We start from the raw sequence: 275,331 nt of genomic DNA, 5'->3' as shown, positions 1-275,331 counted from the left end.
TAAAAATGGGCAAAGGATTTGAAGACGTGTTTCCAAAGATGATACACAAATGACCAGCAAGCATATGAAGAGATGTTTGGCATCATTAGTCATCAGGGAAATGCAAATCAAAACCACAGTGAGATACCATGTCAAGCTCTCTGAGCATGGGTACTACCAAAAACACAGAAAATAACAAGAATTGGTGAGGATATGGAGAAATTGGAACCCTTGGGCACCATTGGCGAGATAGTAAAATGGTGCAACTGCTATGAAAAACAGTATGGAGATATCTCAGAAAATTAAAAATAGAACTACATTATGATCCAACAATCTTAGTTTTGGGTTTACAGCCTAAGGAATTGAAAAGATAATGTCGAGCAGAAAAATGCAGCCTTTGAAGAGGAGACCTGGGTCATGTTTGAGAAGATGGCCAAATACATCAGGGAAAACCTGCAGTTGCTAATTGACCAGCCCGTCGGCACCTACTGTTTAAGGCTACACAATGACCGTGTGTACTACATGAGTGAAAAGATCCTGCAAATGGCTGCCAATATCTCCAGGGACAAGCTGGTGTCACTGCAGATCTGCTTTGGGAAGCTCACCAAGACCTACAAATTCCAGTTGCACATCACGGTGCTGGATTACCTGGCGCCCCATACCAAATATAAAATGTGGATAAAGCCTGTCACAGAGCAGTCCTTCCTGTATGGGAACCATGTTTTGAAACCTGGTCTAGGTCAAATCACTGAAAATATTTCTCAGTACCAGGGAGTGGTGATGAACTCAATGGTAGACATCCCTTTGGGTTTTGGGGTGGCAGCAAAGTCTACACAAGACTGCAGGAAGTAGACCTCATGGCCATTGTGGTATTTCATCAAGCAGACATTGGGGAATATGTGCAGCATGTAGACACATTGACTTAAAAATTCATTGCGAGGACAGATGGCTCTGTGGAAGGGCCTAGCTTTGTTTCCTTTGTGTGTGGTTTACTGTTGTATTGAATTTTGTCCACACTGTGACTTCCTCAGGGACTTCTTAGTTTAATATGGCATCACTGACAAATGCAAGCTGGATTCTTAACGTACACAGTGGCTCAAAAATGAGCTTTCAGATCTTTGTATTTATGACTCTGTAGAGTACCCCATTACATGTTTGAATTGGAGGGCTCCTTGTTGTGAGTAACAGGTTCTACATTGTTGGAACTGAGGACAAGAATAGCTTGTTATTGGTGTCTGTGATAACATTTTGTCTTCTGCACTCATAAGAACATAGTGGGTTTTCTCTGTTATTTATTAATATCATGAAAGATATTGTCATATCAGAGTGGTAGGCCACATATGGAATTTTTCAAGTGGAATTTGACTAAGATAATAAGAGCAGTTTATTCAGCTATTTTTCTATACAGTAAGTGCTGTGTGGTGTAAAAGAAAAACTTGTATTCAAACCAGTTCTGCCACCTACCAGATATATGGCCTTGGAAGAGTCATTCAACTTTAACATGCTTCATTTTCTTGTTTAAAAAAGAAAAACTAAGACAGCTTTAACCATCCACTTAAGAATCATTTTCAAAGTTAGAAATCATGGTTTTAAAGCTTCTAGCCACTGTCTGGAAAATGATAAGTGTTGAATAAATGTTGAGTTGTTTTTATATTGACATATATTTCTTTTAGTAAGCATAGGGGTCTTACAATTTGAATATGAGTTGTTTTTCCTGTTTTTTTTTTTTTTAACTCATGAATGATCCAAGGCTTTTTTCCATCACTTCGATTCATAAAATGTAATTTCTCTTACAAACCTTTTTGTCTACTTGGCTAGACTGGACTGGACCAAAAGCGCTAGAGACTCTGAAATAATAATTCAGCTTCCTCGCCCTTCACATCTTTCTTAAAATTATTTTGTGAAGATATATTTTAAAAATCAGTAACACTGGGGCTGAGACTGTGGTATAGCAGGTAAAGCCGCTGCATGCAGTGCCAGCATCCCATATGGGCACCAGTTTGAATCCGGCTAGTCCACTTCCGATCTAGCTCTCTGCTGTGGCCAGGGAAAGCAGTGGAAGATGGCCCAAGTCCTTGGGCCCCTGAACCTGCGGGGGAGACCCAGAAGAAGCTCCTGGCTCTTGGCTTCAGATTGGCATAGCTCTGGCTGTTGCAGCCATTTGAGGAATGAACCAGAGGGTGAAGACTCCTCTCCCCGCCCTGCCCTGTGCCTCTACCTCTATAACTCTGCCGTTCAAATGAATAAATAAATAAATCTTTTTAAAAAAAGCTAGTTCTAAAAAAAGGAGAGTAACATTTTACAGATTTTTAAGATGTGTATTATAAGACAATTTGAAAATGAATACACTCATTTCTAATTCCAAGAAGATACCTCTAAAAATAAAACTTTGATCACACACACACACACACACACACAAAAAAGAAGAAGAAGAAAAGAGAAAGTCAAAGAGATAATAGCAAATCCATGTTCACAGCAGCACTATTTACCATAGCCAAGAGTGGAAGCAACCCAAATGTCCACCCATGGATAACTGGATAAAGGAACTGTGGTATATCTATACAATGGAATATTATTCAGTTTTTAAACAAAAGAAAGAAACTCTGTCACATGCTACCACATAGATGAATGTTGAGGACATTATGCTAAGTAAAGTAAGCCAGTCACAAAAAAGAAAAATACTGAATGATTCCACTTGGATGAGATATCTAAGGTCGTCACATTTATAGAAATAGATGGTAGAATGCTGCTTATTGGAAGACGGAGGAGGAGAAAAGGGGTGTTGTTCTTTCTGAAAAGTCTTTTCTCTTGGGTTAGTTTAAGATTTTAGATATAAATTAATTGATACTTCTTGATATTTGGTTAGTGCTATCTCTGAAGTATGACACATATTTCTAAAAATAATCCAACTTCTATTTAAATCATATTTGTCTGAAATAAAACATAAATTTGTTATAACTCTTTAAGACCAAGAAAACATTTTTTGTTGTAATGAATTTCTTGTACACAAGCATTATCTTTTGGTTTCTCTCAACCCAAAATAACAGGGGCTGGCTTTGTGGCATAGCGGGTAAAGCCACCACCTGCAGTGCTGGCATCCCATATGGCTGCCGGTTCGAGTCCCAGCTACTCCACTTCTGATCCAGCTCTCTGCTATGGCCTGGAAAAGCAGTAGAAGATGGCCTAAGTCCTTGGGCCCCTGCTCCTTCATGGGAGACTCAGGCTGTTGAGGCCATCTGGGGAGTGAAGCAGTGGATGGAAGACTTCTCTCTCCCCCTCTCTCTCTGCCTCTGCCTCTCTGTAACTCTGCCTTTCAAATATATAAATAAATCTTTTTTTAAATTCATTTTTGAAGTTTAGTTACTTTCAAATAGCTTCTTCAAAAAAGATTTCTTATTTATTTGAAAGGCACAGTGACAGAGAGTTAGGGAAGGACAAAGCGAGAGAGAGATCCTGTCCCTGACTCACTTCCCAAATGCCTACAATCAGCAGCCAGGAGCTCAGTCCAAATCTCCCATGTAGGTGGCAGGAACACAATCACACGAGCCATCTCCACTGCCTACCAGGGTGCATGTTGGTAGGAACCTGGAATTGGGACAGGAGCTCAGACCCAGGCACTTTGATGTGGGACATGGGCATCTCAGCCAGCATCATAATTGCTAGGCCAAAGGCCAGCACTGACACCATATTTTTAAGAAAAGACTTTAAAAAAATAGCAATATAAATAACCATGACATGCAGTAGTCTATTGTAAAGAGTTCTGGCTTAAAAAAGAAAGCAACTTTTTTGAGATATAATTCATGTGCCATAAACATTTACTCAGCTAAAGTATGTAATTCAATGGTTTTACTACATTCATGGAGCTGTGCAACCATTGCCACAGTCTATGTTTAGAACATTTTCCTTACTTCAAAAAGAAACCCTTTATCCTTTAGCAGTCATTACTTATTCCACACTGCCCTGGACTTAGGGAACCACTAATTTACATTCTATCTCTACAGATTTGCCTAATTTAGAATTTTCATATAAGTGATACCATATAAAATGTAACTTGCCAAATGTCACAAAGCCTGGGAGTGATATAGATTAAACTGAATGCCACTCCTCTTGGTTCTCACAGCAGTCTCTGCACTTAGAGGTTTTCTATGTCATTATAATTACATTATCTCCTATCTGCCTCCAATTATTTAATCATTGATTCACTCACCAAACTATTCATTCCCCAACTATTTATTTTTATAAAAAGATGTGCTTATTTATTTATTTGAAAGGGAGAAAGAGAGGAAGATCTTCCACCCACTGATTCACTCACCGATTGGCAGCAACAACTTGGCTGGGCCAGGCCAAGGAGCCAGGAGCCAGAACCTTCATCCAAATCTTCCTCAGGGGTGTCAGGGACTTAGGCACTTGAGCCATCTTCTGCTGCTTTCCTGGTGCATTATCAGGGAGTTGGATCAGAAGTGGTGGGGCTGGGACCAGCACTGTGATATGTGATGAGGGCATCCTAAGTGGTTGCTTAACTCTGAGTCACAGCATCTGTCCCCTGAAATATTTATTTATGGTTTACTTTATGTCAGGCACTGTGGCAGGTGTTAGGGACATGGTGCCAACAAGGTACACAGTTGGGGGAGAGGGAGGCCCTGGAGTTGTGATGCAATGAGCTTAGCTGCCTTCTGCCATGCCAGCATCCTGTATTGGAGCACTCATTTGAGTTCCAGTTCTGATCCAGCTCCCTGCTAATGTGACTGGAAAAGCATCAGAGAATGGCCAAACTTTTTGGGTCCCTGTCACCCATGTGGAAGGCCCAGAAAGAGCTCTAGGCTCCTGGCTTTGGCCTGGAGCAGCCCTAGCTGTGGTGGTCATTTGGGGAAGTAAAACAGTGGATTGAAGATCTCTCTCTCTCTCTCCCTCTCTCTCACTCTCTCCTTCAAGTAAATAAAAAATATTAAAAACAAAAGCACAAACAAAGTATACATGGTCCCATATGGGATCTTATTGAACTTAGTTTAGTGGGGTAGCCTTATGAACAATTTAATTAAATGAATACATGCTATGGCAGCAAATAGCAACTCAGTTGTTAAGGAAACCAGAAAATGATTTTGAAACTGATAAAGATAATTGTGGGTTAGTGAGGCAGGGCAAGCATTTTGTGATCTTTTGCTTATAGATAATTGGTAGCATACTATATTACTTATTTTTAAGTCCCCAGATTTAGCGGCTTAAGAAACATTTAATATCTCACCATTTTTGTGGGCCATTGGGGAGTGGCTTAATTGTGTGGTTCTGTCTCAGGGTCTCATGAGATTACTGTCAAGATATCATCCAGGGCAGCCATCTTCTGGAGACTTGACAAAGCATCACTGGACCATATGCTTCTAAGATGGCTTTGGTCAGGAGACTTGATCACTACAGAAGTCTCTTCAGGGCTACTTAAGTGTCCTGGAGACCTGGTAGCTTCTCCAAGAACAAACCATCCAAGAGAAAACAAGGAAGAGGGCACAATGCCTTTTATGACCTATCTCAGAAGTCAGCATCATTACTTCTACTACATTCCATTCATTAGAAGTGAGTCTAAAGTCCACCCCACAGTTGCGGGGAGGACAATTTGGCTTCAACTTTTTTTGAAAGGTGGCATATCAAAGGGTTTGTCATCATATTTTAAAGCCATCACATGCATTCAGGGAAATGACCAAAAAAGTTCAGCATGGCCAGGCTTAGAGTGGAAGGAGGCTGATGACTGATGACGAGACAACTGGTGAGTGATGATGGAAAAATTAGTACAAGTCGTGTTACGTATTGTCCTCTTCATCTTACTGATTGAGCTTCTTATTTTAAGGGCAATGAAAAGCCATTGAAGAGTTTGGGTTTCTTTTTGGTAACAGCATTATTGAGATTATAATTAATAAATCATCCAATTCAACCATTTTAAGTGATAAATTCAATGGCTTTTAACATATTCACAGAGATACTCATCTAGGGGTAGACGTTTGGTGCAGTGGTTCAGACACTGCATGGGACTCCTGCATCCCATATCAATTGCCTGCATTTGAGTCCTGGCTCTGCTTCCAATCCCAGAGTTCTGCTAATGTGCACCTTGGGAGTCAGTAGGTGATGGCTTAAGTGATTGAATCTCTGTCACCTACATGGAAATGTAGATTGAGTGCTGGGCTCTAGCCTAAGCCTGTCCTAGTTTTGGCTATTAAGAGCATTTGAAGAATGAACCAACAGATGAAAGATCTTTCTCCATCTCTCTGGCTTCCAAATAAGAATAAATAAATAAATGGCACAGAAAATAATTTTTTAAAGATTTATTTATTTATTTGAAAGTGTTACAGAGAGAGAGGGTAAGATAGAGAGAAAGAGAGATCTTCCATCCACTGGTTCAATCTCCAAATGCGCCAACAACCAGGGCTGGGCCTGCACATTGGTGCAGGGACCCAAGCATTTGGGTCATCTTCCACTGCTTTCTCAGGCACATTAGCACATAGCTGGATAGCAAAAAGAGCAGCTGGGATTCCAACTGGTGCCTATATAGGATGCTGATATCTCAGGCAGCTTTACCCACTACACCATGTTGAGGGCCCCAGGATAATTCTTAATAATAATAAAGATAACAGTACATCTATATCCACATTCAATTTTAGAACATTTTAATTATCCTCCAAATAAACTCAGTGTCTGTTCATTGTTACCTTTCACCCCTATCCTCCCTATCCCTACAGAGCCATCAAACTATTTTCTTTCTCTAGAGATTGGCCTATTCTAGGTCTTTCATATAGAATCATATGACATGTGGTTCTTGGTGACTGACTTCTTTCACTTAGCATAATATTTTCAAGGTTTATCCATGTTGCAACATGGATTAATATCTCATTCTTTTTTTTTTTTAAGATTTTATTTATTTATTTGAGAGGTAGAGTTACAGACAGTGAGAGGGAGAGACAGAGAGAAAGGTCTTCCTTCCATTGGTTCACTCCCCAAATGGCCTCAATGGCTGGAGCTGCGCCGATCCAAAGCCAAGAGCCAGGAGCTTCTTCCAGGTCTCCCACATGGGTGCAGGGGCCCAAGGAATTGGACCATCTTCTTTTTTTAAAAAAAGCTTTTATTTAATGAATGCATTTTAATAGATACAACTTTAGGAATATAGCAGTTCTTTCACCCATACCCACCCTCCCGCCCGACTCCCATCCCACTTCCTACTCCCTTTCCTATCCCCTTCTTCATTATGGTTCATTTTTAGTGTGATTTTATATACAGAGGACCAACTCTATGTTAGGACCAACTCTATGTTAAGTACAGATTTCGGCAGTTTGCACCCACATACACACACAACATATAGAATACAGTATGAGACAAGATTTGCAGTTGATTCTCATAGTACAGCTCATTAAGGACGGAGGTCCTACATGGGGAGTAAGTGCACAGTGACTTCTGTTGTTCCTTTAACAATTAACACTCTTATTTATGATGTCAGTGATCACCCGAGGCTCTTGCCATGGGCTGCCAAAGCTATGGAAGCCTTTTGTGACCGTAGACTCCATCAGTATTTAGACACGGCTATAAGCAACATGGAAGTTCTCTCCTCCCTTCAGAGAAAAGTACATGACTTGGGCCTTCTTCTACTGCTTTCTCAGGCCATAGCAGAGGGCTGGATGGGAAGTGGAGCAGCCGGTACTTGAATCAGCGCCCATATGGGATGCCAGCACTACAGGCAGCATCTTTACCTGCTAGGCCACAGCACTGACCCCTCTCATTCCTTTTTATGACTGACTACTAACATATTGCATAGACTTGCCACATTTTATCTATCTTGCAGGGGAGGAAAAACTTTTCTTCCACCCTTTCATAGTCAGCAGGCCTGGGAATTAAACTGACAAAAAGCAGATTAGAGAAAAGCACACACATTTATTCATTTTTAATCTTACATATGCAAGGATATCACAGAAAGAACTGAATACCCAGGGGCTGGCGCTGTGGCATGATGGGTTAAAGCCCCAGCCTGTGGCACCTGCATCCCATATGGGTGCCGGTTTGTGTCCTGACTTCCAATCCAGCTCTCTGCTATGGCCTGGGAAAGCAGTGGAAGATGGCCCAAGTTCTTGGGGACCTGCACCTGTGTGGGAGACCCAGAAGAAGCTCCTGGCTCCTGGCTTCGGATCGGCACAGCTCTGGCCGTTGCCATCATTTGGGGAAGTGAATTGGAGTGAACCGGCTGATGGAAGACCTCTTTCTCTCTCTGCCACTGCCTCTCTGTAACTCTGTCTTTCAAATAAATAAAATAAATCTTTAAAAAAAATGAATACCCAAAGGAGTGGAAAGATTTTTTAGTTTATATCCTCCTTAATAGAGGAAAGAGATGGAGGGGTTGGGGGAAGAGGAGAGCAAATGAATTTCAGGAAGGATAAGGGATCCTTAGGAGAATGGAGAGGAGAAGTGATGAGATGCCCACTCTGAGAAGCTGTTCCGGCTGCTCCAGGGGAGGGGTTATGACACTTGAGTTCTTTTAGGAGATTCTGCTTTCAGGCAGAGAATTTCAGGAACTCAAACGCTTTCAGTTCAAAATAATTCTTATACCAAATAATCATATTCTGTGTGGCACATTTTAATCATATTCATATTAGTTGATCAGTTGATAGACATTTGGGTTGTTTCCTCATGAATAATGTTGCTACAAACAAAGATTGTTTTTATTTTTATGGGGTGTATATCTAGGGGTAGAATCTAGGCGCTATGGTAACTCTATGTTTGACTTTTTGAGGAACTGTTAGACCGTTTTCCAATTGGCTGCACATTTTACATTTCTGCCAGCAACAGAGGAGGGTTCCAGTTTCTTCCACTGGTTAACTCCCCAAATGTCTACAAAGCTGGGATTGGGCCAGGCCAAAGCCGGGAGACTGGAACTCAGTCTGGGTTTCTCACCTAAGTAACAGAACCAAAGAACTTGAGTCATCACCTGCTGCCTCCCAGGGTGTGTATCAGCAGGAAGCTGGGATTAGAAGCAGAGCCAGGACTCCAAGCACTCTGATGTGAGATGTAGGGATCCCAAGCAGTGACTTCACTGCTGCACAAAACTCCTGTCCTGTCCAACTCTTTTATTATAGCCACTGCAGTGGGTGGGACATGGGATTGTAACTGTGTTTCTGATTTCTGTTTCAGTCTTAAAGCGTAGATTTTTGTTATTCAGATATGGCAAGGTAAACAGAGCTGAAGATGGTTGCCCTTCAAAAAATAGTTGTTACACTCACAGGATCTTGGGATCAAGAGGAGGGGAGTTTCATGGGGGCGGGCAGACATATAGTGAAGCACCAGGTCCACTGGAGAGGCTGAGAGGAAAGAGTGGGATATGAGCAAGAGCCTTTCTTGTAGTTTCTGTAGTAGGAAGCAGGCAAGGCAGGGTAAACAAGTTTAGAATTGGGTAGTTTGAATAATTTTTTTTTTTTTTTGACAGGCAGAGTGGATAGTGAGAGAGAGAGAGACAGAGAGAAAGGTCTTCCTTTTTGCCGTTGGTTCACCCTCCAATGGTTGCTGCGGCCGGCGCATCGTGCTGATCCGAAGCCAGGAGCCAGGTTGCTTCTCCTGGTCTCCCATGCGGGTGCAGGGTCCAAGGACTTGGGCCATCCTCCACTGCCTTCCCAGGCCATAGCAGAGAGCTGGCCTGGAAGAGGGGCAACCGGGATAGAATCTGGCACCCCATCCGGGACTAGAACCTGGTGTGCCGGTGCCGCAAGGTGGAGGATTAGCCTGTTGAGCCATGGCACCGGCCTAGTTTGAATAATTTCATCAAGGATGAGGAGCAGGGACTGACCTTAGTTGTTTGGGATTGGACCCAGGGGGAGGTTAGGGCAGGGGAATAACGGCCTGAAGTGTAAAAGCTCCATAAGGGAGGTGACTGGGTGTATAGGATCTGAATTGCTTGGGTGCATATGAAGGGTGTGCTCACAGGCAAATTCTTTATTATTTCTAGGAACTAGCTAATCCTAGGACAGACAGAATCAGCAAGGCTCCAAAATGCCAGAGCCTGGAGAACATGTGGCTAATACAATTTTCCTGATGATTAATGATGTTGAGCATCTTTTTATGTGCTTATTGGTCATCTGTATATTTCATCTGTAGAAATGTTTGTTTAGATCCTTTGCCTATTTAACAATTGTGTTTTTATTGTTGAGCTGCCATAGTTCTTTATATATTCTAGATTTATGTCTCTTATTTGTTATATGATTTGTAAAAAATATCTCCAATTTTGCGAGTTGTCTTTTCACTTGGTTGATGGTATCCTTTGAAGCACAAAAGGCAATGTTTAATAGGAAAATGATTTAACCAGATTCACATTTTAGAAAGAATACTCTGCAGTTTTGAGAATTCTTTGTGGGTAAGACTTGAGAAATAAAATCAATTAGTAGGCAGTTGCAATGATCCAAGAAAAAGAGACTTGTGGCCCAGAATATAGTAGCATAATAACAGAAAGAACTGGGGTTTAGTAGGAGCCAGAATTTTTGGAATTTAGAAATTGATTGCCTATTGATGAGTTAAAGGAATGTAATAGGAATCATGAATGAAAACGCGGATATCCTTGGCTTAGGCAATTCCAGAACACATTGCAACTGTAATTAAATGAACGATGGAAATGGGTTTTCCTCATATATTTGGTACTTCATATATTTAAATCTGATGGTGATGGGACAGGCCTTGTGGCATAGTGGGTTAAGCCACTGCTTGGGACAACCACATGCCATATCTGATTGCCTGAGACTGAGTCCTACCTCTGCTCCTATTCCAGCTTCCTGCTATTGTGCATCCTAGGAGGTGGCTGATGATGGCTCAAGTACTCTGCCATCCATTCGGGGAGACCCAGATGGAATTATTGGCTCCTGGCTTTTGCCTGGCCTAGCCCTGGCTGTTGTAGGCATTTGGGAAATGAACTAGTAGATGGAAAATCTTGCTCTTTCTGTGTCGCTCTGCCTTTCAAATAATTAAGAATAAATAAATAAGCATTTAAAAACTGATAAAGGGTTAACATCCAAAAATATATCAGGAAAAAAAAACCCCAAAATATAAAAGAAGCTCAGACAATTGAGTAGTAAGAAAGCCAATAATTTGATTAAAATGTGGGGAAAATATGTATAGATATTTCACATAAGAAGACATACAAATAAGGGATGAGTGTTTAGCCTAGTGGCTAAGATACCGTTTAAGACACCTGTGCTCACATAGGGGTGCTTAGTTTCAATTCCTAGCTCAAGCTCCTGATTCCAGCTTCCTGCTAGAAAGCAATGATGGCTCAAATAATTGAGTTCCCCTACCTATGTTGGGAATATTGACTGAGTTTCTTGCTCCTGGTCCTGGCCCAGCCTTGAGAAGTGTGGATCTTTAGGGAGTGGACCAGCAGATGGGGGCTCTCTCTCTCTGTCTCTCAGATAAATATATAAAAAATAAAAACAAAAAAGATACACAAATGGCTGAGATTTATATGAAAAATGCTTAATGTAATGAAAAGAGAAATGCAAATTAAAACCACAAGGAATGCTGACAGGGATGTGGAGAAAGGGGAACTCTTACGCGTTGTTGGTGGGAATGTAAATCAGTGCAGCCATTAGGGAACAGTATGGAAATTCCTCGAAAAGTTAAAAATGAACAACCATAATTAAACTTGCTGAGTCTAAGTTCAGTCGAAGATTGGCTAATAGTCATTTGGATATATGATTCTGGTGCCACTGGAAAAATCTAAACTGTAATTAGATTTTTGAGTCATTTTCATGTAGATGATAATTAACATTTGTTAGATATAATGAGATGATTCAGGGTGCTGGTGAGTCCAGTAAGCATGGAAGAAGGTGATGAAAGAAATAGGGCAGAATCAATGTGAAAGGGATAAGAAGAATTTGGAAAAAAAGAATTCAAAAGAATTTGCGGCTGGCGCCGCGGCTCAATAGGCTAGTCCTCTGCCTGCGGCACTGGTGCCCCGGGTTCTAGTCCCGGTCGGGGCACTGGATTCTGTCCCAGTTGCTCCTCTTCCAGTCCAGCTCTCTGCTGTGGCCCGGGAGTACAGTGGAGGATGGCCCAAGTCCTTGGGCCCTGCACCCCATGGGAGACCAGGAGAAGCACCTGACTCCTGGCTTCGGATCGGCACGGTGTGCCAGCCGCAGCGGCCACTGGGGGGTGAACCAACAGAAAAGGAAGACCTTTCTCTCTGTCTCTCTGACTGTCCACTCTGCCTGTCAAAAAAAAAAAAAAAAAAAAAAAGATTTGCTGGAGAGGTATTAGAAAAACCATAGCATCGAAGATCGAAGTCAAAAGAAAAGTATGATGGTTAATTTTAGGGGTCAGCTTGACTGGCTTAAGGGTATCTAGAAAGCCAGGGGAGTATTATTTCTGGAGATGTCTACAAAGGCATTTCTGGAAGAGGTTGGCATTTATAATTTCTTTTTTATTTATTTATTTATTTGAAAGTCAGAGTTGCACAGAGAGAGAGGAGAGGCAGAGAGAAAGGTCTTCCATCCGCTGGTTCATTCCCCAATTGGCTGCAACAGCCAGAACTGTGCTGATCTGAAGCCGGGAGCCAGGAGCCTCCTCCAGGTCTCCTACGCAGGTGCAGGTGCCCAAGGACTTGAGCCATCTTCCACTGCTTTCCCAGGCCACAGCAGAGAGCCAGATTGGAAAAGGAGCAGCTGGGACTAGAACTGGCGCCCATATGGGATGCCGGCGGTTCAGGCCAGGATGTTAACCCGCTGAGCCACAGCGCCAGCACCAAGCATTTATAATTTCTTAGCTCTGTTCACTAAGATGGCCTAGGACCAGTAATACCCCAGTATCAATGAGCATACCTAGTGCCCAGCTCTTGGTTCCTCAATTCTAGTCTTTAATAAAAGGAACCAGGGGCTCTTTGGAGAGGAGTTTGATTCCAGGGCTTGGACAGGATGAGCCTAGAACATTTTGTAAAATAAGAAAAATAAAGAAATGCTTAGAAAAGAAAGGATTCAGGGGGCTGGCACTGTGGATAGAGTGTTTGATGGAGTTCCAGGCTTCATTGCAGCCTTTTGGGGAATGAACCAGCAAATGGAAGATCTCTTTCTTTCTTTCTATTTATTTATTTGACAGGTAGAATTACAGGCAGCGAGAGAGAGACAGAGAGAAAGGTCTTCCTTCCATTGGTTCACCCCCCAAATGGCCGCTACGGCTGGCGCACTGCACGGATCCAAAGCCAGGAGCCAGGTGCTTCGTCCTGGTCTCCCATGCAGGTGCAGGGCCACAGAGAGCTGGACTGGAAGAGGAGCAACCGGGATTAGAACCCGGTGCCCATATGGGATGCTGGCGCCGCAGGTGGAGGATTAACCAAGTGAGCCACAGCACCGGCCCCGGAAGATCTCTTTCTATTTCTGTCTCTCCCTTTCTCTCTCTGTTCATTCTGCCTTTCAAATAAATAAAAATAAATATTTAAAAAAGTGAGAAAAAACAGGGTGTTTGCATAGTATTATACCATCTCCTCTATGATATTTATAACTACAAGGGAGGAAACAATAGCACAACTTAACCACAAGGTTAATATTAGCAGTTAATGATGTATGTACCTTCTGATGCACTAAGCAAATGGTATCGTTTCTACCAGACTTTAAAAAAAAATGTATTTGAACAGAGAGGGAGAGATACAGAGAGAAAAATCTTCCATCTGCTGGTTCACTCCCCAAATGGCTGCGATGGCTGGAGATTGGCCAGGCCAAAGCCAGGAGCTAGCAACTCCATCCAGGTCTCCTATATGGGTGCAGGGGCACAGGCACTTGAGCCATCATTTGCTGTTTTCCCAGGCACGTTAACAGAGAGATGGAGCAGCCAGTTCTTGAAATAGTGCCTATACAGTAGCTGGCATTGCAGGTGGTGGCTTAACCTGCTGTACCACAACAGTGACCCCAATTTCTGGTGGATTTTTCTAGAAACCTATTACCTCAACCTAATTATGAGAAAATATCAGAGAAATCAAATTGAGAAACTTTCTACAAAATGACTATAGGTGCTCCTTGACTTATGATCGGAGTATGTCCTGATAAACACATCTGTGATGGTTAATTTTGGGTGTCTACTTGACTGGATTGAAGGATGTCAAAGACTAAAACAACAGCATCACTTCCGGTTTGTCTTTGAGGGTGTTCCTGGAGAATACTGCATGTGGGTCGCTGAGGACCCAATGGAAAATGAAAGGGAAGAGGAGAGAAATGCTTTCTGTTTCTTTCTTCAGGAGCTGCATCTGTTTTCTCCTACTGTTGCCCTTGGACATCAGACTTCAGGTCTTTTGGCCGTTGCACTCTGGGACTTGCACTAATGGCACACCAGGGATCCTGGGGCCTCGGACCGAGGGCTGCAGCATCTGCTTGCCTTTTCTGGGACTTCTTGGACTGAGCCATGCTACTGGCATCTCTCATTCTCCAGCCTACAGACATCCATTGTGGAACTTCTTAGCATCTGTGATTCTGTGAGCCAATCTGCTAATAAATCCTCATGTATACAAAGTGCTTGTATGTACAAATATAAGAGGTCTTCAAAAAGTTCATGGAAAATGGGTATTATGGGAAAAGTTTCATGCCAAAATAAGCTTATTTTTAAATCCATTTTTCCATGAACTTCTTTTCTTTATTAAAAAAAAGATTTTTATTTATTTATTTGAAAGGCAGATAGGCAGAGAGAGAGAGAGATCTTTCTGCCGGTTCACTCCCCAAACAGTGGCAATGCCTGGGGCTGGGCCAGGTTGAAGCCAGGAGCCAGGAGCTTCTTCAGGGTCTCCACGTGGGTACAGGGGCCCCAGGATTTGGGCAATCTTCTGAGGCTTTTCCCAGGTGCTTTAGCAGGGAGCTGAATTGGAAGTGTAGCAGCCAGACTCAAATTGGTGCCCATATGGGATGCTGGCACTGCAGGCAGAGGTTGAACTTTGTATGCCACAGTGCGGCCCCAACCATGAACTTTTTAAAGTACTTTGGTATTGGGACGTACTAGAAGGTTGGCTTTGTGGTGTAGCTGGTAAAGCTGCTGCCTGCATCCTATAGGGGCACCTGTTCAAGTTCTAGCTGCTTCACTTCTGATCCAGCTCTCTGTTAATGTGCCCAAGAAAGCAGCAGAGGATGGCCTAAGTACTTGGGCCCATGCACCCACATTGGAGACCTAGATGAAGCTCCCAGCTCCTGGCGTCTGCCTGACCCAGGTGCAGCTGTTGTGGCCATTTGGGGAGCAAATTAGCTCTCTCTATAACTCTGACTTTCAAATGAATGAATAAATCTTTAAAAAGAAATGCACTGAGTACTTCTACACTGCCTTACAGCACAGCTGAGGAACACACCATGCTGTAGGGCATTGGTCATCTTCCCTCATGATTGCTGGGGCTGACTGGGAGCTGTACCTTCTGCTGCTACTCAGCATTTTGAGAATATGCTGCGCATATTGCTAGTCTGGGAAAATATTAAATTCAAAGTTTTAAGTATAGAGGCTGGTGCTGTGGTGGAATGGGTTAAGCTGCCACTTGCAGTGCCAGCATCCCATATGGGTTCTGGTTCAAGTGCCAGGTGCTCTATTTCTGATCCAAATCCCTGCTAATGGGAAGATGGTCCAAGTGCTTGGGGCTATGCACCTACATGGGAGACCTAGATGAAGCTCCCCACTCCTGGCTTCTACCTGGCCCAGTCTCAGCCATTGTGGTCATTTGGGGAGTGAACCAGCTGATGGAAGATCTCTCTCTATCTCCCTTCTCTCTGTAACTCTGCCTTTTAAATAAATAAATATTTAAAAAAGTTTTAAGTATAGTTTCTTCTGATTCATATTGCTTTCACACCATCAGAAAGTTGAAAAATTGTAAATCAAGCCATTGTGAGCCAGGGACTATACTAATACTCATCAAGAATGTCAAGGTAAAGAAAGAGAAGAAAAAAACTGAAGAATTGTCATAGATTGGAGGACACAATGACAAAGTGCATTGTGAGATTCTGGATTGGATTTTCAAATAGAAAAAGGACTTCAGGTGAAAAAATGGCAAAATCTCAATGAGGTATATGGTTATTTCATAGCAGGTTTGCAATGTTAACTTCCTGGCTTTAGTGATTGTACTATGGTTATGAAAGCTGGTAACATTAGCAGAATCTGGGTGAAGAGCTGTATGTGGATTCAGCTATTTTTGTAGTTTTTCTGAAAGTATAAAATTGTTTAAAATAAAATAAAAAAAAAAAAGGAGGGTGGTGTTTGGTATAGTAGTTAAGATCTACATGCCACATTGGAGTGCTGGGTTTGAGTTATGGCTCTGCTCCTGATTCCAGCTTACTGCTAATACGCACCCTGGGAGGCAGCAGGTGGTAATTCAAGTGGTTGGGTCCTTGCCACCCACATGGGAGACCCAGATTGAATTCCTGGCTCCTGACTTGGCCTCAGCCTGACCGGACCCCAGCAGTTGTAGACATTTAGAGAGTGACCCTGTGGATGAGAGCACTCTTTCGGCCCTTTGCCACCCAAACAAATAAATAAAAAGTGTAGAAAAAAGGAGAATAAGGAGAGGTGGGATCTAGACCACAGGAGAAACAGGAATGTTCCTTAGGAGGAGCAACGTCTCTTCCATGGAACTGAAAGAGCGGCACAAAGCATAAGTGGTCATGTGGGTAGGCTTACTAGCGTGGTGGCAGGAAGCTGATGGAATTCTTCAGTGGCACAATGTAGCTGCACACGTGGTGCCAATTCACAGGGTTTACCACAGAGGGGAGACTCAACAATGTTTACTGAATCAAACTGGCCTGAGTTTGAATCATGATTCCATTATGATTGATATCATGTGTCCTAGCTATGTGGCATTGGGCAAGTTACTTAACTCTGCCTGCATCTCAGTTTCTTCTGAAAATGGAACTAATCTGTCACTGGGCAGAGATTAATTTGTACTCACTGTAGCTGACTGGTACTTCATTACCTTCCATGTACGTTTGTTGAAAGAATAAAGCAGCTATTTTAGGCATGGAAAACTGACACTGTGGCAAAAAAATGGCCTACATGAAAGATCTCTGTGAGTGAGATCCTGGTGGAAGGAAGGGGCCATCAAAGAAAGAGACACCTTTCTCTGAAGGGAGGAGAGAACTTCCACTTTGATTATGGCCTTGTCTAAATAAGGTTGGAATTCGTGGACTCAAGAGGCCTCCATAGCTTTGGCAGCTCATGACAAGAGCCTCAGGTGATCACTGACATCTTAAATAAGAGTGTCAATTGTTAAATCAACAACAGGAGTCACTGTGCACTTGCTCCCCATGTAGGACCTCTGTCCGTGATATGTTGTACTATGAGAATTAGTAAAACTAGTAAAAACTAATCTTTAAACAGTAAAACTAGTCTTCAAACAGTACTTTATACCTTGTGTGTCTGTGTGGGTGCAAACTGTTGAAATCTTTGCTTAGTATAGAGTTGATCTTCTGTATAAAAAGATAAAAATGAATCTTGGGGCCAGCGCTGTGGCTCAGTGGGTTAACGCCCTGGCCTGAAGCGCCCGCATCCCATATGGGCACCAGTTCAAGACCCAGCTGCTCCACTTCCAATCTAGCTCTCTGCTAAGGCCTGAGAAAGCAGTAGAAGACAAGTCCTTGGGTCCCTGCACCCACGTGGAAGACTGGGAAGAAGCTCCTGGCTCCGGGCTTTGGATTGGTGCAGCTCCAGCGGTTGCGGCCGATTGGGGAGTGAACCATCAGATGGAAGACCTCTCTCTCTCTCTCTCTCCCCTCTCTCTGCCTCTCCTCTCTCTGTGTAATTCTGACTTTCAAATAAATAAATAAATCTTCGAAAAAAATGAATCTTAATGAAGAATGAGATGGGAGAGGGAGTAGAGGTGGGATGGGAGTTGGGGGTGGGAAGGAGGATATGAGGGGAAGGACCACTATATTCCAAAAGCTGTACCTATGAAATTTATATTTATTAAATAAAAGCTTTCAATAAATAAATAAATAAAAAGAATAAAGCAGTTGACTTGCTCCATGACAAACCTTGTTGGGTTGTCTGTTCTTCCTTATCTTGATCCAAGAGGACATTTTGTCTGGCTGTGGAAGTGGTTAAGACTAAATGAAAATTTCCAACAGATAATTTGTCATAAGGAATATGACTGGTTTTACCTAGAACTAATTGCTAATGACTAATCCTTCCCTAATTATGAGCCATGGAGAAAAGTCATGTGTTTTTTTTTAAGTCATGTATTTTTTATTCCCTGACATTGGGCAGAACTGGAAGAAAATGATAGTTGTGGAAACGTTTTGCTGGAGTGTTTTTCTCCCCCCACCCCCACCCCACTCCGTAGCCAGTTTGAGTGCATGGGATTATGAGAGACAGCATGAGGTATGTTGTGGTTAGAGAATGGGAAAACTGAACTACAACTCATAAGAAAATTGCAGGCCATTTAGACTGGTCTAGGGTTGTAGAACCTTGGAATAAGTCATCATGGCTCAGATTCAACTTTTCCAGCACAGTAACAACACAGTTAAATGAGCAAGTTAAATATTCATTTAATGGGTTCTCATGCCAACCAGAGTTATATGAGTGCTGGATTCAAGTTCCAGATCCAATCCTGATTCCAGCTTCTTGCTAATTTGAACTTCTGCCTATCTCTGCATTTCTTTCTTTCTTTCATTTTATTTATTTATTTGAGAGACACAGTGAGGGAGAGATAAAGAGAGTTCTTCCTACTGCTGGTCATTCCCCAAATACCTGCAACCCAGGTTGAAGCCAGGAGCCCGGAACTCCATGTGGGTCTCCCACACAGGTGACGGGAACCCAAGTACTTGGGCTGTTATCTGCTGCCTTCCTTTGCTAGATAGGGAGCAGAGCAGTAGGTCTCAAACTGGCATTCCAATGTGGGATGGAGACTTCCCAAGTGTTGGATTAGCACACTGCACCACAACACCTGCCCTACTTTCCTCCATTCAAATAAGTGAAGTAAGTAAATATTTTAGAAAGTTAGATGGGTAACCTTAAAGACCAAGGTTACCAAGTTATGATAACTAAACTCATTTCGGTAGTAAGGATAGAATTGCTAAAATAGAGTTGCCTTTTCTCTCCTTTTCTACTCCTTTTTGTCCACTGTTTCAAGGTTGCTTTTTCTCTACTTGTATTCTCTTTCATGTTGATTGAGCTAGAATGGTGTAACTCCTAGCTGCTTGCTATCTCTTTATCCATTTCATGCCAGGGACTTATCTGATTGCTAAATCAGAAAGAACAACCTAGGCTTGCTTGTCTCAGAGTGTACACTCTCCTTCCAGGATTTAAGCCCTGGTCCTGTGTATTAGCCAGGCCAGGTTCTCCACTAGGCACAGTGTCTAGGGTCTATAATACTTTCAGGGATCCATTAAAATGTTTTAATTTATTTTAAAATAAGCATGAAAAATGAATTTGTAGGTCAAAGAAAAATGTTTTAATATATAATGTTAGTATTTATACCAGTGTAGTCATAAAATATAATTTATTTATTTATTTATTTTTAAATTTTTTACAGGCAGAGTGGACAGTGAGAGAGAGAGACAGAGAGAAAGGTCTTCCTTTGCCGTTGGTTCACCCTCCAATGGCTGCCACGGCCGGCGCACCGCGCTGATCCGAAGCCAGGAGCCAGGTGCTTCTCCTGGGGGGTGCAGGGCCCAAGGACTTGGGCCATCCTCCACTGCACTCCCACGCCACAGCAGAGAGCTGGCCTGGAAGAGGGGCAACTGGGACAGAATCCGGCGCCCCGACCGGGACTAGAACCCGGTGTGCCAGCGCTGCAAGGCGGAGGATTAGCCTAGTGAGCCGTGGCGCCGGCCAATTTATTTAATTTTTTATGGAGGAATATTTATTTATTTATTTATTTATTTTTTAAATGTTTGTTGAGCATGCCCTGTGTGCTAACGCCACACCAGGGATGGGTGGATTTGGGCACTGGTGCCAACAGCCATATGCATTTTTTTTTAGATTTGTTTATTTGAAAGTCAGTTACATAGAGAGAGGAGAGGCAGAGAGAGAGAGAGGTCTTCCATCTAGTGGTTCACTTCCCACAATGGCTGGAGCTGGGCTGATTCAAAGCCAGGAGTCAGGAGCTTCTTCTGCATGGATGCAGGGGCCCTAGCACTTAGGCTGTCTTCCACTGCTTTTCCAGGCCATCAGCAGGGAGCTGGATTGGAAGTGGAGCATCTGGGAAGCATCCCATCTTCGCACCCGGTGCCTCAGGCAGAGGCTTAACCTACTGTGCCACGGTGCTGGCCTCTAGAAATATTTTTCTTAAGAAAATTAGTATATTACTTATCCCTCCTCCTTACTTCGTTTATCTCATTAAAAATTCTGTAAATAAAAATAAATAGGAGGCTGTCATTGTGGCATGGTGGGTAAAGCTGCTACCTGCTATCCTGGCAACCCATATGGACACTCGTTTGAGTCCCGGCTGTTTTGTTTCTGATTCAGCTCTCTACTAATGCACTTGGGAAACCAACAGAAGATGCATCAAGTACTTGGGCCCTTAAACCCACATGGGAGACCTAGATGAAATTCCTGGCTCCTGGCTTCAGTCTGATCCAGCCCTAAATGTTGCAGTCATTTGGTGAGTGAACCAGTGAATGGAGAATCTCTCTCTCTCTCTTTCTCTCTCTCTCTGTCTTTCTCTCTCTCTCTCTGTAACTCTGCCTTTCAAATAAACAAAAATAAATCTTTAAAAAATAAATAAATACATTTTAAGGAAAAAATGCTGTATGCTTCAAGTTTTAGTTTTAAGGAAATTAAAGTTTTGATTCTCAAAATGATTAAAATTTTAGCTAATTTCAATTTCAAAATTCAATAATAAATAGAACTAAAATATTATTTATAAATAATTCAGCTGTGGAATAAAATAATATGTTTTTAAAAGATTTATTTATTTGAGAGTCAGCATTACAGAGAGAGATGAACAGAAAGAGAGTGATTTTCCATCTGTTGGTTCACTTCCCAGAAGGCCCATGGCTAGGGCTGGGCCAGGGGGAAACCAGGACCTTCATCTGGGACTCCCATGTGTGTGACAATACCCCAAACACTTGGGCCATCTTCTGCTGCTTTTCTCAGGCAGGGAGCTGAATGGGAAGTGGAGCAGCCAGATCATGAACCAATGCCCATATTGGGATGTTGGCATTGCAGGTGGCAGCTTTAACTTCTGTGCCAAAATGCCAGCTCTTAAACTGATATTTTTCAAGCATTTGACCTGTAGCAAGAATTTACTCAGAGGGACCAACGCTGTGCTGTAGTGGGTAAACCCACCGCTTGCAGTGCCGGCATCCCATATGGGTGCCAGTTCGAGTCCCGGCTGTTCCACTTCCGATCCGGCTCTCTGCTATGGCCTGGGAAAGCAGTGGAAGATGGCTCAAGTCCTTGGGCCCCTGTGCCCGTGTGGGAGACATGGAAGAAGCTCCTGGCTCCTAGCTTTGGATGGGCCCAGCTCCAGCCATTAAGGCCATTTGGGGAGTGAACCAGCAGATGGAAAACCTCTCTCTCTGCCTCTGCCTCTCTGTAACTCTGCCTTTCAAATAAATAAATCTCAAAAAAAAATTTACTCAGATATTTTGCATTGCATCTAAACTGTCACATTTAATTTTTTTCTTTAAAGATTATTTATTGATTTATTTATTTGAAAGATTAACAGAGAGAGAGAGAGAGAGAGAGAGAGAATCTTCCATCTGCTGGTTCACGTCCCATTTGCCCTCAACAGCCAGGGGTGATCCAGGACAAAGCCAGGAGCCAGAAACTCTATCCAGATCTTCAATAGGATGGTAGGAACCCAAGTGCTTGGGCCATCACCTGCTGCCTCCAGGCACATTAGCAGGAAGCTGGGTCAGAAAGTGGAGGCAGGACTGTATCCCAAGCACTCCGATTCGGGGTCAGGGTGTCTCAAGTGGCCACAACATCTGCCCCTGTCCAATTTAATTCTGACAATAGCCCACAAGATTAGCACCCTTATCCCCACTTTACAATCAAGGAAATTGAGGCTGAGAGCAGTTATGCATTCTTGCAGAGATCATACATTGATAGCATGGCAGAACTAAAAATTCAAACTTACACCTAAAGTTTAAAAGCCTATGTCGGGGCCAGTGCTGTGGCTCAGCGGGTTAAACTCTGGTCTGCATCCCATATGGGCACCAGTTCAAGTCCCTGCTGCTCCACTTCCAATCCAGCTCTCTGCTATGGCCTGGGAAAGCAGTAGAAAACGGCCCAAATCCTTGGGTCCCTGCACCAGCATGGAAGACCTGAAAGAAGCTCCTGGCTCCTGGCTTTGGATAGGCCCAGTTCCAGCTGTTGCTGTCATTTGGGGAGTGAACCAGCAGATGGAAGACCTCTCTCTGCTTCTGCCTCTGTGTAACTCTGCCTTTCAAATAAATAAATAAATAAATCTTAAAAGAAAAAAAAAAGGGAGGGGGACCGGTGCTGTGGTTCAGCAGGTTAAAATCTTGGCCTGAAGTGCCAGCATCCCATATGGCAGCACGTTCCAGTCCTGGCTGCTCCACTTCTGATCCAGCTCTCTGCTTTGACCTGGAAAAGCAATAGAAGAAGCAGTAGAAGATGGCCCAAGTCCTTTGGGCCCCTGCACTCATGTGCGAGACCCGGAAGAAGCTCCTGGTTCCTGACTTTGGATCAGCTCAGCTCTGGGCATTGCGGCCATTTAGAGAGTGAACCAGCTGATGGAAGACCTCTCTCTCTATCTCTACCTCTCTCTGTAACTCTGTTTTCAAATAAATAAATATATCTTAAAAAAAAAAAAAAAAGAAAGAAAAGAAAAGCCTATGCTATGGGGCTGGTGTTGTGGCTTATCCTTCTACACTAGCATCCCATATGGGCTCCAATTCATGTCCAGCTGCTCCACTTCCCTTCCAGCTACCTGCTAATGGTCTGGGAAAGCAGCAGAAGATGGCCAAGTGCTTGGGCCCCTGCTACCACGTGGGAGACCTGGAAGAAGCTCTTGGCTCCTGGCTTCGGCCTGGCTCAATCCTGGCTGTTGTGGTCACCTGGAGAGTGAACCAGAGAATGGAAGTTCTCTCTCTCTCTCTCTCTCTCTCTCTCTCTCTCTCTCTGTAGTTCTGACTTTCAAATAAATAAATCTTTAAAAAAAAGGCTTATGTCATTTTCCACTTCACTACATAGTTCTCTTAGAATAATGATGTTCTTTGTATGTCTTATCACACAGCTAAATTACACAAAGCTCCTTAAGGACAAATGACATACCTTATACTTTTACAGTATCCTTAATAAATTTTCAGGGAATGTTGCTTGAAGGAAGAATAATATCTCCTGGCATTTATATAATGTGTAATTTTCAGTGGGATTTAAATGATAGAAATATATATTAGGCTCTTTTTTTTCTTTGAAGATTTTTATTTATTTACTTGAAAGTCAGAGTTACAGAGAGGGAGAGCAGAGGCAGAAAGAGAGAGGTATTGCATTTACAGGCTTACTTCTCAAAAGACTGCAATAGCCAGGGCTGGATCAAGCCAAAGCCAGGAGCCAGGAGCTTCATCCGGGTCTCCCACATGGGTACAGGGTCCCAAGAACTTGGGTCACCTTATGCTGCTTTCCCAGGTGCATTAGCAGAAAACTAAATTGGAAGTGGAGCAACTGGGAATTGAACTGGTGCCCATATGGGATGTTGACACTGCAAGTGGCAGATTCATCTGCTAAGCCACAGCACTGGCCTCTTCTATACCTTGACATATATAATGCAATTATTCTTATTTAATATTAGAGATTTCATCCTGTTTAAATTCACCTTATATAAAAGATGTATCCACCTATATGGAGCTTCTATGCTGTGATTTTTAGAATGTACATTGTGATTCCATGTTCATACAAAATATATTTAACTCTGAGTTGCTTTATAAATACCATTCTGGGACTTGCAGGAATTTTCTTAAGCACTTCTTATCTGTTCAGTGAAAGGATAGTTCTATCTATAGATTTGAAAACATGCACAGGGAAATGGATACTACCTTCCAAATGGAGTTAGCCTCAAAGTGTTAAGTAACCCTAGATCTTGTAAGCTCATGTTTAAATATACTAAAATGATTATCAGCCAAGGAGGTTTCTTTATCCTGGGATTGGTACTCTTCCCCTAGCCCAAATGCCTTTCCTATCAAAATACAAACTCGGCTAAACCAAACAAAAATGCCCTTCAGTCTTTCAACTGCATCCTGCTTAGCAAAATTCATGAATTTATCTTTCAGGCAGGACCTCATTAGTTGGTGTTAGTTACCAAATATTAATTGAGAAGTCTAAAAGTCTGAGAGTCCTAGAGGAAAGTCTAGTAGGTGGAATGTGCTAGTTGGTCCCAGGCCCAGTTCACATTTCCATCAGCAAATACTGCCTTAGCTTAGGGTGAATGTCTTTCCAAATACCCTTGGACTTGTAGACTTGGTCTATTTATTTGACAGGCAGAGTTACAGACAGGCAGAGGTAGAGAAAGAGGCAGAGAGAGAGAGAGAGAGAGAGAGAGAGAGAGAGATCTTCCATCTGCTGGCTCACTCCCCAAATGGCCACAACTCCTGGAGCTGGGCTGATCTGAAGCACCGTGTTGATCCGAAGCCAGGAGCCAGGAGCTTCTTCCAGGTTTCCCATGCCGGTGCAGGGGTCCAAGCACTTGGCCCATCTTATACTGCTTTCCCAGGCCACAGCAGAGAGCTAGATTGGAAGTGGAACAGCCAGGTCTCGAATTAGCACCCATATGGGATGGAGGCACTGCAGGTGGCAGCTTTACCCTCCACATCAGAGCATTGCCCCCCCACTTTTTTTTTTCTAAGCAACAACAATAACATTGAATTGTTACTTTTAGAAACAACAAATGACCCCAACAGTGGAGGCTGGGCCAGGCTGAAGCCAGGAGCTGAAAATCAGTTTAGGTCTTCCTTGTGGATAGCAGGGACTCAACCACTTGATTAAATACCTACTGCCTCCTGGGTTGCACATTAGCAAGAAGCCAGAATCAGAAGCAGAGTAGGGCCTTGAAGTCAAGCACTCCAGTATAGGACTTGCACATCCCAAATAGCATTCTCATTGCTACATCAAATACCTGTTCCTACATTTTCATTTTTTATAAAAATTTATTTGAGGGCTGGCGCTGCGGCTCTCTAGGCTAATCCTCCACCTGCGGCGCTGGCACCCTGGGTTCTAGTCCTGGTTGGGGCGCCAGATTCTGTCCTGGTTGCTCCTCTTCCAGTCTAGCTCTCTGCTGTGGCCCAGGAAGGCAGTGGAGGATGGCCCAAGTGCTTGGGCCCTGCACCCGCATGGGAGACCAGGAGGAGGCACCTGGTTCCTGGCTTCGGATCAGCACGGTGTGCCAGCCGCAGTGGCCATTGGGGTGGTGAACTAACGGAAAAGAAAAGACCTTTCTCTCTGTCTCTCTCTCTCACACTGTCTAACTCTGCCTGTCAAAAAAAAATTTTATTTGAAAGTCAGAGTTACAGAGAGTGAAGAGATAGAGCAAGATCTTCTATCTGCTGGTTTACTCCCCAAATGGCCACAATGGCCAGGGCTGGGCCAGGCCAAAGACAGGAGTTAGGAGCTTCATGTGGGTCTCCCGCATAGGTGCAGGGGCCCAAACACTTGGATCATCTCTGCTGCTTTCTCAGGCACCTTAGCAGGGAGCTGAATCAGAAGCAGAGCAGCCTGGACTGGAATCTTTTATCTGATTTGGAATGTTGCCTTGAAGGTGGTGGTTTAACCCGTTGTGCCACAATCCCAGCCCCTAGCTAGATTTTCTGTGGATCCAACTATCAGAAAGCAACTCAAGTCAGCTTAGGCAGAAAGAATGCTTGTTATAAAATCATAGGAATGTTTTAAAGAAACCAAGGAAAGCTGGCCTCTGGAAAAACTGGAACCAAGTTGTTGAGAGCCTAGATAGTGTTTTCTCTCCATTTTTTTCTCTGCTTGTCTGCTTGATTCTTTTCTTTTGTAGAACAGCTTCCTGCGCGCTCCAGGCCATTCTGCTCTCCATGCAGAATACAGCTGACCCCAACTTCCAAGTTCACTTCATTCAGGCTCAGTAGCAGAAAAAAACAGGATATCTCTAGAACCCCAAATCTTTTATTCTAACTTACATGTTTATTTATATAAACATATCAAATAGATTCTCTTGATTCAAAATTGGTACAATGAAAAGTCTCTCTAACTTCCCTCTGGCCACCTACTTTGCTTTCTCAAACCATTGGAGTGGTTCGTCCCATCTCTCTCCAGAGATATTTTATGTATATGTTAATGTCATACTTCCTTTTCCTCCCTTCCTATCTATTCTCCTCTTTTTTTTTTTTTTTCTTGCACATGAATGACTGCATACCACATATTCATTTTTCACTAAGCAACCTCCCCTGGAGATGGCACAGTCTCAGTACTTAGAGAATGCCATCATTCATTTATGTTACGGGATTCCTTTATTTTGTTGTAACATCTGGGTTTGTAATGTGTGGATTTAACCAGTTCCCTATTGATGGGCATTCAGTTTTCTTCTCAGTCTTTTGCTATTACAAATAACAATGGGAGGAAATTCTAGGCATATATGTAATTTAAAAATATATTTAAAAGTAATTTGGGTTTCTTTTTATGCAGTCAGTCTTTTTTATGTTTTGTACTTTTTTTTTCTATTGGGTAGTTGGTTTTACTGATTTCTAGGTCTTTCTGTACTATAAAAGTCAATCTTTTGTGTCTGATGTGAATTGCATTTTTTATTATTTGTGTTTTGATTTTCCTATAGTTTCTGCCTCAATTTTCTCTATTTTTTTTTAGATTTATTTTTATTTATTTCAAAGGCTGAGTCACACACAGAGAGAAAGAGAAACAGAGGTCTTCCATCTGCAGTTTCACTCCCAGATGGTCTCAATGGTTGGGGCTGGGCCAGACCAAAGCCAGGAGCTTCTCCTGTGTCTCCCACATGGATGAAGGGCCCCAAGGACTTCAGCCATCTTCCGCTGCTTTCCCAGGCACATTAGTAGGGAGCTGCATTAGAAGTGGAGTATCTGGGATTTGAACTGGTGCCCACATGGGATGCCAGCATTGCAGGTGGTGGCTTGACCAGTTATGCCACAATGCAGGCCCCTCTTTGTCTCAATGCTAACATTTCTCAGAACGAGAATAAATATATACATCCTTGGTTAGATAATTGTGGTCAGGGAGGGAGAGAGATTTTTCAAAACTTTTGAGTCCATCCCTATATAAAGGAGCAGGTACAACTGAAGGGGAAATTGTGAGCTAGGAAGGCATCTATCAGATTTCTCTGTGGAAGGGACGTATTTTAGTCCCTGTGGATACATTTCCATGTCTGATGGAAAAGGAGTCACAGTTTTAGTGAAAATATACATCAACAAATAATCACCGTTGTAACTGAGAAAGAGAAGTATGAACACATCGCTGTGGGCAGAGAGGAAGTGACAGCTCTGCCTGGGCCATCTGGGAAAACTTCATAGGACAAAGTGCACTTGAGCTGGGTTGTATAGATACAGAGAAGCGAAAATGAATGACCAAGTGGGCCAAAGGTTCAGCACCACTGGGAGTAGGAAGTGCATGATAGTCTCGAATGAATGCCACCCACAGAAAGACATTAACAAGTATGTTTACAGGATATAAAGTTTCCTTATTGGCAAACAATATGAAACTTACATAAAGCTATAATTATTACAGTATGCTTCCAGACTGAGGTATGGCTTCTTAGAATGATACTCACAAAGATGGAGAACTTACTTACAGAAGGAGGTTTGTCCCAGGAATGAGGAAGTTATTCTTGGCATTATTATTAAAAAAAATTAAAAATAAAAGAACTCGCTTTGCCAATTCCATCTCCACCCTTTCCTGTCAAGTTTGGAGACTGCCTCAGGCCCGCCCACTTAACTTACAGGGAAATTAGGTAAAACCAAGGCCAATTTCTCAGACCCAGCTGTAAGGCCTATGAGGTCCCTTTCATGTAGGAGGAGTAGCAGGGCTTGGAAGCAAGGGCTAAGGATTCTGGATTTTATCTTCAAACATACAGACAAATGGTTCCTCCTGCAGGATGCCAGTTTATATCACATCCTAGGGGTGGTAATTTAGCAGAACTGTTACGTCACCAGTTGGGATTAGGATCCCACGTTGGAGTACCTGGGTTCCACTCCCAGCTCCACTTCCAATTCCAGCTTCCTTCGAATGTGCATGCTGGCGGTGGGGCTGGGTGGCTCAAGTACTAGGGTCCTTGTCATCCATAGGGGAGATCTAGATTGAGTTCCAGGCTCCTGGCTTCAGCCAGGGCCACGACTGGCTGTTGCAGGCGTTTGGGGAGCAAACCAGATGGCAAATCATTTTGTCTCTCTGCCTTTCAAATAAATAAAAGGTTGAACTGCTCTTAAACTTACAAACCATATGTCCTTGACATTTTCCGTGAATAGAGGAGTTGTGGTCAAGTATGTTTGGAAATATTTACTACTACATTCCTTTCTTAGAATTCATAAGCATTTTGCCATATTAAAATCTCTGAGACTTTATTCAAAGGAAAAGCAGAGTGCAATGAGAAGCCCTCCAGTTTAAAATAAGTGTATAACTTATTTACATATTTTCTGACATGTTTATTACAATTTTTAGAAAAGTTTATATTGGGTAGCATTTTTTCATTAAGTTTTCATTCAGATAGATGCCATAGGTCTTTCTTTTAAAATTTTTATTTACTTGAGAGGCAAAGGGAGAAAGGGAGAGGAGAGCGGAGGAGAGCGAAAAGGAGAGAAGGGGGAGGGGAAGAGAGTAGAAGGGAGAGGAAAGGAGGAGAGAGGGAGCTCTCATCTGCTGGGCCTTCAATGGTTGGGACTGGGCCCGGTGGAAGCTGGGAATTCAATCCAGGTCTTCCATGTGGGAGGCAGGAACCCAATTACTTTGGCCATCATCTGCTGCCTCCCAGGGTGTACATTAGCAGGAAGCTGGAGCCCCAGTTGAATTCAGGTACTCCAATGTGGGAGGTAGGCATCTTAACCACAAGGGTAACCATCCACCCCGTTTTCCTTAATTCTTTAAAATCCTCTCTTCTTGGTAGATGTTCTTAGTACCCCATTTCCTCCTTCAGGAAATTTAATTATATTTTTTAAAACAGCCTTAGGCAGGCGCTGTGGCTAACTAGACTAATCCTCTGCCTGCGGCGCCGGCACCCTGGGTTCTAGTCCCGGTCGGGGTGCCGGATTCTGTCCCGGTTGCTCCTCTTCCAGTCCAGCTCTCTGCTGTGGCCCGGGAGTGCAGTGGAGGATGGCCCAAGTGCTTGGGCCCTGCACCCGCATGGGAGACCAGGAGGAGGCACCTGGCTCCTGGCTCTGGATCAGCACAGTGCGCCAGCCGCAATGTGCTGGCCGTAGCGGCCACTTGCGGGGTGAACCAACGGAAAAAGGAAAACCTTTCTCTCTGTCTGTCTCTGTCTCTCTCTCTCACTGTCTAACTCTGCCTGTCAAAAAAAAAAAAATAATAAAAATAAAACAGCTTTCATGCCTGCCTTTTATAGACAAATAATTGCACAAAGAAAATTATTTTTCCTTCATGATTGAGTCCACTAATATCAATAAGCAATAAGGACTGCCATTTATGAAGCCTCCACTTTTACATGTATTCATTATTTTAACGAATCAGAAACCAGATATTAAGAATGCCATTCGATCGATGAAAAAAACTGTGTCTTAGAGAGTTTAAGTAACTTTCCCAAGGCCACAGAGCTTGTAGCACCTGTTGAGTGTGGTAAAACAATTTTAAATAAAGATAAACCCATTGAAACTTACTTTAGATAACAGCAATATTAGCTACTATCCAGTTTCCGTCTGACTTACAATCAAAACATACAGGAGTTCTAGCATATGTTGGCAAAGTTCTAGGAACAACGCTATTCTAAGTTTAATTGGGAATGAAAACGATTTATCAGCCCTTATGCAGAGGAGGAGAAAAAATCCCGAGGCAGATTTTCTTTTGATTTGCCATATGCTGTGTCATAGAGTAATGTTCACTCACTCTTTCACTTAGCAAACATCCACAGAGTATTTGAGTTGTACTAGGCTCCGAGGTTGGCAATGAGGAATATAAAGCTGAATGGGGAACGAAGCCTCTTTAAGGGATTTATGATCTAGTAAGGCGAATTACAAAATATATAAATAATTATAACTAATCAGAATGCCTCAAGTCAAAAGCAAAGTAACACAAATATGAAGGTGGCATTGATTACTTCTGTTTGGAAGAAAATCATAGTCATACTAAACATAAACAAGAGCATTTAGAATTTTGCCATTCAATGTAGCCATTTGTCTAAGGCTGGCTTCAGATAAACATAAAAGGCTTATTTGCGCCACGTTGGCAATTTTTTTTAGAAAATTCCAAGACATTTTCCAAAATGTATTATTTCCTTGAAAGCCAGACTAAAACGCCAAGATTCACCTTAAAATGTTTTACTTTTGCCATTCTTGAATCATCCCACATTTTAGAGAATTAAATATGTGCATTGTGGCATCATTCTAGTGTGGCCAATTGTGATATCAACTGAAGACTACAAAGTGGAGTGGGAGCAGAAATAGCACCCCCATCAAAATAGTGTTCAGTAATTCAGAGATTCCAACATCTTTGCAATGAACATACATGACCTTGGGTGAGAATGAACATGATAAACAATCCATTTATCCCATGTGTTAACTTACAGCGAGGTCTTAGGCTTTCAAAGATGTGTTGTACTTTTCCCATTGGCTTAGAATTTGAACCAATAAGGAAGGAGGAAATCTTGATAAATATTCATAGAAGTCTGGCATTGTGAACGTGGAGCAAAAGATTGCTTTGTTCTTCATTTGAGTCTGACTTTAAGAGCTTTATGGTACTGCTGTCTTCCTTTTACTGACACAGTAAGCAGATTTTTAAATATTTAGCCTGGTCACTGTCTTTGTGCCCTGAAATATATTCACCAATGTTAAGAACACCTTATTTCTTAATGTTCAGACTTAGATATGATGAATTCTTGTGTTCAAAGGAATATCGACAATTTAAATGCAAGTTTTTATTATCATGCTGCACATATTTCTTATGAACAAAATTAATATTACTTTGCTAGACCTGTTTAAAGTTTATAATTACTAGGGTTCTTTCATTTCGAAAGTGCCATATATTACAGTTATTAGTCTCCTTTAATGGATGTTTAGAGGCAGAGTTAATGTTAGGTTCTCAACAACAGCTATTTATATCTTGAGTCTGGGTTATAACAATTTTTTTTGTCTTTTTAAATTTGATAAAAGTATTAATAAAGGTGTTTGCATAGTCATTTCTTAACACTGGAACTCAAGGGATCTATAAAAAGACCAAAAATAAATACAAAGGGAAATCTTTCCCCCTTTGAATTTTTCTCTGGATTGGTAATTTCATCAGATTTGCCATCCTTAGGTCTCTGCTGAAATATTAGTGGTTTCTAGAAAAAGAATGTTCTCATTAAGTATGAGTAGGTGTTCCAGTTAGCACTAAACGAAGAAAAAACTCACCTGCTCTCTCCTCGAATTCACTCTAGGTTTAAAGCAGTTACCATAACAACACTGACAGGTAATGCTTTCTTCACGCAAAGGAATACTTTGCGTGTCTCTATGATAAACACTGAAAGTAGAATGAAAATTAATCGCAAAGGGAGGGAGCAGAGGAAGGCCGAGACAGGCAAAGCCACCACCACCAAATCCCAAAAAGCGAGGGCAAAAATCGGCGTACTTTTCAGACACTAAATATTTAAGAGCACACAACACTTAACCAAGGAGAGCCGTTGAGGGGGTAGAAAAATAGAGCAGGCGTGGGGGACGGGCTAGTAACAGCGACGGCAACAGAGAAAGAACACCGTGAAACTGGTGGTGGTGTTTTTGTTTTTGTTTTTTTTTTTCCCCTGGCACCCGAAACTCCAGCTCCGAAGCGGGGCAAAGGCCAGCGCCCGCGGCCCTCCCAGCAAGCGTGCACACATTTCTGGGTCTCCGCCAGCCAGTTCGCACCGAGCGTCCGCAGCCTTCGTCCGGGCCCGCGGCGGCCGCCGGCCCTTTGGTCTCCCGGCCGGGCTCGGGGCGGCCACGCCGAGGCCGCCGGCCGAGCGCCCGCCGCCCCGGCCTTCGGGGCCCCGCGCCAGCAGCCCGCGCCGGGCAGAGCGGAGGTCGCCGTGCTCTGCCCTCCGTTCCCCTCCAACTAGCGCCCGCGGGCCAGGCCCGGCTCTCGTTTCCTCCCTCGCCTCGAGCGGCCAGTTCGACCTTGTGTTTGTTTTGGTTTTCGGGCTAGAGAGAGTGCGAGGAGGGCCAGAGGCAGCTGCGGTTGACCGCGCCGCTTTTTTTTTTTTTTTTGGGGGGGGCACAAACTCCGGGCCCCTTGGCTCCTGCCTGCTCCCAGAACCAGACACACAGAAAAGCGGCTTTCGCTCCCCCGCGGGACCGCCTGCGGCCGGGGCACCGCCTGCGGCCGGGGGTCCGATGCCGCAGAACCGGTCGAGCCGGGACGCGCGCTCCTGAGGGAGCCCGCGAGGTGGCGGCGCCAGCGGGGCTCGGGTCGCCCAGGCCAGCCCCGCGGGGCGGGCCGACGCGCCCCGGCGGAGCTCTGGGACGAACCAGAGGTCGCGGCGGGAAGGGCGGAGGGCGGCGATCCACCTGGGCGACGTGGCAGCCATTACCGACTCCCCGAGACCCTCCCCACTCGGCCGCCCACCCGCCCTCTCGCGGCTGGCTCCTGCGAGGCTGCTCTTCCCCGGCCGGACGGAGAGCGGCAGTGTCTCCCCGCCGGGCGCGCCCGCCGCGCGTCTCCCCTCCCTCGGCCGCCCCAGCTCGCCAGCCCTGCGCCGCGCCGGAGAGCGCAGTGGCGGCGGCGGGAAAGGGCTGCGGACCCCGCGGCCGCCGCGTCGCTCACTCGACGACGCGGCCCCGGCCTCGACGCCCTGTGCCCGCTCCGGGAGCAGGTAAGGGCGGCGGGTGGGGGCGGCCGGGCGGCGGGTCTGAGGCGAGGGCCCCCGGGGGTGGGAGCCGGGGGGCGGCTGGGAAGGGGTCCCGGGGCGACGAAGCCGAGGGCCCGAGCGCTTGCGAGCGAGACCCAAAGCCGCGAACGTGCGGGCGGGCGGGCGGGCGGGCGCGGGCCGTCTCGCGTCCGGTCCGCGGGCCCCGCAGCCCGGACGGAGGGGAAGTGAGGCGTCGGCGAGAGGCGGGCCCTGGCGCGCAGCCGGAGGCCGGGCGGAGGCGGGGGCCGCGGCCGCTTCCCGGGCCTCTCCGCCCGGCGGGCCGTCAGGCCCCGACACACCCCCTCTCCTCGGCCCCCGGGGCCTCTCCCTGGTGGTTCCCGCCGGGACTTGACCTTGCGCCTCTCTGGGCGCCCTCGGTGTTTCCCAGGCGGCGTCGCCTTCTGAGAACTTCAGGCCACGTTCCCGAGCACGGAGTGCGGGCAGAGCTGTTTATGTACTCACTCCTTCCAGCCCCAACGCACAGCCACTCACTCCACGCGTTCCGGGTTCGGATCCTGCGGGAGACGTCGCGCTCCCCTGGGGTCGCCTCGACCCCCCCCACCCCCGACCCCTTTCGGGGACTCTGGCCCTCGCTGGGACCCTCCCTGAGCCCTGCTCCGCGGGACCCTCTTGGCGCTCTCCTGGAGATGAGCCTTGCGTGGAGTGAGGCATCTTAGCAGGGGCACCGCTTGCCCCTCCACGCTGACTTAAAACAGTTTTCTCCCCGAGCAAGAGCCATCTGGCAAACGTGGGTGACTGGGGTGCGGGCAGCCTCGGCCGGCGGTCTTTGGAACCAGGCGCCGGTCTGGGCGGCGCGGACGGGTTTGTACACACTCTCGCCATGCAGTGGTTGTACGGGATCCATGGCGCAGTTGTGACTGGAAGGCGGGATTGGCTGGTTTTTCTACTCGGCGTCTCGAAGCCAATCAGGAGGCGCTGCTTGCCCGGAGACCGGCGGCGATTGGCTGAGCCGGAGCAGGGGCTCCTGGCGACGAACCTGGCCTCTCCGAAAACAATGAAGCCCCGCAGCTGCCTCTCCTGGTGTTTTGTTTTGTTTTGTTTTAACCTGCAGTTGTGTGTTTTGATGAGTGTGGTTCACTTGATCTCCTTAGTTGTTTATTTTGGAAAGGGCTGAAGTGAAGGCGATTTTTAGGCTCTGTGCCTTTATTATCTAAGTGCTGTTGCTGGAGGGGTGTGGAGACGGTGGGAAGGGAAGGAGGCTACAGTTTTAGTTCATGAAACAGACCACAGAACAACAACAACAACAACACAACCACAACCATAAAAGCCCCTGCAGATGGGCACACGGAATGTCAGTTTGGGTACTTGTTGACTTTAGTTGCTTGGAATAGAGAGAAAAGTTCTGGACGTTATGGAAACGGTGGGCTTTTATCTGTATCTTTTGATCATCTGTTGAGCTGTTTTTCTTAAGACTGTCCAAGTTCCAGGTATATGGCTGTTATTGTCTTTTTTTCTAGAAACTGTATTTCTTTAGTTTGTGGTTGCTTTTTGGTTGTTTTGAGTTATCAGACATTTTAAACCTTTATACTCACAGCCATTTATCATTCTAGTCCTTTATCATTCTTCATTCTTCTAAGTTGACAAATGTCCTGTTGTACAGATGTGAAAATCAGTTATTTCCTACTGTTCCTAAACTTAAGTCTTTATTAATTTATTTTACAATAAGATGTGAAGCTGCTTTGTTTTGTACATTACTATTATATAAATTTTAAAAAACGGTAGGGAATGACATTCTTTTTAAAGAAAATAGTTATTATCATCTGTTTGAAAGGCAAAGTAACAAACAAAGAGAGAGAGAGAGAGACTCTTCCATCTCCTGGTTCACCCCCCAAATGTCTGCAACCTCTGGGACTGGTCTAGGTCAAAACCAGGAGCCAGGAACTCCATCTGGGTCTCCCATGTGGGTGGCAGAGGCACAAGCACTTGAGCCGTCATGTGCTGCCTCCCAGGATGCATTTGCAGGAAGCTGGATTGGCTGTCTGACATGAGATTCAGGCTGGCAAGTGGCAGTGTAACCTGCTCTAGCACAGCGCCCGCCCCACTATTAAATAATTTTGACACTTTATTAAAAGGCACTGTGGCGTAGGGGGTAAAGCTACTGCCTGCAGTGCCGCACCGCCTGCAGTGCTGGCATCCCATATGGGTGCTGGTTCGAGTCCTGGCTGCTCCACTTGGGATCTGGCTCTCTGCTATGACCTGAGAAAGCAGTAGAAGATGGCCCAAGTCCTTGGGTCCCTGCACCTGTGTGGAAGGCCTGGAAGAAGCTCCTGGCTCCTGGCTTCAAATAGGCCCAGCTCTGGCTGTTGCAGCCATTTGGGGAGTGTACCAGCAGGTGGAAGACTCTCTCTCTCTCTCTCTTTCTGTAATTCTACCTTTCAAATAAATAAATAAATCTTTAAAAATTAAAAAAATTTTTTTCTTGATTTAGAAATCCTGACTTATTTAAGTTTTATGATACAGTTAGGACCATTTCTGGCTTTTGCAATATTAAAAAAAAATTTAAATATTTATTTGAAAGGTAGAGAGACAGAGGGAGAGAGACAGACATAGACAGACTGAGGTCTTCTATCAACTGGTTCACTCTGCAGATGCCCACAATAGCCAGGACTGGGCCAGGTCAAAGCCAGGATCCAGAAACTTAATTCAGGTCTCACACATGGGTGGCAGGGACCCAACTTGAGTCATCACCTGCTGCCTCCTGGTGTGTGCATTAGTAGGAAGGTGAATCAGTGGAGCTAGGGCTCAAACCTAGGTACTCCAATATGGGATGTAGGCATCTCAAGTAATGTCTTAACTGCTATACCAAATGCTGGACTCTTGAATTCTCTTTGTAGTTCTTTCATCTTCTATTGGATTTTTGTAGCCATAGCACTTACATTCATTGTTACTTTCAATAATATGCTTTAGTAGGATGATCTCTCCAAATGTCTTTTGTTTTGTAACAGAGAAGTCTTCTCTGTTCATTAAATTCAACAGTTTGTTTGGAGATTGACATGAATAATGTTTGATTTTTCTGTTCCAAAGCAAGGCATCTGTTTTTTGTTTTGCTTTTTAAATTCTCTTCTGTCTTTGAGTTATTGTTTCTTCTGTCTGGAGCTCTTCTTCTCTACCCTGCCTGTCCTCTCCCACTCTCTGCTAACCTACTTACTGTAAGATGTAGACAGTATTTGCCCTAAACTCTTTTTTCTTTCCTTCCTAAAGCAGAGATCGTTATTTATTTCTTTGTATTATTTTTGAAACTTTGGTATATTTCCAATTTGTACATACCAATGTCTTGAGCTACTTTTTTATTTCAAGATTTATTTCTTTATTTGAAAGGCAGAGTTAGAGGGAGAGATAGACAGATCTTAAGTCTGCTGGTTCACTCCCCAAATATGTGCAATGGCTGGGACTGGGCCAGACTGAAGCCAGGAGCCAGGAGCTTCTTTCATCCCAGTCTCTAACATGGGTGCAGGGGCCCGTGTGCTTGGGCCCTCTTCCCCTGCTTTCCCAGGCACATTAGCAGGGAGCTGGATTGAAAGTGGAGCAGTTGGGACATGAACCAGTACCCATATGGCATGCCTGTGTTGCAGATGGCAGCTTAACCTGCTGTGCCACAACACCGGCTCAAGCATTGTGCCACTTCTTCCATTTACTATGTGCTGCTTGTAGGTTGGGGCTGAATCTCCTCTGCCTTCTTCCTTCCTTTCCTCCTTCCCTTCTTCTCTTCCCTCCCCTCCCTCCTCTCCTTCTCTCGCCCCCTCCCTATCTCTTTCCCTTCCTCCCCTCCCTTTCCTTCCTTCCCTCCCTCTCTCCCTTCCCCCCTCCATCCCTCTCCTCCTTCCGTCCTTTTTGTGGCTTAGCACCATTGCCAACACTCTGCAGATATATAGGTATTGAATAAATGTTGGCCTGAATCAGAGGTATTTTGTGTTTAAAAATATTCCCCCTCGCTAGGCTCCTGTCTTCTGTCTTTATGATCTATCTATTTAGGTGTTCCTGTAGTTTACTATAGACTCAGAATGTCCAAGCCTGTAGTTACATCAACTCTTCTGGCCCCAAAACAAAAAAAAAAATAAATAAAATAAAACAAACTCTGCCTCTTTTCCGTCTTTTTTGGGGAAGATTGGATAAGCTTGTGTGGTAAGAGTTAGTATTAGGATACTTCAGAAACTTGGTGGAAAAAGGGAACTTCTATGTACCAGGTGCCTGGAACTCAAACTCCCACTTGGGAGTTCTCACTGTTGCCTCCTGGGGTCTGCATTAATAGGAAGCTGGCATTAGGAGCCAGTCCTGGAGTCAAACTGAGGCACTCTGAAGTGGGATGTGGGCATCTTAACTGTCAGACCCAGTGCCTGCTCCTCCATGAACTTACTGAAGTTCCCTGTGGTACGTGCTACTAATAGTAGCTTGCAGAAACTTGGACAACTTCTTTTTCCTTTTTTTTTTTTTTTGACAGGCAGAGTGGATAGTGAGAGAGAGACAGGGAGAAAGGTCTTCCTTTTTGCCGTTGGTTCACCCTCCAATGGCCGCTGCGGCCGGCACATCTCGCTGATCCGAAGCCAGGAGCCAGGTGCTTCTCCTGGTCTCCCATGTGGGTGCAGGGCCCAAGTCCTCCACTGCCTTCCCGGGCAATAGCAGAGAGCTGGCCTGGAAGAGGGGCAAGCGGGATAGAATCCGGCACCCCAACTGGGACTAGAACCCGGTGTGCCGGCGCTGCAAGGCGGAGGATTAGCCTGTTAAGCCACGGCGCCGGCCTTCTTTTTCCTTTTATATATATTCTGATTAATTGGCGAACCCTACTGGATTCTTTCTCCTTAGTTTCTTGAATCTGTTTCTTTTCTCTGTCTCTGCTGCTACCATCCTACTCCATGGTCAGTGTTATAGTTCACCTGGATTGCTGCAGTAGCCTTCTAACTGGTCATCCTTAGATTTTTTTTTTTAAAGAAAAGATTTATTTATTTGAAAGGCAGAGTGACACACAGAGAGGGAAACAGAGATCTTCTATCAGCGGGTTCACTCTCCTGATGGCAGCAATAGCTAGGGCTGGGCCAGGCCAAAGCTGGTACTTTTCAATGGGCAGCAGAGGTTTAAGTATTGAGCCATCTGTTGCTGGTTCCTGGGTACATTAGTGGAGAGTTGGATCGGAAGCTGAGCAGCTGGGACTTATCCTTGCTTCTAATGCATTTTTTTCACCATAACTAGAGTGATCTATCTAACACATTTGAGCACGTGACTCCTCTGCTTGAAATCTTTTTCTCAGTTTTCCATTGCCTTTAAGATAAAGTTCGAACTTCTTGATTCGTCTTTCAGGATCCACATGATATATCTTGTATATTTCCCTCTTCATTCTCCTGTCACTTTCTTCCTCTTCTCTCAGTGTGTGACTCTGTTCAGCTATTTGCATTTCTTCCTTCAGATGCTAACTTCATTAAATCTAGGCCCAAATGCAGAAGCTTTTGTTGGTCTGGAATACCTTCCCTGGTTCCTTCCTTCCTTTCATTTTTGCTAATTCCTGCAGGTCTTTCATGGCCGGTGCCGAGGCTCACTTGGCTAATCCTCTGCCTGCGGCGCCGGCACCCCGGGTTCTAGTCCTGGTTGGGGCCCTGGATTCTGTCCTGGTTGCTCCTCTTCCAGTCTAGCTCTCTGCTGTGGCCCAGGAGTGCAGTGGAGGATGGCCCAAGTGCTTGGGTCCTGCACCCGCATGGGAGACCGGGAGGAAGCACCTGGCTCCTGGCTTCAGATCAGCGCGGTGCGCCGCCTGCAGTACACCAGCCGTAGCAGCCATTTGAGGGGATGAACCAATGGAAGGAAGACCTTTCTCTCTGTCTCTCTCTCACTGTCCACTCTGCCTGTCAAAAATAAAAAAGAAAAAAAAAATCCCTGAAGGGAAAGCAAAGTCACTGGAGGAGCCTGGGTCTGAGTCATGGCACCAATGTAAGGCCACCACAAAACACACCAAATACTGGAGTAGGGGAAAGGGTTTATTGGTGGGGAAAACCAACAGACCGGAGGGAAGGGCCGAAGAAGAGAGCTCGGGGAGAGATCAGGACACAGAGAGGGAGAGAGTGACACTGTGTTCTCTTAATCATGTTGTATGGGCTTATTTGTCATCTCACCATGTACTGGTTAGAATGTAATGAAGGAAAGAAGTAAATTGGCTGTCTTGAGATATAATCTGCATGGAGTGTATTAAAAGGGAATTAGAGGCCGGCGCCGTGGCTCAACAGGCTAATCCTCCGCCTTGCGGCGCCGGCACACCGGGTTCTAGTCCCGGTCGGGGCACCGATCCTGTCCCGGTTGCCCCTCTTCCAGGCCAGCTCTCTGCTGTGGCCTGGGAGTGCAGTGGAGGATGGCCCAAGTCCTTGGGCCCTGCACCCCATGGGAGACCAGGAGAAGCACCTGGCTCCTGCCATCGGAACAGCGCGGTGCGCCGGCCGCACTGCGCCTACCGCGGCGGCCATTGGAGGGTGAACCAACGGCAAAAGGAAGACCTTTCTCACTGTCTCTCTCTCACTGTCCACTCTGCCTGTCAAAAATAAAAAAAAAAAAAAGGGAATTAGGTGCTGGTGTTGTGGTGCAACAGGTTAAACCACTGCCTGTGATGCCAGTATCCCGTATATGTGCCAGTTTGACACAGCTTGTTCTGTGTCTGATCCAGCCAGCCCCCTGCCAATGGGCCTAGGAGGGCAGCGGAGGTTGGCCCAGCTGTTTGGTGCCTTGGCTCATTCATCCATGGGAGAGACCTGAATGGCTTTGGCCTGGCCCAATTCTGGCCATTGTGGCCATTTGGGGAGTGAACCCATGGATGGAAGAACTCTCTCTCCGCCTCTTTGCCTTGCTCTAATTTTGCCTTCACATAAATAAATAAATTTTTAAAATGGAATTAAATAGTAATTTTGTGATTTACCTCATAGGGAAAGTAAAGAGACATTGTTTTTGACAAATGAATGTTTTCTAAGTCAAGAAAGGCATCCTATGTCTTTTTATAGCCTGCATGAGAAATATCTTTTGACATCTAATTTCTATCTATTTAGTTTCTCTGTTTATAACTTAGAACCTTCTGGTGTATAGATACCAGAAATTCAACTTGAAATGGCCTGTGGGAGGCAAAGCTATTGTTCACATAACTATAGAGCAGAAATTGTATGGATAGAGATAGCCGTGAGGAGCTAGGTTGGGAACTTGCCCCTAGTCTGTATATATGGGCTCTATTCCTGTACAGTTCTAGATAGTTCTATATATGGTGGTACCTGGTCCTTGCTTCATTGGCTTATCTACTTAGAATCTTATGTCATAGGCTCTGGATGGATTTAGTCACATTTTCATCCCTTCATCAATTCCTACAATTGAGGGGATGAGAAACTATGCTTAGTTTGACTTAGGTCATGTGATGTGATTAATCACATGGCCAGGATCTGTTATCAGAAAACAGGATGGTATGGGAGGGGCAAGAGTTCTGGGTAGACACAAAGATATTTATTGTAACTCTTAGCCATCCTTCTGATTATGAATCTGTTTTTCAGAAGCTTTATTCATGGGAAAGAGGTGCTTTGTGTTATGGACCTGAGTATTACAGATGCTGAACTGGTAAGTCCAAAATTTGGAAGAACTAAGAAGCCTTTTTGGACTTTAGTTTGTATTGACATATAAGAAATACGTATTGGGCCCTTATTTGCTAAATAAGGCACATACCTTGTGATGCTTCCAGACTAGTAATCTAGACAAGTAGGTGCTAAGAGTAAGGTATACCTGGGTACAGTGGAAGCTCTGTCTAACTCAGATTTTGGGATAGTGAAAAACTTCTGAAGGAAAGTTAAGTCAATAAGTAGAATTAAGAAGCCTATGCTGTGGTGCATTGGGTTAAGCCACTACCTTTAGTGCCAGCATTCCATAAGGCACTGGTTTGAGTCCTGGCTGCTCCACTTCTGATCCAGCTTCCTGCTAATGTGCCTGGGAAAGCAGGAGAAGATGGCCCAAGTCCTTGGGAGACTCAGATGAAACTCCTGGCTTTGACCTGGCCCAGTCCTGGCCATTGTGGCCATTTGGGGAATGAACCAGCAGAGGGGAGATTTCTCTATTTTTGCTTCTCACTCTCTGTAACTCTGTCTTTCAAGAAGTAGGTTTGGCCGGCGCTGCGGCTCACTTGGCTAATCTTCCATCTGTGGCGCCGGCACACCGGGTTCTAGTCCTGGTTGGGGCACCAGTTCTGTCCCGGTTGCTCCTCTTCTAGTCCAGCTCTCTACTGTGGCCTGGGAGTGCAGTGGAGGATGGCCCAGGTCCTAGGACCCTGCACCTGCATGGGAGACCAGGAGGAAGCACCTGGCTCCTGGCTTCAGAACGGCGCAGCGCGCTGGCCGCAACACAACAGCCATAGCAGCCACTTGGGGGGGTGAACCAACGGAAGGAAGACCTTTCTCGCTGTCTCTCTCTCTCACTGTCTAACTCTGCCTGTCAAAAAAAAAAAAAAAAAAAAAGAAAAAGTAGGATTAAGTAGAATTTGGTAGGTGGGCTAGGGGCAGGGCATATATGAGGCACAGAGATAAGAAATGGCCTTCCTTGTGAAACAGATACTAAGCTATAGGTGAATAGAGAATACCTAGCCTTGGTCATAGAAATCAGATTAGAGGCTGATGCTATAGCACAGCCAAATAAGCTGCCACCTGCAGTGCCAGCATCCCAAATGGGTGCCAGTTTGGGTCCTGGCTACTCCACTTCTGATCCAATTCCCTGCTGATATGCCTGGGAAAGCAGCAGAAGATTGTTCAAGCGCCTGGGCCCCTGCCATCCATGTGGGAGATCTGGAAGAAACTCCTGGCTCCTGACTTCAGCCTGGCCCAGGTCTGGTTATTGTGACCATTTGGGAAGTGAACCATCAGATGGAAAATCTCTCTCTCTGTCTCTCCTTCTCTCTGTGTGTAATTCTACTTTTCAAATAAATAAATAAGACTTTAACAGAATCAAATTGGAACTTGATCTTGAAAGCAGTAGAGGATCAGTGAAGGATTTTCAAGCTGGACTTCTCAGGCTTGACTATCCAAATGCATTTGTCTCTCAGGCAGTTAACTGTAATGGAGTTTGGGAAAGAATTCTTGGCTGGAGTGACACTTGCAGGTATTGAAGCCCTGAGTTTAGATGTACCTAGAAAAAGTAAGTGGAACAAAAAGTTGGGGACAGAACCCAGGGGAATGGGGCTGGTGCTGTGGTGTAGCAGGTAAAGCTACCGCCTGCAGTGCCGGCATCCCATATGGGTGCTGGTTCTGCACCCGGCTGCTCCACTTCCAATCCAGCTCTCTGCTGTGGCCTGGGAAAGCAGTGGAAGATGGCCCAAGTCCTTGGGCCCCTGTGCCCACATGGGAGACCCAGAAAGACTGGCTCCTGGCTTCAGATTGGTGTAGCTCTGGCTGTTGCGGCCATCTGGGGAGTGAGCCATTGGATGGAAGATCTCTCTCTGCCTCTGCCTCTCTGAAACTCTGACTTTCAAATAAATAAATCAGTCTGGTTTTTTTTTTTTTTTTTTTTTTTTTTTTTTTAAAGAACCCAGAGGAAGCAATGACATTGAAAAAGTGAGCAGAAAAGAAATTCTTCGAAATCGAGCAAGGGTAGCCAGAGAAAAATTACAGTAGCCCTTGTCCACTTACCTGCAGGGCATGTGTTCCAAGACTGCAGATAGTATCCTGTCTATATGCTGTGTTTTTTCTTGTATGAAAGCACTTCAAAAAGTTCATGGAAAATGAAGTTAAAAGATAAAAAATATAAACTGTAATTTTTAACATAAGCTGCATCAAGATCAAGATACTTTTGTAAGTGATGATGCCAGCTATTTAGTCCCTGTTCAAGGAAGCTTGGGTCCTGGGAATGTAACCGTGTTTATATACTTTTTTTTTTTTTTTTACATTATTAATTGAAGAAAATGAGTCTTTAAAGACTTTTGAAGACTACAAAGAAAAATAGTTAAAAAGAGCTGAATCAGCGCTGTAAAGTAGATGCCTAATGATCTCCATCTATACTCTCAAGATTGCACTTGTTTTATGAGAGCAGTGAACAGGTGTGTTGTTGTGGCTAAGGACTCTGGTGAAGCTTTCCTGGGCATTTTTCTGCTAAAGTTTTGGCTGAACTCTTGACACCCTCCATGTAAGTAGATGCTATTGTTCTTTGGCTCTCCAGAAAGTCAGCAAACAAAAGCCTCATGCATCCCAAAAAAACAGTTGCTATTAGAGCTGGCATTTGCACTAGTGGTTAGGACTCTGGTGAGGATGCCCATGTCCCACATTGAAGTGCCTAGATTCAGCTTCCAGCCATTGCTCCTGATTCCAGCCTCCTGCTAAGGTGGACCCTGGGAGGCAGTGATGGTGATGACTCAGGTGATTGGATTCCTGCCATCCACGTGGGAGGTCTGGGTTGGATTCAAGCTGTTTGTGGGCATTCAAGGAGTGAACCAGAAGATGGGATCTTTCTGTTTCTCTATGTCTCTCAAATAAATTTAAAAAATGTAAGTTAAGATGCTGTCTTGAAAGTAAAAGCTATTGCTGTGTGACCTTTGCTCTTGACTAATCCACTTTTGCTTTGACTGGATAACTTCTACTTCTTCGTAGCCATTGCTATGTGCTTTGTTTTCAGGATTGTACTGGTAAAGCCATATATCACCTCCTACTCCAGTTCTTTGAATAAATGTTTTAGGATTTGATCTTATGTATTTAAATTTCCATTGAAAGCGCTTGTCTGCAGGGGATTAGGGCAAAACAGTTTTGTCAGCCATTGAACTGTAATGCTCTACATTAATTTTTTCAGTCAGAATTGTGTAACTTGAACAAATTGAGATGTCTGGTGTTAGCAGTTGTTTGTGTTGTTGATTTTTGGTCTTTGGGGCCAGGTGTTGTGGCATAATAGGTTAAACCATTGCCTGCAATGCAGGCATCCCATATGGGCCCTGGTTTTAGTCCCGGCTATTCCATTTCTGATCTAGCTCCCTGCTACTGCCCCTGGGAAAGCAGCAGCAGATGTTCCAAGCCCTTGGGCCCCTGCACGCATGTGGTACAGGATGAAACTCAGCCTGGCCCATCCCTAGCCATTGCGGCAATTTTGGGAGTGAACCAGCCATGTAACATCAATCTCTGTCTGTCTTTCCCTCTTTCTTTCTGTAACTCAACCTTTCAAATAAATAAAATAAATTTAAAAAAATTGGTCTTCAATTAGGGCACAAACAAGTTTAATTTTTTTCCACAGATGGATGCTATTGCTGACTTTATCTTCAACATTGTATTTTTTTTAAAAAAAGATTTATTTATTTATTTGAAAGTCAGAGTTACGGCCGGCGCTGTGGCTCAACAGGCTAATCTTCCGCCTAGAGGCACCGGCACACCTGGTTCTAGTCCCGGTCGGGGCGCCGGATTCTGTCCCGGTTGCCCCTCTTCCAGGCCAGCTCTCTGCTGTGGCCAGGGAGTGCAGTGGAGGATGGCCCAAGTGCTTGGGCCCTGCACCCCATGGGAGACCAGGATAAGCAACTGGCTCCTGCCTTCGGAACAGCGCGGTGCGCCGGCCGCAGTGCGCCAGCCGCGGCTGCCATTGGAGGGTGAACCAACGGCAAAAGGAAGACCTTTCTCTCTGTCTCTCTCTCTCACTGTCCACTCTGCCTGTCAAAAAAGTTAAAAAAAAAAAACAAAACAAAAAACGAAAGTCAGAGTTACACAAAGAGAGAAGGAGAGGCAGAGAGAGAGCGAGCGAGAGAGAGCGCCTTCCATCTGCTGGTTCACTCCCCAGTTGGCTGCAACGGCCAGAGCTGAGCCGATCTAAAACCAGGAGCCAGGAGCTTCTTCTGGGTCCCCAACGCGGGTGCAGGAGCCCAAGGACTTGGGCCGTCTCCTGTTGCTTTCCCAGGCCATAGCAGAGAGCTGGATTGGAAGTGGAGCAGACAGGACTCGAATCGGCACCCATATGCAGGCAGTGGCTTTACCCACTACACCACAGTGCCGACCCCTCAACATTGCCTTGTCCCTTCTTTTATTTATTTATTTTTAAATATTAATTAATTTATTTGAAAGTCAAGGCAGAGCTACAGAGAGAGAGACAGAGATTATCCATCAGCTGGTTCACTCCTGGCCTCAATGGCTGAAACTGGGCTTATGTGAAGCCAGAAAGGGGGGAGAGGGGAGAGATAGAGAGGAGAGAGAGGTCTTCCATCTGCTGGTTTACTCCTCAAATGGCTGCAATGGCCAGAGCTGGGTCCATCAGAAGCCAGGGCCTTGGAGCTTCTTTTCGGTCTCCCACATGGGTGTAGGAGCCCAAGCACTTTGGCTGTCTTCTGTTGCTGTCCCAGGCCTTTAACAGAGAACTGGATTGGATGTAGATCGGCTGGAAATTGAATCAGCACCCATGTGGGATGCTAGTGCCGCAGGCAGAGGCCCAGCACTGGCCCCTGATCCACTTCCTGCTAATGCATCCTGGGAAACAGCAGTGTGTGCTTGGGACCCTGATACCCATGTGGGAGATGTGGATGGAATTTTGGGCTCCTGGCTTTGACCTGGCCCAGCCCTGGCTATTGGGGGCATTTGGCGAGTGAACCAGCAGATGAAAGATGGAAGATGGAAAATCTCTTTGTCTCTGTCTCTGTCACTTCGCCTTGCAGTAGATGAAGAATAAATGAATAAACGTATGAACTATTTAGTTCTGGAGTTTTCCGTTTAGTATTTTCATTCTGATACTCTTGAGTTTTGGTAACTGAATGTGCAGAGTAAAAGTGTGGATAAGGAAGGACTACTGTAGATGTTGGGAGATGATTGCATTGGGTCAAGCAGTCAATAGAAAGTACAGTGTTGGAGGGCTGGCGCTGTGGCGCAGCGGGTTAATGCCCTGGCTTGAAGCACCGGCATCCCATATGGGTGCTGATTGAAGGCCCGGCTGCTCCATTTCCAATTCAGCTCTCTGCTGTGGCCTGGGAAAGCAGTAGAGCATGGCCCAAGTTCTTGGGCCCCTGCGCCCACGTGGGAGACCCGGAAGAGGCTCCTGGCTTCAAATCGGCAGAGCCCACTGTTGCGGCCAGTTGGCGAGTGAGCCATCGGATGGAAAACCTCTCACTCTCTCTGCCTCTCTTCTCTCTCTGTGACTCTGACTTTGAAATAAATAAATAAATCTAAAAAAAAAGTACAATGTTGGAACAACAAATGTAAACTACGCTTTACTTTAAGAAACTGAAAACAATATAGGAAACATTAGAGGTTTGTTTCGTATGATTTTTTTTTTTTATTTGAGAGGTAGAGTTATAGAAAGTGAGAGGGAGAGACAGAGAGAAAGGTCTTCCTTACGTTGCTTCACCCCCCAAATAGCCGCTACGGCCGGAGCTATGCCGATCCAAAGCCAGGAGCCAGGTGCTTCTTCCTTCTCTCCCACGCGGGTGCAGGTGCCCAAGCACTTGGGCCATCCTTCACTGCCCTCTCGGGCCACAGCAGAGAGCTGGACTGGAAGAGGAGCAACCGGGACTAGAACCCGATGCCCATATGGGATTCCGGCGCCGAAGATGGAGGATTAGCCAAGTGAGCCATGGCGCTGGCCCTGTTTAGTATGATTTAACAACTCTCCTGATCATTATCGATTCTAGGTGCATTGAGAAAATAAAATTTCTAGATAATTCTTCCAATGTAGGGAATCGAATATCTTAGAAATTTTTTAAAAAGATGTATTTATTTATTTATTTGAAAGTTAGAGTTACAGAGAGAGAGAATGAGAGACAGAGCTTCCATCTGCTGGTTCACTCCCCAAATGGCCATAACACTCAGGGCTGGGCCAGGCCAAAGCCAAGAGCCAGGAGCTTCTTCTGGGACTCCTATGTGAGTGCAGGGACTCAAGTACTTGAAACCTCTTCCACTGCTTTCCCAGGCACAGTAGTAGGGAGCTGGATTGGAAGTGGAGTAACTGGGTGTCGAATCGGTACCCCTGGGTATGCCGGTGCCACAGGCAGGGACTTTACCCACAATGCCATTCCCATGTCTTATATATATATATATATATATATTTTTTTTTTTTTTTTCTTAATTTGACAGAGTTAGAGAGAGAGAGAAAGGTCTTCCTTCCGTTGGTTCACCCCCCCAAATGGCCGCTACGGCCGGCGCACTGCGCCGAAGCCAGGAGCCAGGTGCTTCCTCCTGGTCTCCCATGCGGGTGCAGGGCCCAAGCACTTGGGCCATCCTCCACTGCCTTCCCCGGCCACAGCAGAAAGCTGAAGAGGTGCCACCGGGACTAGAACCCTGAGCCCATATGGGATGCTGGCGCCGCAGGCGGAGGATTAACCAAGTGAGCCATGGTGCCGGTCCCCATGTCTTAGAATTTTTAAAGACAGAAAGGAGAGAGTAGAAGATTTCTTGGTGCATGGTGTTTGGGAGGAAGGAAGTGGATGAATAGGGCAAATGGATATTATACTTGCTTATGCACAATGAGTTATTGGGGAGTTCAGGTACCTGGTAGATAATTTTTTAAAAATTTATTTGAAAGGTAGAGTTGCAGACTGTGAGAGGGAGAGACAGAGAGAAAGGTCTTTCATCTGCTGGTTCACTTCCCAGATGGCCGCAACGGCTGGAGCTGTGTCGATCCAAACCTGGTTCACTCCCTAAATGGCCGGGTCTCCCATGCTTGTGCAGGGGCCTAAGGACTTGGACCATCTTCTACTGCTTTCCCAGGCCATAGCAGAGAGCTGGATCAGAAGAGGAGCAGTCCGGAGTAGAACCGGTGCCCATATGGGATGCTGACACTGCTGGTGGAGGATTAACCTACTGCACCACAGCACTGGCCCCGAGAATTTTACACATAGTTTCAGAAGCTATCCATTTCCAGTAAAGCTATTTTGTCAGGGACACAGAGTCGATGACTGTGTTGCTGTAATCACATTCAGTTCATTTCCCAGGATTTCTGTTTGTCATTGTCTTTTTTGTTCTATTTCATCTGTTTATTTATATATTTCTTTATTTAAGGACAGAGTGTGGAAGAGGGAGACAGATATTCTACCTGTGATTCACTCCTCAAATACTTGTAATGGCCTTGGCAAGTCCAGGCTGAAGCCAGGAGCTATAAACTCTGTCCAGGTCTCTCCTGTGGGTAGCAAGGACCTAAGTACTTGACCTGCTGCCTCCCAGAGTGCACATAAGCATTAATGTTGGAATTGGAATGAAGGTGGAAGTTGGTCTAGACACTCTGATGTGGAGTGCAGGCATCCCAAGCAGTGACTTACAGTGCACCACAACACCTGTCCCAGTTTTTCTTGTTTTTTTTTTTTTTTTTGTTTGTTTGTTTGTTTGTTTTTTAGTATAGTCCTGTCTTTCCTACCCACTTACTTCCTTCTCTGCCTTCTTTCCTCTTCCATGTCAGCTTACAAGCCCTGAGATTTTATTGCATTTTGCATGACTGATTGTTTATTCAAGGTGTAGTAAAACTTCTTCCTTAGTGTGTTATAAACTGTTAGTTAAATCCAAAGGTATAAGTTGACTCAGCTTAAACAAAAAAAAGATTACTTTTTTAAAAAAAGATTTATTTATTTATTTGAAAGGCAGAGTTACAGAGGAGAGAGAGAGAGAGAAGGAGACAGGTCTTCTATCCGCTGGTTTCACTCCTCAAATGGCCGCAATGGCTAGAGTTGGGCCGATCTGAAGCCAGGAGCCAGGAGCTTCTTCCAGGTCTCTGATGTGGATGCTGAGGCCCAAGGACTTGGGCCATCTTCCACTGCTTTCCCAGGCCATAACAGAGAGCTGGATCAGAAGTGGAGCAGCCAGGACTTGAACCGGTGTTCATGTAGGATGCCAGCACTACAGACAGCGTCTTTACCTGATAAGCCACAGTGTTGGCCCTGGAAGATTACTTCATATTGTAAGAATGTTGAAAAACATAGAATGTCTAATTCTGCTGTTTTGATCATCAAGCTAAGGTAGCGACAGCCCATCATTTCATTGTGAAGTCATTTTTTTCTTTTTGTTTCCATCTAGTGGGATGTTGCTTTTGACATCAGGTAATTTCTATCAACTTTTCGCTTAATGATTTTAGCATTTTCCTGATGTATTGTTATTTTGTTGTGACGTTAAAATGAGTGATAAAAAGTAAAATTATCATACACTTTTGCTTTTTTTTTTCTCTTTTCGTTTTTAGTTTCAATCTTCTCTCTCTCTTTTTTTTTTGACAGGCAGAGTTAGACAGTGAAAGAGAGAGAGAGAGAGAGAGAGAGAGAGAAAGGTCTTCCTTTTCCGTTGGTTCACCCCCGAAATGGCCACTACGACCGGTGTGCTGTGGCTGGCGTGCTGCGCTGATCCAAAGCCAGGAGCCAGGTGCTTCCTCCTGGTCTCCCATGCAGGTGTAGGGCCCAAGGACCTCGGCCATCCTCCACTGCCTCCCCTGGCCACAGTAGAGAGCTGGACTGGAAGAGAAGCAACCGGGACAGAATCCGGTGCCCCAACTGGGAGTATAACCTGGGTGCCGGCGCCGCAGGTGGAGGATTAGCCTAGTGAGCTGTGGCCCTGGCCAGTTTCAATCTTCTCTTGTACAGATGAAAGGATCACAGACCAGATGGGTCCTGGGGGTTAGGGATAGGCTGAGCCGTGGGTTGCTGAGCCAGGGTGGGAGGAGCAAGAGGAGAAGAGAGGCTGGGGGTTTGGCTGATAGTGGACCAAAGGGGGTTCTTGAAGTACCAATACCTGGTTTAAGGAATAGGACAATTCTAACAAAGCAAGACCAACATACATGCACACACACACACACATACACATCATGTGATTTTTTTCCCCCCCTTTTCATCCATGATTCTCAGTCAGATATTTATGAATAATGTTCTTTCTTTCTTTTTTTAAAATGATTTATTTTATTTATTTGAACGGCATACTTACAGAGAGGGAGAGGGAGAGACAGAGAGAGGGAGAAGTCTTCCATCTGATGGTTCATTCTCCAAATGACTGAAAGCCAGGAGCCAGAAGGTTCATCTGGGTTTCCCATGTGTTTGTAGGGGCTCAAGCACTTGGGCTGTCCTCTGCTGCTTTCCTAGGTGCATTAGCAGGGAGCTGGATTGGAAGTAGAGCAGCCTGGACTCCTAGCTGGTGCTCATATGGGATGCCAGTGCTGCAGGCAGCAGCTTAACCTGCTATGCCGCAGTGCTAGCCTCTCTATTATTTCTTTTAAATTTGGTAGTTAGCTGCCTCTGTAGAGACAAGGTTTTCCATAACAACCAGGCTAGTCTTTACAGTTTTCTTATTTAAACTTTATTTTTTTCCCTAAGGACTATTCCCAATTTATATTCAATTGGATCAACCGCAGAAAGAAGCTACAACAATCCTATTTAGACAACTCTGCTTTACTTGATTTACTGGTTTAGTGGCTTTTTCCCCCCCTTCAATTTATCTGAAAGGCAGAGGGACAGACGGAAAGAGAGGAAGCGATCTTCCATCCCAAATGGCCACAAGGGTCATGACTGGGCCAGGCCGAAGCCAGAAGCCAGGAATTCCATCTGGATCTTCTACGTGAGTGGTGGGAGCCCAGGTATTTGGGCAGTCCTCAGCTGCTTTCCCAGGTGGATTAGCAAGGAGCAGGATTGGAAGCTGAGCAGCTGGGGTTGGAACCTGCACTCAGATATAGGATGCTATTGTAGCAAGTAGTGACTTAATCTTCTGTGCCACAATACTGGCCCAGACTGCGGCTGTTTTTTTTTTTTTTAAATAATTTTATTTATTTATTTAGACAGGCAGAGTGGATAGTGAGAGAGAGAGAGACAGAGAGAAAGGTCTTCCTTCGCGCTGATCCAAAGCCAGGAGCCAGGTGCTTCTCCTGGTCTCCCATACGGGTGCAGGGCCCATGAACTTGGGCCATCCTCCACTGCCTTCCCGGGCCACAGCAGAGAGCTGGCCTGAAGAGGGGCAACCGGGACAGAATCCGATGCCCCGACCGGGACTAGAACCCGGTGTGCCGGCGCCGCAAGGCGGAGGATTAGCCTGTTAAGCCACGGCGCCGGCACCAGTTTTTTTTTTTTTTTTTTAATATTTTTTTTAATAGAAAGCTTTTATTTAATAAATATAAATTTTGTTAAGTACAACTTTTGGATTATAGTGGTTCTTCCATCCATACCCGCCCTCCCACCCCCAAACCATCCCATCTCCTACTCCTTCTCCCATCCTATTCTTCATTAAGATTCATTTTTAATTATCTTTATATACAGAAGATCAACTCTATACTAAGTAAAGATTCAACAGTTTGCACCCACACAGACACACAAAGTATAAAGTACTGTTTGAAGACTAGTTTTACCGTCAATTTTCATAGTACAACACATCACGGACAGAGGTCCTATATGGGGAGCTAGTGTACAGTGTCTCCTGTTGTTGATTTAACAATGACACTCTTATTTAAGATGTCAGTGATCACCCGAGGCTCTTGTCATGAATTGCCTATTTAAGATGTCAGTGATCACCCGAGGCTCTTGTCATGAGTAGCCAAGGCTATGGAAGCCTTTTGAGTTCGCCAACTCCGATCTTATTTAGACAAGGTCATAGTCAAAGTGGAAGTTCTCTCCTCCCTTCAGAGAAAGGTACCTCCTTCTTTGATGGCCCCTTCTTTCCACCAGGATCTCACAGAGATATTTCATTTAGATCCTGTCTTGGCTTTCCATGCCTGAAATGCTCTCCTGGGCTTTTTAGCCAGATCTGAATGCCTTTAGGGCTAATTCTGAGGCCAGAGTGCTTTTTAGGGCATTTGTCACTCTATGAGTCTGCTGTGTATTCTGCTTCCCATGTTGGATCATTCTCTCCTTTTTAATTCTATCAATTATTATTAGCAGACACTTGGTCTTATTTATGTGATTAGGGCTGTTTTTTAATCTGGAAGTAGTGTTAAAATGCAGAGTGAGTGCTTAATTCTTTTGTCTAACTATTTTCAGAGTGTGATAGTTGCCTCCAGGTCTTGTTTTTTTTGTGGTTTTCTTTTTGGAATACTTTGTGTGTTTATATTACAAATGTTCCATTTATTTTGGATTCTACGTTAATTTAGGATAATAATTTGATACAAGCATGCCTTTAATATATGTTTTATTTTATAGTAAGAAGACATGTTGGATAGTAGAAAGAATTGCCGAGTTTGTGGATATCAACCGTGGCCTTACTAAGCACGTTAATAGCATCAATGCCAGACAGACGGTAAGTATTAACGCTGTAAAGTATAACATTTTACACATATATTTTCAAGTTTTTATTTACATATTGGAGTGAATTAAAAGCTTTCATGAGAGGGACTTGTGCTGCTGTCTAGCAGGTAAAAGCTGCTGCTTGCAGTGCCAGCATCCATAAGGGCGCTGGTTTGAGACCCGGCTGCTCCACTTCTTATCCAGCTCTCTGCTATGGCCTGGGAAAGCAGTAGAAGATGGCTCAAGTGCTTGGGTCCCTGCACCGCATGGGAGACCCAGAAGAAGCTCCTGGCTCTTGGCTTCGGATTGGCCTAGCTCCAGCCATTGCAGCTATTTGAGGAGTGAACCAGCAGATGGAAAATCTCTCTGCCTTTCCCTTTGCCTCTCTCTAACTCTGCCTTTCAAATAAATAAATACATCTAAAAAAAAAAAAAAAGCTTTAATGTGAAGAAAAATGTAATCATGGATTTTGTTATTATAATTTCTTTTTTTTTGACAGGCAGAGTTAGACAGTGAGAGAGAAAGACAGAGAGAAAGGTCTTCCTCCTGTTGGTTCACCCCCGAAATGGCCGCTACTGCTGACTCTCTGTGCCCATCCGAAGCCAGGAGCCAGGTGCTTTCTCCTGATCTCCCATGCAGGTGCAGGGCCCAAGCACTTGGGCCATCCTCCACTGCCCTCCCAGGCCACAGCAGAGATCTGGACTGGAAGAGGAGCAACTGGGACAGAATCCGGCACCCCAGTTGGGACTAGAACCCAGGGTGCTGGCACCACAGGCAGAGGATTAGCCAAGTGAGCCGCAGTGCCGGCCTTGTTATTGTAATTTCTAAAACAGTTTATGGCTTAGAAATTATGGTGGTAAAAAACATGTTGATTCAGAAGATTCATAGAACTGTATTGTAGTACCAATTTTCCCATTTAATGAGTGTTTCTCTACTTCTAAAATGTTATTTTTTGAGGTGGGTGTTGTGGTTCAATGGGTTAAGCTACTGTTTGTGATGATTGCTTCCTAAATTGGAGTGCTTGAGATTGATTCCAACTTCTGCTTCTGAACCAGCTTCCTGCTAACATCCCTGGGAGGCAGTAAATGATGGCCCAAGTGCTTCAGAGTAGCTGGGATGCTAACTAGCACTCTGGAATGGGATGCGGGGGTTCTAAGAGACAACTTTCCCTGCTGTACCACAATTCCATCCCTATATTTTGGTAAAGCTGGTAAGACTCACATATTAAAAAAAGAAATTCAAGTGAGAAATGCTACTGCTTTTGTTTTTAATTTTATTTTTTTATTTATTTTCCCCCCAAAGAAACCTTTTATTTAAGGAATACAGACTTTATGCATTTCATAAGTACAACTTTAGGAATATAGCGATTCTTCCTACCATACCTGCCTTCCAACCCATTCTCCCCCCTCTTCCTCTTCCCTCTCACATTCCCATTCTCCACTAAAATCCATTTTTGATTAACTTTATACACAGAAGACCAGCTCTGTACTAAGTAAAGAGTTTAACAATTTGCACAGAAAAAAAACCCAAAAATCAAATAATAAAACAAAAGAAACTTGTTCCTCAACAGTCGAGACAAGAGCTGTTAAAAGCCATTGCATCTTGAAGTTAATTTCACTTTTTCTTTTTTTTAGAAACTTAATTACCTTTAAAGAAGCACCCAAGAATGATACATGCTTTGCAAACACTTAGACATAATTATAATACAACTCTTTGAGGACAGAGGTTCAGCATGGGCTAGTTAGTGCCACAGTGACTCTTGTGTATTTAACAACACTCTTACGTATGACATCCTTGACCACCCGAGGCTCTTGAGCTGCCTAGGCTATGGAAGCCTTTTGAATCCACAAACTCTGTCAGTATTTAGACAAGGCCATAAGCAAAGTAAAAGTTCTCTCCTCCCATCAGAGAAAAGTACCTCCTTCTTTGATGATCGTTTCTTTCCACTTGGGTCTGACCCACTGAGGTCCTTTATGTAGGACATTTTTTGCCACAAGTCTTGCCTTTCCATGCCTGAAATGCTCTCATAGGCTTTTCAGCCAGACCAGAATGCCTTAAGGGCTGATTCTGAGATCAGAGTGCTATTTACAGTGATTGTCATTCTGTGTGTGAGTCTGCTCTGTGGACTGCTTCCCATGTTTGAGCATTCAGTCCTTTTTAATTCTGTCTATTATTATTACCAAACCCTTAATCCTATCCATATGATCACTTTAACACTTAAGATGGTATTTTTATCACTTAGCTTAAAGGGATTTGGGGCCCCAAAGCAAGTTTTTAAACTGTATCCTTAGAAGTAAGTCTGTAGGAATCTATGCAGAACTATCTAGCTTTACAGTTACAAACTTCATACACTTCATGGTGATTCTCCCCACCATGCTGACCCTCCCACCCATACTCCCAACCCCTCGTTCTCCTCCTTCTCTTATTCCCAGTCTTATTTTTTACTGAGATCTATTTTCTTTTTTCCTTTTTTTTTAATTTTTAAAAAAAAATTTAAATTTTTTTAAAATTTATTTGAGAGGTAGAGTTATAGATAGTGAGAGGGAGAGATAGAGAGAAAGGTCTTCCTTCCATTGGTTCACTCCCTAAATGGCCACAATGGCTGGAGCCGTGCTGATTCAAAGCCAGCAGCCAGGTGCTTCTTCTGGGTCTCCCACATGGATGCAGGGGCCCCAGGACTTGGGCCATCTTCTACTGCTTTCCCAAGCCACAGCAGAGAGCTGGATTGGAAGAGGAGAAGCCGGGACAAGAACTGGTGCCCATATGGGATGCCGGCACCGCGGGTGGAGGATTAACCTACTGCATCATGGTGCCGCCCCCTGAGATCTATTTTCAATTGACTTTATACACATATTATTAACTCTAGGTTAAGTAAAGAGTTCAACAGGTAGTATGAAGAAAAAAATAAAGTGTTCCTCAGCAGTCAAGACAAAGGCTGTTCAAGTCATTGCTTCTCAAAGTGTCAATTTTACTTCTACAGATCGCCTTTTAGGTGTTTTCTATTGTCACAGGTCAGAGAGAACAAGTTGTATTTGTCTCTTTGGGAGTGGATTATTTCACTAAGTATGATGTTTTCCAGGTTCATCCATTTTGTTGCAAATGACCAGATTTCTTTTTTTTTTTTTCTAACTGCTTTGTAGTATTCCATAGTGTACGTGACCCATAATTTCTTTATCCATTCTTCAGTTGATGGACACTTAGGCTGATTCCATGTCTTAGCTGTTATGAATTGAGCTGCAATAAACATGGGGGTTTGGATAACTCTTCTATTTGCTGATTTCATTTCCCTTGGGTAAATTCTAGGGAGTGGGATGGCTGGGTCATAAGGTAGGACTCAGATATCTGAGGTATCTCCCTACTGTCTTCCATTGTGGCTTTACCAATTTACATTCTCCCCAACAGTAGATTAGGATATCTTTTTCCCTATATCCTTGCTAGTATTTGTTGTTTGTTGATTTTTGTATGAAAGCCATTCAAATTGGGGTGAGGTGAAACCTCAATGTGGTTTTGATTTACATTTTCCTGATGGCTGGTGATCCTGAACATTTTTTCCTGTGTCTGTTGGCCATTTGGATTTCCTCTTTGAAAAATGTCGTTTGCCCGTTTCTTCACTGGGTTGTTTGTTTTCTTGTTATTGAGTTTCTTGATCTCTTTATATATTCTGGTTATTAATCCTTTAACAGTTGTGTAGTTTGCCTATAATTTCTTCCATTCTGCCAGTTGCCTCTTCACTTTCCCGTTTTTTTTTTTTTTGCAGTACAGAAGCTTCTCAGTTTGATGTAATCCCATGTGTTAATTTTGGCTTTGAGTTAGTTCTTCATTAAATGTCTTGTAGAATTCAGCACTGAATCCATCTGGTCTAGGGCTTTTCTTTGTTTGGAGGGTCTTTATTACCGATTCAATTTCTGCCTTGGTTACATGTCTGTTTAGGTTTTCTATGTCTTTATGGCTCAGTTTATGTGGATTGTTTGTGTCCAGGAATCTATCCATTTCTTCCAGGTTTCTCAGTTTGTTGGCATACAGCTTTTTGTAGTAATTTCTGGTGATTCTTTTTTATTTCTGTGGTGTCTGTTGTTACATTTTCTTATTCATCTCCAATTTTATCAATTTAGTTCTCCTTTTTTCAGTTAGTTGGGCCAATGGTGTGTCAGTTTTAATTTATTTTTTCAAAAAACCAACTCTTCAAATTGCTAATCTTTTTTTTTGTTTGTTTTAATTTTGTTGTTTTCTTCTCTAATTTTAATTATTTATTTTCTCCTACTAGTTCTGTGTTTGGTTTGTTGCTGTTTTTCTCTATCCTTGAGATGGCATTGATAGCTCATTTATTTGATGACATTCCAATTTCTTGATGTGGGCACCAATTGCTATAAACTTTCTTTTTTTTTTTTTTTTTGACAGGCAGAGTGGACAGTGAGAGAGAGACAGAGAGAAAGGTCTTCCTTTTTGGCGTTGGTTCACCCTCCAATGGCCGCCGCGGTAGGCGTGCTGCGGCCGGCGCACCGCGCTGATCTGATGGCAGGAGCCAGGTGCTTCTCCTGGTCTCCCATGGAGTGCAGGGCCCAAGCACTTGGGCCATCCTCCACTGCCTTCCCGGGCCACAGCAGAGAGCTGGCCTGGAAGAGGGGCAACCGGGACAGAATCTGGCGCCCCGACCGGGACTAGAACCCGGTGTGCCGGCGCCGCAAGGCGGAGGATTAGCCTGTTAAGCCACGGCGCCGGCCTACCAGCTCCTTTTTTGATTTCTTTTAGCTTGGAATATCTTTTTCCATCCTTTCACTTTCAGTCTGTATGCATCTTTGTGGATAAAATGTGTTTCTTGTAGGCAGCACTTAGATGAGTTTTGTTTTTTAATCCATTCAGCCAGTCTGTGTCTTTTAACTGGAGAACTAAGACTGTTTACATTCAGAGTGACTATTGATGAGTATTGACTTTGCTCTGCCATTTTTCCATAAATACTCCTTTTTTTTTTTTTTACTTTGGATTTCCTTTGTACTCTCATTGGGAGATTTTTTCCTTTATCTTCTTTCATAGTGATAACCATGTTTCTGCATTTCTGTGTGCAGCACTTCCTTAAGCATCTTTTGCAAGGCTGGGTGAGTGTTCTCAAATTCTTTCAGTTTCTATTTGTTTTGGATATCTTTATTTCACCTTCATTCATAAATGAGAACTTTGCAGATTACTGTATTCTGGGTTGACAGTTTTTTTCTCCTAAGACTTGAACTATATCTTGCCATTCTCTCCTAGCCTGTAGAGTTTCTAATGAGAAGTCTGCTGTGAGTCTAATTGGAGGTTCTCTGAAAGTAATCTTGTGTTTCTCTAGTGCACATTTTATAATCTTTTCTTTATGTTTTACTGTGGAGAGTTTGATTACAGTATGTTGTGGTAAGATCTATTCTGGTCATGTCTATTAGGAGTTCTTTGTGTTTCCTGTACTTGGATGTTCCTTCCTTTCTCCAAATTAGGCAACTTTTCTGTTATTATTTCACTATAAAGGCCTTCTAATTCTTTCTCTCTTTCCATGCTTTCAGGAATTCCTAGAATCCATATGTTGGGTCATTTGATAGTATCCTGTAGATTTCTAACCGTGTTTTTAGTTTTCTTATTTCCTTTTCTTGTTTTTTTGTTTGGCTATATAATTTCCCACGATTTGTCTTCTAAGTCAAATATTTCTTCTGTTTTCACTGATTCAGTTATTAAGGCTTTCCAATGCATTTTTAATTTATTCTATTAAATTCTTCATTTCTAAGATTTCATTTTCCTTTCTCTTTAAGATCTCAATTTTATGTGTGACATTTTCTTTCATGTCATGTATGGATTTCGTTAGTTCATGCATTTGCTTCTGATTACTTCTGTGTAATGTTATGATCAGTTTTTTGAATTCCATTTCTTCAAAATCTTCATCTTCACAATCTAATATTGAAGTGTATTCTTTTGGGGGCATCTTGTTGTTTTCCTTATTCTTGTTTATTTAATTGGTGTGTTTATTATTTGGTGTTTGTGGAGATACTTGTTGGTTTCTTTGTGTGTTTTTGTTGTTGTTTTTTGCTGTGGCAGCTTTTTTCTTTGGACTATGTGTAGATTAGTGGAATGTCTTCTTTCAGGGAATACCTAGAGGCTTGTGGTGGGTGTGGCCAGGGAGCTCTGTTCAATGCCCCAGGGTGAAAGGAATGTTAAGGTGATACCGAGGTTGGGCATGGTAAATCTCTCTCTCTCTCTCTCTCTCTCTTTTTTTTAATCTGAGGGGAGGTTTTTCAGTTCTGTTAGTATAGACTCAGCTCATTTCCTCTCCTCAAAGGAGACAGTGCCTGGACACTAGCCCCAGTGGGTATAATATTCATCCACACTATCACAAGGAGCACACAAAGGATCTATGCAGTCCTTGGTAGAAGCAGATTCTTCATCAGTGTGTCTCACAAGGGAACCAGGGAGCCCTGAGGGTGTGGAGTCTCCCACAGTGACTGCCCAAAGTCTCAGCCACACCCTGAGCCTTCCCACACATCCTCAGTGTTTTCAAGGCCCCACAGTCTTAGTGTTTTCCCAGTCCTGACACACAAGCCTCCCACAGTCATGAACACCCAGCCCCCCTTCATTTCTCCTTACTAGACTCAGGATTCTCAGCTCAGCTGGTTGCTGGGTGTGGACGTGAGGTGGTGTAGCTGTTATGTGTGTCCAAAATGGCACCTGCTCTCTATCAGCTTGTTACAGGATGCTGTGACAGGGTGATCAGGGAGAGAGAAATGTGCCCCTCCCCCCCTTTTTTCTCCTCTAGTTTGGCAAGGACAATATCCCCCACAGGGTTCCAAGCTGGTTTCCCTCCAGGCTTTTTCTGCAGCTTTATCGCTAGTGGCTTGGGCTGCTACAGTCTGATCTCACTTCTCTCCAAAGCTGGTGTGGAGGCTCTCGGCTGCTGGGGTCCTGATTTGTGCAGGCTCACACCCTCCCCGCAGGTGAACTGTGTCCCTCTAATTTGCGTGGCGTTTCCTCTGCCGTTTTCTCCCTAACTGTTCCCTGAGACTGCACTCTCTCCACTATTTTACAACTATCTTCTCCTAGACTGGAGTGGTAAGCTCTCTCCCTATTCCACCATCTTCACCTCCATCGCTGTTGCCTTTGACTCAGATATCATTGGTGGAGGTGATGAGAAATGCTTGGATTATAAATGTATTTTGAATGTAAAACTAGCAGATTTGCCTAATTATTTGAGATATGAGCAAAAGAGGAGGTTTTTGGCTTTAGCATCTGGAAATTGCCATTAATTGAGTTTGTGGAGACTTTAGTTAGGACAGCCACGTAGTGGAGAGTAAGTTTTAAAAATAATTAATTTAGTTGAAAGGCAGAGTGATGGCTGGCACTGCGGCTCACTTGGCTAATCCTCTGCCTGTGGCGCCGGTACCCGGGGTTCTAGTTCCGGTTGGGGTGCCGGATTCTGTCCCGGTTGCTCCTCTTCCAGGCCAGCTCTCTGCTGTGGCCTGGGAAGGCAGTGGAGGATGGCCCAAGTGCTTGGGCCCTGCACCTGCATGGGAGACCAGGAGGAAGCACCTGGCTCCTGGCTTTGGATGGACACTGCGCGCCTACCGTAGTGGCCATTTAGGGGGGTGAACCAACGGAGGGAAGACCCTTCTCTCTCTCTCTCTCTCTCTCTCACTGTCTAACTCTGCCTGTAAAACAAAAAAGAAAGGCAGAGTGACACAGAGAGAAAGAGATCTTCCATTCACTGATTCACTTCCCAAATGCCTGCAACAGCCAGGGCTGGTGAAGCTTGAAGCCAGCATTCCATCTATATCTCCCACATGGGTGTCAGAAACCCAGTTCTTGGGCCATTATATGCTGCATCTGAAATGCATAAATAGGAAGCTGGAATTGGAAGCAAAGTAGCCAGGATTCAGTACTTTTTTTTTTTTTTTTTTTGACAGGCAGAGTTAGAGAGAGAGAGAGAGAGAGAAAGAGAAAGAGAAAGGTCTTCCTTCCGTTTGTTCACCCCCCAAATGGCCACTACTGCCGTCGCGCTGCGCTGATCTGAAGCCAGGAGCCAGGTGCTTCCTCCTGGTCTCCCATGCAGGTGCAGAGCCCAAGCACTTGGGCCATCCTCCACTGCCTTCCCGGAACACAGCAGAGAGCTGGACTGGAAGAGGAGCAGCTGGGACAGAATCCGGTGCCCCAACCGGGACTAGAACCTGGGATACTGGCGCCGCAGGCGGAAGATTAGCCTAGTGAGCAGCAGCGCTGGTCTAGGATTCAGTACTCTAAAATAGGATGTAGGCACCTCTAGTTGTGGCTTAATGTATTGTGCGTAATGCTTGCCTCAGGCTACTTTTACATGTGTCTCCCACAAGGGGGCAGGGGCCCCAGCACTTGGGCCATCTTATACTGCTTTCCCAGGCCATAGCAGAGAGCTGGATCGAAAGTGGAGCATCTGGGACTAGAACCAACACCCATATGGAAGGCTGGCACTGCAGGCGGCAGCTTTATCCACTACACGACAGCGCTGGTCCCTTAATATTTTGTTTAGGAGCATTGCATCTATTTTCATGACTAATATGAGCCTGTACTTTTTTCTTTTAATTCCTGTGTACAGTTTTGGTATCAGGATCAGGCTGGCTTCATAAAGTGAGTTGGGAAATGTTTTCTCTTTTTCTATTCTGTGATAGTTTGTTTAGTGGTTTTCATCATGAGATTTTTTTTTTAAGATTTATTTATTTATTTGAAAGATAGAGTGAAATAAAGAGAAGGAAAGACAGACACACAGTCCTCCATCTGCTGCCCTGTTCCCCAAATGGCCGCAATGGCTGAGGCTGGGCCAGGCCGAAGCCAGGAGCCTGGAACTTCTTCCTGGTCTCCCTCGTGGGTTCAGGGGCCCAAGAATTTGGGCCCTCTCTGCTGCCTTCTCAGGCCATTAGCAGAGAGCTAGATGGAAAGGAGCAGCAGGTCTTGAAAAGACACTCATATGGGATGCTGGCACCTCAGGTGGAGGCTTAACCTGCCACGCCGCAGTGCTGGCCCCTCTGTTTTACTGAGATAAGCATTTACATGTATGGGGTTACTTCAAGTGGTATATGGAAAAATGGAATGGTATGATAAGTTTATTTTGAAGCAAAAAAAATGCAAAGTCATAGTTTGTTGTTTTTAATAGTAACACATTTCTGTAAGCTTTTTGAAGGCTCCTGTATGCATGAATTTTGCAAGTTTTTTGCACCAATATAAACCTCTCTTTTAACTTCATATTCCATGAGTATGAATCCCTCATATTGTCTTCTTTACAAGACTTTAGTTGTATCCTACATGTGAATATATAAAATTTTTATTTAGTTCAAAATATTTTCTAACCAACATTGTGAATTCTTTGGCCAACAAATAAGGCATATTTCTTAATTCTCAAACAATTTGGCTCTAGTTGTTTTTGCTAGTGATTTCTGGCATAATTCCATGAGTACTTGGGAAGAATATGTGGTTATTGGGCAGAGTGTTCTGTAAATGTGTTGTTTGTTGCCTGCCTCACATCTTCTATGTACTTTACTGTTTCTTCTCCTCCCATTCTCTCTGTCTTCTTTCTTTATTTTTTTTTTAAGGAGGAGCTTCTGTTCTAATAATTAGATAGTTTAAGAATACAAACTTAGAATTGCTCTAGCTTCCTGGTTAAACTGGGCCTTGTATCATTGACTTTTGTAATAAGTAAGTCAATGATGATTTTGATGAGTGATTTTAATGTAGTGGTAGAAATATGGAACTAAAATCGTATTTATAAAAAAGACTGGTGAGAAAGAAATTGGAAACAGTTGCATGTGTTTTGTGTGTGTTTCTCTGTATTTTGCTTTTGATACACAGGTACATTACACCTGCAATTGCCTGATCCCATATGAGTGCTGTTTCTTTTCTTTTCTTTTTTTTTTTTTTTTTAAGATTTTGTTTATTTATTTGAGAGGTAGAGTTACAGACAGTGAGAGGGAGAGACAGAGAGAAAGGTCTTCCTTCCATTGGTTCACTCCCCAAATGACCGCAACGGCTGCAGCTGCGCCGTTCCGAAGCCAGGAGCCAGGTGCTTTTTCCAGGTCTACCACGTGGGTGCTGGGGCCCAAGGACTTGGGCCATCCTCCACTGCACTCCCGGGCCACAGCAGAGAGATGGATTGGAAGAGGAGCAGCCAGGACAAGAACCGGTACCAATATGGGATGCCGGCGCCGCAGGTAGAGGATTAACTAAGTGAGCCACGGTGCCGGCCCCTATGAATGCTGTTTCAATCTTGGCTGCTCCACTTGTAATCCAGCTCCCTGCTAATGTGCCTGGGAAAGCAGCAGAAGATGGCCCAGGTACTTGGGCGCCTGCATCCGCATGGAAGACTTGCTGTTCCTAGCTGCTGGCTTTGGCCTTGCCCAGCCCCAGTCAGCCATTGCAGCCATTTGGGGAGGGAAACAGTAGATGGACGATCTTTCTGTGTCTTCCTATTTCTCTGTAACTCTACCTTTCAAATAAATAAAAATCTTTCTATATATATATTATATATACATTATATATACATATAATATATATATTAACAGATGGACTATATATATATATATATTTTTTTTTTTAACAGGCAGAGTTAGACAGTGAGAGCAAGAGAGAGATGGAGAAAGGTATTCCTTCTGTTGGTTCACCCCCCAAATGGCCGCTACGGCCGGCGCACTATGCCGATCCAAAGCCAGGAGCCTGGTGCTTCCTCATGGTCTCCCATACAGGTGCAGGGCCGAAGCACTTGGGCCAACCTCCACTGCCCTCCCGGGCCATAGCCGAGAGCTGGACTGGAAGAGGAGCATCCGGGACAGAACCTGGCGCCCCGACAGGGACTAGAACCCGGGATACTGGCGCCGCAGGCGGAGGATTAGTCTAGTGAGCTGTGACACTGGCCCAGATAGACTACTTTTAAAAACTGAATTAATTAATTGAGAGGCAGAGAGAGAGAGAGAGAGAAAAGGAGCGACAGATAGACAGGCACAGAGAAAGAGTTCTGTTCCCATATGTTAGTTTTCTCTAATATTTGAAGCAGCTAGGGTTGGGCCAGGCCAAAGCCAGGAGCCAGGAATTCAATCTAGGTCTCCCACATGGACCCAGCTATATGAACCATTACCTGCTGCTTCCCATGGTCCCCATTAGCAGGAAACTGGAGTCAGGAGCTAGAGGCAGGCTTTGAACCCAGACAGTGATGTGGAAAACATGCATCTGTACCAAATGCCCACTCTGTATACTTTTTTATTTGTGATTTCCTATTATTTATTTTTTTCTTATAAAATGTCTCACTTTCCTAAGATGGCTGTTTTCTTCTCATGGAACTCACAGTCTGGAGCAGCGCTGCACTGATGCAGAAAAGTGCTGGCACTGGCACTATTTGTGCTGTTCAGTGTGATAGTCACTTAACCAGACATAACTTTTTTTTTTTTTTTGACAGGCAGAGTGGACAGTGAGAGAGAGAGACAGAGAGAAAGGTCTTCCTTTTTGCCATTGGTTCACCCTCCACTGGCCGCCGCGGCTGGCGCGCTGCAGCCTGCGCACCATGCTGATCTGATGGCAGGAGCCAGGTGCTTTTCCTGGTCTCCCATGGGGTGCAGGGCCCAAGCACTTGGGCCATCCTCCACCGCACTCCCTGGCCACAGCAGAGAGCTGGCCTGGAAGAGGGGCAACTGGGACAGAATCCGGTGCCCCGACCGGGACTAGAACCCGGTGTGCCGGCGCCGCAAGGCGGAGGATTAGCCTAGTGAGCCGCGGAGCCGGCCCCAGACATGACTTTTGAGTGTTTTAAAATGTGGCTGGCTTGATTGGAGCCTGAGTTTTTTGTTTTGTTTTTTTTTTTTGACAGGCAGAGTGGATAGTGAGAGAGAGAGAAAGGTCTTCCTTTTGCCGTTGGTTCACCCTCCAATGGCCGCTGCGGCCGGCGCATCTCGCTGATCCGAAGCCAGGAGCCAGGTGCTTCTCCTGGTCTCCCATGGGGTGCAGGGCCCAAGCACTTGGGCCATCCTCCACTGCCTTCCCGGGCCATAGCAGAGAGCTGGCCTGGAAGAGGGGCAACCGGGACAGAATCTGGCGCCCCAACCGGGACTAGAACCCGGTGTGCTGGCGCCACAAGGCAGAGGATTAGCCTGTTAAGCCACGGCACCGGCCCTGAGTTTCAATTTTACAGTCAATCATGCATCGCCTGGATGTGTTCTGAGAAATGGGTCATCAGGTGATCTTGTTGTGCAAACATCATGGAGTGCACTTGCACAAACTAGGATGGCTACGTCAATAGGCAGTGTAAGTGTAATCTGTTGTTGACTGAAATGTCCTTAAGTGGCACATGACTTGTACTTCATCCAAAATGAATTTTTCATTTTTAGATAATGTAAATTCACACATGGCTGTAATAAGCAATAGAGAGAAATCTCTGCTCTTCACTCAGTTTTCCCCATCATACAAGATCACAACCAGGATATGGTGTGGTGCAGATGACTTCTGTTACCACGAGGATCCTACAAGCTGTCCTGTCAGAGCACGCCCCATTCTCCCCCTCCCTGAGCTTGGCACCATAATCTGTTCTCCATTTCTGTCATTTTGTCATTTCAAGAATGTTACACAAGTGAGTATTCAGTGTTACTGAATGACCACTCAGGATTGGCTTTTTTTATTTAGTATACTTCTCTTGAATTTCATTCAGATTGTTGTACATATTGATATTGTATTTTTTATTGTCAACTTGTATCTCATGAAACACATATATCGTAGTTTGTTTAACCATTTATTCATTAAAGGGCATATGAATTATTTTCACTTTTGGGTTTTTTTTTTAATTAAATTGAAGTAAACATTTGTGTATAGGTTTTTGGGTGAATATATGTTTGTCATTTCTCAGAGATAAATACCAGAAGCCTAATTGCTGAGTTGTATGGTAGTTACAGATTTAGTTTTTTAAATAAACTGCTAAATATTTTCCAGAATGACTTACCATTTTGCATTTCCATCAGTGACATGACAGTCTAGTTTCTGCAAAACCTTGCCATCATTTGATGTTGCTACTGTTTTAAATTTTAGTCTGTTTGATAGGTAAATAATTTCTCATTATAGTTTTAATTTGTATTTACTTAATGCCTAATGATGCTGAGCATTTTTTTGTGCCTTGCCATTTGTATGTAATCTTTGTGTAATTTTTTTCCTCTTTATATTTTTTGCTGATTTCTTGATTATATGGCTTTGTTTTTACTGTTGAACTTAAGAATATTTAAATTTTTAATTTAGACATAGTAGTCATACATATTTATGGGAGTACAGTGTGACATGTATACAGTGTGTAAGATCAGAATAGGGTAATTAAGACATTCATTACCTTAGACATTTATTCTTTCTTCCTGTTGAGAACATTCAAAATCTTCTCTGCTAACTATTTTGAAATATTTAATTAATGTTTGCCAACCATAGTACTGCTGAATTGTGATAAACCTTTTATCTAGTCTGTATTCTAGTCCTTAGTTACATGTGTGATATGCAGATATATCTTTCCAGTCTAAGGCTTATCTTTTCATTCTCTTAACAGGGTCTTTCACTGAGCAAAAGTTTTTATTCTGATAAAGTGCAATTTATCAGGTTTTCCTTTGCAGATTGTGCTTTTTATATTTTTGCATAGCCCTAGATCTTGAAGGTATTCTTTTTTTCCCTAAAAGTTTTGTATGTATGGTGCTTTTAAGAATGCAACTTTTTAAAAAGATTTATTTATTTACTTGAAAGGCAGAGTTTCAGAGAGAGAGAGAGTGGGAGAGACTGAGAAAGAAAGAGATCTTCCATCCGCTGGTTTAGTCTCCAAATGGCTGTAATGGCCAGAGCTGGGCCAGATCAAAGCCTGGAGCCAAGAACTCCATGCAGGTCTCCCATGTGGTGGCAGGCACCCAAATACTGGAGCCATCTTCCACTGCCATCCCAGGCACATTATAGGGAGTGGGATTGGAGTTGGAACAGCTAACACCCAAACCAGTGCTCATATGGGATGCCAGCTTAACTCACTCGACCATTCATTTTGAGTTAATTTTTCTGTAGACTGAAACTGAGGTCAAGTTTCTTTTTCTTTCTTTCTTTCTTTCTTTCTTTCTTTCTTTTTTTTTTTTAACATATTCAGTGTTGGTTTGCTATTGTTTGTTTCTTTTTTAGAGATTTATTTATTTATTTGTAAGAGTGATAGGGAGAAACAGGGGTCTTCCAAATGCTGCCTCACCTTCCAAATGCTTGCAACAGCTGGGGCTGGGCCAGGTCAAAGCCAGGAGCTAGGAACTCCATGCAGGTCTCCCACATGAGAGGCAGGCACCCAAGTCCTTGAGCCATTACCTGTTGTCTCCAGGGTGTGCATTAGCAGGAAGCTGGATCAGAAGTGGAGCTAGGGTTTGAATCAGGCACTCTGATAAGAGATGTGGGCATCCCAAGTGGCAATTCAACCTCTGTGCCAAACACCCACCCAGACGTTTAGTTCTGAAATGCTTATCAGCCTCATCCACGTGATAAAATAGAAGTATAGACCTTAGTTCTACTCCAGCTATGAGTCCCTGCCCTTGTGGAGCTTACCATTTACTGGAGTATGGGTAATAAGTACAATAAATAAATAAAAGTGTACTATGTTGAAAGTGATAAGTCCTATGGAGAAAAGTCAAGTAGGAAAGAGGGCTGGCTAAACTATGTTGGGCGTTTGAGTTCCTGAGACAGTCACATGAGTAATGAGAAGAAGGTGGTAAGGGAGTACGTCTTACAGATAGCTGGGAGGGAGAGAGTGTAAGAAGAGAGAACCAAGTAGAAAAGATTCCCAGGTAGGAACATGACTGGTGTAGCTTAAGAAAAGCAAGAAGGCCAAGTGTGAAGTATGGTTTGAGTTGCACGGATCAGGAAATGAAGATTTAGGGATGACAGTAGAGAGTTAACGTTAGCTTGTCTGGATTGTGGGCCATTTTAAGGGCTCTGTCTTTTATCCTGAGTGAGATGGAAAGCTAGTGGGTAGTGTAGCAGAAAAGAGGCATGATTCAATCTGTAGCTTAACTGAGTCACTCTGGCTTTTGTGCTAAATAGACTCAAGTGGTAAGGGTGGTGGCAGGGAGATTGGTTAGTCTGAGTAATCTAGGCAAGAGGTTGTGATAGCCACATTGAGGGTGCAGCAGTGGAGATTGTGAGGAGCCATCATATTCTGGATACATTTTGTAAATTGCATTGACAAAATTGGCTTACCAGTTGGATGTGGGATGAAGAGTCAAGGATTATTCCATAATTTTTACATGAGTCATTGGAAGGGTAGAGTTTGATTAGCCAAGATGAGAAAGACTGGGAAGAGCAGGTGTGCAGTTTTGAACATGTTAAGTGTATGATACATTGGTGCGTATTAGACATCCCGTTGTAAGTGTTTAGTAGGTATTATTTAATTACATTTATGGATACTATTTTGTGTTGTTAATAAATGAAGTAATGGTATTGAAACAGTATACTCGCTGTTCTAAAGTGTTATATTCTGTTAGTATCTTAATTTCTAACTTGGTCAATCTTGGTAAAGCCTGAATATTTTGGAGAGAAGTTGTTTGATTTTTGGCTTTGCTGCCAGAGATGGTGGTACTTTGTTAGAGTTAAGTTGTCATTCTGATTTTAGAAATGGAAGTATAATTCTATGGTCTGAGTGTTTTTACTTGCTTTCTATTTTAGGTCCTATTACTACTGGATTGTGCAAGATACTTAACCCTGTTTTATTTGAATTATGACTTAAATATCGAAGATTTTTTGTAAAAAAAAAAAAAGGGAAACATTTTAGTTTTGGAAGTCAGAATGCCAAGGAGAAGGAGAAATCTTGGGGGAAATCCTTTTCGGAAGACTGCCAACCCTAAGGAAGTTGTCGTGTCTGGTGTTGCTAGTCATGAAGAGCCAACCACTGCTCTCCCTTCCATATGTGAGACAAAAATTGATCAGGAAGAACTCTTCACCAGTATGTCAGAGATGTTTTCTGATCTGGATCCTGATGTAGTGTATTTGATGCTTTCTGAATGTGATTTCAAAGGTGAGAAAAAGTTTAGTTTGAACGCTTTGCATCTTTTAAGAAGACTTCATCATGTATTATGCCATGACCAGTATTAAAATAGAAAAATGACTTTCTGTTGATCTGTTCATCATTTATTAAGCCCCTGCTGTGGACAAGGTCCTAAGTTTGGTATTATGAGGGTTGTGAAGAAGAATCAAGCATAGTTTCTGATCTTAAGAATTGTACAGTTTTAGATATAAGATGTAAATATAGGTATCATCTGCTGCATTTGTGTTTTTATCTTCCCTCTAGAACAGGTTGGAACTATTGACATTTTGGACTGGATATTTCTTTTTGTGAGTGGCTCTCCCATGTGTTATAGGGTATTTGGCAGCATCCTGAGCTGTAACCATTAGATGCCAGTACTCCTGTCACCCTACCCCCTCCATTTGTGACAATCAAAAATGTTTCCATATATTATTTATCCCCTGGGAAACAAAATCTTAAACAATTAGCAACCTATGTCCTAGAATGTAAGCTCCATAAAGACAGAGATTTTAAAAAACTTCTGTTTTATTGCTATATTTCTAGTACTTAACATAGCAAATGACCCATAGTAGGAGCTTAGTAATTACTTGTTGAATGAGTAGGTAATCATAGTTATGGAAATAGGAGTTGATTAAGAATTGAGGCTAGTAGAGTAATATATTGGCTTTGGGGTCAAGACACCTGGGTTGGATTTCCAGCTTTGCCACCTACATCTCTAAATCTTGGTTTACTTATCTGTTAACAAGAAAACTCATAGATTGTACCTTATAGAACTCTTTAGGTGAGGATTCAAGTATTTGATTTTTGTTGTCAGTATAGTAAGTTTTGAATAACGTAATAAATTATTTAGAAATATGTTTGCAGATAGAGAAGAATCAATCAGTATGTTGACTGTGTGAATAAATTAAATGTTGATGCTCAGTATTGTCATCGTGACTATGTTTAATATAAGGTAAAATGAATTTAGACTTGGGAATTTTTGGTAATGCATAATGAATTTCTGTTTTTAATCATTGTGTGATTTGTAGTGTGAGCATATCTTACCTATCTGGTTATGATATGTGAAGAAAACCAGGTTTCAGCAGTACTTGTGGTCCCAGAAATGATAGTATATAGAGTTTTGTGACTTAAACCTTTTTATTTTGTTATTTTTATGTCTCTGTATTTATTGCATATCTAGCACATCAATGGGGAATTTTAAGTAAAGTATTTTATCCTATATCTTAACAAAACCCTTATTTTTCTTTTCTAGGATATTCTATAGATCCTGTAAATATTTGATATTCTGAGTAGTTTGAATACTAGAATGGATGAGATTTTATACTCTTTTTTTTTGCAGTGTTGCTGCAGTCTTTATGTGTATTTTTAAATGATTTTCTGGTACTCCACAGAATTGTACTTTGATTTTTTATATCTAAGTTTTTCATGGATAACAAATATGGTAGAGAATATGTTGGTAAAAATAGCCTTTTCTCTTCTTTTGGCTTTTCTTTCTTAGTCTGAAAGTTTTAGTTTCTTGCATCACAGGGTAAGAACACTTTTAGCTTTTGGAAATATACTGCTAAATTGAGTACTAACAAGGTGTTGTAATTTGTAATACCAGTACTGGATAAATGTAGTAGTTTACCACAACATTTTCATTATTGTGTAGTGTTATTTGAAGATATTGATAGGAATAAAATTGTACCTTTTCTTGTTCTTTTTTTAAATAAATAGATATAGAATATTTTTATACCAATTATTCATTAATTATTACATTTTTGTGTAAGCTCTTCATTTTTATTTGTTATTTTGTTTTAGTTTTTTTCAACAGTCTATGTAAGGGTTTTTCTTTTGTGTAATAACTATCCCAATCATTTATTTTTATTTAATGTTTTATCACTTATACACTTGTCAATTTTTTATTTGATCTCTTTTGGTTTTTCTGTCACGTAGTTTTTTTCATAGAAATATCTCTTGTATTTGTTTTCTTTTTATTTTTTTCTTCCTTATTCCCATTTGTAGGGCATCTAGCCTTTATAGTGTTGCTATGATCTCCTAATTGGTCTTTCTACCAGGCTTGCCCCTCCAATCCCTCTTTGTTTTTCTTCTTAAGGGAACATTAATTGGGTGCTTACTAGGTGCCAGTCCTTGTGTACAACACTTTTTCATGGATTATCTCATTTAATCCTCACAACAGCCTATGAGGTAGGTACTTTTATTATCCCCATATTATAAATGAGAGGCTTGAGGCTTAGGAAAGTTAACTAATTTCTTTAAAGTGTCATAGCCAGCAAGTAGGGATTTAAATGCTGGTATTCTGACTCCAGACCAGAGCTACTATTACTCTGCTGTGCTGTTTACAGACCTGGCTCCTTAAAGAAGAAAAAGAAAGAAAGAAAAACACAAAACAAAACAAAAACAAAAACAAAAGTTCCCAAATTTCAAATGTTTAAAAATGCTAATGGCTCTATTTGTATCCTAACAGAATGAGCTCAGCATTGGAGTCAGACACACCAGTTCTGGCTCTGTCACTTACTATTTGTGTGACTTGGGCAAGTTAATGTACTTTTTGAACTTCATTTTCTTCATCCATATGCTAGGAATAATATACCTCATAGTATTAGTTGAGGATTCAGTGAGGTGATTTGTATAGTACTTCTGGCACAAATGCTATGACTGGTATTTTCCTTTCAAGTTCTCTTAAGCAATAACACTAACATTACTTAGCATGACTTTGGTAGGACCCTTCTCAGTTTCACCCACTCTCCCTCTCCCATTTTATCTTGTTCTCTTTATCTACCTGCATACACTGTGCCCACACTCCAGCCATTTTCTGTTAACACTTTAAAATATGCTTTGCATTTTCAAGCCTGCGTTTGCATTTTCCCCTTTGGCAAGTTGCTTTTTAATTTTCGAATTCCCATTTATGTATCACCTTATGTGAAATCTTTTCTTATTCTCCTCTGTGCTGGTATGGCATTTGTACATTATCAAAAGTGTGTATTATTTAAAATGTATTATTTCATGATGTGATTATCTCCTGATATACAGTCATTCCTCTGTATCTTTGGGTACTACATGCATGAATTCAAGCAACTAGATTGAAAATACACAAAACAAATTATACTGAACATATACAGATTTTGTTCTTGTCATTATTTCCTAAACAGTTCAATTCAGCAATTATTTACATAGCATTTGCATTGTATTAGAGATGACTTAAAATATATAAGAGGATGCTGTAGATAATATGTAAATACTGTGCCTTTTATATAAGGGACGTGACCATTTGCAGATTTTGGTGTCTGAGGGGAGTCCTGGAAGCAATCCCCCACAGGTACTGAGGGATGACTGTAATTATCTTTGATCTCTTCCTTTAGATTGCAGAAATCTCTTGAGTATAATAAAGTTTATGTCTTAGTCATTTTGTACAAAGTATTTCTGTTATGTAGTGCATGCTCATAAATCTTTTTTGTATTAAGTGAAATTGACAGCACAGATCATACAAATTTAAATTTGCTAGGAGGATACTTAATACTTAAAAGGACTTGTAGAGGTAAGCACTTGTTGAATAAATTAACTGGTTTTAGGACCTTTGTAAATAACCCCAATACATTTCATTATGGATATTTACACATTTACTCAATAAATTCATCAAAGAATATGTGCTTAATGATAGTTTATTACTGTTTATCTGAAAGAACAGCATTGTATATTTCCATCATTGAAGTGTCTCACAATATAGACTTGATAGATTAGTAAAATATCAATTTTTAAAAAGTGATCTGAATATTTATAAATTTCTTTGTGTTCCATTCAATGCAAAAACTAGTATAATTTTCCTAAGTTTTAATAAAATTATATTTTTTTCTATCTATATATATTTTGTTGTTGTTGTTATTGTTATACAGTTGAAAATGCCATGGATTGTCTGTTAGAACTATCAGCCACTGATGCCAAGATAGAAGAATCAACTTCACAAAGCTTTGTTGTTCCTGAGAACCAAGTAAGTGCAGCAGGAAGTGAAATAATGGAGAAGTATCCTCTTGAAGAAGAGAGTGAAGATTCAAAAATGGATTCATTTTTGGACATGCAGCTGACGGAAGACCTGGATTCCTTAATACAGAATGCTTTTGAGAAATTAAACTCTTCTTCTGATGACCAAGTATACTCTTTTTTGCCTTTGCAAGATGTGAATAGTCTTAATGGCCCAAGAGAATTTATAAATTCAGATTCAAACAATATGACTCCTATTCCTTCTACACAGAATATGGATTTGGACAGGGAAAATTTAGAGAATTCTGCCTCTACTTTGAGTTCAAACACATTAACTTCACATATGGCATTGAATGAGCCAAAAAGTTTTACAAAAGATAGCATATTGGCATTGGAAGATAATTACCCAGAAGATTCTGTTCTTCATAGTTCTTTAAATCTAGCAAGTGACTCTATTGTGGATTGTAGCACTCTGAATCAAAGACAGAACGAGCTTTTAGAATCTGAGTGTGTCGAGACTCAGTTCTGTCAAACTCTTTTAGAGTCTGATGCCAATGAACTTCAGGCCCCTTTAAATCTTCCTATGCAAAATCCAGGGCTTGATATACCAGGTACAGGTGGGGACCAGAAATCCACTTCTGTTTCAGATGTGTTTGTGTCTCCTGAAGGGTTCAATTTCAAACCACACAAGCATACTGACCTGCCACCAAAGGGGAAGGATGTGAATTACTGTCCAGTACTTACCCCTCTCCCTTTACTGCTGCCGCCGCCTCCACCTCCACCCATGTGGAATCCAATGATTCCTGCTTTTGACCTCTTCCAAGGAAACCATGGCTTTGTAGCCCCTGTGGTAACCACAGCTGCACACTGGAGACCTGTCAACTACACGTTTCCACCCTCGATTATTTCTCATCCTTCCCCAACAAAGATATGGAGAAATAAAGAGGGAACAAGTGCTTATCAAGTACAAGAAACTCCAGCGCCTCAGACTGTAAGAAAGAAGACGACATCTTATGTTGGACTAGTTCTTGTTCTTCTCCGAGGGCTTCCAGGATCAGGAAAATCTTACTTGGCAAGGTATGAGGTTTTATTTGAGTTTTAAAAAAGAGTATAATGCATGAATCTGGATGGATAGTATAGATATGAAAAATGCTTTGCTTAATAGAGATGCTTAATAACCTCTAAAATCCTTTCTCTTTACTAGCTAGTAACACTGTTTTCCTTAGAAATTTTTATGGAATTTTTATTGTCTTGAAATATCTTTTTGAGAGGTGGAAAGGAAGAAAAGCAGTTAAAGATATTCCAAGATTGTGAACTAATTTGAGTTCGACTTTGATCATAAAGTTAAAGAGCCATAGTGGATTTTGAATTCATGGATGGAAAGCCTTTTTTTTTTTTTTTTAAATTATGTATTTATTTGAATGTCAGAGCTATACAGAGAGAGCAAGAGACAGAGATTGAGAGAGAGGAGGGAGGAAGGTTAAGAGAGAGAGAGATCTTCCATCTGCTGGTTCACTCCCCAAATGGCCACAATGACCTGGGTTGGGCCAGGCCAAAGCCAGGAGCTGGAACTTCTGGATCTCCCACATGAGTGGTAGGGGCCCAAGCACTTGGGGCATCCTCTGCTGCTTTCCCAGGCGCATTAGCAGGAGCTGGATTGGAAGCGAGGCATCTGGGTCTTGAACCAGCACCCATATGGGATACCTGCATTGCAGGTAGCAGCTTTAACTGCTACACCATCATGCCAGCCCTGGAAAGTCTTAAATGTATGAATTCTACTGGTAGCTGGAAATTTGAGATTATGGTGTGTTATTAAGTAAGTTTTAGAAATGTGTGGTTTTGGGGCTAGTGTTGTGGTGTTGGGTTATGCAGCCGCCTGTGATGCCAGCATCCCGTATGGGTGCTGGTTGGAGTCCCGGCTGCTATACTTGGGATCCAGCTCCCTGCTAATGCCCCTGGGAATGCAGTGGAAGATGACCTAAGTCCTTGAACCCCTACACCCACATGGGAGACCCACATAGAGTTCTGGGCTCCTGGCTTTTGCCTGGGCTGGCCCTGGCCATTTGCAGCCATTTGGGGAGTGAATCAGTAGATGGAAAATCTCTCTTGCTCTCTGTCTATCCTCCTCTCTTTGTAACTCTGCCTTTCAAATATAAACAAACTTAAATATATATGTATATATATATATATTATTTGTGGAAAGAAGGTCATGAATGGATATCTAAAAAACTGTTTCATTGTCCTGTGAGGATAGAAAACAAAGGATTAAGGAGGCGTTGAGCACAAAGCAGTGAAGGGAAAGAAGCTGGGTAATAGCTGAAAAGGATCTCCACAGATAGCTGAGAAGAGGAAGTGTCAGGAGCGAAAGCTTAAAGGAGGTTAAATACAGGCGTCAGGGTCAGGTGAACTTTCTCTAGAATGTTAGCTCCTTGAGGGCAAAGTTTTTGATTGTGGATGTGTATTCAGTGCTTAAAACGGTGCTTGGGACTTGATAGATGCTAATAGATAAATTCAAAAGATGAATTTTACCTTTAGATATGTTTATACATATATTAGGAGGAAAAGAGTAAGTGGTAATATTTTATAAATGGTTAAGATTGAGGGCAATGCAGTATCTGTGGATTTTTTTTTTGTTGAGTTTGTGTGTATTCCACTTCTGTAGAAGGTAAATTCCAGAATCAGGAAAGAGAAATGTCAAAGAGAAAAATGAAAAACAAAAAGCAAACCACAAAACTATCTTCAGTTTCTAAATTTTAATTATTTATTATTTATTATTTTAATTATTTAATTATTACTTAGACAAATTATTTGTCTTCAAACACATGCTCTTAAATAAAAATTAGAAAAAAAATTTCGCTGAATGTTAGTGTTTTGAGAGACATACAACTTTAAAAAAAATGTGATTAACTTTATCCCTATACCTGTAAATACATATGAAATTAAAACCATACTTAACACTAATTCTTATGTTCCGTAAGAATATTATAATAATAGATTATTACTAATAATCTATTAATACATTTTTATTCACTTATTAAAAGTATAGCATTATGCAAAGGGTCTTAGTTTTTGCCTATTTTGATGAAGTAGATCAGTGTGTCAAGTAATGAGGTAAGGAGAGTGCCTGTGACTGGTAAAAGTTCTGAAATGTTTTGAGTTAGCAGGTTTTCTTGATAAATAAAAATTTATTAATATTCAGACTTTCATAGTTAAAGATCTTTGTAACATTGAAAAGCCTTGAATAATCATTTACGTAAAGCAAGATAGAGGGCTGGCGCCATGGCTCACTTGGTTACTCCTCCGCCTGTGGCGCCAGTATCCAAAGATGACTTTATCGTTAACTGTTAAATGATTTCTAGTCCTGGTTGCTCCTCTTCCAGTCCAGCTTTCTGCTGTGGCCCGGGAGTGCAGTGGAGGATGGTGCAAATGCTTGGGCCCCTGCTCCCGCGTGGAAGACCAGGAGGAAGCACCTGGCTCCTGGCTTCGGATCAGCGCAGCGCCGGCCAGAGCAGCCATTTGGGGAGTGAACCAATGGAGGGAAGACCTTTCTCTCTGTCTCTCTCTCTCACTGTCTATAACTCTACCTGTCAAATAAATTAAAAAATAAAAAATAAAATAAATAAATAAAGCAAGATAGGCCTGCCTTAGGTTGTCTTTTTTGGGAGTTAAACCCCTGCTTAGAGGATTTTTAATATAATTTATATGACTATCACAATATTCTCTATTTTAAATGACAGTGCTTGAATATTTTTTTGAATTATGATTATAAGAATTAGAAAAATTAATGAAAACAATTTCATTTATCATTTACAGGACTTTGCAAGAAGATAATCCAAATGGAATCATTCTTAGTACTGATGATTATTTTTACATAAATGGACAGTACCAGTTTGATGTAAAGTACTTAGGAGAAGCACATGAATGGAACCAAAATCGTGGTAAGAATAGAACCTGATTCTGGGTAATATTAAGAGAAATTTAGAGCAAAAAATTCAGAGCAGGTGTTTAGCCAAGTGGCTGAGATGCCCATGTCCCACATTAGAATAATTGTGTTTGCTTCCCAACTCTGGCTCCTGACTCCAAGCATCCTGCCAGTGCAGACCCTGGGAGGCAACAATGGTGACTTGAGTGATTGGGTTCTTGCCACCTATGTGGGCGACCTGAATTGTGTTCCTGGCTCCTGGCTCTGGCTTTAGCCAATCCCAGGCTGTTGGAGAGCCTTTGGGGAGTGAGTGATGGGAACTTTGTCTTTCTCAACACACATGCTCTCTTTCTTAAATAAAAATTAGAAAAAAAATTTTGCTGAATGTTAGTGTTTTGAGAGACATACAACTTTAAAAAATATGTAATTAACTTTATTCCTATACCTATAAATACATATGAAATTAAAACCATACTTAACACTAATTCTTATGTTACATACTAAGAGGTAAATAAGATAATATTACCTCATAGGGATGTTTTGGGAAGTAAAAGAGATTTTTTTTGTAAGATACTTACAACATTGCATAACATGTTTAAATTTATTGAATGAATGAGAATCTTGTCAGAAGTAAATCCAATTTTCTACTTGGATCTCAGAGTAGCTCCAGGCGGTTATTGGTATGTGCTGGTCTCTGTTTTCTAAAGTGGATATTACTGGTATGTTCTGGTCTGTTTTCTAAAGTGGAATTTGTGTTGTTAACTACTGATGTTACCTAGGTTGGTTTAATTTTTATAGAGGATAGTGTAACAGTGATTCTCTTCAAACTGAATTTGCAGGAAATTCTTAGGTAAAACTGTAGTTTCCATATTAGTATAACAGTCTGTTCACCAAAGATGACTTTATCATTAAATGTTAAATGATTTGTGTAGGAGCTGACATTGTGGTCAGGTGGGTTAAGCCATGGCCTTTGATGCCACCATCCCATATGAACATGGTTTTTATCCATGCCCACGGGGCTAGCGCAAATGGGCACCGGTTGAAGTCCCGGCTGCTCCACTTCTGATCCAGCTCTCTGCTATGGCCTGGGAAACAGTGGCAGATGGCCCAAGTCCTTGGGTCCCTGCACCGACGTGGGAGACCCAGAAGAAGCTCCTGGCTTCTGGCTTTGGATCAGCACAGCTCTTGCCATTGCGGTCAATTGGGGAGTGAACTAGCAGATGGAAGATCCCTCTCTCTCTCTCTCTCTCTGCCTCTCCTTCTCTCTCTCTGTAACTCTTTCAAATAAATAAATAAATCTTAAAAAAAAAAATCTATGGCCACAACAGTTGCTGCTCTGCTTCCATTCCAGCTCCCTGCTAATGTAGCTGGGGAAGCAGTAGAGGATGGTTCAAGTGCTTGAGCCCCTGTAACCTGTGTAGGAGACCTTGATGGAGTTCTGGGCTCCTGCCTTCAGACTGGCCCAGCACTGGCTGTTGCAGCCATTTAGGGTAAACCAGCAGATGGGAGATCTCTTTCTGTCTATGTCTCTCCCTCTCTGTCTCTCTGCCTTTCAAATAAGTAAATATTTATTTATTTCTGTATTTACTCAAAGAATTATCTATTTATTTGAAAAGGTTACAGAGAAAGGGAGAGACAGAGAAAGAGAGAGAGAGATTATTATCTGCTGGTTCACTCCCCGAATGGTCTCAATGGCCAGGGCTGGGCCAGGTGGAAGCCAGGAGCATCTTCTAAGTCTCTCATGTAGGTGGCAAGGGCCCAAACTTTCTGCTGTTTTTCCCATGCCATTAGCAGGGAGATGGATCAGAAGTGGAACAGCTGGAACACAAACTGGTGCTCATATGAGATGCTGGTGTCAAGGTGGTGGCTTTGCCAGCTATGCCACGATGCTGGCTCCTGCAATAAATCTTTTAAAAAGACATTTGCCTAGTATTTTTTTTAGTGGAGGTTTCTTGATATAGAGAACATTTTCTATAGATTTTTTTTTTTTTTGAGATTTGTTTAATGGGAAGACTGACTAATAGATGGGATGGGGGGTTGTGGAGAGATAGAGATATCTTCCATCCACTGGTTCACTCCAATGGCTGGGGCTGGGCCAGGCCAAAGCCAGGACTAAACTCTGTACTTTCTCTCTTTTTTTTTTTTAATTTATTTTTAATTTATTTATTTGAAAGAGTTACAGAGAGAGGTAGAGACAAAGAGGTCTTCCATCTGCTGATTCACTCAGATGACCGCAATGGCCAGAACTGTGCTGATCTGAAGCCAGGAGCCAGGAGCTTCTTCTGGGTCTCCCATGTGGGTTCATGTGCCCAAGGACTTGGGCCATCTTCCACTGCTTTCCCGGGCCATAGCAGAGAACTGGATAGGAAGAGGAGCAGCCGGGACTAGAATCGGTGCCCATATGGGATGCTGGTGCTTCAGGCCAGGGCTTTAACCTGCTGTGCCACAGTGCTGGCCCTTGTACTTTTATTTTTTCCAGTTAGGTCCTTTTGTATTTCAGAATCCAGTTCAGGATAACATGTTGCTTTTAGCATGATATAATTTTCTCTGATTACTATATAAATTCAGTACTTATTATTCAACATTTACCTGTGTTTTTATGTACTAAGTAAAATTATCACATGCCCATAGTGTTCAAATTGTGAAAGTAAGATCAGATTTTTAAAAAATGAAGGTAATACTTAATATTATTATAAGTAATATTTTTTGTTGTATTTTTCAGCAAAAGAAGCATTTGAAAAGAAAGTATCTCCTGTAATAATAGATAATACAAATCTACAGGCATGGGAAATGAAGCCATATGTTGCTATGGTTTGTACCATAAATTTTCCTAGGTTTATAACAGTAGGTTTGGAATTGTTGGAGAGTGTTTATTATACAAGTGGGTTTTAAGTACTTAAGAATCTCAGAACAATACAAATGAGGTTTCTGAGATTGTTTTTGTTTCTTGGTGTCTTTTATGAAATTTTATAAAATTATGATCTTATGTCATATATAAGTATATATAATATATATGTTATATATATTATATATATATGGACTTTAAGATGTTTGTGGAAAATCAAAATTAAAAGAGAGCCTGGGAAGCAGTTTAGCCTAATGATTGAGACACCTGCTTCCTGAGTTCAATTCCCAGCTCCAACTCCTGACTCTAGCTTCCTGCTAATGCAAACCCTGGGAGGCGGTGATGATGGCTCAAGTATTTAAGTGCCTGCCACCCACATGGGGACCTGTATCCAGTTCCCATTTGCTGGCTTTGGCTCCCCAACAACCCTAGTGGTTGTAGCCATCTGTTGGGGGAGCTCTCTTTCTCTCTCTGAAATAAAAAATGCAGACTTTCTGTGAACATCTTAAAAAATATAAATTTTTGAGAGACAGAGATACACAGAGAGAGACAGAGAGACAGACAGATCTCCCATCAGCTAGTTCACTCTCCAAATGCCTGTAATGACTGGGGCTGGGCCAGCTGCAATCAGGAACTGAGAACTCAATTTGGGTCTTCTACGTGGATTGCAGGGACCCAATTATTTGAGCCATCACTTGCTGCTTCCCAATTAACAGGATTCCGGAATTAACAGGAAGCTGGAGTCAGGAGCCAGAGCTGGGCCTCAGACTCGTGGACTCCAATGTGGGATGAGGGTGCCTCAAGTGGTATACTTAAACCACTAAGCCAAATACTCTCTTCTTCATGGCCTTTTGAAACCCCCTTGTGTATGTGTATCCGTGTAAATGAAGGAATCTTGGGTGTTAAGAATCTTCTGTGTAAAAATTTTGTGTGTTAAGAAAAAGCTATATATGGATTTCATTGAAATCTTTTTATCATTGAATCTTCAGGGTATAACCCTGTAGTTGACATACAGCAATTATATATATATATATATATATATATATGTATATATTTACCCACTTACTATATATATATATAGTAAGTGGGTAAATGGACTATTTTTTTGCTTATTATTCATTATTAGTACATGCCTGGTACATGGAAACACAGTTTATGCTTCTTTAGTGACTCTAGTTTGTATTTCCTTTTTTTGTTCCTAACATATCAATACCATATTTAGCTCCTTGGCTATACCCAGTGTATTTGTGCTACTTAGTATATTGAGTCTTTACATTGGTGAAGAAAATTGTGTCTTTTGAAAGCAAAAGAGATTTTCCTTCTATGCAGGGGCAGTAGAGGAAGCAAAGGTTTAATTTTACTGCATTGGGAACTGAAATTTGGTTTAATTTCTGGCCTTGGGAGTTTGTAATTTCTGGACTAATCTATTCACTGTAGGGGCATGCTGTCCCCCGTGACTTTATGTAACTTCTCTGTAGGTCTTTCTTTGCTTTCTGCTATCATCTTAGAAAGTTCTTCAGTACTTGTTTTCCTATGTAGAGGATAAAGAAAGCCTCACATTCCTGTGTTTTTTATTTTAATTTAGCCTTCAGTCTTCGATAATATTTTTCCTTCCTTTTTTTATTACCTAATAATTCAAAATATAAAGCTATTTTTCTAGTTTTTTTTTTTAAGATTTATTTTATTAATTTGAAAGAGTTACAGAGAGAGTTAGAGACAGAGAGAGAGGTTTTCCTTTTGCTAGTTCACTCCCCAAATGGCCTCAGCGGCTTGAGCTGAGCTGATCTGAAGCCAGGAACTTCTTCTGGATCTTCCACATGGGCACAGGAGCCCAAGGACTTGGGCCATCCTCTGCTGCTTTTCCAGGCACGATTTTAGGGAGCTGGATTGGAAGTGGAGTAGTTGGGACTCGAACTTGTGCCTATATGGGATGCTGGAGCTTTAACCCGCTGCACCACAGTGCTGGCTCCTATTTTTGTAGTATTGATTGGTTGCTCTTCCCAACTCAGAACTATATAGGTGCTAAACATATGGAAATGGAGACAGCAGTTACTGTTGAACAAGGGATTTCTTTTAACTTCTTTTAGTAGCAAGATTATCAGAGTAATAGTCTGTTACTACCCTGACTTACTTGCAAAATAGCTAAGTAGTGAGTTGGGATAAATAGGGAGCAGTCAAGAATTCTTTGTGACAGCAGCCAAAAATTATTACTTTGCATTAAACAAATTAAAAAAAAAGTGTGTGTGTATATATATATGCACACATATGTATAGAGAGAGTGGGCATTTAGCCTAGCAATTTGGATGCCTCCATCCTACACTGAGTGCATGGATTCAATACTTACCTCTGGTTCCTGACTCCAGCTTCCTGCTAATTGTAGACCTTGGGAGATAGCAGTGGTAGCTCAGTTAACTGGGTTCATGCACCCACATGGGAGACCTGGATTGTGATCATGGCTCCCCAGATATGCATCTTGGCCTAGTCCTGGTTGTGAGAATTTGGGAAGTAAACCAGTGGATAGAAGCATTGTCTGTCTGTTTCTCTCTCCATTGTTCAAATAAATTAAATAAATTTTATAAGAAGGATGAATTTTACAAATAAACATTGCTTCCTTTTTGGGCTGTCATACAGCTTGATGTGTCAGCCAAAATCCAAATAGTATATTATTATTATTATTATTATTATTATTGTATTTTTTTGTTTATTTTAATTTAAAAAAATTTTTTTTAATTTAATGAATATAAATTTCCAAAGTACAGCTTATGGATTACAAAGGCTTCCCCCCCCCACGACTTCCCCTCCACCCGCAACCCTCCCCTTTCCCACTCGCTCTCCCCTTCCATTCCCATCAAGATTCATTTTCAATTCTCTTTATATACAGAAAATCAGTTTAGTATATATAAAGATTTCAACAGTTTGCCCTCACATAGCAACACAAAGTGAAAAAATACTGTTGGAGTACTAGTTATAGCATTAAATAACAGTGTACATCACATTAATGACAGAGATCCTGCAAGATATATTTTTTAAAAAAGATTGTTTATTTTTCTATGTAATTTCCAATTTAAAACCAAGGTTTTTTTTTTTTTCATTTTCAATTATCTTTATATACAGAAGATCGCTTTAGTATATACTAAGTAAAGATTTCATCAGTTTGCACCCACACATAACCACAAAGTGTAAAAATAGTATATTATTAAGATTTTTCTTTTCATGTAAGAGTTGAAAATGTCTCTAAACTCATATTCTCTTCTTTCTCTTTTGTGTTTGTGTGTGTGCATTTAAAGTTATTTTGAGGGGCTAGCGTTATGGGGCAGTGGGTTAATCTGCTGCCTATGATGCCCATATTCTGTCGCTGGTTTGAATCCTTGCTGCTCCGCTTCCTGTTCAGCTCCCTGCTAATGTGCCTATCATAACAAAGTACTGAGTGGCTTCAACAACAGAAATCACTTTGCCCACATTTCTGGTGGCTAGAAGTCCCGGATCATGGTTGCGCAGTGTTGGTTTCTGGTGAGGGCTCTCTTTTCAGCTTACAAATGGCCACCTTCTTGCTGTGTCCTCACATGGGGGTGCGGGAGAGAAAGAGAGCACAAGTGTGTGAACACAAGCGAGGACATGAAAATTCTGGAATTTTTTTCTTTAAAAAGTTCTAATCCTGTTGTATCAGGGCCCCACTTTTATGACCTCATTTCATCTTAGTTAACTGTTTAAAGGCCCTACCTTCACATACCATCACTTTGGATATTGGGGTTTCAGTATATGAGTGTGAATTTGAGGGGGACCTCTAACAGAGGGTTTTGAGCCGAGTAGTGACATTTGAGAATTAATAAGATTTCTGTAGTACAGTGTTGAGAACAGACTTGGGGACAAGATTGGAAGCAGGGAGACCAATTGGAGAACTATAGCAAAATTTTTTAAAAAAAATTTTTATTGGCCAGTGCCGCAGCTCACTAGGCTAATTCTCCTCCTGCAGCACCGGCACCCTGGGTTGTAGTCCTGGTTGGGCCGCCGGATTCTGTCCCGGCTGCTCCTCTTCCAGTCCAGCTCTCTGCTGTGGTCCGGGAAGGCAGTGGAGGATGGCCCAAGTCCTAGGGCCCTGCACCCGCATGGGAGACCAGGAGGAAGCACCTGGCTCCTGGCTTCGGATCGGCGCAGCGCGCCAGCCGTAGCAGCCATTTGGGGGGTGAACCAACGGAAGGAAGACCTTTCTCTCTGTTTCTCTCTCTCTCTCACTGTCTAACTCTGCCTGTCAAAACAAAAACAAAAACAAAAACAGATTGATTTATTTATTTGGAAGGTACAGTTACAGAGATGCAGAGGCAGGGAGAGAGAGAGGTCTTTCATCCACTGGTTCACTCCCCAGATGGCTGTAATGGCCGGAGCTTTACTGATTCTAAAGGCAGGAGCCAGGAGCTTCTTGCCAGGTCTCCCACGCGGGTGCAGGGGCCCAAGGACTTGGGCCATTTTCTACTGCTTTTCCAGGTCATAGAAGAGAGCTGGATTGGAAATAGAGCAGCCAGGACTCAATCCAGTGTCCATATGGGATGCCGGCACTGCAGGCGGCAGCTTTACCCACTATGCCACAGCGCCAGCCCCTGTAGCAGAATTAGTGTAATAGATAATGTGGTTCATACTAATATGGTAGCAGTGAAACTAATGAGTAGTGATGAGATTCTAGACTGTTTTGGAAGGCAAGCCTACTGGATTTCTTGTTAGCTTGATTTGAATGGGAAAGAGTTAAGTGCCACATCAAAGTTGGGTTTTGGCCTGTGTGATTTGAGGTTGTCATTAGCTGAGAGAGATAGGGAATCACATAGAATAGTTTTGGGGTGGATATGGCGTATTGGGATGCAGAAGTTTAGGTTTGAATGTGTTAAATTTGTTAAGTAGTTGAACTTATAACTTTGGAGTTCAGGAACAAGTTCTGGGCTACTGGCATAGATTTGAGAGTTATTAATATCCAGAGGTTCTTTAGAGGGTTCATGGAGAAATGGCATTAAAAGATATTTGGGTGCAAGAAATTGAAATCTGATGTTTATTTTTTTAAGATTTTATTTATTTATTTGAAAGGTAGAGTTATAGATAGAAGGAGAGATAGAGAGAATGTCTTTCCATGCACTGGCTCACTCCCCAAATAGCCACAATGGTCAGAGTGGGGCTGATCCAAACCCAGGAGCTAGCAGGGGCCCAAGCACTTGGGCTATCTATTGCTTCTTTCCCAGGTTATAGCAGCTGGAAGAGGAGCAGCTGGGACTAGAACCGGCTCCCATATGGGATGCAGAGGCTTAGCCCACTCTCCGGCACAGCACTGGCCCCTTCTTTTTTTTTTTTTTTCAAGATTTATTTATTTATTTGAAAGGCAGACTTAGAGGCAGAACAGAGAGAGAGAGAGAGAGAGAGAGAGAAAGAGAGAGAGAGAAATGGCTGCAACAGCCAGAGATCCACCAAACCAAAACCAGAGGCCTGGAACTTCTTTTGGGTCTCCCACGTGGGTATAGGGGTCCAAGAACTTGGGGCATCCTCTACTGCTTTTCCAGGCCATAGCAGAGAGCCAGATTGGAAGTGGAGCAGCTGGGACTCAAACCGGTGCCCATATGGGATGCCAGCATTGCAGGAGGCAGCTTTACCTGCTATATCATAGCACTAGCCCTGGCCCCTCATTTTTGAACAACATATATTTTTTTTGTGTGTGTGTGAATTTTTTGAAATACCCTCATATGATGATATTTAAAGACAAGGGAAGGAGTGACATTACCAAGGAAGTGAGTTGTAGACAAAGAGTGTTGGACTAAGGGCTAATCTGAAATGCTCCATCTGTGCTCCACAGAGAGGACTAGCACAAAAGATTGAGAATACTCCATATGGTAGTGAGAGTAAGTAATGAAGAAAATAGAAGAGGGAGTGATGCTGTTTTTGAAGGTCAAGTGAGAGAAGATTGAGAATAATTTTCTTTTCATCATTTTCATTTATTTCGAAGGCCCACAGACACAGAGATCTTCTATTGACTGGTTTACTCCCTAAATGCCCACAGCAGTCAGGGCTCTGTCAGGCCCAGGCCAGGAGCCTAGAACTCAGTTTAGGTCTTCTATGTGAGTGGCAGGGACCTGAGTACTTGGCTGACCACCTGCTGCCTCCCAGGGTGCACATTAGCAAGAAACTGGAATGGGGAGCAGAGCTAGGATCTGAACACAGGCACTCAGTATAAGATGCAAGTATTTTAAGCAGTATCTTAACCACGGTGCCAAATGCCCATTCCAAGTCTTGGTTATTATGCTAAGTTTTGATGGAGGAGTAAAATGGAATGGATTTAAGAGAAGCTAGGAGAGGAATTGGAGATAGAATGTGGTAATAATTTTGAGACATTTTCTTCACAAGGGAACAGGGGAAAGACAGATATGACTGGCAGGGGAAGTGTAATGAGGAGTGAGATAAGAGAAATAACTGGATGGGTGTGCGTCTATTGGTGGGATTGATTCAGGAGGCAATGAAATTGTAATGATGCCTCAGAGGGGGGAGAATTCCTAAGCTCAGTTATTGTGAAGAGAGGGGATGAAGCCAGTGCACAAGGGTAGGACTTGACTGTTCCATTGTAGGTATACTAATATTAGAGCTTCTGAAAATATGAGCTGTTGTTTGAAACATCTTTTTGCTATTTTTTTTAGTATTTTTTTCTTTTTTTTTTTTTTTAAGTTTTATTTTATTTGAAAGACAGTTACAGAGAGAGGTAGAGAGAGAGATTTTCCATCCGCTGGTTCACTCCCCAGATGGCCGCAATGGCTAGAGCTGGGCCGACTTGAAGCCAAGAGCCAGGAGCCTCTTCCAGGTCTCCCACGTGGATGCAGGGGCCCAAGGACTTGGGCCATCTTCCACTGCTTTCCCAGGCCATAGCAGAGAGCTGGATCGGACGAGGAGCAGCCAGGACTAGAACTGGCACCCATGTAGGATGCTGGCGCTTCAGGGCAGGGCTTTAACCCACTGCACCACAGCACCAGCCCTGAAAGATTTTTAAAATTACAAAACTTACGCCTGTGTGTGTTAAATATCCAAACTATAAGAGTGAATGTAGAGGCTTTTTTTTTTATTTTGACAGGCAGAGTGGACAGTCAGAGAGACAGAGAGAAAGGTCTTCCTTTTTTGCAGTTGGTTCACCCTCCAATGGCCGCCGCAGCCAGCGCACTGGGCTGATCCGAAGGCAGGAGCCAGGTGCTTCTCCTGGTCTCCCATAGGGTGCAGGACCCAAGCACTTGGGCCATCCTCCACTGCACTCCCTGGCCACAGCAGAGAGCTGGACTGGAAGAGGAGCAACCAGGACAGAATCCGGTGCCCCGACCGGGACTAGAATCCGGTGTGGTGGCGCCGCAAGGCAGAGGATTAGCCTATTGAGCTGCGGCGCTGGCCTTGTAGAGGCTTTTAATAGTATTTCTGAGGATCTTTCCAGAAAGTTTTTTTTTTTTTTTTTAAAAGATTATTTATTTGAAAGTCAGAAAGGAGAGAGAGAGAGAGAGAGAGGTCTTCCATCCAATGGTTCACTCCCCAGTTGGCCACAACGGCCAGAGCTGTGCTGATCTGAAGCCAGGAGCTGGGAGCTTCTTCCAGGTCTCCCACGCAGGTGCAGGGGCCCATGGACTTGGGCCATCTTCTACTGCTTTCCCAGGCCATAGTAAAGAGCTGGATCGGAAGTGGAGCAGCTGGATCTCAAACCAGTGCCCATATGGGATGCAGGCACTGCAGGTGGCAGCTTTACCCACTATGCCACAGTGCTGGCCCCCCCTTTTTTCAAAAAAAAAAAAAAAGATTTATTTGAAAGGCAGAGTTACAGAGGGAAGAGGAGAGACGAGGGGCTGGGAGGAGAGAGATCAATCCATCTGGTGGTTATTCCCCAAGTGACCGCAGTGGCCAAGTATGGGCCAGGAGCCCAGAGCTTCTTTTGGGTCTCGCATGTGGGTGCAGGGGCCCGAGGGCTTGGGCCATCTTCTGCTGCTTTCCCAAGCACATTAACAGGGAGCTGGATTGGAAGTAGAACAGCTGGTTCTTGAACTGGTGCCCATATGGTATGCCGGCACTGCAAGCGGAGGCTTAACCTACTACACCACAGGAAGTTTTCTATGCATCTCCAAATGTGTGAATAATCCTTTTGCTCAAGTGAAAATTCTTTTTATTTACTTTATTGATCTGAGAGACAGAGGTAGAGACTGAGAGAGAGTCAGACGGATCTCCCGTCCGCTGGTTCCGTTCTCAGATACCTACAGTGATCCTTGAGGCTGAGAGCTCAATCCAGGTCTCCCTTGTGAGTAGCAAGGATTCAACCCCTTGAGCCATCACCTGGTGCCTCCCAGGGTATGTGTCAACAGGGATCTGGAATTGGAAGTGGAGCCAGGAACCAAATCAAGGCACTCCAACTAGTATGTGGATGTCCCTAGTGGCATCTTAACAGCTAGGCCAGTTGCCCACCTCCAAGTGAAAATTCTTTGCCTTACTTTTTTCACAGTTTATTTTGTGGACCTTTTTTCATTAACACATGTAGAATTTACAGAATGATTGTGTAATGCTTTTATTTTATGGTTGTATGTTAATTTATTTAGCCAGTTCTGTATTAACAATCCCTGAGCTGTTTGTATTCTTTTGCTATTACAAATAAAGGTGAACGGGATTTTTTTTGCATATGTTTATCTCTGCACTCTTATATAAGTATTTATCAGTATGTAAATTTCTGAAAGTTAATTGCTGGGTACAAGGGATTGTGTATTTTGTCACTTTCACACATCATGAAGATTGGATGATCTTTGAGATTCTTTTCACTTTTAATCTGATGTGAAAACAATCTAATTATATGGAAGTAATTATTTTAAAATGTTTTTGTCATTTTTGTAGTCTCAAAAACATAAATATAAGGTCCTTTTCCGGGAACCAGACACATGGTGGAAGTTCAAGCCGAAAGAACTTGCAAGGTAAAACAATAGAAAGTCCAACTAGATTTTTCTCTCCTCACAAATGATGAATAAAGCAAAATTGATTAGATATCAAGCTTGACATTTTAAAACTGGTAATAAATTTTTCGTTGTTTATGAGGAATTTATATATAGTTTTGTTTCAAAAAATAATTCCAGTTATCTTATAAAATCAGTACTTTATTACCTTTTAATAATGTGTTAATATCTGAAAATAGAACAGACCCTCAGATTTGGCACACGAGTCATGTGCAATTGGGACAGATAAATTATTGTAGCTGCAAAGTGACTTAGAATACTGGTGGGTGGTAGCACAGTGGTATTTCATTCCCCTCCCCCAAGGTTATACTTTTTCCTTTATTGGTTGTTTGACTCAGGGCATGAACAATACAATGTGTTTTGCTCTGTTTTGTATTCTCTGATAGCCCTAACAATTTTGGCTGGGCTGTTTTTCTTGGAAATTTTAACTCATTTCAATACTCACTAAAAAACAATCCATTTTAAGTATTATTCATGATGTTGTGTGACCATTACCACTGTCTAATCAGAACATTTGCATCTGTTCAAAAAGAAACTCCATACCTGCTAGCACTACTTCCAGTTCCCCATCTCCCATCCCCCATTTGGCGATCATTTATCTGTTTTCTGTCCCTGTGGAGTTCCCTATTCTGATCATTGCATATAAATGGAATCATTTGTGGCCTTTTATGTCTGTCATCTTTCACTTAGCATAATGTTTTTGAACACCCATATTGTGGCATATATAAGGACTTAATTTTTCATTAACCTTTTATGACATTGCTGGATTTGGTTTCTGTTTAGGATTTTTGTGCCTGTGAGAATGAGTGAAATTGACCTTTAGTTTTTCCTTCCTTGACCTGCCTTGCCTTGCTTTGGTATCATGGTTTTAATTCAGAAAATTAATTGGCAAGTTTCTTTTCTCTTTTCTGAATGTAGGACCCTAAAAATTGGTGTCCTATAGAGAGAGACCCCCAGAAGCACGAATTCCAGTCCAAGCGATGCAATAAAAGCAAGAGGAAGTTTATTTCATCTGCGCAGATGGGCCAACTCTTAAGCACAACAACACTCTCTAGTGCAGTGTGAGAAGAGAGGCCCTAATCATCAACTGCTCAGAATATTTAAGGCTAAAAACCACAACATTAGCATATCTCCATAGCATGACACAGAGAATCACAAGATAAACCGCAGCATGACGAACCATCATAAGATCCAGGATAAGGGGACGAAAAGACCTTGAGCAAGCATAAACACGGGGTCATCATGACCAAAAACTTAACATAGCTCCTAAAATAATGGTCATATGCTCAATTATCTCATAAAAGCATTAGCACAATCATCACATGCTACCAAGGTCAGTTAAAGTCTAGTTATCTTAAAAAAATACATTTTGCAAGCCAAAGCATTTTGTACAAAAGCAGAACAATATGCAGTTAGCTCAGCAGCTCCATTTTAACCCTTCCTATCTTAATTTCACATTCCAATTTAACCCCATCCTATCTTAATTTCACATTCCCCCCTTTTCTTTTGATCAAATTTTAATCTTAAAATTTTAAAGAATTTCTACATATATTCCCTCTATAGTTTCGGTCTCAACACTTTGGTCCTGCCTTCGGTCCCGCCTTGCTAGGACCATGGCATAGGCGGCAGCAGAAAGCCCATGCATTACAAAAACTAAAAATAAAAGTAGTACTATTGAAAGAGTATTCGACCGTACAGTAGGGGGCAAATCAGTCGAATTAAAACTTTTAGATGTATTTGCTATCTGGGGAAGTGTAAAGGTCGTGGGTTGGCCCTGGGATTTTATAGTTGTGGCCCCAGGGACAGGCCTTTGGTGGGAAGTCGAGGTTACGACTTCAGTCACAGGCCCTTGTCTAAACAATGTAGGCCATGACCTTTGATCCTCCCACCTCCCCAACATACTGGGACCTTCAATTTGGGGAAAGGCTTCTTCTTTAAGTTGGATTTTAAATAGAAGCCCGGGATTATAGTCAGAAACATAAAACCTTAAGCCCCATATTCTTCCCCTTTTCCAGTCAGTAAGGTTGGCCTTTTTTCCTTTTTCTGTGAAAGAAATATTAAGGGGCATAGAGCAATTGGGATCTCTCCCAGGAGTAAAATTACGGTGTACAGTAATCCAATCCCAACTAGAGGAGGGTTTCCAATATATGTGACCAGTGGTCTCACATCCCCAGGCCTTACAGTAGAAAGATTCTGCTCCCCCGCATCGTCCCTTTTCTTTCGTAGACCTGCCATCCTTAGGGCACACATAAAACTCTTGTTGTTGTAACTGGCATCTTTTTATCTTAGACTCGCACCCAAGCCGCCCGGAGCCACTAACCAACGCACCAGGGGCGAACGCGACACCACAGGCTGCCAAGTTATCCATTCCCTCTACTAGCTTACATACATCAGGGTGCAAGGCAGGCCACCATGTCCCGGAGGGGGCCACGCGGGAAACGGACCACACGACCTCCGTGGTACCAGACTGCACCTCCCACGTGAGCCTCACCGGGGCATGCAAGCCGCCCATAATAGGGGTAAAAAGAATTGTAAGCAGCACTAAACAGTTTTTGAAATTCTTATCTTGAGTGGGTTTTGAGTACGTTGTAGTTTCCATTTTGGTGTCGGCTCGTCAGCAGGGTCGTCGGTCTCTTGTCTCTGTTCAGCTGTCGCCCTCTTGACGTGTGACACGTGTATCCAGGCGGCAATTCCGTCTACCTTTATCGCGGTCGGCGTAGTCAATAATACCATGTAGGGTCCTTTCCAACGTGGCTCAAGCGTCTTAATCTGGTGTCTGCGGACGTAGACAATGTCCCCAATCTGGAACGAATGCGGGAGCGCAGGACACTTGGACTGGTATACGGCAGTCAGCTGCTCCCCTATTTGCCTGTGGATGAGCTGCAAAGCTCGGAAGCGGGTCTGTAAAGTAGAGGATGTTGCAAATGAGTCAATACTGGGTCCCAACAAATCTGCTGCGGGTGGAGGGCCTCCGTACAATATTTCATAGGGTGTTAATCCACATACAGAAGGTGTGTTACGAGCCCTAAACAAAGCCATCGGCAGCAGTTCGACCCAGTCTCTAGTGCCAGTCTCCATTGTTAATTTAGTTAAGGTCTCCTTAATTGTTCTATTTATTCGTTCTACCTGACCTGAACTCTGGGGCCTGTACGCACAATGCAATTTCCAATCAATCCCCAGCACTTTGGTCACCAACTGACTTACCCTGGAGACGAAGGCGGGTCCATTATCCGACCCCAATACCTTAGGCAAGCCAAACCGCGGAAAGATTTCTTCTAATAACTTCTTAACCACGACTTGTGCTGTCTCCTTTTTTACTGGAAACGCTTCAGGCCAGCCGGAAAAAGTATCTACAAACACTAGAAGGTACTTAATTCCATATCTGCCTGGGCGGACCTCTGTGAAATCTATTTCCCAATTAATTCCAGGCCTAGCCCCCCGTATCCGGACTCCTTCAGGTATTTTAGAACATCTGGGATTTACCTTGGCGCATGGGATGCAGGCCTCTACGGTTTGTTTTACTGCTGTAGGTAGTCCCAATAAAAAATGGGAAATCTCCTCCCTATCCAGTAAGGTCCTTAATTTCTTATACCCTAAATGTGTCCATCTATGTAGATCTTGCACTAATCTCCTAGTTTCTTTTGTGGGCAGCACGACTTTGCCCTGTATTTTCCAGCTTTTAGTGGTTTCGTCGTAGATTCCCCCTAGCCTTTGTATGGCTGTCACATCTTGTTCGGTATAATTCCATTCCGGCCCCCGGATGGGAGGGTCTTGCACATCGATGTTTAACACGCAGCTATCCAAGGCACTAGTTCTGGCTACCTCATCCGCCATCCGGTTACCCTGTGCCACTGGATCCTCTCCTTTTTGGTGGCCAGGGCAATGTATGATGCTCACCTTCTTTGGCAAGAAGAGGGCCTGTAGGAGATCTAGGATTTCCTGCTTATTTTTAATTTCTCTGCCTGCTGAAGTAAGCAGTCCCCTTCTTTTGTATATTTCACCATGCACATGCGCCGTAGCGAAGGCGTATCGACTGTCTGTATAAATGTTTACCCTCTTCCCTTTTGCCTGTTTCAAGGCCTCAGTCAGAGCTACCAACTCAGCTTTCTGTGCTGAAGTGCCTGGTGGTAAGGCAGAGGCCCAAACAACAGTCTTTCCGTCGACCACCGCCGCCCCTGCCCTCCTCTCACCTTGATGGAGGAAGCTGCTGCCATCCGTATACCAGGTGTACTCCGCGTCTGGCAGGGGCTGGTCTGTCAAGTCCTCACGGGCCCCGTAGACTTCAGCCAGTACCTGTTGGCAATTGTGACTGACCTGCGTATGGTCTCCTGGTTCCGGCAGTAGAGTGGCGGGGTTGAGAGAGGCCGTCGTTCCAAACCGGATGCGCTCGGGGTTGAGTAACATTGCTTGGTAATGGGTAATTCTGGCATTTGATAGCCATCGATCAGGTGGCTGACGTATGACCGTCTCAATAGCATGAGATGTCACTACGGTCAGTGGCTGTCCCAGAGTCAGTTTGTCGGAATCTTTCACAATCGTGGCCACCGCCGCTATCATGCGAAGACACGGGGGCCACCCAGAGGCGACACTGTCCAATTTCTTTGAAAAATAGGCCACCGGTCTCTTCCAAGGTCCTAATTTTTGGGTTAAGACTCCCTTTGCAATCCCCCCTCTTTCGTCTATATATAAGATAAAAGGCTTGTTGGGGTCAGGCAGGCTTAGTGCGGGGGCTTCCAAGAGGGCCTTTTTTAGTTGATCGAAGGCCAACTGCTGTTCTTTTCCCCAGATGTAAGGGGAATTGTTTTTTGTGAGGGGATATAGGGAAGCCGCAATCTCCGCAAACCCAGGGATCCACAGGCGGCAGAAACCGGCACTTTCCAGAAATTCCCTCAACTGGCGTGGGTTTTTAGGTGGGGGTATAAGCGCCACCGCCTGTTTACGTCCCTCCGTTAGCCACCTCCTGCCCCCTCTCAATTTATAACCCAGGTAAACTACCTGTCGGGCACATATTTGGGCCTTTTTGGCAGAGGCGCGATATCCCAGCTCGCCTAGCTTCTGGAGCAGGGATTCCGTGCCCTGTTTACAGTCCTCTTCGGTTTCTGCTGCCAGGAGTAAATCATCCACATACTGTAAAAGAGTCCATTGAGGGTTACTCACCCTAAAACTTGCCAAGTCATGATGTAAAGCCTCATCGAATAGTGTGGGCGAATTTTTAAATCCTTGTGGGAGTCTGGTCCAAGTCAATTGCCCTGAAAATCCAGTCTCCGGGTCCTTCCATTTGAATGCAAACAAAGGTTGGCTCTGGAGACTCAATCTCAGACAAAAGAAAGCATCTTTTAAATCTAGCACTGTATACCAAGTGCGTGATGGAGGCAGAGTGCTTAGCAAGTTGTACGGATTTGGCACGGTCGGGTGAATGTCTTCAACCCGACGATTTACCTCGCGTAAGTCCTGCACAGGTCGGAAGTCATTGGTGCCTGGTTTCCGTACCGGCAGTAAGGGTGTATTCCAAGGGGATTGGCAGGGTTTTAATATTCCCAAGTCCAGCAGTCTCTTAATGTGGGGCCGGATTCCATCCTTTGCTTCCTTGGTCATAGGATACTGCCGTACAGATATTGGTTCAGCTGTAGGCTTTACATTTACTATAATAGGTGGCTGCTGAATTGCTAATCCTATCCCTCCGGTCTCTGCCCAAGAACTCGGAAACTTTTCGATCCACTCAGGGGCTAGTGAGGTTTTATTTTTTTCTTTGTCATTGTCATATAGACGATGTTCATCTCTTAATTGTAAAGTCAATACCTGCAGAAGGCGCCCTCCAGAGTCCGTCACTGAGGCCCCTTCCTTCTGGAAATGAATCTGGGCTCCCACCTTAGATAGCAAATCTCTTCCTAATAATGGATACGGGCAGTCTGGTACCAAAAGAAATGAGTGGGTGACTTGGCCAGTGGCTAGATCTACCTGTCGTTCTGTGGTCCAACGGCACATTTTTCTTCCAGTTGCTCCCTGGACGCAAGAAATTTTTGAGCTAAGGGGGCCAATATTTTTGTTTAGAACTGAGTGCTGAGCTCCGGTATCCACCATAAATGTGACCGGCCTGCCTCCCACTCTCAGGGTTACCCGGGGCTCAGGGGGAGGCTCCTGGCCCTGACCCCCCTAGTAATCGTCCTCTTCCCCCAGGGAAAGAACTGGAATGTCAGTCTCCTTTCTTCTTCTGGTGGCATTTTTATTTGGACAATCTCTGGCCCAATGTCCTCTTTCCTTACAGTACACACACTGGTCTCGTTCTACCCGCGGTTTATTTGTGTCTCCCGGGTATTTCTTTGTTTGACCTCTACCATAACCTGACCTATCCTGCCTATTAAATTCGCTTACTGCGGTGACCAAAATTTTAGCTAGTTCCCTATTTTTCTTTTTGTCTCTCTGATCCTGTTCTTTTCGCATTCTTTCCTCTTTTTCTTCCTTAGTTTCCCTCTTGTTAAAGATTCTCTCTGCCTCTTTTAGGAGATCCTGCAATGTATAACCCTGTAAGCCCTCCAGTCTCTGCAGCCGCGCTCGGATATCTGGGGCCGATTGGCCAATGAAAGACATTATGACATCCGACTGCCGGTCAGGAGCCTGGGGGTCAAACGGGGTGTACATCCGGTATCCCTCCATCAATCTTTCTAGAAACCCCGCCGGGGTCTCCTCATTACCTTGGGTTATGGCACGTACCTTAGCCAAATTGGTGGGGCGTCTCCCTGCCCCTCTGAGACCTGTCAGGAGAATCTGGCGATAGAGACGAAGTCGTTCCCTACCGGCTGCCGTACTAAAATCCCAATCTGGTCTGGTCAACGGGAATGCTGCATCAATCTCGTTCGGCAGTTGGGTAGGTTGACCGTTGTCCCCTGGAACATTTTTTCGAGCTTCCGTGAGAACTCGCTGTCTTTCCTCCGTGGTCAGGAGAGCCTGCAGGAGCTGCTGGCAGTCATCCCAGGTTGGTTGGTGGGTTAAAAGAATAGATTCAATTAATCCTGTCAAAGCTTGTGGATCTTGAGAAAAAGGCGGGTTATGGGTTTTCCAATTGTACAAATCTGAAGCTGAAAACGGCCAGTATTGCATCTGATCCCCCACTGAGCGAAGTGGGAAAGCCTGTGCCTCCCACTGGCCACCCTCACTCCCCCCTCCCCGACGCAAGCGCAGCCTGGCACCCATGGGGGTTGTACGAGCCGGGGGGTCCTCCCCCCCTTCTCCCTGCGTAGAATCCGGGGAAGGTGCCGCAGGCTCTCTCGGGAGGGGTGCGTAAGGTGGTGGGGTATCAAAAAGCAAAAGATCCTCCTGCCCACCTGGGAGGACCGAGGGTTTCTTTGCCTTGTGGGAGTCTAACTCCTTTAATGGGCAAAGGGCCGAAGCAGGGGCAACCAGCGAATTTTGCGCTGGGTCTTCCCACACAAAGATGTCAACTGACGGGAGCCCGCTCTGATCCGCGGGTTGCGGTTTTAAAGGTGTTACGGACGGGGGCGGGGCGGGTAAGGCACCCGCCACGACCCGGTCAGCCGGGAGAAAGGGTTTTACCCATTTTGGGGGGTATTGTGCCAGGTCTTCCCACACAAAGATATAGGGCACTTGATCCGGGTGCCCTTCCTTGCCTTCTCTGCAGACCTGGCTCTTCACCTGTAAGATAATTCGAGAGTCAAAAGTCCCGTCCCGCGGCCACCCGATGTTGAAGGCTGGCCACTCGGACGTACAAAAACTTGTCCAGTTCTTCTTCTGCACTCTCACAGACAAGTTTTGGGCCCGCTCCCGGACCTCTCTCCAATGATCTAAAGTAAGACTCAAAGGTGTAGTTAATTCCTGTCCCATGTTGGAGGGGAAAGGCAAGTAAGGTTAGTATATTAAAACACAGAAAACAACCACAAGACTCACAAATCACAAGACTCACAAAAAGTCACAAGACTCACAGAGACACTGCGCGCAACACTGGAACGAGACCTGCGCGCCTTAATGAGACGAGACCTGCGCGCAACAAAACTGAAACCAAAACGGGAGTAGCTGCTGCCACCAGCTCTTCTCCCGGGAAAGAAACCCTACTGAATAGCTTCCGATGAGAGCGAAGCGGCTGCCACCCGCCACGCTCCCCAGGTAAGCTTAATAATGGGAGCGAAGCGGCTGCCACCCGCCAGGCCCCCCTAAAATACCGCCTCTGGAGCGTCCCCCAGGGCTGAGCCAGGGGCACCGGGCACGTCTGCCCCTACCCACTATCGGCTCAATTCTTTCGGCGCCTAGCGCCCGGACGCCTAGCGCCCGTACAACATAAACCTCCGGTACGTCAAGCGCCCCGGGAAGGAATAATAAAAAATCAACCAGACACACAAAAACACTTAAAACAGCAAAAACTTACCTCCGATTGGAAAATGGAGCGTGGGTCTGGGGTCTCCAATCCCGGACGAGCCCCCAATGTAGGACCCTAAAAATTGGTGTCCTATAGAGAGAGACCCCCAGAAGCACGAATTCCAGTCCAAGCGATGCAATAAAAGCAAGAGGAAGTTTATTTCATCTGCGCAGATGGGCCAACTCTTAAGCACAACAACACTCTCTAGTGCAGTGTGAGAAGAGAGGCCCTAATCATCAACTGCTCAGAATATTTAAGGCTAAAAACCACAACATTAGCATATCTCCATAGCATGACACAGAGAATCACAAGATAAACCGCAGCATGACGAACCATCATAAGATCCAGGATAAGGGGACGAAAAGACCTTGAGCAAGCATAAACACGGGGTCATCATGACCAAAAACTTAACATAGCTCCTAAAATAATGGTCATATGCTCAATTATCTCATAAAAGCATTAGCACAATCATCACATGCTACCAAGGTCAGTTAAAGTCTAGTTATCTTAAAAAAATACATTTTGCAAGCCAAAGCATTTTGTACAAAAGCAGAACAATATGCAGTTAGCTCAGCAGCTCCATTTTAACCCTTCCTATCTTAATTTCACATTCCAATTTAACCCCATCCTATCTTAATTTCACATGAATTTATCTAAGTTTGAATGTTTGATAAAATTTACTTATAAAGCTGTCTGGAGTTGATGTGGTTTTATAAGAAGATTCAGTTGGAATTTCCTCATCATACTGTAGTTCTCAATTTTTTTAAAGACTTTATTAAACAATTATAGTTTTCTATTTTTACATCCCTGATGAGTTAAAAGTTCCTATTTTCAATCCTAATCTGTTCACATAATCTTCCTTTTTAAGAAATTTTTAAAATTATCACCAGCAATCAGTTTTAAAAATTAACCTTTTCAAATAACTCTTGGCTTAGTTGATCTTCTTTATTGTAAGTTTGTTTTATGTTTAATTCTCTTCTGCTTCTCTTTGTTCTATCTTCTTTACTTTTTAAAAAATCTGCTTTTTTTATTCTTTTTTTTTTTATACTTTTTTACATGAGAGTTTAGAACATTTTCTACAATGAGAATTTGATGGCATAAATTTCCCTGTTACTACTTTAGCTGCTCTCACAATGTTATATATATGATGTTTGTTTTATTATTAGTTATTCTCTAGTTTATATTTGGTTAGTTTTATTCTTTAACTCTTGGGTGGTTATTTATAACTGCTTTTAAATTTCTTGAACAGATGAGTGTTTATCTTTTTCACAAGTTGATATTCAGATTAACTGCAACAGGTCAGATTGTGTGATTTGTGTGCCACTAAATTCTTAATATTTTTAAAGATTTTATGCCTTGGTTTATTGTCAACTTTTTATAAACGTTCCATGTTTGCTGTGTAGATGTGTATACTGATTATAGCATATGACTGTATCCATTACATCAAACCTTTAGTTCTGTCGCTCACTTCTCCTTTCACATCTGCCTTCCTATTTTTTTATTCTGCCTGATGTATTACTATTTGAGAGAGAAATGGTGAACTCTCCCACTGTGAGAGAACGGGAACCTGTATTATGTTGACCATGTCAGTTTCTCTTCATGGTTCTGTCCGTGTTTGCTTTATATATTCTGAGTGTATTTGTTGAACTACATGCAAGCTTAAGATTTTATATCACTCTAATTGAACCTTTTATTTGATGATTTTCCAGTGATTTTCTTTTATCTTTAAGGGTAAATTTTGTTTTACAGTCTAATTTGTCTAATAGTAGAACTATACCAGCTTTCTTGTAGTTAGTATTTGAGTGTTATTTTGTTTTCTTACTTTTACTTTCAACCTTTGAATATCCTTATGTTTAGTTGTCTCTCTTGTAACCACTATGGCTGGGGTTTAAAAACAAAATCCTCTACCCATCTTGGTTTTTAATAGGTAAAGTTACTTCTTTTTGATATTTTGGTTATTCATATAATTGACCTTGTTCCTTGCTGTCTGACTCTGTGCTTCATTGTCCAGAATGTGAAGACGGTGTTTGCTTTTCCTTCCTCATGTAGTTACTGCTTTGTGCTTCATTTTCGCCTTCATCTAGGCCTTTCATCTGGAAACTTCCTTCTACCTAATAGTTATCTTTTAAAATTTTCTTTATAATGAAGGCCTGCTTGGGGGTGGGGGGGTCACACTCTCTTTTTTAACCTTAAAATCCTTGTATTGCCTTTATTCTTTTAAGATATTTTGCTGTATTTATATATTCTTGGTTGACAGTTATTTTCTTTTATTGAAAATAACTTTTAACTCTCTTCTGACTTCTATTGTTGTGAAGTCAGCTGTCATTCTAATTGTTGCTTCCTTTCTAGATGACTAGTTAATTTTTTTTTTTTTTTTTTTTATTTCTAGTTGCTTTTAATATCATCTCTTTGTCTTTGGTGAATGACAGTTTCAGTACTGTGTTTCCAGTTGTGAATTTCTTCTTATTTTTTTTTTTTTAATCTTGTTTGGATTTGTTGGGCTTCTGAAATGAGAGGATTAATCTTTCATCAGCTCTAGAAAATTCTTGGCATTTTTCTTTAAATTGCTTCTGTCCCATGAACTCTCTTCTCTTTCTGGGACTTGGATTTGATGCATATTGGAACTTTTTTGCTCTGTCCTCTGTGTCTATGTCTCTTAACCTCTCTTTCATATTTTCTATCTCTTTGCTTCTCTGTGATCTGAAACCAGGCAAGATTGAGGTAGGTAAATATGAAAGCCAGATTTGTCTAAATGGCAAACACAAATATTAGCTGTGAGATCTAGACATGAAACCTTGAATCCAACCCAAGATACGAGAGTTGCAAATGAGATATATTCTTTAAGACAAGTTGCAAATGAGATATTTTCATTAAGACAGGGCACTGGAGGACTAAAGCATATCATCTGGCCTCCTGGCAGAAACAAATCCCATAGCTGTATAAATAAAAGCTCCTCTGTTTAAGGCCTCCAGATACCCATTTATTTAAGTTTAACCAAATATGACTTCATAAATAAAAACTTACAAAGAATTTAGCACCATGAGCAAAAACACAAATAACAGACTTCATAATTGGACATGTAGAGACTTCAAATACTAGGAAGTTTTTTCTTTGTTTGAACTTGAAATGTAGTAAAACTTATGTTTAGTTTAATTCACTTGGGACCTAGTTTTATTGTAATAAGAGGGCCCTTTGCGACATCTAGTCTGCCATACTGGTATAAGTGGAAGCCTATACATTGGTATTTTTTTTGTTTGTTTTGTTTTACTACTTAACAGTTAATTAAAGCTTTGAAATGATTGTCATGTTCTTAGATTTTTTTTTTGAAAGCTTGAGAATAGCTTTTTTAAAGTTACTCAGTCCTGGTAGTTGTTTTTGAGTTGATAAAGAGTGTTTGGAAAAGATTGTGTAGAATGATGAAAAAAGTGACAGTCTAAAAAATCTTGGCTAAAATGAAAGTTAGAATCAATAGTATATTTTGTGTCATACTGAACTAGCTTTGGTATTCTTATATATCATTGTTCTGGATGTTGTGTGTTTTGATTTTTTAAAAACTTAATTACCAATATTCTTTCTACCTTTTTCTTCTCTGAAATTTTCAGGCGTAATATTCATGGTGTAAGCAAAGAAAAAATAACCAGAATGTTGGAACATTATCAGCGTTTTGTTTCTGTGCCAATAATCATGAGTTCTTTGGTTCCAGAGAAAATTGAACGTGTTGAGTTGTGTGCATATTCTTGTGAGGATGGAAGTCCTAGGTAACTTAAACTGCCTTGTGTATAGAAATTCAATTTGAAGTAATATCTTTTCAAAAATTATTTATTTTCATTTTTTAAAAAATAGTTTATTTATTTACTTGAGAGGTAGAGTTACAGAGAGTAGGAGAGACAGAAAAGTCTTCTGTCTACTGGTTCACTCCCCATATGGCCGTAACTACCTGAGCTGAGCTGATCTGAAGGCAGGAGCCAGGAGAGTCTTCTGGGTCTCCCATGCGGTGAGGAGGCCCAAGCACTTGGATCATCTTCCTCTGCTTTCCCAGGCCATAAGCAGAAAGCTGGATTGGAAGAAGAGCAGCCGGGACACGAACTGGCACCCATATGGGATGTTGGTGCTGCAGGAAGAGGCAGAGCCTACTTACTACATCACAGCACCGGACCTTTATTTTCATTTTTTTTTTTTTTTTGAAAGGCAGAGAGACAGACAGATGAAGAGATATCTCCCATCTGTTGGTTCATTCCTCAAATGCTGGCAACAGCCTTGGTTGGGGCAGTCCAAAGCCAGATGCCCATAACTCAGTCTGGGTCTTTCAGGTGGGTAGCAGGGACCCATGGTCTTGAACTATCACCTTCTAGGTTGCCTTCCAGGATGCACATTAGCAGGAACCTGAATTGGAAGTGGAGATAGAATTGAGCCCTGGCACACTGAAATGCATGCCAGGGTCTTAACTGCTGTGTCAATTTTTTTTTTTTTTAAATATGGTAACTTTGGAGGTTGGAAAATCATTGCTATTTAACTTTAAAAGTAAGGCATATTTTTGTTATTTGTAAGGATTTGTTGTGGGGAATAGGTCCCCTGAATTATGTTATGGGAATTGAGAGCCCCAGCTGGGCTCAGAAAGACTCCCAGCTAAGCTTAGTCCAGATTGTTGTCTTCCTGTGTGCAAGATTACAATGGGAGACATAGATAGAGGTAAGAAGAAAAACAGGAGTTGAAAGGCAAAGGGATAGTACACACTCAGACATGAATGTGGGCCACTGCCCCCCTTCAGCCTGGGGTGGTCCTTTTTATGGTGCAGGGGCAGTGCTCAGGACAAGGCCTGATTGAAGATTCAAAGGAGGCAGGGTTTGGGGTGAGACTGCAGCTTACATGATGATTGATCTCCAGGGAAGAGTCATGGCGTCTGGTAAGGCTTAGCTGCATGGTTAGGAGTAGGTGTGTTGAGTCTTCAGCCATGTTGAATTGGCACGGAAGCTGATGGGATTTGGGCAGTGCACACGGCATAGGAGTTGGCAGTTCTTAGCTCTTCGTCCCTGACTGATTCCCTGCTTAGCCCACAGTGGTTTTTGGTGTAGTCTCACCTGGAGTAGGATATGCATGTAGATATAGTAAGCAAAAGAAGTCAGTGTGTATGAGAGGTGACACGAGTTTTTTTTTTTGTCCTCAGGGTTTTGAGAATTTATGACCATTCTGTGAAAACACCTATCTTCCTTATGTAGTTTCCTGTTATTCCAGTATCTCCCTCACTGTGGTGATTTTGCATGGACTCATATCGCTTCTCAATCGTCTTAGTTTTTAGAGAAAAAATACTCTTTCCAACTAGTACCATAACAATTATTGTAGATGGTATGCTTCTACTAAGTAATACAAGTTATAGCCTTTCAGATATGGGATAGTACTGAGCATTTAAAACATATAAATAATTGAATACATGAGTAAAGAAGAATGTAAGGGGTGGACCTTTGGTGCAGTGTTTCAGACGCTGGTTGGGATGCCCACATCCAATGTCAGAGTGCCTGGTTTCAAGTCCGAGCTTTGCTTCCAGTTGATGTGAATTCTGGAAGGCACCAGGTGATGGCTTGGGTCCCTGCTACCTGTGTGGGAGACACTTTTGGATTCCTTGGCTGTTGTGGGCATTTGGGGAGTGAAAAGGTAGATGAATGATCTTTGTCTCTGTCTCTCTGCCTTTCAAGTAAATAAAAATATAAATATTTTAAAAAAGAAAATACAAGCTCTTTAGAAAATAAAATAAAAAGAGTCTAAATATATGTATAGGTCTAACTTGCCCAAATTTTATGATGGAGGAAAGGAGAGTCTTTGTTTAAAAGGAATTCAGAGTGGAAAAGACAAAATTCATGAATGCTTTTTTGTTGAGAAGCAGTGTTGCAGAGATTTCCTGGGTACAAGTCCCAAAGCTTTGTGATCATTGACAAGTTACCAAGTCTCTGTATGCTTCAGCTCCTCATTGCCAGAAGGCAATAATAACACTGTGTTCACTAGGCTCTCAAGGGCATGAATTCGTATATGCAAAGGACGTAGATAGCATCTGACATCTAGAAAACTTCAATTAATGTTAGGCATGATTTCATGTAGGAAAGCTTCATGGGAAATTTGGGCCTTGGAGAGCTCCTGGAATAAAGAAAGAAAGAAAAATGAGTTGACAAATTGAATAGGAAAATATCACTGAAGTGAAAGTGTTATGTAGATAGAAGTGCTTGAGTTTGAAATTAACATCTGGGGATGGTTTTAAAAATTTTAACAGCCAGCACCTGCGGTGCCAGCATCCTGTATAGGGGCCGGCACTGTGGCGTAGTGGGTAAAAGCCACCACCTGCAGCACCGCCATCCCATATGGGTGCTGGTTTGAGTTCTGGCTGCTCCACTTCTGATCCAGCTCTCTTCTAGGGCCTGGGTAAGCAGTAGAAGATGGCCCAAGTCCTTGGACCCCTGCACCCATGTGGGAGAAGCTCCTGGCTCCTGGCTTCGGATTGGCCCAGCTCTGGCCTTTGTGGCCATTTAGGGAGTGAACCAGAGGACAGAAGACTTCTCTCTGCCTCTGGCTCTCTGTAATTCTGCCTTTCAAATAAAAAAATAAATCTGAAAAAAAAAAATTTCTTAACAACTGGTATCTCAAATAAGAATTCTCTTGCTTTGATTTCTCTTAATCATGTAACATAGTGGTTGGCTCTTTGCGGCTTTATAAATTAAGGGTCCTTTGTAACAAAAGATAGATATAGAGGCAGATCTAGTTTTTTTTTTTTTTTTTTTTTTTAAGATTTATTTATTTATTTGGAAGTCAGAGTTACACAGAGAAGGAGAGGCAGGCCATAGCAGAGAGCTGGATCGGAAGTAGAGCAACTGGGACTTGAACTGGTGCGCCGCACTGCAGGCGGCAGCTTTACTGCTACACTACAGCTCTGGCTCCTGTTTTTTTGATTGTTTGTTTTGTTTTTTGTTTGTTTTGTTTTTTTTTTGACAGGCAGAGTGGATAGTGAGAGAGAGAGAGACAGAGAGAAAGGTCTTCCTTTTGCCGTTGGTTCACCCTCCAATGGCCGCTGCAGCCGGTGTGCTGCGGCCGGCATACCGTGCTGATCCGAAGCCAGGAGCCAGGTGCTTTTCCTGGTCTCCCATGCGGATGCAGGGCCCAAGCACTTGGGCCATCCTCTTCTGTACTCCTGGGCCACAGCAGAGAGCTGGCCTGGAAGAGGGGCAACCGGGACAGAATCCGGCGCCCCGACCGGGACTAGAACCCAGTGTGCCCGCACCGCAAGCGGAGGATTAGCCTATTGAGCCGCGGCGCCGGCCCTGTTTTTGTTTTTTAAAGATTTATTTTTTTATTTGAAAAGCAGAGTACAGAGAGAGAGAGAAAGAAAGAGATCTTCCATCTGCTGGTTCACTCCCCAAATGGTTCCAATGGCTTGGGCTAGGCCAGGCTGAAACCAGGAGCCAAGAGCTTCATCTGGGTCTCCCATATAGGGGGAAAGGGCCCTAGGACTTGGGCCATCTTCCACTGCTTTCCCAGGTACATTAACAGGGAGCTGGATTGGAAGTGAAGCAGCCAGGACCCGAATTGGCACCCATATGGGATGCTTGTATTGCAGGTGGCAGCTTAACCTGCTGTGCCACAGTGCTGGCCCAAGACCTACTAGTTTTACAAGTAGTGTATTTAAATAGTTAAAAAAGAAGCTAGACAGGTGATGTCCTCTCCTAAGAACAAATTTCTATCTTCAGCTTTAATATTTAATGCATAATAAATACTAAACATTTGTCATTAAGATTTAAGTGCTTCATATTGCCAAGCATTGTGTCAACTATTGGGATTACAATGAAAGATTATATTCATAGTGTATTAGGGAAAGATCAATATTAACTATTATAATTTTAATGCAGCTTATTTCTAGAATAGTAAATGTTAAATGCCTTAAGTTGAATGCTTCTCTAAATTGTAGTACTTATGATGACATTAAGAGAATTTTTTATGATACTTTAAAAAAAATCTTACAGCTCAAGAATCAGTGACGATACTACCTCTGACAAAGAAGAAAATGTTTTATCCTCACCTTTGCAGCACCTGGAGTTAATTGAACATAAGACTCTTGAAGTGACCAAAGGAACTACGCTACCTGAGGATGTTCCGTATCTCCTAAGTGCAGATTTAAACAGAGAAGGAAAAGAAATAAGTGCGGTGAATCGTAACACTCAGGGTGCTTTCATTCCGGAAGCTTCACATGTGCATTGCTCTGCCTCTGAAAGCAAGCTTGGAACAAAAGACAAAAGTGAAAACAAAGAGCAAGTAGAAATGAAGTCTGAAAAAGAATGCGGCACAACTGATGTAGACAGTTCTGTAGAGAGAGTGTCACCAAATAGTTGCTATGATGAAAGTAATCAAGAAGACTGTGATCCTGCAAATACTGTACCACTTCAAAATGAGAAATCTTCACCAGATGAAATATTGGAAGAAAGAGCAACAGTAAAGAAAAAAGCATTTGGTAAACAAAAAAGCAAATCCACTTTGGAAAAGTTCCCAAGACAGGAGCTTCCAAATTTTGTTGGTGACTGGCCAGTTGACAAGACCATGGGTCAGAGAACAAAAAGGAACCGAAAAACTGAAAAAGCTTCGTATGTACAAAGTGACAGAAAGTTCAATCGCCCTCAGTCACGCAAAGTGTCAGATAATAGTGTATCTGTGAATACAGATCCTACCCAGCAAGGAGGCTCTTCACATGAATGCACAGGGGATGGCAGGAAGTCACAGTGTGCTGATGCTTCAGAATCCTTCCACAGCTGTAAATATGAAACTTACAAAAATACTGAAAACAGCTCATTCAACATTGTGGGTGACTGGCCTTCGCCTGAGTCTTTAGCTCAGAGAGAGCATAGATCAAGAATGCCAAAGTCTGGTTTAAATGAACTCAACCCAGACTTTGGAACTAATGACGATGTGAATGAAATATCTTTATACACAGCACGGGAGGCCTGCTGGGGAACAAGCCCTGAATTAAAAACATTCAGTAGCTGCACTCTAGGAAGTTCGGAAATGTTACCCAGTGAGGTGAGCTGTGAAACTCAGACTTGTGGGGAACACTCACTGCCTTTTACTTTTACCAGTAGCGCATCAACTCTTCCTGCAGTAGTAGGACCACAGACTGTAGCAGAATTTTCTGAGAGGATTCCTAAAGGAGTCCGTGGAATAGAAGTTGGCATATGTACCCAGACTGAGCCACAGGATTTTGCTCTGTTATGGAAAATAGAAAAGAATAAAATTGGTGTTTCAGATTCTATCAAAGTATTAACAGGAAGATTAGATGGATTCAAACCAAAACCTTTCAATATTAACACAAAAGCAGATGTTCAGGAAACAATTCCATATAGGGTAATGTATGATAAAAGCACGTATGTTGAAGAAAGTGAGCTCACCAGTGCTGATGAATCTGAAAATCTTAACATTCTTTGTAAACTGTTTGGGTCCTTTTCATTAGAAGCCTTAAAAGACTTATATGAGAGGTGTAATAAAGATATTATTTGGGCCACAAGCCTTTTATTGGATTCTGAAACTAAATTATGTGAGGATACTGAATTTGAGAATTTTCAAAAATCATGTGATGAATCACAAATTGGGCCTTTTTCCCTGGGACTGAATTTGAAGGAGATTATCAGCCAAAGAGGGACTGAAGACGATTCCAGTTCTTCTGCACCAGAATTTAGCCATGGTGTTGGTGTCAGTAACACTGATGCACAATCTCCCCGTGATGCAGAAAGAGAAAACTCAGAGCAGGCAGAAATAAGCGCTGCAACTCCTGAAAAACCTGGATTAGCGATGGGTATGTTCCCTAGTGCTGCTGTCGATGCAAAGAGGAGTGAGGAAATACTTCCAAATAGTCAGGTAGAACTTCCAAGTTTATACAGCTTTAAGCCGTCTTTACCAGCTGTCCTAAAAGCCGCTTCCTCTGAAGATGTGAGTGAAACAGACAATAGTCTAGTAGCCACAGAGACTGGAGAAAATGTTCATTCTTCTTTAAATTTGTCTGACATTTTAAACTCTATATCGAACACTTCAAATCTTGAATTAAATGAAGAAATGGACTTTACGGACTCTTTTGAAATGAAGAGAATGGAAAATCTTCCGAAGGAATATGTAAAATTTGCAAACACAGAAGAATTTACAACTGAAGAAGAACAGGAAATGGAGAAAATTCTGATGGCAGGGAGTAGTTTGTCAACTGGCCTTAGTGAGGAAGATAAAACTGAGATGTTGAATCCAACCCCAGTGATGGCCAAATCTCTGACCATAGACTGCCTAGAACTTGCATTACCCCCTGAACTGGCTTTTCAACTCAATGAATTATTTGGTCCTGTTGGTATTGATTCAGGTAAGGAAAAAGTAGCTTACATAGATGTGTGTCTTTGAGTGAATAGAATATAGAGGGTTCTGTTTCGATTACAAAATTATCCCATGAATTAACTGAAATGTAAAAGTAATTAGCATTGCCTGAGCATATTGCTTAATTTTGATATATGTTTCTAGAGGATTTTAAAAGATGTAATATAGAGAGAGAGAGAGGAAGAGAGGGAGAGAGTTTTCTCTGGTGTTTACTTCTCGCTTATTTGTACCATAAACCTTTTTGAATCCTTTCTGGTGCTATTCCAGATACATTTGAGGCAAGAATTAATTTTTTTTTTTTTTAATTTTTGACAGGCAGAGTGGACAGTGAGAGAGAGACAGAGAAAGGTCTTCCTTTTGCCGTTGGTTCACCCTCCAATGGCCGCCGCGGTAGCGCGCTGCGTCCGGCGCACTGCGCTGATCCCAAGGCAGGAGCCAGGTGCTTCTCCTGGTCTCCCATGGGGTGCAGGGCCCAAGCACTTGGGCCATCCTCCACTGCACTCCCTGGCCACAGCAGAGAGCTGGCCTGGAAGAGGGGCAACCGGGACAGGATCGGTGCCCCGACCGGGACTAGAACCCGATGTGCCGGCGCCGCAAGGCGGAGGATTAGCCTAGTGAGCCGCGGCGCCGGCCAAGAATTAATTTCTTAAAATACACTTATTGCAAAGTCTCAACTAATGGACAGACATGAATTAATTAAATATATTTAAACTAATAGAAATGAATAACTTAAATAGATTTATTGTGAAGCTTTGTATAATTGCACCAGTCAAAAAACGTGAAGACAATGCAATATAATGTAAAGAAAAATACTCCAAGAGATTTAATAAATAGAAACATAAGTTAGAAATTAAGACTACAAATTAGTTTTATGATGTACATGGTGGTTGAGTATATTTCTTGTAAATGTGTAATGAGTAATGATTGCATTTTCTTTTCTTTCTCTCCCTTTCACTAGGATCTCTAACAGTTGAGGATTGTGTGGTTCACATAGATCTGAATCTGGCTAAAGTGATTCACGAGAAATGGAAAGAATCTGTCATGGTTGGTAGGCTTCTTTTCATAAGGAACTTTTGTTTCCATTTCATCACACTTTTTTTTTTTTTAATATTTATTTTATTTATTTGAAAGAGTTACACATAGAGAAAGGAATTGACAGAGAAAGAGAGATCTTTTTTCTGCTGGTTCACTCCCCAAATGGCTGTAATGGCCAGGGCTGGGCCAGGCCAAAGCCGAGAGCCAGGAGCTTCATCCAGGTCTCTCACATGGGTTCAGGGACCCAAAGACTTGGGCCATCCTCTGTCACTTCCATAGGCACATTAGCAGGGAGCTGGATTAGAAGTGGAGCAACTGGGTCTTGAACCAGCACCCAAATGGGATGCCGGTGTTGCAGATGGCAGCTTAACCTTCTGTACTCCAGCGTCAGCCCCTATCATCTTTGCTTTTCAATAAAATCTGTCATGTTATATGAAAGAGTTCTACTGTATTTTGCCTTTGAGAGAGGATTAATTTTTAACAGTTAACAGATTACTGATTTATTTTCTCTTTTAATATTTTAGATATTTCTAGTCTGGCCAAATTATATAGTTAGCCATGGAACTCAATGTGATTGTTGACAAATGATAGTAACTCCCCCCAGACTGTAAAGGTGATTGATTAACTTTCAAAACAGTTTATAAAAAAAGCACCAAAGAGCTCTAATGTTAGACAAAGCTATACAGATGTAGCCATACTTTATAATTTTTTAAAAAGAGTTATTTATTTATTTAAAAGTCCAGAGTTACACAGAGAGAGGAGAGGCAGAGAGAGAGAGAGAGAGGTCTTCCATCTGCTGGTTCACTCCCCAAATGGCCACAATGGCTAGAGCTGAGCCAATCTGAAGCCAGGAGCCAGGAGCTTCCTCTGGGTTTCCAACGTGGGTGCAGGGGACCAAGGACTTGGGCCATCTTTCACTGCTCTCCCAGGCCATAGCAGAAAGCTGGATCGGAAGTCAAGCAGCCAGATCTCGAACTGGCGGCCATATGGGATGCCGGCGCTTCAGGCCAGGGCGTTAACCCGCTGTGCCACAGCTCTGGACCCCATACTTTACAATTTATCTTATTTTGTTTAACTTAGGTTTTAGTAGGAATTATTTATAGTTATACAAGCAGCAATATATAACTTCTGGAGAAAATTAGGATGATTTTGTAGTCTTGTTTACTAAGTAGCCTTCCTATGCCAATCCCCTGCTCTGCATTTGTGTTTAGGAGCGACAAAGACAAGAAGAGGTATCCTCTGGCAGGTTAATGCGAGGTAAAGCACGTTATGTTTACTTCTGATATTCTTGCCTTGATGTTGAGACTTGGTGTGTGTGTGTGTGTGTAATTTCAACTCCTTTCCAAAAATACTTCCACAAAATAAGTTACCCATGGATTTTGATTTGCAAATAGAAGTTCTTCAAAAATGTTTAATGTTGATTATTAATGAAAAGTTAAACTTAAATGAGAAGAAAAGGCCTTTATAATATGTAGTTAGCTTCTGCGAGTGCCTTGGAACACTTAAGGTGTACTCTAGTACATATAGTCACAAGAGTGTTAAGGCTTTGTACTATGTGAAAGAAAATGTTTTATTTTGAGGGCAATGAATTGTTCATATGTTTGATCAAGAGCATCATTAAAATTTTATGAAATTTTATGGATGTCAATATTAGAGGACAGAAATAATCTGCTTTTTTTGTACATTCTAGCAATTTGAGAATATTTGGTCCCAGTTGACTTCTCTTATGTAGTGTTCTGATTACTACAGGGTGGATGGCAGACCTTTTAATGAAGGTCTTCCTTTTTTTAAAAAAACAATTTTGTTTATTTTGAAAGGCAGAGTTATGGAGAGAGAGGGGAAGGAGAGGGAGGGAGGGAGGGAGAAAGAGAGAGAGAGAGAGAGAATATGAATGAATATGAGGTCATCTATTTGCTAGTTCACTTCCCAAATGGCCACAATAGCTGGGACAGGTCCAAGCCAAAGTCACGTGTTTGGAACGCCATCTGGGTCTCCTACATGGGTGGTAGGAGCCCAAGTGATTGGACCATCCATTGCTGCTTTCCCAAGCACTTTAGGCGGGAGCTGGGTTGGAAGTGGAAGAGCCAAGACTTGAACTGTTGCTCCAGTATATGATGCTGGCATCCCAGCTGGTGGCTTAATCCTCTGTTCCACAATACCAACCCCCTAGGGTCTTCCTTTTGTGCATAAGTTTCTCCAGATGCCTCTTTTATCTTCTCCACACTGGGACCAAGGCAGGAAGCTCCAGCTTGAACATTTTTAGGATATGCTTTACTTCAGACTTGAGCTAATGTTGTAACTTCAATACCTGAAGCTGTTTGAGGGTAGAGTTGCTGAAGGGGTATCATGGTTGTGTGAATTCTGGTGTCTTTTTTTCTCTTCATCCCCCAGGGAAGCACAGAAATGCGTCAGATGTGTTGATGTCTCTTAGCAGAAATGTGGCACATTAAATTCTCTGTTGTAAACCTCCTGGAATGTTTAGTTTCATATTTTGAATATCATTTATTCAACATTTGTTGTGTGCTTCAGGAGTTGCTCCTCTCAGTCCTTAGAGTGGCTGGGCAGAGCTGACCAGTGCTGTTCTCATTATTTCCAGCTGACTATAACTTCCTCTGTTTACCAGGGTGCTGAATACAAGTAGCGATTTTTGTGTTGATGTGATATGAAACAGTGAGAAGCACTGAGTCAGATAATTGTAATATCCAGATCCTTGAAAGAGTCCTGCACTTAACGTGTGTCATTTCTTTCTGGCAATTTTAGAAAGGTGCATTTTGAAATTTCAGAGTTGCATTATATTTACAAACTGAAAAGCAGAAAAACATTGTTCTTTGGTCTCTCTGAGGAAGAGGAAATTGAATGAATGATGTTTAATTTGTACCTTAATTGTTGAGGGTATGACACTGTTTATACTGCTTTTATAGATCCTTCCCTGGTTGGACAAATTGGTCTTGATAATCCTGAGCAAAAATCATCTCAGAGAACAGGCAAAAAATTGCTGAAGACTTTAGCGGCTCCTGAAATGTTACCCTTACTGGATCATTGGAATACTCAAACCAAAAAAGTGTCACTTAGAGAAATAATGTCAGAAGAGATTGCCTTACAGGAAAAACACGACTTGGTATGTGTTAGTATAAACATTAAGCCTTTGTCTCTGACTCCAGTAGGCCCTGTGTGTTTACTCTGTAATTGTCATTTGGTTCTGTATTTTCTAGTCTGGAATCCGTACTTAACCTGATTGAAGCTAGCATTAAAGCTGAAATAATTTGAAACTGGAGATTTTTGCTTCTGGGAAATTAGTTGATATTGTCTACCAATATGCCATCTGTATTAAATTTGTGTTGCTTTGGATTTAATTTTGCAGGTGATGGGCCTAGATCATTTTTAGCTTTTAACATTTACCTCTGATTTTTTTTTCTGGAGAAACATGAAGAAAAATTTCATTTATATGTAATTTCTTTTTTCTTATATAAATTAGTACTAAGAAATGTCTGTCTTGCTGTTAAAAATATCCATCCTTGTAGCAAAATTTTTTAGGGAAAACTTTTAGAAACTTATGCATTTGAATTAAAAAACAAATACTTTTCCTTTTTAATTGAACATTTTAATTAAACAAGTTTAAATAAAAACTTCACTTTACTTTGAACTTTTTTTTAAGGATTTATTTATTTAGTTTTAAAGTCAGAGTTACAGAGAGAGAAGGGGAAAGAGAGAGAGCGAGAGATCGAGAGATTGAGAGATTGTCCATCTACTGGTTCATTCCCCAGATGGCAGCAAGGGCCAGTGCTAGGGGTTGGCCAGGCCAAAACCAGGAGCCAGGAGCGTCATCTGGGTCTCCCACGAGGATGGCAGGGGCTGAAACACTTGAGCCATCTTTGCTGATTTTCCTAGGCCATTAGACGGGAGATGGATCCAAAGTGGAATGCCTGCATTGCAGGCAGTGGCTTTACCGGCTACACCACAACATTGGCCCCTGAACTTTATTTTTTGTTGCTTACTTCAACGTATATAATTATGTAAAGCCATAGATAAATTTGATTTCTTTTGCATTTCTTCTTCTAAACCATTTTGGAATTTTGAAAATTAAAAATCAAAGGAGAAAGACATTGGATTTAGTTTAGTCCAGTTCTCAAGGGAAAAAATTCTTAGCTGGTGATCTTGAGACATTTTTGCTCCCTTCGTATTTGACTGCTCAAGGAGCACCTTCATATTTGTCTGTAATATGTAGAATTGGGGCATAGGAAGAATGGTGCATTCCTCTGCTTTGCTGTTTTGTTTTCCTAGTTAACTTCTTATTTAAATTGGAAACATGAAAGCTTTCCTGTCTTTGCATTGTTAACATAATCCAAGGAAAAATCTCTTAAGTGAGACCTTATAATTTTAGTGTTTCTGAAATCCTCTTATTATTTTTTTTTTCAGAAATCCTCTTGAATTTATACATGTAATAAATTGGAGGATGGGATTTTCTTTTAAAAAAAGAAAGAAAAAAGAAAACCTAATACTTAAGTCCCAATGATGTAATACTTTTTGTTAAAATGCCACTTTTTTTTTTTTTTGGACAGGCAGAGTGGATAGTGAGAGAGAGAGAGACAGAGAGAAAGGTCTTCCTTTTTGCCGTTGGTTCACCCTCCAATGGCTGCTGCAGCCGGCGCATCGCGCTGATCCAAAGCCAGGAGCCAGGTGCTTCTCCTGGTCTCCCATGCGGGTGCAGGGCCCAAGGACTTGGGCCATCCTCCACTGCCTTCCCGGGCCATAGCAGAGAGCTGGCCTGGAAGAGGGGCAACCAGGACAGAATCCGGCGCCCCAACCGGGACTAGAACCCGGTGTGCCGGCGCCACAAGGCGGAGGATTAGCCTGTTAAGCCACAGCGCCGGCCATCAAATGCCACTTTCTGAGGTTGGTGCTGTGGCTCATTGGGTTAAGCTGCAGTGTACGGTGCTGGCGTCCTACATGGGTGCTGGTTCCATTCCTGGCTGCACCAGTTCTGATCCAGCTCCCTGCTAATGCACTTGGGAAAGCAGCGGAGGATGGCTCAAGTCCTTGAGTCCCAGTACCCACATGGGAGACCCAGAGGAAGCTCCTGCTCCTGCCTGGCCCATATGGGGAGTAAACCAGCAGATGGAGGGTCTCTCCTCTCTGTCTCTCCTCTCTCTTTGTAAGTCTACCTTAAAAAAAAGTAATAAAATGTCATTTCCCATTACTGAAACTTACCTTTATTGTTCTAACCTGCCTTTTTACTCTCTTAGTTTAACAGTGAACAAATGAACATCTTTGAGTTCATCATTAATGCTTTTTTTTGTGTCAGTGAGTTTTGCTGCCTTTCTATGTCTAGATAATAGAGGCAGGACAACTTTGGTCCTCCAGAGCCTCAGTAAGAGAATTTCTTGATGCTTTCCCTCACTCTTTGTTCTCAAAGGAGAAATATACTTTGTATATTTTTCAAAGCAAAGGCCATATAATGAACTTATGCATAATAGTCAATAGAATAATTAATTGCAAGATGACCAAGGTAATGTATTTTCAATTCATTGATGAGAACTTGGAATTTTTTTTTTTTAAATTTATTTTATTTATTGAAAGAGCTACAGAGAGAGGTAGAGACAGAGAGAGAGAGGTCTTCACTCCCCAAATGGCCGCAGTAACTGGAGCTATGCTGATCTGAAGCCAGGAGTCATGAGTTTATTCTGGGTCTCCTACATGAGTGCAGGGGCCCAAGGACTTCTTCAGCCATTCTCCACTGCTTTTCTAGGCCATAGCAGAGAGCTGGATTGGAAGTGGAGCAGTTAGGACTCGAACTGGACTCAGACTGGTGCCCATAAGGGATGCTAGTGCTGCAGGCCGGGGCTTTAACCTGCTACGTCACAGCACTTGCCCCATGACCTTAGGATTTATAGTTTAGAACTCTATCCCTGTAGATTGCTAATAAATCTGATCTTTGAGTGTTTTTTTTTAATTAAGTTCAGATTATAATTTGTGTCTTAAATGAAATGTGAAATAGTTTGCATTCTTAGATGGCTTATTTTCATATTGTGATGAGTTCAGCTTTATCAGCCATTTTACTGGTCAGATTTTTACCTGTCATAGTTCCTATTTTTTTTTTTTTTGACAGGCAGAGTGGATAGTGAGAGAGACAGACAGAGAGAAAGGTCTTCCTTTTTGCCGTTGGTTCACCCTCCAATGGCCGCTGCGGCCGGCGCATCGCGCTTGATCCGAAGCCAGGAGCCAGGTACTTCTCCTGGTCTCCCTTGCAGGTGCAGGGCCCAAGGACCTGGGCCATCCTCCACTGCACTCCCGGGCCATAGCAGAGAGCTGGCCTGGAAGAGGGGCAATTGGGACAGAATCCGGCGCCCCAACCGTGACTAGAACCCAGTGTGCCGGCGCCACAAGGCAGAGGATTAGCCTGTTAAGCCACGGTGCCGGCCCATAGTTCCTATTTTATCACTGTTTGCTGTTATAAATGGCTTAAATATGGTTATACTTCAAAACAACTAACTATTGTAGAATTTTCCTGGCCTGTTGTGATTTTTTAACTTAAAAATTTTCAGCATCACCTGCTTTGAAATGGAAATTGTTGGTATTCTTTTCCCTCTCCCTCACCCTTCTCCTCCTTGTTTATTTTATTTCTGTGAGTGACAGAGAGACACACAGAGAGAGGCAGAGATAGAGAGAGAACGTTCTTCTGCTGGTTTGCTCCTCAAATACCTACAACCTCTGGGACTGGGCCAGGCTGAAGCCAGGAGCCTGGGACTCAGTCTTTGAGTGGCAGGGACCCAAATACTTGAGCCCTCAGCTGCTGCCTTTCGCAGTACCCAGCTGGAATGGAGAGCAGACCAGACTCAGACCCATCACTCTGAGAAGAGATGCAGATGTTCCAAGCGCCAAGTGGTGTGTCGACTGCTGTTCCAAATGCCCATCTTAGAGGTTGTTTTTAGGCTTTAGGGTCCTCCCAGCAAGCACATCATGTAATCACATCATGAGGTTGATGGAGTTAGAAGTCACTGTGAGCCACTTGAAGAATATTTACCATAATCTTGGGTTAGAATTAAAGTGGTACACTTCAGGAAGCTTTTTGGCCTGACAGTTTGAGCAGAAAGATATGAATGGTAAAAAATAACAATAAAAATTTTTATTCAGTTATTTTTGAGTAAATGTGCCTGTGAAAAAGTACAAAATAATTTTGGATTCTAGGATTTTCTGTCAACCTGCATTTTCCACTTACTTTTACGTTGTAGAAAACGTTATTGAGGATGTTGTTCACAGCATCATACAGTATCCCTTTTATGAGAACTCATGGGGGAAGTTTCTCTCAGGTCTCAGTACCAGAAAAAGTTGTGCTTCTTTTGAGTGATTGGTTTGTTTTTGTTGTATGGACACTGAGAATCTTTGTTTCCCTCTTTGCTTTGGACACTAAGAGGCTCAGAGCCGAATTTGTGGCCCACATTTAGCAACTCTGTAGGATTTTGTGGCATGCATTAATATTCTAATTTTACTTGCTAGCTTTATCCCATATTCTTCCCTTTATTCCTCTACGCTGTGACTTCTTCATTTATTTATATCCTGTTTATTTAGGTATATATCTTCATCTTTTTTAAATAGTATGATAGAATGTGTTGCATGTGTATAAAGGTACTTCAGAAAGTTCTTGGAAAATTGAGTTACAATATTATTTTGGGGGCGGGTGCCATGGCACAGTAGGTTAATCCTCTGCCTGTGGTGCCTGCATCCCATAGGGGTGCCAGTTCTAGACCTGGCTGCTCCTTTTCCAATGCAGCTATATATTATGGCCTGGCAAAGCTGCAGAGGATGGCCCAAATGCTTGGACCCCTACACCCATGTGGGAGACTGGGAGAAAGCACCTGGCTCCTGGCTTCGGATTGGCACAGCTCCAGCCATTGCGGCCACGTGGGGAGTGAACCAGTGGAAGGAAGACCTTTCCCTCTGTTTCTCCCTCTCACTGTCTGTAACTCTACTTCTCAAATAAATAAATAAAATCTTTAAAAAAAAGATTATTTTGGTGAAAAAAGTTGAAATCCATGCAGAATATTTTCATAATACATGCTTTCCATGAAATTTTTGAAGAGCCCTCATATATGTGTCTGATATATATTTATATGCACATGCACACACTGGAATATATGTGATTGTCTAGGTGTGTATAACATACATTTTATGAGCAACTTGGAGTTCGAAAAAATGGGATAAAAGTAATTACTGCAAGAATACTTATATTACTAATTTCAGCCTTAAAACTGTGAAGAAAATCTGATTATTTTTAAATTGTCTTTTTGCAGCAAAATAACATGCTTTTGGTCAGCATTGTTAATATTATAAATTCAATCTGAAGGATGATTTTTGTGTTTTTGTTTCAGAAAAGGGAGACATTTATCTTTGAGAAAGATTGTGCCACTAAGCTAAAGGAGAAGCAGCTCTTTAAGATATTTCCAGCCATTAACCAAAACTTTCTGGTGGACATTTTCAAGGACCACAAGTGAGTGCTGGGAGGACTGTCTGTAGTTTCTGTTATGCTGTTTTTGAAAGTGTTTGCCATACATTGTAATCCCTTATGTTTTTTTTTTATTCTGATAACAGAATAATTTAGATGAATTATAAACAGCTCAAAATGCAATGTATATAATGTAGAAAGTGTTCATATTCCTCTCCACTTCTTTTTCTTATGGATCTACTAATATGTGTGTGCATACGTGTATGCCTCTGTGCTTTTGTATACATACATACATGTGGACATCACCAAAAAGAGAGGTTATATGTGTGTATTTTGTAGTTTTGTTGCACATATGTAGTAATTTGCTCTCTTTCAAATCTGCAGAGTATTCCATAGTTGGGAAAGCACTATAATTTATTTTAAAATATATATTTGTGAAGATACTGACTCTGAGAAAAATTGGAAACCATGTTACAATGAATATCTTTTTAAAAAAGATTTATTTATTTTATTTGAAATGCAATTAGAGAGAGAGAGAGACAGAGAGAGAGACAGAGAGGTAGAGGTAGAGAGGTCTTCTATCCTCTGGTTCATTTTCCAAATGGCCAGAGCTGAGCTGATCTGAAGCCAGGAGCCAGGAGCTTATTCCAGGTCTCCCACGTAGGTGCACAGGCCCAAGTATTTGGGCTATCTTCTGCTGCTTTCCTAGGCACGTCATCAGGGAGCTAGATCGGAAGAGGAGCAGCCGGAGCTCGAACCGCTGCCCATATGGGATGGCGGCACTTCAGGTGACTTTACCTGAAGAGCCTCAATGAACTGGTCCCAGTGAACATCCTTAAATACGCATTTTGTGTATTCATACATGCTGTTGTAGGTGAAAAATGAAACTGGTGGTTTAGAGTGTATAAATTTAAAACTTTTACAGATAATGCCAAATTTAACTAAGACTGTATCAATTGTGTATGCACTGATAATGTAACCTCCCTGAATATTAGTAAATTATTTTTCATTCTGATAAGAAAAATGATATTTCAGTATTATTTCTATTTTTGTTTTTCTGATAACTAACAATGTAACCTAGGGCTGCAACCCTCCCAGCACCAGTAGCGGAGACTGACTGCCAGCCCCGTGGGAGGGCTGATGATCAGAAGGGCTAGCAAGGATGTGGATAATTACTGATAGTGTGCAGACCCTAGGAACCCTTCTCTGAGGATGCAAGATGAGAAGGCTGATGGGGAATTGGGAATCCCAAATGGCTCCCCTTCAAAGATTGTCTTTAATAAACTGAAGCAAAGCAAAATATCATGCTATTTTGTATAGCCAGTTATTACAGTATGAGGCCAGTGGAGAGATGAACAGTCTAAAACAATGAGCAGTATAAAATCATTGAAATATTCATTGAAAAGAGTTTCTTTAGACACTGGAACATGAGTGTATTAGATGTTTGTCAATTTGTAGAATTTCACGCTAACGGTAGTAATACAGTATCACCATGGAAACCTACCTGAGTAAAGTAATACAGGAGAGGTAGGATAGTGTTCACTTTTTTTTTTTTCTGTATCCTTCCTTGCCCAGAATTTCTTTGACTAGAACCCCATCATAGAAGTCAAGGTAGAATTCAATTAAAAAAATGTCAGTTTAAGATCAGAGCATTTAATTTTAGTGTTGAAAATTTAAAAGTAAGCCAGTTTTCTGTATTCTCAAATGTTTGAAGATTATTTATGTTAATACCTCCAGATAATTTTTATTTTCACTTACTGACATATTTACTCTTAAATTTTCTACAGCTATTCATTAGAACATACCGTGCAATTCCTAAACTGTGTTCTTGAAGGAGATCCTGTGAAAACAGTTGTAGCACAGGAGTTTGTTCACCAGAATGAACAAAGTACTACACAGAAGTGTAAAGAGAAAAAGGTATGAAGTCCCTTACTTTTACTATCGTGGTAGATGATTATGTCAGAATATGGTTGATTTATTGAGAGTTATAATTTAATGGTTATGTCTCACCATTTTGACTAGATTGGAAATTTAACCACTCATAAATTTGGTGTAGAATATCCAGACACTCAAAATAGTGAATTTATAGCTGCTTATCTTTTTTTCTACATAGACTCATAAGAGTATCAGGCTTAATTTAATAGCAGTAGGTTTGTATAACATGATGGATCTTAGAGTGTAAATATGTGGAAAGAAATATTTATTCTTTTAAGAAAGTACCCATCTTTTCCCAAAGTGGTTTCATCATTTTACACAGGAGTTTTTGGGTTGTTCATTACAAATTTATAGAAATGCAGTTGATTTTGTATGTTTATCTTGTATCAGCATTAGGCTTTTTTTTTTTTTTTAAAGACTTATTTATTTATTTGAAAGGCAGAGCCACAGAGAGGCAGAGAGAGATATCAACCTTCCATCTGTTAATTCACTCCCCAAATGGCCACAACAGCCAGAGCTGAGTAGATCTGAAGCCAGGAGCCAGGAATTTGTTCTGGATCTCCTACTCTGAAGTGCTTTCCCAGACCACAGCAGAGAGCTGGATCAGAAGTGGAGCAGCTTGGTCTAAAACCAGTGCCCATATGGGATGCCAGCAATGCAGGTGGTGGCTTTATCCACTACACCACAGTGCCGGCCCCTGCATTAGGATTTTTTTTTAAGATTTATTTATTTTTATTTGAAAGAGTTACACAGAGAGAGGAGAGGCAGAGAGAGAGAGGTCTTCCATCCATTGGCTCACTTCCCAATTGGCTACAATGGCTGGAGCTGCGCCGATCCGAAGCCAGGAGCCAGGAGCTTCCTCCGGGTCTCCCACGTGGGTGTAGGGGCCCAAGTCCTTGGGCCTTCTTCTACTGCTTCCCAGGCCACAGCAGAGAGCTGGATCAGAAGTGGAGCAGCCAGGTCTCGTTGGTGCCCATATGGGATGCCGGCACTTCAGGCCAGGGTGTTCACCCTCTGCACCACAGTGCCAGTCCCCATTAGGATTTTTAACAGAACTTTTATCATCTTACCATTCTTGTTTATTGATAATTCCACCTAGGAATAAACTGTATGCTCCTTTTCTTTTCTATGAATATTTCTCTATCAATTTGTTGATAGAAAGGACTTAGGTAATTTTGGTGCTCATGTGATCTGTGTTGGTGTACATGAAACAGGAACCGAGTGGTGCGTCTGTCCATCCAGAAAACTTGGTATGATGGATGGAAACCGGCAATATATTATAACATGCAGAGAATGTACAAGATGATGATGAGACCTCCTAGGCCTGCTTGGGAAGTAAGATTGCTTCTCATGCCTGATAATATGAATATGCAAGACACGGTGCTGGTCATTATGGTGATAGTCAGAAAGTGTGCTTGTTCACAGCGCAGCTGATTGGAAAATGTGGCAATCATAAAAGGAGCTTTTGTGAGTTATGTAATTCTTGACCAAAATGTAAGTTTTAGGTTATTCTGCAGATTATTCTTAGCCTTGCTCACAAAATGTAGTCAAGTATTATAAAATTGATAAAAATCTTTTAAGATTTGTGAGCAGAATAATATTTCTTTGTTATCCCAGAGCTCTGAGGGGACACAGTTACCAAAGTGATATCATGGTACCAGTAACGTTGTGGTTTGTCTGTTTTTAAGAAACCAACATTTGGGGCTGGCACTGTGGTATACTGGGTAAAGCTGCCACTTGCAGTGCCAGCATCCCATATGGGCACCGGTTCAAGTCCCAGCTGCTCCACTTCCAATCCAGCGCTCTGCCGTGGCCTGGGAAAGCAGTAGAAGATGGCCCAAGTCCTTGGGCCCCTGCACCCATGTGGGAGACCCAGAAGAAGCTCCTGGCTCCTGGCCATCTTGGGGAGTGAAACAGCAGATGGGAGATCTCTCTCTCTCTCTCTGCCTCTGCCTCTGCCTCTCTGTAACTCTACCTTTCAAATAAATAAATAAATCTTTAAAAAATAAAAAAATGTGTTTGAGAAAGCATCTTTCATTTTATATATATATATAATATGCATATTTTTTAAAGATTTATTTATTTATTGAGAGGCAGAATTACAGACAGAGAGAAGGAGAGAGAGGTCTTCCATCTGCTGGTTCATTCCCCAAATGGCTGCAACAGCTGGAGCCAGGAGCCAGGAGCTTCTTCCAGTTCTCCCATGTGGGTGCAGGGGCTCAAGTCCTTAGGCCATCCTCCACTGCTTTCCCAAGCCATCAGCAGGGAGCTGGATTGGAAGTGGAGCAGCTGGGACTCAAACCAGTGGCCATATTGGATGCTGGCACTGCATGCAGAGGCTTAATCTACTACACCACAGCACTGACTATAATTTTTTTTTTTTTTAATTTTCTTCTACTGCTTTCCCAGGCCACGGCAGAGAGCTGGATTGGAAGTGGGACACTTAGTACATAGTACATGGGATGTAGGTGTCCCAGCATTGAATTAAGGGGCTGTGCCAAAAGCCCACCCCCTAATTTATGTTTTTTACTATGAACACCAGCAGAGACCCTAATGTTCTGAAATATTTATCATAGTCATAGTATTAGGCAATATGTGGTTGTAAGTCTTTTTTATTTTATAAAGAGACAAGCCATGTACTTATGGAATATTTAAACATTAATAAAAAACAAGCTTGTGTTTAAGCACTGGTGAGAGTGATATAAAAAGGTAGGTAATATGAATATTTAAAAAAATTATTAGAACTCCCATCTGCTGGTTCACCCCCCAAAATGCTCTCAATGGCCAAGGCTGGATCAGGACCAAAGTTGGAAGCCAGGAGCTCATTCCAGGTCTCTTATGTGAGTGCTAGGAACCCAGTTATACTTGAGCCCTCATCACTGCCTCCCAAGGTCTGCATTATCAGGGAGCTGGAGTCAGGAGCCAGAGCCTGGTATCTAAGTCAGGCAGACCAACGTGGGCTCCTGGCATCTTAACACGCATCTTGTCTGCTAGGCTAAATGCCCGCCCCTAACTCTTCTTAGATTAAGAGATGTCCTTGTGTTCTATTGTGGCTTTTTAAAAATTAATTATTTTATTTATTTATTTATTTTTTTGCTAAAGCAAACTAGGTATTTGTCGGACAATGAATAGACTGATTTCAGATGTTAGGCTGTGGGCATAAGTAAGAGGTGTGGTGATGTCTTCATTTTCTTTTGCTTTTCTATAACTCAAATCTCTAGCCTTTTATTGGCTAAGTAAGCAAAATATAATGAATGAAGAAATTACATATAACCAGCTACTATTATATATTTGACTGATTTTTTTCCAACCTTTCCTGGCTTCTGAACTCTGTTCACAGATAGAAAATTTTTTATTTTTATCAGGTCGGCACTTGACCACAGTAGCCAGTGGCAGTCAGCTGGTTGAAACTGCCCCATAAATATACTTGAGATTTTTACTGGTGACCAGATGTCACTCCTCATGCCCTACTGTTTTAAAGAGAAGATTGTTCAGTGGCTGGTGCTGTGGTGCAGTAGGTTAATTCTCCGCCTGCTGTGCTGGCATCCGACATGGCGCCAGTTCTAGTCCCAGCTGCTCCACTTTCCAGTCTAGCTCTCTGCTATGGCCTAGGAAAGCGGTGGAAAATGGCCCAGATGCTTGGGGCCCTGCACCCATGTGGGACACCAGGAGGAAGTGCCTGGCTTTGGATCGGCGCAGCTCCAGCCGTTGCAGCCATTTGGGGAGTGAACCAACAGAAGGAAGACCTTTCTCTCTGTCTCTCCCTCTCACTGTCTGTAACTCTGCTTCTCAAATAAAATAAATAAAATCCTAAAAAAAAAGAAAATTGTTTAGTTTCATTAATTCATTTTTAAAACATAGAAATTAAGAAATGCCATGACATCCTTCAATGGCTAAATCTTTGCATAGGTTTACAAATTAAAAATTGAAATTTTTGTACTGAATAAATAAGCTTTATTCTTTGAATATATTATAGTCTTTTTAAAATAAGATTTTGTATTTTAGATAAAAAGATTTATTTATAAGACAGAGAGAGAGAGAGAGACAGAAAAAGAGAGAGATCTTCCATCTGCTGGTTCACTCCCCAAATGGTAGCCACAGCTAGGTTTGGGCCAGGCTGATGGCAAGAGCCAGGAACTCCTTCCTGGTCTCCCACATTGGTGCAGGGACCCAAATACTTGGGCCATCTTCCACTGTCCTCTCATGTGCTTTAGCAGGAAGGTAAATCAGAGTGGTGCAGCCAGGGCTTGAACAGGCACTCTGATATGGGATGCTGGTGATAGCTCAACCCCCTGCACCACAATGCTACCTCCTTGTATGCTATCTTTTGGCTTGACTATGTGGCCTAGTTAGATTTTGTTAACTTTACAGAACTCTTGAGATGAAGAATGGTTAATGGATGGGTAACTTTATTTGCCTTAGAAAGCCAATGGTAGTGGTGCCAACTGACAGGGTAGGTAGTGGGAGAGAATCTGTTTGTTTTTCACCAAGAAAGAAAGAAAATACGAGAGCCAAGTTTTCATATATGTATTCAGAAGGTAGGATATGTGTGTTTGATTTTCTGCCTGTTGCTTAATGTGTAACATCTTTTAGGTAAAGAAACCCAAAGAGACTGAAGATATACCCAGTGAACCATCTTTCCAGGACTTTGAGTATCCAGAGTATGATGACTACCGGGCAGAGGCTTTCCTGCACCAGCAGAAGAGGACAGAGTGCTACAGCAAAGCCAAGGAGGCCTATCGGATGGGGAAGAAAAATGTCGCCACTTTTTATGCCCAGCAGGTAAACTGGAAAACTGATGATCGTTTTTCCTACTGTCAGTTGAGGTATTTAAATAATCTTGAAGCAGACTAACACCAACACTGTATTGTGACAAAAATGAATTATTCTGGGGAATGTGGAGATCATATATGTGACAAAATAAGGTATCATGATATAAAAGAAATGCATTGTCCTGAGAATTTTACCTCCCTTGAATGCTAGGTGTCTGTGGTTGCTTTTGTCCTTATGGCTTACTTGAATTAGTTTATTCCAACAGTTTATTATATTTCTCTTTTGTCATTCAGTGCTACTTCTTGACAGATTCAAATTATCTGGAGGAAAGAGCAAAATGTTAATATGCATCATTTCAGAGTAGAAATATAGGGGTCCCATGCTTTCTAGCATGTTTTTTTCCCCAAAAAACTTTTAATTTAAGGAATACAAATTTCATAAGGCACCATTAGGAATATAGTGATTCTTCCCACCATACTTACACCAACACTCCTCCTCCACCTCCTCCTCCCTCTCCCATTCCCTGTCCCATTCTCCATTAAGATTCATTTTCAGGTAACTTTATACACAGAAGACCAACTCTATACTAAGTAAAAACTTCAACAATTCACACACACACACACACTCACAAAAAAAACTGCTTGAGAGCAAGTTTTACAGTTAACTCTCATAATACAACTCATTGAGGACAGAAGTACTACATGGGAAGTTAGTGTACAGTGACTCCTGTTGTTAACAATTAACACTCTTATGTATGATGTCAGTGACCACCCGAGGCTCTTGACGTGAGCTGCCTAGGTTATGGAAACCTTTTGAATTCACAAACTCCGTCAGTATTTAGACAAGGCTATCAGCAAAGTGGAAGTTCTCTCCTCCCTTCAGAGAAAAGTACATCCTTCTTTGATTGCCACTTTTTTCTGCTGGGGTCTCACTCACAGACATCCTTCATGTAGAACATTTTTTGCCACAGTGTCTTGGCTTTCCATGCCTAAAGTGCTCTTATGGGCTTTTCAGCCAGACCAGGATGCCTTAAGGACTGATTCTGAGCTCAGAGTGCTATTTAGAGTATTTGTCATTCAATGGGTCTACTGTGTGGACTGCTTCCCTTTTTGGAACATTCTCTCCTTTTTAATTCTGTCTATTATTATTATCAGACACTTGATCCTATTTATATGATCATTTTAACACTTAATCCTATCCATGTGTTCACTTTAACACTTAAGGTATTTTTATCACCCAACTTAATGGGTTTTTGGGTCCCATGACAAGTTGTTAAACTATACTCATTGGAAGTAAGTCCTTAGGAATGTATGCAGAACTATACAGCTTTACAAACTTCCTCTTCCCTCTCTTATTCCCACCCTTACTTTTTACTGAGATCTATTTTCGATTGGCTTTATCCACTTTGATTAGCTCTATGTTAAGTAAAGAGTTCAATAAGTAGTATGAAGACAAAAAAACTGTTCCTCAACAGTCAAGACAAGGACTGGTGAAGTCATTGCTTCTTGAAGTGTCAATTTCACTTCTACAGATTTCCTTTTAGGTGCTCTATTAGTCATCACAGATCAGTGAGACCATATGGTATTTGTCCCTTTGGAACTGGCTTATTTCACTAAGTATGATGTTTTCCAGATTCATCCATTTTGTTGCAAATGACCGGATTTCTTCTTCTTCTTCTTCTTCTTTTTTTTTTTTTACTGCTGTATAGTATTCCATAGTGTACATATCCCATAATTTTTTTATCCAGTCCTCAGTTGATGGGCATTTAGGTTGATTCCGTGTTTTAGTTATTGTGAATAACATGCTGTTGCAGATAACTCTTTCATATGCTGATTTCATTTTCCTTGGGTAAGAGTGGGATGGCTGGCTCACATGGTAGGTTCTGTATTCAGATTTCTGAGGTATCTCCATACTGTCTTCCATAGTGGCTTTACCAGTTTACATTCCCACCAACAGTGAATTAGGGTACCTTTTTCCCTATATCCTCGCCAGCATTTGTTGTGTGTTGATTTCTGTATGAAAGTCATTCTAACTGGGGTAAGGTGAAACCTCATTGTGGTTTTGATTTGTATTTCCCTGATGGCTAGTGATCCTGAACATTTTTTCATGTGTCTGTTGGCCATTTGGATTTCCTTTTTGAAAAATGTCTGTTTAAGTCTTTTGCCCATTTCTTAACTGGATTGTTTGTTTTGTTGTTGTGCAGTTTTTTGATCTCTGACTATTAATGGTTATTCTGGTTATTAATTTATTATCAGTTGAATGGTTTGCAATGGTTTTGCATTATGTCAGTTGCTTCTTCACTTTGCTGAGTGTTTGGTTTGCAGCACAGAAGCTTCTCAGTTTGATATAGTTCCATGTGTTATTTTGGGCTTTGATTTCCTGTGTCTCTGGGGTCTTTTCCAAGAACTCTTTTCCTGTGCCAATGTCTATAAGGGTTTCCCCATTGTTCTCTAATAATTTTATGGTGTCAGCTCATAGATTTAGGTTTTTAATCCATTTTGAGTGGATTTTTGTATGAGGTATAAGGTATGGATCTTGCTTCGTACTTCTGCATGTGGAGATCCAGTTTTCCTAGCACCATTTGTTGAAGAGACTGTCCTTGCTCCAGGGATTGGTTTTAGCTTCTTGGTCAAATAAAAGTTGTTTGTATTCATTTCTGGTGTTTCTGTTCTGTTCCATTGTTCTATCCATCTGTTTTTATACCAGTACTAGGCTGTTTTGATTATCACTGCCCTGTAGTATATCTTGAAATCTGGTATTGTGATGCCTCTGGCTTTGTTTTCATTATATATGATTGCTTTAGCAATTCAGGTCTCCTGTATTTCCATACGAATTTCAGCATCATTTTTTTGATATCTGAGAAGAATATCTTTGGTATTTTGATTGGTATCACAGTGAATCTGTAAATTGCTTTTAGAAAAAAGGACATTTTGAAGATACTGATTTTTCCAATCCATGAATGTGGAAGATTTTTCCACTTTTTTGTATGTTCTTCTATCTCTTTTTTTAATGTTTTTTTTTTTTTTTGGACAGGCAGAATGGACAGTGAGAGAGAGAGACAGAGAGAAAGGTCTTCCTTTTGCCATTGGTTCACCCTCCAATGGCTGCCACAGCTGATGCGCTGAGGCCAGCGCACCACGCTGATCCAAAGCCAGGAGCCAGGTGCTTCTCCTGGTCTCCCATGGGGTGCAGGGCCCAAGCACTTGGGCCATCCTCCACTGCACTCCTGGGCCACAGCAGAGAGCTGGCCTGGAAGAGGGGCAACCGGGACAGAATCCGGCACCCTGACCAGGACTAGAACCCAGTGTGCCGGCACCGCAGGCAGAGCATTAGCCTATTGAGCTGCAGCGCTGGCCTAACTTTCCTCTTAACTCTGCTTTTGCTGTATCCCTTAAGTTTTGATATGTTGTATTGTGATCTTCATTTATTTCCAGAAATTTTTTGATTTCTTCAGTGACCCACTGTTCATTCAGGAACATGTTGTTCAGTCTCCATTTGTTTGCAAATTCCATTATGGTCCAGGAAGATGCATGGTATGATTTTGATTTTTTTCAATTTGCTGAGACTTGCTTTATGGCCTAGCATGTGGTCAATCCTAGAGAAAGTTCCATGCACTGGTGAGAAGAATGTGTATTCTGCAACTGTAGGATGGAAGGTTCTGTAAATATCTGTGAGGTCCATTTGGTCTAAAGTGCCGATTAAGTCTGCTCTTTCCTTGTTGATTTTTTGTCTGGTCGATCTGTCCATTAAAGGGTAGTCTTCATGAGCGGAAGATGAAAGAAGCCAATCATCTCGCCGCTGTGGAGATCTTTGAGAAAGTCAATGCCTCCCTGCTGCCACAGAATGTTCTAGACCTCCATGGCCTGCATGTGGACGAGGCGATAGAACACTTGATGACAGTTTTACAGCAGAAAACTGAAGGTAGGATGGTGATGATGACAGAGTCGATAGAAAACAGCCATTGTTTGTATTGATGTAATTCGGAAATTCTAGTCTGAGTGTATAGGCTGAGGATACCTGTGCCACATTTGTAGATGTTTATGTTAATCATTCTTCAGGAAGGGATTCTCATTGACATGGCCATTAACATTTTCCTGTTTCAGTTGTTTGTATTTCTTTTTGGTGTTTGTTTATTTAAGATATATTTATTTATTTATTTGAAAGAGTTACACAGAGAGGTGAGAGAGAGAGATCTTCCATCCCACTGCTTTCTTCCCCAGATGACCACAGTGGCTGGGGCTGTGCCAGGCAAAACCCAGGAGCCAGGAGCCTCTTCCAGGTCTCCCACATGGGTATCGGGGCCCATGGACCTGGGCCATCTTCTGCTTTCCAGGCCATTATTAGGGAGCTAGATCAGAAGTGGAGCCCTTATGGGATGGCATCATTGCAGGCATGCCTGCACCACAATGTCAGCCCCATTTTGATATTTATTAAAAGGAGAGAGGGGCCAGCACTGTGGTGCAGTAGGTTAATCCTCTGCCTACGGCGCTGGGATCCCATATTGGTGCTGGTTCTAGTCTCAGCTGCTCCTCTTCCAGTCTAGCTCTCTGCTGTGGCCCGGGAAGGCAGTAGAGGATGGTCCAAGTACCTGGGCCCTGCACCTGCATGGGAGACCAGGAGGAAGCACCTGGCTCCTGGCTTTGGATCCGTGCAGCGCGCAGGCCGTAGCAGCCATTTGGGGGGTGAACCAACGGAAGGAAGACCTTTCTCTCTGTCTCTCCCTCTCACACTGTCTAACTCTGCCTGTCAAAAAAAAAAAAAAAAAAAAAAGAAAGAAAGAAAGAAAAAAAGAAGACTAATCAACATTTCCCCTTCATTGATAATTACTTTATGATTGGAACCTTGGCTTGCCTTTCTTGTGCTTGGTCATAAAATATATGATAGGTCATTGTGAACTATAGTCACTTTACCATTAGGAACTTATTCCTTCAGTCTACATCTGATTTGGTACTCATTATCCAAACTCCCTCTAACCTCCTACTCCTTCCAGCCTCTGGTAATCTGTTCTGTGTTCAGATTGAGTTGTTTTTTGTTTTTTTGTTTTTGTTTTTAGATTTTATTTATTTGAGAGGTAGAGTTATAGACAAGGGAGAGACAGCAAGAAAGGTCTTCGAACTGCTGGTTCACTCCCAAAATGGCCTCAATGGCCAGAGTTGACCCAGTCCAAAGCCAGGAGCCAGGAGCTTCTTCTGCATCTCCCACACAGGTACAGGGGCCCAAGCACTTGGGCCATCTTCTTCTGCTTTCCCAGGCCATAGCAGAGAGCTGGGTCAGAAGAGGAGCAGCCAGGACAGGAACTGGTGCCCTATGGGATTCTGGTGCTCCAGGTGTAGTCTTAGCCTACTATACCACAGCGCCAGCCCCTCCACATGAGGGAGAACATTTCAGTACTTGTCTTCTGTGTTTCTTCATTCTATTTTTATTAGCTGAAAAAGACACAAAGTCACTGTTTTGATAGAATTTACCATGTAGTGGGGTAGATGACTGTAAACACAGTTACATAAATAATTAGCATTGTGATAATATATAGATTTCCATGTTGCATTGAGGATAAATTAAAAAATCCTTACATGGGGCCGGCGCCGTGGCTCAACAGGCTAATCCTCCACCTAGCGGCGCCGGCACACCAGGTTCTAGTCCCGGTTGGGGCGCTGGATTCTGTCCCAGTTGCCCCTCTTCCAGGCCAGCTCTCTGCTATGGCCCAGGAGTGCAGTGGAGGATGGCCCAATTGCTTGGGCCCTGCACCCCATGGGAGACAAGGAGAAGCACCTGGCTCCTGGCTTCAGATCAGCGCGGTGCACCTGCCACGGTGTGCTGGCTGCAGCGGCCATTGGAGGGTGAACCAACGGCAAAGGAAGACCTTTCTCTCTGTCTCTCTCTCTCACTGTCCACTCTGCGTGTCCAAAAAAAAAAATCCTTACATGATATGTTCCCGTCTGTACCCCCAGTCTCTAATTCGGTGTTGCCTTCTTTCCTCCTTTCTATGTGTTTAACCATATTGTCATTCCTGAATTTCACACTCATTAAGCTCTCCCTTAGTAGCTTCTTTTAGAATGCCTACTTATCACAGTGTTTATTAAAAGCTTGTTGTTGGGACTGGTGCTGTGGCCTAATGGGTAAAGCCACCTGCACTGCTGACATCCCATATGGGTGCAGGTTCAAGTCCTGGCTGCTCCACTTCCGATCCAGGACTCTGCTGTGGCCTGGGAAATCTGTAGAAGATGGTTCGAGTGCTTGGGCCCCTGTATCTGTGTGGGAGACCCAAAAGGAGCTCCTGGCTCCTAGCTTTGGATTAGCCCATTTCCAGCTCTTACAGCCATCTAGGGAATGAACCAGTGGGTGGAACACACACACACACACACACCCAATCTCTCTCTCTCTTTCTCTGTCTCTGTAACTGCCATTCAAATAAATAAACTTTTAAGAGGAAAAAAAAAAAAAGCTTGTTGTCTATCCTTTTGGCCAAGAATTGAGTCACTGGTGATTATTGAATCATCATTGTGTATAGTGTTTTTCATTTAATACTCAAAAAAACTTGGCTAAAGGTAAAGTATTCTTATTTTTTTGGCAAATTAAAATTGCATGTATTTACGGAATACAATGTGATGATTTGATATACATTGTGAAATGATTACCATGATCAAGATAGTACATCCATCATCTCATATAGTGACTGTTGTGTGTTATATAACACCTAAGATTTACTTTTTGAGGGCTGGTGCTGTGGTATGTAGCATCCCATATGATTTTTAATCCTGGCTGCTCCTCTTGCTATCCAGCTCCCTGCTGATGTGCCTGAGCAAGCAGTGGAAGATGGCACAAGTACTTGACCTCTACACCCAAGTGGGAGGCCCAGAAGAAGCTTCTGGCTTCTGGCTTTGGATCAGCCCAGCTCTGGCCATTGCTGCCATTTGGGGAGTGAACCAGCAGATGGAAGAGCTCTCTCTTTCTCTCTCTCTGTCTCTGTCTCTTTCTTTTTCTCTCTGTAACTGCCTTTCAAATAAATAAATAAATTTTTAAAAAATTTACTTTTTTAGCAAATTTCAAACATACGCTACAGTACTTTATAAAAAGTTTTATTTTATTTGAAATGCAGTGACAGAGAGAAGGAGTGGGAGGGAGAGAACAAGAAGGAAATATCTTCCATACACTGGCTAACTCCCCAAATGTCTCAACGGCTGGGGCTCGGCCATGCAGAAGCCAGGAGCCTGGAACTCCATCCATGTTGCCGTTGAATTCTTCACAATGTTGCATTGGGTTCGTTTCTGAGAGGAGCAGCGTGGTGGGGGCAAGAGGCGCGGAGTCAACACACAGACCCCGGGAGTCCGGTGAGAGCAGGCTTGAGGCGAGCAGCCTGCAGACTCGTTTATTACAGTTGGTACAACAGCTTATATAGCCAAGACCAGCCAATCTGGTCAAGGGGCGGTCCATACCCCAACCAATCACAGCCTGTTGCCAGGCAGTTTCCAGAGCCATCCAATCACAGCCTGTCGCCAGGCAGTTTCAAATCCATCCAATCACAGCCTGTCGCCAGGCAGTTTCCAGAGCCGGGTGGGTTTCAAAGCCATTCCTGACTAACTGACGCTCGCTTGCCAGTGGCCACCTTGGCATGGCCTTCTCATTCTGGTCTTGGGGCGGTCCATACCCCAACCAATCACAGCCTGTTGCCAGGCAGTTTCCAGAGCCATCCAATCACAGCCTGTCGCCAGGCAGTTTCAAATCCATCCAATCACAGCCTGTCGCCAGGCAGTTTCCAGAGCCGGGTGGGTTTCAAAGCCATTCCTGACTAACTGACGCTCGCTTGCCAGTGGCCACCTTGGCATGGCCTTCTCATTCCACTACACATCCAGATCTCCTACATGGGGTGGCAGGGGCCCAAGCACTTGGGTTTTCCTCTGCAGACTTCCCAAGAGCAGCAGCAGGGAGCTGGATCGAAAATGGAGCAGCCAGGCCTCAAGCCAGCACTCCATCATGGGATGTGGCTTAACCCACTGTGCTCCAACGCTGCCCCAGTGCTACTGTGTTATTAATAATAGGTACTATGCTGTATATTAGAGCCCCAGAATTACTCTTCTCACCACTTTTTACCCTTTGACCAACATCTCCCTATTCACCCTGGCTCCTGGCAGCCACCATTCTACTCTCCTTCTGTAAGTATGACTTGTTTTAGATTCCATACATGTGTGAGATCATATAGTATTTTTTTTTTTTTTTTGACAGAGTGGATAGCGAGAGAGACAGAAAGAAAGGTCTTCCTTTTTGCCATTGGTTCACCCTCCAATGGCCGCCGCGGCCGGCGCGCTGCAGCTGGCGCACCACGCTGATCCGAAGGCAGGAGCCAGGTGCTTCTCCTGGTCTCCCATGGGGTGCAGGGCCCAAGCACTTGGGCCATCCTCCACTGCACTCCCTGGCCACAGCAGAGAGCTGGCCTGGAAGAGGAGCAACCAGGACAGAATCTGGTGCCCCGACCAGGACTAGAACCCGGTGTGCCGGCGCCCCAGGCGGAGGATTAACCTATTGAGCCACGACACCGGCTGAGATCATATAGTATTCAGATCTTTCTCCTTCTAGTTTATGTAACTCAGTGTAATGCTTAGATTCACTCATGTTGTTGCAAATGGCAGGATCTCCCTTTTTATTACTGAGTAATAATCCTTTGTAATATGTATGCTTAACAGGTTGGTTGTTTCCCTGTCTTGTGATTGTGACTAGTGCTGCAATGAACATGGGAATGCAGATAATCTCTTTGAAATTCTTTTTTTTTTTAATTTTTTTTAATTTTTTTTTATTTTTTTTTTTTTAACTTTTATTTAATGAATATAAATTTCCAGTGTACAGCTTATGGATTACAATGGCTTCCCCCCCCCCCCCCCAATAACTTCCCTCCCACCCGCAACCCTCCCCCCTCCCGCTCCCTCTCCCCTTCCATTTGCATCAAGATTCATTTTCAATTCTCTTTATATACAGAAGATCAATTTAGTATAAAGATTTCAACAGTTTGCACCCACATAGAAACACAAAGTGAAACATACTGTTTGAGTACTAGTTATAGCATTAAATCACAATGTACAGCACATTAAGGACAGAGATCCCACATGAGGAGCAAGTGCACAGTGGCTCCTGTTGTTGACCCAACAAATTGACACTCTAGTTTATGGCGCCAGTAACCATCCTAGGCTGTCGTCATGAGTTGCCAAGGCTATGGAAGCCTTCCAAGTTTGCCGACTCTGATCATATTTAGACAAGGTCATAAAAGACAGAGTGAGGATAGTAACCAATGATCCTAAGAGTGGCATTTACCAGGTTTGAACAATTATACAGCATTAAGTGGGGAAGAGGACCATCAGTACACACATGTTGGGAGTAGAGCCATTGGTGGTAGAGTAGAGGTTATGATTACAAAGGAATGAGGCCCAAGTGCACTAGACAGGGCCTAGAACAAAGGACAGAGTCATTATTAGAGGAGCTAAGAAAGGTGCTGTCTAAGCTACAATTAAGTTTTCTGATTGAGAGGCAAATAGAACCTGATAGAAGGGGCTTGATAATAATCTGGTGGGCTTTAGGCCTTGTAAATTCAGAGGCCCAGACCTAGCTATCTCTTCACATGGGGTATATCCTAAGGGAGGTGTGAACCTCCTAGGGGAAGGCACTCTGTTGACTTTCATTACTTGGCTGGCCTGGGAGGAGAGCTGGCCAGGTAAAGGCAGGTGGCATCACTAACAAGAAATTTACAGTTCTGCCTGCAATGTTGCTGACCCTACTTGACCATCCCCTCAGCTGCAGTGGTCACTTTGGAAGTTGGGCTGAGTGAAGGGCTTTTCAGCTTAGAGCCAATAAGATCTGTGGCTCTGACCTGGGCATCCTTCGACTCCAGGGCAGGTCCATTTCCAGTGATCCAACTCTTGGCAGAGCTGCCAGGGCTCTTCACAAGCTGACTTCTGCTGAAGCCCAGGCTTACCACATTGAAAGCCACTGCAGTGGACTGGCCTGTTGGGTCTCCTTGAGGGCAGATCACTGTACAGATCAGCCATTAATAGGCCTGCCACCCATTGCTTCTGATGCCGAGCTTTCTTTTCCTCCTGGTTTGTGTTAAAGCAGACCAGAGGATGCAAGTCAAGGGAGTGCCCAAGTCCCATCTCTAATCTTCGGTGGCCTGAACTACAAGTCTATAGTCACAGGCATGTTCTGTAGTAGTTTTTCTAAGGTAGACAATGCCCATGAGGAAAATTATATTCTCACTTTAAAACTTTCTTTCCCTTTGGTCTGAAAGGGAGGTTTTTTCTACTTACTGTATACTTCGCTGATGGCGAAGTGAATCTAGCTATGAGATTATTATTTGAGTTCTTATTTTGGCTATGCTATTGCAGAAAAATGTTAGCCATCTCTTTTATAAGGTCTAAAGATTAAATTGTGCATCCTACAGATTCCTTCATAATAGAATTAGTTTCCTACCTTGAAGAGAATAGAGAAATGAAAGAACAAGTTGGGCTTAGAATAGAGAAATGAGGGAGCAAGTCCTAGATCGCTTGCTGACAATAGCAATATCACATGAATACTTAGCAAACCGTTTCAACCATTAGATAACAACTTAAGAAAACATTTACCAGAAGGTCCAATGCCTTCTATAAATTTTAAGAATCATGTATTTGAAAACACCTCTTAAAGATCTAACATGGTGTAGTTTGTTTAGCCAGTAAACTTAAGCACAACCATCTAAAATGTTTTTAGTTTCTTTCTACCAACAAGTCTAAAACATATGATACACAGATTCAGGTCCCACAAATTAAAATGTATCTTTGATTGATTTTAGCAGCTTAAATTTATGGACAATCTTATCTATAAGCCATTTAAAATAAAACTCTTAATAAAATTTCCTATGTGGACATACAATATGTACACACATATAATATAGCATAATAGACCAATATAGCAATTTTAATAATAGCTTTTAAAATCTTTAACTCTTTTTGTAGATTGCCAATTGATTTGAATTGCTTTTTCTTTTTAGTAACCTCAGTTAACCATACTTTCTCTCAGTTGGTACTGTTAATACATTATTGGCTTCATCTGTTTACAGAGCCATCCCAAAGTACTGAATACAATAAAAGTGGCTGGAAAAAGTCCATAGGAACCTATAGGAGGACAGCTAAACACAGAACCAACAACGCTTTAGTTTTATGAGCAGCAGATATTCAAATTTTTGAAAAAAGCACATATTTAAATAACCCATAGCTCTTAATAAAAATTCAGCTGTTTTTGAACAATTAGAATTTAACAGACATCAAGAGAACATAATAGATTACTTTAACACATTGCTTTAACAGAGCATCAGAGTTTAATTCTATGTCAAAGAGAAATTGAGCTTCCTGTGATCTTTTGCTGTGAGGTTTCCTTCCTTTACCTTCTTTCATATTGGTGACCATGTTTCTGTGTTTCTGTGTGTAACACATCTTTAAGCATCTTTTGCAGGGCAGGATGAGTGGCAACAAATTCTTTCAGTTTCTGCTTGCTGTGAAAAGTCTTAATTTCACCTTCATTCACAAATGAGAGCTTTGCAGGATATAGTATTCTGGGCTGGCAGTTTTTCTCTCTTAGTACCTGGGCTATGTCTCGCCATTCCCTTCTAGCTTGTAGGGTTTCTGATGAGAAGTCTGCTGTGAGTCTAATTGGAGATCCTCTAAGAGTGATCCGACGTTTCTCTCTTGCACGTTTTAGGATCTTTTCTTTATGTTTCACTGTGGTGAGTTTGATTACAACATGTCGTGGTGAGGATCTCTTTTGGTCATGTTTATTAGGGGTTCTATAAGCTTCCTGTACTAAGATGCCTCTGTCCTTCTCCAAACCTGGGAAATTTTCTGCTAGTATCTCACTGAAAATGCCTTCTAATCCTTTCTCCCTCTCCATGCCTTCAGGAACTCCTAGAACCCGAATGTTGGGTTTTTTAATAGTATCCTGTAAATTCCTGACAATATTTTTTAGATTTCTAATTTCTTCTTCTTTTCTTTGGTTTGCCTGTTTCCTTTCCTGTTCTCTGTCTTCTAAGTCTGATATTCTCTCTTCTGCTTCGCCCATTCTGTTTTTAAGGCTCTCTAATGTGTTTGTCATTTGATCTATTGAACTCTTCATTTCATTATGATTTCTAGTCACTATCAGAGTTTCTTGTTCCACTAGTTGTTTCATTTCATTTTGATTCCTCCTTAATATTTCACTTTCACGAGAGAGATTTTCTATCTTGTCCATGAAGGATTTCTGTAGTTCAAGAATTTGTTTTTGAGAACTTCTTAATGTTCTTATCAATTTTTTGAGATCTGCTTCTTGCATTTCTTTGATCTCATCATCTTCATAATCTTGAATTGGGGTGTCTTTTTCATTTGGGGGCGTCATAGTTTCTTCCTTGTTCTTGTTAGCTTGGTTTTTGCGTTTGTTGTTTGGCATGTTGGAGATATCTGGTTTCTTCACTGTGGTGTTTTTTCTTGTTACACTATGGCTCTACATTAAGTGGACTGTCTGCTTTCAGTGGAGCCTTAGAGGCTTGAGATGAGTGTGGACTGAGAGCTGTGTTTGGTTCCTCAGGGTTGAGGGTGTGTCAAGGATGACACTCCCAGGTTAGGTGTGGTAAATCTCTCTTTCTTTTTTTGATTTAAAAGGGAAGTAATTCCGCACAGCTGAATGTAATTGGAGGTAGTTAGCAGGCAAATGATATACCCACAGGAGCCAGAGATCAGAAGCTCTTTCCCAAGGACCACACAGGGAATCTCTGCTGCCCTCAGTGTGGGCTCCAATTCTCCTGCAGTCTCCCACTGGGTTGCCAAGTTAGATGCTAATCTCCTGTTATTTCACCCCTCCCCACAGAGTCAGGTTTTTCTGCTAGGCTCAGGGCTGGTGCAGACCTGAGGTCGCCCTGCTTATGACGTATGTCCAAAATGGCGCCTGCTCTGTCTTGCTCGCCTGTGAGAGGTGAGCGGAGAGAGAGAAACTCGTGTCCGTATCAGTCACTTTTTTTTTTTTTTTATTTTTTTTTCTCTCTCTTCTAGTTAGCCTGGTGAACTTTTCCCCACGGAGTTTCAAGCCTCGTTCCCTCTAGCCTCCTCTTTCCACTTGCCTGCTGGTATCTCGGGCTATGGAGGTTCGGCTCACCTCGCGTTCCAGCGCTGGTGCGTTGAGTCTGCCGCTGGTGTCCCGAACTTGGGCTCCCACGCTCTCCACGCAGGTCCACTGTGAATCACTAGTTCCGGAAGAGTTTCCTCTGCTGTTTCATCCCCTACTCTTCCTTGACACTGCAGTATCTCCACTTATATTAAACTTTCTCTCCCCCCGGACTAAGTGTGCTTCCTGCCTATTCCGCCATCTTGTCGCCTCTCCTGAAATTCTTATTTGTTTGCTTCAGATATATTCCCTGGGTGCCTAGAGTATACATCAGATCCAGTTTTAATATTTTGAGGAACTCTAAACTGATATACCCAGGGGTGCCTAGATTATACATCAGATCTAGTTTTAATATTTTGAGGAAACTCCATACTGATATATACCCAAGGGTGCCTAGATTATACATCAGTTCCAGTTTTAATATTTTGAGGAACTCTAAACTGATACCTCCCCTTTTAAGATAGGAAACTAATTGCATAAAAAGCTTAATAACGTGGGAACATAATCAGCATTGTTCAGAATGTGGAAAAAACTGGAACTCTGATATATTGCTGTTAAGCCTGTTAATTGGTATAGCTGCCATGGAAAAATTATACCCAGCATATAACCCTGCTTAGCAATGAACCCTGCTTCCTGGTGTGTATTTCAAGAGAATTGAAAACACAATTCATCTTTGTAAAAACTTGCCCGTGAATGTTCATGATAGCCAAAAAGTGGAAACAACCCAAATGTCCATCAACTGATAAATGGAAAAAGAAAATGTGTTAGATCTATACAGTGGAGGAACCTTCTGAGCCTTATGTAAAAGAAGCCAAATACAGGGGCCAATGCTGTGGCGTAGTGGGTAAAGCAGCCACCTGCAGTGCCGGCATGCCATATGGGCTCTGGTTGGAGACCTGGCTGTTCCACTTCTAATCCATCTCTCTGCTATGGCCTGAGAAAGCAGTAGAAGTTGGCCCAAGTGCTTGGGCCCCTGCACCCGTATGGGAGACCCAGACGAAGCTCCTGGCTCCTGGCTTCACAGTGGCCCAGCTCCAGCCATCTGGGGAGTGAACCAGTGGATGGAAAATTCTCTCTCTGTCTCTGTCTGCCTCTGCCTCTCTGTAACTCTACTTTTCAAATAAATAAAAAAATAAGAAGTCAAATACAAAAGGTCACATACTGTATAATTCCATTTTTAAAAAAGATTCATTCATTTATTTATTTGAAAGGCAGAGTTAGAGAGGAAGAGATCTTCCATTTGCTGATTTACTCCCAAAAGGCCCCATCAGCTGAGGTTGAACCAGGCTGAAGCTAGGAGCTTGGAGCTCCATCCAGATCTCCCACCTGGGTGCCAGAGACCCAACTAGCTTGGCTGTCATCTACTGCCTTCCCAGGCACATAAGCAGGAAGCTGAGTGGCCAGGAATTGAAGCCACTCTGATACAGGCTGTTGGCATCCCTAGTAGGGGCTTAACCTGCCATGCCATAATGCCCACCCCTGGAAAATTCCATTTATATGAAATACACTGAATAGGCAAATTCCTAGATACAGAACATGGATGAGTGAGGGCTGGACTCATGGCATAGTAGGTTAAGCTGCAGCCTGCAACACCAGCATCTCATACGAGCTCCATTTTGAGTCCTTGCTGCTCCATTTTCTATCCAGTTCCCTGCTAATGTTCCTGGGAAAGCAGCAGAAGATGGCCCAAGTACGTGGGTCCCCTGCTACCCAGTTGAAAAACCCAGGTGGAATTCTAGGCTCCTGGCTTCAGCCTTGAGTGTTTCAGTCATTTAGGGATTGAATCATCTTATGGAAGATACTCTCTTTGTCTCTCTCTTCCTCCTTCCCACCCTCCCTCGCTCAGAATCTCTCTCTCTTTGTAACTCTGCTTTTCAAATCAATCAATCAAACTCTAAAAAGAAAAATAAAGATTAGTGGTTGCTGGGAATGGGGAGTAACTGCTAACGGGCACAAAATTTATCTTAGTTAATTATTTTAGGTGAAAGGTACAGAGAGAGGCAGACATCCTCCATCTATGTTCACTTCTCAGTGCCTGCAACAGCCAGAACTGGGCCAAGCCAAAGCTGGGAGCCAGGAACTTAATCGAGGTCCGCATTGGTGGCACAATCTGAGTATTTGAGCCATCACTTGCTGCCTCTTAGAGTGTGTGTTAACAAGAAGCTGTTCAGAAGCTGAACCAGGACTTAAACCCAGCTGGGACTCGAACCCAGGGACTCAGATATGGGGTGTGGATGTCCTAAGCAGCAACTTAACTGCCACATCAAGAGCCTGCCCCAGGCATAGAATTTCTTTTTGAGGGGCCAGTGTTGTAGTGTAGTGGATTAAGCTGCCTCCCATGACCCTGGTATACCATATGGGTACCAGTTCCAGTCTTGGCTACTCTACTTCTGATCCAGCTCCCTACTAATGTGCTTGGGAAAACAGCGAAAGATGGCCCAATTACTTGGGCCCCTGCATCCACATGTAAGACCTGAAAGAAGCTCCTGGCTCCTGGCTTTGGTATGGCCCAGTCCTGTCCATTGCAACTTTTGGGGGAGTAAACCAGCAGATGGAAGATTCTCTCTTTCTCTCTCTCTCTCTGGGACTCTGCCTTTCAAATAAATAAGTAAATAAATAAATCTTAAAAAAATTTTCTTTTTTAGGTGATGGAATTTTCTGGGAATTAGTGGTATTGTTTGTACAACTTTCTGAATATATTAAAAGCCTCTAAATTATACATTTTAAAATGATGAGTTTTATGTGAATCTTATGTCAAAAAGATTATCAGGAAAAAAAGTTAAATAACTTGCCTAAGGTGACTCTCGGACCCAAGATACAAACCCTTTCTGGAAGCAAAGGCCCATCTTGTGCGGGCTGACACTTGTAACCTGTAGTCACTGTCAGTCACCATCAGATGGTAGCATTGTCGAATAGACGTGTGCCTGGTGGGAAATCTGGGACTGCCCTGCCTTGCAGTGATGACATGTAGAAAGAATTGTCAAAATTGGGGATGAATGAAAAAATAGAGACACCTGGACCTTCTCTTCTTGTGATTGAAATACATGCTACCACCTATCAAGTATTTTTGTTCCCAGATCTAACCAGGTATAGATCAAGCCTTTAGATTTGACTACTACTTTACAGGGATTCATAGGAGACAGAAGAACATGCTAAACACCACCACAGGGATATACCCAGGAAAATATAGATGGTGAAAATTTAAGATAAAGTATCTAGTTTTTTTCTTTAAATTATAGAGAAAACACAAGAGGGGAGGGAAAGCCTTTAAATTGAAAGTTACTGAAGAAATTTATCAGCCAAATGCATTGTTTCAGCCTGACTTAAATCATGGTAAAAAGCCATTTTTTTGAGATGGTTGGGGAAATTTTTAGAAATTACTGATGTTGGGGCCAGTGCTGTGGCGCAGTGGGTTAACGCCCTGGCCTGAAGTACCGGCATCCCATATGGGCGCTGATTCAAGACTGGCTGCTCCACTTCCTGTCCAGCTCTCTGCTATGGCCTGGGAAAGCAGTGTAAGATGGCCCAAGTCCTTGGGCCCCTACACTCGCGTGGGAGACCAGAATAAGCTCCTGGCTCCTGGCTTCAGATCGGCATAGCTCCAGTCGTTGCTGCAATTGGGGAGTGAACCATCAGATGGAAAACCTCTCTTTCTGCCTCTGCCTCTGCCTCTCCTCTCTCTGTGTAACTCTGACTTTCAAAAACTAAATAAATCTTTTAAAAAAAAGAAATTACTGGTGTTAAAGAACTATTGTTAATTTTGTAAACTGTAAAGGTGACATTATGGTTAAGCTTTTAAAGGAGCCATTTTTTCCTTGAGATATGAGACTTGAAACACCATGTGAATGGCTGGCGCCACGGCTCACTTGGCTAATCCTCCACCTGTGGCGCTGGTACCCCAGATTCTAGTCCCATGGGGCGCCAGATTCTGTCCCGGTTGCTCCTCTTCCAGTCCAATTCTCTGCTGTGGCCCAGGAAGGCAGTGGAGGATGGCCCAAGTACTTGGGCCCTGCACCCGCATGGAAGACCAGGAGGAAGCACCTGGCTCCTGGCTTCAGATCGACGTAGTGTGCTGGCTGTAGTGGCCATTTGGGGGGTGAACCAACGGAAGGAAGACCTTTCTCTCTGTCTCTCTCTCTCACTGTCTAACTCTGCCTGTCAAAAAAAAAAAAAAAAAAAAAAAAAAAAAGAAGAAGAAACACCATGTGATTGTGGTTCTGCTGAAGTATTAAGGCACTTAATGAGCAAAATATAGGATATTTATTTTAAAAAAAGATAAGACCTGTCTTCCAGGAGGAGTTTCTCATGTTAATTGGTTACTTTTTTTCTTTTTTTATGATTAATTTAATTTAATTTATTCATGTGAAAGGCAGCACTATAGAGAGAGAGAGAGAGAAATCTATCTTCCATCTATTCCCCAGATGTCCGGAATGGCCAGGACTGGGCCATGTGAAAAAATGGAGCCCAGAACTGCATATGGGTCTCCCCCTTGAGTGGCAGGGACACAGGAACTTGTGCCGTCTTCCATTGCCTCCTCGGCAAATTAGCAGGGAGCTGGATCCAAAGTGGGGCAGCTAGGTCTTGAACTAGAGCTGTGGGATGCCAGGGATGCAGGTGGCGACATTAACTCACAGCACCACAAAACCAGTCCCAATTGATTATTTTTAACAGTAGGAGTATAATTAGTCCTAGTATTAGTCCTGCTATAACTAATGGATTTGCTAAGTATCTATTTTGGGAGTTAGCAGCAGGCACAGGGAGCCTAAGTATGTTTTTCATGGTCTCACAGTCCTGTTGTGGCAAAATTGTGATTCAGACCAAAGCTTGCTGTCTTCAGGGTATTTAATTAATAAGGTCATTTTGAAGATTCTTACTTAATAAATACAACTCATTTAAAGCATAGCCTGACTCAATGTGTATAATAATTGCTAGACATCAATAATATTATTGTCATTATCATTATTTCAGAGGGATCTTCCAGTAGCAAAGGGAGATTTCCCTCCCCATCTGGCAGGAAGTCCCACTTCTTTAGATGGGTAGATTGGGCTGGCATTGTGGTGCCATGGGTTAAGCTGCCACCTGTAATGCTGGTATCTCCGATGAGCACCAGTTTGAGTCCCGGCAGCTCCACTTCTGATTCACGTGGTTAGATTGCTGAGGCTATTTATGTTTTAAAACATGAATGTTGGCGTTTTCTGAGTTAATGTCTAAATCCCTCCGAAAGCAGTTGTGTTTGTCTTTGAGTAGTTGAGGTTTGGTTTCTATTGAGAATGCAGGAAATGAAGTTTAATGCTTCCAACTCCTGTTGTGACAGAATGCAAGCAGAGCGGCGGGAAGCCTTACCTTTCTGTGATCACAGGGAGAGGAAACCACAGCCAGGGAGGAGTTGCTCGCATCAAACCAGCTGTCATTAAATACCTCACAAGCCACAACTTCAGGTGAGTGTGGGTTCTGTCGGCACAGGGTGGCAGGTGCCCAGAGACTACTGGGCCAGCATTCGCAGAATGTGCAGCTGAGTGTGTAGCAATAGTTAACCGAAGTTCACCATCTGATTTTAGCCACAAGCTCATGCTTAGAGTAGCATATAATTTTCCCTCGTGGGTTTATGTTGTCTGGTAAACCAGAAATAATGAAAAATGTGTTGTCAATCATCTGATAAAACTTCTCTCATAAACTTAAAATTCTAAAGGAAAAATACATTTGTATTTTGCCATGGTAATGTATTATCCAAAAATAATTATATTACACATATCATAGTTTAACACTGACTGTTTATTCTTTTGAAAAGAAATACATATTGTGGGCTTCAGATAGAATGGGCGGACTTCTGCTGCAGTGTTAGATGGGTATGTTTAAACTTTAACAGAAATGCTCCAGTTGATAGGAATTTATGTCTTCAAAAGTTAAAATGCCATTAATGATTTTTGCTTTGATTCATGTTTGCTTGCCAGCATGAAATGGTTTTTCTCATTAAAGTGATCATTACTCAGTAGCAGAAATTGATCAGATGAATCCAAAATTAAAGATATGTTGAATGGTTCCCTGGGGATGTGCATCGTTTAGTTGGTCCTCCCTTCCAGTGTTCACTAGTGTAGCATATGTTGTTTATGCCATGTAATAAGGTGTTATTTGGTTACGTTATAGAAAATGGCAGCATTATTGTGGAGCATGAAAACGGGTGATGCTTCACGGTTAGTTTTACAGTGGTTAAACCAGCATTATCATGATGAGATTGATGGACCACGGTAGAGACCCCGGTGTTCCTTGAGAAATTACACTGAGAGAAGTGGAAGCGTTGCGTGCCAGATGAAGCAGTCTTACCTGCTCCATCAGAGACTTGTTGGGATTCGCTTGCACAGAGGCCGTGTGATGCGGACACTGTCTTACCCTTCAAGCAGCCGTACTCTGTGTCAGGCAGGTCAATTTCCACCTTCAGAGGTTTTGAAAAATCTTTACTTGTGTTCACTACTAGGTTAGAAGTAATCCCTGGCTTTAAGATTATATTTGTTTGGATAGTACATTAAAAGGAGCATAAATATAGGTATTGATTGTGGATATTGACTTATTAAAGAGAGTACTTTGATGGTAAATATTATATTAAGTGTGAATATGTGGAATTGATTACAAGATCTATTTCTTACCCAGTTTGGAATATTTTTGTTTAAAATAACTCTTTTCTCATTTTTGCAGGTTCTCTGAAATTAAACCAGGGTGCTTGAAAGTCATGCTAAAGTAAAATAAACGTCCTTGCTTTAGAAGTGTGAAGGTTTATAGGTTAAAGTTAGTTTTACTTGAAGTAATTCAGTCAGTTCTATTCTAAATAGTGTTTATTAGAAGTCATGTCCAGTTCTATAGCAAAAAGTGGATGTTTTTCAAAACTCAAGAGAAATTTAATTTTTTACTGAATCCAAATGCCAAATGTTACCTGTTGAAAATATTAAAGGGAATTTTTATTGATACAGAACATTTCAGAAAAATTACCAGCCGCAGTTTTTAAAGTCTGAAGTGCTCTGACTATTGCTCAGAGAGAAAATGTTACCTTTGTGTTAATTGTTTGACATTTACTGAGGTCCTAAGGCTTCTGTGGAGAGGCATGAGAAGTGCCCTGAAATCTGGCTCAAGTTCTTCAAAGGCAGCGCGAATCGCAGAAGAAGTAGTAGTACTAGTAGTAGTTGTAAAGAAAGAAAGGATTTCTAAGAAAACACTTGAGTACTTACCTCTTGCTTTCAAAACTAGATGCATAAACTCATTTCATTTTGCCATATCCTGCAGGAAGGAAGACTTGCTGTTGCACTTTCTTCTGCTTTGTATTTGATCTTGATCTCTTTCCTTTGTTCTGTTGTTCTGCGTGTGCGTTTTCTGGGAGGCAAATTGGGTCTGAGATTGTACTGCAGTTTTTTATCTTCCATAGGCAGAGAAGTTTTCAGAGAAGGAGAAATGATTAGGTATCTACCAAGTGTTGTTGCCTTATGGAACTACTTCGAGGACTAAGTGCTATTTCAAACAGTACTAAATAGCTGTGTTTTATATTTGAGGCAAGTAATTTGTAAACTGTAGTAGGTCAAAATCCTATGAACTAAAAACTAATGTAGAAAGCATTTTTATTAATAATCACAAAAGGAATCCTTATCATTTAAAAGATCTTTACCTTTATTTTGAAAAAGAGCCAACTTTCTAAAATAAACTTTCACTGACTTCTGTTGTTTGGTTAGCTAATAAGTCCTGTAAGTATGTAAATTATAATTTCCTTTATACAGGCTTACTGTGGTAAAGTACAATTTTCCAGTATAATACAGTGGCTTAAATAAATTTGACTTTGACTAGAGAATATTGCCAACATGTATGTAATTTTAGTAAACATTTTTGATGCTTTTTGTTAGGCTTAAGAAATCATTTGGATCAGGAATTATAGGATTGAGTGGTTATTGAACAAATCCTGAAATACAGAATGCTTTCCAAAAAGAGCAAACATTTTAATGAAAATAAAACTCAAAAATACATGTTTTTATATATCTTGAAAGCATGCTTTTAAATGAAGAGCCTTATCATTGAAATTTGTTTCAAAAATAAGAATCTATATATTTTTAGAGATGGTTAGTGACTGGTACTGGAGTATTATTCACATTCTTATGTTTATAATAATTTGTTTAAACAGTGCCAACAGTTTACCACACTTTTTTGTGCTGCCTAGAAGTGTTGTATACATTATAGATGAAGCAGTTCCCTTTAATGACTTCATAGAAAGCTATAGTTGTTAATGAAACAAAATATTCCTATGTATAAATTAATATAATTTGAAAGATGTGAAAAACCTGGTGTTACTGAGTGTACGCAGCTGCACACTCATTTTCTGTGTTTCTTTATTTCTTCACCTGGTTTTAAAAACATCACTTTTAAATACTTCAGCTAGACTTATTTTAGTGTAATTAATGAGGGAGCAGTCAAAAGAAGTAGAGGTATGGTCTTCTAACAGAAACAAAAGGAAAGGAGCTATGTTCTATACCGCACAACTTTAATTCTATGCCTTATTTTGGCAAATCTAGTGGTATTTCTTAACCATTATTCATGAATGCACAGGCCAAAATTGAACAGCATATGTACTTTTATAAAATTGCTTAACCCTGAAGTAGCTCCTACCTCTACTAATTAGTATAGTTAAGCACTGTATAGTTACGAGACAAAATTTATAATCCCTCCTTCTTTTGCCCATTTCTCAATCTTTTCTGTCACAGGTAAAGATAGTTTGAAGTTGATCCAAGTTTCCATGTATTGGTATATTTATGCAAATACATGGTCATTAGAATGACTCTTTGTAAATTTAATTAATCTTTTAAAATATTTTAAAATACAACACTTCTGTAGTTTGGAAAGTTTTAGTAACAATAATAGTCTCCTACCAATTATCTGCCAGAGATAAAAACCAGAACTAATGTAGAAACCACAATGGGTGAGTGGTTGGACCAGGGAGACTCTTAACAGTGTTTTCAATCCACGTGACAAATGGAAGCTTGTTTTCTTAAATTTGTGGGTTTTTCATGTCTGTATTATTTTCAAGGTGAAGCTTCTTCAGTTTGTTAGTACTTCCATACTCTCTGCAATTATTTAGCTTTTATAGGTAGGATACATTAAATGGTGAAAGTTTTGACTTTATAAAACATCTTATGTATTATAACGCATCTTGAGAAGAAAAGCTTACAGTTGTTTTGCATAGCTTCCTGTCTTTTATTTCAGTCTTTTTCTTTTTAAATCCAAGTGTTTTATATGCTTAGAAAAAGGACACGAATAAAACCAGATTAGTTATTTCTGAGCTGGAAATTGGAAACTTTTGAAACTCAGGAAATTGCTCTGACAATGTTTTTAACTGCTCTCAACTTAAGAAAATTACAAAATGTATAAAAAAGACAAAAATAATGTGTGCTCTTTTTTCCAAGTGCTTTTTCTAAGTGCTTTTCTTTTGTGCAATGAGGTAAAGTTTGATAATGTTCCTGTGTAGTGGTTAAATATTGCACATTTTATTTACATGTAAAGAAAACAGATTTAAATGTGTGGTCAAAAAATGTGTTGTTTAAAAGGTGAATAGGTTTATGTAGAATGTATGTTAATGGTGCTTATTTTTAAAATGTAATTCAAGTTTACAGTATTACTTAATGCCTCTTTATAGAATTTAATAAAGAAACAAGTCTAGAACACATCTACATGCTAAAGAGCCTTTTATACATAACTTCACATTATATGATGACAAAGTTTATTATTTTCCTTAAAGTTGAACAATTGATTTTTATGGTCCAAATGATAAGTCTGTTCTTACTAGATGATTGAATTAATCGTGAGACTTCTTGTTGAAGTACAATATTGCAGCTATCAGTTGGAGAATATATTATAGAATTTTCAGACGGTATATCAGAGATAAATGGTTTTATTTGTACTATAAAGAAAATGTAATTTTGCTGTTAACTCTGTATTTTTTTTTATTAAAAATGTTTATAACTGATTTTAAAATTTCTTATGAAGCCGTTTGCAAATTGCATACTTAATTTAATAAAGTACTTTAGCCACAGTCCAGTGTGAGGAAATCCTTCGTTTGATGTGGAAGGGCTAGTGATTTAAATACTTAAAATATTTTTAGTATAACTGTAATTTTAGATGAGATGGGACATAAAAATTTTATTTCAGTACCATGGGCTTTCTTATAGTTTAAATTATTTTGCTGCAGCAAATAGTTATGATTTCCCTTTTCACATATCTTTTGACTGACATTCGAATTAGGAATCATGTTTCTAAGAAACTCAAGTATTGTGTTTTTAAATAACATTAAGAACCCTTGAAGTTTATTCAAACCAAGAGCAGAATAATTCACTTATTTAACAAGGACTTAAGCATTTATTCAACAGATACTTATTGACCACTTGTTACTGGGGATACAGTATGGGACAGGCAGAGCTTCTCTCCATAGGTATCTCATAATTGCTCTTGTGAACCATTACGTGTGTAGTGATGTGTACTATGGAACACTTTGATGTATGGTATACTTCCTTACACAGGTGGTGCTATCCCTGTTTAATGAATAAAGGCTTAGAGAAGTTAACTAACTTGCCACTTACTGGCAGAGGTGCAACTAGAAAATAGGTTCCCTGTTTGCTAGTACAGGGCAGCTGCATCCATTTTAACGGTAAGAGGAGTTACTCAACAGGAGACAGCCCCCCGTCAGACTCTCCTGAAAGAGATGCGGCACCACCGTGGATGGCTGTGAAGGTCTGCTCTTTGTGAATCTGCTGTCTTCTTTCGTCCAAAGAAAGCTGATATTTTGGAAGAACCTGAGATACCAATGGCAAAAGACAAAGATTTGTTTCTCTCAATAGAAAATCTCAGAAACAGAGTCTAGGGCTGATGTTTCCATGAAGATTTGGGGATATAGGGTCCTCTCTATCCCAGGTGTGACCCCCGTTTTTCTGGCCCAGTGTGGGTGACTAGACTCTTAACTACCACATCGACATTCTTCTTGTGGAAGGTCAAGGAAGCCAGAATAGGGCCATGTGCCAAGGCTCTGAAAAATGATATTTGTGAGCTGCCAGAGGGCACTTCTTACTTCCTCTTGGCCAGAACTTAGTCACATGGTCACATCTAGTTGCAAGGGAGGTTGGCAAATTGTCTGTTTCAGACTACTATATGTTCAGCTAAAATTTGGGTATTCCTCTGGCAGAAAGAGAGCAGATATTAAGGGTAACAAATAGCAATCTTTGCCACATAATTTTTGAACATTATGCAAGTATGCAAACCATGCTAGGAATGATAAAATAGAAGTCACAGTTGTGTATGTTGTAACTTTAAAAATTCAAATGATGTTAGTAGCCAAAAGGGTGATGTAATGGACTTTCATTTGATGATTTATGGAATCGCTTTCAGTATGATCACTCAGTTGTGGCAACTATATTATGTCTGACAGTACTGCTTAGTTAATATATTTGCATACTGACTTATTGAATTAAGCATTTATTAATCACATTCATGTTCAAAAAGCTCAGTACTTGGTGTGAGTGATTTAAAGCTAAAGTGCACCAGGATAGGGAGATATTAAACATGTAAGTCTTACGAGCTATGAAACAGTGTAGAGAGAGCTGTGAAGGTGCCAAGGCAAGAATGGTTGCTTCTGTTGCAGCTGGTGACTGTGAACTCTGCCCTCCTGCTTGAAGTCTTCACATGACTTTCAGCAGGAAAACAAGCATTTTAAGTTCATGGCTTTTGTGCATATGAAAGTGTACAATATTCATACCTTCTAGAACTTCCGGAGCATTGCTCATGGAAATCTTGACTTATTTAAGTTTAATTTGTTGTGGGTTGTTTAATAACCAATGAAATATTAATACGTTAATATCAATGATCATCAAAATACAAACAAATTCCTTGGACTGTATTTTGGGGTAGAGAAGTGGCAAAGGCCAAGCTCCAGCCAATCGTCCTCTCTTTGGTCGGATGCAAGAGCATCTCTGCGGGGTGTAACGTGGGATGGGGGGCAGTGAAGAAAAAACGTGATGGAATGGTGTTGTTTACAAGGTGTCACAGAACAAGCCATACGGAATATGCTTTCCTTTCCATTGGATTTAAAGATGTCAGAGGAAAATATTCTTTTAAGCAGGAAGCTTTGAAAACATGTAAATAATCTGTGTTTTGTTATATCAATGGAATAACACATGAAATTCTGTTAAAAATTAGGTTCCAGAATGTTTTCCTCTCTTGTCAAATTTTGAAACTTTGAATGCCCTCCAAGACAACAAGAAGCCTGAATAATTTTTAACACTGGACTTGGGACAGTGAGGGAAAGTTTATCTGGGGAAGTTCACTCTGTAGGAGCTGGCGGTGCTGTGTCACCCTGTCTGTTTAGTTATGGGATGTATGTATTTCATAAGTGTTTCTGATCCTCCCACTGAGGAAGTGGGGAAACTAAAAATTCTGGCTGACAGTATTTAAAAACGCCCTAAAGCATTGCACAGTTGATAAGGTACTAGGGGCTCAGGCCAAAGATCTAAGTGAAAACACTTAGAGGGACTTTTGCAAAAGTGCCTCTGATCCTGACTCACCTGGAGCTTGGTGTCTAGGGACAGAAGACAAAGGCCAGCGTACTTGGCAACTCTTAAGAGATACCACATAAAGCTGGCACTATAAGGGGCTTCCACTCTTGGTGGGCATTAAGATGAATAAAATAATTTTACTTTCAGAAGATTGCAAGAAATGTTTCCTTGGCCCAGAGAAGAGCAGATTAAAAAAAAAAAAAAAAAAAACTGAGATGCAGTTACTAATGTCCCTCACAGATTAACAGCCCAAAGTCACATCACCCAGGGTAGTCAAAAGAACTTCAGCCCCTGAATTGAGTTTATTTATTTTTTTAAAGATTTTATTTATTTATTTGAAAGAGTTACACAGAGAAGGAGAGGCAGAGAGAGAGGTCTTCTATCCACTGGTTCACTCCCCAATTGGCCTCAATGACCGGAGCTATGCCGATCCAAAGCCACGTGTTCAGAGCTTCTTTTGGGTCTCCCATGTGGGGGCAGGGGCCCAAGGACTTGGGCCATCTTCTACTGCTTTCCCAGGCCATAGCAGAGAGCTGGATGGGAAGTGGAGAGCCAAGTCTCAAACCGGCGCCTACATGGGATGCTGGCACTGCAGGCAGCAGCTTTACCCACTATGCCATAGCACTGGCCCCCCGAATTGAGTTTAAAGAGGTGCCAGCCTGATAATGCCACCAATAGCTGCCTGCCAGAGGCAAATGCGGATCTTTTCTGGGAGAATGCATCTTTGTCTGGAGGATTAAATCTGACCAAGTTTGCAACAACCAATTTATAGGAATTACAGAGGACAGAGGAATATGTCTACAGGCACCATTGTGACAGTCACGAAAATCTGGACTGTGGGCAACTCTAAAAACTACACAGTTTCTTCAAAAAACAAAAACAAAAACCAAGAAAATAAAACCACACAGATGGAAGAAGAATTTAACAGGCATGCCAACCAATTGCAATTTGTGGACCTTACTTGGGTACTGGCTCAGCGAAAAAACAGAAACAAAACCCTGTATGACAATAAAAGAACTGGCAATGTGAACATTGACTGGATGCTTAATTATATTAAAGAAATACTATTTATTTTTTTAAAGGAATGATGTTGTGGTTATGTTTTCTCCGGAGTCTTTAAAAAGACATCCATGCTGAAATATGGGATTTACTTGCTGGAAGTGGGTGAGAGACACTTAGGAAACAAGATTGGCCATAAGTTCCTATATGTTGAAGATGGGTGTTCATTATACAGCAGTGTCTACTTACATTAAAAACTCTATGACAAGTATTTCTTTAAAGTTAATGGACCTGAAGAAGTGGATTCTCGACGTGGCTCTGGGAATAACTTCCATAACATTACAGGTTTAACCTGCATGGAAGCTGCTACCTCGGCCGTAATTAAAGGTAAGGAATCAGGAAGTCGTTGTGGCACCACTGCCCCAACTCTCCCTCAGCCCGCCGGGACCTGGTGACCGGGTACCTGCCATTTCCACAGCCTGCCTCTTCAGCATAGTGAGCCTTAGCAGTGGACAGATGACCTCTACTGTAAGTCTGCCTACCAGATCTCATTTGAGTGCATCTAATTCATGGAAGCTATGTTCTATAGAGAATTTTACCTGGCCAGAGGATTGGGGGAAGGTAGTTTTATTTCATTAGTATTTAAAAATTTATTTATTTATTTGAAAGACTGACTTGGAGAGAGGGAGAGAGCAAGCTTCAATCAATGGTTCAGTCCGAAGTGGCTGCAACGTTTGGAGCTTGGCCAGGTTGAAGCCAGGAGCCAGAAACTACATCTAGGTCCAAGCACTTGAGCTGTATGCTGCTTTCCCAGACATATTAGCAGGAAGCTGGACAGAAAGTGGAGCAGCTGGAACTTGAACTGCTACTCTGATATGGGATGCTGGTGTCCCAAGTAGCAGCTAGCGCACTGTGCCACAACACCAGTCCCAAAACCTGTACTCTTTCTTAAGTTTACATGAAATAAATTTATTTAATCCTCATAATAACTTTTTAAAAAATAATTTATTTGAAAGAGTAACAGAGAGAAAAGGAGAGACAGAGATCTTCCATCCACTGGTTCACTCCCCAGATGACCACAGCGGCCGGGGCTGGGCCAGGCAGAAGCCAGGAACTTTATCCAGATCTCTCACGTAGTGGCCCACGCACTTGGGGGCCATCTTCCACTGTTTTCCCAGCGCATTAGCAGGGAACTGGATCAGAAGTGGAGCAGCTGAGACTCAAATCGGTGCCAACGTGGGATGCTGGTGCTGCAGACGTCAGCTTTACTCCTGTACCACAATGCCAGCCCCCCAGGGGTTGTCTTCAATAAATTTGGGAACTTTCACTGGCACTTTGATTGAAGGCCATCAGGCTCCACTAACGGTCTCTTCAAGTTTCCGCTAATTTCGCCTGAAAGTTCTTACAGTTTCTTTGCACTCCCAATTTCCAAACCTGCTCCCACATGTTAAAGTTTTTGTTTTAACAAAACTCCCCCTCTTGGTACCAAAATCTATTATCTATTGTGATGTGAAGTTGCCCCCAGACTTAGTGACTTAAAATAATAACAACGAGTTTCTCAGGATTCTGAGAGTGGCACCAGTCGGAGCTTTACTGGCTGGGAATCCAAGGAGACGTCTCACATGGCTCCTCAGTTGGTGCTGGTTGTTGGTGGGAGTCCTCGATTTACCCCCATGTGGGCCTCTCCGAAGGCTTCTTGAGTGTCCTTACAGCATGGCAGCTGGCTTTCCCGGGAGTGAGCACTAAACACGCTGCAATGCTGTTTGTGTCCTAGTGTTCAAAGTCTCACTTCATTTTCTGCCAAATTTCTACTTGTTAGAGGCAAGTTCTGAAGTTCAGTACACATTGAAAGGTAGGGGAATTAGTTCTACCTTCTGAAGGGTAAGTAAAAAATTTGTGGACATAGTTGAAACCCAGTTTGTCCAGGGTGGGCCAGGCACTACTAGGGACTTTGCCAGTGTTCCCAGTATAATCTTTCTAACCATATGACAGACACTGCCGGCCTACCTGGCAGGTATTCTTTTGTGCTATCACAACTTCATGTTCGCATACCTGGTGACAGTGTGCTGGGGGAGACCGCCCCATTCTAGCGTCACGCCAGTTGTAGCAGTCGCATTTCTGTTTGCCAGTGATTGGTTAAAGGGTGACTACTTGACCACATCAAGGACAAGTTCACTAGAATGGTTCCAAGTTTTCCTAATAGAAGCACATGGGAGGAAGCACTCTTCCTCAGTAGGGCTTTGTTTCTGTATGTGATGTCTGCAGTTGCAACTGCATGCCGTGTTGAAATCAGGAGGAGACAAACGAAGGCTCAGGGCAGTGTGCCGAGGATGGTGGCGCATAGGAAGACAGAGCCTCTGTGCTTGCTGACGTCATTGAGCCCCTGAACTAACCCTGGAACTGACCTTTAGCTGTCTTGTTATGGGAGACATGAGTGACTTTTGCTTAGGTTTTCAGATACTTATAGCTGAAAGCATCCTAATGGATATATCCGGCTCTACAGTTAAGGGAACAGATGTGCAGAGAGATTGTTATTGCCCAGACTTTGCCGGCTAGTAAATAGCACAGCCAGGTTTCAGACAGAGCTGTGTCTCTTAAACACCGGATACTTGTTTGTTGTGTCACTTAAGTAATGCTTTGGAGTCAGGCAGGAGAAACACAGATGGTTGGGGTTAGTCTGTGTTGGTGATTGGCAAGCATGTGTGGACAGGGGTCAAAATGGGAAGGAAGAGAATTCAGGGTCCTGGATGTGAACACTTGAGATGGCTGTCGGAGATGCAGGCTCGGTAGAAGGTGGAATCCAGAGGAAGCGATGAAGATTTAGAAAATTTTAGGGGAAGGTCAAGTCGACGATGGTTGTAGGGAGAGAGAGAATTTCAGAGGTCAGGACATGAGAGATGCAGGTTTTTGTTCCCAGCAGAGTTTGATTTGTGGCTGAGTGTGGAGGTGATGGTCATCAGAGAGGAGAAGGTCGCAGGACTGACATCAAACACAAGGTGACAGGCAGTGGAGTGGAGAGGAAGACTGAAAGCTCGCCAGCTTAAAGTACAGGTGAATTAAAAAAAATTTTTTTCATCCGGCGCCGCGGCTCACTAGGCTAATCCTCCGCCTTGCGGCGCCGGCACACCGGGTTCTAGTCCCGGTCGGGGCACTGATCCTGTCCCGGTTGCCCCTCTTCCAGGCCAGCTCTCTGCTGTGGCCAGGGAGTGCAGTGGAGGATGGCCCAAGTGCTTGGGCCCTGCACCCCATGGGAGACCAGGAGAAGCACCTGGCTCCTGCCATCGGATCAGCGCGGTGCGCCAGCCGCAGCGCGCCTACCGCGGCGGCCATTGGAGGGTGAACCATCGGCAAAGGAAGACCTTTCTCTCTGTCTCTCTCTCACTGTCCACTCTGCCTGTCAAAAATAAAAAAAATAAAAAAAATTTTTTCCCCCACAATCCACATCCTTCAAGCCACTAGGATCTGACCCAACACAGCCCCACTCTGAAGAAAGATTTCTAAGGATTGTTCCATTTTAGTCTGCTGTTTGGCACTGACTGCAGAGATGAGACGGATAGGGTCACTGGGAAGAGCTGAGACGGTTGTAAGAAGTGGACTCGTTCCCAGGCCTTTCTGAAATTGTTCTTTACAGTGGGACCTCCCTGTGCATTTGAAGTCCCTTTGTGGTTTTTCTATTTATGGAAGCCAATAAGATATATTTTAAAAAGTTATCCACTAGTTTGTGTTATTGCAGCCTTTATTTCCCTTAAAGATTGATTTATGTATTTGAAATCTGAGTTATATAGAGAGGTCTTCTATCTGCTGCCTTGCTCTCCAAATGCCTGCAACTGCTAGTGCTGGGCCAGGCTAAAGCCAGGAGCCAGAAGCTTCATCTGGGTCTCCCACAAGGGTGACAGGGGCCCAAGCACTTGGGCCATTCTCTACTGCTTTTCCCAGGTGCATCAGCAGGGGGCTGGATTGGAAGTGGAGCAGCTGGGACTCAAACCCGTGCCCATATGGGATGCCAATGTCGCAGGCAGCTGCTTTACCTGCTGGACCACAATGTCAACCGCAGGTTATTGGAGTTTATAGAAACAATTGAGGATACATGACAACTCTCTTATAACACTGCTAATTATCTCAAGTGGGTGGGACTATTTAGGAAGAAGGGCTCATTTTTTAAACTCTGGACGAGGTTTTCTGCATTGTTCTTTCTTAGAATTAATTTCTTCCCTTTTGAAATAATGTCTGGCAATTGGTTACTTTGGAACCTATTTTTAAAGCATCTCATTAATTTTGTATTACACTCATGAAATGATTAGCTAGAATTTCTAAAAATAATTTCTCCCTTGGACCTTCTGTTTCTTGGTTCCTGCCCTTGGAGTCATGTTAAAAATTTTAGGTCATATGTCTGTGGTTTGTATTATAAGTTAATTCAAATCTTTTTTTTGGAAGCAGGCAGGATAAAAATCTATATTTTTAAGGGAAAAAGAAGTACAAAAGTACTCACAGCATGGTCCTATTTTTGTGTTTTTAAAAGGGTATGTGTGTGTAAATAGATCAACCTGTGTTCTATACTCTACCTTTCTTTGTGTACATGTATAGGTGTGTGTGTGTGTGTAAGCACACACATTACCACAAATCCAGTGTAGATTCTGGTTCCCTTGTGACTCAATTTCAGGAGATGTCATATTCAGAAGACAATAAAAATCATTCTAACCTTTATTGTATTCTTCAGAGAACCTCCACGAGACTTGCTCTTTATGTAGCACAGGTCGTGTAGGTGCAAGCTGGCCGAGCGTCCCTGTAAGTCTGCCTTCCCCATGCACGCTCTGCCCACTTCTCTACCCTGGAGACTCCCCATAGCTTTTCACCACAACTCTTGGGATCTCTAGTTCCAGGCCTCGTCCATCATCCTGTCCTCTTCCTTTGCAGTTTTCCCCTGCAGTGAAGAGCTCAGGGCCTACTGGATATCAAGCTGCCACCCGAAGGTCCTTGGTTCTTAGAGCACACGTCTCTTCCCACTCACGCTATCTGCATCAGGGCGCAGTGGGAGGAGGGCAGCATGCAAATGGCAGAATTGTTTCGTTGGTAGGCAAGAGGAGGGAAGCTGTGAATACTCCCACAGTAATCATTTTTGTCCTTGTTACACATGAAGAATTTCTGAAAGATTTGATAAGAAAGAGAACGCAGATTAGCCTTGGGATAGGCTGGGGAGTCAGAGGCAGGAGAAGGAGAGTTCACTTTCATTGTCTGAAATGTTTTCCTTAGAAAAAAACACAAAAAACCCTGTGTGTATTGCTTTTAGGAAACCATTTTAAAAATATAATTAATAGATGTATATTTTAAAGTATAGTGAAAATGTATTGCTGTAATGTGTTACGTAGTGTGCAGTTTTATGTATTATATTTCACCTTTGGCTGCTTTCTGGTATCAGGTATTACAATGAGATCATTAAGCTGGTATCTCTGATGATCTAATATTTTCCGGAAAGGCGTGAACCTACTTTGTCAAACTCTTACATTGGCACTGCTGGGAGAAGGGAGGATAGCTGAAGGAAATCTACTCCGAGTGAGTCACAGGAATGCCAGAGTGGGTTACAAGGGAGCAGTCAAACTTCACCGAAGCAGATTTCCTGAGCCAAATAAAGTCTTGTAATTGCAGGTTCAAAGTACACACTCAGGTTAGGCAGAAGTGATGAGGAAAAGCAGACACTAAACACATTCTGACAGAATTCCTGAATCTCAAGGTCTTCTGAGTTTCTAGACAGAAAGGAGACGTGGAAAAGATCTGAACAGCACTCGATGGCGGGGTCGTATCTACACCTATTGAGAGGAAAGGAGAATGACCCAAAAAGCTTCCCCACCTGCCGGGGGAAAGAGAGGCTGGGACGTAAAGACTTCTAGAACAAGTCACTCATCTTTGCCCATCTGAAGAAAGTATGAAAAGAGAACCCTAGAGAACAAATGAATCACGATGAGGAAAGTAGAAAGGAAACAGTGAACGGTGAGCCTTGTCACCTATGTGGATCATGATGGGATGACTGGAAATATACTGTATTAGATGAAGGCTAATATACTAATATACGTATTAGGTGAAGACTCTCACCCATTGAGACCCTGGTGGCAAAAGTTGCAAAATTTCTCAGGAAAACCCAAGAGGAGAGGTTGAAGGAAGAGAATTAAGAAGTAAAAAGTTTCTAAAAGCATTATTGGGGTACAGGGAAGGAATCAGAATAAATGAATTTATGGGATACAGTATCTTTTCACATAGCAGTAATAAAGTATGTGTTTGATGATGCGTATTGAGAAGGAAGAGGATAACTAGCGGAATGGGAAAGCACAATATCATTTTGCATTTGTGCGGTGGGGAGGAAATGAACTGTAACTTGAGCGTGCCAGTAAAGACAAAGAAAAGCAAGAAGGAGAACTAATGAAGTTCATCCGATAGTAAGTATGAGCAAGACAGAGGGAATAGAATCAAGACTCTCAGTGACTATATTAGACCTAAATGACCTCAATTTTCCAACAGTTTTTTCAGAGATTGTATTAAATGAAATGAGCTACATTTTCTCATCAAGAGACAGGAATAGATTGGGATTAAAAGCAAAAAGGGCTGTATGTTGTCTACAAGAAACATACTTAAAGTAATAGTTACAGAGAGAGAGGGAAAGACATATATGTAGAGAGATCTTCCATCTGCTGGTTCACTCCCAATGTGGCTGCAATGGTTCGGGCTGGGCCAGCCCGAAGCTAGGAGCCAGGAGCTTCATCTGGGTCTTCTACATGGTGCAGGCTATCCTCCACTGCTTTCCCTAGTGCATTAGCAGGGAGCTGGATCATTGCAGATGGTGGCTTAACCCATTATGCCAGAGTCAGCCCCAATTATTTGTAATTTAAGACCACTCTCCTAAATAATCTTTGGATCAAATTAGAAACTAAGTTGTAAACTCTGTAAAGCAAAGAGGGAAAACCCATTATAACCAAACTTTAAGACTTAGCAGAAGCTGTTCAGAAATAAAAGAATTCAGTGCTCACCTTAAAAAACTAGAAAAACAAAACAACCAGTGAAAAGAAGAGAGAAGAGAATTCATGCAGAAGAAGGACTCAAATTAATGAAATGTATAAGGTAGCAGAAAAGACATTAATAAATTTCCTCTCAGAAAAGATGCGCTTTTCTGAGCCAAGCCTTATTAGCTTCAGGATAAAATAAAAACAAGGAACTGTTGAAAACTAAAGTACATATGTAGCTCAGCAGTTGTACTCTACAGTTCTCACAGAAGCAAAAGCAGAAGTCTCAAGGTGTGTATCAAGGATATCTTTGGGCTGGTGCCGCGGCTCACTTGGCTGGTCCTCTGCCTGCGGCGCTGGCATCCCGGGTTCTAGTCCTGGCTGGGGCGCCGGATTCTTCCCGGTTGCTTCTCTTCCAGTCCAGCTCTCTGCTGTGGCCTGGGAAGGCAGTGGAGGATGGCCCAAGTGCTTGGGCCCTGCATCCACATGGGAGACCAGGAGGAAGCACCTGGCCCGTTTGGGGGGTGAACCAACGGAAAAAGGAAGACCTTTCTCTCTCTCTCTCTCTCTCTCCTCTGTCTAACTCTGCCTGTCAGGAAAAAAAAAAAAAAAAAAGGATCTTTGGCAGTCAATGAGCAAAGTGGGTGCCTTTGCTGAGGAAACACTTGAACAAGCTGTGTTAAGGCCAGATGGTGAACCACTGGGCAGACATTAGAAAGGAGCGGTTAATCCTGTCCCAGTCAGTCACCTTTTGTCACACAACCTGGTTCCCCGTAGCTTACTGACAGGCAACAACAACCTTGTGATGCTCATGGAGTCTGTGGGCAAGGATTTTGGACAAAGCACGGTGGAGATGTTCTCTGTTCTCCATGGTGTCTGAGGACTCATTAGAAGACCCAGGGGCGGGGGGCTGGAATCACCCGAGCCACATCACTCACAGATCTGGCTGTGTGGCTGTTGCCTGGCTCCTTGGCCAGCTCCGTCTGCCCACAACTTCTGCACATGAGCTCCAGTGTGGCCTTGCTCCCCTCGCCACCAGAGCCACAGGTGATTTTGGTGGGGAGACTGTAGTGTCACTTCTAACCTAGTCTCAGAGGTCACACAGGATCACTCGTTCCACATTTTGTTTGCCCTAGAGTGACAGCTCCACTCAGGTCCAAGAATGGGGGAAAGAGTCGGCATTTTTACAGGAGAGTAGACAAATATTTGCAAGGCTGTGCAGCAGGGGACATATTCTCTTGGCTGGTTTTGGATAATACAATCAGCCACAGATCTATAGCAGTCACCTGGGAGGGCATCCCACGAGGTACTGCTAAGCAAGAGAATAAAACATGAAACTGTTCATGGCAACTCGTACGTGTGTATTTATGAGTCTATGAACAGAAGGCTTTATAAAGGTAAACAGCGGATGTTTAACTTTGGTTGAGGTTAATGGGGCCAGAGGGAGGTCAGAAGTTAACATGGAGATGCAAGTATGTGATCTGTCTCCCTGCATACAAGTAAAAGTGAGTGCTAGCAGGAGAGAGAGAGGTGTGGCAAGGTTTTGTGTGTGTGTGTGTGTGTGTTGAAGAAAATGTTGAACAATGGAAAGGACTGTGCTATGGACCAGAGAGTGAGCTTTTCGCAAGCAGCACTATCTCTAGGTAACTGTTGCAATTAATTAAGATTGGGGAATTAGCAGTTCATCGCCTATATTAATAGCAGTAGGCTTGAGTCCAAATGCTGATGCTATTATCATCAGGGCAAGCAATTTTGTTTTTCTTAAAGAAGAAATTTCCCCTCCTCATTTGATATTTTCTTTGCTGAGATCTTCCATCTGTTCATTCACTCCCCCAAATGACTACAACAGCTGGCACTGGGGTACGGGGTTGGGCCAGGCTGAAGCCACGAGCCTGGAACCCCTTCTGGGTCTCCCCTTTGAGTGTAGGAGCCCAAGCACTTGGGCCATCTTCTGCTGCCTTCCCAGGTACATTAGCAGGGAGCTAGATCAGAAGTGGAACAGCCAGGACTCGACCTGGCACCTATATGGGATGCTGGTGCTGCAGGTGGTGGCTTAACTCTGTGTGCACAACACCAGCCCTGCTCTGCTGTCATTTTTGGAAGAAGCTTGTGTCAGCAGTCTTTTGCTTTAGTTGTCCACCTGTGGATCTGTAAGGCTAATGTCTGAATAGGTGACATTCTCTTTATGGTTTCACAGTTTCTAGTCCTATTATTTATAAATGATAGCATACTGCTGCTGTCGAAATGCTGTATTCCTCTTGGTGTATCAGTATTGCTTTGTTTTGTTTTGGAACAATATTATGTGTAAGTGACGGATCTGCACTTGTTAGCACTGACACAGGGACCAGTGATCCATAGCTTTATTTCTTCTCTTGCTTGCTCTGGGGTTTGGGGAGTTTGGGGAGAAGAGGCAGTTTGGGGAGAAGAAGGCAGAAGAGTCTGAACATCAACCCCAGGACCACTGCTTTGTCTTGGGTTCTTGGATCAGGCTTGCTTGCATGAGGCTTGGAATCAGCCTTTGAGCAGAAGTCAGCCAAGGGTTTCCCAGATCTCCACACCTATGATCAGAGACTAATTTTCTCTGAGATTGTGGATGACTGTTTTTCTTATAGTCCGTACAGATGGATTCTCTCCCCAAGGACAGCAACAGTTCAGGATGGAGAACGCTGTACTTGTAGCTTTGCCACTAGAGGTCAGAGGTTAGCCCGTGAATACTGCACTCGTTCCCGGCAGAGCGTGCGGGTGGGTAATGCCTGATGTGTTTATTGTGTGGTTCCTCCTGACGAGGCTCAGAGTATCCACCAGAGACACCTCTGGGCCTGAAAGGATCTCCTGTGTACTTTAGACTAAATTTTAGCGACTGGACGAGGGCTCTTCACGGTCATCTGCGCTCAGTCATTAACTTTTTTTTTTTTCCCTACTTCTCACACTGACCATCCCAATTCAGTATTTTTTTGTGTTGTAATATATTTAAAGATTACAAATAAAAAAAGAAAATGAGCCAGGTAGACTTCTCGTACTGACACTTGCGTCATCTCAACAGATAAAAACCCATTTCTGTGTTCTAACTGGAAAGTATTGACTACACATATTTTTTCAGTTTTTTTTTTTGGCATGATAGTATCAAGAGATAATCTTCAACAGCTATTTCAGGTTACTCATTAACTTAAATGACTGAGTTAATATGTCACGCGCCATTTAAGACAGTGCAATTGTATTTCAGATATCTTTATTTGCTCAATGATATCTTCTTGAGTTTCTCTGTGTGTAGCGAAACTACGACTACATGATGTGAAATATGATTTTGGAATGTTTACAATGGAGAGATTTATTGACTTTTCTGGGAACTTGTTTGAGACTTTAATGTTTCAGTGAAAGCAGACTGACATATTAAGAGGTGTCTAGTGATTTTATCAGTTATATTGGAGTTTGGTGGAGGCATTTAGACACAGCTTATCTTGCAGGGTTGTAGATTTAAAGGACTGGGCTGCCAGCTTTCTCATGGTATCACCTTCATGGTTTGCCATGGGCTCACCCCCCTGCTCCCAGGAACTACATAGGAAGACAGGAGCCAGGCCCAGAAGGCTGCAACACCCCTTGTTTCTCACCAATTGCTGCTGCGCCTGGTGTCGCTACTGCCTTTGCTCCCAGGGACAGTGCTGGGTGGTGTTTGCCTGCATCTTTGCGGGAGAGGCCATTCTGTGCCCTCTGACGCCATCTGGGTATGGGTGTCATGGGTGGAATTATGTGCTCCCCAGATTAACATGTGGACGTCCTTCAGAGTGGGGCCTTCATTGGAGAGAGGTCTTTACAGAAATAATCAAGTTAAATGAGGTCTTGTGGGTGGGCCCTAATCCAGTGTGACTGGTGTCTTGAGGCAAAGGGGGAAATCGGACACATCGAAATGTGTAGAAGGAAGAAGACGTGAAGAGACCCAGAGAGAAGACAGCCACCCAGCAAGGAGAGGCCCGGGTCAGACTCCTGCCCAGCCTCAGAAGGAACCCACCCTGCTGACGCTTTGATTTTGGGCTTCTGTCCTCCAGAACTGAGAGACGATGACTATCTGTTGTTTCTGTCGCCCGGGCTGCTACAGGCCTGGAAAACTAGGATGCTGAGGCTGAACCATTTCAACTCAACCACGTGCTTAAGTCTGTGAGAGTGACCGTTTTCGCTGCAACCTTCCCAACAATGTGTATGATCATACTTAAAATTGCACAAGCATAGCTCGGCTGAAGTGCTTATGTGTGTTAAATAAATAAATGAATGATTATATTAAATCTGTGAACTTTTCCTTTTTGCAGAAGCACCCTCCAGGAGCCCTGCAGGCACCCCTGAGGCTGCAGCCTTGATGTTGACCATTCGCTAGCCCCGCCCGCCCTCCTGTGCTCAGTGCTCCTCCCACCGCAGCCTGGAACAGCGGCCCTCTCCCCAGCACTAGGGGGCGTCCCTTGCACTTCAGGTCAACTCCCCCTTGAGCCCCAGGTCTCTCTGAGAGGCTGGTTGAGGAAAGCTCTGTTCTGCCTCCTGGCTGGAGCTCGGTGGTAGTCCCAAGTTGTGAACAGTCAATGTACCGCCCTAACCCCAGGGATTTTCTGACAGGCATGCTGTCGCTTTGGAGACATCTGGGGGAGGATGCACTGTGACTTCTGACATAAGGGAGCCTACAAACAGGCTGCCCTTCGTGGCTCCCAGTGCACGCAGGCCTGTGGGTTGCACTCAAGGGTTTCTCCCACGTGGAGCACAGGCTGCCCTTCCTGTTGATTTTTTGCACGTCACCCTCCTGGCAAACCAACACCAATGGCTTTTCTCTGCATTGTCACTCTTTCTCTCCTCTCCTTTCCCATTCCCTCTGTTCTTCACTTATCTTTCTAATTTCTCTTCTCATTTTGCCTTTTTTTTTTCCTCTCTAGAAATGATTTCAAGAATTAGAAGGTATAGATTTGAGGTTTATGCCCACAAACGTCTCCTGACTTATTTATGTTTAGAAAAGCAATAATGGCTGTGAGAAAAACACTAAAAATATAAAAAAGGTATAAAGAAAAAAAATTGTAGATGTCTCCATGAATTCTATTCCAAACAAATAATTGGATAGCTATTACCAAAAAAGACAAGTGATAAACTAGTATTGGAAAAGAGAGAAGCCTTAGACACTGCTGATGAGAGCTCGGAGTGGTACAGCCATCATGGGAAACAGTGTGGAGTTTCCGAAGGAAATCAAAACCAGAATTATTGTATGATCAACCAGCAACCCCTGTTCCAGGTATATAGCCAAAGAAGATCACCACATCATAAAGATAACAAGGAAATTTCCGCAGCATCATGGAAAAGTTCAATTAAAAGGTTTATTTTGGTACAAAATAAATTTGAAATCCATGCATAGTTTTTTCATCATAAACATTTTTCCTAGCGTTTTGAGGACTCCTGGTATCTGCAGCCCCATGTTCATTGCAGCATTATTCTCAATAGCCAAGACGTGGACATGACCTAGGTATCTGATGACAAGTGGATTAATCAACCGTGGTGCACACACACACGTGCACACACACAGAATGGAGTATTATTCAGCATTAAAATGTCAGGACACCCTGCCATTTGTCACAACATGGATGAAACTAAAGGACATAAGCCAGGAACAGAAAGACAACTAATGCCTGATATCACATATGGAATCCCTTTAGCCCCTCCAAATACACAGAGTGGAGATGAAACACTGGTTATCGTGGTAGGATGGAGTGGGATGGAGGAAATGGGGGGATTTAGACCACAGGATACAAAGTAGCAGATACATAGGATGACCCCAGTACACAACAGGAGCACTCTAGTTCGCAGTGGTGTATTGCATCCAGAATAGAAAAACCATGGACATTTTGGTGACTTCTCCATCCAAGTTTTCTGCTGTGTATATGAATTAAATACTTTCATAGTTGTGATCATATTTTATATATCCTGATTTTTGTAATAAAAGTTGAACCATACATCTTTCCTGATGGTTTAACAAACAATTGTAATAGTTACAAACATAGCGTATAATATATCATGTATTTCTCTCCTGTTGGACATTGACAGTAATCAGAGGCTTCATCATTAATAAATGATGAACTTTTTTCTTTATATGCGATTTCCATCTCTTATATCGCCCCTTTTTCTTAATTATGTCATTCTTTATAATCTGGGGAGTGTTGAGTACATAGCTTTTTGTTTTGTTTTGTTTATTTGAGAGGTAGAGAGAGGGAGAGACAGAGAGAAAGGTCTTCCATTCCCTGGTTCACTCTCCAAATGGCTGAATTGGCCAGAGCTGAGCTGATCTGAAGCCAGGAGCCAGGAGCTTCTCCTGGGTCTCCCATGTGGGTGCAGGGGCCCACACACTTGGGCCATCTTATATTGCTTTCCCAGGCCATAGCAGAGAGCTGGATCAGAAGAGGAGCAGTTGGGACTAGAACTGGCACCCATGTGCAGGTGGAGGATTCACCTACTGTGCCACAGCGCTGACTCTGAGTACATAGTTTTGACGGAAATATCCTCACGATGATTTTGACAAAAATATCCTCAAGCATGCCTCTCTCTCCCCTAATTCTGGCTAAGAAATGCACTGTGAAGTCAATGACACTGGGAAGAAAGCACGAGGACAGCAATCATCATGAAGGCTCCAACGATTGTGCCATGCCTTTTGTCAGTGAGTTATTTCAGGTATTTATGTTCCCTGTGCTTGCATTTAGAATTGACAGTCCTGGCAGAGGTTACCAGAGTATCTTCTTTTTCTTTTCTTTTCTTTTTTTTTTTTTTAAGATGTATTTATTTATTTGAAAGTCAGAGTTACACAGAGAGCAGGAGAGACAGAGATAGAGAGAGAGGTCTTCCCTTCTGCTGGTTCACTCCCCAGATGGCCACAACAGCAGGAGCTGTGCCAATCTGAAGCCAGAAGCCAGGAGCTTCTTCCAGGTCTTCCACACAGGCGCAGGGGCCCAAGGACCTGGGCCATGTTCCAGTAGTGTTTTCGTGGTGGACAGCAAGGGAAAGCTGGGCTGTTCTCCTTTGCTTTCCAGAACTTTCCTCCATGACTAACCTGGAGGGGAGGAGAGGGGCAGGGGCAGTGCCCAGCTGAAGCTCAACTTTGAAAGCAGAATGCACCCCGTATTTCATGCTTTGGTCGATTATGAAAGAACCAGATAAGGAGGTCCTCTGGGGGTATCAGGTGATCTGGTACCATGCAGAGAGAAGGACAGGCACAGGGAGTTCTTTATTGCCTTGCTTTTTAAGATTTCTTGCCCAACCCAAGCACAGCTTCAGAGTGGGGTTAGCTGACTTTGTAATGGCAGACGTCTGAGCTCATTGTCTGGCCTTCCAGGCCTTCTCTGTGGGGCACAGGACTCTGGTCCTCCTTAAGGCTGTTCCGGGTTCTCAGGTTTTTGCCATTTTCTCTGTAGTCATCTCACACACACAGACTACTTTTGAGATAACAAGTGCACTTTCATAAATCAGAGGTAGCGTAGGCGTGTGCCGGCGTCATCCTGGCCTTTGCAATTCACATAAGATTGCTTCAAATACATGCTTTTGTAATGAAACAAGAGTAACAGCAATGAAAGGGGCTGAACATTTAGCCAGAGAACCAACAACAAAGGAATTCAGCGAAAGTAGCAGGGAGCGTGAATTCTAGCCTGCCTTCACTCTCACCTGTCAGTGTCAACACAAATGAGCTAGACTCAGAAACAAATTAGAACATAATAACAGAGCAAGCGTTGGTAAATAAAAAAGCTGTTGCCTAGGGAGAACACTGGCAAGACCCACCCAGGGAATAAAAGAAAAGAAATATTAAAAATTCAGCTTTAGATGCAGAAAAGATCTTCACAGATATTTAAGACGCTGAAGAACTGCAAGAAGAAATAGGGGAGAGGGGGCAGCTGCTGTCATGTAGATTTCAGCAGTAACTAACAAAAACCCGGACACACTTCATCATTGTACAAACAGCGAACAATCTAGGTCTTCCAGCCGCCAGGTTAGCAAGGGCGATGATGAAGCTCTCTAGATAACAACATGAAGCTGGCCAGGACTAAATGATTTGGAAAGCTCTGAAGACTCCACCTGCAAAGTTGCCCTGGGAGTCATTCCCTGTCCCCGCTAACCATATAGGAAGCAAGCCTGCTTTGAACTGGAGCCGCCCATTTGCCTTTGAGGGGACAAGGACAGATGTATGCAACTGCTGTCAGTGACCCGGCAGGGCAAGACTCCCAGCTGAAGCACGAGCCATCTCCTTTCTGTGCTTCAGGTTGGGCCTAGCTTGTGGAAGGTTTGCAGCCGCTGCTTGTATTTGCCTTGCCGTCTGCTCTTTGCTGACTTCAGTTGCAGTCTGGCTTTGTGCTGTGGCAGAAGGTTAAGACCTTTTATAAGACAAAGACGCATTTGTGGAACAATTATTTATGGGTCAGATTTGATAGTAGAATATTGTGGAAAACTACTGTCATGAAGTCACACAAAAATAACAGTCACTAATGTTTGCTGAAACCTGCTGTGTTGCCAGGGGTGTGTTAAGCAGTTGGTAGGTACTGATATGTTTAATTCCCACAGGAGCCCTGTAAGGTCTGGATGCTATTTTACTCCCATTGAACAGAGGCACTCAGAAACTTAACTACTTTCTTGAGGTTACACAGCACAATCCAAATCGAATTCAGAGGGTGGGTGTTTGCTTGGCAGTTACAATGCTGTTTGGGACTCCTGCAGCCCGTATCGGAGTGCCTGGGTTCGAGTCCTGGCTCAGCTATGGATTCCAGCTTCCGGCTGATGCACGCCCTTGCGAGGCAGAAGATGATGGCTCAGGTGTTTGGGTCCCTGGCACCCACTTGGGACACCTGGATGGAGTAGCTCCCCGGCTGTTGCAAGGATTTGGGGAATGAACCAGATGGAAGGTCTCTATCGTGATCTGTCTTTAAAAAAAACAAAAAACAAAACCTCTTCTGACCTTATATTTTAAAAAGTAAAAGTAAGACTTGAATTTGAATTCAGGCAGGTTGGCACCAGAGACTGGGCTCTGAACCATTGAACGTTCTTGCTGTGTGAAAGACCAGGGATTCATACATTCTAGGGAACTGGTTTACATTGCAGAGTGGTCGACTCTTTCCAAGCAATCTCTAAAATTAAAAAGAGGCCTGACGAAAGACATCATAAACTAAATTCGAAGACACATGACGGCCAAATCTTTACCCTCCTTCCCATCTCCCAGGCAGCTGGTGGCGGCTGTAGCTTCGCACCATGAGGCCAGCCCCAGCTCTTTCGCCTTCTGTTTTTTCCCTTTGTGACCTAGCTTAAGACCCCCAACTTTCTGTTCATTTCTTTTAGAGAGTGATTCAGTGATGTTGTCATCCCTCTTCTAAAAGCAGTTTTTAAAAGGATTTATTTATTTTATTTGAGAGTTTACTGAGAAGGGGGAGAGAGAGAGAGAGAGAGAGAGAGAGAGAGAGAGAGAGGTTGCATTTGCTGGTTCACTCCCCAAATGGCTGTAATGGCAGGAGTTGGGCCAGGCTGAAGCCTGGAGTCAGGCCCACGTGCTGGGCCATCTTCTGCTGCTTTCCCAGGCCACAGCAGAAAGCTGGATTGCAAGTGGAGCAGCTGGTACTTGAACCAGCACCCATGTGGGATCTGATGTTGCAGGCAGCAGCTTTATTTGCTACTCCAGAATGCTGGGCCGTCTAAAGGCATTTTTGCCGCTAGCTCATCTTGTAAGTTAAACCATCAGTTAGGATTAGGCTAGGATGCATGTGACAGAAGAATCCCCCAAACAACAGAGGGCTCTGCGAGATGGAAGTCAGTTTCTCTTCTGTGGAAATGAAACCCACAGGTAGGAGCTGCAAGGCTGGTGTGGCAGCAGTGTGATCACTAGGGACTTAGCTCTGCTCCGTCTCGCTCCACCACGCTCTGCTCATGGCTTTCACTTCATGGGCCAAGGTCGCTGCTCAACCTCGAGCATCTAAGACGGAAGGAACAGAGAGAGCACCCTTCTCTGCTGATGCCATTCCCAGAGGTGGCTTCCATGCCGCTGGCCAGATCTAGCCTCATGGCTGCAGGCAGCTGAGGGGAAGACTTGGCAATACAGCTTCATTCTGGGCTCCACGCACCCCGTTGAAAACAACGTCCTACCGTGAAGGAAAGGTGTTCGAGGGGATGACTTGTACTCATCCCACAGCCAACAGTTTCGCCGTGCACACAGGCAAGGCTTTTGAGGCTGTGGCAAGAGCATGCCCAAAAGCATGGAAGCATCTCACTGGCGTGTGTGCGTGCGTGCGTGTGTGCATGTGTGTGTGCCTGGGAGGAGATCATGCAGGAAGACAGGCAGACGCCATGTTAGGAAAGGCTTTGAAGGTCAGGCTCTGCCGGCGCCGTGGCTCACTAGGCTAATCCTCCGCCTGTGGCGCCGGCACACCGGGTTCTAGTCCCGGTCGGGGCGCCGGATTCTGTCCAGGCCGCTCCTTTTCCAGTCCAGCTCTCTGCTATGGCCCGGGAGTGCAGTGGAGGATGGCCCAAGTGCTTGGGCCCTGCACCTGCATGGGAGACCAGGAGGAAGCACCTGGCTCCTGGCTTCAGATGGGTGCAGTGCTGGTCGTAGCAGCCATTTGGGGGTGAACCAACGGAAGGAAGACCTTTCTGTCTCTCTCACTGTCCACTCTGCCTGTCAGAAAAAAAAAAAAAAGTCAGGCTGAGCAGTGGGATATAAATTCTTTGAGGGATGCAAGCGGATCATGTGTTAACTGAATGACTTTTATATGTTTCCGGGACAAACTGTAAGCTTTGAGGCCCAACATTTAGAAAACAGAGGAATGGATGAAAACGCGCAGTTGGGCCTGCCGTCACCCTGCAGCAGCTCCTGTTGTGGCTGGGCAGCGTCGCCTTGCAGGGCTGGTTGTCGTTACAGTGCGTGAGCCGTCCAGCCCTGTGTTCCCTTTTTCTTTCCTCATCCTCCTCACGTGGCCACCTGATCTTCCTAAGTACTACTATGTCTCTTTTAAATGTTATTTATTTGGGAGAGAAAGACATAATGGGAGGAGTGAGAAAGAGAGAGAAAGAAGGCGAGGGGGAGGGATAAGAACAAGAGCTCTCGTCTTGCCTGTTCAACCCCCAAAATGCCTGCAATGGCTGGCGCTGGGCCCCTGAACCAAAGCCAGGAGCCAGCAACTCAATCTGGCCCTCTCACGTGGGTGGCAGGAACCCAAGTACATGATCTGGCACAGCTGCTCCCTTCTCCCCCTGGGGGCCTGCACTGGCAGTTGGTGGGAGTCAGGCAAGACCCAGAGTAGGGACTCAGACCCAAGGACTTCAGTGCAGAATGTGGGCATCTTAACTGCATGGTTACACACCCGCTCCCTACATTTCTTTTTAAATAATTGCATAATATACCAGGAAAATAATCTACGAACCATTTCCATGTTGGCCATTTAGTCGGGGATTAGCTAAGCTCTTTTATATTTTTGTAAGATGCTGACAGCTTCAACTTCAGGTTTTTGTTATTTGTCCCTACATTTTTAGACAACCGGTTTCAAGTACTAGAATAATGAACTGCGGCTTAGATAATACAGGCATTTGATTGTCTCACATCGTGAAAGCTAAAGAGGTGGGGAGTGCATCAACAGTGTCACTCTCGGCAGTTTTCTTGGCTCTCCAGCTTCTCCCTGGATGGCTTCTGTAGCTGTCAGAGCACCATGCTCTGGGCAGAGCACCATTCCTGGAGGCGAGAAGACTTTGCAGGAGACCTCGTTAACCAGAAGTGGGGAACACAGCCACCCAGAGCTGCAGGGGAAGCTGAGAAGCCAAGACTCAGAAGGTTCTCGTCCACTGTCTTAGTGCGGACACGTTGGTCCATCTTTTGATCCATCCCCAAATAGAAGTTCTTCCAGCAAGCAACAAGAAGACATGACTACTGGGCAGGTAGTCACCTGCAGGAAGCACTGGGACTTACCGTGGAGCAGAGAAAACCCCAGAGTTTTCAGGTCAAGTTCTCAAAACCTGCTCTGTTGTACATGAGTGAGAGTGGAGAAATACAGCAGCGTGAATTCAAGTTATCTTTTTTTTTTAACATGCCTTTATTTAAATAAAAAAAATTCCCAGCAACCAGAAAAACTGAACTGAAACCAAATACATTAGTGAATCATCAAAGAGACTAACCTTTGTCTATAGCACTTTATTAAAAATAGATTTAAGTGTTTATCTGATTACTTATTATTAAAAATTTAGAGTCCCCGAAATTAAAAATCAGAAAATATTGTCTCTAATTTCACCATTCAGAGACATTACTGTTACAATTTGAGAAATTGTTTTTTAATGGATTTATTTATTTACCTGACACACAGGGAGAGAGAGAGAGAGAGAGAGAGAGAGAGAGAGAGAGAGAGAATCTTTCAACCATCGATTCACTTCCCAAATGGCTGCAATAGCCAGAGCTCGGCCAGGCTGAAAACATCTGGGTCCATTGTGGTTGGCAGGAACCCAAGTACTTGGGCCATCTTCTGCGCTTCCCAGGTGTGTTAGCAGGAAGCTGTAGTTAGCATTAGCAGAAGCAGAGCAGCTGGGGCTCGAACATGGGATTCCAGCACTACAAGGGTGGTTTGACCCACTGTGCCACAATGCCTGCCCTGGTATTATTGCTTTTAGCCTTTCAGATATGAATACATTTTTGCATATGAAATTGGGGTTTTATTGTATAGTTATTTAGTTTTTTACATAAATTTATTTATTTATTTGACAGGCAGAGTTAGAGAGAGAGAGATTTTCCATCCACTGGTTCACTCCCCAAATTGGACAACGGCTGGAGCTGGGCTGGACTGAAGCCAGGAGTCAGGAGTTCCCCATGGATCTTCCACATGGGTGGCAGGGGCCCAAAGCCATCTTACATCTTCCACTGCTTTCCCAGGCACATTAGCAGGGAACTGCATTGGAAGTGGAGCAGCTGGGACTCGAACCAGTGCTCATGTGGGATGCCAGCATCACAGGTGGCAGCTTAACCCACAGTGCCACAATGCTGGCTCCATAATTTAGTTTTGTATCTTATCTTTTGTACTGATAAATCTAGATCCTTTAGAAATAATGCATTTTCTCTATTTTTTTGTATGTCTCTCTTCAATTTTCTGCATATCTCTTATGCTATAATGAATTAATTAGGAACTTGAAAGGCAGAGTTACAGAAAGAGAGGGAAGGAGGGAGAGAGATAAAGAGAGAGAGAGAGAGAGAGAGACAGATCTTCTGTTCGCTGATTCACTTCCCAAATGTTCACAACAGCTGGGGCTGGGCCAGGCTAAAGCCAGGAGCCTGGAACTTCATCTGAGTCTCCCACATGGGAGGCAGGGGCTCATGTACTTGGCCATCCTCTGTTGCTTTCCCAGGCAGATTAGCGGGAGCTGAATCAGAAGTGGAGCAGCCAGGACTCAAACTGGTGCTCAGATGGGAAGTTGGCGTCACATGTGGCAGCTTAACCCACAATTTTTTTTAAAGATTTATTTATTTATTTTAAAGAGTTACACAGAGAGAGGAGAGGCAGAGAGAGAGAGAGAGAGGTCTTCCATCGGATGGTTCACTCCCCAGATGGCCACAATGGCCGGAGCTGTGCCAATCCAAAGCCAGGAGCTTCTTTCTGGTCTCCCATGTGGGTGCAGGGGCCCAAGGACTTGGGCCATCCTCTACTGCTTTCTCGGGCCATCACAGAGAGCTGGACAGGAAGTGGAGCAGCCGGGTCTTGAATCCATGCCCATCTGGGATGCCAGCACTTCAGGCCAGGGTGTTAACCCACTGCGCCACAGCGCCAGCCCCAATCCACAATTTGTTTTTGAAAAGGGAAAATACAGTGGAAACAAATCTTTCCAGAGAGTGCCCTCATGCTTTGGCCTGTCTGAATTTTAGTTTCCTCATTAGAAAATGAAGATATTGATAATAATAATACAGGTTTCTGCTATTCTGTGATAACCATATTCATTTACAGTCATGTATTATAAAAGCATATTATAAATTAAATCTGAAAGGTAAAAAATTCAAAGTTAGAAGAAAACTTAGTAATGCTAATATCCTTTGAAGGTATTTTTTAAAATCCCATTATTTAGAAGATGAAAAGCTAGGAATTAGAAAGCAAACACAATTTTTTGTTTTATATTTTGAAAACCAATACCAGACATGATTTTGCTCAAAATTGTAAAACTATTATGTTTGAGAACTTAAAAATTTTATTTGGATAAAATATAATTATGTTTTTTAAAATGTTAATGTGATTAAAAAAAGAATTAAAAAGAATAGACATGAGTAAGTGACCAATCTTGAAATCTTAAGTATGATTTTAATGTCTTTTCAGCAGGAAATGCTAATTTGGAAGAATTTACAAAAATAATTCCCTTTCGCCTAAATGATTAAAAAATGTACAACTACAATAATTTAGGTAACGATAACAAGAAAACAGCCGGTTTCATTTGAAATCAAGTCTTGTAATCCTTGACTGCACTTGTCACAAACATGTTTTCCTCTAATAAGCATCAACCATTTCCCACTACCTCTTTCTTTTTGAGCTCAGCCACTGAATTAATTTCTGGGTAACCTCATTCTTTTATTTCTGAATTTCTCATGCGAAGACAGAGCTGCTACCTAGCCCAGGATGTCTTTCCCAGGCTTGGTTTCCATTTTAAGGGAAAGCTAGGGCTTTTAAGAAGTTTAACACAAAAACCTCTGGAATCCCTTGTTGTTGGAGTCCCATCTGAAATTGAAATTTGCATCTGGTTGGAATCATTTAAATGTGACGCCATATAGGCCAAGAGACAAAGAAGATGACTTTGCCATGTTCAGCTCTGCTTCACTGATTCTCCTCTGAGAACCGACTGCGAGAGAATCACTTGTTCCTACGCAAAACACATTGTGGCTGAAGCAACAACAGGGTGTGACACAGAAAGCTTAAAGCAGCTTCTAAAAAAAAAAGAATTAGTTTTCCATCTGGTTCCTATAAATAATAGATGCTTACAATGGAAAATTTAGGAGATACAGAAAAGTAAAAATAGAAAAATTGGTCATGACCTCTCACCTAGAGGTCATCTCTGTGAACATTTGCAGAAGCATATATAGTAACAAACTGAACTCCAATTCAAGTTTTGCAACCTGCTTTTTTCACTTAACAGTATGTTGTGTCTTTCTATACATGGGAACAGTATTCTCACTGGAGATTCTTTGATTTATAGTGAGCTGACAGTGCCTTAGGACTGAGCCACGAATGCACTGAGTACCTTCCAGAAGAAGGCGATGGCATCTACTGCCCACACTCATCACGCTTTCCCTGAGCCCACGACTATTCTTCCTGCAGGGCACTGGTTCCATGTCTCAGCTGGATGAGATGATTTTTGTTTTCTCACCTATGAACCAGATTGCAATTTATACATAAGTCTAAACTTTCACACAGGTGTTTTCAAGCTGGTTTCTGAACATTGCATCAGTAATCAAGTGAATGGAATTTGGTTTTACTTAACTGATTGAACATTTGTTGAGCCAGTAGAAATTTCCAAATGAAGAAGTTAACTGGGAAGACAGAAAGGATATTCTCATCTGAATTTGGTTTCCCAAAGCTCTGAATTATATCAGGTCTGCCAACAGAGCAGATGTACATTTCCTATTGAAGTCAAGAAAGCTTACACAGTATGCTACTTCATGGTGAACTATTTTTTCTTGACCACGTAATACTGTAAATGGAACCTTTAGAAACAAACAGAACCTAGGGCTGGTTTTGTTTTTGTGGTCAGAGCAGGTGAAGCCACTGCTTGGGATGCCATAGCTCTTATCTGAGTGCCAGTTTAAGTCCCAGCTACTCCAATACTGATCCAGCTTCCTGTTAGTGCATCCTGGGGGACAGCAGATGGCTCAGGTTCTCAGGCCCTTGCCACTCAAGTGGGAGACCTATATGGAGTCCTGACCTCAGCCCAGCCCAGCCCCAGCTGCTGCTGGTATTTGGAGAATGAACCAGAGGATGGGCCATCTTTCTTTCTGTGTTCTCTCTCCCTCTCCTCTCTCCTTTTCAAGTAGATGAAAATAAGTAAATAAATATTTAAAAAAACCACAAAAGCTGCTTTCGTCCAAAGCCAAAATTCTGCAAGTATTCTGGGCATTTGTGCAAAAAAAAAATTTTTTTTAACTCAGGACATTACCTGGTTTTCTTGTGTGGCTGCACATTCCTACAAGATGCATTTTTATCCACTTAAAAGTACCTGTTTGCATTGTAAACTATGGGCCATATTAATTCTAGTGCTGTGTGATTTTCAGAAGATAGTGACACACCTAATCTACAAATCGGTGTGTGTCTGCAGTAAGCTCTCAGCACTTTTGAGGAGAGCCAAATAAATAAATAAATAAGCCATTTCCACACATTTCCTTCACGTCGGCAGCAGACGCGTTCAGTAGTGGTGAAGTTCCTCTTGCTAATGTATTAGCAATCATAGATGATTAAAAAAGCACCCAAAAACAAATGTGTCACAAATTCATGTCATATACACTAAAGCTGGAAACCATCTATAAGGGGAAAAAAAGATAAAAACAGGAGAAAAATTATGTTTGAAAGTGCAAGGAACAAAGAAAACAGGCAAAGGAAAATGTATTTTTTTCAGGAAAGCTGAGAATAGTAGTAGCCTTTGAAGTTTAAAACCAGTCTTTGGGAGGGAGAAGGGAAGTATCATTATATTCTGAGAACTGACGTTGAATCTGTTCTCTTTGTATTAATATCACATTAACACGAGCACTGATAAGAAAAAAAAAATTCAGTCTTCATGAATGAACTCTTTGGAATTCCAGATCAGGAGAGCCAGCTTGAGTGGCGTGGGCGCTCACCTGGTGGGAGAGACCTAGCCGAGAGATTCCACAGCTGCACCCTGTAGTCAAGTCAAGGATACAAAAACGGATCTGCAAAACACCAGCAGCTGGCATCGGCTAGAAGCTCTAGGACCGACCACGGACTCAGCAGCGCCACGTTGCCTGCGTGACCCTCGGCAAGACACTGTGCCTCAGTTTCCTCCTCCTCAGACATAAAAGTGATGCCTGCCTTATGCTGGTTGGGATGGGGTAAGAAAACGCATAGAACCAGGCCAGCTCTCTGCTGTGGCCAGGGAGTGCAGTGGAGGAAGGCCCAAGTGCTTGGGCCTTGCACCCCATGGGAGACCAGGATAAGCACCTGGCTCCTGCCATCGGATCAGCGCGGTGCGCTGGCCGCAGCGCGCCGGCCGCTGCGGCCAATGGAGGGTGAACCAACGGCAAAGGAAGACCTTTCTGTCTCTTCACTGTCCATTCTGCCTGTCAAAAATAAACACACACATGTTAAGTGCTCAATACATGGGAAGCCCGGGTGACTTATAAAGTTTTCTTACAGTTTGGATAAAAAGGATCTAGAAAGCAGAGAAATGCAGGTTGAAGAGGAAAGCGGCAGGGTGCAGTTGTGTCTTAGAAACAAAAACACAAGTCCTAGTGCTCTGGCATTTTCCATGAAGTACTTGGTTCTGGTTGTTTCTCCTAGGTGTCAGCAGCCTGTGATGAAGACGACTTTTTCAAGGATTTCCAAGAGAAACCCAGCAAGACCAGGAAGGCGCGGTGGTGAGCAGGTTGGTGGAGCGCTGTGGAGCGCTGTGGAGCGCGGTGGCTCACAGGAGAGCCCCTGCTGCCTGTCTGGGAAAAGCTGCCTGGCAGAGCTGTGGGGTCAGCTCCTCTGCCTCAAGCCAGAGGCAGGAGAGGAAGCAGGCCTTCCGCAGAGAACAGGTGGTGCACAGGACTCAAACCCCGGGACTCTTGCTGATGCTAATGACCATTAAACATTAAAATGGCTATTGGGTTTTTTAAACATCTCTCCCTCCCTTTATCTCCCCCCTCCCCAGGCCACACTGGGTAAACATGCACCCCCTCAAGCTTCCTATCCCCCCTCCCTGATTTCTTTTCCTTCCTAGTGATTAGCACCCTGCCGCACAGGGCACTGCCAAAGTGCGTGGTTATTGCTTATCCTCCCAAGTGAGCAAGCTATTACTTGTTCTTTCCCATCTCCCCTGCGCCTAGCACAGTGCTCAGTAAATAGAGCAAATGCTCCACAAATATTTGCAGAACAGAGGGGAAGGGCAACTGCTCCTTTACCTTAAGTTGCTTGCAGTGCGGTGAGCGCAGGTGACCCTGAAGATTCTGTGATTGTTCGGATGATGCAGAAGGAATGAAGGATCGCGAACACCCTGGTTTCGAAAACGTCTAGGGCCTTCTAACCCACTGAGACAATGAACGCATGACATTAGAATCCCATGTATAACGCGCAAACTTGTATGACTGCTCCACCAGAATTTGGGCACTGGCAAAGCTTCTCGAATTTTGCGATTCGACAGATGTTATTTAAAGAGGGGGTTGGGATGTGCTGTGGCAAAGCCGTTAAGACGCCCTCGGAACACCTGCATCTCCTATGCCTGGGTTGGGGCCTCGGCTTCACTCCCTCCTGGTTCCAGCTTCCTGTTAATGCACGCCCGGGGAGACAGCAGGTGATGGATCAAGTCCTGTGCCCCTGCCCCCCATGGATGGAGTTTTGCAAGTGGGAAGATCAGGCCGTCATTACAAAAAATAAGTGGACCTGGATTTAAATCTTGCTTTGCCCGTAATCAAATTTCTACTTTCTCCAAAAGTTTAGATTGCCTTTCAGTGTAAGCTTCAACTTGTGCTCTCCGGAACTGTGCGAGAGGCCTGTTGTTTCAAAAAGAAGGCAAGTTAGCACTCAGCCCGCCTGCCTCACAGCTGAAATGCTGGCACCGCCTGCTCCGAGCAGATGTGCTGGGTTGCAGTTACCCTGCGATGTTTGTGCCCAAACCAAAGATCCCTATCAACACGCCGAGTAAAACCCGAGTGTGAGATACAGCCAGGGCCTCCTTCTGCAGCTTCTTCTTTACACAAACCAGGAGGTCGGGCGCTTCCCTCAGAGATGCTGCTCTTATTAACAGTGCTTTCCAGCTCCTCTCCTGGACTTGTCTCAGAGCCTGCAATACAGTCTGTAAACACTTCGTGCATGAGCTCAAATCTTGGTTCTTTAAGAATGGCTTTGGTTTTAGGAGACAGCCCTTCGGAGCTACGTCCAGCGAATTTAAGGTGGGTGAAGGAGCTGGATCGTACTTTGTCAAAGACAAATTGTGGTCGAATGCAGTGACACTGGTTTTGTTTTGTAGTTCATTAAACTGTCTCTGAAGGATATTGCAAAAAAAAAAAAAAAGATTCTCAAAGCACTTTGACTAACATCTGGGCCAAATGCATCACCCACCAAGGGACTGTGTTGAAGGCGAAGGGGCAATTTGGCAATGTCCGCTCTGATGCGATGGCCTCAGAAGACGAGTGGGGCCATAACTTCAGAGCCGCGGCTTGAAGGATCATCGTGGGTGCTCTCATCTTCCGCAATAAGACCTGCATTGCTGTGAATTATGGCTCTGCAGAAAACAAGAACCAGGATGTGACTGTTTGCTAAATACATACAGTTACACAGGGCAAACAAAGCAGGGGGAGAATGGCCCGCGAAGCTGATATGCACAGAAACAAAAAGCAATGTGCTGTGTTCCATTAAAGTACTTCAGGAGAAAACAGATGATGAGCATAACAGCAGGGGGAAATGATGTTTTTATGGTTATGGCTATAAGAGGGACGCTGGATGTATAAAATGGTTTTCTTATCTGATGTGGGAGGCTGTTGTTTATAAGGAATTAAAATGCACGAGGAGACAATCATTCATGGGAAAGCCAGCCTGTGGCACTCTGAAGATATTTGGAATATTTAGAATTGTAAAGGGTGGTTCTAATGGATACATGTTGACACCCAGAGCCACACATCAGAATTAAGATCTTTCTCCTAAGGAGAGTTAACCTTTCATATTCTCCATCAGGAGAACTCTCAGTCAGAAGGAAGGGATATCTTGTTTCAACACAGTTGTTTACCACTGAGTGGTGAGCAGGACAGGAATAATTCCAACGTGATGGATGCCCTGGTTTGAAACGCAAAGCATTCAGGCAAGATTTCAGTCCATACTTTCCACCTTTAGAACTCAAGAAGATATTTTATTAGGGGGCAGCTCACAAATGAGTGTCTGCTGTGGACTAAATCTAAATCATTTCGGCTAATGTGGAGAGGGTAAGGAAGGGCAGGCGTCTTACCCAGGGCAGACGCGGTGTAGTAAATGCTTCGTGCCTCAAGGGCTCCAAGATTTCTTCATCATCACAACTACAGTTGTCACTAAGAGCTGTCTGCTATAAATGGCCGAGCACCTGTGCACGGAGCAAGAATACCATCTAGGTGGAGTTCAGGGAACACAGCTGTACTACAAGGAAGCACCAAAAAGTTCATGGAAAATGTGTACTGTGGAAAAACTATGCTAGATTATAAGCATTCTTTTGCACCCAAAGAAATTTACCTTTAATTCCATTTTCCAAGAAAGTTTTGAAGTACCTTCGTACTTAACCGTCCCCCCTCCAATAAATGAGGTCATTGTTATAAGGAGATCCTTAGAGAAAAAACTAAGTTGTTGGTTTACCAAAGCAGAGGGCACCTCAAACGAAGGTGTTTTTGAGAAAGTCAGTCTTTGCGTGCTTCAACCTTGGCCTGTAGGGGACTGTCTGTCTGGGAGCTTTGGAGGGTGGCCGCACACAGGACAGACAGAACAGATGTTGGCTTCTTGGTGGCCCAGCCCTCTCCGACCCAACGGGAGGCCACGGAGTGAGAGGCCAGCACAGACTGGTGGGGGAGAAACCGCTCTGCTTTTGGTAGCCCGTAGGGTTTCATGCAAATAATGTAACCAGTTGCTTCGCTGTGAAAACACTTTCAAAATGTCGACGGCACAGGGTGGTTGTTGGCCAGCAGGTGGCTGTGGAGGGGCTGTTCAGCGCCTGGCTGCCTTCCCGGAGCCAAGCCAGGTCTCGGGCCTCCAGGCCGCGGGGCTGCCCGGGCCCGCTCTGGCAGGGTCAGCACGCGGTGGGCACAGCGCGGTGGGCACGGCTCCTTCCCGGCGGAGGTGTCCCGAGGTGGACCAAGCACTGCTGGGCGTCCCTGTGTCCTCCTGTCCGCCACTCCGAAGGCCCCAGGGCTGGACCTCGGGGGAGCCGGGAGGGCCACCTGGCGGGTTGGGGGATGAATGTGCGCCTTTGAAGTCATTCGCTTTCTCTCCTCCCCACTTTACCCATGGCGGTTGAAAGTCCGTTTTGAGAGGCAGAGGAACACCAAAAAGAATTAAAAAAGACATTTCCAGGAAAGGAAGAGAGCGAGCTCCCCCCGCCGCCCACCCCCAGGAGCATCCCCTCTGAGCTTGTGAAGATGGAAGGTGTGGCCGAGGCAGGAGCCCGGGCGAGGGGCAGCTCCGCACACGTAGCCTTCCCGGGAGGAGCCGGGGTCAGCCGCCAGCCTGACCCGGAAGAAGTCTCTCTGCCGGCTACGCCATTTTGAACATGAAGGAGGCCTGAGGCCCCTGAGCTCATGAGTCGTGCTCCTGGCGCCTCGTGCTTTCCCAGGGGCAGAGCCTGGCCGCATCTTCTTCGGGAGGTCCCTGCAGGCTGCTGTCCGGGTCCCACTCCTTTACTTTCTTCAAGGACAGCAAGAAAACCACGGGGTCTCTTGCTGGAGGTATGACCGATTTTGGACTCTGCCACCCCAAATCTTTCAGAAGCTGGAATTAAAAACAAGCAAAGCTTTGAGCCTGACTCTGTAAGCACACGTGAAGTCAGCCATGTCTGGATTAATTGGAAGGAGTTGCCCCAGACGACCATTCCCACCCCCGCTCCCCTGCACACGCCCTGGCCGTCTCCGAGGCGACTTAGGGGAGATAAAGTCAGCTGAAGGCTGAGGGGAAGTGGAAGGAGCCGCCTCACAAAGCATGTTGCTGCTGCCTCTGGCCTAAGGACAGTGCTTTCCTTCGGCCACCCTGTCTTCTGAGAATCCAGGGGCAAAGTTCCTCCCTAGTCTCAGCCCGCGGAGCCAGGAAGGCCGGCGTCCGTTTTTGTCCAGAGGGCACTGAACTTTCCCTGCGGTTGGGTTCCTGCTTCATCCTGGTTGCTGAGAAGGGTAGAGCCACATAGCATACATTGTTTATATTAACCTCACCTCTGGTTTTAGCTTAATTTTGTTTCCATCTCTCTTAAACATCTCTTGTTTTTAATTTTTTGTTTTGCTAAGATGCTCTAAATCCTTGAATGAACAAAACCATATCTTATGCTCACCTAATAATAATGGCAAGCTGGCTTTCTACAGAGAATTTTCTAGAAGGAGATAATATGCCCATTAGAGAACACAAAGTTCTCAGTTGGCAGTTCGAGTTCATACTATATTAACAAATTGATATTTGGGGGCCTGTAAGTCTCTTGTGAGCTTGGTGCTCATCCAATGCTACTTATTCCCTCTATCACTACACTGCAGACACATTAGTCCCCTTTCACTTCATTGAAATGCCAGCTGTTTACCACCTCAGGGCCTTTGCATATGCATTTGGAATATTCTCCCTTTCCCCCCCAGGCTGCCTCCTAATCATCCATTAGGGCAGAAGTAGCACTTTAGAATAATTGGAGGAATTTAAAATAATGTTGATGTGTGCAGGTGTCAACTCGGCTAAACTAGATTCTCTGCAGTTGGAGCCCAGGCACTGATATCTTTAAAAGTGCTAATTTCACCGAGAGCTGGTAGCTACTGCTTTAGGGTTCAGCTTTTAAATGGCAGCTGTTCAGAGGCCTCCTTCACCACCTGTAGCTTGTAGATAATGGTTTCGTCATCTAGCACAGCTTCTTCTCTGGTTGCTTTGTAGCAGTTGTTGTAATTTGTCTTCCCACAACTCCCCTGGAATCTGGGTGCTGTTAAGGAAGGAGAGCTGTCTGCATTGCTCTTTGTGCTTTTCTCCCGTGCATGGTGGCAGGCACACAACAGGATTCTGTGACCCACTCCCTCCACCCCCACCTGCCGCCCTGCCTGGCACCGAACACTGCCATCCTGCACACTGTCTCGGTGTTTGCTGAACTGAACAGAGTTGACTTTCTCCTTACAACATGTGGGTATTTTGACCAAGATGGCACCCTGGGCGGTATTCCGAGGTTGCGACCCAGCCGGTCATGACCACAGCATGCAAGTTGAGTTGTTGGTTTAGGCTGGGATTTAGCCACTGATCTAAATGGCTGCAGATGGCCGGTACACCTGGATTGCTCAGGAGGCCAAGGAAATGAGTGTTTTTAGGCAAAAATGAAACTCGGAGGAGTCTGAAAACAACTCACAGGCAAGCACCTCCCGACACAGGTGCCAGCCCAAGCCCAGGCAGATGTGTGGAGGGCTGCCCGAGCTCTCTCTGTGGCTGGGTCTGTTCTTGCCAAATTATTTGGCACTTATTAAGAAAGCCAAGCAAATGACCCACCTGCTCTTTTCCTGCGAGTTAGTGGCTTCACCAAGCCGATGGGTAAATTCCAAGGAGCTATATGCTGAGCTTGAACTATCCAAGAGTGGTCAGTGAGTGCACATTTTACTTTTCAGGGCGGGGGAGCGGGACTTAGTTTGGTTCCCTAGGGAATGATCTTTTTTTTTTTTTTTTTTTTTTTTTTTAACTTTTCCTTTGCTCACTTTTCTGTAGATGATTTGCTGGAGGAGAGTGGCAGAGAGAGAAATGGGAAGGGGCCCATAAATGAAACCTGAATCCAATTGTGCGGTCCACACCTCTTTCTGCCTCTCACCTGGGCAAGTTTCGTGTTCTCATGGGGAGAAACGCACGTGCACACAAGTGCCCCTTAACCCACACAAATGAACCCCCCCTTGCGCAGAAGCCGCTACAGGAAACTGACGGGTGCACAGGAACTTGCTAATCTCTTGGGTCACATTCAGATTGTTCCTGCTGCCCCAGTCACTTCGCGCACCAAGCCCAGGCGTCCTGCATTGGCATCTCCGCCGGCCCAGCTCTGATGCTGTTTGCTCCTCTGTGTCAGTCAGGCGTGTTCTTGAGGAGGAGGGAAAGGGTGATCTAGAAATGAAATCACCATGGTGAAAGGCTTGGGCTGCTTTAGTTTCTTACCAACGCTGTGCTGAACAAATTTGACTTCCGGAGTCGGGCATTTTGGTGTCAAGAAATTTCTACAACATTCTACGACAGGTAAGACTTGTGTGCCTTTAAAAAAAACTCCTGGAGTGTCAAAAGGAATCTTTCTGATGCTGTTCAGCTTTTACTCTGGGCTGGATGGAGTAGTTACTCTATTCTCTACATGCGGGAAAGACGGGAATCAACTTGGAGCAGGTGGTGGTGATGGTGGTGGGGGGGGAGGGCTGCTTCACTTCCCCTGAGTCCTCATGAGATACATTTAGGTTGTGAAACATTAAAAATTATAATAGTTGCCTTTTTGGTTTTCCAGAGATTTTCCTAGTGCTTGTGAGGGCCCATGAAGGAGCTCAACCACACGGTCATTTAAATATCACACGATGTTTGGTGAATTAAACCTAAAGATCCTTTAAGCATTTTTTTTTCTTGTTTAGAAAAGAAATGGAACCAAAATCTAAATGACCATGGTTTGGATCTGCATTTTTTAGCTTATTTGTTTCACTGTTGTCAATGCTGAAGTCCACCTTTTAGAGTAGTGTGAGATACATATATGTATATTTTAATGAAGTTTAGATTTTTGAAGTGGATTGGTTTGGAGACATGCTCTTGAGGTTCTGGTCAATAGCCTGGATTGTAACTAATGAAAGAAGGGGAAATCACCAGGGTTAGGTACTTTACCGACTAAAAGCAGTCCTGGAGATACTCAGGCAGGCAGCACGTAGTGGATGGTTGCTTACTGGTTCCAGGCTGCTGCCGCGGAGGATTTGAGAAGTGTAAAGAAATTTCTACTCTGAAGGACCGTACAATCTCAGAGTCGTGGCAAGTGTAAAATTTAGGAAGCAGTGCGAGGTGGGAAGTAAGTGATGAATGGCCTGGCTTGCACTTTGGGAGTTAGGGGAGTGCTGAGAAGGGACTTTGAGGGTGAACTGGCAGGGTCGGGAGAGAGGCTTTGGTCCGCCGTGCATGTTGAGTGCGTGGAGAAGTGGGGAGGGTTGGCTCAGTCCGGGAGGACTGCGTGGGAAAGGCACAGAGACTGCCGTGGAGATGACGAGCCCAGCTGAAGATTCTGGAACCAGAAGAGAAGATAGTTTATCTTTCACTTTGCAGGAGGTAAGATGAGAAAGTTAGCAGATGGGCAGGTGAGGGGGTCCTCGCGAGGCCACCAAGAGCAGACACCGTTCCACAGTCTGAGGATGCGTAGTGATGGTCGCCTCTCACCTGGGGCTGCTCTGTCTGTGGTCCCCGTTTGTCCTTTAGAACATTGTTCATGTGGAGACAGGTTTGCCTGCTTGGGGAACCCATCAGCCCCCACTGCTGGGGTCTGCCTTTCCTGGCATTTGTTTAGTCATCTGGTAGTAACAGTGACCTTCCTCTTGGAACTTCTTCAGTGCTCAGATTTGAAAAAAAAATTCTGTAAAACAGCTCTAATGAGAGTTATCATAAGAATACCTCCATCAGGAGGTTGTGGAGAGACAAATGAGATCAGAAGTTGGAAAGCACTCTGTCTGGTGCCTGGGATTCAGTCAATTCTCAGTAGACTGGCCAGTAAGACTTTTATTGAGGACTTGGCTGTGGACACAAATGGAGATGCTCGAACCTGTGGCCGTGGCGCAAGGTGCCCGCAGCCTGACTTTTCCAATGACAGCATTCCTTTGAGAGGATTGTAGGAGGCACAGATGGAGGCTGGAATTAACATTTTTTGAGCACCAAGTGTAGACTAGGCATCCGAGTTGTGGGTGTTAGAGTGATAATGTATGGGGGTAAAGGAATACAGGATTAGAAACCTGCCTGTCCAAACTTCCCATACCCGTATCTCGGGCTCACCTGGGAACTTCTGCTGCATTGCTCGTGGGCATCCCCGGGTGCTGCTGCTTTCTGAATCCTTCGGGTGAAATCATCAAGGTGCTGGGAGGTTTTCCTTTGGGCAGTTTCAATCAAGTTATTTAAGTTACAACATTTGCATTTTAGTATTAGCAATGCTCAGGTACAGCTCTAGTTCTCCTTGGGAGTCGGGGACCATTTTGACAATGGGTGTTCGAAGTGCTCTGAAATGCTTGGATCTGTGGGAAAGCCGAGTTGAAAACAAAAACAAAAACAAAAACAAAACAAAACATTCCGCTTCCCGGGGGCCACCCTCTAGATTCCAGACTCTTCTGCATCAGAGAGCTCCCCTTTAGAGGTGCCCATAGAGCAGGAGTGTTAATGCTGCAGGGGGTTCTCACTTAAGTGTGCAGAAACCTAGAGTGAAGTGGCAATGTAGTTTTCCTCCCAGAGCCCTCTTGGGAGGCCTTGTGTGGGGAAGGGGCTGGGCAGGAGTCAGGGGTGGGGCACCACAGTGGAGGCTGGAGGCAGTGGGATGAGTGGGGGGCGGGAAGCGGCAGTGAGAGCAGGAGGGGTGTGTGACACAGGAAGGGTGAGGAGAGCCAGGGCGGAGGGGGCCCGAGACACACGCGCCACCTCTGACCGCTCAGTCATTTGATTGTGACGGCAGCTCGAATGCCCTCATCGAGTTCTGGATGACTGGCCCAAGAACAGCCATGATGTTCCCTGGGTATGGCCAGTAGTCCAGAGGTGACATCCTGGCCTGGCATCCCGGTTCCCAAAGCTGGCTGGACATGAAAACCTCCTGGAAAGCCTTAAAGAAGTTGAGGCTCTCACATCTCACACCCCTGCCCTGGAAGAGGGTCCAGAAGTCTGCGTGGTAAAGGAAATCACAGACCTAAAACAACTTGGAGGCAGCGGCTTTATGTTTGGCGTTTAGAAGCCATTAATCCAGGAGTCTCCTCCTGGGGCTCTAAGCACCGAGATGGGAAGTTAAGTGCTAATATGAGGCGAGTCAGCCTTCTCTCTGTCGTGATGAACATCTCCACAGAAAAAGCATTTTCCTTTGTTTTGAATTTATTTCTTGGACTGAGTTCCTGGGAGTGGGCTGACTGGGTCAGGAGTGTGAGCATAGTAAGCTCAATTACATTTACATTAAACGTCAGGCACCACTTAAAAATCCCTCTGGGGTATCATACACGTAGAGGCTGTGTGGTGTTGCTCTGGGGAGCCCCGAGGGAGGAATTGACTTTCAAGGGGAAAAAAGTGCCAAATCTCTTTTTCTTGTAAAATAGAATACTAATGAATTTTGGAAGAAATGTCCAGAATGTTACTGAATGTTCAGTCGCTTCTTAGAGCATAATTTGGAACCTTCTTATCTCTGCACTTAGTTTCTCGTAAAACTGAAGTCAGCAGTGACCTCTTCCCTATTTCGTAGAAAAGAAAACCAAGGAAGAGAATGGTTATGCAACGTGCAGTCTAGTTCTCATCACATTTGCCGTGAGAAGGACACAGTCATCCATTCAGTTCGTTGTTGGAGTCAGTAGGAGGCCTAGGTGCTTGTATACATGACCTCATGGAAAAAAACCCTGTGAAGTGGGTGCGTGGGAGTGGGCAGGCAGGCTCAATCCACCCAGATGGGAGTTAGCTGTCTCACTCTTTCCCTTTTCTGCATTCAGTTTTATTCATTATTTGCATAACCTGTTGACCTGAAAGCATGTTCATCATTTATTGCACAGATGGGAATAAAGTGAATTTTCAGTTGCTTCAATGAAAATAAAAGTGCTCTTATAAAATAGCAAATGAAGTATTTACCGTGGTCGTTTAGAAGCGGCCTGTATTTGCAGGAGCTGATTGTAGTGTTTTCAGAAATTATGCAAGCCAGTGATTTCCTTCTGTTTATCTGTGTCATGGAAATACCATATGATGTGCTACTTGAGCATCTCTTTTCAATCGTGTGTTCAGTGATGCCATGTAGGTAGCTTGAAATTGGCCATGGTAGGAGTAATTTACACTACAGAAATCGGCAAACACAATACATCAGGTTTGCTGTCCCAAGCTTTCTGTTTTGCTTTGTGTTGAGTGCCAGCCTACACTATGGAGGAGCTGTGTAAAAATACAATCATCTCTTCGTGCCCAGTGGAATTGTTCCAGGCCCTTGCAAATACCCAAATCCAGGAGGCTCAAGTTTCTTTATAACACAGGTTAGTAGGCCAGTGCCGTGGCTCAATAGGCTAATCCTCCGTCTGCGGCACCAGCACACTGGGTTCTAGTCCCGGTCGGGGCACCGGATTCTGTCCCAGTTGCCCCTCTTCCAGTCCAGCTCTCTGCTGTGGCCCGGGAAGGCAGTGGAGGATGGCCCAAGTACTTGGGCCCTGTACCCCATGGGAGACCAGGAGAAGCACCTGGCTCCTGGCTTTGGATCAGCGTGGTCCGCCGGCTGCGGCAGCCATTGGAGGGTGAACCAACAGCAAAGGAAGAGCTTTCTCTCTGTCTCTTTCTCTCACTGTCCACTCTGCCTGTCAAAAAAAAAAAAAAAATTAATGTCTTAGCTTGACACACACACACACACACACACAAAAAAAAACCACAGGTTAGTGTTTGCATTTAAGCTACACACATCCTCCTATGTAAGTTAAACTATCTTTAGATGACTTATAATGGCCCAAACCATAGGACTGCTGTGGACATTGCCTTTATACTGTTTTGTTTAGGGAATAATGGCAAGAAAACAAAATGTCAGCATATTCAGTACTGGTGCAACTTTTTCCCAATTTCTTTTTTAAGATTTATTTATTTATTTGAAAGGCAGAGTAACAGAGAGGAAGAGACAGAGGTTTTCCATCCGCTGGTTCACTCCCCAAATGACTGCAGTGGCCATAGCTGGGCCAGTCTGAAGTCAGGAGCCAGAAGCTTCTTCTGGGTCTCCCATGTGGGTGCAGGGGCCAAAGCACTTGGGCCGTCTTCCATTGCATTCCCAGGTGCATTAGCAGGGAGCTGGGTCGGAAGTGGAGCAGCCAGGACTTGAACCGGTGTCCATATGCTGGGCAGCACTGCAGGCAGTGGCTTTAACGGCTATGCCACAGCACTAGCCCCCCCACCCAAATATTTTTGATCTGCAGTTGGATGAATCCACGGGTGCGGAACCCACAGATGCAGTGGCCAACTGTGCAAATAGCAATTTGGCCATGTGTATCAAGAGCCATTAGAATGTTCATATGCTGTGAACTGCATCTCTGGAAATTTATTCTAAATAAATAAGGAAGGAACAAATGACATGCCTGAATACATTTCCTGTATTATAATTTATTAGAGCAAATTCTACAAGTAACCTCAATGCTAAGCAGTAGGAGCTCTGGCAGCATTAACTCCATGGAATATTGTTATTGTAACTGATTAAAAGTCACAGAACAGCCATGAAATATACTTGTTATGATATCAAGTTATAAAATCAGGACTAGAAAATTTGTTTCCATTTAGATTTTATTATGAATGAGAATTTAATGTGCACCATGAAAAAGGACAGCATTAGTGCGTTAGAATGGCAAGAGTAGAATTCGGATTTTAGGCCATGGCTCATGGTCATGATACGTGTGCGTTTAAAAATTTTGTATCATGCTCATAAAGAAGCGACCTTGGATAATCTTCATATTGCAGAGGACCCCATCAAGCTTGCCTTCAGCCTGCCGATACACACCCTGATTCCCCAGGCAAGGTACCGCGGAGGGAATTTGGATCCAGGCAGAACGGAGTTGTGGGTGCTAAGAGGGGGGAGGGGCTTCTCTAGGGCAGCTCTGAGAGAAACAGGGAGTGACTGCCGAGTCCTGAGGGCTGTAGAGATGTGGGAACAGCCCAGAGGAAAGCTACCGCTGCAGGAGAGACAGAGACGTGGATGTTTCTTAGGGAGAGACTAGGAGCTACTGCTGTTAGAAGTGAACAAGTTGAAGGTGAAAATAGCTCCATTTTGCTAGGGAAACCACAGGTGCTCAGACCAGAGAGGAAATGATTCTTCTAAATGGGGAGTTGTCAAGTGGTGGTGTGCGGAGGTCCCCTGGGCGAGTGGGGGCCCAGTGCTGATTGCTGTGTCCTAGCTTGTGTACATTCTGCTCTGGTCTGGGGGTGGGGGGTGGCAGGACTTATTTAACAAGTCCTCCACTAAGATACTCTGATGGGATGATCTGCCCATCCTATTTTGAGAAACACTAATGGATGGAAGGTATTGGTTTGGTTTGGTCTGAGGGGTGTGTGTGTGTGTGTGTGTGTGTGTGAGTGAGTGAGTGTGAGGGGGTGGTAAGTGAGGCTGTTAGCTGCAGGCTTTCAATCTAAGGGTTTATGATGTAAAACGGTTGTGACAACAGGGAAAGTCCCAGAGGCAAACATTATTTATTTGCTGTAGAAATAACCCAAAAACAGGAGGCTGTACTTGTGATAGTCCTTAAAAGAGTATAGTTTGTACCACAAAATTCCTTTTCACACTGAAATAACTTTGTCAGGTATTTGAACCAACTGAGAGAGCAGCTGTCAACAGAGGAACTATGAGTACCGAGTGAGGTGGCCTTGGGGAGAGTTCTGGGCCCACAGACACTTTATTTCAAAGCACTGGGCAGTGTTAATTAGGAAGAAAACTAGAGTAACGTATGGAGGGGCTATGTCCAGAAAACACTGGGGGCCTTAGAGTAGGATCACGTTGAAGAAGGAAAGAAAGAAAATGTATTTTCTATATAGAACTCTAGCACTCAAAAGACTGATAACACTTAGACATAAGCCGTGACAGCAGAGTAGCTTGAAATAAACACACTGCTGCCGCAGAACCCATGGCCCAGAGATGACCTGCTGTAGCTGGCATGAAAGCTCCAGTGATTGATTCTCTCACAGAAGTCCAGGATAAATCCATAATGCACCTGCGCGTTGCTGCCCGTGCTCAGGTGCGCTGCGGTGCCAGCATCTGCTGCCAGTCCTGCTCCTCACCTAACAGGCTTTTCATGGACCGATTTGCTTAACTTTTTTTTTTTTTAAAGATTTACTTTATTTATTTGAAAGGCACACTGGCAGAGAGAAGGGGAGAGGTTTTCCATCCTCTGATTCACTCCCCAAATAACCCCAATGGCTGGGGCTGGGCCAGGTTGAAGCCAGGAGCCTTTTCCGGGTCTCCCACATGGGAGCATAGTCCCAAGGACTTGGGCCATCCTCTGCTGCTTTCCCAGGCCACAGCAGAGAGCTGGATTGGGACCAGCTGGGACTCAAACCGGTGCCCACACGGGATGCCAGCACTGCAGGCAGCGGCTTTACCAATTAAGCCACAGTGCCGGCCCTACGGGTTACACTTTAGAGCAGTGTTTCCTATCACTTTATTTTTTTTTTTCATTTATTTATTTGACAGATAGAGTTAGACAGTGAGGGAGAGAAACAGACAGAAAGGTCTTCCTTCCTTTGGTTCACCCCCTAAATGGCCACTACTACCCCCCAAATGGCCAGAGCTATGCCGATCTGAAGCCAGGAGCTTCTCCCCAGTCTCCCACACGGGTGCAGGCGCCTAAGCACTTGGGCCATCCTCCACTGCCTTCCCGGGCCACAGCAGAGAGCTGGACTGGAAGAGGAGGAACCGGGACTAGAACCTGGTGCCCACATGGGATGCCAGCGCCGCAGGCAGAGGATTAACCAAGTGAGCCAAGGCGCTGGCCCTCCTATCACTTTTTTAAATCATAGATTCTGTTGAGATTTGATGAGCCCCAAAGACCTTCTCCATGGGAAAAGACACATAGTCATGTACAGGAACGTACTCATTTGCTGCAGAATTTTACAGTATTTAGGGACCCTCTGAAACCCATCCCTGGACTCCTAGGAGTCCAAAGGTGTCAGGTGAGGGGCTCTAGCATTCAAGGCTGTTAGTACAGCAATGGAAGCATTGCAGGGGCTGAGAAAGTAAGGTCAGTGCCAGATTAGGTCCCTAGGGCAGCAAGGTGGACTCTGCAGCCGGTGGCTGAGATGAGACTAGGATGGCCGCCACGTGCACAGCTTACGGCAGCAAATCCTTAACTGAGCAGCACGTGGGGCTGGAGCGGGTTCCTTCCAGAGCCTATTTGATCAATGTTTTAGGCCCCTGATTCTGAAGCCTCTTGTGTGAAGCCAGCGAGTGTTCTCAGTTGGGAAGCAGACTCTCAAGATACCACTTCCGTGTCTTTGCTCACTGTCCTGCATCACTTTAGATGGCACCAAAAATGCGGGTGGTTGGGAAGACCTGGGCTAAGTTGGGTGCCGAGTGGGGGATGGGGTCCACTGACACCCTCAGGGAGTACTGGATACCCAGGCAGGTTGCTTCTGGGGAGTGGAGGGGGAAGGCATTGGCGGTGTCGAATGTGTTGGCTTCTGAGCCTAGGATGTAGGTTTGCTTATCTGAAGTTGAACATCTGGCTGGGCACTGATGACTTGGGAGATAGTCCCTTTTTTGTGTAGACTTTGGTCACCGGAGCCCACTCAGACATCTTTAGTGGGTATCTGACTCGCAGTTTGGGGAACTGGGTACTTTCAATTCATCTCTTGTCTGCTCAGATTGTGATTAAAGCCAGGGCCAGGAGGCTCTAAAACCCATATGTTTCAATTTGCCAACTCTGCTGGGAGTGCTAAGATCATGTTATCAGCCATGGTAAAGAATGGGCTAACACAGGATAGGGAGGGAGATGCAGCACATGTTCATTCCTCCCGAGAAAAAGCATAAGAAATTGGCTAAATAAACTGAAATATGAGGGGTTTCCAAAAAGTTCGTAGAGAAACTATGCATGATTTTTTTAAAAAAATTATTTATTTAGAGGTGGTGATGAGAAAGAGATCTTCAGCCGCTGGCCATTTTTCAAATGGCCTCAATGGCTTGGACTGGGCTAGGCTAAAGCCAGGAGTCAGAAGCTTCTTCTGGGTCTCCCACATGTGTGCAGGGACTCAAGCACCGGGGCCATCTTCCAGTACTTTCTCAGGCACGTTAGCAGAGAGCTGGGTCAGGAGTGGAGCAGCCGGGACTCGACTACAGTCCTATTCCTGATATCTGACAGTATCAGAGAAGTATCTATAATAATATTCACTTTTAAAATATCAGTAATACATGTCCGCTATAGCAAGTGTAGCATATGTCTTTTAAAAAAGTCTTGATTAACGTGAAATACTTTTTACATTTTTATGGGTAGTGTAATATTTCTTTCTTTTTTTTTTTTTTTTTTTGACAGGCAGAGTGGACAGTGAGAGAGAGACAGAGAGAAAGGTCTTCCTTTTGCCGCTGGTTCACCCTCCAGTGGCCGCCGCGGTAGCGCGCTGCGGCCGGTGCACCGCGCTGATCCGATGGCAGGAGCCAGGTACCTATCCTGGTCTCCCATGGGGTGCAGGGCCCAAGGACTTGGGCCATCCTCCACTGCACTCCCTGGCCACGGTAGTGTAATATTTCAACACATGTATTCTGGCGTGTGTGTGTGTGTGTGTGTATTTTAAAGATTTATTTATTTGAAAGTCAGAGTTACACAGAGAGAAGGAGAGGCAGAGGCAGAGAGAGAGAGAGAGAGAGGTATTCCATCTGCTGGTTCAACTCCCCAGTTGGCCTCAATGGCCAGAGCTCTGCCGATCTGAAGCCAGGAGCCAGGAGTTTTTCTGGGTCTCCACATGGGTGCAGGGGCCAAGGACTTGGGCCATCTTCTGCTTTCCCAGGCCATAGCAGAGAGCTGGATCAGCAGTAGAGCACCCAGGTCTCGAACTGGCCCAAAAGGGGTGCTGGCACTGCAGGTGGTGGCTTAACCTGCTACACCACAGTGCTGGCCTTTGGTGTAAATCTTTTAACTTGATGATTGTGTGAATTTTATTTGTGAATTCTTAAGTTTTTTATTTTTAAAATTGATTTTCAGGCTGGCGCCGCGGCTCACTTTGCTAATCCTCTGCCTGCGGTGCCGGCACCCCGGGTTCTAGTCTTGGTCGGGGTGCCAGATTCTGTCTCGGTTGCCCCTCTTCCAGTCCAGCTCTCTGCTGTGGCCCGGGAAGGCAGTGGAGGATGGCCCAAGTGCTTGGGCGCCTGCACCCACAAGGGAGACCAGGAGGAAGCACCCGGCTCCTGGCTTTGGATCCGCACAGTGCGCCGGCCGTAGCGGCCATTTGCGGGGTGAACCAATGGAAGGAAGACCTTTCTCTCTGTCATTCTCTCTCTCACTGTCTAACTCTGTCAAAAAAAATTGATTTTCATTTCATTTGAAAGGTAGAAAGAGGGAAAGAGAGACAGAGACAGAGATCCTTCATTCACTGGTTCACTCTCCATATGCCTGCAACAGTTAGGGGTGGACCAGGCCAAAATCAAGAGCCAGAAACTCCATCTGGTTCGCCAGTGTGGGTGGCAGGGGCCCAAGTGCTTGAACCATTAGCTTCTGCCTTCCGGGGTGTACATCAGCGGGAGGCCGGCTCAGAAGCAGAGCCCGAACTTGAACCTGGCACTCTGATATGGGATGTGGGCATCCTAAGCAGCATCTTACTTACTAAAGGCATACCTGCATCTTTTAAGGTTTTATGTATTACTATTGTTTTCATTCCAGTGTGTTCCTTCCACTATGTGCAAAATCTATAGAAAACAGCCTGAACATTGCTTCCTAATGTAATAGAAATACAGCCAATCAAAGGATCACTTGGTTTAACGAAGGGCAACCACAACTATCATTTCTGAGGCCTACCCATATCCTGTCTTTTTGTCTTCTCTATCTCAGGAGAAGCAATTCGAATGCAGATTGTGACAGTTCTATCAAATTCTAGAGCCATGGAGCACGGATAGTTTTCCATGGCAGCAGAGAGTTCTGCATAAAACTTGGATGGCAAACTCAAAACCCAGATCAGTAGATCTGGATTTTCCCAAGGGCTATGCATCTGACATGTCATTCAGGAAAGACCCATGGCACACATATATGGAAAGAAAAATTCAGGTTTCTCTTTCAACAGGAGCTAGACGTGTGTGGTTTCACTTTAAAAACTAGATAGTGAAATTAAGAAAATATTGTTTTCAGCTGTAGTTCATGATGCTTTTAACTTTTATTTAATGAATATTAATTTCCAATGTACAGTTTATGGATTACAATGGCTTCCCCCTCCCATAACTTCCCTCCCACCCGCAACCCTCCCCTCTCCCGCTCCCTCCCCCCTTCCATTCACATCAAGATTCATTTTCAATTCTCTTTATATACAGAAGATCAATTTAGTATATATTAAGTAAAGATTTCAACAGTTTGCACGTCTAGCTCCCTCCAATGGCTGCTGCAGCCGGCACATTGTGCTGATCCGAAGCCAGGAGCCAGGTGCTTCTCCTGGTCTCCCATGCGGGTGCAGGGCCCAAGCACTTGGGCCATCCTCCACTGCCTTCCTGGGCCATAGCAGAGAGCTGGCCTGGAAGAGGGGCAACCAGGATAGAATCCGGCTCCCCGACCAGGACTAGAACCCAGTGTGCTGGTGCCGTAGGCGGAGGATTAGCCTATTGAGCCGTGGTGCCAGCCGCCTTGTTATTATTATTTTTTTTTTATTTATTTTTTGACAGGCAGAGTGGATAGAGAGAGAGAGAGAGAGAGACAGAAAGGTCTTCCTTTTTGCCGTTGGTTCACCCTCCAATGGCCGCTGCGGCCGGCTCATCGTGCTGATCCAAAGCCAGGAGCCAGGTGCTTCTCCTGGTCTCCCATGCGGGTGCAGGGCCCAAGGACTTGGGCCATCCTCCACTGCCTTCCTGGGCCATAGCAGAGAGCTGGCCTGGACGAGGGGCAACGGGGATAGAATCCGGTGCCCCAACCGGGACTAGAACCCGGTATGCTGGCGCCGCAAGGCGGAGGATTAGCCTGTTAAGCCATGGCGCCAGCCTACCCCTTGTTATTTTTTAAAGATTAATTTATTTGAAAGGCAGAGTTACAGAAAGGCAGAGGCAGAGGTCAGTCTTCCAGCCTCTGGTGCACTCCCCAAATGGCCGCAACTACCGGAGCTGGACCGATCTGAAGCCAGGAGCTTCTTCCATGTCTCCCACACGGGTGCAGGAGCCCAAGGACGTGAGCCATCTTCCACTGCTTTTCCAGGCCACAGCAGAGAGCTGGATCAGAAGTGGAGTAGCCGGGACTTGAACCATTGCTCATAAGGGATGACAGCACTGCAGACAGTGGCTTTACATACAATGCCACAGTGGCCCCTTAGCTTGTTATTTTATCCAATTTTGAGAGTGCTTAACTCTTAAGTATAGTATCATTAACAAATTAACAACCAGGGTAAAATGGAGACTAAATAACAATCTCAATTGCCTTTTCTGACTTTAAAGTTTGATTAAAAACTTTTACATTATTATTAAGTTTTTATTTTTCCTAGAAAATATTTGCCACAATACAATTTATAAACAACATCCTTAACCACTCAGGGAAAAGCACCTAATCTCTTATCTCCTGTTAATATGCTCTATTCAAAATTGTTATTTTGATTTCTTTTATAAGGCTTTTCTAAAAACAATTTTTATTTTATTTTTCTTGAGAGGGGGAGGAATGAATTTTCCATCCACTGATTCGTTCTCCAAATGCCTGCAATAGCGAGGGCTGGGCCAGGCTGAGATTAGGAGCCTGGAACTTGGGTAGGAGGGGCCCAAGCACTTGAGCCCTCACCTGCTGCCTCCCAGGGTGTGCATTAGCAGGAAGCTGGAATTGGAAGCACAACAGCCGAGACTTAAACCAGGCACTCTGATGTGGGAGTTGGGCTTCCCAAGTGGCAACTGCTGTGCCAGATGCCGCTCCTTTAGCCGGCTCTTGAAAAGCCTCTTTTCAGAAAAGTTCCAAGTAGTAGGGCAGCATGAATGATTAATCCTTAAATGTTCTTAGCCTTTGACTACTTCTAAGAATTATTCCAAAGAGAACAGTACAATGAGGTATTTTATTATAAAAGCAAAGCTTTTCAACACAGTGACTTTTTAAAAATAATAGATAAACCTAAAGGCAACACAAAATGTTAAGCAAAGGTGGGATTAAACAATTTCTCAGCCTAGTAAGCATTCATTGCAGTATTTTTTGAAGAATGTTTAATGACAAGTAAAATAAGAGTAGAAATTATATACTTTTGTACATATAAAAAGGCCTATGGAGTATGCATTTGGCACAGTAGTTAACATACTACTTGCAATACCTGTATCCCAATATCAGGGTGCCTGGTTTCAAGACCCAGTTCTTTTTCTGAGCCCAGCTCCCTGCTTGTGCACACGCTGGCATACAGCTAGTGATGGCTCAAGTACTTAGGTCCCTGCTGCCCATATGGGAGACCCGGGTAGAATCCCTGATTCCTGGCATTGGCCTGGCCCAGTCCCAGCTGTTGCAGAAGTTAAACAGCAGATGGAAGATCTCTGTCTCTGTGTGTGTCTCTCTGCCTTTCACATAAATAAATTTAAAGGAAACCCTATATATGTATTTTTTATACAAGTACACAAATTCAAATATAAATTCAGATTCAGAATGAAGATAAATAAACCAAAATGTTAAGTTACCTAGTGTGTGATAAGATTACATATGACTTTTAAACATCTTTTTCACCTTTTCTTTTCTGTATTCACAGAAAATTTGCAGAATTGCCATATATATTAAAAAGGCCAGTGGGGCTGGCGCTGTGGCATAGTGAGCTAAGCCCCCACCTGCAGTGCCAGCATCCCATAAGGGCTCCGGTTCTAGCCCTGGCTGCTGCTCCTCTGATCCAGCTCTCTGCTGTGACCTTGGGAAAGCAGTAGAAGATGGCCCTAGTCTTTGGGCCCCTGCCTATATGGGAGACCCGGAAGAAGCTCCTGGCTTTGGATTGGCTCAGTTCTGGCCATTCTGGCCACTTGGGGAGTAAACCAGCAGATGGTCGACCTTTCCCTCTGTCTCTCCTCTACCTTTCAAATAAATAAATAAATAAATCTCAAAAAAATAAAAATGTCAATAATTCTTATTAAAAGAGTTAATTTTTGGTGTGAGGTTAGCAATGAAACTAGTAACACGATTCTAAATGAAATTTATTTTGATATTTGGAGGGAAATCCAGCTCTATGAAAGCCCTAGGTCTGTAATTAAATTTATTTTTTAAGACTTAGAGGATATTTCTTTAAAGATTTTATTTATTAAGATTTATTTATTGATTTGAAAAGCAGAGCTACAGAGAGGGAGAGGGAAAGGCAGAGAGATTTTTTAAAAAAAGTGTTTTTTTGACAGGCAGAGTGGACAGTGAGAGAGACAGAGAGAAAGGTCTTCCTTTGCCGTTGGTTCACCCTCCAATGGCCGCTGCGGCCGGTGCACTGCGCTGATCCGAAGCCAGGAGCCAGGTGCTTCTCCTGGTCTCCCATGGGGTGCAGGGCCCAAGCACTTGGGCCATCTTCCACTGCACTCCTGGGCCGCAGCAGAGAGCTGGACTGGAAGAGGAGCAACCGGGACAGAATCCGGCGCCCTGGTGTGCCGGCGCCACAGGCAGAGGATTAGCCTATTGAGAGAGAGGAGAGAGAGAGGAGAGAGAGGACCACCACGGCAGGGGCTGGGCCAGAGCTGAACTCAAAAGCTGGGAACTCTATCTGGGTCTCCCACGGGGGTGGCAGGAACCTAATTTCCACTGCTATATGCCTGCTCCAGAGCTGGCAAGCGGCTGTCCTTCCTTCCCTCCTCTGAGAGCGATTTTCCACTGGGTTATTTGCTAAATGCCCATCTCAGTCCAGGTTTCCCACCTGGGTAGCAGGGGTGTAAGCCCTCATGGCATCATTCACTGCCTTCCCAGACGCATTACCAGAGAGCTGGGTGGGAAGTGAACAGCCCAGTGGGAATTGAACTCATGAGACGCTGGTGTTACAGGCCCCAGGAAGTGCGTCTTACTTGGACATTCGTCTTTGTGCACGGGTACACTAGGTCCTTGGTTTATGTGTTTTGTAGGGGGAATGGGCCAAAGGATATTTTACCAAGAACCAATCACCTGCCACACTGCGATCTGCACACGTTTCCCTACCCAGAGCCCTCAGCAGCTCCCAGCCACGTAGAGGCACACCTTCGCATTCTCGTTTCCTCCCACTTCCTCACCTGTCATCTGGGGTCCAGGCGCAATGATCTGTTTGCTCTTTAAACACACTTTCGCTTTGAAAATTTTGCTTTGTTCACTTTCATTTTATTTGAAAGGCAGAGAGACAGAGACAGAGATCTCCCATCTGCTCGCTCACTCCCCAAATGTCTGCAACAGTTGGAGCTAGGACAGGCCAAAGTCAGGAGTCCAGGACTCAGTTTAGGTCTCCCACATGGGTGGCAGGGACCCACATATTTGCTGCCCCCCCCCCCCCCGCCCCCCATGCATTAGAAACAAGCCGGGTCCAAAGCAGAGGAGCTGGGATTTGAGCCCAGATGCTCTGGTTTGGGATGCAGGCATCCCAAGAAGCGTCATAACAGCTGTGTGAAACACCTGCCCCACATCTTCGCCTTCAGTCCTGTGTGGCTTTGTGCGGGTGGTTCTCCCTCCTCCTCCTCTGTCGAACCCGTTCCCCTCCAGACTGTTTGACTGACGGCACTTCCTCTGTGGAGCGTTAGGCATTCCCACCATCCGTGCTCTCCTTCCTCTCCCCAACCCTTCAAATCCTTCTTTTCGTGGCCTACTTTAAGTCCTGCTTCCTCCGTAAGTTCCTGGCAATGCCCCCAGCTTGTGCCAGCTCCATCCTCCTTAAATCTTATCCCATTTCCAGTCCGTTTCACTCTCGGGTGTCTGATGCCTTCACTTGTTACTTGCCAGCTGAAACGTCTGTCTCTTGTTCCCACAGGAGACTCAATTCCTGGAGAACAGGGACTCTCCCACAGTGCCCAGAGCAGGGCTCTGTGTACTAAGAAGAGCCATAAAATCAATAAATAGTAGATAAAATGAGAGCCATCAAGTCACTGGAAATCCCAGTCTCTACAGTTCTAAAGCCCATCGTATCTGTGTTTCAGCACAGATAGACTCGCTGCTATGGGGAGTCCCTCAAAGAGGAAGGGCTGGAGGCCTGACCTGTTAGCCCTGGGTCTCATCATCTCAACTCTGTCACGGGTAGCTGGGCACCCAGGGCAAGTTGTTTGTTTCACTGGGCCCCAGTCACATGGTGTGTAAAAAGGAGGTGATGCTATCTGCCGTTGAGATTGCTGTGGGGATAAAATGAGATTATGTACAAAAGTGCCTCTGAGCAGGCCTTTGGGTTAGTGAAGCACTCCCCACCCCCCCCACCTCCCCCCCCAACCCACGTGGAAGTGCATGGGTTTGATGTCTGGCTCTGCCTCCTGCCGCCTCTTTCTGCTGACGTGGCCCATGGTGGGCAGTGGTAATGGTTCAAGTGATTGGGTTCCTGCTGCCCTTGTGGGATACCCGAGCTGAGTTGTCCCAGCCCAGCTCTGACTGTTGCAGGCAGTTGGGGAGGGAACCACTGGATGAGTGTGTGTGTGTGTGTGTGTGTATAATTGGAAAGGCTTGCTTTGTGACCTAGTACCCTGTAAACTCTCAGTAACTGATGCTGTGGACTACTTGGTTTATCAGCCTGATGTTCTGGAGGAAAAAAAAATCTCTTTTACTGAGTTGGTCTCACAATATTCCCTTGAAGAGCAGAGGTCTCTGTACTCATTTGAAAGGTATGTCTGTCCAAGGTAGAGGAGCGAGAGTGATTTCTCCATTTCGTAGCAGTTTGAGCTGGGAGGAAGCCTTCTTGTTTTATGACAAAGTCCCAGAGAGGGTGATGAACTTGCTCCTGGTTACGAAGGCAGTGGCAGTGAAGACATTTAACCCAGTTATCCTGAATCCTTATTAGCACTTTTTATTTTTACTAGGGTTGTCAGATTTAGTAAATAAATACATAGAATGACAGTTACCTTTTTAATTTCAGATGAACAACCAATAATTTTTTTTAAAGATTTATTTATTTTATTTGAAAGGCAGAGTTACAGAGAGGTAGAGAAAGAGAGAGAGAGAGAGAGAGAGAGAGAGAGAGAGAGATCGAGATCCATCTTCCATGTGCTAGTTCACTCCCAAGATGGCCACAATGGCCGGAGCTGTGCCGATCCAAAGCCTGGAGCTTCATCTGGGTCTCCCACATGCGTGCAGGGGCCCCAAGGACTTGGGCCATCTTCTACTGCTTTCCCAGGCCATAGCAGAGAGCTGGATTGGAAGTGGAGCATCCAGGACTTGAACCTGTGTCCATATGGGATGCTACCAGCTCAGTAGTTGGTGGCTTTACCAGCTATGCCACAGCACCAGTCCCCAATAAATAATTATTTCATGTGAATATGTTCCATGGCTGTTAAAGAAAAATGAAGCACCTTGGGTGGAGAACAAATTGAGAAAGAGGAGATGGGTGGGGGGTTTCTGATACACAGAGCAGTGCTCTGGGCTGCTCCTGCAGCAGACATTGAGAGCTTATATCACAAAGGGAAGACAGTACACTGGGGAAGCCAGGCTGTTGATGTTTAAGAGTTTGCTTTATGGCTGGCGCTGTGGCTCACTTGGCTAATCCTCCGCCTGTGGTGCCGGCACTCCGGGTTCTACTCCCGATTGGGGAGCCGGTTCTGTCCCGGTTGCTCCTCTTCCAGTCCAGCTCTCTGGCCCAGCTGTGGCCCAGGAGGGCAGTGGGATGGCCCAAGTGCTTGGGTCCCTGCACCCGCATGGGAGACCAGAATGAAGCACCTGGCTCCTGGCTTCGGATTGGCACAGTGTGCCAGCCGTAGTGGCCATTTGGGGGGGGGGTGAACCAACGGCAAAGGAAGACCTTTCTCTCTGTGTCTCCCACACTAACTCTGCCTATCAAAAAAAAATTGCTTTATTATAAAAAAATTTCAAAGGGACTGGCATAGCTGGTTAAGCTGCTGGCTGCAATGCCAGCATCCTCTATGTGCACTGGCTCATGTTCCAGCTGCTCCACTTCTGATCCAACTTCCTGCTATTGTGCCGGGGAAAGCAGCAGGAGATGGCCCCAGAGCTTGGGTCCCTGCCACTGACATGAGATCTACATGATGTTCCTTGCTCCTAGCTTCAACCTGGCCCAGCCCCAGCTAGTGCAGCCATTTGTGGGATGAGCCAACAGTTGGAAGATCTCTCTCTCTGTCTCTCCCTCTCTATATGTAAGTCTGTCTTTCAAATAAATAAATCTTTAAAAAAAATTAAGCACCTTTAAAAGTAGAGCAAGTAGTAAAACCAGTCCCTTCATGCCCATTGCCCAAATTTAGTAATTGTCAAGATATTGCCATGCAGAGGCACTGTAAAAGGTTCATGGAAGGGGTGGGTGTTGGGCGTGGTGGTTAAGATGCCACTTGGAGTGCCCGCATTCCATATCGGAGTGCCTGAGTTTGAGTCCTGGTTCTCCTTCCAGTGCAGTTTCCTGCTAATGCCCATCCTGGGAGGCAGCAGATCTCGGCTCATGTGATCCGGGTTCCCACCTCCTGTGTGTGAGACCCAGATGGAGTTCCATGCTCCTGGATTTGACCTGGCCCACCTCTGACTGTTGGGGAGTGAACCATCAGATGAAAGATGGATCTCTATCTCTGCCTTTCAAAGAAACTGAAAATAATCTTAAAAATTTTCAAGTTCATGGAAAAATAGAGTTAAAAGGTTAAGTGTGTTTGGGTGCAGAAGTTTTTGAAATCCATGCATGGTTGTTACATCATAGAAATTTTCCATGGACATTTTGCAGCCCTTTCCTATTTGTTTTCCTCTTTTTTTACCTTTGCTGGAACAGTTTTAAAGGGAAGCTAGACATGTGCCTTCACCCATCTCTTCATGATTACCATGTGCCTTCACGCCATGTAGCAACATTAGCAGGAAGCCTTGGGAATTTTGCAATACCCAACCAATAATGATATTTCCTTGATTGTCTCAAAAATACCTTGTGACACTTGGCTTCTTTCATTCAGCACCCAAACAATGACCTTGTAGATGGTGTAAAAAACAAAAGAAGTTTTGCAAACTGGGGCGCTGTAAGTGATTGCGTGATAAGTAGCTATGCTACTTATTGAGAGAGCAAGGAGAGAAGTTTCTTGGTTTGTTTTTTGGCCTGTGTGTGTGTGTGTTTCTGTGCCTAAGCTGCTCCACTTGCAAAATGGGGGTGATACTGCGCCTTCCTTACTGCCCCCATCCCACTGGGCGTGTGACAGGCTGTCTGGGAAGACACCCTGAAGCTGTCACACAGCTGCTCCCCGACTCTGCCCCTCTCACTGCTTTCAAAACGCAGCTTCCCAGGCCTCACCTACTTCTGCATGAGAACATTCCCATGAGGACCCAGGGAAACATTTGGAACACCCTCCCGGGATGATTTTGGTGGTCCAATCTGGGGAATCCAGGATGCCCTAGGGCCCCTGGATGGGGAGCAGTACAGCGAGGAAAGATCAAATGCTTCCTGGGTGCCTGGGGTGTGGGTGGTTCTTTGAACCCAGCTGTGCCCCATCCATTCACTAGAGACTCTGGGGGTGGGTTAGAATTTCTCAGCTTGCTTTGTCCCCTGAGCAGCATCCACGACATTGCTGGTATGTCATCAGAGTGCCATACATTTCTGAAAGAGGAATTTGATTGGTAGTACTGATGAAGGGAACAGGAGACTGCTCTAATTCCTGAGGATGCCAGGATGGGGATGGGACTGGGTCAGAGAATGGGATAATTGTCTAATCAAGTATGTCTTCTGATGCCTCACTTCTGACGTGTACACAAGTGTGTTTTATTTATTTTTAAAGATTTATGTATTTAATTACTTGAGAGACAGAGTTATAGACAGAGACAGAGAGGTCTTCCATCTGCTGGTTCACTCCTCAGGTGGCTGCCATGGCCAGAGCTGGGCCGATCCGAAGTCAGGAGCCAGGAGCTTCTTCCTGGTCTCCCACCAGGGTGCAGGGACCCAAGGATTTGGGCCATCTTCTACTGCTTTCCAAGGCCATTAGCAGAGAGCTGGATCAGAAGTGGAGCAGCCAGGACTTGAACCAGCGCCCATATGGGATGACGGCACCATAAGTGGAAGCCTAACCTACTGAACCACAGCACTGGCCCCAAGTGTGTTGCTTTAGAAACATGCTCCTCTTGGCTTTGAGGAAAGAATGAGACTAGAAGCAATTCACAGAAATGTGGAAATGGTTTAAAAAAAAAAAAAAAAAAGGCTCTACTTACCAAACACATCCGCATTGCAGCAGAGCACCAAGCCGTAGAGAAGGGCTGTCCCAGGGAGGGAGGGAGGAGAGGTCTTCTCCCCTTTCCTGTCGGCTGGCACCTCCGGGTAAGGCTGGCCCCTGCCGGGCGCCTGTTGCACCAGCTAGTTCAACCCTTGGACTTTCTAGTTCTGTAACAGTGGGGATGGTGGCTGCTCTGATAGACTGGGGAGCTGCTGCTTTGCCCTCCCTCTCGGGGGAGGGTCGCCTACACTGAAGCTCTTGGTTGTCCCAGACCAAGAAGGCTGCTGTTGGGGTTCTCAGTGGGTGTTTCTGAGTCACAGTCCTTTGTCCGTTCGCCCTCCTTCAGAGTGAGGGTCCCAGGGCCCTCTGTTAACAGCTGCTTGGCCGTGATGACTCATGCCTGTGGGGGCACTGGCATGTAGCCCAGACAGTACCACCAGAGGAAGAGATAACGGACTTCCATGTGATGGAGAAAGGAAGCCCCTCTGTCACGTGCACGATGGTACACAGAGGAGCGGACACCGTGTGCCCAGGGGTTGTTGGCTCGATGACAGTGGGGCTTCCCTCGATTTGGTTTAGAAAAGTGGTGGGTGTGGGTCTCACCCTGCTGGTTCCTGATTTCACACACACCACACACATACCCACGTGCATACACACACATACTGCTACCCCCCACACCTGTCCACACCCCCCCACACATCTGTCCACACCCCCACACATACCTGCCCATACCCCCACATACACCCCCAAACCCCTCCACACACACACCTGCCCACACACATACATGCATACACACACATACTGCTACCCCCCCACACCTGTCCACACCCCCCCACACCTGTCCACACCCCCCCCACCTGTCCACACCCCCCCCACACCTGCCCATACCCCCCACATACACCCGCAAACCTCTCCACACACACACCTGCCCACACTTATATACTCACATATACACACATGTGCATACACCCCTACCAATACCCAGCCACACTTATACAGCCATACACACACACCCATACACACCCATACACACCCATACACACACATACACACACACCTTGGGCCATGTCAGTAAGGCTTCATGGAAAATGTAACACAGAAGAGTCTGCTGGGAGGTTTTCCTACTTAATCTTACTGGGTCAGATATTATTAACAGCAAACACACCCTTGTTGAGATCTGAGTGAGAAAAATGACAACACTCAGAGGCAGTCTGGTCGGAGAGGGGGTGGAGGCAAAAATTCTAGATGGTACCTGGGGAGAAGGATTGGTCTCAGCTACTGCTGTTCTTGTACCTGTCTGTTGTGATGGCCCTTCCTCTAGGGTCTCTGTTTTATTTTATTTATTTATTTTTGAGGTAGAGTTACAATGAGAGGGAGAGACAGAGAGAAAGGTCTTCCATCCACTAGTTCACTCCCCAAATGGCTGCAATGGCCGGAGCTGAGCTGATCCGAATCCATGAACCAGGAACCTCCTCCGGGTCTCACGTGGGTGCAGGGGCCCAGGCACCCAGGCCATCTTCCACTGCTTTTCCAGGCCACAGCAGAGAGCTGGATGGCAAGAGGAGCAGCTGGGACTAGAACTGGCACCCACATGGGATGTCGTCACTGCGGCGGAAGATTAACCTACTGCACCACAGCGCCGGCCCCTGGGAACTTCGTTTTAAAAACTTAAAAGGGACCAGGCATTTGGCCTAGTGGTTTGGATGCTGCTTGGGACACCTGCATCTGTTATTGGAGTGTTCAAGTCTTGGCTCTAGCTTCCTGCTTTGTGTGCCCCGAGAGGCAGTAGGAGGGTCCCTGACAGCTATGTGGGAGAGCTGGGTTGAGTTCCCAGCTCTGGGTTTCACCTGGCCCAGCCCAGGCTATTGTGGGTGTTTGGAGGCGTGAACCAGCAGGCGGGAGCTCTCTGTCCTTTTCTGTCCCTCTGCCTCTCAGATTAAAAATTAGTAATAATAAAAATAGAAGGAAAAAGCACGGAATAGTGTGTTTTTGAGCCTACTCATGGATGAGCAGGCTGTGTGGCGAGTGGGCTTCGGGTGGTGAAGCCGGAGCAAGCTTGTCGGGTGTCTGCCGTGTGTGCATGTGCGTTAGAAGATGCAGGCACAGCGGACGCTCCCAGACGTGGTCTAGCCTCTAGGGAGGGGAGCTGAGGTTAGGTGATCATCATCAGGTGCATTTCAGTTCACGTTGGGATTACGGGTTTCAGGACTTTGGCTAGTGCCCATGTCCTGGTGCGGCTCCTTTAGAATTCTGCTAAGGTCTCTTGACAGTCACTTCAGGCAGGCTTGGGGCCCACGAGGCAAGGCTCAGGAAGCCTGGGACGTGAAGATGGCTGGCGAGTCATCACCCGGGAAGGCAGATTTTTATGAAGAAGCACTCATCAGAGAAAAAGGAGGTTGATCATCCACAGAAACATAGGAAAAGAGCAAGTCTGAGCTTTGGCACTGCCCATCCATGCCTCAAAGTAGACAAGAATCTCAGATCCTTGATTCTCAAAGCTCGCTGTGGTTTGATCCTATGAACAAGACCAAAGAGGGGGTGAGCCCTGGACTCAAGCCTGCGCTTCTGTCATTCAGCTCCCACCTCCGTCTGCAGCCCTGCTGACAGCGGCCTTGCTCCTTGTAGTCTGGCTGCCTAGCAGCTCACTGGAGGGAGAAAGACGAACAGACCTTTGGGTGGCGTTCTAGTCCGGGTCAACGAGTGAAGCGGCATCCTGGTTTGCAAACGGATCTGTGAGCTGGGGTAAAGTGAGCTTCACCCCAGATATCAGATAGCTCTGTTGACAATCAGATTTCTTCCTTTGTCTTTCCTTTCCTCTCTTCCTCCCTGCCTCCCTTAAAGACTTATTTATTTGAAAGACAGAATGACAGAGTGAGAGTGAGAGAGACACACACACACACACAGACACCTTCAATTAGTTCACTCACCAAATGGGCACAACAGTCAGGACTGAGCCAGGCATCCTCTGCTGCTTTCCCAGGTGCATTAGCAGGGAGCTGGATCAGAAGTGGAGCGGCTGGGACTTGAACCAGTGTTCCAATATGGGATGCTGCTATTGCAGGTGGCAGCTTTAACCTTCTGTGGCACTATGCAAGTAGACAGAATCAGGTTTCTGAGGCTATGAGGTGAGGTCAAGAGCCTTGGCAGACAAAAGCTAAGTTGACAAAAGCTGTGTAACAAGGCTGCCCACTTTCTTTCAGACTGCAACATGGCTACTCAGGCTCCTACCCTTCAACGCCCGGAGCGGCAGAAGTGGGAGACTGCTCATTCGCACCACGGAGGACATCCATTCCCTTCTACTTTAGTCACCCCTGCCATAGGGAACGCATAACTGTAGATGACAACAGTGTCATCTTTGTGCTCTTCACTGCTCTTGAAAAATTCTTTTTATGGGGTTCCCAGGGCCTGGGATAAAACTGTTTGTTTGGAAAGGATTGAAGACTTGGGCCAGATGCCCCCTGGGCTGGGTTACAATCTCTCCAGGACTGCTTGTCTTCTGTTCCCCCATTCCTCCTCCTTCGCTCCCTCCCTCTTTGCTCCAAACACAGTCTAGGGAGTGCCACCTCTATCCTTGAGATAGACAAGGGGAAGGTTTACTTTTTAAAAAAGATTTATTTTATTTGAAAGGCAGAGAGAGAGAGAGTGAGAGAGTGAGAGAGAGTGAGAGAGAGAGAGCTTCCACCGCTGGTTCACTCCCCAAATGGCTGCGATGTCTGGAGCTGTATCAATCCAAAGCCAGGAGCTTCTTCCAGGTCACCCACATGGGTGCAGGGGCCCAAGGACTTGCTTTCCCAGGTGCATTAGCAGGGAGCTGAATCAGAAGTGGAGCAGCCAGAACTGGAACTGGTGCCCATATGGGATGCAGACACTGCAGGTGGCAGCTTTTCCTGCAACACCATAGCACAGGCCCCAGGTCTACTTCTGATGTGCACTTATCCTCACGGTGTGCCTCTGGGCCTCTAGTTAAAATGTCTGTGTCAGGGGTCATTTGCTTGTCCTCCCCCCCCCCCCCCCCCGTGGAGTCTGCGTGCCGACATCTGTCATCCTGGCCCGCAAGGCCATCAGAACTGCAGCTCCATTTTCATTTCCTGCTGCTTACAAAATGGTGCTGCCTCCTGAGTCGTCCCTTTCTCCTGGGCCAGCAGTCCCTTGCTCTGCCGTCAGCTCCTGGATGCTTTTCATAAGATGGCTTTTATATTTCAAACAGACCTTTAGCTTATTATTATTATTATTTTTGACAGGCAGAGTGGACAGAGAGAGAGACAGAGAGAAAGGTCTTCCTTTTTGCCGTTGGTTCACCCTCCAATGGCCGCTGCGGCCGGCGTTTCGTTCTCATCCGAAGCCAGGAGCCAGGTGCTTCTCCTGGTCTCCCATGCGGGTGCAGGGGCCCAAGCACTTGGGCCATCCTCCACTGCCTTCCTGGGCCATAGCAGAGAGCTGGCCTGGAAGAGGGGCAACCAGGATAGAATCCGGCGCCCCAACCGGGACTAGAACCCGGTATGCTGGCGCCGCAAGGTGGAGGATTAGCCTGTTAAGCCACGGCGCCGGCCTAGCTTATTTTTTCTTTTAAATTTTTCAGATTCTGATCCAGATCCAGATCTCCTCGGCCACACTGTCTGGAAAGTGATTATCCAGTGATATCAGGAAGTGGGATTTCTTTCCAGGAAGGAATTTATATTTTCCTTTACAAAGGGTCCAAAGACTTCATTTTGACCACTGTTTGTTATAGAAGTAGTATGTTTGTGAAGGACATTTGGAAAATGTAGATAAGCGTGGGCACACGCACAAATCTGTTGTTGTACCGGTATGAACGTTGCCAACATCTCGGTGTCAGTCCTTGCTTTCTTCCTCTGCCTGTTTTTATTAGGAACTCAGGACCACATTGTACATACTGTTTTGAACGTGCTTTTTTTCTTGCCATGATGCTGTCATATGCTCTTGTCCCCGATAGTCAGTTCCACAGGAATGTGCTTGCTGAATGTCCCTGCTGCTGGAAACAGATTTAGGATTATACCTGCTGGGTTGCAAATGTTGGTAATAGGTGTTTGAGGGCCTAAGAGCTGGCATAAAGGATGAACAGCAAGCTCCGGATAGGAGCAGTGAGCTCTGGGCGGTCTAGAGGGTGAGCTTTTTAGCAGGCATCCCTGGGGGCAGGTTTGGGAGTGGTGAGGAGGATGTGGAAGGCAGAGCTGGAGGAGGAGCTGGCGCTGGATTGCACCACATTGCAAAAGATCCTGCGCCGGGATCTTTGAGCTGACGGCTCCGTCATCCTCTCTCTGCTGTCATCTGCACTCCAGGCAGCACACAGCATCAGTGCTTTCAGGAACACGAGTGTCAGCCAGGGAGGGGCTCAGAGGCCCTTCCAGTTCAAGGTCAGATTTTATAAATGAGAAACACTGCGGTCCAGGGAGGTCACATGGCTTGAGTGAGGTCCCAAGCTTAGTGGTGCAGCCACTTAACGTTCAGGCCTGGCCCTCAGACCTGGGCTCCACCACCGCACGCTGCCTCTACATATAATACAGTGAGAAAAGGTCTCAACCGCCGCATTTAACGCTAGGTTCCTGTGTATATTTTAAGATTTAGTTATTTTTAAAGATTTGTTTTATTTATTTGAAAGAGTTACAGAGAGAGGTAGAGACAGAGAGGTCTTCCATCAGCTGGTTCACTCACCAGATGGCCACAACGGCTCTGATGCCAGGAGCCAGGAGCTTCTTCCGGGTCTCCCACGTGGTTGCAAGGACCCAAGCACTTGGGCCATTTTCTACTGCTTTCCCAGGCCATAGCAGAGAGCTGGGTCGGAAGAGGAGCAGCTGGGGCTAGAACTGATGCCCATATGGGATGCCAGGGCCTCAGGCCAGGGCTTTAACCTGCTGCGCCACAGCACCGGCCATATTTTAAGATTTATATGTAACTAAGGAAAAATGGCTTTATCCTCTACTAAAAGAATTTAGAAAGAACCGGGCAACTCAAAGTCTACTGATAAAGAGTTTTGTGGCATGCTGTACGTGAGAAAGGCATCAGGGAGTACTATCAGTTGGTATATAAACAAGGATATGTATGTGCAAATGTATGATAACCACACACATGTGTGTATAGATACATCTGATAACATAATAGCGCTGGGACAATGCAGAAGCAACTTTGTGCAATGGCCCCTCTGGACAAGTGGCTGGGAGGTAGGCATAGGAGGGAGACATACTTTTCAACTTCTGTACTTTCTGAGTTTTATTGTAGATGTTACCTATTCAAAAAAAAGTCAACGTAAAGGAGAAACATCATGCCTATTTGGGAAGGTCTATGAAGGAGGTGGCATGTGAGCTGGGTTCTGGGACAGGTGGACGTTTACCGGGAAGAGTGAGGGATAGAAGGGTTGTATTTCAGAATAGGAGACGGGCTTGATGCAGGTTGCTAGAGCAGGAAGGGGCAGGTGAGCTTGGGGATGTCCCCTTCTGCAGAAAGAGCGGTGGCCAGGTGAAGAGGGGGGCAGGCAGGGGAGAAAGAAAGGGAGAAAGGAAAGGGGACAGGAGGCTGGGTGTGTTCTGTTTGATACTTTATGTGGCTTCAAGGGCCCCTTGTACATCTGCTCCAGCGTCTCTTTCCACCGTCACTGCCCACTTGCCCATCCCCTGGAAAAGCCAGCTTTCACCACTCCAATCACCGGCCTGTCCGTGTGGGAGCCTGGGCCACAGCCACTCCCTCTCTAGGATGTGGGCCGCTGAGCCCATTTTCCTCCTCTCTTCTGAGGCAGAGTACAAATGCCACTCCTTGCCGGCCCCCGCCCCCAGTGCCCTGGAAGACTTTAGCACTGTGTCCTCTGTGTTTTCTTGGCATTTTGCTTTTGCCTTTATTATCTCGTTTATGCATTTGCCTTTATGATTGCACTGGTGCATTGAAATTGTGAGTTTTGGTGGGGTGAGGCTGAAGAGAGGAGAGGTATGTGCAGAATGTTGCTTGTCTTCTCTGAGTTCTCCCCAAGCTCCATGCTGGAAGGCACCTGATTTCGTTGTAGCCTAGCACAGCAATTGCTTTTGCATGGCCATCGCGTAACATCTCACCATACGATCATTACTTCTATAGAAAAAAAAAAAAGGGTGAGGGTCAGAGACATTATTAAGTAAAAAAAGAAAAATCTTTAAACCTCTAGGCCTGGTCTAAACTCTAACATTTTCTTTATTAGCTTCTGTCCCTATTAAGCTCTTTAAAAGTAGGCCTAGTTACAAGCCAGTTAAAGGATGATATTGTGTCATATTTTTTTCAGACTTCTATAAACTTTTGGAATTTAATGTTAATATAACATTATACCTGTCTGTGTAGTGGCTTAAACCATTAAAGAATTCTGCACCGGAGTATACTGGCAGTTTCAGGGACATTGTGAATTTGTTTTTCTGAGTTTCTTCATCTTTCTTATTAAGTTCTGGATTAGAAGCTGAGCATCTGGGGAAATATTTAATCCTATGCTGTGCATAATCTCTGCCCTATAATGTACATTGAAAGTACACATGGGTGGGCACTGTGGTGCAGCCGCTTAGACTGCTGCTTGCGATGCCTGCTTCCTGTATTGGAGTTCTGGTGTGAGCCCCAGCCACTCTGCTTCCCTTCGAGCTTCCTGCCATGGTATCTGGGATGGATGATGGCCCAAGTACCAGGGTCCCTGCCTCCCACGTGGGAGATCTGGATGGATTCCTGGCTCCTGGCTTCATCTGCAATAGCACAGGTTTCTGCAGTCATTTGAGGAGTACATCAGTAGAAGGAAGACCTTTCTCTCTCTCTCCCCTCTTCCCTGCCACCACCTTTCAAATAAATTAGTCTTTTTCTTTTTCAAGTATACACATCTGTGTTCCCGAAGGGGATTTTTAAAGTCTAAAAAAAATTTGCTTAAACTTATGTTTTTAGGTTATTCCTCTTTGTTCCTTTTCTCCCAGAGACAAGCTAGGAAGTGGCTGCCATGTGTCTAGCATAGTTTTCTCCATAGAAGGCCATGTCTAGGGAATCTGGGAGTTCCCAGCAAGCCTGGATTTGCCTGTCATGGCACAGATGCCTTTCTCTGCCTGGATCGGTGTCAGGAAGGGACAGTAGGGCTCAGTAGAGCAGGTTTGCACGTTGACTTTTCTGCATGAACGGGATCCTTTCCCAGATGGCCCATCGCTTGCTTTTGTCAGCTGCTAATCTCTCGAACCTTCTTGGGCGATACAAACAGGCTGGCCTGAGTTTGTTTTTTTGAGGCCGTATCGGATCCCACTGCATGGATGTGGCATCACTAATTCAACCACCACCACCACTATTTCCAGTCCTTTCCCTTCTGCTGTTGTGAATAATGTAGCAGTGGGCATTCGTGCTCATCTTGGTGACTCCTGTAGTCCATGAGGACAATATGTTCAAAGAATGAGAACTGCCGAAGTCAGAGGCATGTGTGTCTGAAGCTTTTGAAAGATGCTGGGAGGGAAAGAAAGGATGGGGCGGTACAAGGCAGTAAGAGAGTGTATCGCTCAGAATTGAAAAACAGCGAGAGAGCAGCACAGTTCCCTTTTTATTGTCCCCGTGTGCTGGCGTGATCAAGCCAGGGTAAGTTTTTACTGCTGTAGACAGATTCCACTGGAGCTCGAGGGGCAGGTTTTGTCTCTTCCCTCTCTGCTACTGCATATTCCCAAGTCTGAACAGTAGATTAGAAATTAACGATAGCATAGTGAAACAGAATTAGAGTTACTTCAATCCTATTATTCTATTGAGCTCTTAGAGTTTTTAATTTAAATTTAAAACAAGGAAGGGGCCGGTGCTGTGGTAGCAGGTAAAGCCACTGCCTTCAGTGCCAGCATCCCATATGGGTGCTGGTTCAAGTCCTGGCTGCTTCACTTCTCATCCAGCTCCCTGCTAATGCGCCTGGGAAAGCAGCAGAGGATGGCCCAAGTGCTTGAGCTCCTGCATCCATGTGGGTGACCCGGAAGAAGCTCCTGGCCCCTGACTTTGGATTGGCCCAGCCCTGGCCGTTGCAGCTGTTTGGGGAGTGAACCAGTGGATGGAAGACCTCTGCCTGTCTCTCTGTCTCTCCCTCTCTCTCTCTGTAACTCTTAACTTATCAAGATAAATAAATAAATCTTAAAACAACAACAACAACAAAAAAACCAACAAGGAAGCAGAGCACAAACTGCGAGGCATAATTCTTTTTGATTGGTAGGTATAAATTTTAGTTCACACAGGAGATAGTGAACTGAATTTTAATAATCTTAAGTTCACATTTATTTTTTCTTGTAAATTCTGACTCGCTTGTTTTCAAGTTAATGAATTTAGAAAATAATGGTTGTTCCTGACTCCTGCACCTTATTGCCGGAAGTAACTTTGTCATATAAAGGAAGGGAGTCGAAAAATATCCAGCCCCGGGTGTCAGACGCACTTAAGAATGCCCTTGGAGTCTGCTGAGTGGCTCACTACAAAGATGGAAGTTTCTGGCACATCTGCTGGGTGTGTGTGTATGTGTGTGTGTGTGTGTGTGTGAGAGAGAGAGAGAGGTCTGTTTTAAGAAAGAAATCTTCCAAATGCTGATAGAAATCAGAGCTGTGGTCAAAATGCAATCACCCACCAGCGAAAAAAGTGTCTTTCCAGTTCTCCCTCCTCGCCTCTTGCCTTTATCGCGTAGTTTTATCAGGGTTGCAAGGATAGGCAGCCTGCCCCCAAGTGAGAGGACCACGGAGATGTATGAATGGGCTCAGAGGCTGCACTGCCAGGTTCAAACCCAGGTCCGCTCCTCACAAGCTTGTCATCTTGCACGAGGGACTGGCTTTCTCTGGCCCCTGTGTCCCAGCTGTAAAGTGAGGCGGAATGGTACTGATCACGTGGCGTTGCTGGACTGGTTAAGTGTGATGATTTTCATAGTGCACCTGAAACAGCATCTGGCAGACGTGTTTATTGCCCTTATCCACTAAGTGTCAGGCATTCTGCTAGGCAAGGAAGATCAGCTTTTTTCCAGTGCCTTAAAAAACCCTTCAAACTCTGCATCCCGGTCTGCTTTTTTTTTTTTACGGTTCTGCTTGTGTGACTTTCCAAGGCAATCTTGCTAATGCATGAGCGAGGTAGAATCGAACGGGGATCCCCAGTCCCACAATCTGAACCTTCTGTAAATGACTAAATATTGACAGTTTTATTTGTTGAAACTAAAACTAAATCACCTGTCTCCGTTTAGTGCTCTGGGCTAACTATCCAGAACAGAATACCTGGACTTGATTTGTAGTTTAAGCAATTCATGAATTAAAGGTTTATCCTTCTGGAGAACACTGGGAAGCTTAGTGATGCCCTAAAGAAACATTAGCTGTCTTGAAGGAGTACACTGAGAAAGGGAACAGATGTTTGGAGAGTATTTTTCTATTAAAACGAGAGCTACTTTTTTTTTTTTTTTTTAATAAAAAGCCACCAAAACACAATAAAATCTTCCTTTGGAAGAAGGCAAGCCTGGTGGTGACTGTATGAATAATTTGAAATGTGGTTGTGGAGTGCACAGCAGGGTTTCTGTCAGTGGACCGCGTGTATGATGGCAGTCCGACAAGGGGACATGGCTCAGTGACACCATAGCCATCTTAGTTTGTGAAGTATACTCTAGGATATCTATACAATGACCATCACCCTAGGGGTTTTGTTTATGCATTTCTCAAAATGCATCCCTGTCACCCAGCTATGCTTGGCTGGATCTATTTTGCTCCCCCTGTGGACTTTGTGCTCAAAACAGTAAGGTGATGGAGTGTGGGGTGCAAAAGGCAGACGTACTGTGTATGTGAGTGTGTGTGTGTGTGTGTGTGTGTGTGTGTGGAAAGTGTGCTGACTCAGCTGGTTCCATTGCTGGGCCTCAAGCTGGCCCAGCAGCCACCCCTGGCCTAGGGGAAATGAGTGGGTCGGGTTAGGTGACCTCTCAGGCATCTCTGCTGTTTCTTTCCATTCAGCTTCGGGGTTGCTCCGTGATGGGGGAGTACCAGGAATTGGGGGAATTCCCAGAACACGTGGGCACAGAACATCTTTAGAAAATTTTGCAACACCTTTAACTAAGAAAAGATTGATATTCTTAATCTGTACAGAGATTAGTCATAAAAAATGATGACCACCTTGCTAGGAAAGTAGGTAAATCTGATGTACAGAAGAAAAAAATGTGATCTGAAAATCAATGAGAGAATGTTCATTTTCGCCAGTTGTAAATGAAAGTCAAAAGGAAACACGTTGACCTGGCAAAGATCATACCCAGTGATAGCCGATCATTTGAGTGTGATGAGATGGCAGTCACACACGGTGCTCTCTATATGGGCCGGTTGTCAGGCTTTTGTTCCAGTGATTGCTCTCATGCCTGTTTACTCATAGAAACAATCATGCGCTTACATTCACACAAGTTTACATCAAAGTGTTCGCTCAATGTTATTACAGCAGAAAATGGGGATAATTAAAATACCCAGCATTAAACAATTGGTTAAATAAATGGTGCTATGTTCATATCATGAAATTTTTAAAAAGATTTATTTTTCTGAAGGTCAGAATTACAGAGAGAGAAGGAAACATCTTCCGTCTACTGGTTCACACCCCAAATGGCTACAACAGCTGGGGCTGGGCCAAGCCAAAGCCAGGAGCCAGGAGCTTCTTCCTGGTCACCCTCATGGGTGCAGGGGCCCAAACACTTGTGTCTTCCACTGCTTTCCCAGGCGCCCTAGTAGAGCGCTTGATTGGAAGTGGAGCATCTGGGACTCGAACCAGTGCTCAAATGGGATGCTGGTGCTGCAAACAAGGGCTTAATCTGCTATGGTACAGCACTGGCCCCCAAATCATGAAATTTTATACAATCATTATAATTGTATTTAAAGAAAATATAGGATGCATTTCATATAAATGTAAAATGAAAAAGCATGCTGAACTGTATATGAAATACAATGTTAGTTTTGGAAAAAAGGTAATACGTTGAAAAAAAAACCAAGATACATTAATATTTTATAGCTTTTAGTGCCAGGTGGTAATTGATTTTTGCTTTCTCCTTTGCATCATTCAGTGTTTTCAAAATGTTGCATATTGTACAACTATAGCTTTTAGCTAGATGAGGAGATCAGCTCCAGTCTGATTGGACAAGTAAATAAAAGATGGAACTGTTGTTTAACGACCAAAGACTCAAATTTGTATGTTGGGAGATGGTGGAGGGGTGGGGAGACTTGGGGATGTGATGTTTTCTTGTCATGAATGGGGCTGTAGAGTGGGACTTGGGGGAGGTCTGTCGGGCAGATTTCCTATTTTCCCCATAAGGAGAGATCAGGCAAGGAGCCTCTTTATGTCTAGACAGAAACCCCTACTGCCCCCTCACCTTTGCAGATCAAAGAAGACCCCCAGGGCAGAGGATCTTCCTCACTCTTGCAGTTACTTTGATTTCTGATCTGGTTTCGTGTGGGTAACACGTTTTCACTCCTGAGTTTCTTGTCTTTGCTTTTTAAGCTATTCTCATTTTGATTTTTCGCTTCTCTGCAAATTGCTAGTTCTGCAGATTTAGGTTGGCGAGGGCCAGGGAAGTTGGTGAGTGTGATGACAGCAGTGTGCTGTCTGGGAGGAGCTCAGCAGCATTGCTGGCTGGGGAGGGCTGTGCCAGTGGCCCTCACCTTGCAGAGGGAGAGCTTGGCCCTGAGATGCAGGTGGGGCTGTGCGGGAAGCACGAAGTGTGCTTGGACAGCCAGTCTGGGGTTCCCTCCTGGGACTGTGGCTTTTCCTGCTCCTTCCTCCCACCAGGAAGCAGCCTGTGTGCTGTTGGTTCCTTTGTCATCTGCTCTGGGACATCCCAACAACATTCCTTCAAATGCTTGACGAAGTCACTGTAGCATAAAGTAAACTTTCTTTGTTGGAGATAATTTTTTTAAAGATTTATTTATTTGAAAGAGTTAGAGAGAGAGAGGGAAGGAGGGAGGGAGGGAGGGAGAGGGAGAGAGAGAGGTCTTCCATCCAGTGGTTCACTCCCCAATTGGATGCAATGGCTGGAGCTGAGCCCATCTGAAGCCAGGAGCCAGGAGCTTCTTTCGGGTCTCCCACAGGGGTGCAAGGACTCAAGGACTTGGGCCATCTTCCATTGCTTTCCCAGGCCATAGCGGAGAGCTGGATCGGAAGGGGAGCAGCCGGGACTCCAACTGGCGCCCATATGGGATGCCGGCACTGCAGGCTGTGGCTTTACCCAACACGCCACGGCGCCGGCCTCTGTTGGTGATAATTTTATGCTGTATTTCTATAATTAGAGAGTGAGAATAAAAAATAAATCACATTTTTATTTGTCTTATATCTGTATCAGATAAGAACTTCAAAAATATATTCAGCTTGAGAATTCCTTATTGGACATCTTGGCACCAGAAGTGCTTTGGAGTTCAGATTTTTTTTTTTTTTGAAATTTGGGGATTTGCATATATATAACAAAGTATCTTGGGTATGGAATCCAAGTCTAACACAAAATTCATTTATATTTCATATACACCCTATAATACACATAGCCTGAAGGTAATTTTATGCAACATTTAAAATAATTTTGTACAAAGTTTCATAATGTGGAATTTTCATCATGTCAGAGCTCAACAAGTTTTGAATATTGAAGTATTTCAGATTTCAGATTTCAGATTAGGGACGCTCAACCTGTGTAACCACAACCTGGTTATCACCTAATAAAATTATCAATAGTTCCTTATTGTGATTTAACAGTTAATATTCAGATTGCTTTGAATTTTGCAAATGTATCAGTGTGAGCATTTAGTGTAGTTAGGAACCAGTTAAAATGTATATTAGGGTGCCTGGGTTTGATTCCCCCAGCTCTGACTCCTAACTCCGGCTTCCTCCTCATGCAGACGCTGGGAAGCCGTGATGGGTCCCTGTCACCCATGTTGGGAGACTTGGACTGAGTCTTTGGCCCCAACCTAGTTCTGGCCATTGCAGGCATTTGGGGACGTGAACCAGCAGATGAGAGCATGTTCTCTCTGTGTGTATCTATTTCTCTGGTGCAAAATAAACAGATCAATCAATAATCCACCCATGTAAAGGCTTTTGAAAACTCTATGAGTAAGCCGAAGGCAGACAGGCCCAGGCTCGGGGCAGAGGGTAGCTGTGGGCAGGGGCGGCAGAAGAACAGAATCGTTCAGCTCTGCTCATTTCCTTTCTAAGAAGGAGAGGATGAAACGGACTTTTAAAAAGCTGGGGATGGGGCTTCAAGGAATTTTACACAAATCCAGCTGTCCAGACCCAGAAGGTTCTTAGCAAAGACAATGAGGGGGATTCACAGGAATTCTCTTTGGCTTTAAGGCATCAGCTTAGCCTTTTCCTTCTTTTCTGAAACAAAGTAAAAGCAGAAAAAAATAAAACATCATGTGCAAAGCATTCCTTCAAAATGACACAGGTAATACATGCTTGTGCAGATGCTTTTTTTTTTTTTTTTTAAAAAGATTTATTTCTTTATTTATTTGAGAGGCCGAGTTAAGAGAGAGGGAGAGATATAGAGAGAGGTCTTCCCTCTGCTGGTTCACTCCCCAAATGACTGCAACAGCCAGGAGCCAAGAGCTTCTTCTGGGTCTCCCACACCAGTGCAGGGGCCCAAGCACTTGGGCCATCTTCTACTGCTTTCCCAGGCACATTAGCAGGGAGCTGGGTGGGAAGCGGAGCAGCCAAGACTCAAACCGGTGCCCATCTGGGATATTAGTGCTGCAGGTAGAGGCTTAGCCTACCACACCACAGCGCCAGCCCGACAGATACATCAGCAAGAAGAAAATGAGGATCACCTCATTCCCAGGATCGAGAAATAGTCCACCCTCGCGTGCCCCACTGCAGCCTTTGCCGTGTCTATGGAGCCACGCGGAGCACCCCATTTTGAAAGCTGCTCCCCCGCCCTGAGCTGGGGAAGCATTTTCCTGTGGTTGTTAAGACTTGTGCTTCATTGCTTTAAAGACTGTCCATCGTAGGAACAAACCTGTGTGTCCAGGAACCCCAGATTCTTAGATGAAGTTTTGTCAGGGTAAGCAACACGGGGACGAACATTCTTCCAGCTGGTTTCACGTGGCAGTCTGTGAGAGGGTAAGGCTGTCCTTGTCACCTGCTTTCGCATCCCACTCGTTGGCTGAGGGATAACCTTGTCACGTGGCCACAGTTCCCTCGGCTCTCCTGAGATCTCTCTAGCTCATCAGCAGGCGCGGTGGCCTGAAATGCCCTCACAGACCTGCCTCTCCCCTCCCACATTCCCTGGCTTTGCCAATGACTTCCTCCGATAGCCTGAGAACTGCCTCGTCAGTGACCGGCCCGCGTGTCTCTCTGCCTCACTGAGGTTGCTGGAGTCTTCCTGCGTCTCCTCTGGCTGAGGCCATCCTTGTTCCCAGTCTCTTGTGCTACCTGGGGGTCTTTTCCTCCCATGATCCCGCCCACCTTGCCGCAGGAAGCAGCCCTCCGAGGCCCAGCGTCATCTCCCCCTTGGGAGCTTCCCTCCTGCCCAGCGGGGCTGCTGCTCAGCTTGCTCCGTGCCCCAGGCTTTTCCTGCGTGGGTCCTGTTCCTCCTGCTCTTTCCTCTTGGCGCAGCTGTTCTAAGGGGCCACGTTCTAACACCACGGCCTCCGTGAAGCCCTTTGGGTTCTTGCCACTTGCAAGGAGCACTCTGTTCCTCTGTGGGCACTTCGTGTCCCACTTAGACTGCTGTTGGGGATTATGGCTTGCTCTGCCTGTGAGACTGTATGTTTCTTAAGGCAGAGCCTGTGTTGTTGAACTTAACAGCCTCATGCTATAGCACAACGAATGCCTGACCCAGGGTGGGCATTCAGAAAGTCTAGTGGGCGAGTGATGTTTAAGTTAAAAGAGAGTGGATTTGTAGCAGTCTATGTGCCAAAGACCTAGGGATTTTAATTGATGGTGGGGTCAACTGGAGCTCTTACTATACTGTGAATGTAGATGGACCTAAAGCAATCTGCATTAAAATACAGCCTCATCTCCCACTGTCCACTTCCTGCTCCCCACCAAGCATCCCATAGTGCAGCCTTCCTGAGCTACTCTGCTTCCCCAAGGCAAACATGTACTTCGTGCCCCTTGGCCTTTGCACATGCTCTTCCTCCCCGTCCACCCCCAAGGCATTTCTGCTCCTTTGCTTGCCAACATCTTATTATTCCTACAGATTAGATCTCACTTTTTTTTTTTAAATTTTTTTTTTTTTTTTGACAGAGTGGATAGTGAGAGAGAGAGACAGAGAGAAAGGTCTTCCTTTTGCCGTTGGTTCACCCTCCAATGGCCGCCGCGGCTGGTGCGCTGCGGCCAGCGCACCGCACTGATCCGATGGCAGGAGCCAGGTGCTTATCCTGGTCTCCCATGGGGTGCAGGGCCCAAGCACTTGGGCCATCCTCCACTGCACTCCCGGGCCACAGCAGAGAGCTGGCCTGGAAGAGGGGCAACCGGGACAGAATCCGGTGCCCCGACCGGGACTAGAACCTGGTGTGCCGGCGCCGCTAGGCGGAGGATTAGCCTATTGAGCCACGGCGCCGGCCAGATCTCACTTTTTTAAATGCTGGGTTCTCAAATCGCCGCTCTCTTCTCCCATCTCCAGAGAATGAATTGCTTCCTCTTCCAGGTGTTTATGGCATTGACACCTTAGCAGCTACTCTTTGCTAATACTTGTTGTGTTCCAGGCACTGTTTTAGGCTCATGACGCACACTGGCTCATAATAATCTTCCAATGGCCCTTAAAGGTAATTCATGATAATAGCAAATATGTCTGTAGTACCCTCCGTGCCAGGCACTGTTCTAGGTGCTTTATGTACAGTCCTCACTTAATCCTGTGCAAGGACTTTTAAGGATGAATCATAATCATTGCCTATTTACAGTTGGAGCGTAAGTTACACTGGAGCCAGCACTTGTATGGGATGCTGGCATTGTAGGTGGCTGCTTAACGCTCTGTACAACGAACCACTTTGTTCACAGCAGGATTGGCAAACTTCGTTAAGACACCAGGCTCTGTGGGCCATTTAGTGTGCACTGCACGTCGTATGGGAAAGCAGCCATAGACAGACAGTATGTGACCGAGTGGGCGACAGTATATGACTGTATGAGTATGGCCATGCTCCTGTAAAACGCTGTCTGCAGACCCTGATATTGAACTTCATGTGTTGTCTACATGTCATGAAATATTTTTCTTTTGATTTTTTCCAATCACTGAAAAAACGTAAAAACAACTCTTACTTGGTGGGTCACCCAAAGAAGTGGCAGTGAGTGGGCTGTCATTTGGTCCCCTTGCTTTGTAGTGTAGTGACGTCACAGGATGATTAGATACGCACCCATCTGCCTCTGTGTCCTCTAATTCCTTGATTGATTCAGCCCAGGCACCAGGCATGCATACCCAGCTAAGTAAATGTGTCACATTGCTTAGAAGTGCAGAGACCACGTGGCTTTCCTTGACATTGACCTTTGGGGGTCACAATCTCAACTCCAAGCATTTTTTCAGGGTGTTCTTGCAGCTACTTAGATCGACATTCTGGCAAACATGTTTGGCTCTCACCTGAGTTTTGAGGTGAAGCTCTAGTGTCCCTTCAGGGTACTTCGGGCAGCTGTTTGCCTGGGTGGTCTTGTGTTTGCCTCTGGACTTGGGCTGTGCTGAGAACTGGGGACCCGAGGTGACAGTATGGTGATTGTGTTCTTGGAAGCTAGAGCGAGGGGATGGGGACCCGATTAGAGCAGAGTGGCTGGAAGGGAGGAGGGGGAAGGGGCTATGTTCCTGCTAGAACTGCAAGGGACAGGGCTCAGATAGACTTTGAGGCTTAGGACGCTGGAGGAATCTGAGATTTTGGGGGTTGCAGGGAGATGTTCTGTTTTTGTTTTTTTTTTGTTGTTGTTGTTTGTTTGTTTTTTCTGAAGATTTAGTTATATGAAACACAGAGTTAGAGAGGGAGAGACGGAGAGATCTTCCATCTGCTGGTTCACCCCTAGGTAGCTACAAGAACCAGGGCTAGGCCAGGCCAAAGCCAGGAACCTGGAACTCTATCTGCATCTCTCTTGTGGTTGGCAGGGGCCCAAGCACTTGGGCCATCATCTGCTGCTTTCCCAGGTGCATTAGCAGGGGACTGGAGTGAAAGTGGAGCAGCTAGGACTCAAACTGGGGCCCAGATGGGATGCCACTGTTGCAGATGGCAGTTTAACCTGCTGCACCATAACACCGGCCCCAAGATGATTTGTTTTAATTCAGCTATGATGGGGCTAAATATGCTTTAGGCTTAGGGATGTAAATATTGCTTAGAACTTTGACTCTGGGGAACAGGTGTTAAAAGTTGCAACCAAGGGGTGGGTGTTTGGAATAGAGGTTAGGATGCCAGCATCCCATGTCAGAGTGCCTGGGTTCGAGTCCTGGCCCAGTCCTGATTCCAGCTTTCCGCTGATGTGCACCCTGGGAGGCAGCAGCTGATGGCTTAAGTGGTTGGGTCCCTGCCACTCACATGGGAGACCCAGACTGGGTCCAGTCTTCCAGCTTTGGCCTAACCTAGCTCCAGCCACCGTGGGCATTTTGGGAAGTGAACCAGCAGATGGAAGATCTCTCTCTGCCTCTCAAATCAGCAGTTATAAAAAGCTGCAACCAGTGTCTTACAAATGAATGTTTGGAACACAAATCTATTTGGAATAGAGATGGTCTGGTGTATAAAATAAACTAACTTAAACATGATTTCTTTTCGTGATTTTTGAGGAGCAATTTAGTCATTTGTAGCAATTAGCAACTGCTTGGAAGGATTTATTAAAATAGTACTGAGAATTAGTGAAAAGAACTCTTGCTTAAGATAAAACTTAAAATATCACTTGAAGACATCCACTACAAGGGCAGCAGCCTTTATTTTTTTATTTTTAAATTTGCACACAGAAGAGTGGACACACTGTACGTCCACGGGTTGATGAGTTCTCACAAGTGAGCCCACTGGTGGAATCGGCACCCACCTCGAGAGACAGTGCCCTCCTTTAAACATCTCCAGCGCTGGTCTATTTGTAGGAAGAGAACAGGCTGGGAGGGAGAGCATGGGAAAATGTCTTGCGGGTGGGTTTGCGTGGGAAGCAGTGGATCTGAGATGCTGTGGCGAGGCCTCGTGGGAATCACAGGTGTGGTGACACAAGGAGGTGCCCGCACTTGATCTGGATCCACCTTTGTCTCTGCCATTTCCTCGCTGTGTGACTAAGACAAGCCCTCAGCCCCCCGAAGTTCTTGGAGTTGTGACAGAGTCTCCGTGAACGCAGTGACTCTTATTTGTTGTCGGGTCCTCAGGACCTGTCACCTAGGATGCCCTGAACGAATGACAGGAGTAACAACTAATATTAGCAGAGTACTAAGTACAGTACTAAGTATGGAAGATGCTCAGGAAATGAAAAGCCACCACAAAATGACCCATTGACCCCGTAAGGCCTCGCACTTGTGAATACATCCCCCAAGAAACACAGCCCACAGGAAGGTGACAGCCCAGTGTACACATCCTGTATCACGTTCTATAGCATACACACGTGCAAGTGATAGTCAAGTACTGGACTCATGGGCCATCCCGATGGGCACTAACTGTGCAATTATGAATTTCTGAAGCAACAGGAAAGCCGTTTAGCTAAAAACTGGCAAGTACGTAGACTTGGCTGGAGTAAAAAATTTTAAATCTGAAATATGTTTAGAAGACATATACATGTATGTGTTTACTAGAGAGTAAAACGGAGTGACAGTCTGGAGTGGGGAAGTTTAGAGAGGGTTCTGCTTTTTTCAAGGACATGCCCTAAGATTTTGCGCATTGATCCTCTCTCCCCTCAAGGCACAGAGACAAAAGCAAAGCGCCCAGACCCTTGCCAGGCGGGGTCTCTGCGTGAGTTCAGCCGTCCTGGGCCAGCTGTTGCTGTGATGTCCCGGCATGGCTGGGGAGCAGAGCTGGCAGAGGGCACTGGCAGAGATGGGTTGCTGAGGACTGGGATGACCTCCTAGCCATCTAAATGGGCATGGTTCATGCATACTGGACTCCCTGAATGAATGAACCGGCTGCGGCCAGTGCCAGGCCTTTGCCATCCAGAGCTCTCTGAGGAGGACATTTCCATGTGATCTCTAACTGACAAAGCCATCGCTGGCTGCTGGCTGCCGGCCACCGGCCGCCATGGGTTCCCAAACGATGACTGTGTCGGCATTTTGAAATACACCACCTCCTGCAAACCCCAGCCACCCTGAAAACTGCCAGTAGCAACAGTTAGCTGATGGTACCCCCAGTGTCACCCTGGTTTTTATCATGCGGTTTCACTCTAAAGGGGCCTTCTCCCTGAACAAGCCAGCGTTTCCAAATGTACAAAGCGTCAGGTTCAAGCACAGATGATTGCCTTGTTCTCGCTTCCACCTGGTGCTCCCGTGCTCCCTATGAAGCGGCTGGCGCAGATCTCACTCCAGTTTCACCAGTGGAGGGCAAACACAGAAGCCGAGCCACTTCAGCAGGGCGAGAGGGTGTCTCTGCAGCGTACACTGAGGGTGTTGTGGCCATGCAGTGGGGGCACCTGTGCTGGCGGGGCAGGGGCATGGGGTTGGCCCAGGAAGACCTTCCAGGAGGGCTGGAAGTTGGGGAGGAGTCGGGGGCAGGTCCCTCCAGGCACACAGAGAGACACAGAGTGTGTCTGCAGACGGAGAAGAGCGGAGGCCAAGGTGAAACCAGGATTGCCACAGGGCAGGAAATGGATTTTGTCTGCCTTTGATCCTTTGCTGGCGACAGTGAGTAGAGGCACTGAGGGCCCAACACCATTGCTCTGTGCTGCAGGGAGCCGCTTCCCCTGTGTGTCTGAACCCCGGGGCCAGGACAGGCACCCTGTGAAAACGGTAGAGCAGGAGAAGGGGCCAGAACAGTCCAGTTCCCGAGGCCCTGGTGGCTCTGAGATCGAAGGTTCCTTAATTCCAGTCTGATCCAAGCCCTGGGAGGAATAGCCTTAAGGGCTGCCCGTGTCCTCACATGGAACACTCTCTGGAGTCACTGGCCAGAGCGCTTCCCGGCAGAGAGCCGTGTCATTGGGCGGCCCTGCCAGTGAGCCATCCTCCCCGGACACCACCACAAACCTTCTTTCATCTTCCCCCAGAAGTCCCTTCAGCTTAAAGGGGGAGACCCTCTTGCAGTCAAGCCCATCAGCCTTTCGCCCTAACGGCCTGAGCCACAGCGGGCCGTGCGTGGGCCACGTGTGCTGCTGTGCGGGTTCGCTCCTGTCCACGTGGGGTATGGCTCTAAGCCAGATGGAGCGGGCTTAGCCACGAGCCACGCCTCTGGCCATCTGCTGGGGTCTGCGGGTTTGCTGCCATCCTGGCCGCTGGGCATCGGGCAGCGGGTTCTGTGCGTGTGTTTGCCGTGGCCAGGGCTGCTTTACCAGATCCCAGGAAAGCCTCACCTTGTCTCTCCACGTTTGCGCCTGGGGACACCAGAGCCTGAGGGCTGGTTTGGGGGGCTGCCCTGTGTCACTCCTGATTGAGCAGAGCCTGCAGCCCCCTGCTCTGGCCGGCAAAGCTCAGACAGCAATGTCTTTGGTACATAATCTTTGTGTTTTTACCCTGCAAGAAGCAGTCTGTTTCTTGTCGTCTTGGCTGGGTGTAGGATACACAAAGCAGCCTTTGCTGGAGAATTCTCTTTAGTGTTCCTTCAACTTCCACTCCTTAGTGAATAGTTGTGTATCATCATATTTAGTAATGATTATTTGGCAATATTATTCATATAGCATGTTTATATTATCTGTTACGCTAAAGATCCTTGCTGTACGTTTAATCACAATACTCTCAACAGCTCTGAGATCCTGCGATGTAGACGTTATCCATACATTTTATGTGGGAGGAAACTGAGGTTTACAGAAGTTAGGAAAGTTTTCCAGAAGCGTCTCCTGGCCTGGTTGACGCAGGTGGTCTTGGGGCAGACTGGAGTCCATTCCCCATGAACCCGATTTTCAAGTTCATGTTCTCATCATGCCTCGTTGACTTCCTTTCACTGAAGATGTACACGGAGAAATCTGGCATCAGCTCACGCTACAAGAAAGACATCACTGAAGTAACCAACCGTCTGATGTATGCACATTCTCAGTGGTTCTAGTCTTGCTTCACTGGGATCAAAACAAAACTTAAAAATGTCTTAAGAGGACTTGGCTCTGGACTAATCGCAAATCCATACACTTAAGTTGCCCCTCCACCTAAGGAGCTAAAGTCTGAGACCTTACAAAGTGCCTTCCTCGAAGTCTGATTATAAATGGGTGTCCAGGACCACGGTGCGTGAGAATAACCTGGTAGGAGTTTTAAACAAATCTTTTTAAAAAATTATTTTAATTATTTTACTTAAAAGGCAGAGTTACAGAGAGAGAGAGAGAGAGAGAAAGTCTTCCATCTGCTGGTTCAATCCCCAAATGGCTGCAATGGCCACAGCTGGGCCTATCTGAAACCAGAAGCCAGGAGCTTCTTCTGGATCTCCCATGTGGGTGCAGGGGCCTAAGCATTTGGGCCTTCTTCCACTGCTTTTCTAGGCTATAGCAGAGAGCCAGGACTCAAACCAGTGCCCGTATGGGATGCTGGTGTTGCAGGCAGCAGCTTTACCCACTGTGCCACAGCGCCGGCCTCCAGTAGAGTTTGAGTGCAGCTGAGCATCTGGTATCCCAGCCCCCGTGTGAGGGACAGTCGGTATTTGGTGTTTTAAGTCAATAGCAGGGAAAAGAGCTAACAAGACAGCTCCCTACAGAGCTTGTTTTTATGGGAGACTGCAACCTCAGAGAGGTTAAGTCACTTGTCCGAGGTCGCTCAGCTTATGTGGGTTAAAAAAAAAAACAACATAAAAATCACGAGGCTCATTTATTTGACTTTCTCTTTTGCAAAGGCTGATACGTATAATTAAAGACTGTGGGTTGACAAGGCTTAAAACATCCTGGAAGGGAAAGTCAGGATTTAGAGGGGTGATTTGTAAAAGTTCCATCTTGGAGCAGACCTGTAGGTATCTGCGTGTGGCTTTACGAGTGACACGGCAGGAGGAGCCAGCGCTGGAGATGCTAACCCCGGATGCAGTAACGGCCTTTGCTTGGAATTGGGTCCGAGGTGCTTTTTCTCCATCTGAGGCCGGGCTGGCCTTGAGCTAACAGGTGCAGCTGGCATGTGGGATGCTGCCTCCAGGGCTGAGTTCCTTGTGCTGCTTGTGGGTAAGAAAACGCCAAGGACAGGCCGTTATGACGGTGGCCAGTTTTAGGGAAAAATCCACTAGGCAAAGACCATGGCAAACTGTTAGATGCTGGCAATTTCTTTCTCCTGCCTCAACATGAGCTCCGCGTGAACCAAAGACTTGGTAGATGAAGGGGAAAGCATACGGTGTCTGTGGCTCACCACGTGTCTCTCTCGTAGTTCCTGAAGCCGCTGGAATCTCCTGGAAACTGAAGCCGCCTAGAGCACACTCAGCTGCCTCCCCCACTTCTTGGAGCTGAAGCTGAACCCGTCTCACCCACCCCAGGTTGCTACGTTTTTTTGTTTTTTAATGTTGCAATCGGAGCAGCTGATTTTAGAGATGAAACCAGCGTCTGCCTCCGGGCCAGCAGGCACCGTGGTCTTGGCTCTCTTTACGATAAACGGGGTAGTGCAGCTACCCTGAGATGGGCCCCCTATGTATCAGTTTGCTGCTGAGGAAGCTCCTTGTCATCAGAAATGGGAAACACACGATACTCAACTTCCCCCCTTGTCTTTCTGTTGCAGGGGCACCCTAGACGTTGAAGCTTTTCAAAGCAGACGGCCCGTCTCCTGAGCCGCAGGGGCCGGATGGCGTTGGCCCCCGCAGCCCACTGAGAGCTCCTTTCCCTGGGATCCTGGCCTCAACAGTGGGACACCGGGCGGGCAAGATGCTGAGCTCCATCAAGTGCGTGCTGGTGGGCGACTCCGCTGTGGGCAAGACCTCCCTGCTGGTGCGCTTCACCTCCGAGACCTTCCCCGAGGCCTACAAGCCCACAGTGTATGAGAACACGGGCGTGGACGTCTTCATGGACGGCATCCAGATCAGCCTGGGCCTGTGGGACACGGCCGGCAACGACGCCTTCCGGAGCATCCGCCCCCTGTCCTACCAGCAGGCGGACGTGGTGCTGATGTGCTACTCCGTGGCCAACCACAACTCGTTCTTGAACTTGAAGAACAAGTGGATTGGTGAAATCAGGAGCAACTTGCCGTGTACCCCGGTGCTAGTGGTGGCCACCCAGACTGACCAGCGGGAGATAGGACCCCACAGGGCCTCCTGCATCAATGCCATCGAAGGGAAGAGACTGGCTCAGGATGTGAAGGCCAAGGGCTACCTGGAGTGCTCAGCCCTTAGCAACAGGGGGGTCCAGCAGGTATTTGAGTGTGCTGTTCGAACTGCGGTCAACCAGGCCAGGAGGCGGAACAGGAGGAGGCTGTTCTCCATTAACGAGTGCAAGATCTTCTAACCCCCAAGATTCTTCACCCACCACCCTCGCACGCACCCCAGGACTGATGGGGAGAGGGAGAGCGGGCATACCAGCAAGGGCCGAGTCTCCTAGGGGCATCCCGAGTGACCTTAGTTACCCACTGGACTTGACCACTGGACGATCTTCCTAACCACACTCTGCAAATGAACTCCTTGCCCCCGTCCATTCAGAAAAGTCCTTGGGAAACTGTCATGAGCATTTCGTCTAGAATTAAAAAAAGCAAACTCAGTGTCCCAAATAATGTCCATCATTTTGAATCACAAAGTGGGTTTTCCAAAATATTCTATATTTAAACACACATTTTATTTAAATAACAATGAAGTAGATAGCTTTGGTATATCATTAGTTTTCCCACCTGGAATGCTTTTCCCTGCGTACTCACGCACACTAGCTACTAGAGGAGTGACACGAACCTCCCAGGGCTCTGCCGTGTGTTTGCAGTGTTAGTGTTTTTGCCTGAAGCAGTCATTTTGTTGGAATTACTAAAATGACCATAAACTGATCCTGGAAATTCATTTCCACCTACCTGTTATTCAGAGTTGTACATAGAAGACAGCTCCATAGGTAAGATATCTTGGTGCCGCCTAACGATCCCAATGTTACCACTAGTTCTGTGTAGTTACAGAGGAGCATTTCTTATTTACAACATTACTTTTCACTCACAGAACTCCAGTCACACACTGAGTATTTCCTGTATCATCCACCGAGACGTTGAAGGAAAGGCTTGTGAGTAGAAAATCAGACAGCTGTGCATCTAACTGCAGAACCTGGAGCAGAAGTGAGAAGCAGGAACTCCAGCTGCTGCTTCCCTCGTCTGATCTGGTGGCTCCTAACTGGGAACAGGGCTAAGAAAAGCAGACAGGTTCATTTGACAAGTTCATACTCATTCAAACTCTCAGCTGAGCTGGCATGGCAATATAAATTATTAACTTGAGGAGCTAATCAGAATAGTTGGGAAGGTGTCTGCATATATGTGTATAAGGGAAGAAAAGTACAATTTATAGCTTTTATTATTTCGTGAATATGAAGTGCCTGAGTGAAAGAAAAGCACAAGTTCTAAGCACAGGGAATCAAGAAAGGTATGTAGTAGATGCTCAGGCAACACAAAGCTATCAGGAGAAACACACACACACACCCTTCACATCCCATTCTCTCTAACAGCTTAGAGTGATGGTGTTGCTCATCTGTGAAAGTGGAGAACCGAAGACAATGTAATTTGAGGAAGAAGTTGTGAAGATGTGTTGTTTACTGACCTAACCAAGTAAAACTTACAACCACCATGAACTGTGTTTGTGAATGTGTATATCATTATGGTGTAACATGACTATTACACACAAAAGGAAAAGCAGTTGCAATAAATGGTGAGGGTTAGAATTATGTTGACATAAGCAAACCAATGTGGACAATTCTTTGTAGCTGTAATCAGTGTCAAAAATCAAGTTTGTGCTCATCTCCACACTATGTTCTTCTTCTGTCTCCTCTCTTCCACATCCAGTAAAAAGCCTGGGACCCAGTTCTTAGTCTCAGGTGGGATGGCTCCCTCAATTCTTTGGGATTGACAGATTTGCCTTCACGCAGACATCTCAGGCCTCCAGTCCTATGGCTTGCCCTTGACTCTGGGTCACCATGTCCCTTGATCTGTCTCCAGCTCTTGGTGTTGGTATCAGAGGGCTGAAGAGCTGACTGGGAAGGGGAGGAGATGGGAGCTCATATCCCCCAGTATCCCTGTGATCCTGCTGCTGTCCCTCACATACCACAGGGTCTTAAATAACTAACACAGGTTTTTAAGACTAATCTTTGGGGTGTGTAACATGTTAGTAGGAATGCGTTACTACTCACTGAAGTTGGCCATCCCCTAAGTTGTTCCTTCCTTCTTACGGAAGGGAAATGGGAGTCTGCAGCTGGGAAGTCTAGATTTGAATGAGGAAGGAGATAGTGGTTCTGGGGTATGCAGAGGACAGGAGTTCCAGAGAGGGCAAGTCAAGTGGTTCTGCCATCACCCGGGCAAGAGCACACAGGTGACACCTGTGACTGCAGCAACAGCCAAGCTTAAGTGCTCCCCCGGGGAACCCTCACAGGTGAGACAAGGAATTAGTGTGCAGACCTCCCCAGGGATGGGACTTGCATCTCTGCCCTGCTACACTACACTTTCCTGATTGTAGAGCCATCTCCTAATCACCAAGAGGAAACCATAACTAGACCAAGTTGTGTTGAACTGAATTAGAAGGACAGGAACTTGGTTTCTGTGCCATGAGTGGTTATGGGAAGGAAGCAGGCCCTCACCAGCCTTGAAGGCATAAGAAATGAAAATAGGTCATCTTGGTGCAGTCCCTGTCATGTATGTTTTACATGAGCACAGATTGATTTTTGCCTGCCTGTTCATAGGCATATGTTTCTCTCACTTCAGAATTTGTGGTGCCTTTTTGTAGACAATGTCTACTCTTAACTCTTCCATGTTGCAACATTAAATATGCTCTTGTTTACCTTGAAGAATTGATTTGGGTAGTTTAGCAGTTTGTCCTGATTCACTCATTCTGGTCTGCTGTAATGGAATACCATGGACTTACACAACAGATGTTAATTTCTCAGTTCTGGAGACTGAAGTCTGAGATCAGGATTGCAGCATGATCAGGTTCTGGTGCAGGCCCTCTTCCTGTTGTGTCTTCACATGGCAGAGAGAGTGTGCACATTTGTCTCTTTAAGAGCACTAATTGCCTTCTGAGGCCCCACTTCTGAATACCATTACATGGGGGATTAGGCTTCAGCATATGAATTCAGGGGGACACAAACCTTCCACTAACTGGAATGCTCTTCTGTTGTTATACAGAATCTTTGGGGCAGCTGAATTTGGTGTGATAAAATCAGGCTGAGTGACAAGAATGCTGAAAATGTCATAATGGCTAAAATTCATTGAGTCCTCTGGCTGTACTGGGCACTGCACTAAGCAAATGAATGTGGATTGTGTCAGCACACAGTATATATGAGTTCCATCGTACACGAGGAAACTGAGGCCCGACCTGCTAGTTTAACAAGTCCAAGGCCATATAGCAGGTGAGGGCAGCACTGGGAGTCTTGAGCAGGTCTGTGTGGCTCCAAAGCTCTGCTCAAAACCAATGGGCCCCACTTTCTTCCAGAACAGCCCGACTGACTGGCCTTGCCACATCCCACCTCATGTAGCTCATGGGCCCCACCTCCACTACCAGTCAAGTAGCCTGTATTTTAAGAACTCTTGTTAAATATTCCAAGTCTGATCCTAGTCCTCCCTTTGATTTTTTTCTTTCTGGCAATGAAAATAGGACCCACCTAAGTCACATGGTCTTTTTCCAACCCTTGGCTTTTAGGTGTAATTTCATAAGCTGCTTATATGTGAGTCACACCCTGATTTCACCATGATTCACCATGTGTGTGAATACACCATGATCTGATGCGTATAAAGCTTGGGAAATTTCTTATCTCACTTTTGCACCTCTCTGGTTTCAGATAGTGCCTTCAAATGAGGAACTGACAGGGGGTGGGGTGGGGGGAGAACCTGGTACTTTGAAGAATGTGGAACTCAGGAAGGGTACTTTGCACAGGGAGAGAGGGGCTGAAAGGACTCCAGCTTGGCACATCGGCCCTGGATATGATAGGACAGAGGGGACAGCATCTGTGAGTGAGTGTCCCCAGTGCTGAGAAAGCTGTCCTTACTGGGTTGAATTAGATCAGCACAACTCAGTGGTGGGGATTTTTTTTTTTTTTTTACAGAATTATTTATTAAAAGATTACAGAAAGAGAGAGATCTTCCATCTTCTGGTTCACTCCCCAGATGGCTGCAACTTCCCCAGGTCAAAGCCAGGAGCCAGCAGCTTCATCCAAGTCTCCCACGTGGGTGCAGGGGTCCAAACACTTGTGTCATCCTCTGTTGCTTTCCCAGGCCCCTAGCAGAGAGCTGGATCAGAAGTGGAGCAGCTGGGGCTTGAACTGGCGTCCATATGGGATGCTGGCATTGCACACGGCGGCTTTCCCCACTATGCAATAACACCAGCTCCTACGGTGGGGATTTTTTCCCCTGAGATTCTGTTTCTTCTGATAAAGCAAAGAAACATAGTCACGAGCAGTCTTTCACAGGGAAAGATAAACCATGGAAATGACGTGCAATATAAATTCACAAGTAGTGCTTGGTTAAACCTCATGTTCACGTTAACTTTTTGGTAGATTCTAAAATATGTCCTGACATGGAACTTAATTCTCAGTGGTAGATAGGAGGTCGTAATGAGGGGGAGAGTCAGATGATTGTGATGTATTTTTGGAGTCAAAAATTGGGTTGTGTCCCTTTCAATCTCAGTTTTTCTTCCTTAAAATAGCAATTCCTGGATACCCTTAGTGTATTGGTACAATCATGATTGTGGAAATGCTTTGTATTTTTTAAAAAGATTTATTTATTTATTTGAAAGAGGGGGGGGGTCTTCCATCCACTAGTTCACTCCCCAATTGGCCAAAACGACCGGAGCTGCGTCGATCCAAAGCCAAGAGCCAGGAACTTCTGGGTCTCCCACATGGGTGCAGGGACTAAAGGACTTAGGCCATCCTCCACTGCTTTCCAAGGCCATAGCAGAGAGCTGGATTGGAAGTAGAGCAGCTGGGTTTTGAACTGGCACCCATATGGGATGCTGGCACTTCAGGCCAGGGTGTTAACCCGCTGCACCACAGCGCTGGCCCCAATGCTTTGTATTTGTAAACTATAGTTCAAATGACAGTATTATGTTTTTGGTAGATCCCTATGAAATACATAGGCTGAATATTTTAGATCAGGTTAGGATTTTCTAAAACCTGTCATTAGTAGACCATATGATGGGAAATCCATAGAGAAGCAGGCTCCATTTATAACATTGTCATCTAGTGTGTCCTGAGTCAAATGACACGTAGGATGGTGACAATAGCAACGGAAAACAACGAATGCTTGCTGGTTCCAGGCCCCACGTTAGGCACTTCATATACATCATCTCATTTAATGCTTGGAGCACACTCACAGGAGACAGGTTCTATGTTGGTAAGAAGCAGGCTCAGATAAACAGGATATTTCCCTTTTATTGTTACTTTCCTAAACATCCCAGCTTTACCATGTAATTTCGGTATGAACTTGACCAGCTGAAAGTTCTGGAGGAATATGTTGAGCATTCATTGCACTTGCTCATCTTGCCAAGGCGGAGAGTAAGATCCCTGCTACGTGCCGCAGAGGCAGCTGGATGGAGGAGCAGCAGCCTTCCCGCGTGTGCTTCCTTTTGTCATTCGTCCCATACAAGCTCAGGTGGCTCCTGTCCCACCGTCTCTGGTCTCTGCTTGCTGTCCCATTTCCATGTTCCATCCTTCCTTGCCCTCCTCTAGTGTCCAGGAGGTTAACCCTGTGGACTGGACCTCAGGGTCTCTTCCTGGCTGGCTTCCGCTTGGCTCAACAAGAGCTTCTAGCCAGAAATCCGAGTAGGAGGAGGGAACAGTTGAGGGTGTTCTGCCTACGCCTCTCCTCTTTGGTGCTGCTTACTTGGAAAATGATGGGGGTTCCTCCAGGGCTGCAGCTTCTTCTGGACTCTTGGACAGCATGAGGGGGATCTTGAAAAAGTTCGTGGAAAATGTGTATTGTGAAGAAAAACTATGCGTGGATTTCAAGGTTGGTTTTTTTTGTTTTGTTTTTGTTTTTTTGTTTTTGCAAAAATAAGCTTATCTTCTCATTCCACTTTCCACGAACTTTTTGATGCCCCTTGTATTTCCTCCCGCCGGCCTTACTCCTAACGGATGCGACAGTTTCCTGCGGTGCTGGTCATCGGGCGGCACAGCACCATCCTGCTGTGCTCTCTGACCCCGCACCCCTGCGGTAATGCCTGCGTTCAAGTGCTTTCCTTCGAGCCAGCTGGAATAGCGTGGTACACTCACTCACTGCTAGAAGGCTCTGTGTGTTCTGGCATTTGCGGATTCCTCAAGTCCCTGAGAAGGTATGGGTCTGCAGCCTGGTGACTGCTATTTCCGGGCCCCCAAACCCAGGTGATTCCACTCTCGAGGTCTGTTTACGTGGATGAGGAAGGAGTGTGTTGAGTAAATGTAATCTGAACAAACAAAGGCACAGCCCTGGAGTAGCAATATGCAAGCACTGTGGGTCTTCTAATGATATGGTCATACTTAAGAAACTGCTATAATTTCTAATGTGTAAAGAGCAACTGTGAATCCATGAGAAAAACAGCCCAATTTCAATGCACATTTGTTTTCAGAAGAGGAAATATGCATGACTAATAAACAATAAAAAGCATGCTTAATTTCATGTATATTTAGGGTAATGCAAAAAGCCAAGCCATCAAGGAGATGCCATTTTTAAACAACCACATTGGCAAAAGAATAGAAAAATATGACACTATTAAGCCTTGGCAAGGACATGAAACAACAGGAACTCACAGACTTCATGGGAATGTCAACTGGGAGTAGCTCTTTGGCATTACTTAGCTAGGATGAATACCTGCGTACCCTGGAGATGTCCTCGTGTAAACTTCCTGGGAGACCTGTATGAGAATGTTCTCGATAGTACTGTAGGTAATAGCAAAAACTAGACACAACCTAGAGAGAATGGCTCAACAACTGGTGTATCCACCCAGGGAATCCCAGCAGCAGTGCCAATGAATGAACTATGGCTGTATGTATTCAAGTGAGACAGTGCCAGGGTGGGAGGGGGTGTGTCTCTTTCGGCTTGAGTTTCCCTTTCTTAAGACAGAGGTGGTAATTCTGGGATGGGGCCAGCATTGTGGTGCAGCAGGTTATACCCCAGCTTTCAACACAGCCTCCCACGTCGGGGTGCCAGTTCAAGCCTTGGCTGTTTTGCTTATGATCCAGCTTCCTGCTGATGCGTGAGGGATGGCAGTGGAAGATGGTCCAAGTTCTCGGGCCCCTGCTACCCATGTGGGAGACCAGGATGGAGTCCTTGGCCCGGCCCAGACCTGGCTGTTGCAACCATTTGGGGTGTGAAACAGCAAATGGAAGATTCTCGATCTCTCTCTCTGTTGCTCTGCCTTTCAAATAAATAAATAAATATTAAATAAATCTTTGAAAAATAACTCCTGGGATACTCTATAAGTATTGGTACACCAAGGAGTGTGGAAATGCTTCCTAGCTGTACAGCAGGGTTCAAGTGGTGGCATGATCTATCTGGCAGATCCCTACGCAGAGAAAAACAGCAAAAATAACAGGTGCAGCATGGTTCCATTCAAACGCAAGCAAAACTGAATGATGTCACACTTAGGGTTCAAAACCCTTCTCAAAGCACAGGTTGGATTAGCACAGCAGTCACCTTGGGGGGGGGGGGGAGCGACATGACTGAGCAGGCCACCAGGGGTGTCACAGGCTCTCGGAGCGCTCTACTTCTCAAGTTTAGAAATTGGTACTTGAGTGTTCATTGATCGCTTTCTATTATTATTTCTCAAAATATTTTTGTTTTGTGTGCATAATTATTTAAAAATTTTTTAAGAGTTCAGGTTTTGCAGCCAAATTGCTTGGACTTGAATGCCAGCTCAGTCACTCACTGACTCGACAACCCTGTGTGTGTTAAGCAACCTCTGTGTGTCAGTTTCCTTATCTGTAAAATGGGTAAAGTCACATTGTGGGGTAGTGAGTATTAAAGGAGCCAGTACAGGTGAGAGCTGTACAATGCCAAGTACACAGTGAGTGCTCAGCAGGAGGCAGCTATAGCCATCATTGTATTATCCACCTCGAATCTGGAGGACCACGCTGTCTCCCTCCACCCCCTTCTCTCCCTTCCCTTCCTTTCCTTTCATTTGTTTATGTTCATTTATTTCAAAGGCAGAGAGATAGAGAAAGATCTTCTATCTGCTGGTTTATTCTGCCTGTACCATCTGGGCTGGGCCAGGAGGAAGCCAGGAACCAGGAACTCGAGTCTCCCATGTGGGTGGCAGCAACTCAGGCGCTTGAACCACCACCTGCTTCTTCCCACGGTACACACTTACACACTGGCTGGAAGCCGAATGGGAAATGGAGGCAGGGAGAACTCAGGCACTCTGATATGGGGTGTGGGCGCCCCAAGGGCAGTCCAGCGCCTGCCCCCATGCTGTTCTCTGGAGGAAGGAGCTGAGATCCCTGTTGGCTGACTTGCCTGGAGCCCCAGGAGTTGGTGGCAGGTGCAGAGCACCTCACCCTGGGTGGTGGGAAGATCACTTTTTGGGTGCTCTGTTCTCTAAACTTCGTAAGTACAGAGGGTTTTTCAATTGTTCGTTTTCTATAAATTCATTTTCCAGTCCACTTTTCCTCTACTTTATAATGTCTAGTGCTGTTTCTAAGCGCAAACAGCAGCCTTTTCATATCTTCCAGAAGAGGTCAACAGAGGCTCGGTTGTAAGTGGAAATGGATCTCCATCCACTTAATTAATTAATTAATTTTTTCATTTATTAAACTTTTATTTAATGAATATAAATTTCCAAAGTACAGCTTATGGGTTACAATGGCTTCCCCCCTCCCATAACTTCCCTTCCACCCGCAACCCTCCCCTTTCCCGCTCCCTCTCCCCTTCCATTCACATCAAGATTCATTTTCAATTCTCTTTATATACAGAAGATCAGTTTAGTATATATTAAGTAAAGATTTCAACAGTTTGTCCCCATATAGCAACACAAAGTGAAAAAAATACTGTTGGAGTACTAGTTATAGCATTAAATAACTGTGTACAGCACATTAAAGACAGAGATCCTACATAATATTTTTTTTATTCTTTTTTTTTTTAATTTTTGACAGGCAGAGTGGACAGTGAGAGAGAGACAGAGGGAAAGGTCTTCCTTTTGCCGTTGGTTCACCCTCCAATGGCCGCCGCGGTAGTGCGCTGCGGCCGGCGCACCGCGCTGTTCCAATGGCAGGAGCCAGGTGCTTCTCCTGGTCTCCCATGGGGTGCAGGGCCCAAGCACTTGGGCCATCCTCCACTGCACTCCCTGGCCACAGCAGAGAGCTGGCCTGGAAGAGGGGCAACCGGGACAGGATCGGTGCCCCGACCGGGACTAGAACCCGGTGTGCCGGTGCCGCAAGGCGGAGGATTAGCCTGTTGAGCCACGCGCCGGCCCCAATTTGACACTCTTGTTCATGGCGTCAGTAATCTCCCTAGGCTCTAGTCATGAGTTGCCAGGGCTATGGAAGCCTTTAGGGTTCGCTGACTTTGATCTTATTCCAATAGGGTCACAGTCAAAGTGGAAGTTCTCTCCTCCCTTCAGAGAAAGGTACCTCCTTCTTTGATGGCCCCGTTCTTTCCACTGGGATCTCACTCACAGAGATCTTTCATTGAGGTCTTCTTCTTTTTTTCTTTTCCATGGTATCTTGGCTTTCCATGCCTACAATACTCTCATGGGCTCTTCAGCCAGATCCGAATGCCTTAAGGGCTGATTCTGAGGCCAGCATCCACTTAATTTATTCATTCACATTAGCTAAACTCTTGAGGTTCTTCATGGGGTCGATTCAGAGAAAGCTGAGGACTCAGTCCCTTCTCTCCGTCACTGGACTTGCTGTGCTGTTTCAGGGTTGTTTTTGTTTCTAGGGGAGGGCATTTGGTGCACTGTTAAGATGCTGCTTGGCGGAAAAAAAAAAAACAAACCTGTCATTTGCAACAAAATGGGTGAATCTATAAAACATCATACTTAGTGAAATAAGCCAGTCCCAAAGGGACAAATACCATATATTCTCCCTCATCTGTGATAACTAATAGAGTTTCTAAAAGTAACCTACAGAAGTGAAATTGACACTTTGAGATGCAATGACTTTGAGCGGCCCTTGTCTCGACTGTTGAGGAATAGTTTTTTTTTTTTTTTTTAAAGATTTCATTTATTTATTTGAGAGGTAGAGTTACAGACAGCAAGAGGGAGAGACAGAGAGAGAGGTCTTCTATCAGCTGGTTCATTCTCAAATGGTCACGACTGCCGGAGCGGTGCCGATTTGAAGCCAGGATCCAAGAGCTTCTTAAGGGTCTCCCATGTGGATGCAGGGGTCCAAGCACTTGAGCCACCTTCTACTGCTTTTCTAGGTCATTAGCAGAGAGCCAGATCAGAAGAGGAGCAACTGGGACTTGAACCAGTGCCCATAAGGGATTCTGGCAATGCAGGCAGAGGCTTAGCCCACTATGCCCTAACGCTGGCCCAGCAGTGTTTTTAATTTTTGTAAATACTATTTGTTGAACTCTTTTCTTAGTACAGAGTTAATCATATGTGTATGAAGTTAATTGAAAATAGATCTTGGTAAAAAATAGGAACGGGGGCCGGCGCTGCGGCTCACTAGGCTAATCCTCCGCCTGCGGTGCCGGTACCCTGGGTTCTAGTCCTGATCGGGGCACCAGATTCTGTCCTGGTTGCTCCTCTTCCAGTCCAGCTCTCTGCTGTGGCCCAGGAGGGCAGTGGAGGATGGTCCAAGTGCTTGGGCCCTGCACCCGCATGGGAGACCAGGAGAAGCACCTGGCTCCTGGCTTCAGATCAGCGCCGGCCGCAGCGGCCACTGGGGGGTGAACCAACAGCAAAGGAAGACCTTTCTCTCTGTCTCTCTCTCTCTGTCCACTCTGCCTGACGAAAAAAAAATAGGAATGGGGGTCGGGGGGCGGCACGTGGTGTTCCAGGTAAAGCCACTGTCTGCAGTGCCAACATCCCATATGGGCACTAGTTCAAGTCCCGGCTGCTCCACTCTGATCCAACTCTCTGCTATGGCCTGGGAAAGCAGTGGAAAATGGCCCAAGTGCTTGGGCCCCTGTGCCCGCGTGGGAGAACTGGAAGAAACTCCTGACTCTTGGCTTCGGATTGGCCCAGTTCTGGCCATGGTGGCCATCTGGGGAGTGAACCAGTCAGTGAATGGAAGACCTCTCTGTCTCTCTCTCTCTGCCTATGCCTTTATGTAACTCTCTTCCTTTCAAATAAATAAACAAATCTTTAAAAATAATAATATTAATCAGGCCGGTGCCGTGGATCACTAGGCTAATCCTCCGCCTTGCGGCGCCTGCACACCGGGTTCTAGTCCCTGTCGGGGCACCGATCCTGTCCCGGTTGCCCCTCTTCCAGGCCAGCTCTCTGCTGTGGCCAGGGAGTGCAGTGGAGGATGGCCCAAGTGCTTGGGTCCTGCACCCCATGGGAGACCAGGAGAAACACCTGGCTCCTGCCATCGGAACAGCGCGGTGCGCCGGCCGCAGCGCGCCTACCGCGGCGGCCATTGGAGGGTGAACCAACGGCAAAAGGAAGACCTTTCCCTCTGTCTCTCTCTCACTGTCCACTCTGCCTGTCAAAAAAAAATATATTAATCAGAATGGAAATAGGAGAGATAGGAGGAAGAGGGGTGGTAGTGTGGGTAGGAAAGTGGGTACAGTGGAAAGAATCATTATTTCCCTAAAGTTGTATTTACAAAATGCATGAAGTTTCTATTCCTAAAATAAAAGGTTTATGGGGGAGAAAAAGAAAACAGAAAAGAAAAGAAAAGAAAAGAAAAGATGCTGCTTGGGATGCCTGCATCCCATATCCGAGTGCCTGGGTTCATATCCCAGTTCTGCTCCCAATTCTAGCTTCCTGCCGACGTGCACCCTGGGAGGCAGCAGGTGATGGCCCAAATGCTTGGTTCTGTGCCTCTCACATGGGAGACCTGGACTGAATTCTTGGCTCCTGGCTTCAACCTTGCTCAGCCCTGGTGGGTGTAGGCCTTTGGGGGGCACAACAGTGGATGGGAGCTTGCTCTCTCTCTCTCTCTCTCCACTTCACAAAATAGTTTTTTTTTTTATATATATAAATTTCCAAACATTTCCATCTCTCCTGTTGCACCATGGCCTACTTAGCACGAAGCTGTGCTGGTATACAAAGCTCCTGCTGTCCCAGAGCTCAGGCTGTAGCTGGGGCTGGGTGAGCAGACAGGAATTAGGTCAAGAAACAGATGCGATCCATGCAGGGGTGTGATCAGTGCTGTGAAGGAAAGCAGTTATGAAAAGGGGTAGACTGCTCGGCAGCTTGGTAGGAGCAAGAGGCCCAGAGGAGAGGCCTCCTGGATGAGTTGATGCTCTACGTCCATGATGCAGTTTGATGTTGCCCGGCCCCCTTCACTGGGGATTCCTTTATATAAGTATATATATGAAATTATACATTCAATGTATTGATATATTATTAATGTATGATATATTAATATATTATTGATATTATGTATTTATATATTAGATTAAAAAATTTAGTCACTTATTTGAAAGGAAGAGTTGGGGGTGGGGAGAGAGAGAGCTTCCCTCCACTGGTTCACTCCCCAAATGGCCACAACTGCTGGGACTGGGCCAGGCTAAAAGCCAGGAACCTAAAACTCCATCCAGATCTCCCACATGGGTACAGGGACCCAAGCACGTGGGCCATCTTCTGCTGCTTTCCCAGGGTATTAGAGGGTGCTGGATTGGAAGTAGAGCAGCCAGGACTTGAACTGGTACCTATATAGGATGCTGGCATTGCAGGGGGCAGCTTAACCTACTGAGCCATAATACCAGCCCCTTTGCAAGGGATTCTAACCCATCTGTCTTTGAGAATGGCTGAGCTAGGGCCACTGCTGGGGGTGGATTAGCAAAGAGACTGACATGATTCAGAAAGGCCCGTGGTGCAGGTGGCTTACGTGGGCAACTGGTTTCTAATAGCTTGTGGCCAAACAGAGGGAAATGACTAGAACTCAGGGTAGGACTCCAGGTGGAGTGGAGAGCTCGCGCTCGCCTGCTGGGCCCACGGAATGGTTCTGGAAGCTGCAGGCGGTGCTGCGTGGCCCAGGGAAGCAGCGAGGTCCACGCCTGCCGGAGCTGCCTATTGGAGCCCTCGGTTACTGTTTACAGCCCTGTGGTCATGGAGAATGCAGGCAGGCGGCCCAGGCTGCCTACAGAACTTTCACCCTGATCAAAACAGGCAGGTGCAGCTCAAGCCCAGAATGAGTGTGCAGACTTCACCCTGGAAGACATGTCCTCGCAGGGAACTCAAGATTTACTTAGGACTTGGACTCACGATTATTTTTCCAAAAAGTTTTCAGAGAGCCCCAGATAAAGCACTGGCTGTGTGTACTTCTCAAATACATCTCCTCTCCCTGCTGCCCCACCCCTCCTCCCCCTCCTCCTCCCTCTTCCCGGCAGCCAGATGCCCTCTGACCTTCTCTGAGATGGTGCTGGCCCTAGGAGGTGTGGAGCCACACTTCTGATCTCATTGTCATGAGACACGTCCCTGTTTTCCAAACTGCTCTTCCATTTCTTTTCATTTTTTGTTTTTACTTTCCAGAAACCCATCAAGTTGTTTTCAAAAAGGCCTGGTCATTTTGAGTGTTTGTTGGACAGACAGGTAGGGAGTGGGGGAGACAGGGAGAGAGATCTTCTGTCTGCTACTTCACTCCCCAAATGCCTGTAACAGCCCCAGCTGGGCCAGGCTGAAGCTGAGAGCCAGGAACTCCATCCAGGTCCCCAATGCGGGTGGCAGGAACTTGATTCTCTGAGCCATCCCTGCTCCCTCCCAGAGTCTGTGTTGGCCGGAAGCTGGAGTCAGGAGCCGGAGCTGGGACTCCAACCCAGGTACTCCAAGGTGGGATGTGGGTATTTTAACTGGCGTGTTAACTGCTGAGCTAACGGCTGTGGCTTCGCTCATTGCTATGGTGGTTGCCAGTGTTGGGCTGGCACTGCACAGGTGACAGATTCAATGCTTCATGTCTCCTTGCGACACCACAGGGCTGTGTGTCACTGACACTGTGCTCATTCTGCAGGCAAGGAGACCCTGGCTCAGGAAGGCAGCAGGACTTACGTGTAGATTCTTGGCTTAGTCCATGCTGTCTTCTGACACCAAGGAGGACCCCGTAATCCCACTTTTAATTTAAGTTGGACACACAGCTATATGGCTGCCTGCTGTGCACCTGCAATGGTGCGAATGACGGCATCTACCAGAACTCCCGCGTTGGACCCTAGTCCCCACTGTGATGATGCTAAGAGGTTGCACCTTTAGTGGGCACCTTCCCAAATGGGATTAGCACCCTTGGAAAGGAAACCTGAAGGCTGGGCCTTTAGCCTAGTGGTTAAGGTGCTGGCGCTCCTTACTGAACACCTGAGTTCAAAACCCACCCCTGGCTCCTGACTTTGTTTTTCTGTTAATGCAGACCCACGAGGGCAATGGTGAAGGCTCAAGTGACTGGGTCCCTGCCACCCGGGAGGGAGACCCGGATTGAGTTTCCAGCCCAGCCACTGCGGACACTTGCGCTTTAGGTCAGTGGATGGCCATGTGCTCTCCCTCCCACTCTCAAATGGATACATAAAAATTTCCATATGAGGACGCTTCAGGGAGCCCCATGGCCCCGTCTCCCATGAGAAGCTACAGCACAAGGACACCATCTAGGAGAAACCCTTGTCCTAGATGTGCCTTCACCAGACACTGAATCTGCTGCCACCTTGGTCTTGAACTTCCCAGCCTCCGGGACTCTGAGGAGTCTCCATTGTCTATAAGTTACCCGGTCGATGGTGTTCTGTCACAGCAGCCAGAGTAGACTGGGAGAGCAAGTCTGAAAGAAGAAATGCTCTGTAAAGCCAGACCCCAAGCCACATGTACCTGAATTCTCTGGGCACTGCAGGCCAACCTGTACACATTTCTCTCTCTTCTTCGGTTCATGCACGGGCTTCCATCAAGGCCTAATAGCAAAATCGATGTGGCCAGAACATTCTCTTCTGCTCCTCTGTTTACTAGACTCACATCTGTGGAGTTGGAACGGACCTCAGGGAGGATTTAGCTCTACGCATCTGTCTGAGACCGACTCTCCTGGTTGTCCCAGGCCCCAGCTGGCTGCAGACAAAGCCGGTCTCAGGGGCCAGGCCTTGGCTCCCAGGGTCCCTGTCGCTTCTGCAACAGGCCTCAGCCCTTGCAGCCTCTGCCTTGGAGCTGAGGAGTCTCTGCCTGTTTCAAGCATCGGTCATGGGAGTTTACAGGTCTGTCCTTTGCTTAAAATGTGTGTGTGTGTGTGGGGGGCATTGGCAGGTGATTAAAAATGAGAGAGAGAGAGAGAGAGAGAGAGAGAGAGAGAGAGAGATGGGAAGGAAGGTCAGAGGCAGAGGTCAGCTCATGGAACCAGAGAGTAGAGGAGCGAGAAGACACAGGCTGTGGCAGCCAGCAGCAGCATGGAGCTGTGGGCTCTCAACAACCCAGCTGGTGCTTCATGGGTTCTGGGAGCCTCAGGGGTGCTCTCTCACCCCTCGGGAAGAAAATCTGCAGCCCAGCTTGGCTGGAACATGTTAACAGAATCAAAAAGAATAGAGGTTCTTTATACAGGGGTTTTGTGCACCTGCCCCCCTTTAGGTGTACAACTATTTCATGCTTACTGTCAGGAGAGAAGCCATAGGCTCTCTGATAAATCACACAGATAAGCCCGGTTACGTCACTTTTTTGTCTATCCTCCCAGATGTTTTCTTACCCACATATGTGTGTATTTTGACAAAAACCTGAATCATATGGTGCACTCTGATTTGCAATCTGCTTTTTCCACTGGCCACATGGTGAACAGCTTTCAGCATCAGCGTGGTAGTGAATACACATCTTCCTACAGGGCCCAGTGTAAGGCAGTGGGGTAGCTCGCCCAGAGTTCCCCCAGAATGCGGAAGCATGTGTTTGTTCGTGCATCCATGGGCTTCTACTGAACTTCACTGTGGAAAGAGCGTGTGCGTGTGTACCTAGGTGCACACACACACCCTTGCTTAGAACCACCCTAATAACCTCGGACAAACCTGGCACTCACTGTGCGCTTTCCATGTTTTAATTAACTTCCTTCTCGTAAGCACTCAAGATAAAGGTACTAATATGACCTGCATTTTGCAGGTGTGGGAACACCCACGGTCAGGTACCTAGCACGTGGCTGAGTCAAACTTTAGCTCAGGCGCTGTGGCTCCCAGCTTGGGCTCCTGGCGCCACACTTCCAACAGCGGTTCCACCTGCTTAGTTTTCTGCCCTAAAGGGAACATCTGCTTGCAGAAAGAATGTTGGTGGACAGCTGTGAGGGCTGGAGGCTCCTTGGCCTCCCCATCAGGTTGCCTGTAGATGCCTCATAGGGTTTGACCGTCTGTCCAGCTTGGGTCTCTCGTGCCTTTTCTGTTTCTTCCACACCATCTGCCCTCCCCTCACACCCTGGCTCCATGCTAAGGGATTGGGTCACCCCTATCACGTCGCTGGAGGGGGCTCAAGCCCTTGAGGTGACCCTGAGCAAGCCAGCTAGGAGGCAAGCACAACTTTCTCTCGCTGCTGCCGACAGCTCGCAGGCTCTCAGCGTCACCGTGCGCCATCTCACCAGACTTCCTCCCAGGAAGGGCTGGCAGGGGGCTGGGGGAGGAAGGAAGGAGGGCGCCACGGGGAAGAAACCCCCATCCTGCCACAACACAGGGCCTCGGATTGGGCTCGGCTTTGATGCGCACGTCTCTGATCATCTCCAGTTCCTTCTGAAGTTTGGGGTGGGGTAGGGAGGAGGACCTGTGAGCGCTGAGCCTCTGAGCCACGGCATAGCTCCAGGAAGCTTTAGATGAGGAGCCCCGAGGGACATCTCGAATGTCCCCGCCATGGTCAACGGGGACGGGGGGCTGCTGCTGTTGGGTTTGACTGGGGAATGTTTGTGTAGGGAGCTCAGGGTTTCTTGCCCACTGGGGCATTTTCTTAGGAGCACAGCGTCTCTGTGCTAAAGACGCCTTCCAGTGAGTGGGCCGGAGAGCATCTCATGGTGCTGCTCTGGTGGCTGACTGTTTCTCTTCTAATTTCCAATCACTGCAGATCAATACTATTTTACATCGCAATGCATTCCAAGGAAGAAAGGGAGGGGGAAAAAAAAGACAGAGTTGGTTCCAGGAAAGAAGTAAAATAAAAAAAAGATATTTGATAAAATGCAAGTCTTTTTAAAAAAATTGTTGTATTCAATAGGCATTGTCCAGTTGCTATAAACTTGCCTGGGGGTGGGTGTTTGACCTAGCCGTTAAGACGCTGGGTCACAACACCCACGTGCCACACTGGAGTACTGGGCTGGATTCGGCTCCAGCTCCTTACTTCAGCTTCCTGATAGTGCAGGCTGCGAGGGCCAAGTAGTTGGGTTCTGGCCACCCACGTGGGAGACCTGGATTTAATTCTGCCTCCTGGCTTTGGCCCTGGGCATGTGGGGAGTGAACCGGTGGATGGAAGCGCTCTCTCTCTCGCTCTCTCTCTCTGTGCCTCTCAAGTAAATTTAAAACAGCGTTCTGAATGTGTGTGATGTCGGTTTCTGTGCTCACACTTGCTGTGGCGTAAGTGGCAACTTGCAGAGCTGTACGCTGAGCGCCAATGGTGCCATCTGCTCGTTTCTTCTCTGTGTAGGGAAAGCCATTCAGTCCCTGGATACGCGTTCATTACGTATGTGTTAGAAGTCAGGCCTGTACACGGAGCCCAGCTGCAACGGGATTCAGACTCCTTCTGGGAAGCCGGTAGACCTCAGGCCAGCATTCTTTTCTTTCTGTGCTCGCCTCCCAGGGACCGAGTGGCTGTCTCTTTGACTTGGAAGAAGCGCTGTGGGAGAGGCACGGCACGCATGGGCTGGTGGGGCTGGAGGGGCTGGTGGGAGCCAGTGACCCCGAGCAAGCCTGAAAACACTGCTGAGTCTCGGTTTTCTCACTGATGATGGTGACAATGGGCCATGCCGGTGAATGGGCCGGCACGTCTCAGTGCGCCGTAAACATGCACCATTCTGATGACAGTGACCATGGCCCTCTGGTCTCTGGAGGAGCTAAGAATATGCCAACCAAATTGTGCTATCTGGGCACACTGGCCCTTTAAGTTGAAGGCTCTGGGAAGCCAGCAGGGGTGAGATCACGCTGACATTTGCGCTGCTTCTTAGAAGCAGAGGGAAGTTTCCAAGTGAATGATGCACCATTCTGACCCCCAAGGGTGAGAAATTGAGACCAAGAGAATTCTGTGCAGAGCTTCTTCAAATAACTTAGTTTTTTTCTTTTTTTAAGATTTATTTATTTATTTGAAAGAGCTACACAGAGAGAGGAGAGGCAGAGAGAGAGAGGTCTTCCATCCACTGGTTCACTCCCAAGTTGGCTGCAATGGCCAGAGCTGCGCTGATCGGAAGCCAGGAGCCAGGAGTCCATGTGGGTGCTGGGGCCCAAGCACTTGAGTCATCTTCCACTGCTCTCCCAGGCCACAGCAGAGAGCTGGATCAGAAGTGGAGCAGCCAGGACTGGAACTGGCACCCATATGGGATGCTGGCACCACAGGTGGCGGCCTTACCCGCTACGCCACAGTGCCGGCCCCAGTAACTCTTAGTTTGTAAGCCTCCCCCAGGTAATTTAGCTGCTTCTTCACAACCAACTCACTGCTCTCTGCCCCATTCAGCATCTAAGTAGCTCTCTACATGGCTCTTCACTTCCAGGGAAGGCCCCGTGTAGCTCAACTTGTGTTCAATAAACATGTGCTTCTCTCCTGTCTGTCTGATGTCCATTTAAAGTGAGGGCCCAGGTGTGACCCTATGAAGACGGACATGGTGTATGGGTGCCCATAGGTCCTTAGAAGTAAAGACTGGGGCCTGTGCCGTGGCTCACTTGGCTAATCCTCTTCCTGCGGCACTGGCATCACATATGGGTGCCAGGTTCTAGTCCGGCTGCTCCTCTTCCAGTCCAGCTCTCTGCTGTGGCCAGGGAGTGCAGTGGAGGATGGCCCAAGTGCTTGGACACCTGCACCCGTGTGGGAGACCAGGAGGAAGCACCTGGCTCCTGGCTTTGGATCGGCGTAGTTGCAGCCAGTTGGGGGGTGAACTAACAGAAGGAAGACCTTTTTCTCTGTCTCTCTCTCTCACTGTCTGACTCTGTCAAAAAAAAAAAAAAAAAGAAGAAGAAGAAGAAGAAGAAGAAGAAGAAGAAGAAGAAGAAGAAGCAGCAGTAAAACCTGGGAGCGCTGGGACACTCCAGGTCTTGGTCTTGGCTCACTCCCAGGCCTGAGAGTAGAGGGAGCATGGCCACCATGGCCGCGGGTGCCGGGTCCCTCAGCGTGCAGAGGGGGTGGCCTGGGCCCACATGGGGTGACCTCACATTTCCCACGCTTTCAAAGCCCCTCCTAAGGTGGCTGAGCGGAGCCTGGGCTGCAGCAGGTGTGCGAGCTGGCACCTCGCCAAGCCTGCTCAGCCCGGCTGTGGGCGCAGGCAGGGCCCTCCTGTGGTTTTCTCTCTGTGGCTGGTGTGCCGGTACCTTTCCTGGGCTGTCCTTTTTCACAACTTTCCTCGGAGCCCGAGGCTGGGGCTGAGGGCAGAAGGGAGGCCACTTGTTCTGGCTGGCTCTGTTTGCTTCCTTCCGCTGTCATTGGAAGGAGCCCGCTGGTCCCATGGGAACTCTCCTCCATGTACTTTCTCTGTGAATGTGAAGTCGCGAGCTGCCGGCTCTGGGACGTGGAGGAGCAGCACGGAGGGCGAGCAAGGAAGAGGGCTGGGGAGCAGGGCTGGTGGCCCCACCATGCCCCTGTGATGGAGGGACAAGGAGGCAGTGGGAGAAGAGAAAGCAGAGCACCGGCAAGGGTCAGCACAGGCTGGCATTTCGTCTCCAGGGTCCTCTCACCTAGAGCCTTGTTCAGTGAGCAACCTGCACAACCGTGACCAGCAGCCCTGACTGGGGAAGGCTGCTCCCAAATGTTGCAGACCATGAGGGTGCACAAGGAACTGAGCTAAGGGAAGAGTTCAAACCTGCCCTTGGTCATGGCTGCACTGAGTGTGGGGGGGTACTGGGGGAGGGAGTGGGAGGGTGATAGGAAGGCACAGTCCATTTTTGGGGAGTGTGGCTCTGTTTTCTCCCCACCACCAAGGCAACCATCAAACCCTGCATGGTCTCTCCCTCTCTTCCACCTAACTTAGACTCTGAACTTGCTTCCTTGGCCATGTTGGTTCCTTTCTCTGCCCAAGAAGAGGGCTCCTGGGCTTCAGAGTGAATTTCTACCCCACTTTGTGCTGCCAATGTTCACCACCTAAAACAGGAAGCGCCAGGTGCTTCAGCCCGCTGACATAGTCTGCTGCTTGTTGTCCCCCCTCCCAAAATAATACCGCCTTTTTCAGAAAGAAGACGAGAAGGAGGTATGAGCAGGGCAGAACTGGGGGTAGAGACCATCCTGCCTGGTCACACGCTGTTTTGGTTGCTGTTGTTTTCATTCATTTTCGTTTCTTGGAGAGAGGATCTAAGGCCATCATCAGATTCTCAAAGGAGCCCGTGGCCCTAGATTGCATGAGCTGCTGCTGTAGAAGCATGCGTGGAAGCCCCTAAGGACAGGCCATGGAGAGTTCAGGGAGGGCTTATTACATTTATTTTATCCTACCGCCTGAATTTCAGCAAGTTATCTAATTTCCTTGTGACCACGGGCATCAACATTGAGGTTTATTTTCCTGCCTGACTTGGATGGCCCCCAGAATCTTGTTATCCTAATTGCCCATCACCCGCCCCCTGTGGCCAGAGCTGTATCCTAAAGCGTGCCTTTCATCGTGTCCCCACCTGACTCCAGGCAGCTCCCTCACTGGGCTTGAGCCCCTCTACCCCCCTTGTTGGACCTTTTCTCGCTTGGTTCTCCGAGGCCACTCCTCGTCATGCTCATGTCACCCCCTTCTCCTTGGTTCTCAGACCCTTTCTGTCACTTGAGGCCAGCTCTTCTGAAACAGGGGGCCCTGCCCCTGTGTTCCAACAGCATGGATCCATCGCTGTGTGCTCCAGCTCCTGTCTGCCCCATGATCTTCGCGTTTCCATGGGATAGGGCCTGGGTCTTGTTTACTGGTGCTTGGAGTGCAGTATGCACTGGAAGAATGTTTGCTGAATGACCAAAGCTGTCGCTGACAATTGTAGTACATTTCGATCCTGCAATTCCGAGCCTCTACTTATTCTTTTACCAGCGTCTGATGGTAAATTATTGGAGGGGTTCATCTAAAACACAAACTCTCAGAGCTCCATCCCACCTCTGCCAGCAGGCCTGTGACCTTGATCACTGCATGGGGCAGGGCCTGGGATACAGTGGAGACTCAACTGGGTGGCAGGGCTGTGGAGGGGAGCTGTTACGTTCAGCGTGCCCATCTCTGAAGGGGTCCTCCGGGCAGCCTTGCTAGATTGGAGCTTCCTAGAGACGAGGGGAAAGCTTGGTTGAGAAGAACGGAAGCTGTTTCGCACACGGACCTGTACAACAGCCTAACGTCCCAGGATTTCAGTGACCTGAAGTCAGCTGCAGTCTGAAAACGCCTATGCAATAAATTATTCCGAGAGCGAGGGGCCACCCCCACGTACCTGTTAACACAATGCATCGCACTAACTGTTCTACTTTGTAACCATTTATTGCTGCTAGTATTTTATTGTGCCTGACTTTTACACTAAACTGTATCATAGGTATAGGAAAAAACCCAGCATATAGGCCGGCGCCGCGGCTCACTAGGCTAATCCTCCGCCTAGCGGCGCCGGCACACTGGGTTCTAGTCCCGGTTGGGGCACCGATCCTGTCCCGGTTGCCCCTCTTCCAGGCCAGCTCTCTGCTGTGGCCAGGGAGTGCAGTGGAGGATGGCCCAAGTGCTTGGGCCCTGCACCCCATGGGAGACCAGGAGAAGCACCTGGCTCCTGCCATCGGATCGGCGCGGTGCACCAGCCGCAGCGTGCCTACCGCGGCGGCCATTGGAGGGTGAACCAACGGCAAAAGGAAGACCTTTCTCTCTGTCTCTCTCTCTCACTGTCCACTCTGCCTGTCAAAAAAAAAAAAAAAAAAAAAACCAAAAAAAAAAAAAAACCCAGCATATATAGATCACCTGGTATTATTTGCTGTTTTGGGCATTCATTTAGGGTCCTGGAATGTGTCCCCCACAGCATACAGTCAACTGAAGCACAAATATTCATTCAACAACTACAAAGAACCCTGGTCCGCGGTGGTGTTAACCACTAGACCTTTGTTTCTGGGGCACTGATAAGCCCCTCAGTCAAGTGGCACTGCTTTCTAGGAACTGAAATTTAATCGTGTCCAGTTCTACTGATAATTGACGTAGGAGAGAAGAGAGACTCATCTGTTGGCGTTATCGAGGGGGTAGTTGACTTATCTAGAGCAGTTTCAGCCAAAGGGATGGGCAGGAGCTTGACTGGAGGGTGCTCCCTGCACAATTTTCTGTTTGGGTTTAATTGAAATTTTAGACTGTCGTGAGCCGTCAGTCCCCCCTTGGGACGCCCGCATCCCCTATCAGTGGGCCTGGATTTGAGCCTGGCTCTGCTTCTGATTCCAGCTTCCTGCTGATGTGCACCCTGGGATGTAACAGGTCATGGCTCAAGTGCTGGGGTCCCTGCCTCCCATAGGGGAGACTCAGGTTGGGTTCTGGGCTCCTGACTTCAGCCTAGTCTGGTCCCAGCTGTTGCACATTTCTGGTGAGTGAACCAGCAGGTGGAAAATCTCTCTCTCTGTCTCTCTCTCTCACTGCCTTTCTTTCAAATACATTTCTTTTTGACAGGCAGAGTTAGACAGTGAGAGAGAGAGAGAGAGAGAGAGAGACAGAGACAGAGACAGAGAGAAAGGTCTTCCTTTGCCGTTGGTTCACCCTCCAATGGCCGCTGCGGTCATCGCACCGCGCTGTTCTGAAGCCAGGAGCCAGGTGCCTCTCCTGGTCTCCTATGTGGGTGCAGGGCCCAAGCACTTGGGCCATCCTCCACTGCCTTCCCGGGCCACGGCAGAGAACTGGACTGGAAGAGGAGCAACCGGGACAGAATCTGGTGCCCCAACCAGGACTAGAACCCAGGGTGCTGGTGCCTCAGGCGGAGGACTAGCCAAGTGAGCCACGGCGCCGGCCTCAAATACATTTTTAAAAATGAAAAAACAAATTGTAAAAGACCAAGGCCTCCATTGGCTAGATCTCTATAGATGTCTGTATTTGGCTTAGTGCTATTTTGTTTCTTTGCAACTGCAGGAATCCCTGCAAAACGTGGAGATGAGATTCTCTGCCAGCTCCGCGGGCATCTCAGCTGCAGGTGCCTCCGGGCCAGGGGACTCCTCTCTCTGCGGCAGAGAGATCGGCCTGTGGTGCAGTGGGCTGAGAGCAGCTCGGGCCTGGGGGGCCGTCACAGCCTTTAATTACAGCTCACGCTGGCGAGCCTTCCGGTCCCGCCCTGCGCAGCTCTGTGAAAGCACTCAGCCCAGCTTCCACACAGTGCTTGGTGATGACCGGGGGCCAAGGATGTGGTTGGTGGGAGGGTGGGGTGAGGGGAGGAAAGGAGAGAGGGCAGGTGAATTCTGTAGTGCTTCCAAGAAGCATCTGAGCGGAGATTAAAACCCAGCAGAGAACTTCAAGGAGGCCTTGCAGAACCAGGCTTGGACGCGGCCTCCGTGCGGCCTTACCCCAACCTGCTGACCTGCTTGCACTGTCTTCAATCACAAAGGGAGGCGACTGGTCTCCAGGACTGCGGGAGCCCCTTCTGGGGCTCTGGGCTGGCCCCGCTTCAGACATGAAGTTTGTTTTGGAAACCCACACTGCGTTCAAAGATGTGGTCTTGTGTTTTCCTGACTATTCTAACGTCTCTACAACTTTGTTTGTTTGTTTGTTTGTTTTTTGGGATACTCCATGTGTGTCACTATAGTGTTGTGTAAGTTTACATCAAGGAGGTTAAAAGCCAGGTCTGGGCATCAGCAGATGGATCTGAGTTCAAGTTCTTTCATGGCCATGTTGGGCTGTGTGACTGAGGCAAATTATACAGCTGCTCTGAACCGCTGTTGCATCAAGTCTAGGATGAGGACAACACAAAGGCTTCTCGGGGGTTTCTTTGCAGGGACTCAGTGAGAGAAGTGAACATTAAGAGCTTGGCATGCAGTCCGGCACACAGTGCACACTCAGCTGCCGTCAGCAGCACCACCACCACCTACAAAAAGAATCAGACGGGGAAACAGGAGTCCATGTTCAACTGGCAAGAATCAGGGAGAGGACTAGTCCCACCAGCGCCATCAGCTTCGCTGACTGCAAAAGGACCCGCAGTCACATCCATGCGTGCTCTCGTGCCTCTGGGAGATGGTTGGAGCCAATGGGGGCTTCTACTTGGTGGAAACACGCAGGAGGAGGGGAATGATCTGTCCATGTGCAGCCACAGGGGCGCGCCGGAAGCTGGGTGTGCCCCAATGCACCCCAGCGTGATGTTCCGGCAGGTGACTCAGCACCAGGGCTCCAAGCCCGGGGCACGGGAAGGTGCTGTCCCTCCCGGCTGGCTGAGCACAGCCTCTGACCCTCACTGAGGAGAACTGGCCAGGACGCAGCCTTTGCTCATTTCTTCTAAAATACTGGAAGGAGTTGACCTTTGTTCTGTCTTTTTTTTTTTTTTTTTAGGATTTTACTTATTTGAGAGGTAGAGTTACAGACAGTGAGAGGGAGAGACAGAGAAGAAGGTCTTCCATCTGTTGGTTCACTCCCCAACTGACCACAATGGCCAGAGCGGCCCTGAACCGAAGCCAGGAGCCAGGAGCTTCTTCTGGATCTCACACATGGGTGCGGGGGCCCAAGCACTTGAGCCATCTTCTACTGCTTTCCCAGGCCATAGTGAGAGCTGGCTCAGAAGAGGAGTAGCTGGGGACTCAAACCCATGCCCATATGGGATGCGGGCGCTGCAGGCTGAGGATTAACCTACTATACCACAGTGCCCGCCCCCCTCTTTGGTTTTTAACCACAAGGACGGGGATCTGGCATTGTGCTCCCACAGGTTAAGCCACCACCAGTATCTCACATTGGAAAGCAGTTCAAGTCCCGGGTGCTCCACTTCCAATCCAACTCTCTGTGAATGTGCCTGGGAAAACTGCAGAAGATGGCCCAGGACCTTGGGCCCCTGTCACCTACTTGAGAGACCCAGATAGAGTTTCTGGGGTTCCAGCTTTAGTCCAGCTCTGGTTGTTGCGGCCATTTGGGGAGTAAACCAGTGGATGGAAGATGTCTCTCTGTCTCTCTCTCTCTCCCTGACCTTTCTTTTCAAATGAGTAAAATAAATCTTGTATCACATGGCTCTCGATCTCTTTGGTATACACCTCTCAGTGGTCATTAGAACAATTTTAGTCTACTGTCATTTGTTGCTTACCAACAGCAATCCATTCTGAGAAATGCATTGTTAAGCAATTTCGTCATTGTGTGAACATCACAGTGTGTACTTACACAAACTAAGACATTCACAACACTAAGCCATGTAAACTCACGGCACCACTGTAGGATTTACGATCCATCATTGAAACGTCATTTTGTTGTGCATGACTACATGCATAACCCAACAATGAAAAAAACCCACAGCTCAGTGATCACCCTGGGCAACTATCACTCAACTCCTGTGTCAGAGAGACAATAGAGAGTGGCAGGAACGGTGCAGAGTTGCAACATTCATGACTCATATCCAGGGGCTACCCAGCCCCAGCTAGTGTTGCTGAGAGGGACAGCACACCCAACAGGGCCAGGAGCTATTGCTGTGCAAGAGTAAGTAATATGTACGTAAGTGATAATTAAAGTAATAAGCATTTATTATTGCCCATAGCCTATGGATCATATGGGTGGTTCTTCTTGTTTTGGCTGCACCCTATCATGTGGGTTGGCTGGGGATTGGCTTTGCTAACCTTGGATGGGCTCTTTTGCATGTCTTGGGTCTTGGTTGGCACAGTTGGGACACCTCTTGTTTGTTGGATGTGACCTCTCAGCCCCCAGCAGGCCAGCTCAAGTGTGTTCATCTGGGGTCTTGAAAGATTCCAAGAAAGTGCATGCAGGAAGTGCATGAGGCCTCCTAGGTCCAGGCTCAGAAGCGGCACACGGTCCTTTCTGTCACCTACTGTTGGCCAGTGCAAGACACAAGGCCAATGCAGAGACAAAGGGCGGAGTTACAGACTCCACTCTTGATGGGAGGACCAGCAGAACGGCACTGCTAAGTGTTAGGCAAAAGGAATGGAGGCCAACTTTTGCCTCAAGTCTTCCACGTTTTCCGAAGACAGAAATTCTGGTCTGTGAACTCTCCCAGGTTGGAAATGTTGTCAGTGAATGTGCAAGGTTTTAAGGGTCTGGCGGGCCACGCAGATCCTGTATGAGCTGGATGTGGTTTGTGGGCCCTCGGTTTGTAAGCGCTGGGTAAGTAACCTGCTTGGGCTTGCACAGCAGTCGACTGAGAAGGAGAATTGAACCCGGCCTGTCCCGAGTCCTGTTTCATCCTTTGAGCAAACATCTGTGCACAATCTCTACCTTCTCTTTGTGTGAGACACCTATAGGTGGGGGCACATCTCTCCCCATTCCTGAGGCTTCCTCCCCACGAAGGGAGCTTCATGACCGTAACTCTGGGGTCTCTCTCTCTCCACCTGAATATTCAGGCAGGCTTTGGCGGTGGGGAGACTTATCTGATGGTGAGTTTGGTGAAACCGCTGTGTGTGCTGAGCTCAGCTCTTCTTGGGGCCAGGCCTGGCACAGGACAGCGGGGTTCTCCCTTGCTCTTCTGTGCCTTAAGTCTTCACAAAGCCTGGGCCTCTTCCCTCTGGTGCCCCAGTGAGCTCGGCTGAGAATGGGTGGGAAACCTCTGGTGCCGGGTTCAGGGAGAAGCCTTATGCTGGTCTCACACCAAGCCTTGTCTTCTCCCCTGACATCTTGGCCTTTAGCTTTCTCTTCAATTTTTTTTTCTTTCTTTCTTTCTTTTTTTGACAGGCAGAGTTAGACAGTGAGAGAGAGAGAGAGAGAGAGAGAGAGACAGAGAGAAAGGTCTTCCTTTGCCCTTGGTTCACCCCCCAAATGGCCACCATGGCTGGCGTGCTGCACCGATCCGAAGCCAGGAGCCAGGTGCTTCTCCTGGTCTCCCATGCGGGTGCAGGGCCCAAGCACTTGGGCCATCCTCCACTGCACTCCCGGGCCACAGCAGAGAGCTGGACTGGAAGAGGAGCAACTGGGACAGAATCCGGCGCTCCAACCAGGACTAGAACCCAGGGTGCCGGCCCCGCAGGCGGAGGATTAGCCAAGCGAGCCATGGCGCTGGCCTCTCTTCTATTTTCTCAACAGGTTGTTGGCACATTCCAACATGGGAAGGGAAGAGAAATGCTATTTATTGGTCTCCCACTGGGAGAGACCACCTCAGAGGCGCTATGGTTAGGGTGTGTATAGTCACACCCATGCAGGAGGGCACCAAAAACGTTTCCGGATTAGTGAAATTAAAAGATAAGTTTAGAGGCGGGCACTTGGCCCTATGGTGAATGAACCACTGCTTGGGATTCCTACATCCCATATTGAGACAGGAGAGAAGCAGGATTCCAAATCAAACCCTCCAGACCTGACAGTGTCCATCTCCCACGAGAACATCCCAGATTGCAGGTAGCTCCACCCAGCTCCAAACCCATGTGGCGCAAGCAACATTCACGCCCTAAATGCAAAAGACCCCCCTCTACTGCCCCTTTAAGGACTTGCCCAGCACAGCCCAATACTGCCAATATAGGACCTCCCTGGGGTGGCCCTAGTGAGCACCTCCACCATTTGGAGTGTGTAAAAAAAGGACCAGCACCTGTGCAGAACACTGAGCTGGGTGCAAACTGAAGTGCCCTGTGCCAAGCGGGAGCCCCATGCGTCCCCACCCGATAAAAACCCCTGCCCAGCTTTCCTTATCGAGCCAGTCTGTGGAACATTTTCTCCCGTGCTGCCTCCCACCTGCTGCAGCGCAAGCCTCTGGCAAATCATGTCAGTTACACACTAGCCCCTTGTGAATCTACTGCAAGCAAGTGAAAGAGTCGCAGCTCCACTCTGCATTCCAACGTCTTGCTAATGTTTACCCTGGGAGGCAGCAGATGATGGCTCAAGTACTTGGGTCCCTGCCATCCACGTAGGAGACAGATGGAGTTACCGGCACCAGGCATCAGCCCAGGCTATTGCAAGCATTTGGGGAGTGAATCAGTGGACAGGAGATCTCTCTTGGTTTCTGCTGTCTCCCTGCCTCCCAAATACAATAAAATAAAAATTTTAAGAGATGAGTTTATTTTGGGGCCAAGGCATTTTGAAATCAGATCTGCACATTTCTCATAAGGGCTCTAAGGATGCTTCATATGGCCACCCACACCCATCTGACCCATGAGGGCCCTGGCTGCTCTGACCCTTCCACCTGCTGCTACAGGAACTCAACCTGCACAGCCGTAAGTCTCCTGTTCAAGCAAAGGAAACAGAAATGTTAACTCAGATAAGAACCAGCAGGGAAATTGCCACAGCCCTTATCACATACCAAAATCACCTGGTACATTTCCATGCCTCCTTTCCCCTTCAGGAGGGAGGCTCTCCAGGCATCGCCCGCCCAGCTCCCACTGCACCTTCTGTTTTTGTGTTTCCGGGCTTCAACTTCCTTTCTTTGTAACGATTTCATTTCAGGCTGTGGCACAGAAGGTTAAGCCTCAGCCTGTAGCGCCAGCATCCAGGCACCGGTTTGAGTTGAGTCTCAGCTGCTCCACTTCCAATCCAGTTCCCTGCCAATGCACCTGGGAAAAGCAGCGAAAGATGGTCCAAGTGCTTGGGTCCCTGCCCCCATGTGGGAGACCTGGAAGAAACTCCTGACTCCTGGCTTCGGCTGGGCCCATTTGTGGCCATTTGGGGAGTGAATTAGCAGATGGAAGATTTCTCTCTCTTGCTGTCCTCTCTCTCCATCTCTGCCTTTCAAATAATTAAAAAAATATTTAATTATTTGAAAGGCAGAGTGATACAGGAGAGAGAGAGAGAGATCTTTCATCTGTTGGTTCACTCCCTAGTGGCTCACAACAGCCTGGGCTGGGCACTCCAACCAGGCCTCCCAAGTAGGCGGCAGGAGCTCAAGCACTCGGGTCCTCATTCAATACCTCCCAGGCAGGGAGTTGACTCAGAAGCCGAGCAGCTGGGGCTCCACACCGGGATGCTGGTATGGAAAGTAGGGCTTCTGCTGCTGTACCACAGTGCTGGACCCCACGCCTGCATTTTCCCAAGCGAAGGGCATGTGTTTCCAGGAACAAATGAGTTTTACTCTAGACTCCCTTCCAGGTCTGGAAATTCTGCGAGTTCATTCATCAAAGGGTGCTGAGCACGCAGGAAGGGCTGGGTCCTGGAAAACCAGGGAACTTGGTTCCCTATACAGCTGCTTGTATAGCCAAGGCAGCCAATCCAGTCAAGGGGCAGTCTATGCCCTAACCAATCACACCCTGTTGCCAGGCAGACTCTGCCCACACCCCCACGCTGCGAAGGGCTCCCCAGGCAATGGGAAGCTGAGAGGAGAAAGCCAGTGCACTCATTGTGTGAAGACTCAGGGCCAAGGAACACCAGGTACTCAAAGGGAGACCCTCTCATTCCTCACTTTCCGTAGTTTCTTTCTTTCTTTCTTTCTTCTTCTTCTTCTTCTTTTTTTTTTTTTTTCCTGGTAGCGCTCAGCGTCTGGGGCGCTGTGGATGCCCGGCCCCACCCAGCTCTGCCTGCAGAGTCAGGGGCTTCAGGTCCCTCTGCCTCCCTGCCCGTAGCAGGGAGCTCCCAGTGTGCTCCTTCCTTCCTGGGTTCTGTGGCCGAGAGGAGCTGGAATGAAGGGCCTCTCTTCTGCCCAGTTTAGTAAGACCACAGTAGAATACGGCGCTGCAGCCGCTGGTGCGTGCGCACCTGCGCACCGAGTCGGGGAGGGCCACGTGAACACGTGCGCCTGCAGCAGCTGGGAGTGAGGCTGGGCTGGCGTTGCCAGCAGGTTGACGCAGGTATCCGTGCCCGGGACATGCGAGTGTCCCTGTGACGATGTGACCCACAGCACCCCCCGCTGCCCAGTCAGCTCTGGGCCCAAAGACAGTTCTGGTCTAAATGCTCCCCCAAATGTCTCAACCCATTCTTTGATGGTACCTGCAGGTCATGGCCATGCAGTCAGGGGATCTGACTTTAAAGAGATCTGGGGTCAATGACCAAGCTTTCAGAGTACCAGGTTCTTGTCCCGTCAAATAATAATGTTTGATTGGATGGGGTCATCATGGTACCCACCTTGTACTGGTCATGGGTCAATGAGGCAGTGTGTGTCAGGCACTGAGCACGTGAAAGGGCCACCTGGGTGCTCTGAAATGGTCACCCCTGGTGTGTCGGAGATGGCCCCATTTGCAGGCCAACTGTTCAGTAAAAGGGGTGGCAGAAGCACCCCTCTATCAGCAGTAGTTTGTTCTCACTGTATTGAAATCGAAAGGCTTCCTACCAATTAGGTCTGGGGAGGAGGGTGAGCGCCTTAGGGAACCAGGGCAGAGGTCAGTGGGTGTGTCTTCTCGCCCAGGAGGCAGCAGGTGGAGGCGGGGCTCACCTTGCCCGGGCGGAAGGACGTGTTTTCCTAGCCCTTGAGCTCGAAGCACCCAGGGAAAGTGCCCATGAGAGGGAGCCTAAGGCAAAGGAACTGGAGGGTGGGTGGTTGGAGAATGGGCGAAAAGGAGCGAAATGAAGAGGGGAAGGGAGAAATTAGAAAACAACGTTCTCACCTCCTGGAGCCTGGGATTTTCACCCTTGGCCCCTTTCACAGAGCCGTGGGAGTGGGTTGCTATGGTTATGCCGGTTTTACCAGTGAGTGCTACGTGGCTTCTCCCAGGCCATGCAGCGTTCGTGGCTGACTTTCACAGGATCTCCTCCTCTGAGATCCTGCCCCGCGTGGGGGGAAGAGTCAGGGACCACCGAGCAGCCAGGAGGTGGGTGGATTTGATTTGAAGTGGTCTGGGCTTTAGCCACAGACCAAAGGTGGGAAAGGGGTGGGGTGGGTGGGCAGAGTGACAGGGCTTTGGAGGGAGACCGCTCAGCCTAGAGCCCAAGCTGGTCCGTAGCACCCAGGAGACCTCCAGCAGCATGCTTAACTCCCTAGGGGCCCCGGGACCCTCACAACATGCCCTTCGTGGTGAGAGGATCAGAGCAGTGATGCAGAAGCCATGGAGAGCTCCAGGGAGTGTTGTCCCCCTGGTGCTGTCATCCGCACAGGACAACCCTGGGTGCTGCTGTCAGTGCCGCCCAACTACTCCAGGGGAGAGACCTGAAGCCCTCCTTGCCGGAGGTTAGGACCGCATGTGCCTGCCTCTCGGACTTCGTCCCCTGGCACTGCACGCATCCACACCTGCTGCTGTGGATTCGTCTCTGGGAGGAGGAGCATGGGGGGGGCAAGAGGCGTGGAGTCACCACACAGACCCCGGGAGTCAGGTGAAAGCGGGCCTGAGGCAAGCAGCCTGCAGACTCATTTATTTCAGTTGCTACAGCTGCTTGTATAGCCAAGGCAGCCAATCCAGTCAAGGGGCAGTCTATGCCCTAACCAATCACACCCTGTTGCCAGGCAGACTCTGCTATCGTGTGGTTTCCGAAACCATCCAATCACAGCCTGTTGCCAGGCAGTTTCTGTTGCCAGCGGCCATCTTGGCATGGTCTTCTCATTCCACCACATTTCCCCCTTTTCGTTTATTTTTGAGCAACGGGCAGCATGATTCTTGGCCATACCATTGTTGACCCCGTTTCCATGTGGTCTCCATATGCGGCTGTGCCGGTCTTAGGTTGTCCCCCAGGGGATCTTACCCGTCGTTGACTAACCAGCGCTCAAAACGGGTGACCACAAGGAGTGCTTGCTCAGATAGGGGTAGGAATGAGGAACAATGTTAATCAGGAATGGCTTGACTGCACACAGGCTGTGGGCCGTTTGAGTGGCTGACCAGAGCTAATGGGGTATAAAACAGTAATGGATGTGGCTATGGGCAGTTCCTCAGGGTAGGATGATAGGGCAGGTGCGTCTGCTAACAACGCACTCTCAGTCTTGTTCAGCTGGTTCTGGTTGGCTGTCAGTTGCAGGCTTGATGTTTCTGGTTGGCACCCAAATGGGCTGTCCCGCATTCTCTGGAAAGACACAAGCATATCCTCAACCCTTGGTTAGCAGAGGGTGTGGTCCCTTCCATTCTCCTGTCAGGGGGTCTTTCCACCTCACACCAGCCTCTGTGCCTGGCACCTTCCATGCCAGGAACTGCTGCTTACTGTCCCCGCCCCTGGGGCCCCCTCTTCCCTGGCTTTTCCAGAGACTTTCTTGGCGTGTCACTCTGGGTCCCCTTCTGCAGGCCCATTCTAATCAGTCACCCGGGTTACTAATCTCTGATTTCTTACACTACTCAGCTGAGGTTATTTTGTTTATTGTCTTTAAATAACTCATTGCAATCTGGCACGGTCATAGGTATTATCAGCCTACTCCAACTAGAAGGTGAGCTCCTGGCCGGCACCGTGGCTCACCAGGCTAATCCTCCGCCTTGCGGCGCCGGCACCCCGGGTTCTAGTCCCGGTCGGGGCGCCGGATTCTATCCTGGTTGCCCCTCTTCCAGGCCAGCTCTCTGCTATGGCCCGGGAAGGCAGTGGAGGGTGGCCCAGGTCCTTGGGCCCTGCACCCGCACGGGAGACCAGAAGCACCTGGCTCCTGGCTTCGGATCAGCGTGATGTGCCGGCCGCAGCGGCCATTGGAGGGTGAACCAATGGCAAAAAGGAAGACCTTTCTCTCTCTCTCTTTCTCACTATCCACTCTGCCTGTCCAAAAAAAAAAAAAAAAAAAAGAAGGTGAGCTCCTTTTCCTGCTCCATTTCCCAGATTCCATTAATCTTGGGAAGGTTCTGGGGTCTGTGGATAGAATCTGAGCTCTGTGAGTTTGGATAGGAACAAAAAGGATGACTTTATTTTCATTCACTGCCTAGATTTAGCGTTTCTTTCCATCATGAATGTTGACGGAAAACCATGGGAGTAGGGTGTGCACTTGAGACTTCCTCACACACTGCAGTTTTGTATCTGCCTGGAAACACGATTACACTGATCACTAACAGGAAGTTACAATACTTTTATGACCCACCGCTAGATCTTGATATGTAATATCATAGTCAAGAAACATGTATGTTACTGTATCACAATTTTTATTTTACTTTATTTATTTATTTTGACAGGCAGAGTGGACAGTGAGTGAGAGAGAGACAGAGAGAAAGGTCTTCCTTTGCCCTTGGTTCACCCTCCAATGGCCGCTGCGGCCAGCACATCGTGCTGATCCGAAGCCAGGAGCCAGGTGCTTCTCCTGGTCTCCCATGGGGTGCAGGGCCCAAGGACCTGAGCCATCCTCCACTGCACTCCCGGGCCACAGCAGAGAGCTGGACTGGAAGAGGAGCAACCAGGACAGAATCCGGCGCCCCGACCGGGACTAGGCGGAGGATTAGCCTGTTGAGCCGTGGCGCCGGCCACTGTATCACAATTTTAAAACATTTTGATAACAGTTTCAATCCATTTGGTTTCTTTTATAATCTTCTAAATTTATTTTATTGTTTCTAAAAAGCTTTAGCTGAGAAGGGTCCAGGACGTCAGCAAATGGGATAGGGTTCATGACCCCCGCTGGGGCCCCCTCCACGGCACTGGACACATCTCAGGAGCCTGATGGCAATGCTCTTGGATGAATGGGTTGGCTGGATGAAGGCAGGCAGCAGACAGAGGTCACCGTGGGGGGAGGAACAGCATTCACAGGCAGGGAGCTCTGTTTTAGAACCGGGAGCACGTGTAGCTGGTGTTGAGAGAGCCGGCAGAGTGTGTGTTAAGTGGGAGTGCACGGGGCAGGTGAGGCAGGTGCGTCGACTTGACTTTGGGGCCGCGCGAAGCTGTGGAAGAAGCAGGGACAGCAATGATTGCCTCTGGGTTTGGAGAAACCTTTTTTTGGCTGCTGATGAGACAAATGAGAGGCAGGTGTGGATGCCAAGGCAGAGGCCAGTGCGGTGGCTTGAAGTGAGCTTCTGGCAGCCGGGAGGAGGAGAAGCGAGGACTCTGAGAGCGCCTTCCGGGAAGAAGTCGACACGCATGGGGGACCGGCTGCTCAGTCGAGGGAGCACCAGAAGGACAGATGGATGGACTGCAGCTTTCTTGCCCACCCTGGGTGGATGGTGAGTTGTTCACTGCGGGAGGCGACACAGGGCAGGTCCAGGCAGCCTGAGACTCCAGGAAAGTGTTATCATGTTGTTCCTGGCCTGGCTTTGCAAAAATACCTTGAACTCTGTTGATAGTGACCCCAGTTTAATTTGTAGTTCTGCTGCCACAAGGCCTTTGTGCTTCCAACAGGTTTTATCAAAAGTCAAAAGGTTTATCATGTAGAAAATGCAAATAATGCAAATTTGAAAAAAAGATTTACCTCTGGTTTTCAAAAGCCTCACGGTAGTTTGTGCCATGAATGGCATTTTAGGCTAAGCTACTAGAAACAATACCCTCTCTCCCATCCCCAACAAACTGGTGCCTTTGTCTTTGCACCCTGGGTCTAGGGAGAAGGAACCCCGGGCTGAGTGGCCTGTCCCCAAACCATGGCTCCCTCCATCTGGTGGCCTTGCCATTGCCCTGGCATTGGCTGTGTGTTTGTCTGCATGGGCAAAGCCAGGCCAGACCACCTATCGGAAGGGGGGCAGAGGCAAGAACGGAGGGCACACACGTCCGTCTAAGGAAGCAGCTGTGCTGCCCATTCCATGCTCGTTGTACTGGCAGAGTGCAGTCACATGGTCCCTTGGGGTGCAGCAGAACCTGGGAAATGGGGTCTGTAACAAGGCTGGGAGGTGCAGAGCTGGAACACGCGCTAAGCATGCAAGCAGGGGCGATGGGGGTTGGCGGGAGTCCACTGGAGGCCTGTGTGCTTCAGTCAGCCTGGGTCCCAGCCTTCTTCCCCTCCTCTTGCTCTCCTCAGTCTCGGCTCGCTCCCTCTGTTCCCCCCAACACTCTTGCTTGTTCCTGAAGCAGAACCGTGCAGCCATCACTCACTTCCCCCTCCTGTTCTCTTGTGTCTCAGGGTCTCACTTGCCATCCCAAGTGCCCTATTTAAAACTATGCCCAAAAAGAAGTCGTTTCACACTCACATTGGAAGTCTAGCACCAGCTGTTAAGATTTTTTTCCCCTTATCGTGTCACACAGTAAGAATAAAGCAAGACATCATTTTTTCCCCAAAAAGACAGCCTCAGTTTGAAGAAATCTCTTGGTCTGTGATGTAAACATCCCGAATCACAAAGGATTTAACAAACCCTCAAATCCCCAGGCTCCTCACTGCCTAAGATGAAATCATTTCACACTGCCGCAGAGCGTGGAAGCTGGGCTTCCAGGGAAGCGTGTAGAAGGGGCAGCTGTTACTCTAATTACTTGGAGAGGGGAGAGACCTTCATGAGAATTCTACGCTCTTTTTCCTGCCTCATGAGGGACCACCTGCCCTCTGTTCAGCCACACTGCGCGTGCATTTCATGTTGGGCCTGCGTCGTGGCCAGTGCCATTTTATTGGGCGATGTCAGTTCTGTGGACAAGCCCAAAGCCCAAGGAGCAGGAACGCACCCTTCCTGGCAGCAGGCCTGCAAGTCACAAGGCAAACGACGCAGATGTACTTCTCACTGGGGCACAGAGTGACTCTCGGGGCACAGTAGTGGATTCACCAATCCAGAGATGGATGTCCGGAAACGGAAGTGGAATCCAGGGCCCAGGGATCTCTGAGTGTTAGGCCGTGTCATCGGAAGTTTGTTGGACAGCTAAAGAAAATCACTGGAAGACTTGGAGCCGAGAGGAGATGTCTTCAGAGCCATGCCAGGTAAGAGCGTGGCCTCCTCCACCGTGCAAACCCCGCACTGCGGGAGAAGTGTGGTGCAGTGGGATCAGCATATCTCTACAGCTCAGCGCTGCGTTCCTCCCACGGCTCCCTCCCTAGCCACCAGCACAATGGGACAAGCCACGGCTTTAAGGCTCTCCTGAGAAGCAGAACCAATGGACTCCATCTAGTCCTATCTGGGCAAGTATCCTTTAAAAGGTTTGTGGGGAAATGGAATTAGGAGATGCTTCACTCGGTTCAGTTACAATTTTGAATCTTTGCACAGTGTTTTCATAATGTGCATTTCCACCAACTCTTGGATGACCCTTTGTGTATCTGTATGTGTGGCCATCTGTTCCTATCTGTCTCTCTGTCTGTCCATTAAGACATGTCTGTGTAAGGAATTGGCCCACTGGATTGTGGACTCAGGGAAGGTTAGCAGTCTGGAGACCCATGGAGGAGCCGGTGTGGCAGCTGGAGACCGAAGGCACCTGCAGGCAGAGTACCCTGCTCCCCGGAGGACTCGTCTTCTCTCTCTGAGGCCCATTGGCTGGTCGGATGAGACTTAACACTCTTGAGTGTCATTGGCTTTACTCATTTAAATGTTAATCTCATCCAAAAAATATATGCAGAGCACCTTTAGACTGGTGTTTGACCAAATATCTGGGTACCATGAGCTAGCCAAGTTGACCCCTAAGATTAGCCATGACAGCCACCTATCTCTTTGTCTTCATCTTTCAAATAGTCCTTGATCCTGCTGGGCCGATGAGATGGCTGGGAAAGAGGTGAGTGTGAGGGACCGGTGGGCAGGAGATCCCTGACCGGGGCTGACCTCCACCTTGAGCAGCCAGGCCCTCTCCTGGAGGAGAATCGTCTCCCGAGAGTGTTAGGAAATCAGCAGTGGTTTTAGTGTCTCCACGGCCTCCCTCCTCCCTGGCTGTGGCCTCTGCCCTGGTCCACAGGGTGAGGATTAGGGTCCCTTCCCTGGATAAGGACACCTCCATCGTGTGCTGCCACTCCTACCCACAAAGCACACAGGTGAGCACAGACCCCAGTGCACACCTGGTAAAGGCCAGTCACATTAGTTGCTCCAAGACCTGAACCCGACCTATAGGAGCCTGAGGTGCCATGGCATGCCCCGTGGGCCACTCTGGGCACAGCATCCCTACGCAGCCAGCCTCATTGAGTCTACTGCCTTCCCACCTACCATCGTTTTTGTTTGAGTAAAGGATTCTTTAGGGGAGAAAAGACATTTGAAGCATATTCCTTTTTAAAAATTTGTGTACTTACTTAGCTTACTTATTTAAAAGGCAGAGAGCCAGAGAAAGTGATCACCCACAGGCGGATTCACTCTCCAAATGCCCACAACAACTGGACCTGGACCAGACTGAAGCCAGGAGCCCAGAACTCAATCTAGGACTCCCATGGCAGCAGGGACCTAGGTGCTTGAACCATCTCCTGCTACTTCCCAGGGCACATCACCAGGAAGCTGGAACTGAGTGTGGAACTAGGACTCGAACCCAGGCACTCCAATATGGGATCCAGGTGTCCCGAGCAGCATCTAAACTGCTGCACCGAACACCCATGCCTTACAGAGTATTCTCTTGGAAGCACCGAGCTGTCCATGGATTCTGCACATACCACATCGTCTCACACCCCTGGTCCTGTTCATGCTCTTTCTGCCTCTGAAGATGCCAGGCTGCCTACTCCTGGGGCTGCCCCTCCCTCGCCACGAATGCATGCCCCCAGACTCAAATGGTGAAATCCTAACCCCTAATGTGAGGCTCTCCGGGGGTCAGGCCTCTGGGTGGTCATTGGGGCATAGGGGTGCACCCCCTGTGAGGGGATCTGTGCGCTGCTAAGAAGATGAGGAGTCACAGCTCTCTCCACACTGGTTTTGCCTCCTGCGTGAGAACACAGCAAGAAGGTGGCTCTTTGCAAGCCGGAAAGTGAACCCTGGAGTGTAGACTCCCAGCTTCCGTAGCTGTGAGAAATAAATGCCTGTGTGTTAAGCCGTCAGTCAGTGGTGTCTGTTATGGGAGCCAGAGCTATGACATTTCCCAAGACGCTCCACTTCTGAGATGCTGATGGACTGACGTGCTGTGCCCGGCTCATGCTGAACCCTGTGCGTGGTGCCCTGTGGATGGTTACTGTGTTAAATGGAAAGGCGATGTGTTTATGGGCATGCTTTGCACTTTAAGACGTAAACTCCTGGCGACAGGGATGGTCTCCATTCCCTCAGCACCAGTGTAGCTGAAGCTCAGAACAGCATGAATGCGTGAGTGCGTGAGTGTGTGTGCGTGTGTGTGAAAAATGTGGAACCATTCTTCTGGAAAGGCACCCATCCTCCCATGTCTGCTTCCAGTACCACCACCTCCAAGCAGTCTACCATGACTGCATCAGCCCTTTCAGATCTCCAGCTAATGAACTCTGCAATGTCTTGCATCCAGAACATCTTGCTGTTCAGTAGTTCATCCTCCATCTTCATTTTTCCAAGACCGGGAAGTTCTCGCTGATTACATCCATTGTTAAAATATTGAACACTAGAAACTAAATTTAAAATTGGAAGTTATTTGTAATCCTACTGTGTTTGCAATAACCACTTGTTCCATTCTATTTAGATTTCCCTGATAGTTTTCAATGACGTGGTGTTTTAAAAAGTAAAATAAATACAGGTTCATTATAAGATATATTGAAAGAATAAAAGAATATAAGGAAGAAAATAGAAAGCATTCATGATCGCACAGCCCAGAGATAGCACAGGAAATCATTCTGTCACTCTTTCCCATCTCTTCTGGGTTCTGCGCGCACACACAATGGTTACTGTAAGAACGAACATTCACTGAGTGCGCTATATTCTCTTGCTTTAAGTATTTCAAGCTCATTTATAGTTCAGCAATGCTATGATGAAGGTTTTGCTATTATCTCTACTTCAGAGAAGAAAAAACAGACACAAAGAGTTTAAGTGATTTGTTCAAGACACACAATCAGGGACTGGTGTTGTTGCATACTGGGGTTAGGTTGCCACTTGAAATGTTGGCATCCCATATGGCACCTGTTTGAGTCCTGGCTGCTCCACTTCCAAGCCACCTCCCTGCTACGTGAAGCCTGGGAAAGCAGAGAAAGATGGCCCAGCACCCATGTGGGAGACCCAAATGAATCTGGCTTTTGCCTGGCCCAGCCCTAGCCATTATGGCCATTTGAGGAATGAACCAGAAAATGAAAGATCTCTTCTCTTCTCCTCTCCTCTTCCTCTCCCTTTCCTTCCCCTCCCCCCCTCTCCCTGAGACTCTGCCTTTCAAAGAAATAATTTTTTTTTAAATACCCACAGCCAGTAGTAGCACCCTGTGTGTATGTGTTTGCATGAATATTGCATGTATTAATGTTTATGCAGCTACCAGGTTTTGTAGCTGCTGGGGGCTCTACTGTTTGCTTCCACAGGTGTTAAGGACGAGATTAGCTCCTGAAAAGCACGTGGCACTGCCTGAGTGTGTGGGGACAGAGCCGATGTTACTGTTTTAGGGGCTGGGGGACTGGAGCTGCCTGGGGATCAAGGCTCTGCTTCTCCTCCAAGAGGACTTCAGGGCCAATTTATTCGAAAGATTCTCCACTGAAAAATTATTTTTATTTGATTTGAAAGGCAGAGAGACAGAAACAGAGACAGATCTTCTACCTGCTGGTTCATTCTGCAAATGCCCACAACAGCCAGTGCTGGACCAACCTGAAGCCTGAAGTCGTGAAGTCAGTATGGGTCTCAAAGATGGGTAGTAGGAGCCCAAGTACTTGAGCCATCACCTGCTTCCTCCCCAGGTGCGCATTAGCGGGAAGCTGGATCAGAAGCAGGGCAGCTGGCACTCCAACTGGGCGCTCTGATATGGGATGCAGGCATCTCCCGTGGTGACTTAACTACTGCATCAAACCTCCGCTCCCAGGCGTCCCTGTTTTTGATAACTTGGAGAGCTAAAGGGCTCTGCGTAGCTGCCCGTCCTCGGGAGAACACTTGAAGTACCTTGAATTCCACCTCTTATTACTGAGTCACTTTAAAGTAATGCACTGATTAGCGTGACTAATAAATAGCATTTGGTAAGCACTTAACAAACCTGTGTTATGTAGTACAAAGCGAAGTGCTAAGCCAATAGTTCCTAAGCGTCATCCTGTGTTGGGACGTGAAGCAGCCCACAGGTGTGGGGACGTAGGCTGTGCATGCTGTACATTGTCCCCCCTACTGACTGCATCACCCAGGCAAACGCAGAGGCGCAACACAGCAGCTGCTCCTTGGTGACTGGGCTTTGGAGGAGGCTCTCGTTTGGGGTCTCCCTGATGAAGCTGCTGTCACAGAGGGCCTGGGACATCTGTACTTGGCCTCTCCATTGCCACTTGGGCTTCCTCCTGCCACGGCAGCCAGCGCTGAAGAGCAAGCACCCCAGGAGAGGCCACCAGGCAAAAGCCTGTTCCATGTCCCAGTGCTGAGAGTCACTCGGTGTCGCCGAGTCCAGTCCATATTGCCGGGTAAGGGAATCGGAAGGCATCTCTAAATGGGGACAGCGACGAAGAACTCGTGGACCGCATTCTAAAACCATCATACGTGGAATTTCTGCAGACTTTATGGTGCTTATCAAAGAATGGCCACAGTTTCTCAGCTCACTAGTGCCAGAGGATTTGTTGTCTAAAAGGCCCCGAGGCACGCATAGATCTTCAGCTCGCCCACTGGTTCTCAGAGGACCCAAGTAGCTGGAGCACCCTTGTAGGATACCAGCTCTGGGCTGCCCTCTGCCTCCGAGGTGTTGTCACTGTCCTCAAAAGTCCTCAGAGAGAGAGAGAGAGCGAGCGAGCGAGCTTCCATCTTCTCATTCATTCCCCGGATGGCTGCCACAACTGGGGCTGGGCCAGGCTGAGCCAGGAGCTCCGACCAGGTCTCCCACGTGTCTCCCACTTGGGGCAGGAGGACAAGTTGTCCTGTGCACTTCCCTTCCCCAGAGCGGTGGACAAGGTCAAATGGGAGACTTTGTGCAAGTCGACCGTGACAGCAGAGCAGCGCACAGCTTTCCAGAAGGGCTCATAGAGAGGGAGCAGTTCACTCTTCAGGATATGATTATGCTGCTGAAGACATAGCATTTATAGAGCTCCTGCTGTATGCCAGGCACCATGAACAGTACTTGATGTGCGTTGCTCTCTTGGCTTCTATTCTTATCAGCCCTGAGTGGTCAGCGCTATTTTTATGCTCCCTTTACAGGTATGAAAGCAGGGGCCAGGGTGGTCACGTGCCTTGCCCGAGGGCTCACATCTACCGGCAGAGAGAACCTGGGCCTGAACTCAAGCCTGTGTGACTCAGAAGGCCGCGCCGTGGTTGTGAGTTTGAATGTGGGGGTCAGACCACTTGGGCACGGATGCTTGCTTTGGGTAGACTTTGACATTTAACCTCTTTGTAGTTCGATTTCCTCCTTGGTGGAAGGGGGGATGACAGATACACATGCATAAAGCTCATAGCGGTTTCAGTATTGAATGGCATAAGTCGGTGAAGGTGTTTAGCACTCAGATGTTAATTGTTCCTCCTCCTGCTGGAGATGGTGAATTATCCAGGGGAAGCTCAGGCTGAGGATTCTGCCAGGGGCTCGCCGTCAGACACTGGCAGCTCCTACCGACTCTGAGTTTGCATCTGCAAAGTGGGCACCGACCGGTACTGTGTGAGGACAAATGCAGCACCCAGCACACCTCCCCGCCGCAGCCTCGCAGTCCCTTCTCTCTTTCCAGGTCCGAGACATTTGCCAGCCACTCGCCATGCCAAATGCAAGCGACACATAAAGGTGCGCCCATCTTCTTGCTGGGCTCAAAGCACTGTGGAGTGGACAGAGTGGCTGGAGGTTGGTCTTTTTGTTCTGGGTTAAACCCTGGACAGTGGGGCTAGGATTTCCTGAAATGTCCTGAAGCCAGGTTTTGTGATCTGTTGCAGGCAGCTTCTGGGGTCAGTGCAGCGCCCATGGTTGGGGGGAGGGGCGTGTCCTTGTCCGTGGCCATTGCCCAACTCCAGCTCGGCCCTGTCTTCTAACCTCAAAGAGGCCGGGGGGTTCCTGCAGAGGCCCCACGCTGGTGGGTGTGGTTGAGCCCCCTCCCAGGCAGGCTGATCTGTGAACGTGCTGAACTCCAGCGCACCAGCAGCCTGACCACAGAGCCGTGTTTTGTTTCTCTACCGGATACACCTGCCCAAGAGGCAGGGCTCACTCCTGCTGCAGGCTCCCGTTGGTTCTACTTTTGAAAAGATCGTACCCTGCAGATAAAGCGCGGGGCACAGTGCTGTGCGCGAGGAGCTGCTGAGGTGGGAAAGCAGTGAAACGGACTGTCGTTATTTTCTTTTGGCGGTGAGGAACAATTGTGCATGACTCCCCCCACCCCCACCATTGCAATGGGTGATCTCCACTTTTACATCAGTCATGGCTTCCCCAAACATTGCCCATGAGCATTTTAGGGAGGTGTCACGCACCAAGTTAGTCCCTTTTCAGGCTTTGTCAACAACAACAACAAAATCTTGGTTGGAAGCTGGTACATCTTTAACACCAAACACTTGCTTAGAAAGAAGGTCCACAACGAAATGATCCCAGAGCTCTGATTAGTTAGCTCTAGATTCTAGCTCAGGGCTATGCTAGTCTGAGGCAAATCGGATGGTATTGTTTTGGTTCTGCACAAATTATTTTTTGGATTACCTTTAGTTTACGGTGAGAGATAGCAGTTTGCCATCTATTTTAGGGATATGATGTTTCCTCTCGGAAAAAAAAAAGATTCGAATGTGTTAAAATTGGCTCCTTGAAAGAAGACTATGAAGTAAATAATCGTACAGGCGCTACTCAGATTAGAAACTCGCGTGATGGTAGATGGAGATATTTGAATATAGCAGACACGGGAAGGAGAGTTCACCAATATTGGCTGTGTGAGCAGCCAGACCTTGGAGCCAGATACACCGGGGCGCCAATGTCTGTCACTTTCCAGGAGGGTGATCTGACCTTGGTTCCCGGCTGTGAAACCAGCAGAACAGCCGTTCGCGACCTGCCTTAGGATCCTTCTGAAGAGGGCACACGTGGTAGTGGCCCCAGAACACAGCATATGCTCCTTGAACAGCCTTTGCGGCCTGAACATCTACAATCAGAAACCTTCTGAGCAAAGCCACGGTGACGCTTTCTGATGCTTCCGTGTCTCCATGCTTTGTTTCACGCACAAAATTATTGAAAATATGGCACAACATGACCTCCAGCCTATGTGTATGAGGTGTGCATGAAAGATAAGTGAATTTCACGTCTACACTTGGGTCCCCTCCCTAAGATATTTCATTATGTGTATACAGAGAGTCCAAAATCTGCAAAAAAAATCCCAAGTCCGAAGGACTTCTGGTGCCCCACATTTTGGGTAAGGAGAGTGCCGTCTGTCTGCCTCCCAGGCCGGTTCACCTGCTTCTCGGTGCTGTGCTTGTGCACACCCGGCGCCTGGCAGGCCATCGGCCCCCAGACTTGCTGCTGTTGTCACTAACATTGTGTGTGAGCTGGGGTCCACTCAGAAGCGGATGCCAGGGCGGCATCAGACAGGCACGAGATGGAAGAGGGCAAAACCGAGGAGCGATGGAGGAGAAGTGGGCAGGAGGAAGGAGGGCTGGGTGGGAGACCTCAGGCTGTAGTGTGCTCACAGGAAAGGTTTCACTGGGCCTGTGAGGAGGCCTGGGGCCAAGCCGACCGTTGGCATAGCCCCTGTGCTGTGTTCTGTTGGTGGCTGGGAGCAGCCCCCAGGAAGTGTGGGCAGTGTTGTGGAAACACAGAGGTGGACCCTGAAGGGTATAGTTCATCGCACTCCCCGTGGCAGGGGTTTCCATGGCTGCCCCCACGTCTTCTCTGTCTAACGCGTGGGAGAGGGGGGTTCCCTCCAGCAACTGACTCCCTGGCGGCAGCTCAGAGACAAACCTGGTTCCACACCTGTAAGTGTCTGAGGGTGAAAGAAGTGTTTAGTACCTCACAGTTTCCTTCGGCTTCAGGGGCCATCGGCCAAGCCACACACATTGTTCACGGGGATGGGTTTGTCTGGGCCCCCGCGCTTTACGAATCCTATTTGCCTCTCAGCTCCAATTTTGGATTTGAGTAGTTTTGCATCTCGGGCAGAGAGGTGAGCACGATTGGCACCCTCATGCAAATCAAGTCTGATGTGGGGCCCGCATGGCAATTATCAGGCCATATCCAGCCTGCAGATACATTTTTACCGCATGGTGTCAAGACAAGTATTTTTAGACTGAAAAATTTCGTATTCTCAAAAATGTTAATTTCTGACTTCTTTTGCCAACGGGCAGATCTGGACGCCAGGCCTGAGTTTTTCCATGACGGTATAGTCACCTGGGGTGAGGCTGCTTGTCCCTTGCAATGGGCTCTCTGGTGGGCTTATGCTCCACCATCGCATTGCCTTCACCACAGACTTGGTCCGTAGACTTGGCAGGATTCACTGACTTACTCTCCTGCAAGTCCTCCGTGCAGAGAGGGCTAGCTGTCCCCTGGTGGAATCGTCTCTCCCTCTGTGGTGATGCGCCAGCCTGGACTCATGCCTGCCAGCCTAGGACTACGCTTCCCAGCCTCCCTTGCAGCTAGATCTGACCATGTGACTAAGTGATTAAGTTCTGGCCAAGGAGCTGAAATTGGAATTGATGTGTGGAGCTTCTAGATTGTGCTTTTCAAGGAAAGGAGCGTGTCCTCTCTTGCTCTTTTTCTTTTTGCTGCTGATTGGAAAGTGGACCTGATAGTGGGAGCTAAAGCAGCCTTCTAAGACAAAGCCATGTATTGAGAATTGCAAAACCACAAGATTGGAGGCAACTGGGTCCCCAGTGCTGTGGGACTCCACGCCAGTCCTGGAAAGCTTGTGCTCAGACTGTTAGACCAGAAAAGTAAACTTCCATTCCTATTTTTTTTTTTTTCTTCGCAGTCTCAACTGTGTCTTAACTAATATGTACTGTTTGCAGTGAGGTCTCTAGTCCCTGGCTGAAACCAAGAAACTTGGGAACTTGAGGTCTAAATGAACAGACAGTTCATGATTTTGCAAGTTGTTTTCCTTGCAAATTGAACTTAGACATGCAGCACCAACTCAGACTGCAGTGCGAGCTGTGGTGGGGCGCAATCCTCTTTCTGGTCAAAGCCACAGTGAAAACGCTGTTGAGTTCCGGAGGCTCCGTGTGCGGGTAGTACGACGCAGGTGGCTGTGAGCTGGTTTGTCCAATGGCTCTTTAGGGGGCTCCCCTTCGCCCTCGCCCCATGCCCCAGGCTCACAGGCTACTGTGCCACATCCTCGCCCCTTCTCACCTCCACTTTGTCTCTGAAGGCCCCACCTGAGCAGGCAGCCTCCTGCCTTTTCTTGGCAGTGTCCTTGGCAGAGTGGGAGCAAAGCAGAAACTTCTCGTTGGCACTGTTCTGGCTCCCAAGTGGCCGACAGAGGCTTCCTGGTGCTAAGTGTGAAACCAGCGAGGCTCCTGCCAGTTTCGATCTGAGCAGACAGGACTGTGTTATGTGAAGGTAGAGGGCCGGTTATGAAAATAATCTGTGACAAAAAGCAGCTCTCTCCCCAGAGACAGGCCAAAAATGACATGTTATTGTGTTCTTTAGAACGATGAATGAAAGTGTTGAATGAAATCTGGGTGATTAATAATACCAAACTAGTTAGTGTAGCCTATGGCAAAAAGTCTTCCAAGCCAGGACTATTTGGGGATCAATGGGGGAAAGACAAAGAACTTTTATTGAATGAGCACAGCATGTGTCGTAAATCTTTTCTTTTAGTCATCTCAAAAATCCTGTGCGGGGAAGACATTTGCCTAATGGTTAGGATGCCCGTGTCCCACATTGGGGTGCTTGGGTTCGATTCCTGGCTCTGGCTCCTGACTCCAGGTTCCTGCTAATGCAGACCCTGGGAGACAGCAGTCATGGCTCAAGTACTTGGGTTGCTGCTACCCATGTAGGAGATCTGGATTGAATTTCTGGGTCCTGGCTTGGACCTGACACAGCCCTACTGTTGCAGGCAATTGGAGGAGTGGACCAGTGGAAGGGAGCTCTCTCTGTCTTTGCTGTCCTTGTCCTTCTGCCTCTCAAAAAAAAAAAAAAAAAAAAAAATCCTTGGGACAGGTGTTTGGTACAGCACTTAAGAAGCTACCTAGGATGTCTGCATCCCACATTAGAATGCCTGGCTGGAGTCTTGGCTCTTTTGCCTCCAGCAGCCTCCTGCTAATGTGCACCATGGGAGGCAGCAGGTGATGGCGCAGGTAGTTGAATCCCTGCCATCTGTGAGGAAGACTTGAATTGAATTCTGGGCTCCAGGCTTTGGTCTGTCCCAGCTCTGACTATTGCAGGCATTTGGGGAGTGAACGAGTAGATGGAAAAATCTCTCTCTTTTTGTCTTTCTCTCTGCCTTTCAATACAGTATAAACAAATAAGAAATAAATAAATTGAAAATTTTAAAATCCTATGAGGTAGTATTAAAAAGACTTCCTAGAGCAGAAATGCTAGGAGAAGTTCAATAACTTGACAAAGTTTGCTCAGCTGAGCAGGTAAAAAGCCAGGATTTTTTATGTCAATCTAGCAGCTTGTGTTAATTCCATATCATGCAGCTTCATGGGCGTTCTAAGGCTGGTCTAATTAGGAGGAGACAGCCTGTGAGATCATGGTCAAAACCACGAGGGATGGAAGTTACCCATGGTGGGGGGTGCGGTGTGTAATGGATACAGGAGGGCAAGAGAAGAAGTGGGCGAGAGCCGTGTGGCAAGGGCTACACGCCAGCATCAGATCATCCAAAGGCCCCGTGGGTCATGGAGAGAGACAAGTGCCATTCCAGGGGCCTCTGGGGGAGGAGGGACTGGGCCAGAGGCGTGTGGCAGATATGCCTGGGGAGGGCTGACTGGACAGTAAGATGAGGTACATGGGGGAAGTAAATTCTACAGTTCTCTGCGTGGAAGTGTCTTTCTGAGTAACTGGCAGATCTGACATGGAGTAGAGAGGGAATTACAACTTAGTAGTTAGCCAGACGGAGGAAGAAATGGTTGTGCACGTTTGAGCAGGTGCGCTTTCCCCACCCCCAGCACGTTCCGGTTTTACCTATGCACTCACTGATCCTTTTGTATAAGTGGCCTTGATGCCCATTCATACCGTTCCACAAGATCAAAGGAGAAAATAGGTCCCAAAGCAAAGTTCCAGACACTGAATGCCTGCAAGCACCAAGCGAAATGGTATCAGCTTTCCTTTCATTTCCTTTTTAAATTTACCTCTTACCTTCTACCTCTTCAGAGAGGCAGCTCAGTTTTATTTTTGCTTAGGGGTAAAATATTTCCCAAGAGCCTCAATGAGATCCCACTCAAAGTCCATGGCCAACTTTTTAGGCACAAGACGAATGCAAATTTTTTTTTTTTTTTTTTTGACAGGCAGAGTGGATAGTGAGAGAGAGAGACAGAAAGAAAGGTCTTCCTTACCGTTGGTTCAACCTTTAATGGCCGCTGCGGCCGGTGCATTGTGCTGATCCGAAGCCAGGAGCCAGGTGCTTCTCCTGGTCTCCCATGCAGGTGCAGGGCCCAAGGACATGGGCCATCCTCTACTGCCTTCCCGGGCCATAGCAGAGAGTTGGCCTGGAAGAGGGGCAACTGGGATAGAATCCGGCTCCCCAACCGGGACTAGAACCCGGGGTGCCGGCGCCGCAAGGCGGAGGATTAGCCTGTTAAGCCACAGTGCTGGCCACGAATGCAAGTTCTATGTGGCTCACAGATCTCCTCATATGTGTATTTCTCTCTCAGTCATTGGTTGTATTTGACAGCTCCAAACTCCAATACTACGCCGATTAGTTAGAAACAAATCTCAGAAATTTCTCAGAAGTGGCTGTTTCATGCTGCAGGGTGGGGGTGGGTGGCGGTAGTGTGTGGGTGGCAGGACAGGGTCCTGGGCATCTGGATTCAGCCTCTCCTAGAATAATAGCCCTCCCCGTGCTCATTCGAGCTCTTTCTGTGGCACGAGTCTCCGGCCATTGACTGCTGGTCTCTGGAGCAGGGCAGGGTAGGAGCTAGAATCGCCACACTGATGACGCTCCCAGGGCTGTCTGTCCTTCTGGCAGGTGTGCGTCTGCGCCAAATGGGAGCAGGTGAGGCTGGGGCTGAGGCTCACAGAGAATCATGGGGGACAGCAGTGGTTCCAGGAAGGGCGGCGACACCAGGTTTCGGAGCGCTTCTTGGGGAGCTGATCAAAGCGAGCTGCCCAGATCTGTATGTGGCTTCCTTCATGTTGGGGACTTTTCCTTCCCCCTTCTTCTCTGCTGTTCTCAACAGGTGGGGACTTCACAAATTCATGGAAAATGTAACTAAAAGATCCTGGGCCCTTTCCACGACGTGGTGGTGTCAGATGGTGGTTAGGTGCCCAAGGTGACTCATTCACTGGTCATTTTCTAAATTTTTATTATTTTTTAAAGATTTATTTATTTACTTGAAAGGCAGAGCTACTGTGACCTCAGAGTGAGTGGGAGGGAGTAAAGAGCTATCCTTTCTTCCTGTGGGGTGTGTGTGTGTGTGTATTGTGTGTTTTAAGACTATTTATTTGGAAGTCAGAGTTACAGACAGAGAGAGGCAAAGAGAGAGAGAGAGGTCTTCCAACCGTTGGTTTACTCCCCAGTTGGCCACAAAGGCCAGAGCTGCGTGGATCCAAAGCCAGGAGCCTGGAGCTTCTTCTGGATCTCCCACGTGGGTGCAGGGGCCTAAGCACTTGGGCCACCTTCCACTGCTTTCCCAAGCACATTAGCAGGGAGCTGGATTGGAAATGAAACAGCCGGGACTCAAACCAGTGCCCATATGGGATGCCAGTACTGCAGGCGAAGCCTTAACCTACTACGTCACAGCGCCAGCCCCTTAGTGAGATGTTAAATGTGAGACAGAGATGGCCAATATGGCTGTGGGCAGGAATGGCTGTCGATGGGACACCCTGGACTGATGGATGTGGAAGCGGCTGGCCCAGCCTCCTCTGCTCGGTGAGGTGGTGTCCCCTGGTTGAAGGGAATAACTTTGGACAAAGAAGACCAGACACCCAGACAAGGCTGGAAGGCTTGGGACACCTGGAATTAGCCACCCTGGAATTTCACCTCCCACTGCTGCCCTCTCGTGGCCATGGGCCTTTCCCAGTGTCCCAAGAGCACGTGGAGCGGAGCCACCCTCCCTGGCCCCCCTGGCTTCTTGATTTCCCTGCTTCTGGACACTCCTGCAGCCCCAGCAGTCTCCCTGGGCCTGGGCCTCCTCCCTCCACCAGTGTCAGGTCCTGGTTGCGAATCCTCCTCTTCCTCCAAACTCCTTACCATTCAACAGAGGAAGTCCTGAGGCTCTGGTGTGAACAACCAAGGAGCTTACCTTGCCCGGGGCATTTGTTTTCAAAGAGAAACTGGTTTAGCAAACCAAGTGAGCTGCAGCTGGCAGGAACGGAGAGGCCGGAGAGGCCGTGCTCTGCGCTGAGTGTCTTTCCCCGCCTCCCAGCTTCTCTACAGAACAGACCCTTCTCTCCGTGGGCAGCTAGGTCCTGGGAATGAAATGACTCGATTTCTTGCCAGGCAATTGTGTAAGTTTTTAAAAAAAGATTTATTTATCTATTTTAAAGAGTTATACAGAGAGAGAAGGAGAGAGAGAGAGAGGTCTTTCATCTGCTTGTTCACTCCCCAATTGGCCACCACGGGTGGAGCTATGCTGATCTGAAGCCAGGAGCTTCTCCCAGGTCTCCCACATGGGTGCAGGGACCCAAGGACTTGGACCATCTTCTACTGCTTTCCCAGGCCATAACAGAGTTGGATTGGAAGTGGAGCAGCTGGGACTCAAACTGGCACCCATATGGAACGCCAGCACTGCAAGTGGCGGCTTTACCTGCTACGCCACAATGTCGGCCCCCGTAAGAAACTTTCAAAATAGTCTCACTCTGGTATTAGAATATTGTCATTTTGTAAGTGATCAAAAACTCCATATAACAATGCTTTTAAAACAGACACAAATGTGTTTATCTCCCATGTAGACAGAGGCAACCCCAGGCTGATGTGGTGGCACCCTTGACCCTAGGTGCCTTGTATCTTGTTCTACCTCCTTCAACACATGGCCTCTGCCTCATGGCCCCAGATGACTGCCCCAGCTCCAGACCTTGGATCAGTCTTCCAGTCACTGGTTAGGAAGAAAGGGCCAGAGAAGTGTACACTCCAGTGCTTTAAAGTGCTCGCCGTTCTCCCTTACTTCCCACGAGTCAGGACCTGGGCATGGGCAGGTGGTGGGGCATACTGGGGAGTATGATAACTTGTCCTGAGCAGCCGCAGGCCCTGGCAACATCTGACATCTAATGACACAGGAATGGGAGACTGGGTTTTGGAGGCAACCTACACCTCCTGGGCAAGCCTTTTGCTGGGACTGTGATCTGATCCTAGGACTAAAAGGCCGCTCGAGCATCTTTCTCTTATCATCGTGGAAGTGCCTCTGGGGGCAGGGGTGATGCATTCGGCCTACAGCCAGGATGCTGGGGACCCAGTGCTGGCTCTGCCGCTAGCCACAGTTGTGGCCTTGAGAGAGGCATTTACCATCCCAAGGCTGCAGTTTTTCTAAAAATGAGGTGAATTCATTTGACCTCCAGGGTTCTTTCCTGCTCTAAAATGATGACTTTTTTTTTTTAAGATTTTTTTTTTTTTTGAAAGGCAGAGAGAGAGAGAGAGAGGGAGAGGGAGAGGTCTTCCATTGGCTGTTCACTCCCCAAATGGTCACAAAAGCCAGGGTTGGGCTAGACTGAAGCCAGGAGCCAGGAGTTTCATCCAGGTCTCCCACGTGGGTACAGGGGCCCAAGCACTTGAGCCATGTTCCGCTGCTTTCCCAGGTGCATTAGCAGGGAGCTGGATCAGAAGAGGAGCAGCCAGGACTTGAATTGGTGCCCATATGGGATGCCGGCAGTGCAGGTGGAAGCTTTACTTCTATACCACAGCACCGGCC

General features: G+C 45.4%; 3 protein-coding genes across 11 annotated transcripts; all 3 read left to right on the top strand.

The window, feature by feature from the left end:
- Positions 1–396: 396 nt before the first annotated feature.
- On the top strand, positions 397–831 carry LOC133775396 (60S ribosome subunit biogenesis protein NIP7 homolog). The gene has a single exon (XM_062213702.1). The coding sequence runs from the start codon at positions 397–399 to the stop codon at positions 829–831; it is 435 nt and encodes a 144-aa protein (XP_062069686.1).
- A 31,951-nt stretch (positions 832–32,782) lies between these two features.
- Positions 32,783–149,472, top strand: N4BP2 (NEDD4 binding protein 2). 9 transcript variants are annotated; one of them, XM_062213803.1, is made up of 20 exons: positions 32,783–32,869; positions 40,432–40,495; positions 48,871–48,893; positions 51,957–52,053; positions 67,707–68,055; positions 71,958–73,119; positions 75,856–75,980; positions 78,687–78,775; positions 87,681–87,757; positions 99,767–99,922; positions 104,165–106,530; positions 107,500–107,585; positions 108,788–108,833; positions 110,498–110,694; positions 115,943–116,061; positions 117,804–117,933; positions 122,545–122,733; positions 126,477–126,645; positions 141,185–141,308; positions 142,561–149,472. In XM_062213803.1, exons 5-20 carry the CDS (start codon positions 67,827–67,829, stop codon positions 142,604–142,606), a joined length of 5,310 nt encoding a protein of 1,769 aa, XP_062069787.1. In that variant the 5' UTR covers positions 32,783–32,869; positions 40,432–40,495; positions 48,871–48,893; positions 51,957–52,053; positions 67,707–67,826; the 3' UTR covers positions 142,607–149,472. The 9 variants fall into 9 exon arrangements, with proteins under 9 accessions (XP_062069787.1, XP_062069793.1, XP_062069786.1 ...); XM_062213809.1 differs by lacking the exons at positions 48,871–48,893; positions 67,707–68,055 and adding an exon at positions 70,160–70,251; XM_062213802.1 differs by lacking the exon at positions 48,871–48,893.
- Positions 149,473–224,227: 74,755 nt separating this feature from the next.
- On the top strand, positions 224,228–225,069 carry RHOH (ras homolog family member H). The gene has a single exon (XM_062213569.1). It carries the CDS (start codon positions 224,228–224,230, stop codon positions 224,801–224,803), a length of 576 nt encoding a protein of 191 aa, XP_062069553.1. The 3' UTR covers positions 224,804–225,069.
- Positions 225,070–275,331: the final 50,262 nt, after the last annotated feature.

Source organism: Lepus europaeus, chromosome 16 (assembly GCF_033115175.1).
Source record: "Lepus europaeus isolate LE1 chromosome 16, mLepTim1.pri, whole genome shotgun sequence".
In the NCBI taxonomy this organism is placed as follows: domain Eukaryota; kingdom Metazoa; phylum Chordata; class Mammalia; order Lagomorpha; family Leporidae; genus Lepus; species Lepus europaeus.
Note: the sequence above shows the minus strand (reverse complement) of the source record. Positions and strands in the feature narration are given on the sequence as shown.

Bases quoted from the DNA above. Each gene is read 5' to 3' on its own strand.
- N4BP2 (XM_062213804.1), top strand. From the start codon at position 67,827: ATGCCAAGGAGAAGGAGAAATCTTGGGGGAAATCCTTTTCGGAAGACT. The intron at 87,758-99,766 runs GTAAAACAATAG...TGAAATTTTCAG, and splicing joins AAGCCGAAAGAACTTGCAAG to GCGTAATATTCATGGTGTAA. The intron at 107,586-108,787 runs GTTGGTAGGCTT...ATTTGTGTTTAG, and splicing joins AATGGAAAGAATCTGTCATG to GAGCGACAAAGACAAGAAGA.
- LOC133775396 (XM_062213702.1), top strand. From the start codon at position 397: ATGTTTGAGAAGATGGCCAAATACATCAGGGAAAACCTGCAGTTGCTA.
- RHOH (XM_062213569.1), top strand. From the start codon at position 224,228: ATGCTGAGCTCCATCAAGTGCGTGCTGGTGGGCGACTCCGCTGTGGGC.